Source organism: Ursus americanus, chromosome 12 (assembly GCF_024610735.1).
Source record: "Ursus americanus isolate L20-20 chromosome 12, mUrsAme1.1.p, whole genome shotgun sequence".
Classification (NCBI taxonomy): domain Eukaryota; kingdom Metazoa; phylum Chordata; class Mammalia; order Carnivora; family Ursidae; genus Ursus; species Ursus americanus.
The window spans coordinates 20,414,050-20,617,451 of NC_142138.1; the positions used below are offsets into that span (position 1 = coordinate 20,414,050).

At 42.2% G+C, this 203,402-nt stretch overlaps 1 protein-coding gene across 2 annotated transcripts; it reads left to right on the forward strand.

Moving 5' to 3' along the window:
• The first annotated feature begins 1,258 nt into the window (after positions 1–1,258).
• Positions 1,259–202,841, forward strand: CACHD1 (cache domain containing 1). Of its 2 annotated transcripts, none has more exons than XM_045802151.2 (27): positions 1,259–1,284; positions 83,038–83,100; positions 106,515–106,663; positions 129,047–129,153; positions 146,018–146,144; positions 149,035–149,179; positions 150,035–150,251; positions 156,418–156,567; positions 161,108–161,341; positions 165,060–165,209; positions 166,004–166,127; positions 166,901–167,018; positions 170,814–170,982; positions 175,285–175,427; positions 176,088–176,269; positions 177,146–177,256; positions 182,705–182,827; positions 184,125–184,224; positions 184,317–184,433; positions 186,602–186,762; positions 187,091–187,177; positions 188,012–188,128; positions 189,315–189,466; positions 191,010–191,171; positions 192,492–192,569; positions 193,167–193,268; positions 201,041–202,841. In XM_045802151.2, exons 3-27 carry the CDS (start codon positions 106,656–106,658, stop codon positions 201,277–201,279), a joined length of 3,423 nt encoding a protein of 1,140 aa, XP_045658107.1. In that variant the 5' UTR covers positions 1,259–1,284; positions 83,038–83,100; positions 106,515–106,655; the 3' UTR covers positions 201,280–202,841. The 2 variants fall into 2 exon arrangements, with proteins under 2 accessions (XP_045658107.1, XP_045658106.1); XM_045802150.2 differs by lacking the exon at positions 1,259–1,284 and adding an exon at positions 1,551–3,582.
• Positions 202,842–203,402: the final 561 nt, after the last annotated feature.

Sequence of the window (203,402 nt, forward strand, 5' to 3'; positions counted from 1 at the left end):
AGTCTTCCTGGGTATTGAGAATCTCTTGGGTGTAGACACTGGGCTAAATATTAGAGCTCCAGGATGGATGAGTTACCATCTTGGGGAGCTTTGTTTGCAGTTACCATCTTGGGGAGCTTTGTTTGCAGTCTAATAGCAAGCAGTTCGAAAGATTCCTTTGGTGGGAGGAGAGGGGAGGTCTGTGAAATGCATACTGTAGGACCCAGCTCTCCTCCACTAATTCCACTTCAGTAAATTTGGGATGGAGCTCAGGATTTGCCATTTAAGAGTGCCTCAAGGCTACAGGTGGTGGTGGACCTAATGAGAAACATTAGGATGTAGTAAACAAGACTTTCAATTGGATAATCACAATGCTGCTTGTTAAATGCTGCAGAGTGGCTTCAATAAACCTAGAAAGACCAGAGCACAGAGAGCTTTTTTATTGTCTCAACTTTATTCCTCTGCGATGGGGCATCAGAAATGATTAGGTTACTGAGTGACAAGTTCAGACTTGACTTTTAGAAGTATGACTTTGGTTTCAGTGTGAAGAACAGAATGACGGGGATAAGAAGGACTGCATGGAGACTGGGGAGGAGACTGTGGTTCTAATGCAGGTCAGCTGTCCCGAGGAACTGACGGAAGTGACAGAAGTGACGTCAGCCAATGGGATACAGATGGAGTGCCGGGATGGGCATGAGACATAGGCAGGGAGCTGGAGTGGAGGCAGGGAGTAAGAAGCCTAGCTTGAAGAGCAGGTGACATCCACCCAGGTATGCAATCAGATGCAGATTTAGGTGGAGAAGGAGAGAAAGAAGTAATGAGTTTTAGTTAGGTATTGCTATTAGAGAAGCTAGTGAACTGTTGGAAAAATGGAAATCCAGCTCAAAGGGAAGATCAAGCTTTGTTTAGAAGTGTGTAAAACTCTGATGTCTTGGTGATAATAGAAGACATGAGTATACAGGAGAGTTCTCAAAAAAGAAACTTGGAGTGAAAAAAGGGGACATAGGATTAGAATTTCAAGAAATAGGACCCCAAGAAATACCAATATACAAAGGCATTTTGAAGGAGTTTCAGAAGGATAGCTTAGAGATGTGTGACAAGTTTGGTGACAGTAACCTTGAAGAATCCAGTACAAAACGTTAATAATGCTAACTGCCATTATTTTTGTTTTTTTTCTCTTCCATTTACCACACAGACCGAAATGTTTTGTTTCACTGATTGCCATGTGCAATAATATAATTAAAAACAAGTTATAGGATCATTTCTCTGCCAAATGTCAATTCAACTTGGGATAGAAGACAACAGGTAGGTTCTTTTTTAATCCTATCAATTAAAGCTTCATTTTTACAGCACCTTCTTTGTGCTTGGTACTGAGCTAAGTGTGCATGATGGAGAGGTGGATTCGTGTCTGCCCTCAACAAGCTTCCTTTAGTTCTAGCACGTGCAAGTTACGTAAAACAAACATCACAGATACTAAATGATGGTGCAGCAAAAGTCTGATGGCCCTGTCTCAGGAGCGGATAGAGTGAAGAGTGTCACAAAATGGATATATATGAGATATATATATATATGTATATATATATATGGATATATCTCATATATATATAGGACACCACACTGATTGGGAAATTCAGAATAGAGAAATAATCACAAGGAGGGACTGGGCCAGGGAAAACTTACAAGAGGTGGGTTTTTAATACAGTGTAGTCAAAGAAGTACAGCAGAAGGTTTTACTATAAAGTGCAAAAGAGCACTAAGTCCAGGTGTAGTTCTACTACCACCCCCTGCTAGGTGTCCCTGGGCAAGCACCTTCACCTTCTGGGGCATGGCCCTGTTCTCTAGGAACGTGGGAGCTGCAACGACGCCAACACTTGGAAGGACGAAGGGCGGCCTTAGCATACCCCTCCCCCACCCCAACCATCCACTTTTTCCAGATGCTTCAACAGGTGATTTCTCAGAAAGCCTGAGCCAGGAGGAAGTAGGAGGGTTAACCTTGCCTCCCCGTGCTTCGCAGATGTGTGGGGCCAACTCCCGGTTGGTAGTTTTGTGGGTATTGATTTGCTTTTGATGGGATCAGATGGCTCATTTCCAAGGAGAGACAGAAAGAACTAAGTCGTATTTAAGAGCAAGATCCTTCGAATCAGACTCGCTTAAATTCTGGATCTGCCTCTTGTCCCCTGAGCGACCTTCGGCAATTTATTCTCTTAGCCTCAGTCTGTTACCTAAAAATTTAGGATAAAGATATGTACCTCATAGGGATGTGATGGGATTAAAGGCTAACGTATACAACCCCCAGAGCACAGTGCCGGGCACACAGTAGCTGGTTAATAAAAGAAACCTGTTGGTCCGTCGAGTGATTGTTATTAATAACACCGAAGAGAAGCAATGGACACACAAACGGCGGTCTCCTCCTTCCCAAACTCTGCCAGGCAGAAAGCCGGCGTCCCAGGACATAAAGGGACATTGGATAGAACCTGGAACGGGCGGGATCCCGGAGTCCGTCGCAGTGGCGATGGCAGTGAGAGCTGGGGTGGGTGGCCGTCCCCGGCCACAAGAAGGTCCGAGTGACCCCACCACCGGCAAGGCTGGTACCCGAGAAGAGAGCCGGCTCTCCGGCCCCCGGCCTCTGGGGGGCAGGTTCTGAGGCGGGAGCGAGGGAAAGAGAGGAGGGGCGACTGGGGGAATTTCCCCGCCTCTCTCCCTCCTTCCATAAATCACCGCAGCCGCGGCTGCGGCCGCGCCGGGAAGTGCACGGAGCCGGAGTGCAGCGTGGTGGCACCAGACGCCTCCCTTTCCCCCCACCGCTTTCTTTCTTTCTTTCTCTCAGTGTTTTTTGGTGTTTTGTTTTGTTTTTTTTTAAACCTCCCCCTCTCCCTCCTTGCTCGGGTGGCTGCCCAGCCTCGCAGCTCGGGCGCCGCTCCTCCTCCGCCAGTGCCGCCGCCCGCCCTCGCCGCCTCCGCCTCGCCGCGCCGGACTCCGGGGAAGCGAAAGGTCGGCGGCTCGCCGCTCCGACTGTCAGCCCCGCGGCCCGCGCGCCGGGTGCGGGCGCCGCCACCTTCCGAGACGCCCGCCGCCCCGCGCTGCGGGGGCCGCGCCGGCGCCGGGGTCCCTGGGAGCGCTCGGGCGGCGCTTCCTCTCCAGCCCGCCGCCAGAGCCCGGCGATGGTGGCCGCTCGCGCTCGCGCGCTGTAGCCGGGCGCCCCCTAAGTTTGGGAGCCGCCGCGGCTCGCGGAGGAGTCTGAAGAAGGGCAAGAAAGTTTTGCGGGGTGCGCCGAGCGGGCCCTGGGCGCACCTCCCATTGCTCCCTCCCCGCTTCCCGGCGCCTGGAGCCTGTCGGCGGGGAGTGGGGGGAGGCAGCATGGCCCGCGAGCCGGAGGAGGAGGAGACGGCGGGGGCGGCCGCCCTGGCCCGCGGCTGCCGGGGCTCGTCCGGCCCGGCCGGGGCCCGGGCGCGGCGGCCGTCCCTCTGGCTGCTCTGCCTGGGCGCGTGCTGGCTGCTGTGCTCCGTGGCCGACGCCGACTTCTCCATCCTGGACGAGGCGCAAGTGCTGGCGAGCCAGATGCGAAGGCTGGCGGCCGAGGAACTGGGGGTCGTCACCATGCAGGTAAGTGGCTCCTTTTGCGCCCCCTCCACCTCCCCCGAACTTGCCAGGCATCTTGCCTTTCTCCTATGCGCAGAGCCCGGTCCCATTCTGCAGTACAGGTCCCACTGACCACGTACAGATCTCTCTGGTATGTAGGGAGCCCCTTTTCCGCCAGACACATCTGCCCTCTGCACAGACCTCCCCCCACCCCCAACTCCTCTTTCATGCACACAGGTACCTCTCCTTTTCTCTTCTGCAGCGGCTCCTACCCTTTGCACGGAACCCACTCTATCCGCTCCCCCCCCCAACAGCTCCTTTATTTCAGCGAGGATTCAGCGGTTCTTTCGAATCCCCTTTCCTAATATGCACGTATCTTCCCCCCCCCCCCCGGTCTTGTTTTCACCCTTCTACCCCTGCAAACTCCCCCTCGTTCTTTGTGTACCCATCCCGGGGCAGACAGCCCCCCCTGGCTCCGACGATTTCCCTCCCCTACCCCACCCCCTTGACTACCTCCCTGTGTCCCCCAGACCAAGGCGCACGGATGGGCGCCGGGAAGGAAGGCACCGCAGCGTGCGCAGCTGCTCCCGGGCCACCTGGGTCCCGGCGGAGAACGGCCTCGGGAGTGGACTCTGCGCTGCCTTTCCCGGCCAGGGTGCATTGGGGGAGGGGCTGGTCTGGTAGATTCCCGACTCTGGTTCGGTGTGGGGGACTTTTTTTTTTTTTTTTATTGCTTTCCGCTGTTGCTGTTTGCCGTTTGCGCACTCTCCGCTATATGATTTTTGTTTCGTGTGTGCCTTTTGGGGGGAGGAAAAAGGGGAAACAGTGAATAAGATTTCCATTTCTCTAGATTGTTTACCATGTTGGCCCTCCCGAATGGAGGAGGGGGCTAACAGAAAGATTGCCCGTGGCTAGGAAGGAATCCTGAAGGTGTTACTAATAACAGTGGTAAAAACTGCTAAACAGCAACCACCTGGAGATTCTGCCCTGCCATTATTTTATCTTCTTGGCCAAAAAGGCCCAGTCGATTAGGAAAGGTTGAGATGACCTTAAGAGTCTGAAACCTTTGCTATCACGTTCTTCCCTAAAATAACCTTATTCCCTTATGCATTCTAACAACAATAATGGTGATAAATGTGGTCTTCGAAAGAGCGAAGTTTCCAGGAATGTGCTCTCGGAATAGGTTTCTGATTTCGATTCTACTGTGACCAACCATCCTTCCACCTCCCACCGGGGGAGGTGTTTTGAGTCACTTTGGGATTCAGGTTTCCGACGTCTTTTTTTCCCCCCTTTAAAACCTTCCTCCCTACCACGCCTCCCCCCTCAACCCAGTCTTCTCTCAGGATGATAAAATTTTCCTAAAGCCACTCCTGCAGACCTTTTCCACTGTAGTGAAAGACGTTGGGCTTTTTGTTTTGTTTTGAGATGAGCTTGAGGAGTGGATGGTTTGCTTGAAAGGTAATTCTGTATTTGTAGACGCCTGGCCATGAAGTGCAATAGAGTCGGATATTCCTTCATTTGCATAACAATAGACAAGCTTTTTAGGATCCATCATTTAGTTGTCCTTTTCTGTGCAGAGTTTTCAGGTTCAGGTTCTGGTTCTGTTATCCTTTTTTCCGCATGCATTTTCTGATGATTGTTGACAGAGTTCTTAGGAGTGAAGTGACTTTTAGCGGAAATGGAACTAAAATGTTAGGAAGGAACTAAGATTCCCCCCCCCCCCCCAGTGGTGAATGTTTCAATTCAGAGCACAAACAATTCTGTTTTTGCATATCGACACCTTTTTAAATAAAGGACGTCTGATATGTTTGAATTTCGGACTGTTTGTAAGATTAGGAGGCATTTGTCACCTTCACCCCATCACTAGGGCTGGACAAGGATCTTAAGCCCCCTCACCCCCCAGCTAAGGACTTGGCTTTTTCTAAGATGCTGACTGCAGTTTTACTGTTTCTCACCCAATCCTTGACAAAAGGTGAAATTGGATCCCAACGCATTGTCATTCAGGTAGGGATCCAAAGCAAATGTACTTTTAAAAGGCTTCCCTGTTGAAAAGGAGACACTTTAGAAAAAAAGCTCTGATCTGTGGGGGGTTTGTGCCCAAATGGCCCTGTATCTCCTCCCTACTGGCCTCTTTCTAGCACCTTTGCAACCTCATTGTGGAAACTGGCCTCCTGGGGACAGGGTTTTGTCTGGCAAAATGTGAAGTGGCTTCTCTCCTTTTTTGAAAGGAGAAGCACATACTGTATTTAAATTCCTCTCCTTGAGCTGTACATTGATCTGCCACTTGCCTCCATCTGGGAAAATTGGGAAAGAGTCTCTTTTTAATTTTGTTAGACTGCCAGCTTTGGGGAGGAGAAATACTTGTAAAATAAAATCTAAGGCAGGTTAGATTTTTTTGGCCCTTAGAACAAAGATTTCGAGCCTCACATTTTCCTCTGTAAACCTCTGGGATTTGTTCAATGGGTCTGAAATTACGTGGGTTTAGGTATTTAAAGTGCAGATTATAGAGTCCTCCCTTGTGGAATGTTGGATTTTATAGCTGTTGTGCTATTTTGTCGTTCAGGGGTAGGTAGCCTTGTTGTGGGTGTTACGGTGGGCGGGGTCAGACTTCCATATGCAGATATGAGGGTTTGGGGAGAAGATATGCGATAAGAGCGGTTTTGGGGAGAGGTTAGGTCTCTTTGCAAGAAAAAAATATTCCGATTTAGTTAAGGATTATTTGACCTTGGCATTTGGAGCACAGCGCAGACCTTTCAGGAGAGCACCTCATTGATGAGAAACTTTCTGCAGGTCAGTTTATGTGTAAAAAATCTATTCTCAGACTTTTAAATCCCTTCTGCAGAAATTCTCCAAAAACCATTTTTAATTTTGAGAAATTGCAAAGTAGCCCTCAAACGAGGCCTGTTGCAGTATTTCAAATGGCGGCACGTACTGCTCACGGGAGGTTACAAGGGGTAATTTTACAAAAACAAAAATCAGGCCGCCTTTCAGCACCGTAGTTTCCCGTGGCATAGTCGTGCTTGCTGATAGCTTTTCAAACTGTCTTCTCTATCATAAAGATTTTCTTGGAAAGGTTTTCTCCTGAAGGCTGCCTACTCCTGGGTTGGGTTTTTTTTTGGTTTTGGTTTTGTTTTTATTTTGTCATTCATTTATAGTAATGGACAAAATTTAAAATATCTTTAAACGATTTGCACTAATTTTGCCTGTGCCTTGGGAAAGCTGCCACTGAGTACTGCATCCCCCTGGCAGCAGACATCAGACATCATGGGTAAAAGTCAAAAACCTAATCATCCTCTCCTCAGGGGTCTGGTGGAGTGAAGCCATCAGCATTGCGATGTGGGGGGCAGAGTGGCTGTGGCAAGGGAGACTTGTTTCTGCCTATTCGCTCCTGCAACAAGTTTTGATTAAGCAGCATCGTGGAGTGGAAAGAACTTGACATTGGGTATTTGGAGACCTGGGTTGGGCTCTGCCACTCACAAGTTGGGCGATCTTTATCTGCAAGACAGGGGAGGATGGTTCCTCCTAGAGGTTGGCTCTGTGGACTTAATGGAAATAGTGCGTGTGAAGGCATTTGTTCACATGAAGCTGGGAGTGTTGGTGGATGTGGTGGTTCTTAAATGGAGAACTATTAATTGAAAGCTTACTGTGCACAGAACCCTATGCTAGGTGTTTAAGGGATTTACAAGGAGGTATTCGGCATAGCCCCTGGAGGAGTTTATAATTTGGAGGAGGAGGGAAAGATTGTACAGGGAAAATGGTTAAATAACAATGTCTGCTTGTTTCTATCTGGCTCTGGCCACCATTTCACCAGGCACTTATAAGGCCCATTTAACATTATATGACAATACAGGCTTCTTAACAGCAAGGGCCTGGCACCTGGCCAGTGTGCCCGCCTTGATGTTAGCTCTGACACAGCTCTGCTGGGCTGGGCGTAGTCACTGTGAACTTGGCAGACACACCAGCAGGTTGGTGAGACAGCTGCTGTTTGGGGCCTGGAAGGGATGGTGGGGTGGGGGTGGGTAGGGGAGGGTCCTTCCAGGTGGGACAGAAGAGGTACGAGAAGAACAAACTAGAGCTTCAACTCAAGTTCAAGCCAGATCAACAGCTAGGACAGATGCGACTGGAGGAACCGAAGGGCTCAGCTGGGCTGAGGTGCTGGCCGAAAATCTAGAGCAAAGTTGTAAATGAGTGGCTGCAGCTGCAAGTGAAAGGGGAGGCCTTTGTATGTACCAGAACAGCATTGCCTAAATGCGTTGTTCATTTTGCAGACATTCAGCAAGCTTTGGGCAGGGGGGCTTCTCTGCTGTGAAGGGCTAGACTTCCGTGGGAATTCAAGGTGGATGAAGTCTGGTCTGTGCCCTTAAGCTCAGAACTGGTGATGGAGACCAATACAAAAAGAGGCGTTATGATCCAGGAGGTTGGCAGGAGGCAGAGGCTGTAGAATGCAGTGGGTGGTGTGGAGGTAGAGAGAGGAGCAAGGCATTATGGGAGCACAGAGGAGGGCTGCCCCAGCCCATCTGGGGAAGTCCAGGAAGTTGGTTGCTCCTTTCTCAGTGTTTCCTGTGAACTGTGAACACAGGTCAGTCCTGAAAGTCTGCCTCAAACATGAAGGCTGACCAAATCGGGAGTTCACTGAACAGTTCTCCTACCCTGTGGTGGCACTGGACGAAGGAGCTGGTGGACCTTAAAGCCCTGAGTAGGGATGTGGCTGTGACTCTTGTACCTCTTCACATGGCCTCCCGTCTTAGCTCGCTGGCCGTCACTCTGGAGCTTCTATGGTTATTGGACACAAACATCTTGGTTTGCAGTTATGTTTAGGTTAGATTTGTATTTTCTCAAGTCCTGTCTATTGTACCAGGAATGGCATATTTTAGGATAATTTGTGTACTTAAGGAATATTGAATGTCTTATGGTAGGAAGAATCACCTCTAGTTGCAGATAATGTGGTTTTATTCTATGCCTTATGTATAATATAAGCCGTAGCAGGGAAAATTGCCACCTGCTCTCTTCTGAAATTGAGTATTTGGAGTAGAAGAAAATTGACCGTTGGTGGATGACTCTTGAGTTGAACTTGGTAAGAGTGAGCCAAGGAAAGGCATGTTGAATGGCTTCTGGTGGACTATCCCTATGGTGCTGAATACTCTTTCCACTTCCTCTCTACTAATACCTGTCTTAGTTGGCATTGGAGCCTGTGCTTATGTTTTTCCTGCCAATCATGCTCGAGTCTGGAGGTGGGGGGGGGAGGGGAAGGAGATGGTTTCACACTTTATAACTGGGTGCTATTTCTGGTTGCTGCTTGAGGAGTTCCTTCCTTGAGCTTAAGTGGATGAGCAGACAGGAACCTTGCAGAACTCTGGAATCTTGGTATTATGTGCAGTGGGGTTTATCTTGGATCTGCTTTGAACCTGGTGTAAAAAAAAATAACTGAAATTCCAAGTAGGAAGGGACAACAGAAGCAACAATTTTGACTCAGCTAAGTTATTACCTCTAATTTCCAGCATGTGAAGTTGCTCTGAACATTAGTGTCTTCATGCTTCATTCATTGTGGTAACGAAGGGAAATAGATATTAAAATAAGTGGCTAGCACAAGGTCTAACATATGAACAGTCAGTAAACAGAAGTATGGGGCCATTTTTTAGTGCCAGGGCACAGAACCTGGAAGGCAACAAACATGCACGCAGCTCCTGAGCCTGAATGAAGCCAAAATCAAATCTTCAGAACCTGTAGATTTCAATGAGGCCAGTCCTTTGTCCCAGGGTTTGCTGAAGTGGGGTGTACAGACCTAGGGATGTGGTGCAAAACCATCCTTTGGGGATTATGAAGAAAATATTACCCTGTTATCAGTAGTATGGACTTTTAAACTTTTCATTACAAAGATTGAGGGGAAAAAACAAAAGAATAGCCTAGCGATGCCCATGTGCCTCTTACCCAGCTGAAACAGTTAGCAACTCCTGGTCAGGCTGCTTCTCTCTCTGCGCGTGCCTCCACCCACTCCCCAATTATTTTCGAAGCAAATTCCAGATCTCCTCTAATTTCATCCATAATATTTTTCATCCAGAACATTTAAAATTGCATCCTTATTTCTGTATTTTAAAATGTTTTCTAATATACATAATGGTATACTAGTACATAGAATTTACGAGCCACAGATAAAGACAAATATTTGAAGGGTATATACTTAAAGTGTTTTATGGTGACCTGCCTAAGTTTTTGAGCAAAACCATCACTGTGCCCCCCTAAGTCTTCATAAATAGTACCTTTGCTCGGCAACCTCCTCAGCTTCCAGAAGTAATGCCTAAGCTTCTTTTGGGAGGTGGGATGCCTCTGGGACCCTTCTCTCCCTTACACAAGTGGTCTGGCCCCCATTTTCATGTCTGGCTTTCTGCCCAAGGCTGTGAGGATCCTTGTTTTTGTAGTGAGCAGCTTCTAGTCTCTGCATATGTATTTGACTGATGCATCATGGACCACATCTTCTCGCCCCTGTTCTCTGCCCCTTCCAGAGGAGGCAGGAGTGAGAAAGGGACAACTCAAGATAACTGTAAGTGAGGGAGAGGAGAAGGTTGAAGAGGGAAAGGTGGACTGTCTACATATTTTAGTCTTCTGAAGAGTCTGTCAGCAGATACTCACTGGGTGCCTTGGTGCAGAATTGGAGGCTGGGAGTGTGTAGGAGAGGCCTAGAACACCCAGTGCTTCCCCTCTGAGAGCTCATGTCTTTTCAGGGAGGCTAAACCAGTTTCTGGGGTCAAGACAGAATAGAAAATGCTGAACGATGGGATCTAGATTACACCTGGGGCTAACAGAGGTCCGTTAGACCCAATGAGCGAGGTAGGCCAGGTGTGGGTCAGTGAGGAATGGCATTGGCTCTTGTAACTGGCAGCTACTACTCTCCTCCTTAGTTGTTGTCCACTGGCAACGTGGGTCTGGTGATGCCACGTGACTGTTCTTCAGGAGGAGGTGGAGATCTGGTTTTTAGATGAAACTCTATAGATTCTTAAGTGTTGGCAGCTAATTCAGATTAAAAAAAAAAATGCACAGAAACTGTGGGCCAAACCAAACGTGTCTGCAGGCCGGATTAGGCCAGAGGCCACCAATTTGCAGTATCTGGATTGACATGACTTGGTGGGTTCCAGGAGGTAAAAAAATCAGTGCTTCGGTGTAAAGGTTATGGGGAAACAAGTTTCTGCATAAAAGAAAAGAAAACTTGCTTTCTTTTTTAAAGATTTTATTTTATTTATTTGATAGAGACAGCCAGTGAGAGAGGGAACACAAGCAGGGGGAGTGGGAGAGGAAGAAGCAGGCTCCCAGCAGAGGAGCCTGATGCGGGGCTCGATCCCAGAACCCCGGGATCATGCCCTGAGCCGAAGGCAGACACTTAATGACTGAGCCACCCAGGCACCCCAAGAAAAGAAAACTTTCTGATAAGAGTTCTAAATTGGACTGCTTTGGGAGATGAGCTCTCTGTTACCATAAGTCAATAGTTACTGAGTATTTGGTGCCAGGCACTAGGTGATGTCTGAGATCTCCATCAGTTAATTTCCAATGCAGTGAATGAGAGAGGGGTTGCCAGATGCTGGGGAAAGTATGTCAGGGATGTTAACCCATTAGGGGATGGAGTGGGATTCTTCGAAGGCTTTCCAGAAAACATGGAAGGAATGAGTCACTTAGTCAAAGAGTAGAGTTCCCAGAAGGCCCCTTTGTGATGGTAGCTTTGAGGAATGGAAAGCTGGCATTAAGGTTTGGAGTTCAGAAAGCCAGAGGGGCGGAAGGGTGTGGGAAGAGGTCGGAGAAGTAGACAGAGGTCAGGTTGTGGGATCCTTGGATCCTTCGTGTCAGTCAGTACTTCTTATATGGGAAGTAAAGAACACCCAGTTACACTGGCTGGACAAGAACTATTGCCTTAAGTGATTGAACAGTTTGGGCAGTCACTAGATGAGAGCTCAAACAATAGGGCCAGTACACAGTTTCTCTCTCTGCCTGCCTACTTTCTTAAATAGGTCCTCCCCTTTGTTTCAACATGGTGGGCGGTAGCTTAGCAGTGTTTGAGTTGGGAACTTGCCGCTTCCCATGCCTGAGTATTCTGTATTTGGAGATGTACTCTGGGGGAAAAGGAACTAGGAATCTGGAGAAAGCTCGGTACCTAGAAAGCTCAGCTGAAGTGATTTAATATTAAGACACCAGCTGACACCAGCTGCTGGGGCCTGCTCCGTAGCTTTGTTCTGCCTCCCCAAGTCTAGTTCAGAGAGGGCCTGCTTTGTGGTCTCCCTGCTTCTGGCTTGAAGGCAGGCCGGCTGTCTGGCTTTCCACTGGGGTCTTGTGGTCTGCCCTCAGGTGTTGTACAAATCCAGGTTCAGCAGGCCTGCCCTTGGCACACCTTTTCTCCCTGACCTTTTAGCTCCTCAGATCACTGGGTGCCACGAGGACTGGGAAGGACTAGAGAGCACATCACCTTCACATCCCTTGTTTTACAGATGAGAAACTGAGGACCGGTGAGGGAAGTGGCTCTCTGGGGGTCACACCAGTAGTAAGTGGTAGACTTAGAACTCAAGTGTTGGTTCTAAGACTCTTGCCTTTTGACCCTTTACACAGTATTATCCTGTTGGAGCTCCATTTTGCCTTAAAATGGAAAGGAAACTTAAGGACCTTTACATTTCTTTGGGGGGGGGGTTTTATGGATGAGAATGTAAAGCTGATAGTTGACTTTGACCACTGACTGGGTTTTTGTTTTTGTTTTGATAAGTTGTTATTTAAATATCTAAAAGTCATGAGCTACAGATGAAATAAAAATGTTGAGACTTCTACAATGTTAGTCTATTTAAGAGTAATTTTAAATGGTCAGTTTATTTATAATTGCGAACTATACCACCACCACCACCAGAGTGATTTTTTTATTAAGAAGGTAAAGCATTAAAAGAAAACAAAACTTGAAGGGAGGAACACTGGTTTTTTGGTTTTTGTTTATGTAAAGCCTACAGAAGGAAATTCCACCTGTAATTTTCAGGCTAAGTTCTATTTTGGACTTTAAGGACTTGCATCTCCCTAGTCATTAGGAGTATGAAGGGTTTGGTTTTTTTTTTTTCCTTTTGCAATTTTCACCAAGAAAAAATAGTATTACTTTGGAGAAGTATTTGATTTGATAATGAAACAAAATGTCATTTGAATGCCTCTTTACCACGTCCACTTTGTTCTCAGTTCAAAAGGACGTTTCTCCTCCTTCAGATTTATATAGTCAAATGATTTCTGAGTTAATTATAGTTAGAAAAATAGACACCTAAATACCAGCATGGATTGCTGAAATGTAACTTATGGTCCATATTTCCCTGGAAATTGTGTGTTTTATTGTAATTGTAGAGAAGAAGCCAGTGGATAAATTGTTATCTGTTGTGTGTGATAACGTCTTGATTCTGTTCCAACCATAACAATTATTTTAAAGACTCTGTCAAGGCCCAAGACTGTAACACTTTTTTTTTTCTTTTAATTCCCCTTGGATATTTTTTTAAGTTTTATTTTTGCATGGAGTATTAAAAAAAAAAAATACTTTCGAGGCCTGGTGGAAGGGCAATGAAAATCGGCAAGCCAGTGAGAATGAATCTGAATTTTTAATTAGGCTTTGAGTTGTTTCTTCAAAGTGTAGAGACATCATTAGTGATGTAAGTCTTGTTGCGTTAGCAGAGACTGACATTTTACTTCAAACGTGGAGAGTGCAGCTGTCCTGTGCAGATAAAAGTTGCCAAGTGCGGAATAGCAAGGTGGATTGGTAGATAATTAGCTGTCCCACATTACTGCAGTGTGGAAGAAGCCTGCCAGTCATGGGCAGGAAGGAGGAATTATTAGTGGGAGAAAATCCAAGTGTGTCATAAAGCAATTTGGAATCACTTCAGCTGTGGCAGAGCTGATAAGGCGTATGTTAAGGAAACAAGACAAACTGAGTCTGGTATATAATGGCCAACTTTCTTTCTCTTTTAAGAAATCTTAATTCAAAGAGGAATGGCTAGAAATTAATGATCCATAAATACAGGGAAGTACAGATTCATCAGTCTGCCCCGACTCCATATATAAAATAATTAACCAACTTAAAATAGTCTTCGTATTCCCATGTATCTTGAAAATAAAGTGAGGATTCTATATAGGAAAAAAGAGTCACAGGGATGCCATATAAAGCCTTGACAATAACTGTGCTGTGTCCAACCACAAAAAGACATTTGAAGAAGAAATTTTGAAGTAGACCACCTAATATACATGTTACAATATTTATAAGTGATTTGAGTATATATATTGCCTGGTTGGTAGAATACGTGCATATATTTAAATATTCTTTAAGGTTTTCCTGTGGGGGCTCCTGGGTGGCACAGTGGTTAAGCGTCTGCCTTCGGCTCAGGGCGTGATCCCGGCGTTCTGGGATCGAGCCCCACATCAGGCTCCTCCGCTATGAGCCTGCTTCTTCCTCTCCCGCTCCCCCTGCTTGTGTTCCCTCTCTTGCTGGCTGTCTCTCTCTGTCAAATAAATAAATAAAATCTCTAAAAAAAAAAAAAAAGTTTTTCTGTGATCATCACTTTAATCTCTAGGAAATAAGAGGTATAGAAGGACCTGTTGGCTTTCTTGTTCATCCTTAATTATTTCCTAACTCAAATGAAACTTTATGGGATGTTTTTGTCCATTTGGATTGCTCCCTGTGCCCCTGCCCAAATACTGGACTCCTTTGTCCTAATTTCATCCATTTTTATTGGGTTGGCTTTTTCCAAAGCCAGGGCCTCTTCTGGCAGCCCAGAAACAGGAGGTGCTGAAGTGAGGTGTGTGCCGTGTTCTGCTTGGACAGTGTCGCCTCTGAATGAGGCCTACCCTTGGCCACTATGGGAGAGAGCCTCTTTTTTTGCTCCTTGCTTCTTGTTCTCTCTTCTCCCTACAGGAAGGTCACTAGGTGGTTGATGCGCTAGGAGGTTTTGGGAGGAAGCCTGGAGAATTGAGGTTTTTGGCAATCTTGACTCTTGGATCCAGAGTTGACTTCATCGTTCCTCCTATGAAACGGGGGTATTTACCCTTCTATAGTCTTGGGGCAGCATTAGGGGATGCATGCCAGGGGACCAGACTTTGTACTGATAGTGAACCAATCATATTTGTTATGGGTTGAGATCCCTGGAGTTAGTGTAAATTAATATGACCATCAAGGAAGCCTGGACTTTTTTGCATCCATGTATATTGAGATAATAAATGTGGGCAAGAGTTGCAAACAATAAAGCTTTGTACAGGTGTGAGTTATTAGAGCATGAACTCCCATAATGAAATGCTGCCCAGATTTATTCATCATATAGTCCTGGTATGGGTTAGCACTGTTTCTGGCACATGGTGAGGACTCAAAAAATGTCTGGACTATAGAAATTGAGTGGCCAGCTTTCAACAGTAGACTTTGTAACATTCTCATGTTTACTCCAAATTTAGCTTTTGCTACTGCTTCATGTGTCAATTTCATTACTTTAGGCTTACAGTGGAATGTCTTGAGCCTTTACTTGCTACTAAAGATTTAAAATGTTTCAGGTTAGTGAAAGTGTCTAGCAGAGTATCAAGCACATTAGGACTCTTAAGTATTGATTGGTTCTGATGTCTAATTTCTTCCTGTGAGAGAAAGTTGAGATACGTATATTGGAATATAACAAAGACAAAAATGTGTGTATTTGTGGATTATGTGCTTAGGGCTACTTTATCCTAGAGGCCAGAATAAATTAGCTTAACTTTTTTTTTTTCTAAGATTTTATTTATTTGACAGACAGCGAGAGAGGGAACACAAGGGGAGTGTGAGAGGGAGAAGCAGGCTTCCCACCAAGCAGGGAGCCCAATGCAGGGTTCGATCCCAGGGCCCTGGGATCATGACCTGAGCCACCCAGGCGCCCCTAATTACCTTAACTCTTTATTGAGCATGTACTATATGCCAAGTACTATGCATGGATTTCAGTTTATGATTTTAAAAAAGAGACACAAGCCCTATTCTCGTGGAATATACCATCTACTAGGGGAAATAGACATTAAAGAAATAATCATGTAACTAAAAATAAACTATTAATTTTTGTATAGTATTAGAAGGAAACCAAGGCTGTTAGAAAGATTACCAGGGAGATGTTTGAAAATCTTTCTGGGGGGAAAAGTTCCTGTCTGACTCAGTGTAAAATCCCAAATTACAGTGGCCTTTACAACCACATGGGACCTAGCCCCTGATATCTTTGTGGCCGTACCTCCCCTCATCGCACCCAACTACCTCCCTTCCCACACACACATACACTGTTCCTCTAATATTCCAAGCACACACCTGCCCCAGAGCCTTTGAACTTGTTCCCTCTGCCTGGGAATAGCTAGAAGGTCTCCTGGTCACCTTTACTAGTACCCTGCTTTGCCTCTCCTCACTCTGTCTCCTTACCTTGTTTACTTTATTGTTTGTCATGCCCCCTAACCTCCTACAGGTAGCTTTGTATTGCTTCTTTTTTTTTTTTAATGATTTTTTATTATATTATGTTAGTCACCATACAGTACATCCCCGGTTTCCGATGTAAAGTTCCATCATTCATTAGTTGCGTATAACACCCAGTGCACCATGCAATACGTGCCCTCCTTACTACCCATCACTGGTCTATCCCATTCCCCTACCCCCCTCCCCTCTGAGGCCCTCAGTTTGTTTCTCATAGTCCATAGTCTCTCATGCTTCATTCCCCCTTCTGATTACCCCCCTTTCTTTATCCCTTTCTTCCCCTACTGATCATCCTAGTTCTTATCTTCCATAGATGAGAGAAATCATATGATAGTTGTCTTTCTCTGCTTGACTTATTTCACTTAGCATTATCTCCTCCAGTGCCGTCCATGTTTCTGATAGCTGAGTAATATTCCATTGTATATATGGACCACAGCTTCTTAATCCAGTCATCTGTTGAAGGGCATCTCGGCTCCTTCCATGATTTAGCTATTGTGGACATTGCTGCTATGAACATTGGGGTGCATATGGCCCTTCTCTTCACTACGTCTGTATCTTTGGAGTAAACACCCAGTAGTGCAATGGCTGGATCATAGGGTAGCTCAATTTTTAACTTTTTAAGGGACCTCCACACTGTTTTCCAGAGTGGCTGTATCAACTTGCATTCCCACCAACAATGTAGGAGGGATCCCCTTTCTCCACATCCTCTCCAACAATTGTTGTCTCTTGCCTTGTCTATTTTTGCCATTCTAACTGGCGTAAGGTGGTATCTCAGTGTGGTTTTGATTTCAATGTATTGCTTCTTGGTACTTAGAGTCACTCAATAAATACTGGACAAGGGTGAGTGGGAGTGACAACTCTGGACTGGGTAGTATAGGAAAGAATCTGGCTCCCTTCCAGCACCTCCTCAGAGGAGGAGTTGAGGGGGTTTGCAAAAAGGGAGGAGCCAGTGGGGGGGGAGGGTTTGGGGAGCTTCACAAAAGAAGGAGCCAATCGGGAGGAGTTGGGAGCCGCCAAAGGAAGAATGAGAATGCAGGGAGGGGTTGGCAGGGACTAGCTTCCCAATAGAGGGAAAAGCCTACATCCAGGTCTTGAGAGGCAGGACTGTGGCCTTCTTGAAGAACTGAAAAAAAGCCAGGGGCTGACAGCACGCATGCGGAAAGGTGCCGCAAGTGAAGCGTTTGGATTCTTATTCCTAGTTAACGCAAGTATAGTTGTTTCCCATTAACTCTTTGGTCATGACTTTCCTGATAAAGTCCCATTAGAAGGGTGAGGATTCAGGGTGAATGACCCTGGATCTGTAGAGGTCTGGAAATGGGAAAATCTGCAGTAGGCCATCTGTTTCTTCCAGGTGAGGGAGAGGAGAGAGAAGAGACTACAGCTTCATTCAGATAGATCATGGAGAAAAATGTAAATGTAGCTTCATAGTTCTTTATAACTTAAAAAATACTCATGCTTCCCGTGTTATTTCGTGGCCAAAAGAACCAAAACAAAACAACCCCCCCTGCCAAAAGCCCTTCTGGAGGCAACTGGGTACAGTAATGAGGTTCTGCAGTAATGATTCAAATGTGCTTTCCCCACACTGCATTACATTCATTTAGTTACATACAGTAAAATAGTCTTTTTTTTTTCCTCCCTGCAGATAGTAATGATCATGGTTTAAAACATGTGGCCTTGACATTTTATAACCAAACCTTTGCAGTACCTCAAATATTTTTTCATGTTATTTAAAAAACTGTGGTAAAATATACATAACATCAAAATTTCAATTTGAACCATTTTAATTGTTCAGTTCTGGGCATTAACTACTTTCACGTTGTTGTGTGGCTATTACCACCATCCATCTCTGAAAAATTTTTCGTCTTCCCCAACTGAAACTCTGTACCCATTAAACATCTTCTCCCCACAGCCCCTGATAACTATTAATTTCTTTCTCCGTGAATTAGACTACTCTAGGCACCTCATAAGTGGTGGAATCATACAATATTTGTCCTTTTGTAACTGACTTATTTACCATAATGTCTTCAAGGTTCATTTATGTTATAACATGAATCAGAATTTCCTTCCTTTTTAAGGTTGAATAATTACTCATTGTATGTGTATGCTACATTTTTGTTTGTCCATTCATCGATCGATGGACACTTAGCTTGCTTCCACCTTTTGGCTACTGTAAATAATGCTTCTATGAATGTGAGTGTACAAATGTGTGAGTCCCTGCTTTCATTTCTTTTGGGTATATACCCAGAGTGGAATGGCTAGATCAGATAATTCTATGTTTAATTTTTTGAGTAATAGTCCTACTGTTTTCCATAGTAACTGACATTCTATGTATTTTAAAGTTTTTTTTGTTTGTTTTTTTGTTTTTTTGTTTGAGAGAGAGTGAGAGCGAGAGAGATCATGGGGGAGAGGGAGAAACAGACTTGCTGCTGAGCAGGGAGCCTGATGTGGGGCTGAATCCCAGGACCCTGAGATCATGACCTGAGCTGGAAGCAGACACTTAACGAACTGAGCCACCCAGGCACCCCACTGACATCTTACATTCTTACAGCAATGCGCAAGAATTCTCCTTTCTCCACATCCTTACCAAAACTTATTTTTTGTAAAATAGCCATCCTGATGGGTGTGAAAATGTATTCTGTGGTGTAGAGTTCCACGAATTTGGATAAATGAACAGTCAAGCAACTATCAGCGCTGTCAAAATGCAGAATACTTTTTATCACCCCTCCCCCCCCCCAATTCTCTGATTCTGCTCCTTTGTGGTCAGTTCTCTTCACTCCACTTGGAACCCCTGAAAACCACTGGTATGTTCCCCATCTTGTAGTTTCGTCGTTTCTAGGATGTGCTATAAATGCGTTATGATTTGCATTTTGAGGCTTGGTTTTTAAATTTAGCATAATTTGAAATTCATCCATGCTGTGTATATGAATAGTTCATTCCTTTTTATTGAGTAGAATTCCATTGTGTGTACCAACATGCTGGTTTGTTTATCCATTTACCAATTGAAAAGATTTGGATTTCTTAAAGTCATAAATCTATAAACATTCGTACTATAGACATTTACATAGATGTTCTTGTTTGAACATGTTTTCACATTTTTAGGGGTGGGATTACTATGTCATATCTTAAACTTTGTAAGAAACTGCTAGTCTGCCCTCCAGAGGGTCTGTATCATTTATCATTTTTTAAAAAAGATACTTATTTGAGAGTGAGAGAGTGTACGTGGGGTGAGGGGCAGAGGGAGAAGCAGGGAGCCTGATGTGGGGAGGGTGGGGGCGGGGGTGTTAGGGAGGGTTGGGGGTTGTATTCCAGGATCATGACCCAAGCTAAAGGCAGACGCTTAATGGACTGAGCCACCCAGGTGCCCCTGGTCTATATCCTTTTGTTATTCCAGTAGCAATGTATGAACAGCATGGTTGTTCCCCATCTTCACCAGAACTCGATTGGGCCAGACGTTGTAACGTTAGCCATTGTAAAACGTGAAGTAATAAGTCATTGTGGTTTTAATCATTTCCCTAGTGAATAACGGTGCTGAGCATTTTTCAACGTGCCTATTTGCCATTAGTGTGTGTATGTGTGTGTATATTTATATACATGTATATATATACTAGTGAAATGCCAAGACTTCTGACTTTTTTTTTTTTTTAAGATTTTATCTATTTGACAGAGAGCACAAGCAGGGGGAGCAGAGGGAGAGGGAGAAGCAGGCTCCCTGCTGAGCAGGGACGTGGGGCTAGGTCCCAGAACCCTGGGATCATGACCCAAGCCGAAGGCAGATGCTTAACTGACTGAGTCACCCAGGCACCCCGTTTTGACCATTTTAAAATTAGGTTGTTTCCTTATTGTTGACTTTTTAAAAAAACATTTATTGGTTTTCTTTTGTAGATTTGCACAGTAGATACCATCTAGTTTTAGAACATTTCCATTCCAAAAGTTCCAGTGTGCCTGTTGAGTTTTGAGGGTTTTTTTGTTTTTTGTTTTTTTAAATTCAGATGTACTTTTTATTTTCCTTGGGGGGGGGGCAAAATCTGTTGTGAGAAAAAGATCACTTAAAAAAAAAAAAAAGATATGCTTTCGTAAAGAAATAATGACCAGGATTAGAAAGAATAAACCATAATCCAGGATAGATAAAAATCTCTAAAAGAGAGTTGTGGATTTTGCAGTTCTTGTTTTCAGCTAGTAACAAAGCCCTATTGAGGAGTTTTGGTTAATGTGGCCTATGTAGGTTCTTAGATTTTGTCAATCAATTGATTAGTAACTGTTGATGACACTCCTGTAATGTTCCAGCACTGCTCAAGTTGTGGGACCCAGGGATGAACAGAACGAAGTCCCTACCTTTGAGGGTCTTACTTTCTACAAGAGGAAGATAGATATTTAAATATGCAAAAATCAAATAAAGGGGACATTGGACCCTGATCAGTTCTGTGAAGTTGAAGTAGGTTAATGTGGGGTTCAAAAGTGGCCTCTTGGAGAAGCTGGTATTTGAGCTGAGGTGAGGACGTATTGGGGGCTGCTTGGGAGAAGCTGGGGGGGGAGTAGAAAGCACAGGGTCTGAGGCAAAAACAACAAACTTGGTGTGTTTGAGAGGCTGGCTGAAAGAAGGCACAGAAGGAAGGTAAGAGTGGAGGAAGAGGAGAAAGGATAGATCACTGTGGAGAGCAATGAGTTTTCATTTTATTCTGGCTGAAGCGGGAAGCCAATGGAGGACTTTAGGCATGTGAGTGACGTGGTTGACTTTAGCTTTAGAAATATCCCTCTGGCTGTTGGGTGCCCTGGTTGTATGTATGTGGTGGGGGTGGGGGAGAGCAGACATGGAGGTAGGGAGACCAGCTAGAGAAATGAAGGTATTTATTCTTCAGGGAAAGATACCATCCCATTTGCCTTTGTGATTACATTTAAATATGAAATTATAGTCGTTAATGATGTATATCACCAAAGGCCCACTGGGCCAAGGCTATTATTAGAAAGTAGGACAGCTGCAACGAGAAAAAGAATCAAGGAAAGAAGCCTTTTCATATAAAAAATAGGAGACAACAGTGGTAATCTTGTTCATACTTAAAGATATTCTCTGCCAGGTGATCATTAAAGGCAGTTGAGACCTTCGCTTACCAGCTTTGTAACTTTAAAGATTTTTTAAAAAGATTGAGTAATCTTTCCACCCAATGTGGGGCTCAAACTCAACCCCAAGATCAAGAGTCACATATTCTACCAACTGAACCAGCCAGGTGCCCCCAGCTATGTAACTTTCGACAAGTCTTTTTTTCCTCCGTAGCCTCGTTTTCTCACTTTATTAGCAGAAAAACCATACCTGCTTCAACTGTGGATTGTTGTAAGGGTGGCAATGTATGTATATCATAGACGCATCCCCTCTGATTCTGTTAGGATGTTTTGAATTGCAAGTAACAACCCATCCCAACTGAAACAGCCTCAAAAGATAAAGTGAGCTTGTTGGCTTAAATAGCTGAAAAAAGGTTTACAGATAGAGTGAGCTTCAGGCACAGTTAGATCTAGAGCCCTGGCTACCTCTCTCTACCCCCTTTCTTTCCAGGCTCTGCTCTCCTCTAGGTGTTAGCTTATCCTCAGGCTGGTTTTGCCTGTGTAGGAAAATGAGTGCTGGGATTCCAGGCCTCTCAGGAGCACATCCTACTCTTCAGAAGACCCTTCCCTTCCTGCACTCATGTGGAGGGTGCCTTGGGCTTACCCTATTGGGCCTTGATAGCGGAATGCAGGAGGATGGGATTCCATTAGTTTGTGCTGGTCAGGACCTACTCCTAGAGCTGGGAGTTGGTTGATGCCACCTGTATCTCCTGACTCCTACCTAATCCAGTGATGTGGGTGGCAGAGAGCTAACCTAAACCTTGACTGCATTCACTGATCATTCCAATGGCAGTAGAATGTGAGAATGGTTTTGATCCTTTTGGTTAGTGCCCTAGTTATGCTGGATTCTTCTCTCTCACTTTTTAATTTTTACTGAGCACTTGTGTGAAACATGGGATGTATTTGATTCATGTCAGCGTGATAATCTGCGTCCATTTCATCTATTTGGTTAGTAAAAGAATCCAAATCAATTAGTTTAGGAGGCAGGTCTGATACTTTATGTATCAGAATATAATTTTATGTTTATGTGAGGAGATTTGGGTTTGGAATTATCCATGCTGGTGGAGTTTACATTTTGTAAGCCTGTTATTACGGATACATATTAATTACCTATCTTCTGTGGACAGAACCCTATTTTTTTTTAAAGATTTTATTTATCTATTTGACAGAGAGAGACACAGCCAGCGAGAGAGGGAACACAAGCAGGGGGAGTAGGAGAGGAAGAAGCAGGCTCCCAGTGGAGCAGGGAGCCCCGATGCAGGGCTCAATCCCAGGACCCTGGGATCACGCCCCGAGCCGAAGGCAGACACTTAACAACTGAGCCACCCAGGTGCCCCGACAGAACCCTATTTCTAAGCATCTGGTGACAGATTATTTAGAATCTGTGTTTTGCTCATCTCAGGTTTTTGACCAATCTCTATTTGCCCACCCCTGATTTCTTATTTGTTTCATGATGACATTTAGAAAAGCAAAAAAGAAAATTGCTACTCTAGGATGTGGTTATTAAGCCCCTTGCATTTAGTTCATTTAGTTATTTGAAAATATACCTATTAAGTTTCAATAAACAAATACAAATTTTACTGGATTTCAGTGCATAATTTTTTTTATTCATAAGGACAATTACCATCTCTTTTAGAAAAAGTTATCAAATAGATTGTTTAGGGACTGTCATTACAACACAGTAAAATATGAAGGAGGTGAAGTATGAAAAATATCCTTTTTTTTTAGTTTACCCTCCAAAAATTTGTCTTCTCTTTGATTCAAGAGTTACAGAATTCGAATGTAATACAATGAATTCCTTGTTGAAATTGCTTTTAGCGTATTCCTAAACTATGGAAGTAAAGGTATGTGGTGCCGTTTCCCTGACACTGAATTGAGAAATGAGAAACCTGGTAACATAACTGCCATTGTTCCTCCGTTCTTTCAACATGCTTAAAATACCGAGCAGTGTGTCCTACAGCGTCATTTTAGGTATCTTCCATTTATTTCATTTTTTAAACATTGGTTCTTTTAGTCGGGCTAAGATCAAGATTGTATAGACAGACATTGGACTGTTTCTTCATAGTTTTGTCCTATTAGAATTCTATAAATGCCTTTTTTTCCTCAAAACATTCGTATCGCTATGTAACTAGCCCCTTTAAAACTTCAGAGGGGATTCTTGTGTGTCTAAACAAAATAACCAGGGAAATTAGGTAAATGATGAAAAAATTCATTTCACGTCTAGATAATGCCTACTACTTGCCAGGCATCCGCAAGGATGCTGACGATAGTCCACAGAATACAGGCCTGCTTTCCTGGAGCAGACGCTCTCCTGGGGAGATGTGAAAGCAGCCTGGGAACAGCAGGGGGATCAGGGGGAGCTCAGGGAAATTATGCCTGTGCAGTGGTCAAGACTTTGCTGGCTGGCTGTGGAGGGGTCACGTGACCGGCAAGGATTGCCTAAGGACTTAACTCTTCGCATGCTTCTCTCTCCCAAGCTACCGTTCTTCCTTATGACATTTTTAGAAAACTCACAAGTGGCCCGGAAACCATTACTATGCTTTACTCTTCCTCTGTGTGTTTCCTGTCAACTCTTAACTTGGATTATTATTTATTTATAACTTGGATTATTATTTATTTATTTTTCCTCTCCCCGAGCTGAGACTCCATTCTCCAGTCTCCTAGGACTGTCCTGTAAGGAAAGGTCTGCTTAGCTTCTTGTAGGTTTTGTGGGTGTGCTTCAAACTAAAAGCTGTTTTTAAGTAGTGCAGAGGCATTCCCCAAAGATGGCAAGAGATGTGAACAGTTCCAGCTATCCTCAGTTTACAAACACTCTGGCTTCCAAAGCTCATTTCCAAGTCTGTTGTTTGGAGCAACATTAGCCAGAGGGGTTATAAAAGCAGACCCAGTTCCCAGGCCAACTCACAAAAGCCTGTTTAGAGTAACCAGGGTTCTAATCTAAGCTTCCTATTCTTAGCCTCAAAGGTCCTTACCCTAAACACTGGGGGTGCACTCCTAGTAGCTGTAGGGTTCTAAGAGAAGGTCTGAGGGTGTGTCTGGTATAACGCCTGATGCCAGAGGTCTCCCAAAGTGTTAGCCTTTATGAAGAGCGTTGTTGCTGGGTCCTCAGGATTTAATGCTTCAGCCCCCACTTCTAGGTTTGGAGCGGCAGCGAGGGTCCTGGGTGGATGTGGGGATAAGAAATGAATAGGATGACCCTCCTGTGTTATTAAGGGCATGGAGAAAGAAGTGCGTAATGTCATTTATTGAGCACTTACTATGTACCGCATACTCTGCCAAGAGCATGTCAAGTACTGGCTGTTATCTAACTCAGACATCGCCTAGTGGATCAAGCTTGTTGCTACAATGTCGGTCCCTAAGAACTTCGGCCAAAGGGGTTGATCTTCTAGGTACAAATAGTTCTAGCTCAGCCCCTGCCCAGGGCTGCTGCTACTTTTTCTTACCCCCTTTTCCAATTTCACCCCTGCCTATAGATCAAGAATAACTATTTGGGCACATTTTTGTGGCTAAGCAGTTTCAGTGAAAGGGAAGATGCTTTTCAAATTCCCAAAGGGCAGAACAGCCCTCTCTCTGGTACTGCAGGTCTGACTGGACCCGGTTTCCTCTTGAAATGTCTCCCTGTGATGTTATAACTTAAAAGATGGAGGGTCGTTTGATCCAAGCCCAGGATTTGTTGGCTACAGGGTTTTTGTTAATAGAAAACACTCATGCACCTCTAGGGGGGAGAAATTAAAGCACATACTTCTTCCTCTTTGACCTTCGAACCCTTGCCATTTACATCAAACACTTGCTGGGAGAGAAGGCTAAATTAATAATCTGTGATAGCTCCCTCTCTAACAAGCTCCCTTTAAACTTGGCATTTTCTCCTCAAGCTGATGAGTTTCCATCTTCTCAGAAGATGTGTGTGCCCTTCAGACATCTGAGGGAAGGCAGCACCCTTTGTGGTGGGTGCAGCGCTTTGCTCCCACGCTGTTCCTCATTCAGGGAGTCTCAAAAATACTTAGCCTTCCAAGAATCATTACGAAGTAGCTGTAAGGCTGAGTGACTAGGCTTCCAAGCCTCCATTTCTTGATCTGCGAAGGGGGACTGTAGCTACCTCAGAGGACTACAGTGAAGACCCAATAAAGCATGTATCTAAAAGCGTTTTATATCCTGCTTTTCCGTGATAACGTCTTGTTCTTAGGGGAGGTCAGCAGAATAGTGGTGAGAGGACAGGTGCAGAGCCACATTTTCTCTTTCAAATGTAGGACTGAAAGCTCCTGCCCATTTTCAGTGAATCTTCTACCCTGTGGGATCCTCATGTAAGAATTTAAAGATGGAATCTAGGAAGACTTTGCTTAAATAAGATAGGTTTACTTTTAGGGTTATTGTATGGAGCCAGTTTGAGACGACTAGATAGTAACGCCTTAAATTTGTTACTCTGCTTTAGGGCTTGAGCAGGAGTTGGCTTCCGAATAAATGTCCAAACGGTAAATGTTCAGTCCACGAATGAGAAGGTCCTCTCTATAGTAACCCAAAACAGTGGGAAATGAGGTACCTTTCTTCAAGGACTATGCCCTCATTTGTTTTATTTATGAAAATTAGCAGTAAGACATTAGCTTTGTTGTGTTGAAATCCTATACTCCCTTTCCTTCCAAGGTCTTGCCTTAGTTTTCTTTCTTGACTAAAGGTGGCTTGAAAGTCTGAAACTCTCAAATATTTCCCCATGAATTTAAAAAGTCTAGGATTTTTTAGAAGTTGGGAGTCAAAACAACAAAACGTTTTTCACCAGGGCAGCATTATTATTCGGGGGAGGGAAAAGGGTTGAATATGTTCTGTAGGTAGGGTATAAACAGCCTGTGTACATCGGGGGTGTTTGATCCTTGGTGAAAGGCCACTCAGATTCTTGGTTGGCTGGAGGAATAAAGCATTTTTTATAACTTGAGGAAAAAATACAGGGAAGGATAACTCTCTATTTTGATGGCATGGGGCTGGGTTCTCTCCCACTATTTTGTTAGAACAGGCCTTTGACCAGCATCTCTGGCCTGCGTCCCCTTCCCCAGCCTTTGTCTTTATGTCCGTCTAATGCCTTCAGACAACACCAGGGGGATCCCGGCTCCAGCTCTCTCCAAGCTCATCCACAGGAGTGTTTTTCCTGCTCATTACATTCCTTCTTGGAGATACCATCCTCTGTTCTGAAATCGTCCATCATAAGGCACACAGGAGCAATAAGCTCCTTTCACAGAGTACACAGCCCCATAGTACCTTCTCTTTAGGGTTAACAGAAGTGGAGAAGACAGCACCGCCCCCGGGACTTCTAGATGTACTGCGTGGTTCTTTGTCTTCTGGAACAAATGCTGTCCTCAGGACCACTTCTAGCTACCTAGTTTAATACTGGCAAGTCATGCAAGGCATTGTGGTGTGAAGACAACACTGGGGTTATCCTTGAGGGCTCAACTCTGGTATTGCCTTCTCTAGAAGATTGTTTTCTTTTTTTTTAAAGATTTTATTTATTTATTGGACAGAGATAGAGACAGCCAGCGAGAGAGGGAACACAAGCAGGGGGAGTGGGAGAGAAAGAAGCAGGCTCATAGCGGAAGAGCCTGATGTGAGGCTCGATCCCGTAATGCTGGGATCACGCCCTGAGCCGAAGGCAGACGCTCAACCGCTGTGCCACCCAGGTGCCCCAGAAGATTGTTTTCTTAACACCTAGACATGGGTTGAGCACTCCCTTGTGACCAACCCCTTAGAACTCTGTACTTGCCCTTGGGTGCTACTTATAAGTAGAAACAAGTCTGCTTCCCTGAATTCTCCATCCCTGGCATAGTTCTCAGGAAACGTGTAGACCCTCCGTGAGTGCTGAATGATTGAATGAATGAATGAATGAATGAACAAACAAAAAAAAAAACGAACAAATGAGTTTGGAAGCAAATACCCGAGGCTCCACCTCAGTCCCTTTCCTCACCTATAACATGGTAAACGGGGTGGGGTGGGGAATAATACTTCACAGAACTGTTGTTTTATCAAAATCCCTTTGTGAATCATAAAATCATTGACCTATTCTAAGAGTTCAGAAATAACCTCTAAGTGAAAGATTTCTTGTTTTATCTTTTATATGTCTAGGTGAATAAAAGGAGTTGCCATTTATGACTATGGGTGGACTTGTTCTTTGTGTACCTGTTTCATTCTCCAGGAAGAAGTAATCATGAAGAAATAATGAATGAGGTGAAAGCTTAATCATTCATTAAACCAATGATGGCCTATGAGTGGTTTAATAACTTAAATATATAGTCGGGCACCTCACATATGATGCATTTTCTCAGAATATGTAACCATATAAGTTTTATTGGAAAATTGCTTCTGTTTTGTACTTCCTACTTCCAAAGATTTGAGGAGCAGTTTGAAAAGTGCATATTACCATGCAAGGAATTATTATGCTCATCCTCTTGTGACTTCTGTATGGGAAGGAATACTGTGTACGTGTCATGGCCCATAGCTGGGCAATACAAGAATGCAAGGGACGGAAGGGGATTGTGTGGATACCAACTAGCTCCACTCAGGGGCTGCAGCAGCCCTCTTGGATAGTTTTGTCTATCCCCCCCACCCTTTATCAAGGAGAAGGGAGGCCCCTGCCACTAATTTTAAGTCTTCCCTCCTCCTGCCACACCCACCGTTCCTCCGCCCTGCAGTAGGTTTAAACACATTTCGTGGGGGCCAACCCATTTCAGTGAGCTTGTGGTCCTCCTAATCTCCTTAGAGAAGTGTATGCACGTTTTTAATAGACACGACTACCTCTATGAAAGGGGCCTTTGTGGAGGAGAGCCTTTGTGTATTTCTCCATTTCTCAGCAGTTCCTGAGGCTCTTCCCAAGTCTCCCTGACACCGAAAGGCCGAGCTGGAAAGGACCTGTGCTGGAATAAAAGGAAGGGAGTGTTGGAGCCAGGGGAGGGAGGAGGCTGAGCGCTGAAATGTGGAGACCCTTGGTCTTGGCACTCCAGAGCTGAGCATCTTAACATTTTCTCTTCTTCTTACCCCCAGCTGGGGATTTTGCATTTTCAATGAGGGCCCCACTACCCTAAGCTCTAGTGAAAGTGGATCACTTTAAGCCTGCAACAATGGTGGCTCCTTATCCTCTTCGTTAATGCTTTAGATAACTTTTCTCTTAGACCAGGTAGGGGTTTCTAAAGTGGTGCTGTGACTCTGGTTTTGCCTGGTAAGACCCAGGACATTTTCTCATCTTTTCCAATAATCTTTTCTTCCCCCTTGTTTCTCTTAATTTGAATTGTTGTTTTTTTTTTTATTCACACCTGTGGATAAGTTGAGCTATATTAATGACCATATCATGAGCAGTTGTCAGGATTTACTTGTAAAGGATCGCAATTCTTGAGTTCCCAAACAACAACATCCCAAGCCTTGTTAGACAAAGGATTTATACTTATTTGAATTTATTCTGTAAGTTTCAATCTAGAATTTAACCAAATAGGAGCTGCTTTTATTCACTACCTGTTACCTATCAGTGAAACTATGAGGTTCCTTAAATTGCTGGGAAAAGGAGGAAAAAGTACCCCCACCCCCACAAAAGGACCATTTTATTGGTAGTAGGACTAAAAATCGTGTACTTCTGTGGGGCACCTTTTATGTCCCAGGCATAGGCCAAGGAGTAGAGTTTTATTTCTAACGCAGAGCAGTTACTGACTTCAGAAAGAGCAAACAACTTGTCTAGGATTTGAAAGTTAAAAGTGGAAGAGCTTGAATTCAAATCCATGTCAGCTTCTGCCTGAGACTTCGGTTAATTACATTAATTGATTCAGCATTTAATGAGCTTCTTAATATTTGCTGTCTGCATAAATCTTGCTCCTTTGTGTAGGGGGCTCTAGAGAATATGGGAGAGTGGGTGTGGGCATTACTGTAGTTCAGTCAGCTGGAAATCTTCAACAGATCCAGCGGTCGAAGACACGTTTGTTTAGTTCATTCCTCTGTCCCTAGTAGGCTTGTATGGGAACCCCTCCTGCCCTGCTTGGAAGGAATGGATATGTAGAAGTAATAAAGACTGGAAATGGATGTGAATATAAATGTTGCCATCCTCATGTGGGGCCGTTGGCATTGCACAGGACAGAATAGGAAGAAAACCTGAGAACAGAATGCCAAATTCTAGTCTCAGATACAGTATACAGTGAATATCCTATATTCTGGAATTTCTTCCTGATGTGTTAGGAAGAGCTCTCCTGTATAATCCTAAATTTATTTCTTCTTGGTCCTCTGTTAAAACAGATAAAGTGGCTGCTGTCATTGTTCACCTAGTGTCTTCATATGCCTGACGGTTCTTCCTTGTCTTCCAGGTGACTTATTCTTCTCAAGAGTGTGTTCCCCACGTACTTGATCTGTCTGCGTAGATTAAAGCTGGTGGAAGGACTTTGTCCCTCCTGTTGATTGGGAGAGCGATGGAAAGGCAGAAAGGCAATAAAATTTCCTATTTGACTTAGCCCTAAGGGAATTAGCTTTTTTTTTTTTTTTTTTTCTGGACTCCTTTTGAACCAGAGTTGCTGTAATGAATTTTCAAAGGGCCCCTAACACTGAAGTCCTCACATTTCTTCATCTCAACCTACTCTTTTTTTCTCTCCTTTTTCCCCTCCTTTTTCTACAAGCTTAGGGTTGGGTCTCCCCCTTCTCCATTTCTTCCTAGGTTTTTCTTTCACAAGAAAATGGAACAAAAGTTGGAATACCTGAACAAATTGAAAAACAAACAAAACACTACGCATGGACTTCTCTCCCTCTTTGTTGGCTGAGACCTTGGTAGCTGTATTTTACTTTTGCTGTAATACATTTGAATAGCTTTGAGTGTACTGCCAAAGGCAAGAGGGCACTTAATACCTTTGCATTTTATAATGATTTGTTTGCCAACCTGGCTGCTCTCCCAGACAGTGCATCCTAGAGCTTGGGTGGTTGGGAAAGTGACTTGATGTTTGGTGCTTGTTTGAACTACTTTAGACCCATCCTTTGAAATCTGTGGACTGTTTCACTCCTAATAGGCTCAAGATTTCAGAAACGATGTGAAAATTTGCACAATTGCCTCACCTTATTTTTATTGAAAATATTTTGATTGATTTTTAGCTAATTACTATTTTGAAGTGTAGCCAGCCTGGAATATCTAAGAGGTGGTGTGCTAGGGAGTTTAGAGAAATCTAGCAGTCATTAAGGTAGGAAACCATATTGTACGTTTGGTGGGGCCTTGAGCTAATTGCTTTAACCTCTCTGCCCTATAGTTTTCTCTTGTACTTACTAGACACTCTTCCAGGTCTAATTTCCTAGAATTATGTGCTTACTTGAATTTTTCCAGTCTTTTATAGCCAGAAGCGTCACATTTAGGTGCTTCTCATAATTGAAAATTGCAGCCTGCAAAATTCACTGATTTGGGTAAAAATGGAGTGGACCATCATATAGAATCCTTGTTCTACCTAACAAGAATTTTAATGGTGGAGATGGTACACTGGGAGTTGAGAGCAAGAATCTGTTACGTGAAGTGAATTTGTCTCTTCCAGCTGAACTGAACTGGGAAGGCTTTATTTATGGGTCAGTGAAATCACATGGCATGGACTACTTTCCTACGGGATAGTTGTGCGTGAAAGTTCAATTTCTTTAAAACCTAGACTTTCCTTAGAAGTTCCCTCAAAAAAAAAAAAAAAAAAAAGGCTTTGCCTAAGTGGTTTCCTGTCCTTAAGGTTTCCATGGAGAGAGCATTTTCAAGATTAAAGGACTCTAGCTGTCATTTTTAACCTGAGGGGTCTTAAGATTTATGTTTCAAAGCAGGGTGGAAATTTAGTACTCCCCTCCCCCTCAACTCGTGTGTGTGTGTGGGGGGGGGGGGAGGTGCACGTGCAAGTTTACTCTTTCTCCCAAAATGTTGAGAGTCAAGGAGCTATCAGCCGTTGGCTACTTATGAGTTAACAATTTATAATCTGGGTTTATAGTGCTTCTGCACTCGGTATGAAGGCAGAGCTTTTGTCCTTTTCTGTCCGTCCATAATGCAGCAAGGGCTTGGGTCAGCAGGGCTCCTTCAATCATAAATTCATTCAGCCAACATTTTTTAGCTCCTCCTGTGTGCTCCACAGTGCTTTGGAAGGCTCTGGGGTAAACTGAGGAAAGGACTCAGACCCTACATCTGCTTCCTGAGCCAGTGGGCTAGACTTCTTCCCAGTTTTGAAATTTCATTTCCACACTTACGGCCAGCAGTGCTTGGCAAGGAGACTAGGGAAGGGCAGGGAAGGAGACCCTTAGCCAGGAAGATAAAGAGGTTTCAAAGTCTGGCAAAATTAACGTGATGGTTATGAGAACTGAAGTTATTTGGAGTCAGGTGGTTCAGGAAAAAAAAAATACCTGGGAAAGAGCCTAGAATCGCAGACATTAAATGCTGACTTCCTCTCCTGCTAGTCGGGAGAGTCCTCTGCTCCTATTAAATGAGTCAGCCCCTTGGGAAAAAATAATCAAAATGACAGGATGCACAGGGACAGCAAAAAGGGGCAGGGGGAATTTACCAGAGGCCAAGAATGAGCAGGGCCCAGATCCCCAACCCTTTGACAGGTCTTCAGGCATTCTTGTCTCAGATGAACCTTGCCTGGTTCTGACGCTGGGGGAATATGGCTCTAAACAAGACAGCAGTATACGCTCAAGGAGCTGATGGGCAGTTAAACCAGTGGTTCGGTGCGGCACAGAGCTACCAAAGAGAACGCCTGGGGGACTCCCAAGAGCATCAAGATACGACTAGGGCAACGTTTTTTTGAGGGGAGGGTGTTTATTGAGCTCCGATGGACCTACAGCACTGTATAAGCTTAATTACCGTAAGCTCAGTTAACTTTTATCCTCTCACTGAGATACAAAAAGAAAAAACAATTTTCCTTTGTGATGAGAGCTCTTGGGGTTCACTCTGAACGACTGCACGTACTGTATATACAGCAGTATTGCTGTACACTACACCCCTAGGACTGAGGTGTCTTGTAACTGGAAGTTTGTACCTTTTAACCACCTTCCTCCAAGTCCCCCGCCCCGTACCCCGTTGCCCAACTAGTACAACTTTTAAACTCCTGTAATGTATGGAACCAAATACAGTGCGGGCCCAGCGTGCTGCTTCAGGACACGGGAATTTGCATTTCTTTATTTTCTCACCATCTGAAACTACCCTTTGCTTCACCAAACATTCAATTTACATCCGTATTTGGTTATATCTTTTCAGTAATACCCCCCCCCCTTTTTTTTTAATCATTCTTGAGGGACACGTGGGTGCCTCAGTCAGTTAGGTATCCAACGTTTGGTTTCCACTCAGGTCATAACCTCAGGGTCACGGGATCAAGCCCCAAGTTGGACTTGATGCTCCACAGGGGCTCTGCTTGGGATTCTGCCTCTCCCTCTGCCCCTCCCCCTGCTCATGCTTACTTACACACGCTCTCTCAAATACTTAAATCGTTCTCGAGATTTCAAAAGTTACCGAATCTTTATTTTTGTGTGGGAAGGTGACTTTTGAGATTAATTTCCCCCTTTTAAAGAAGGGGAATCCAAGGTTTGGGGAAATGTGATTTCTGGCCCACGTTTGCTCAGATAATTGGTGATGGGATCTAACTGAAAAGCCCTGTGTGGACTCTGGTCGAGTGGCACTTCTACTGCATTACACTACATCTTAGTATTTGAAATGTGAAACAAGATGAATTCCCAAGCCTCAACATCTTGGTTCTCAAGTCTTGCCTGTAGACTTACTACTTGCTTTCAAACACTTGCTTGATTCTCTGATCCTTTGTTTCTGTGGCCGAACTGAGAGCTAGAGCTTGGTTATCTACTATGTCGCATATTCCTGAGTTAAGGCGTCAACAGCTATGCTAGGCTGATTGAAGAAAGGGTAATAATGGTTTATGTGAATGTACATGGATCATTTCTCTCTCTTGGCAACTTACAGAATGGAGGTATACCTTACAAAGTGTGAATGATTTCCATTTTGTTTTGCCCAGCCTTCAGAGGCTTATTAAGTCGACCTGATTTCCCAATTAGTTTAGGGTATACATTCCTGGAGGCACTCCTGCCCAGCTCAGGACTGGACCGCATCCTGATGCAGTGACCCAGCAACCCCAGGTGTCTTCATGTTTCTGAAAGTCATGACAAACCTCCGGAGAGATTGTTTGAGCAGCTGCCTTTTGTACAACTGTAAGTCAGTTTTCCCGGACGAGGTGATGTTTATGATGTCAGAAGATTTGACCAAACCCTTATGGACTGATTTTTTTATCCCATTTTTTCCCCCTAGATTTATTTACTTTAAAGAGAGATTGAGCCAAGTGCAAATGGAGGGAGAGGGGTGGAGGGAGAGAATCCCAAGCAGACTCCCCACTGAGCATGGGGCTCATTCTCACAACCCATGAGAGCATGACCTGAGCTGAAATCGTGAGTTGGTTGCTTAACCTTAACTGACTCACCCAGGAGCCCCTCCCATTTTCTTGATCATTTACTTGAAGGCACCTAAACCTCCAATAAATTGCATTTTAACAACCTGAACAATACTCTTAGTCAGTTGACATCATGTTCAAAACAGTTGGTGAGAATCAAAAAATGCCAGATAATCAAAAGAGAAGCCATGGAGACGCTGCCATGCGCACTGCAGGGCACGTAACCTGAGCGCCCAATAGAATGCTCTCCTGATGTTGTAGTATGGTTGTACTAGGAGAAGGTACATCTCGGGGTTTCTTCTGGGCTTCACAGAATTCACGGAATTCATAAACTTGAAGGAAAAAAGTTATAACCCCTCTAATGGAAACCTAGCATTTTTTTCCTTATGACAGACAAAAAATCCAAATAGTATTAGCAGTACCTGGGACTTTGTTACCAAAACAAATCAAAGATCTTCCATAACTTGTGTAGGTATCACAAATAACTGTGAAATAACATGATCCACACTCCTTTGAAATTACAATGTTTTGACACACTGCGGGATCTTCTTGATAAACGTGTTAATAAAGAAGGACATGTTATCCTATAACTCTTAAAAAAATGTTTATAGTTGGTCTTTAAAATTCTGCCCATTTTATGCATTCAAACACTTGATTCTCAAAAGACGACCACACGCTTCACTGCACTGGCCCCAGGCTCTGTGGCACAAAAAGCTAAAAATCTCTGCCCTAGGATAGGCTGTGGTCGTGAGCAAATCCCTTCATCACCATATAAACATATTCTCTTTCTTCTTTTTTTTTTTTAAAGATTAGTTTTGAGACAGCGCAAGAATGAGGGTGGGAGGGAGAGGGAGAGAATCTTAAGCAGACTCCCCCTTGAGTGGGAAGCCTGGCTCAGGGCTCAATCTCACGAACCTGAGATGATGAGCCAAAAACAAGAACTAGGCACTTAACCAACTGAGCCACCCAGACGCCCCAGTGTAAATGTATTTCTTGTCAGTGTCTCTTAGGTGTCGATGTGGCTTTCCTCTTTCTTAATTTTAGTATCCGGTTGGCCTTCACAGGGCAAGATTGGCATGGAGAACCTTCATTCTTCTAGGCTTTGGCTGGTTTGTTTTGTTCTGTTTTACACATTTGAGTTTTTTATTTTGGGGGCATTAATTCCCAGCATAGGAAAGGATTCAGCGATGATTATGTTCCTCAAGGAGGGGGTGCCAAGACAAAGAAGGTCATGGCCAGGAATCCAGAGTAGTCCTCTTTGCTGGTTTTCTCCTTGGTACTACTTTTGTGACCATTCACGTGAGTTCCTGGTGAGAAAGGCAATAAACATGTAAGCTGCCAGCACCTTAAAAAACTCCAGATGCTCCCTTTCTTCACGTTGACATACTCGTACTATCAGAGCAGCTTGGAAATGCTCCAGCAATGCCTTTAGGGATGAAATCCTGCGTAAGTATCCAGCTTGGCAGCTCCCCTACTTGACATCCATGAGTTTTTGTTACTTTACTGGTAGGACTCATGCCATCTGGTTGTCTACCCGTGGTCACAGGTCACTTCTAATCACAACCCAGTGGATACATACTTGGTCATAAGACCCCACCTAACTTCAAAGGAGCTGGGGTATGAGCACTTGGGATGTACAATGAGTGGCATACGTGTCTGTTTCACAATGGTATGCTTTTCGTTGGCTACAAGTGTTAAACATTGTATCTTCATTGAAGGTGCCTGATAAATATCTATGTTCTAAGTAGTATCCTTGATTGGGCATGCAAACCAAATGAAACCCATAATTGAAATTTCATAAAATCCAATAGGATTTTCTACACTAATTATGAGAATTACCCTATCCCTATGTAGAGAGTTTATTAGAATTTTTCTGTAATTGACTTGCTACTTACAAATGGAGGGAAAGGAAATGGAGAATCTTAATAAATCGGGTAGAAAGTACAACATGCTCACTACCATTTCATTTTCTAGGGGAAAGAAATTAAAAGAAAAATAGTGAGTTATGACCAGAATATAAAAATGATTTGTCCTGATGTACTGATTATATTTCTTGCCTCTCCTACAGTTCACAACCCCTTCTCCCAGCTCCATCTTTATTTTATGTATTCTTTCTCTTGGGATAAAACCAACTTCACTCATCATGACCAGAGGCCTTCAAGTCTGGTTGGTAGCTGTATTCTTGAATTTATTTTCATCTAGGTTCACTATCTCTTTGAACTGACTTATGCCTTTTTGTGTTGATGCCTTCAGCAGTTAATTCCATATTTTAAATTGTGTTTTGGTGAGAAAATACTACCTGGATGGCTTCTAGAAATTACTTCTGCTCCTGGCAAAAATTACCTCTGGTAACATTATTTCTATTTCTGGTGTCTTGTATGCTTAAAGACCCAAATAATAAGCATAATATAAATAAACACTTTGAAAGATTGCCTACCAGTACCTTTCTCCTAATTTAGAAAGCTTTTCCCTGAAAGGTATGGAATGATGGATATTCTACTTTCCTCAAAGGCTGACAAAAAGAAATATAAGTGATTTCCAGTTAGAAATCATCAGCTCCATCTTATTTTTTTTAGACTTTATTTTTAAGTAATCTCTACACCCAACATGGGGCTCGAACTTAAAAGCCCGAGATCGAGTCGCATGTTCCACCAACTGAGCCACCCAGGGGCCTCAGCTCCATCTTATTTTTAATGAAACACAGCCAGTTCTTAGAGGCATTAAGTGTAGGTTTTGAGAGCAGAACTGGGCAGCACGTGTGAAGCAACTTCCAGGAGCAAAATGGTGTACAAGTTTGGCCTGGTTGCCTCTTTGCTGGCATGGACTCAATAAATAGTGACTTAATGACAGATAAAAAGGTCTGGAACTCAGGTGTCCTTGGTAGATGGTGTTTTTCTCCCCCCTCTTAGCATTCTTTTTTTATAGAAATTGTCCACGTAGCAATGGATGTAAGTCCTGTAAGGCTTAGCTTACGCTAATAATAAAGTTAATTTGTCTTTGGATGTTTTCCCAGTTCTGTTTTAAATCTTAAGAAAAAGCACAGATACTTCCTCGTTTTGAATAGAGAAGACCTATAACAAGTTAAACAGGATAGAAGGCATTGCAAGTAGGTGCCTTTCTCACAATGGAGCTGTGAACTTATCCAGTAATGTATACTTCAGAGCTGTCTTATTTGAGCAAATCCTCCTGAGCCCTAAAATTGATTTGTTGTATTGCTTCCACGTTTTTTGCCAACAGTTATTTAGACAGAGCTGAAACATATTAAACACGGGTTGAGTTCCCCATTGTCCTCTCTGGCACTCTGTTTCCATCCACAATGTACACTGGTGTACATTAGATCACTAAGGGGCTCATTATTACTGAATTCCAGCCAGGACTTCATTTCCTAAACACATGTGCTTGCCTGGTATTGCTTGTAGGCCTTAAGCTCTACTTGTCCCTCGTGTGTGTGTGTGTGTGTGTGTGTGTGTGTGTGTGTGTGTGTGTGTTGTTTGCAGAGAACAGGTACAGCAAGAAATCTTTAGATTATATTACATGTTTTGTTTCTATTACACATTCCCTTATGATGAGGGGATTTGGGGGTAAAGAGAATACCAGCTCTGTATAGTGAATGTCAAAATTAGAGTGAAGTACATTAAGTGAGGAGAGGTGAAAATTTTTTGGAAGTGGAAGGGAAAAAGAACAAAGTTAACTACTCTGAAAACCACTGAACTTGAAGTTAGTTTTCCCAAACCCAAGTGACAGCCTGAAAACTGACTACTGACTTCGGGAAACTGAACTGGAAAAGGCTTTGGTTCATTGCATCAGTCAAAGTACTTTTCTTATTTTGGGTGCACTGATCTCCCCGTATTCCTTGGTGTTGGGAAAACTTGGTCAAAAAGGATAATTACTTTTTTATTTAGTTGCATGCTCTTCAAAAGGCAACAGCAAGTATTCATTAATTTCCATCTGATAGAGCTGAACTTTTTTTGTGGCTAAACAATTGAAACAGGAAATGACCCGAGATACAGTTTCCATGACACCCTGTCACTTGGATCCAGTTTTCCAGAAGATGAAAGACCAAAGCCGGCTTTTGATAGTGAGTAACTAATTGGACTGGCTGATAGTGGGAGTTTTTTAATGTGAAAAATAAAGGAGAAAAAACTGGAACAGCTGTGTTTTGGTACAGTTGTCTAATCCCCAGATAAAACACTCCAAGGACATTGAAATTGAATAGTGCCTTTAGTTAAGGGGAAAAATCTAAAATCTGTCAAAGCACTGGTTTACTTTAGAGAAAATACAGCATATATTTATGTGGAAAAGCAAAAAGACAACACAAATTTTTTACGGAGCCAAGATACCAAGTGATGCCTTTAGGAATCATCTTTGTTCATTCAAGGAGCAATTTTGTAGTTTTAAGTTGTCTGCATGTGCTCTCGCATGTGAAGAAAGAGACTGCCCGCTAGATGACTTTTTCAGTCCACATTTTCTAAACGTGCCTTTGTGTAGCGTAGTGGGTAGAGCTGCTGAGTTGTGTTGGGCGGATCAAAAATATAACGTCTGTTAAACAAATTGAGACATTCAGTTAGAAATGTTTTTATTGACCAGTCCCCACTACATACATAAACTTAGGCTTCAGTTGCATTTTGCAGCTGAAGAGCTTCTCTGGAGAATTAAATGCAACTAAGCCACAGGTTTGTTAGTCTAATAGGTAACGTTTCTTGTGTACTGTTGGAAAGATCCTTGGCTGGGAGACTTAGGCTCTAACCAGTGTCCTGATTCTTTCTCTAGGACACTCTCCCTTTCTTTTGTCAATAAAGAGGTTGGAGGCAATCCTTACAGTTCTGTCAATCTGTGTATTTTTTAGATGTAGGCCAAGTTTTGACAACTAACCTAGAGGTAACAGGGATGCGGTGATAAGCATAATAGAAATGCGTGTTAAAAGGTTAAAATTAAAAGATGAAGAAAACATGCATTTTACTCTGGTATTTTTGCCTCCTTACCACAGGAAACGAATGGTATATATTAGAACTTTGTTTCCTTACGTCTGAATATTGAGGAACATAGTCATTGAGCTAATGAATTTTCTAGTAGTTCTCCACCTCTCTTGTCTGGGTGTACCAGATTTCTGTCTCTGCCAGTTTTATACTGTCGGATTTCCGTTTGCCTTAATTCTTCCATTTTCTGCATATGTACCTCTCCTTGGTTTCATTTTGCTTTCCCTAAATAGAAGGGTAAAAACCGTTGTTAACACTGAAATCCTGTTTAAGAGGCAGGGTGTGGTCGTGGAAAAAACAGACTTCTCTGGGCATAATCAAGAGTGAGGAGCTGGGGAAGGCTGTCAGTTATCTCAGAAGTCTCACCAGGTGCCCAAGGTTATGTCCCTGGGATGGGACCTCCCTGCCCCTGGATGGGGCCCAGCCTTGCCTCCTGCCCTCGCCCCGCCCCCTCCTGCCCTCGCCCCGCCCCCTCCTGCCCTCACCCCACCCCCAAGCTTCGGCTCACTTCTTCGGACCGAGCCCTGCCCCCTGCCACCCGGTCCCCGCCCCCTCCTGACTGCGCCCCATCAGCGACCCGCCTGGTGCTGGTCATCTCCGGCTCGGGGTCTTTGACCCGAGCCCCTCCCCCTGACGAGGCTTCCTGACTGCTACGCGGAATCCGCGTCCGGCATTCTGGCTCTTTGTCCCCTCCCTTGGGCTTTGTGCCGCTCCTTGGTCGGGTCCCCTCTGCACTCCCGGCCATCCTGCTTCTCCCCTCCACTCTCTGCCCTTTGTCTTCTACTCGGAGGCCTCGCTTGGTGCTCCAGAGGGTCCGCAGAGCTTTGCCTGGCCAACCGGGACCGTTCCTCAGGAGGGCGGTGACGGGGGCGCCACCTCCAGTCCCTCCCACTCCTCCCCTCTTTGGGCTGCCCTGGTTACTGCAATGATAGGATTTGAAAAAGCCGTTCTTTTAAATGGGGAGGGTTTTTTCCACCCAAAACACGGCAGTGAATTGAGGCACTGCCAGATAATTTCGGCGCTTCACTGCTGTGTCATTATTTCCTTCGTCCCCGCTAAGTGCCAGGTGGCAGTGATTCTCTGGCAGACAAACAAAGCCAAGGAGGAACCAGTGATCCAGCTTCACCTGTCCTAACTAAACTGCCTGCCACTCATTCATTTAACATGGAAAAAGCACTTCACCCTGTTCTTGGCTGTGCTTGGTGCCTTGTACTGAGTTCTAGGAATTTAAAAAAAAAAAATTGCAGGGGCTGAAGCGCCTCCTGGATGCAGATAGGTCATGTAATTATCCTTTATCAAGCTCTTACCCAGTGCTAAATATTATCTGCATTACCTTATGTAATCCTGACAATGTTGCTAGTAGGTAGATGCTATGATTGACCCTCTAATTATGGTTAATGAATGTAAGAGCCAGCATTTAAACCCAGGTACTTTTAACCACTACACCAAATGAGACTAATGAAGTGGTACAGTGCTGTGAGTGCTTATGATACATTGGGCAGTGTTCTAAACAGCGTATGTATATTAATTTGCTTACTCTTGCCGGCCACCAGTGAGGTAGAAGTACTGTTACTGATACAGAGGAGGATATGCGTGGTGAAGATGAAATTACTTTACTCAGGGTCACATGCAGAGCCGGAAGTCAAAGCCAGACAGGATGTAAGTGGGCATAGTGGGAAGAAACATGTTTTGTTGTTGTTGCTGCTTTGTTTTACTTGGTGGAAGGTGATATGTCAAGAAGGATACAGAGAGGAGGTGTCCATTATCCTGAGTGGTGTATCACGGTGGTGTTCTTGTCCAGTACACACTGTGCTTATTTACAGAAGAAGCTCAATGGGTACCCAGGAAACATTTTTTTTTTTAAAGATTTTATTTATTTATTTAACAGTGAGAGACAGCCAGCGAGAGAGGGAACACAAGCAGGGGGAGTGGGAGAGAAAGAAGCAGGCTCCCAGCGGAAGGTCCTGACGTGGGGCTCGATCCCAGAACTCCGGGATCACGCCCTGAGCCGAAGGCAGATGCTTAACGACTGAGCCACCCAGGCGCCCCCCAGAAAACATTTTAAATGGAGTGAAGCTATTTAGTATTTTGGCTTAAATTTTCCTGAATTGTCTGCTCTCTGTGGGAAGAGCTTCCCCTATTAGAGAATGTTTTGTTAGAGCAATTGGGAAAGTACAGTTCCAAAGTGGTTGAAAACCTTTGATAGGAGCTGAATTTGCTTTTCTGTTCTTTGACCGTTGTTAAGGATTTCAAGGTACTCATCTATAAAATGGGGTTCCAAATAACTCTACCATCTCTTCTTGTGAGATGAAATGTACAGTACTTTGAGGTCCTAGGCAATTAAGTGTTGAAAGCTCATTGCCTGTAAATCAGTATGTATTTCACGAATCCCGTTTTGAAGGCTGTTCCCAATGTGCAAGGATCAGATAGGAACAGACTTCCAGGGTCAGAGCCTTCTCTAAATTTCTCTAGGCAGAAACCATTTGTCAGTACGCTACTCTGTGTGCCTCTGTGTACCCCTTACCAGCTGCTTGCGTGACTGGTAGCTAGATCTGCTTCTGCCTGTCCCACTAGGTTAGGAGCTCCTCGGGCCGGGCACTGCCCTACTCTTTGCTTTTGAGTTTGAGACTGCACGCAGCACCTGCCAATCGAACTAAAGTAATGGGCTGCCTAGGTAATGTTGAGATGAAAGGTGATGTTTTTAGTTTTTGTTGCTGTTCTTTTTCACCCCACAGAGTAAAGGAACACGTTGCATAGACATGGAGAGCACAGGCTCGGAGGCCTCGGGGGGAGAGTTGAGGCAGGAGTATGGGGGAACTGGAGTAGGAATCTGCTGACAGCCAGGAGATACGGAATGTGGAAACTCAGGTTGAATTAGGAAGATGAGCCAGAAATAAGACAAGAGTGCGCATTCAGGGGCTAGGAGCAAGAATGGAACTTGAACTCCATGGGAAATAGCACAGAGAAAATAACTCTTTTGATATGTCAAAAAATGTGATATTTATAGGAAAGCGCGTACCTTCAAGAGTCAGAAGACCTGAGTTCTTGCTTTATATATGCCTGGCCAAGTCACTTAAAGTAGGGGCCTCCGTCTCTTTACAATGTCCGATTGCCTTCCTAACATGTTTCATGGGAATTATGTAAGGATGCCGATGGAAGCTTGCTTGTCTCATGTGTAAAGTGCAACACACATACTGGGGTGGAGGTGGGTGAGCAAGAGTCTTTTGTAGAAGAAAGAGTGCTGGATTTTGACTCGGAGGACTTGAGAGCACGTGGTCTTTCTTGGGACCTCAGATTAGCAAATTAATCTCCCTAAGCCTCAGTTTCCTTATGTGGAAAGTGAGCATGATGATGCCTACCTCCCAGGTAATAGGTCTGCCAGCCAAGGAACATAACCTGAGTTGGGACTATCCTAGAACACCTGTTTTGGTGATTGACATTCAACAGCTGCTGCTCTTACTTAGATGTGGTCCTACTAAGTTGACAAGTTGTTGCTTCTCTCACTGGTCAGATAGTGTGCTAGGTAAGACAAGCGTGAGTCATGCAGAGAACCGTAGTCCGTGTTCTGACTGGACATTCAGGTCCAAAACTGGTTTACTTCTACAGATTGCTTTTTTGGTTTTTAAACTCATAAGCCCAAGATGGCTTCTTCAACATAGTGAAGTTGTCTCCCTGGTGGTTCTTTCAGTCCTGGAAAAAAGCCCTGGACTCCCAACCACTTGCCTTTCCTTTGGTGACCCCTGCCATCTCCTCTTCGGTCTCTTTCACAAGGTTCTTCTCCTTTCATGATTGGCGCCTCCTCCCCACCCATCCTTGCCCAGAAGGCAAAAACTGTGGAAAAGATCTTTTTTTTTTTCCCTTGCTAATTTTGAGAGAGAAAGCAGTAGGGCATTGCAGAGATGACTCTGAAACTTCGAGAGGACTCAGAATTTAATGAAGTTCATTCTTTGTCCTTGTTACCTGTATGGATGGTAAATATAAATACTCTCGCTTTTATTCCTGAGGGTTGGGGCTCGTCACCTCTTTAAACAGTCATTAGCAAAGGCCTTATAACTTCCTCCACCGTGGCGCCTTTCATGCCTGTGATACCTGCCCTTTGTAGCAAATGTGGAGTTTTCATTTTTTAGAACTCTCTCAGACTGGGTAGCGTAAGTCCGCTGGTCCTTGGCTATGTCCAGGAGAGAGTAATTGCAAAGCAAATCCCAGGTGGTAATAAGGAATTGCTGGAAGAACGCCATCTCTAATTATTCCTTTGGCATCAGCCATGTGCTATTAAAGGTAGATTTGCATCAACTGAAGATGAACAGCTTTAGTTCATTTATCTTTCTTGGCTTAAATAGGAAGGAAAAGGGTCTTAAGGTAAAACACTGAGTTATTCAGTTATTTTATAAGGCTTTATTTTTCTTTGACCATGAAATCGGCCCTCGGGGGCTTTTTAAAGTAGAGGAGTTTTGTTAAATCTACAAGGATAGAAGAAAAACACTACAACGTTATACATATATGTGAAGTTAAGGCTATCAGGTGAATCTTGTGAAGACCTTTTTTTTTCAAAGCCCAATATATACACCTATTTTAATGTTAGTGACATTTGTATCTTTTCTTTGCTAATAATAGGAAAGCTTTTAAGTCAGAGACTGAGTCTCAAACTCTTGGGTGTGTTTAGTCTTACACAACTACTGTTAAAGATTTTTAAGTTCAGGATTATAAAGAAATGGTAGGTTTCAGAAAAACAGCTTTTTAAGGGTTGCTGACTTGTCAAATCACTAGGTCACAGACCTGAAAGTAACACCGTGTCCACTATAGTTAAATTAAAAAAAAAAAAAAAGAAAGAAAGAAAAGAAAAGAAAAAAGAAAGGTTGCTGAAAACCTGACAGCCCAGATAGTACACGTTCCACATGCATAAGGTCCTGTTTATGACAGAAGAGTGAAGAGGGATTAGCACATTCATTAAAAAGCCTGTATTTGGGACAATTTAGGATATTGTTGCAATCCGCTTTTTTAAACACATTTTTGCCGGGAGTCAGGAACCAGGAGCCTTGGCTTCTTAGTGCTGGCACTTGACCAGCTACATGAACCTGAGCAAGTCAGTACCTTATCAAAAACGAGTGGAGAGGTACATAGTATTGCTCCCACAGGGTTGTGATGGAGGATCGGCAGATCTTGGGACATTTATTGCTGTTTTTGGCTGTCCTGCATCCTAGCCCCCCCCCCCTTTTTTTAAAGGAAGGGTGGATGCACTGTCTCCCTGCTCCATAGCAGCTAGGGTGATGGGTGTGTTACCGAGACTAGGTCATCAGACTCCTGCCTGGGACTGTGAACATTTAGGTAGCAATAGACGAGGGGCAGCTGGTGATGTTAAGAATATGGAAAAGAGGGGTGCCTGGGTGGCTCAGTCGTTAAGCGTCTGCCTTTGGCTCAGGGCGTGATCCCAGAGTCCTGGGATTGAGCCCCACATCGGGCTCCCTGTTCCGCTTGGAGCCTGCTTCTTCCTCTCCCACTCCCCCTACTTGTGTTCCCTCTCTCACTGGCTGTCTCTCTCTCTGTCAAATAAATAAATAAAATCTTAAAAAAAAAAATATGGAAAAGAGATCTAACCTTGCTGAGATTCTGTCTCTTGTGTTTCTCATGTCTTTCTAACAAATTCCTTTTCTGCTTATGTTAATTTCTGTCTTGATCTATTTTTCTGGTGGTAGTCATTCAACTCTGTGTAGTTTTTAAACTATAAAAAGCAGAAATTGGCAGAGAGATTGGCCCACTGGTCAAATACAGATAAATTCAGACAATGCCACATGTCCTTATAAGTCTTCCTGCAGGATTGTTGTATGAACTAGAGGAGATATTGCTGTGGGACCTTGAAAGTTCAATGCATTCATAACTTTTTATTTCTGGAGGTTCTTATGAGGGGAAAAATCTATGGAATTAATATGGTTGTGGGTACTGTTGTGATTTAGAATGTCAAAGAAGGGCTTAGGGTTTGGTGATGGTTCCGGTCCTTGCGGTGGAGAATCCATATCGAGCCAGAGGATGCAGGGCATTTTTCTTTTGCTTATAACTCTGTGGTAGGTAAAATGCACAGATATTTTGGGACTGCACTTTTTTTTTGGTGTAACTTAGATCTCTGTAGGACACATGAGCAGGGCGAGTATGACAGTGTTGTAGTAAGTATGGCTGAGAGGACGTTGCAAATGAAGACTAATATTTGCTGAGCTTCCACAGAGCAAGGCACTAGACTCCAATTTTTTTTCTCATGTCATGTTATTTCCTCCGTCTTATGGATCAGGAGATCCTCATTGAGAGGAAGTCTTAGTAACTTGCCCTGTACCGGTTAGGTATTATACAGGAGATTGAACGTTCACGTCCAGAGTTCTTATACTGCAAAGCCCAGGCTCTTCCCATGCTATTCATGGTAGGAGCAAAGGAAAACAGAAAGAAATGGAAGAGAGAGCAGAGAAAGGAACAGAGGTTACTTAGGGAAATAAAGAACCATTAGGTTCCGGTGATTATTGAGAAATCAAGGGACCAGGAATCCTAAAACTGCAAGATTAGAATGGACTTTAAGCTCGTCAGATTCTCCAGCTGCTTACTGCTCCTTCAATGTGGTCACCCAGCCTCTTCCTGCAACAGCAATAGGGAGCATCTTCCTTCATTGATGGTCTGTTTCCTCTGTGGACAGCTCTAACCATTAGGAAATTATTCTCTACAAACCCCAGGATTTCCTTCGGCTTCAAGTTTGTGTCCACTAGTAATAACCTCCTAGTAATTAAAACCACTAAATAGCGCTTTGGATTGATAACGCTAGCCAGCTTTAAAGTGGTTATGAACCACAGCTCTAGAAATTGCTTTGGTTTGAATCCTAACTCCTCTGTTTACTGGCTGTGACCATGGACAAGTCACCCCGGTTTTCTCATCCATAAATGGCGACCACCTCGTAGTGTAAAGAGGATCAAATGGGATAAAGCATTTGACACAGTCACTGGCAGATAGCGAGACAGTTCCTGATGATTATTTTCTATAACTCTTTGAGGTTGACATGATCACTTCCATTTTTCCAGATCTTGGAATTGAAGGAGCCACCTGAGAAAGCAAATGGAAGCCATGAGGTTCAAAGGCACATGATTCAATTTGTGCTCTTTCGATCTTCATGCCTCCTACCACTCCCCTGCTCTGAATGGAGAGAGGTGACTCTAGCAGTAACTGAGACAAAATACAACAGCCTGTAGATGTGTGACCATCTTGGGCTGAGTTCAATACTTCCGCACTTCAAATTGCTGTACCTTCCTCTTTTTTTTCCTCCTGAAGAGGAATTTCGTTTTGAAGCTTCTTTCAGTCGGTTTGTATTCTGTACTGATGCATGAGGGGTCACTTTGTATATTTGTTATGACTTATATAAAAAGTCTCTTTGGGGAGTGGAACCTTGTTTTCCAATGTACATATGTGGTAAACTTGACATGAGATAGGATTAAGTTGTTGTTTTTCACCAAGTGTCTACCAGACTATCATCATCAGGCCATCTTTTTACAAAAGCAAAGACTTTCAACTTTGTTAGTTGAATGTTAGTCTCTAGCCTGTGAACGTTCTTCCACAAGTTCATGCCAGACAGGCACAAATTCCATCCTTGAGGTGTTTGTTTTTCTATTATCAGTTGCTCTTACAAGATTCTGAGCTCCTGGCACTCGTTTTCAAATCTTGACTCTACTGCAAGCTGGTTTACCTTGAGTAAGCCACTGAGATTCTCGACCTGCAGTGTTGTAGTATTTCTTATCCGATTGTTCTAAGGCAGGCTTACTTAACCTTGAAACTAATGACAGGTGGGCTGGTCGTGGTGGGGTGGTAGAAGTGCTGGTCACTACCGTTGGAGGAGGGTGGGATCTGCCCTGCGCATTTTAGATCTTTAATATCTCTAGCTTCTGCCCACTGGATGCCATCAGTGCCTCTCCCCCCCCCCCCATACCAGTGTGATAACTAAAAATGACCTGTGGGGGGGGGTATGACAACATAATTGCCCTCATTGAGAAATACTGTTCTAAGGTCGGAACACTTGGGGGTGCTGGGTGGCTCAGTCGGTTAAATGTCTGTCTTCAGCTCAGGTCATGATCCCGGAGTCTGGGGATTGAGCCCCGCATTGGGCTCCCTGCTCAGCTGGGAGTCCGATTCTCCCTCTCCCTCTGATCCTCCTCTCCCCCCGCCCCCGCCACCCCACACTGATGTTCTTGCACTCTCTCTCAGATAAATAAAAATCTTTAAAGTTGAAATACTCATATATGTAAAAGCCTGTTTGCAAGCTGAATAGCTGTAAGATAACTACTAGACATTTTACTGAATATCTCCTTCAAACAAAGCACTGTGCTAAGTGCAATGGAGAACAGAGACACAAGCCAAAAGTAAGTTACTATTACTGCTTCCGAGCAGCTACTGTTGGGGGAGATGCTACAAGGGGGAATTTGATAAATTTGCAAGGTTCAAAGGCAAGGTGGCATTTGAGGGCTACCTTAAAGGGAACAGTAGAGAATGGAAAGAAATCCAAGAAGGAACCAGTGCTTTATTTCTAGTCTTTTGATAGGTTGCCAGTCAGAAAATTGAAGTTAGTGAAGTGGGTCTTAAATGCATGTAGCAAACTGAACATTGTATGACCCACCAGAAGGAAACCGTTGCTGCTCAGTGGAGCCAGTTGCTGACCGTGGGAACGTTAGTCTAGTGTTGCCAGATCTTCCGGTTTTTTTGAAAGATGTCACATTTTACAAGAATCCGAATTTTCAGCATTTCCCATATTTTAAACATTGGCTCAATTTAAAACAGCAATAACCTTGTGCTGGTCAAGGTAGGTTGCCAAGTTTGCAGTCTTTTCTAGGTAATCTTTTTAGGGGAGGCCTTCTCCCATCCTTTCTCTTAGAAACTATTGGAGAAAAAGTTAAGCTGGTACGTTCGTTCATACCGTATATTATTCAGTTCTACCCATGTTTTACTTTCACCATTTGAACTTCAGCTATCAAGATAAAGTGTAGATCTAACGTCTTGACCTAGGTTAAATAAAATAACATTTTTGGAAAATGTGAACATCTTTCACTTAAGAATTCTCCAGGGTCTTCAGCTAAAAGTGAAACCTGAAATGGTTGCCAGTAAATGCCTTTTGTAGCCTTGGAAATTCAAAGTGATTTATCACTTGGTGGTAATAACTCTATATACAAGAAAGAAGTTAAAGGTAAAGAGGCCAAAAATAACAAATATAACCATATGGCTTTTTTCAAGAGGTGTCCATATGGCTATCTAGCTAAAAATGACTCTTGCCAGCTTGACTGTGAATTTTCTTTTTTGTAGTTTTACATAAAAGCCTTTTAGGTTTAGCACTGTAAGGAAGGAATTCTTCCTCTTCTAGGTTTTTGAAAACTGAACTGTGGGTTGGGGGAGGATTGTATTCATAGGCAGCAGAACTAGATTGACAGTTTACCGTAGGATTATTGGCATTTACCTCACCAGCAAAGCTATGTGATGGCCCCTATTTATATTCTTTGAAGTCTCTGGTGATAGTTAATGTTTTTATGATGTATCTAAGTTCCATGTCTGACAGTCTAGCTCAGTACGCCATCTTGTTGTCAAGGATGACGTAAGTAATACTTTGTAAAATGCCTTGAGGAATCAAGATAGAAGTTTGTACAATTTTTACTTGTATAGTAAAGTAAATGGTATAATCTGGTCCGATTTGTTCTAACACAGTCTTTACTTTTAGTAGTTATAATTAAATATTCTGTAATTATGATGAGAAAGAACATGAAGTTGACTAGTTCATGTGTTTCTCTTTTGGCCATAATGAAGCTAATCCCCCCATGTTCAGACTCTACAGGTCTCTTCATTGACCTATTGGTATCCATGTGATTTTTGTCACCATACTGGATGATTTGGGAAGAACACACACACACATGACCCAAAAGGATAAAAATTAGGGATATAGATTAATCTGAGTGGTATAAATTCTTAAACTTTTTCTTCATTTCTCTAATGAACCCTGAACTCATTAATACAAACTTTTTAATGATTACTATTTCTACTCACCTTGATCGAACAGTATACTTCTGAAAAAGAATTTCTTTGGTGTACATGTTAGAAAATAGAATTGGGGAGCTGTGGAAGTTAGACTTTCAGGTTATAATGAAAACAGATAGGAAGTAATACAGATCCTCCCAATTTGTGCGAGAGGCTGAATTTAAATTACCCTAAGAGTCTCCTCAAACCAGATGCATTTCCAGTCTGCTTGGTTTGACATTGGTCCAGGACCTTTGGAATATAAGCTTATGCAATTAAAAACTAAAATGTTTCTGTCCTTGCAAGTTCAAAATATCTCAAAGCATTTTTCCCCCTTCTTAAATCATTTTGACTATTAGTATTCGTGGTGATATGGCTTCCTCATATGAAAAATGCTATTATGCAACAGCTGTAGTTGTGTTGCCTGAATGCATGCCAATTCTGTTTCGATTGAGCCGTGGGGACTTCTTGTTAGCTCCCTGGCTGCCTGGGAGAGAGGGTAATGTAAAATTAATGTATGAAGAAAGGCCTGTTATCCGACACTATTTGGGGATGCAGGTAGTCTGAAGTGGTGTACAGAAATTAAACTAACCCAGTAATCTATGTTTATGGAAAAGTGGCTGGGATTCATGGTTCCAACTGTTGGTTTTAATTTAAAAAATTAAGGAGGGTATTGATTTCCACATCTCCTCCCTTGTCCTACTTCATGAACTTAGTGTGTGTCAAGCTTGAGATTTTGAGATCTTGAAGTTTTTGTAATTGAGAGTGGGCTTCATAGGATTGGAGAGGAAGTGGTAGAAGAGATAGTTACTAAGATTCTCACAAGCTACAGATACTTGAGAAAATGATTGTTCAAGTAGTCGTTTTCTTGATAAGTAGCATGTAAATTACATAGACACTAAACATTTTCAGATTAATTCGAAATTAACTGGGATCTTTCAGCGAGGTAGTCGCAATTATTAATATGCCTATCCTTTCATATTTTTATTTTCCGTGGTAATTCTGCAATTATCAGTATCTCTCTGTTCTTATTTTAGCCAAAGCTGTTCATTTCAGCATTGTCTCGTTGTCCAGTATATAATTCTGCTGTGTCCTTCCTCACATGGTTCCCAAATAGCTGCTTTGCTGATTTGCTGCATCTCCACACTGGGAGTGTTACTGTGTAATAGACCATCCTACTGCATTTGTAACCACGATATCCAGCTTGGCACCTGGCACACACTAGGTGCTTAATAAGTTTGCTCACTTAAGAACAAAGGTTTTGTCAGTGAGGCTGTTAACACTGGAAAGAAGAAAGGACCAAATAACACGCCATATATATTTTTTCACTTTCATGAATTATCTCATTTAATCCTTCAAACAATCTTGCACAATAAACATTATCTGCTTTATAGGTTATTAGCCCCACATTGATCTCAGAGCTGATTAGGAGAATGAGCCTGGATTTGAACCCAAGTTTTTATCCTCTGGTTATTCTTACCGCAATGCCACAGGAAGACATTCTTTAATACAGAAAACATTTTCATCCAAACTTTTTTCTAGAGACTTGTCTCTCTTTGAACTTGCTAGGGCAATTCTTTTTTGTATTTCAGACCCTTCTCCCTAATAAACACTAGTGGAGTTCCGCCAAAAACAAAAACACAAAAACTTGTGTAGCAGAGCTGGAATGGAAAATATAGCATTGGGGTTAACTGGAGTAAACCCAAAGACCTGGCTTTCTTATCTCATTTCTCTGTTTATTAGCACTGGGACCTTGGGTAACTCCTTTAAGCCTCAGTTTTGTCCTAGGTAAATTGGGGATACTATTACGACCTATCTCAGGCTTAAGGGAATCCCATGAGGTAATACAGGTAGAGCACTTGCTAGATGTCTGAGATGTAGTAAGTGCTCAATAAATGGTACCTGCTGTTGTTGCTATTACCACATGGGTACATTTCACTCATTCAGCAAATATATTTACTGAGTGCATAGTATGTGCTAGGCACACTGAGGTCCTACTAATTCTTACCAGAAATGCCTTTCTGCATGGAATTTGCATTCCAGTTGCATTCCAACAGGAGAAAGCAAGACAATAGACAATATCGGGAGGAAATTGTATGTTGGAGCCCAGTTGGTGCTATTAAAAGAGGAATAAAGGGGGAAAGGGTAAGGAGGATCAAGAGAGTGTGTGTAGTGGGCTGGGGTAGCCTTTGAGATTGCCATTAAATGGAGAATTTACTATGGGGCTTATTGAGAAAATAACTGATACTTGAGCAAAGACTTGAAGGAGGTATGAGGTAAGGGAGTTTGCCACGTGGATCTCTGGGAAGAACCTGGCAAAGGGCTTATGCTGGGGGTGAACAGCAAGGAGGCCAGGGTAGCCAAAGGACTGAGAGGGATCAGTAGGGCCTCAGAGGCCATTGTGAGAGGAAGGAAGAGCCATGGGGGGCAGGTCTTGAGCAGAGGAACGATGTGATCATCATCACCATGCTGCTTCTCATCAGGAGGAGGGGCCTGGACAGTGTAGCTCTTTGCTCCCCTCTCTCCTATTAGCTTAACCTTTCACAGTTTACACGTATGGGGGAGAAAAGTGCATTCGACCACCCCAGGGTGGCTGCCCTGCCTACTCTGTCATTGATGAACCTGGCAGTCCTATGGCTGTAATGGTTGTATTCCTTGGGAAACAAAGGAAATGATTAGATCTTAAGAGGGGAGGCAAGTAGAATCCTGTGGTAGCACAGCTTGTGATCCTCTTTGAACAGGATGTGATGTCTTCCAGGCTTCCCGTACTGAACCAGGAAATCTTCAGGAGAGGATCCTGGGAGGTGGTGGTTGGTTTAGTGGTTTTAAAATGTTTGTATCTCCTTACAGTGAGGAGGATCCATTATGGGGGAAGAGGAAGGGCTTAAGTGTGGTAATTTGTCAGCTCGTGACCTTTGCTTAACTTCTTTCCTCCAAAGTAACAGTGGCAGGTCTACCCTCATCACGCAGAGGGATAGAAAGCTTTCTGCGCTCTGTCTCCAAAGAGAATCAATGACCTTTAAACCTGGTTTCAATATCCAGGATAGTCTTCCCGTGTTTCATGTGTGTCCAGGCCTTCTCAGCCACGTTAATTTGAAATACTTTTGTTTTTAAATTCACGCATGGGAACATGGTCCTATTAGGGAATGATGGATGGGATGGAAGCAGGTCATGATGCAAAATTTTACACAGGATTTCATGAGATTGGTGTCAGAGGGCCTCAGTTGTGGCCTGCCTTTGACAAACTAGCTGTGTGACCATGACACCTGAGCTCAGGCTTCCTCCTCTCTGAAATGGGTTAAGTCACATGCGACTTTTTCGCCTTACAGGATAGGGAGAAAATAGGTAGACAGATATCCCCATGTACTAGTATTGTGATCCCAAATGTGGAGTACCACTTTTCTGGTGAAGTTACTGTTTGGGAACAGAAAGAGTGTGGGATGGTTCTTGTTTACTTTTGGTAGAGAACACCAGCATGCCAAGCATGGTATTTATTTCTTCACTGCCTCATTCCTCGGGAGTTGAAGCTTTTGTCTTCCTTTAAGGTTATCTACAACCTATTGTGTTTGAAAACCGCAGAGATAAGGGCTTTGCTGGGACCCTGAGCTGGTGCATTCAGACCCACACCCTAATAAGACTTGTCCTCTACCTGCTGGTCCCACTATTAATATCTTTTTACTCCTCACAAGACCCCATTTCCCCCCTCATTCTCTTAGTTATTTGAGGTAATTTTGGAGATAGGCATCACTTAATTGAGTTAAAGCTTTACATTTGAGGGGTTACTCATTAGCAGGAACAATTTTTTTAATCTCATTAACCCCATGCGACCTATTTGATAATAGACTTAATGGAAGAATTTGCTCAAAAGTCTCAAAGAGCCACTAATAGCTTCTTGTGCCTGATAAACTTTTTGCCTGCAGCGATGGAAATGTGGGAAAATTCCAGATGCTGAATAACCTGGGGCCAGCAGGTTGAGGCAGTGGAGCTTTTTGTTTGAGGCACATCCAGGAATTGCTACAAGAGATAGTCACATCAGATACTCCAAGAAGGGTTGAGTTCAGAAATGGAAACATGTGGAACACCTCAGAAAAATTATTCATCCGCTCCAGGCCTCAGTTTCCTTATCTCTAAAACAAAAGGATTGACTAATTTCGTAATAGGGTGTGCATTATTATTTCTAGTATTTTAAAAATACCGACCAACCCAGTCAAGTCTGAATTAACTTTTTTTTTTCCCTCCTAGCAAAAAGTTATCAGTGATTTCCCATTAACTGTCAATCAGATGCTCCAAGTAACTCGAGTTAACCAGATATAGAGTACTAAACTGGTATCATTCCTGGGCAAACCCCAAAACTTGATATTTTAGTCTTAATGACAAGCATACTTTTGTTTTGTTTTTTTGTATTGCAAACAGGTGCCAATCATTGCCACCTGTTGCAAATTGACCTAAGCCAATTTGGTTATGCACAACTCCTAGGGGGTTTTGAGAGGTAGATTTTGATAGCAGCCAAATTATTTGAGGGGAGTAAGGTTTAGCTACTGTCCCACAACTTTGCCAACTGTTATAACTAAAGCAAGGCTGAGACACAGTCCTGCTACACATACAGGCATTGATTATCAGCCAGCAGGCACAAAGTAGTTTTGTGCAAAATTGCCCTGTATGTTTGATGACATCCCAGCTCTCATCTTTTGGTTGCTCTGATCAATGCCTTGCATGAAAACTGCGCTCATAGACACGGCAGCATTCCAGAGAAGCGTTCTATTATCCTTAACCGGCATCAAGCAACTGGCAGTCTTCCAATCGTGGCTGGACTTGGGGCCATTTAGGGAACAAATTATGAAGGCTACGTTCTTGTTCATGCAAGAGTAGGGGTATCTCTAAATATTTTGGCCAATTCTTACAACTTAAATATATCTTTAATTCCACCAGCGAAGGCCCATTTCTAACATTTATAATGCCTGTTTATAAGCCACTCATTTCACACACATACACGCATGCACGCACAGACACACCTCTGACATTTGCTTTGCTAATTGGCGGATGGTCTGGTGTTGATTAAAACAGATAAGAGAAACATTTGCAGTGCCTCTTTTTGGAGTATGTCTTCATGATTAGAACACAAGCTGCCTACCCTTGGAGAGGGCCTTACTGAATGTAATGCCAACTGCATTTGAGTTGTAGTTTAACCTAATTAAGTCCCACACAATATCCCATTACCTGTGCTGAATTATTGCTAACCTAATTAAGCATCTTAACACTGCCTTTCTGGAGCCTCATGGTGGAAACCACTGTTATTAATGGCACTCTGTAGGAGTTAGGACTTTGGAATGATTTTTCAGGATTCCTTTGTTCAAAAAGTGTTTAACTTCTACATATTCAGAACCATCTTGTCACTGGGTGTAAAACCATATTGGTTACAATTTACTGTATGCTCACTATGTGTCAAGTAATTTATGTACACAGTCTCTACTTCTCATCCAATCTGTGCAGTAGAGACTTGGCTCCATTTCATAGACAGAAAACGAGGTTAAAAAAAGATGCGTGGAACCCTATGCAAAGGTAGGTCCGTCTATTCGGGTGGGGCTGTCCTCTACCCCCTGGTTAGTTTCTTAATGCTGCGTAACAAATTACCACCAGCTTTGTGGCTTAAAATAACACCAGCTTATTGCTAGCAGTTTCTTTAGGGACGAACTCTGGGCTTGGCATGGCTGGGTTCTCACTGGACTGAAATTAAGGTATTAGCTAGGGCTGTAATGATTGTGTGGGTTTGGGAGTTATCCCGCATCACTGGTTATAGGTAGAATTCTTGTGGTCGTAAGTCCGAGGTCCCCATTTTCTCCCTAGCTGCTGTGGGGACCTCTTTGAGTTCCCAAAGTTTGTTCAGTACCTTGCCACGTGGCTTCCAGGTGCAGTTGACAACATGGGTGCTGTTTCCTTCTAGACCAGCTGGAATGTCTTTCTGATTCCCCTTCTGGCACTAGCCAGAGAAAAACTGCTCTGAAGGGGTTGGTGTGATTCGGTTAGGCCCACTGGCTAATGTCCCTTTTTGAAACTCAGCTGTACCATATGATATAACCTGATGATGGGAATAAAATCTCTGTCTCTGAGAATATGCAGGGTGTATACAAACAGGGGTCAGAAATTTTGGGGCTATCTTAGCATTCTACACATGAAACCCTGCTCAGGAATTTGATCTGAAAGGAAGACAGGAGTGCTGATGCTGTTCCCAGGGTTAATGTTACGTGGGAGCTGTAACCATGAGGGATGGAAGGAACCAACCTGAGGCTGCACGTACCTAGATAGGGGACCCAAAGGTAGTTCTTTCTGCTTTACCATTTTTGCCTAGAGCTGACCCTGAAAATTACCGTACAGTAACAGATCTTAGAATGTGATCTAGGCAAGAATCAAATGAGCCTTAGTTGGGGAAGTGGGCTTAATTTCCTCATTACATGAGATGGGTTTTGTTTTGTTCCATAAAATTAATACTGTGGGTAGGAGGGAATCAACTTAAGAGCAGTGAATGGTAGCTTTGTATCTCTAGTGCCCTTGCTGTGCCTATAACATAGTCTTTCACAGTAAATACCATTGAATTGAGGACTGTTGGAGAATGTGTGACTACTTATTCCTTACTTAATATGTGTTCTACCATAGAAACCTTTACTTAAAAAGTTTTTTTTTTTTTTAAAGCAACCTCTTAAAATGATAGTATCTTTCAGTTACATAACACCTGGCAATTTATGAAATGTTTTTACAGAAACCGTTTTTTTTCCTGATTTTATTTTTAATGGAGATAAAAGATACAGTCAAGTGCACAAATCTGAAACCAACAGCTTGATGAAATTTTATATATGTTTATCCTTGTGTAACCCACCCACCTAGGGCAGAGTAAAGGACATTTCCAGCACCTCTGAAGGCTCCCTTGCACCACTTCGCAGTGAATCTCTCTTTCCAGGGGCACCAGTGTTCACAGAAAGACAAGGAGGAGGAGAGGAAGGAGATCTTGTGACTTAAAATCTGGGCAGACAGGAGAACCCAGATTTCTGATTTCTAATTGTGTGCTCTTGCTTCCAGAAGATACTGTACCCTTGGAGCAGACCTTTCTAGTAGACCATTTCTTAAAGCACGAGGTTCAACGATGCCTTCTTGTCCAAGACTCTGAGGCAGCCGTTGGTGATTTTCTATTCCAAGTCTTTTCGTTTGTCAGTCAAGCAAATCTAACACATTTAGTACATATTGAGTACCATCATATATGTAACTTTTAAAGTTTTAATTTAAATTTGTTATTTAGCCTACAGATATATGTAACTTTTAAACAGAGATTTTGATGCAACTGGGGAAAGCATTGTCTTTTCCCTGCAGAGCATTTTCATTATATCTGATGATACAGGATATAAAGAATTAAGCGTTTTGTGCTCCAGACACTTCTTTATTTCAGAGGTAGTAAATGAAAAGTTTTGATGTTGTCCTTTGGCTGTCTCCTTAGAACTTGTGAAAAGCACTGGTATCTCCCAGAGCCACCTGCACTTCCCTTGTCCTTTTCAGGGAAGTGATGTGTGCTGGCTGCAGCCAGGAAAGACTAAAAACAATAGAATTAAGGACTGGAAGCCGGTAGTGCAGCATCTTTAAAAAAAAAAAAAAAAAAAGAAAGAAAGAAAGAAAAAAAAGAATCTATGGGTTTTATTTTTTTTTAACTGCTTTATTGAGATACATATCCAAGAATTCACCCATTTTAAGGTGTGCAATTCAATGGCTTTTAGTACATTCACTAATATTGGCAACCATCATCCTAGTCCATTTTGGAACTTTTTTATCCCCACAAAAAGAAACCCTGTACCATTTAACTATCCCCTTGCTGTTCTTCCTCCCTTCTCCTTCTGGCCCCCTCCGCCAGCCCTAAGCAACCAGTAATCCACTTTCTCTATAGAGTTCCCTGTTCTGAGCATTTCTTAAGAATAGAATCTTATGTGATCTTTTGTGACTGGAATCTTTCACTTAGCCTAATATTTTGAAGGTCTGTCGTGGGTGGCATGTCTCAGTACTTGATTCCTTCTTGTGACCAAATAATATGCCATTGCATAGATACACCACATTTTTGTTCATGCGTTCTTCAGTTGATGGGCATTGGGGTGGTTTCCACCTTATGGCTACCATGAATATTGCTGGCTGTAAGGTTTGCATACAAGTCTTTTGTGGACACAGGTTTTCATTTCTCTTGGGTATCTGTGTATGAGGGGAATTGCTAGGCGTTTGGTATTTCTGTAATCATTTGAGGACCTACCGGACTGTTTTGCACAGTGTATTTACCATTTGACATGCCGGCCGGCAGTGTATGAAGGTTCTGATTCCTCCATAGCCTCACCAACACTTTGTGTTATCTGACCTTTTTTGTCCAGCTCTCCTAGTAGATGCTAATTGGTATCTCACTGTGGTTTTGATTTTTATGTCTTTGATTACTAACAACGTTGAACATCTTTTCATGTGCTTACTGACCATTTGTATATCTCCGAGAAATGTCCATTAAGATTCTTTGCAAAACAACAACAAACCTTTGCATATTAAAATTATTTCTCTCATTGAGTTGTAAGACTCCCTTATATATTCTAGGTACAAGTCCCTTATGTACGATTTGTAAATATTTTCTCTTATTATGTAGACTGTCTTTTCACTTTGATGGTGTCCTTTGAAGCCCAAAAGTTTTTGATTTTGGTGAAGTCTGATATATTTTTGTTGTTGTTTTTGCTCAGGTTTTTAGTTTCATACCTAAGAGTCTTTTGCCAAAAGAAGGTCATGAAAATTTATGTACAGCTTGGTGCAGGTTCTTAAAAGTTATGAAAGATGCTGATGTGGGGGGGGTAGGTAAATGGTACATGGGAACTCATTGTAATTGCAGCTTGTAAGAGTGAAATTTTTTCAAAAGAAAACATTAAAAGAAATGGGGCATAGGTAACATTCAAGAGACTCGGACTCATTTGATAGTTTCCTCTTAATTATGAAAATACGAGTGAGGAAAATGGCTTCCTGTGTTTTACGCTGGCATGGCCTCCTTTTCAAGTGAATGAACATGGCATCTGGGCGGCAAGAGAAAGAGAGGACCCTTAGTAAACTTTGGAATGGTTTGACTCCAAGGAACCAGACCATGCTATGATGCCCTAAGTGCTAGCACAGTTTTAAAACAAAAGCATAAGTTACTCTGATGTCCTGCCTTTCACTGCTGCCCCTCTTCTTCTCAGCAGAGCATCTGTAAAAGACTACGCTTGAACTTGAACCTGATTGGATATTTAATGATATTCATGAATCGTTATCACTGTGACCATGGTGTTGTGCTTTTTTTTTGTTTAAACAGAAAGCATCTTTATCATTTAGCTTTATGTAAACTATTTGTGGATGACATTATAGGGTGTCTTTAATTGGTTTCAGAAATAACTTAGGCTGGGAAAAGTGGGCATAGGAATGAACGAGATTAACTGAGTTGGTAATGGTTGAAACTAGGTAATGGGTCTGTGGAGATTTGTTATACTCTTCTGTCTTTTAGAGGTTTTTCCATAATAAAAACATAGTTTTGGATGAGTTTATTTTTAATACAATGTTTTAATGCAGCATTTCCACTTGGAGCTGTGTTTGCTTTACGTAGATGTGTTTGCTTTACGTAGATGTGGGTCTTCTGTGTTTGGGTGTCCTGCCTGCCCTGGTATGGAGGAACACTTAGGAGCAACTCCTGGAACTAACTTCTCCGAGGCAAACCTTGGTTTACAGAGGCTTTATGGACCCATGTGAGGTCTGCTAGAGCCCCAGCGGAATTCATCGACTGCTTCCAGTGCCCTCTTTGCTCGGTATGCTATAGGTGCTCATCTGTAATGCCCTTTGTTTCATAATTACACAAGTTTATTTTTCTGAAGCTTTTTAAACCCAGGATTCTGTAAATCTGTGCACTTGTTAAAATGGAAGTTTATATAGACAATGCACATTTATATACATGAACACACAGATCTGATAACTAGAAAAAGTTAGCAATAGTCCATAGAGAATTTGGTCACTTGGGGGTCGAACTGTATCCTTATCCAGTCATTGATCCTGCTGTTTGTAGAGGAGACTTTAACATGCTTTATTCTCTCTCGTTCTCTTTCTAATGGCTAGGAACCTCCATAAATAGGGTGTATGAATCTTGATTTATTCAAAAACAAGATTCTTGAAGAGAATTGTTACAACTCTGTATTCAGATGACTTTCAGAACAACGTTGAATAATCTGAACAAAAAAGGGGACGCCATCTGGAAATTATTCTATGTTTTATTCTTGGTTTTGCTAGCATAATGAAATACGAGCATTCCAACTTCTCGTAATTGTTAAACTTTGTGATGTAAATGGTGCCAGGCTTTGAAAAGGCTTGTAAAGGTTTTGCTGACTTTTTTGTTTTTGTTTTTACATACTTTCAATGAAACTATCTGTGCTGTTTTTGCTGAAAGGAGAAGCAGCCTTTGAGCAGCTCTATTTTACTATTTTGAATAATGAGAAATATAAGAACAAATATTGACTGCTGTGTGAATAATTCCTATGCAAGAAGATTTTCACCTTTTTCCAGAAATTGCCCGTTGTAGCTTTTTGTCCTGTTTGGCTCCATGTCTGCTTTTATGCTTCATGGTTCAAGATCCCAGATAGCATCATACATTGGGTTTTTAACCCTGAACTGCATGACATTCCCCAGTTCCCAGCCTGTTTCCTAGCTCATGGCAGAGGGGGATAGGAATAATAACACTATTTAGCATCTAACTTTGCAAAAAGTACTTCAAAGTACACTCTATTTGCTAGTCTACCTGATTTTTGAGGGTAATAACCACTAGTAATTAATTACCAAAATCCAAAGAGTAGTTCTTTAAAAAAAAAAAAAAAGATGGTTGCAGAGATGACTATCTTGTAAGAACAATGGAATGGCAGCCTTGGGGGGGGAATTATCCTTGAAATGTTTTTATTTATTTATTTTTTTTAAAGATTTTATTTATTTGTTCGACAGAGAGAGAGGCAGTGAGAGAGGGAACACAAGCAGGGGGAGTGGGAGAGGGAGAAGCAGGCTTCCCACTGAGCAGGGAGCCCCATGTGGGGTTCGATCCCAACACCCTGGGATCACGCCCTGAGCCGAAGGCAGATGCTTAACGACTGAGCCACCCATGCGCCCCATTATCCTTGAAATGTTTTTAATCATGCTTTCAACTTACAAAAATAACATGCTCAATGCAGGAAAAATTCTGGAAACAAAGACACATGGTGGTGATGATTATAGCTTTATTTATTGTTTTTATTATATTCCTGGCTACTTTTTTCCATATCTCATTTTTGTTGTTTTTAATACAGCAATCCCTTGGGAGAGAGAATATTATTCCTATTTTTCAGCTGAGGAAATTGAGCAAGAATGGCCAAATAACTAGACCCAAGTTTGCATTGCTAGTGCAGGAAGAGTCAGAATTAGAATTTTACGTGAATGAAGAGCCTTAACTACGTTTCCCTGTGTTTATTCCCCTGGATCCATAGTCCCCTCACCAGTGGACAGTCTCAGCAGTGTCTCCCCACTCGTTTCTCTTTGCGGAAAACAAATATCCTATTATAAAATCCTAACGTTAGTTTGTGTTCTGCTTTATAACTCTTCTGAAAGTCCTGTAAATCTAGACCAGCAAAGTTTGGTATTAGGTCTCCTGTCAAGAATGGCATTGAGAAATGAATATTCACGACCAGAGACAGAGGGAATAAAAATATGATCCTCCAAGGGCTTAAAATGACAGAGATCATGAAAAATCTCTCAATGATTAATACATAGTCAAAGAATGTCATCCAGATATTTATCCAAGATTCCCAAACTGATAACCTATGTGAACATTCTTTGCCGCCTCTTCAAGATGAGTGTGTCAAATAGATGCTCTGAAAAATCTTGTCTGGTTTTGATGCGCTGGTTCTCAACGCAGCTCGATTAATTCCTCATCCTGGCTTCTTCTCTGCCACACTGTACTCCTGATGACCAAATACAGTAGTCCGAAGTGTTTAAATCTTGAGAATTACCGCTGTTCCGTAGTTTCAGATGTAGGTCAGACATTAAGGGGGCTCTCTGGCATTTCAGTGCTTTCCTAAATATAAAGGTCATCTCCACCTAATTGATCTCCCATGTGCAAGTGTGCTTTAACTCGTGAGATCGCTCCGTGGACACTCTCGGTTTTCATTAGGTAATGCCGACACTGCTTGCTACAGCCCGCCTGTGAGGTTACGTGGGAGAGACCTGTATGCCAGAGGGAAGCAGGGGAAGGCTACGAAGACCACTGGCCATTGCTAATTATATTGCTATCCCAGAAAACTGTAGGTGAGGCTGAGGACACCATCTACTCAATTTTGATGAAGTTATGGAAGTCTTAGGAACGTAAGCAACCAATTTTTTGGTTTTGGTTTTTGTTCCGGGTGTGTGCTTACTTTTAAAATTACTATTGCTTTTAAGTGGACAGATGATCTAGAAAATGGAAAGAATTGAGTCAGGATGAAGTGCTATTAATAGGGCCAAATAAAAACCCGCCCCAGCACGGCTTTATTAGGTGTATGAACTGTGCGTCTCTCTGGGGTTTAGGGTCAGAAGTTAGCGCTCCTCTTGCTTTGGACAAGCCACGTCCCTTAGAGCCCATATGTGTCGGTTGGTAAGAATGGGCATAACTGCAATGGTGGCCATCCTTCTCGGCGTGAGCTGTTCTCTTTCTGTTTTTAGGACTCCCTGCATGGCATGGGGTCCTGAGCCATACTTGAGGTGTGTGCAGGATTCTGAGTTAAGGGTGTTTTCTCAGCTGCTCCTTTCTTCTTCATTCATCTTTCACTGGTAAACTGTAAGAAATGATTCATAGCTTACCCATGTCTGTAGGAAGGACCAGGAGGCCCTCCAGTGACTTTTTTTTTTTTTTTTTAAGCAGTTCCAGAGAGACACAAACGAAGGTAGTTAATAACATTAACAATGTTATTCCCAGAAGAAAGTTCCAGCCTGCTAGGACTTGTTTTGGAATTTGAAAAGTCCTGAGGAGGCCGACTGCTCTGTAACAGGGATTCTTTTAGACTTCTGAAGTTTAGAGAGACTGGGGGTGGGAGGAGAGCATTAGGGAAAGAAGCAATTAAGTTAAAGTTTCAAAATTGATGAAGTGAAGCAGTTTCCCATTCCTGCTAATGGGAGAAGCTCTGCAGTTTTATTTATTTTTTCCATGTGAGTCAGAAACCCGTTCTTTTCCTCGTGGCTGTCAGGAGCCCGGATGTAGGGACCGTTTCTTCCACACCCCTTCTTTCTCTGACAGCCTCTGGTTTGGGTTTACATCTCTGGGTGGTAGCATATAGGCCTCAGTTTATTACTACAGTTCGTTCATAAAACCTGGAGGAAAAGGACAACCACATGAGTCATTTAGCTAGGGGGTCATGAGTGGATCAAGTAATGGAACTTTTCTGTGCACTTAGTACATCGTGGTGTGTGGCAAGCAATTTGGAGTCTGTAGATCCCACCTGATTTTGCTGGTTGGGTAGAGGGGGAAGATCAATAGAAGGAGTCAGAGCTGGCTTTTTTTTTTTTTTTTCTCTTTTACTTTGGCAAAATTGGTTAGAAAAGTAGTGCGATTCTTATTAAATGGCATAACATGCATGAGTGGGGTGTGTGCGGGGAGACAGATGCAGATCTCTTTGCATGCAAGGATTGGAGTAGTTTCGCGGTCTACCCTTGAATCTCTGCAGACACTGTTGTAAACCCAGCTTATCCAAAAGTCGTAGTCAACCCATGTGCCAGCTAGACAGTACTCTTGTTGGCATTTCTCAAGTGTGCTCTTTACTTCTTAGCACTGAAACATTATGGAGCCGATAGATTTTTCCTGGTTTCAGCCATCGCAGCAAGTGTCCCCCCCTTCCTTCTGACTGTAGGTGGGAGAGTCGGCCTTTCCTCGGGAGGCCTCGTGATCACACGTTTTGTGTAGCAGCTGTAGGAACACACTTCCCCACAGTGCTCTTGTGGGATCATTTTGTGCCATGGCAGTTTCCGACTTCCTAAGGTCTGGGAGAACTGAATTTTGACCTGACATGATCCAGTCTCATGGATTCTCCGGGGCTTGGAGATTTTCTTTTCTTCCTATTTTTAAAGATACATTTTCTGTTCTCCTTGTTTTCAAGGCTTAAAACCATTTCCTTTCTCTGTGTTCAAAAATAAAGCAGATTTTACTATCACAGTATTGGAATTGAGTATACAAACCTAAAAAAGACTTTATATGCTTTTTGTTGTGGGGAGGGGCATTTATTGGTGAGTACTGATGACCACATGGTCTATGACCTTACAATACTAACTCCTTACAAAAGCCAAAATGGGTTTTCTAAGTCCCCTTCTTAATTAGGGTCTGACAGTGAGTGGTCTTCCCCAGTTGTCATTTTGTATTGCTAATTGGCCCAGTGCTGTGGAATCTTACTGTCTGCTCCTGCTAGTGCTGACTTATTACATCCGTTCTGTATGTTAATATATGTGGCATGATGCAGAGTGAATTCTGGAAAGGAGAAGGGGGATGAGTTTCTGAAAGATTATCTCCATTTATAATGCGAGCCACACTACTTTAGAATTCTGTAATACTTACAATAAGCCTGATATCTAAAATCACATCTCTTACATGGTCTACTTATGTACGTAGATTTTACTATCTCAATGTCCTAATGTGAGTTTAAGTTTAAAGACACCCCCCCTCCCCCGCCCCCTGCTTTCTGTTTCTGAAGGGAGGTCCAGCTAATTTACTGCAAATGAAATAAGAAGTATTTTGGAGGAATAGGTTGACATTTAGCATTCTGGTTTGAAATTCCTCTGACTGTTAAATATTTAATGTGCTGCAAAGCATCCTTAAAAATTAAATATGAATGAGTTTTAGAAAACCTTACAGTGGTATAAAAAATTGAGATTTCCCCCCCATTTCAAGTGTGTCTGCCTAGGGAATCTTAATTATGTTTAATGAAGATGACATTATATATTTGATCAGCATGGGGACATCCTAAATAATGAAGTTAATATAAACAGGATCCTTCTGAATAATATCACAGCAGAGATTTACTTTGGATAAATTACTAGTTCTATGGAAGTTAGTCACTCTATCCCCTTGTAGTTTTTTGTTTAAAGTTAAGAGTAAAGTCAAATGACCAGAGAAAATTCCTTTATTGGAAAAAAAGAATTTTCCTAGGTCTATTGCTTTGGTAATACTAGTGCTTTACTTCTGTAGAGTCATGAGATTTAGAGTACTTTTAAACTTTTTGTGTGTGTGTGTGTGTGTGGACTTTCTGAAAAGACGCATTATCGTTACTACTATTCAAAAATAGTTTTCTTGACATTGGAATTTATAATCACATCTATATTTTTGCACTGAAAAACATTCTAAAAAATGATGATATTCCTCTGGTTTAATGGTGTGGGAATGAAATAGACCCTTGGATTTATTCTATAATGCTGACATCTGACATTAAAAAAAAAAATCTTACCTGTATTTTGCCATATTTTTCTACCTTTCATTAGGTTATATCCCATTCTAGTTGCATGCTATCTCAATGATCAGTTTTGAAATGGGAAAATGAGATTTGAATTCATGAGTGTATAGTGTTGATGCTTTTGTAAAAAGAATGTAAACATATATTTCCAAAAAATGTTTTAAATTCCATGAATTTTTCTTGAGAAACCCTTTTTCTAAAAGAAAGGGCTTAATGTCTGTACCCTATCTGTTTGAAAAGAATGGGGGTAACTTTCAGGAACTTTGCTTTTATTTTTTTTCTGCCTTTGTAGTTACTGTAGAGAACATTGCCTCTTTTTTTTTTCTTTTTTTCATTTTGACTAGGTAAAACTAGCACCCTAAAAATGGAATCTATTGTTGCTAGTATTATAATTACCCAGCTTTCAAACTTCTTCAGCGTTTTTGATGCATCTGTCAATACCCTCACAACCAATCAACAACTGAGAGCTCAGAAATGCCCCTTTAACATTCCTGTCTTTTTTTTTTTTTAAACATTTTATTTATTTGACAGAGACAGCCAGCGAGAGAGGGAACACAAACAAGGGGAGTGGGAGAGGAAGAAGCAGGCTCCCAGTGGAGGATCCTGATGTGGGGCTCGATCCTAGAACATTGGGATCACGCCCTGAGCTGAAGGCAGACGCTTAACGACTGCGCCACCCAGGCGCCCCTAACATTCCTGTCTTTCTGTTCTGGAAACATCACCTTATTCTAGCCTTCCATCTCCCCCACCCCTTTTTGGTTTATTTTAATAGCAACAAAAGTTACCATTTACTGAATACTTACCATATGCTGACTGTGTTACTGAGATAAATGAATTCTCTTATTAATACTAACAATAGTTCTATGAAGTAGGACACCTTGGGCAGAGAGGAGAGTCTTTGGGTTAGGTGATGTGCTCTGGGCTACTCAGCTACTAATTGGCAGAGCTGGGATTTGAATCCACAACAGCCTTTGACCCTAGTCTTCATGTTCAACTGTGTATTATGTTGCAGTTTGCAGATGATGGGTCTTCTATCACTGCCAGGTTATCCTACTTCAGGTCTATATCAGATCAGTTTATTCCTCTGCTGTATAACCTTACTTCAGGGGGTCCCTGATACTTCTAACTCTTCACAGTCTTGCTTTCTAGATCCTCCATGATTTTACCCAAGTCAACTTTTTCATCCTTGTTGTTTATGATAAGGATTGACTGGCTAGAATAAAAATAAAAAGAGGAAAAGATGCCTTTGAGACTAACTTTGATAGGATTCTATAATTAGGATCATTTGGTGTCCCCTGAGGTAGCACAGCGCCTGGCAGTGAAAGATTGCTGTGTCCTTTGTGGTCAGGATCTGCTAGCACAGAACTCTTACTTTCAAACCTAAATTACACTCAGCACTTTGCCCTGTAGTTTAATTGGAAGAACACTGGGTGCTTCAGTGCTGATTCCTGGCGCCGGAACAATTTAGTATTCCCTGGGGCCTTTTGGCTTTGCCCGTCTCTCCTCCACAATGAATGTCAACATTCCTTCCCAGAGGTTGAAGACTAGCAACTTTTAAATGACAGGTGAAAACTTAGCTTTAAGAAATGACACTTGAAAATCAAAGTCATTGACAAGGTCTTAAAAATCCCTAGGTATACACATCTAGGGGAAAAATTAGGGAAACACCAAGATTAAAAATAGTGAAGCTATTGAGACACACCTTTTAGTTTTATTTAACTGGTTATGGCAAAAAAGTGGTACAGGGTTTTTTCCCCATCGTTAGTGGGTCAACTCTTTCCTTGAATAGTTAAGTGGAAAGAAGGAGCTCAGATGTGTCAATATTACATCCTTTTTTTTTTTTTTAAAGGAAGGAAGAATGAAATAAAACAAATACTTTCCCCCTAAGCCTCATTCTTTAGCAGGAATTTGTTTCAAAAAAAAGTCTGAGGAAATCTTATTGGCAGTTAATTGTATATCACATTCAACTATTTGTGTAACGTAGAGCAAGTCTGTTCATTGCATGGAATGTTTCTTTACTGGCTTCATTCCTTAAACTTGGAATTAATGCATTGTGGACAAAATGAAAAGCCCCCTTATTTAATGCTGCCCCAGACCCCTTTGAAAGGAAATATTCCAGAGATCTAAAAATCCGACAACTACGGGAAATCTAGTGCGCTGAGGTCTGATACAATTCAATTGACATTAAGCAAAATTTTCGCCTGCCTGCATTTTCATAGTACTTATGGATTCTTCCAGTTTTTAATTGGGGTTGAAGAGATTAGGAAGGGAGGAATCCAGGCAAACCTCTGATTTTCCATGAATGGAGTCCCGGGACTTGGGATGCCTAGCAAATACCTCTACCCTCTACTATCCCTTTGTTTTTGTTAGTGACTAGGATGAAAGTGAGTGTATAATGCAGGGTATAAAAAGGCATGTAGGGATGTGTGCACGTGCAGGCATGAAACTAGAGCAATTGCAAAGAGGCCTACCCTGAACTTATCTGGGGAAGGTAAACAAGGTCAACATGCACATAAACTCTGGCAGAACTCCTGTCTAGAGAGGTGTTTAGAGTGAGTTTCTGCTTGTTAATTTGCTTATTACCCATGATATCTCTTTATTGCTCAAACATAGGAAAAATGTTTGCTACACCAGTACAGGCGGAGCGTGTTTATCCATGGGCTGGTTTGGTTGGTGATCCTACTCTCTGTGGCCAGAAAATCTTCTCCGTCATGATTCCGGTTAATACCAGACACTCATACTGTTAACCTAAATACCGACCGCTTCTGGGGGGCATAGTAGAAGGTCGTGTTATACCACGTCGTCAACAAGGACGTGCCTACTCTGTGCTGGGCATTCAGAGATGAGTAAGAATCCATCCTGGTCTTCTAGAGCCTGACAAGGTAGCAGAGGTGAGAGGTGGATATGTAAACAAATTGCAGTGGGTTAAGTGTTAGTAGTGTGATACCCCCACTGCATAGCGATCAGGAAAGACTTTCCAAGGAGCCTTAATGATGAACTGACCAGGAAAACTAGAGACAAAGCCCGTTCTAGGCAAAGGAAGCACCCTCTTTGAATGATTCTCTCTGTTGAGAATTTCCAGCAGGGGGTTTCTCTCCTGGTATGTCCCTCTCATGAATTCATTGAGTGGTTCTAGGTGTGGAGGACACTGGGAACAAAACAAAAATCCTACTCTCACGTGTCCTACATGCCAGTATGGGGAGACAGCATAGCAGAAAATATAGGACATGTCTGATATGACCAGGGCTACTGGGGTTGCTGTTTTGTTCAGAATGGCATTTGAGCAGAAGCCGGAAGCAGGGAACAAGTCCATTCACCAGCAACATGTTTCAGAAAAAGGGAACAAGAAAGTGCCAAGGACCGGTGGCTGGAAAGCGACCAGCCAGTCTGAGTAGCATCCTGGAGGCCAGTGTGTCTGGAGCAGATTGAGGTTGGGAAGAGGGCAGGAGAGAAGGTAAAGGGCATGCGTGACCTAGTTAGTGGTTTTGGAACCAGGCAAGGAGATGGCCTTTAGTCTGAAGTGCTTGGGAAGCACCTGGAGAGTTTGGACCTGAAAATGATTAAGAGCCGTGGCCTTGAAGTCAGACGCATCTGAGTTCAGATCTCACCCTGCCACTTACTAGCTCTGAGTCCTCCTCTGTAAAATGAAGTGTATTATTCTTACTTTGAAAGCTATGTCAGAAGGAGGAGGAGGAAGGCAGGAGGAGGAAGGCAGTAGCCACAGAAGATAACAGGAAGAGGATTTGTTTTTATTATAAGTGTCTTGTAGAGAGATGGGGTGTGAATGAGAGGTGACTCTGGCAGGGGGAAGGCAGTTACATGGAGTTGGGGTTCTGAACAGAGCTCCAAAACAAAGGCTGGCAGACACTGCATCGTGGTTGTTGCCATTGAGAAATAATGCAAGCTCTTGGTTAGCAAGGCTTCAACTGTGCACACGAGCTCAAGGACCTTTGAGACTGAGCTGTTCGCCTGACTCCAGTTTTAAAGCTGTGTATTAATAAATGAAGAAATGACAACTAGAGTTACCAACACTGTTCCATTTTAAATAGTTTTATTTAGCAAAATAACTCTTAGCACGAAAATGCTGTCTAACTGTGCCATGTATAAGCCAGTCTCAGTATTTCTTTAAAGCATTACTTTAGAGAATACTATCTATGCCTGGTGTGTTCTATTCATGGAGCACAGTTCAAAGCTATATGATAGATACCTTTTTTCCCCTTTCTGTCATTTTATCTCTGTGACTGTGTACAAAGTCTTATTAGTAGATAAAAGTACAGAGTTGGGGCTATTGACCAATGTGAATCCCAGGTCAGAAGCAAGCAAACCAACCAACCCTCCTGCTATCTCCCCTGCTCTGCACACGAGACTCTAATTCCTGTTGAATGCTGGGACTGAGGCTCCAGGTCACTTGTGTTGTATTTGGGTTAGATATACCTTCCTCCTGATGGCCACTACCTGCAACTTCTGCTTATGCCTCCCTCTTCTCCCTGGCTCTGGGAGCTTTTAGGATAGGACTGTCTTAATGCCGAGTCATCTAGAGTTTAGCTTGGAATCAACTCAGTCTGTGTTCACTAACAGAAAACAAAATTGGGCCACCATGGGAAGGTGTGCATTTCCAGAACATTCAGTTGGACAATGCTAAAGCTAGGACAAAGGAAGCTCACTTGCTGCTCCAGAAGTCTGGGGGACCAAGAGCTCTTGGTCCGAGATTCGAGTCCAGAGTCAAAGGAACAGCAGCCCCATCCTGCTGTGGGTGGGATGTATGACTTGGGAGGAAGCTGCTTGGTCCTGGTGAGCCTTAGTTTCATCCTTCATAAAAGAAGGATACTAATGCATACCTTTTAGGGTGGTGGTGAGACAGACATGACAAATCAGAGTGCTTTCCTGCCTTCCTTCCTCCTGTCCCCTCAGGAAGCCCCACCCAAAGCCGCTTCCATCTCTAATCCTGAGCACTGTGACTGCAAGTGGAGAGCAGCTGTTGGTGTCTGAAGATTTGGAATAGCCTCCCCCCCCCCCCCGCCCCCTGGAAGTGGCCAGCAGTAATGGGTATTTCTCTCTCCTTCTGTTTTTTTGTTTTTGTTTTTTCCTCTTACAGAAATTTCTTTTAGCCGGATCATACTTTAAAGTATACTCCACAGAAATTTGGAATTATACAGTAATTCAGTATAGAAAAGACCATACTGACATTTCAGAGAGACTCACAGTAGAAGTACTGTGATTTGAAAGGTTCCCGAGTGTAGAACTTTCCAAACTGTGATGAGTAGGCCATCTCCATGAGAACTACCTGGATGATTCTCACACGTATTGGCCTCCCTCGGGCCTGTGGACTCATAATCTGTGGAGGTGGGGCCGAGGAATCTGCATTTCCTATCAAGCAAACCAGGCTTTGTGTTCTGCCTCTCAAGTTGGGTAACCACTATCTTAGTGCTGGAAATTCAATTTACGTAACTGTATTGAGCACCTTGTATGTGCTATGTCCTATTCCTCGCATAGTAAATAAATCCTCATCGCTATGATGATAAGGCAGATATCATTGAGATACAGTTTGCATTCCATAAGTCACCCATTTAAAGTGTGTAATTAATTGGTTTTCAGTATATTTCCAGAGTTGTGCAGCCAACAACATAATCTAATTTTAGAACATTTTTACCATCCCCCAAAGAAGTAACTAATAGAGTTCCTGCCCAAGGTAGACGTTATAATACCCTTTTTTAGAGCTGGGGAAATTGAGGCTCTGGACACTTGAAGCAACATGCCTCCAACCCCACAGTACGTAGTGGAGCTGAGGGTCAGAGTCTTGACAGCCTTGCTTCCAGAACCCATACTCTTTCCACTATACCATGCTCCCTTCCAGGAACTCAAGCCAAATTAAATATTTACTTGGGGAGAATAATTTGATGTTCTGGTTTTGTCCTTGTTCAGTAGTTTTAGATAACATATTTTTCTTTCCCGTTCCAACTGGCATTTTGGGGTAAATAAATAGGGTTTAGTTTTTAGTTACGTATGCAGTACAGCCAGAGTTTTAAAATTACATGAGAAATCAGCACGTTAAAAATGTCATAGTGGGAGACTGAAAGCTGGAAGAAGCCAGCATTTTGATTCTATCCCTTGGTGACCTATCACATACCTTCTTTGAGACTTAGGTTCCTCTTCTGTCAAAGCAGTGAGTTGTACCAAATCTTTTATTTACCCACTAAACACTTATTGGACATCTATTGGCAATTACGCTGGATATTCAGGGAAAATAACCATTTTCCTACCAGCTGTGCTTAATTGGGCAAAAACAGTATGCCAGACACTGTCCCATTTAATTCTAACAGCAAACCTAGTAAATGCTGATTATCACTCTGTCCTGTCTCTTCAGGGTTGGAGGTATGTTGCTTAAATTTACAAGAGGAAGGTTTAAATAACTTGTACCCGTCACGCAGCTGAGGTAGTTGAGGTCTGGAGGATTCCACAGCCCAGACCTTAGCCCCCACGCTCCTCTCCAGGTGAGCAATTGGTTTTGCCCCCTGTGAGGTCACTACCAATGTTTATAAACAAATACCTACAGTACAATGGGACAGTAAGTATTGTTTGACAGCAATAAAGGGGGTTTAATCGTTTTGCCTCTTAGGTAGGGCTGGATGAGCCCATGGATTCTGTTGAAGGTACGGCTAATTAGTGTATTTGCTTCTCTCCAGCAGCCCTTCTGTGCATAGTAGGTGCCGGTTGGATTTTTAGGACTACTTACTTCCCCTAGTACTTGCATTGCCCTGCAGGATGGAAGGAACCCTGTCTATAGAGCAATCCTGTAGTACTAGATTGGGAGAGGCCAGCACCTGTGCAACTTTTTCCAACTTCAGGTTACTCCTTTGACCTCCTTGGCATATGTGTTCAAAGCCTTGGACTCAACTGGAGATTTGGGGTATGTTCCCACTAGGTGGTACCATCAATAATCAAGGGAAAAAGTCATTTTCCCAAGGACCCACCTTGCATGTGGATTTCTAAATCAACTTGAGGACCCCAGGAGGTTGAGACTGGGAGCCAACCTTGTAAAGGCACCGGGAGCTAATGTGGACGCCATTTCCTGGAAATCGTTTTTTAAATCCATCTTGTTACCTCAGAAGGCTTTTGAAAAGCTGATGTGGAAGAGTTTCTGGCGTTGGGATGGGGACATGGGTAATCTCAAATGACTCCTTATTCCTGGGAATAGTTCTCTTTGGAGGATTTTCGAAAGTTGCTGTCTATTGAGCTCTGACTGTATGCAAGGAATAAGTGCTGTACATCATTCGAACCTCACAAAAACCCGACAAGGTAGGTGTTTTGATCGCCTCCATTTTACAACTTAGAATATGGAGGTAAATTAACCTCTCCAAGACCACCCGGTTGGTTACAGGATTTTTTTTTTAATTCCCTTTCACATTCCTAATTTTTTCCCCCTAAAATTTGAAGAACATTTCTAGCCAGCATTTATTTAGTCATTAAAATTATATTGTGAGTCTGAGCCTGGAGAACCATTATTCATCAAAACGTTAGTTAATAATTATTGAGAATCCTGGCATGTGGTGTGGGAGCCATCGCCGGCGAGGGTTGTTACCATGGCATTCGATATGCATGACAGGCACCCTGGCTGGGAGAGCCTGAAGAACCGATGCAGGCAGGAGGACCTGGGAGATATTGATGTAATCATATTAGCATCACATTTATTCTGAAAAAGCTAACTGCTTTGATTCATGTCTTAAAATCCACATTTAAACTCGCCATTCTCAAGATTGGTTTTCTCTATTTAAGTTTTCATCTTAAAATCCTTCGACTCCTTGGCCTCTGCTCCTGTCTCAAGTTTCAGAGATAGGTTTATAATTTTTTTTTTTTTTAACAATTCGAGTCAGATTTCATCAGCAAACACAATTTTCTTGAAACCTCTCTCCTATGGCAGACATTGCTAGCATTAGTGGCTTCTCAAATTGGTATTAAAATTCTAGCACAAGAGTAGAATGGAAATTTTAGATCACTGAGTTTTCTATAATCTGCTTTTCATTTTCTAGGTGAGGGACATTAGGCCTGGGGAAGGCTCAGTGACTCCACCAGGCCACAGAACTAGTTTGTACTGAGCTGCAGCTCGCCATTCTTAGTTATTCAGGTTTCGTGATGTGTTGATGTATAGTTCCTGTGCTTCATGATTGTACTAAAAAAGCATCTTTAAATAAGAGATCGTACCAGCATTGCATTTATGAAAATTATCTCTACTTGGGTGTGGTACAAATGAACACTTCATGTGAAAAACAGCCACAACGGCCTCCAAGGTAGTGTATTTTGAAATGTCGAAAAACTCCTCTTCCTCTCTGAATGCAATAGTGCCACTGTGCTTTAAACCCCGACAGTTGTTTTTCATTAAGTTATTTTTAAATTATTTTTTTGCACCAGTATTTTTCAGTCTCCTTCCATGATATTACTCTGTGTAAGTGCTATTGGGATTTGCACAACTGAATGAAACACTCCCCCTACGGAGATAAGACACATGGGAAACTTCAGTTCAGGGTCCGAGTGTCATGCTGGATGATCCAGTTCATCTGGCTCTTAGAGCTGTCCCAGACTCTTGGGATGGGAACTGGTTTCTAAATGGCCTAGATTTTCTTTTCTCCTTTGTGAGAAGTTAGTAAAGTGGGTGCCTGGTTCTGAGCATGTGGAATATAAACATTCTTAAATCACCGATTTCATCATGTCACTTCCCAGCTAAAAATCCTTTTAACAGCTCTTTATTTCTTGGCAAATACGCATTTATTCATTTACTCATTCAAAAAATATTTACTAAGTGCCTACCATACGCATAAAATCCCACTTCTCTTGCTGGCTTGAAAAGCCTCCAGAGTCTAGCACCGTCATTCCGATTCCCTTCAGTTCAGCTCCATTCGCAAAAAGTTTCGCTTATGAAACTGTCTTTGTATCACAATGACTGATTTCAGAGGCCCTCTTTAGAATATGAGCTTTTCCAGGAAAGAAGCCATGTCTCTCTATCTTTGAACACCCCTTCTCAAGTATACAGGGCCAGTGCATAGTGAGCCCTTCAGAAGGGTTTTCTTGAAGCCAAAGGACCTAGAATGTAGGGTCCACATGGGCAGGGATTTTGTCTGTTATACTCCTTCTTGTATCTCTAGCATGTGGAACAGTGCCTGGCCTGAAGTGATTAGTACTTAGGGCTAGACCCTGCCTGGGAGCACTCTGAAATGTTCTCTCTCAAGCTCAAGTCCCATCTCTTTGGAGTTTGTCCCTCCCTCACCCCCCACCCCAGCACCTTGGGCCTGTGCCAAACATACTAAGTTCAAACCAAGTCTGTGTTGCATTGTTGACTACTCTTTTTTTTATTTTTAACTTCTCCTTCCAACTAGACCCTGATCTCCTTGAGAATATGGGGCCATATTTTACATGGTTTCTGACTCCTTCAGAAAGGACATGATTGATTGCCTGAGTTGTTAATTAAACATCGTTGCTTAGGTCTGGAAAGTTAAGCATTACAGGGTTTCTAGTTCCCTTTGTCTTTAACGGATGGATTCCTAAAACCTGAGCATTTGAATGACTTTGTGCACACACAGAACACTTGAATATTGAGGGCTATACCCTTCAAGTGCCGCCTGCTCCAAGAATAAACGCACAGCCATTAAATAACCCCCGCCTCTTTTCTTTTAAGGTGAAACAAAAAAGCCTTAATGGAGATCGAGGGGGTGGAGAGTGCAGGAATTAGGAGTTAGGAGAGTAGAAGTAGGGGAGTGGAAATTTGGCACCATCTGCAAAGCGTTTGGGCAACTCAGCTTTCCATTTCTGAGAGGTTGCCATGTGCATTGTCCTGAATATTACTTATAATCAAGTTACATTGGCTAAAGGCTGAATCTTTCCAACACATGGAGCTGATTTACTTGCCTTTTTCCCCCTTAGTCTCTTTGAAAGCCAGAACAACAACAACAACAACAACAACAACAACAACAATCCGGTAACCCTTCAGAGGTTTGATTGCGTTGGAGGCAAAGTGTTTCCGTCTTGTTTTGCCTTCTTTGTTCTCCCGGGTTCACATTTACTCACCCGCTCGGGTTCACATTTACTCACCCGCTCGTCTGGTTTTGAATGCTGCAACAGGAAATCAAGTGATCAAGACGAGGAATTTCGCTTGCTGAGATTATTGCTTTAGATTTTCGCTGCTAAAGCAGACTACAGGCCGTTCGTTTTTCCCTGTAATTTCTTTTGAGGGATAGAGTGGACCAAAACAGGCAGCTCTTTGTAAAGGTGACACTTGTCACTGACTTGTGACTCTCCCACATGCTTTACTATTCAGAGCTCATGTTGGTTTGAAGGGTGTTAAGTTAAATGGCATTAGACTAAGGAATTCATAATTTGAGTTCTTTTGCAAACTTGAAGTATGCAGGCTGCCGTGTGTGTGTGTGTGTGTGTGTGTGTGTGTGTGTGTGTGTGTGTGTGTACACACTTAGGGCCCAAAGAAAGGGAAGGAAAAAGGATGTGTGTGTGTGGGGGCGGGAGCTTTGTTAATAAATTGAGAGAAGGGCGAATATTTTTTATCTTCAAAAGAAAGGGTACCTCCCTCCATTTTTGTTAGCTGGTTGAGTAACCAACCAAAATACTGATGTGAGTGATTTAATGCCCAGATTAATGAACATGCAGATGCTTACTTACGCTCGCTAGTTACAACACACTGTGCTAAGAAATCGTGGCATGGACCAATTAGCAAAAATTTTCAACAAAGTTAGAACCTAAGTGGAAGAGAATAAAGTAAAATGTAAATAGTAGTTGGTTTTTACTGAGTAGTCAGACAATAGATCCCCCCCTTCTTCCTTTACATATTTTCACATTTTCTACAGTGAATTATTTTTTAATTGTCATATAGAGTCTTTGCTTCAGAAGTTCAGAGAAGGGAAAGATGACCATTAGTGGGAAACTATTCAGAACGAGCTTAGGGCTTAAGTTTTACACAGGTATTTTTGATCTCGCCGTACCTCCAGTTGTCATTCAGTATCATTCAGAAAATATTCTTACTACTCTAACAATAATAGAGTAACAAGACTGTTTGAATTACTGTCTTAGTGTGTGAAGTACATTCATAATGTCTTTAGTGCAGTCTTTATAAATTCCTCTTCATGTTTATGAGGTTAAACGAGGTAATATATGTGAAGTACCTAGTGGCAGACAGATAGTAAGCACTTTATAAACAGCTATTATTATTTTTTTTATATATACAATGTTAAAATGAGTCTGTTGGGTCAGGACATGTGTACTTGGGGCACCATTTGCCACAAGGTCGTTATTGTGTGTAGTGATTTGTTTGAAATTCTCCATCTAGGCCTCTTCCTCTGCCGTGGTTTCCAGTTCCTAACATTGCCCTTTGTCATGCAACGGCGGTAGCCTGTTCTCCCGAGTCAGTATGGTATTTCAGATCGGATTTTGATAGTGAGGATCGAGCGTGAGCCCTTGCATTTATTTTTCCCTCTGAAAGCTCTCAAGGTGGTGATCTAGTCTTTTGTGGAGTTGAGTTGTAACTGAATGTATGCCCCTTTTCATGAGTGTGGCAACTCTGAAAAGTGTCCTTATCCATTATAAAGGAAGGACATGCTCCATTTTGAGATAAGAGTGGGATGGGGAGGAAAGAATATATTCTAGATTCACTATTCACGAGGAAGTCTTGTTGCTATTTGGGTCATTTCTAGCTTTTGTATAAGTTTTCTCTATTTAGATGGTATTTACCTAGAGGATGATATATAAACTTGAGGGTGAGGCAAATTTTACATCTAGACTTGGCCACCTACTTACTAAAGTTCCATTTCGGGCAAGTTAAGTCTCTTAGAAACTCAGTTTCCTCATCTGTAAATGAGTACATAGTAACTACTATGAAGGGTTGTTGTGAGTTTTAAATAATATGTTGTAAAGCACCTGAATCCATTCTAGGTCCTTGATAATACACATGGTAACATTATTATGTGTAATGTACCCTCTACCAACACGCACATGTAATTAGAGCAATACTTGTATATTTAAATGTTGCTTTACAAATATTAACAAAAATCATTGTAAACATACTTGTATTAACTGCACAATAGATTTCATTGGATGAAGAGTAATTTAATCAGTACTTTGTTGCTGGACATTTAGGTTATTTTTTATTTTGCTTTTTAGTGGAAACCTTTTCAATACTCTCGGTAAATTGTTTTCTTGAGCCACCTGTATCCAGAATGAACAAATTGAGAGATTTGAGAAAATGACCGAGATTTGTAGCAACAGATTCGTGACCTTAGAATGCAGAACAATGATTGGGGCGCCTGGGTGGCACAGCGGTTAAGCGTCTGCCTTCGGCTCAGGGCGTGATCCCAGCGTTATGGGATCGAGCCCCACATCAGGCTCCTCGGCTGGGAGCCTGCTTCTTCCTCTCCCACTCCCCCTGCTTGTGTTCCCTCTCTCGCTGGCTGTCTCTATCTCTGTCAAATAAATAAATAAATAAAATCTTAAAAAAAAAAAAAAAAAAAAAACAATGAGCCTCCACAGAGAAGGTCATTTTTCTGCACCTTACATATGTTTAACAATGAGAGGCTAAATAGTCTGGTAAAAATCAGACAGGGTCTAATCTGAGCAGGAGGGATCCCTTAAAAACCTCGTAAAGGATCATGCATGAGGTATGCTTAGGGGAAAATAAAGTCATGCATATGTTTTCTTTTCTGAAACGCTTAAGTTGCCATTAATTTCCCTGCCCAGAGATTGTTGGAGTTTGTTGTAATGACAGGACTTTCTCTTTTCATGGCTAATGTTGGTCAACTTCTTGAGATAACGGTGGTGATCTATATTTTCCTCCCCTTTGGCCACAATTCCTAGAATCCTAGGAAGAGATCCAGAGCTGAATGAAGCTATTAGTGAACTGTCAGCCAAATTGGCTTGCAACAGAGACCTGTAAACATCAAGAGAATAAAGCTTTGAATAAAAATTCAGTCCTGCGTTTTCTTAGCAAAGATCAGGGAGGGAGACCAACACAATGTCACTAGGCTTGTAGAGGTATTTATTTCTTCACTGTGCTGTTGTGCTATACCATTCATTTAAATATCTAGTTAAGATTTGGCAGAGCTGTTGGAGGCGTGAAGGTGGAACCAACTGTCTGGACTGTGACCATCTTATTAAACACTATGTAATTGTTCCTGTTCCAGCAAAGCGGGATTCTCTTGCCATCTGTTAAGTAGGCTCAGTTAAATACATTTGGAAGGGAAGGAGATGGCAGGTAGGGGGAGTGGGTGAAGTGGGGACAGAGAAGGACTAAGGTGTAGCCCTTAAGAGGTGGGGGGGAAGTAGGCTACACACCATATATGCACATGTGTACACACACACACACAAACACAGCAGGATGTCATTTTTCCCTCTCACAGTAGAGGTGGGGGGGATTGTATTCAGTTGTTAACATAATTCTTTAATTTCTAACTTCGTAAGTCAAACCTTCTCTTTGGGGGAGGAGGAGGAAGGCAGGGCTTAGGAAAATAAAAGAACAGAATATGCAAAGAGGAGATTGGATTAAATTGTGTTAGAAGTTGAGAGTATCCATGGGGCGCCTGGGTGGCACAGCGGTTAAGCGCCTGCCTTCGGCTCAGGGCGTGATCCCGGCGTTATGGGATCGAGCCCCACATCAGGCTCCTCTGCTGGGAGCCTGCTCTTCCTCTCCCACTCCCCCTGCTTGTGTTCCCTCTCTCGCTGGCTGTCTCTATCTCTGTCAAATAAATAAATAAAAAATCTTAAAAAAAAAAAAAAAAAGAAGTTGAGCGTATCCAGGCTGGATGAAACTCAGATAAGGACACCCTTATTTTTTTCTTGCTGGAAATTCAGGTTAGGACAGTGCCACTGGATGGCAAGCTCAAGAACTGAGTAATGTTACATACTTAGAATATGAGGGAGCAATTAATATGTGGCCTCAGGCAAGGCTCAGGAGACCTTATCTGTGAATTGCTAGGTGACTGCAGTTGGTATAGTCCCAATTTCATCTGGATTACAGATTAGGTGTCACTTCTTCTTTGGGTATTTATAATAATCCAGTTAATAGATTCTTTTCCTTTTTAATGCATAAATAATTTTGAAAATGTAGGAAACATTTTACGAGGGTGTATTTTAAGAGACTGCCTAGAATGTATGTTTAAAAGTAAACTTGAAGTATAACATACATACAGAAAAGTACACAGAGGTGTCTGGTGAATTCTCGTAAAAGTGAGCATATCCTTGTAACCGGCACCCAGATCAAGCAATGGAACGTTGCACCGTCCTGGAAGCCACCTCCTGCCCTGTTCCGTTCCTTCTCTCACAAAAGGTAACCGCTATCCTGACTCTGACAGAATAGATGAGTTTTGCCCAGTTTTGAATTTGCTGTAAATGGAATTAGACACTTTGCATCCTAGTGTTTGTCTGCTTTCAGTCGATATTGTCTGTATCATCATGTTGATGCAGGTTGCAGTTGGGTGTTCATTCCCACCGCAGAACCTTTCCTTGTGTGGCTACACCAGTTTGTTCTATTGCTGATAGGCTTTTGGATATTTTGCAGGTTGGGGCTCGTAGGAGTATCAGTGCTGTAACGAACATTCTTCCGCTTCTCTTTTGATAAATATATGAACACGTTTCTGCTCAGTGTATACCAGAGTTGGGAAGTGTTCGGTCATGAGATATGCATATAATTAAGGTTAGAAGATACTGCTAGTTTTCCAATGTGTGTGTATTAATGAGAGAAAGGTCATTTTTGTCCAGAGGACTCTGTTCTCATGAGCATAAAAATAAGAGATCTTGTTTTCTTTTGGTTGTGGAAGTAAATTCAATTGATAAAGAATTCAGTGAAATATTTTTACTTAAAATAACGTAAAACTCCTCACCCATTTTAATGATCTTTTCACTGTACAATAAAACATATTTTTACTCACAGTATTTGAGATGGAGAAAGAGTAATATGTGGGGGGTGGACATTATTTTTGCCTTTACTTCCAGGGATTCATACACCATGGGAGTTCCTTCAGACTTCCTCCAGGTTGTGCCCAAATTTTAAGAGTTCAAATTTCTGGAATTCCTTTTGTTCTCCAGGGAATTGGGATCACAGAAAGTGACAACTTGGAAATAGATTGCAGAATGCCCGCCCCGCAGAGCCATACCCCAACCCTGTCACTGTGAGCAAATCATCCAAGAGGACTGGGCAGTAGGACCTTTTGGGATTGCTCACTGTTTTCCTGTTTTAGGACAACTTCTTCATTTTCATTGTTCAAGTCCCTCTAACAACCAAGAAACTCTTTACACTGAGGTCACCAAAATGTCAGCTAGGTATACCATTTGGAATGCCGGGCTCTCAAATTAAAAACACCTCCTCCCTGCCCCAGAACCCTATATTCTATTCCTTTCACAGCTTCACATAGCAGGAGAAAGTAATAAAAAAAATAAGACTTTTTGTCTGGGACCCTGAATCACTCCAGACATTGGTTAAATATATATTGGCATCAGATACATATATTGTTATGCCAGCACATTATATCTTGCTTAAAATGGTAGAAAAAAATCCCCAATAGGCCTTTTTATCTATATGTAGGTATTGGGATTCCTAGATTATCCTGAACAAAAAGGTGATGTGAATGAATACATTTAATAGCGTTGCTAAAATCGGTGCTTGTTTTTAACTCAAGATCTGGGTTCAGACCTCAGCACTTGAATTTTTTTTTTTTTTTAAACCTGTAATACGTTTTCTAATGCTTGAACTGTAGCTTTTGGGCTGTAAAATTGGTTTCAGATCTTTGCCCTGCCTGCCCCATAGGGTTGCTGTGGGGATCAAATGTGATCATTTCTGTGAAATTGTAAACTTTAAAAGTACCAAGCCTAAGCCTTTGAGAGCTGGGCTTAGCAGGCCCTGCATATTAAGCTAGACAGTTACTGTCCATCGACCTAGAGCATAGTGGAAACTCGCTTTGTACCTTGAGAGCTTGTGTGCACACACAAGCCTGAACTTTTAACCTTGCACCAGACAGGACTGGCTGACCTGTTGAGTTGGGAGTTATGTGTATAAATTCTTCCGGCCCCTCACACCCTTCCCCTGTGTGGGGAAGGAGAGGGGCAACAATTGTTTGCTTTGGTAATAGACCCAAACTATTACCCTTGCAGGTGATTTCCCTTTGTGGGGTGGTTAGAGGGCTGTATAAAGTAGGTAGTCTACAGAGTCACTACTGTTCGTATCCAAAACTTCTTTTTAAATTTTCTTTTATCCACCACATTTATTAAGTGCAGAGAACATAAAAATGCTTATAGGCCATAAAAAGATCTTCATGAGAGTATTTGTAATCATTATTAATAACTGTTAAAATAATGAGTAAAACAGGGACTAAAACACGGCCTTCTGAACACGTCCCAACATATTCCTTATTACTAGTGAGGAATTCACTTTTATTTTAAACCAAAAAAAAAAAAAAAAAAAAAAGTTTGGCCCTTGGTGGGTGTTGCCTTGAGCAAGGTGGATCTGGCATGCTTCCCGGGGCTGTTCATGCCTTGTCCGTCAGGCACCTTCCAGGACAGGCCAGATGATGTATCAACTGAAAGGTGTTTGTCAGAAATGAAATAAGAAATTGACCACACTCATCAAGATCTGGAGACACTACACGAATTAATGTTCATTTTTAGTCCGTGTTCTCATGGTCCTGAGCAGGTTTTAAAGATGAAATTATTTAAAAATATGGAATACGGTCTGGGAAGTAGATAGCAAGCAACCCAGGTTCCAAAAATGTTATATAATCTATTAAACTAAGGTGTTCACCAGAAAATTGGGAACTTAAAATGGTAGGAATGGAGGTCTGCAGGTTCCTGAACCCTTTTTCACAATGGGATCGGTCTTAGGATTCAGAATCCCGATGCTCCTTCATGAAAGCACACTGCCAGTGAGATCTGGAACAGAACCCAATAATCAGGTGCATTCACTAATACATCTGCATCGGGTCTAATGAACATGTGCATTACGTGGTTTAGAAAAGGCTATACGTGCACATCAGTTGGAGTTAGGATTTATAACCTAATAAATTCAGATCATGCCCTGTTTTGCTAACCAGTGTGTTATGTGAGATTCTGATTTTTAGAGTCTTTTGAGTTTTGGTAAGACACGTAAGGGACTGCTGAGCTGCATTATGGTTGGGTATTAGCTCCTAACAGAAGTGGGTTTTGTGTGTGTGTTTTTGTTGCTGCTGCTGTTTGTTTTGGTTTTAAATATGTGTCAGGCAGCCATGTGGCAAATTCTCACGAGACCGTGGAGTTAGGAGCGTCAGATCTGCAGTCACTGCCTGGGCTCCAGTTCCAAACTTGCCAAGCGACTCTGGGAAAGACCGTTAACCTTTCCTAGGTGGTCGTTTCTCGTATTTGGAGCTGCAGCGATTTCCTTGTAAAGATGGGTATAGGATATGCACACAAAGGTACCGTGTGTGCCTGGCGTTAGACACTGAACAAATCTGCTTGTTTTCTCCTCTGTATAATGGAGATAATAGTGCCTGTCACAAAGGTGTTTGAGGAGACGTTTTCCAATAAGTCCAAAAGAGTAACATGCTGAGAATAATGTCTACCCACAGTAAGCATTCCTTACACAGTAGCCAGGATCCTGATCATTAGCACTGGCACTATTACTAAAAACCTATGCCTTTCCTATCAATGTTTTAAAAGACTTAATTATTTGAGGTGGGGAGGGGTAAAGGGAGAGGGAGAAAGAAACTTAAGCAGACTCTGCGCTGAGCTCGGAGCCGGATGCAGGGCTCGAGATCACGGCCTGAGCCGAAACCAGGAGTTGGCCCATTAACCGACTGCGCCACCCAGGCGCCCCTCAGCAGAGTCCTTTATAGGAAGAAAGGGAAAATTAACATCTGTTAGATGAATGACTGGTGTATTGTAAAATTATGATAATTCATAATTAGAATTTTCCAGACTGTAATTCCATCCCATTCTGTCACAATCCTTCCCCACCCCCGCTCCCTTCCCCCGCCCTCTTCCCCAGAACCTTATCTTTCCCCGTTTGCACAGCACTTGGTAAACTTGGCACTTGCCTTCCTCACCACAACCATGCAGGTGTGTTAGGCTGTCCTGGAAGCTGTCCCAGATGCTGACAAGTCCTTGGCAGTAGGCTAGAAAGGGAAAAGGGAAGTTTTGGCTGACATCTCCAAGTCTGACTCCTTACTCATCTGGAGAGTTCCAGTGGTATCTTTAAAGTGTAAGGATAAATGACGGGGCCCCTGCTCTTTTTTTGTGTCTCTAACAGATATGTATCTTGGATTCTAATTTCTTTAGTTTGTTATATATTAATCTCTTGTGATTGCTCAGGAATGGGTAAGGTTTGGTAAAGTCATAAGTCTGCAGGGATGTTTTAAATGCAGGCAATGTGTGTGGGGGGGTGGGTACTAGCTAGGCAGAGCGTAGTGGAAGAATGTGTGCTTGTGTGTCACAGTTTGGACTAATGTCTTGGCACGGCTGTCCCATTTCCTGACATGTAAGAACTGGATCTTAAGGCCGCACATATTTGGCAAGCCCTATTATGTTACCCTCCTGAGGGAGTGCTTGGGTAATGAAGGTGATAGATAATATTGGGTAGGTACTGGTGGGACCAGGGACATGAGAGAATATGGAAAGAATCCCTTTTAAAGACCTTTATTACATTAGATTTTAGTGTCTGTAAACAATTACAGCATTCAGGGAGTGCAGGATTTAAATGAGAAACACAACTTTGTCAGATTATACCACTTGGATAAAATGGCATGGGCTCCGGAAATCTATAATTAAATGTATTTTTGAAAATGAAAAATACGGTGGAACATCTGGTTTATTTCACTACAGAAGTGCCTGGGTATTGCTTATATAAGTGTGATTAACTTTGGCTGATATGTGGATTTCTGTGTAAAATAACAGTATTTTAATTAAATTTTTTCTGCTTGATTCTGTTTGTGTTGTAAACAAATTCTTCACGCGCACACACGCACTCATTAGAAAATGGCTGCCTTCTTTAGAAGATCTAACGTTTGGTCATTTTCTTTTTGTTCCAGCGGATATTCAACTCCTTTGTTTACACTGAGAAAATCTCAAATGGAGAAAGCGAGGTACAGCAGGTAAGAGGTTATTTAGTACTTGACCTTCTCTTTTCTTGCTTTTGGATAAGGCTTCATTACTCTTTGCAGGCCATCTCCGTGTGAGGTTTCCCGCCGCTCTGTGTAGAATCTCATCTCTGTCTTAAGCGTCACAGTGACAACCTCGCACTTGAAGTTCTTGAAAGCCATTGAAATAATGGTTCTGTGGATGGTTTTGTTTTTGCTAGTTGTGTTATACTTTGGAAGTATAATTTAATTTCTTTTTGTTGTTTTGAAAATTCCTGAACTGACCCAAATTTAAAAATATTAGAAATCATTCCATCTGATATTGGGATGAAGTGCTCAGGCTTTGGAATCAGACGAACCCAGGTCAAATTCTGGTTTTCTTGCTTACTCCACGACCCCCAGTAAGCAAGTTGGCCTTTTGGTCTGCTGTCTCTCAGTTTTAAATAAGGTGAATACAATATCTCCTTTATGAGATGGTGAGAATTAAATGAAGTAATGTCAAGATAATTGAGAACAAATGAAATCCTTTATGTGGAAGATTCTGGCATAGAAGCAGCTCAGTGGATATTGGCTTCTTTTGTTCTTTAATTTTTCTTTCCTCTTGTATTCTTTTGCTTCTTTCCTTCCGTCTCCTCTCAGTGCTGTGTGGGGTCAAAAAGTTCTGAGGCCAGATTCTATTTATTTATAGCTGCCTTCAGATGGACGGCTTCCTAAATTAAAACAAAGTGTTGGTGAACTTGGTCATAAATAATTGATCTATCAGTGCTTGAAAAGAAGGGTGGTAAAGAGGATTCTGGGTTTTAATTTCAGCTATCCTCCAACTTCATTACATTATGTGACCGTCAACTGGTAATTTGAAGCCTGGTTGGAAACTTAAGTAAAAAACAGAACCACGCTGAAAACCAGAGTGCTTCCACGGAATAAAAAAGATAACGAATAGTAGAACACACAACAATTCAAACGCGGCAATGCCGCCTTTATTTTATTCGTGGAAAACAGCTTGACTTGATCTGAACTTCAGAAGTGCTATACAAGAGGCAAAAGCCTTGCAAGTGTCATTGGAGTGAAGTTATTTATGGGATGGTTATTTATTTATAATAAATTACTGTGGTTTCATTTTGAAGTTCAGCATTTCCTGTGTATAGACCTTAAAATGTTTTATTGGTTTCTGCAGGTTAAATTTAAAAGAGGATGTACGTACTTACGTTTGTACTCTTCTTCTTACCTTTAGATTTTAAAAACTAATGGCCTCAAATTACAGTGAATGTGATGTGGTTTGCTGTATCAAGACTTAATCTTAATAATTCCTGTCTAATTTTTATTCCAGCAAGCTGAGAAGTGCTTTTAAGGTCATGAAAAGGGTTTTTATGGGAGGGAAGATTTCTACACAAAGCCTGTTTGAGGAAACGTTGGGAGACCAAAGGCCACTTGATAACATTTTAAAGAAACTGACCCAGGGATATCAGCTTTGTTGCTTTCCTTGAAGTAACAGATACAAGTTCTTCCTTCAGCTGTTTTCAAATGTGAAACTTGTTTTGTTTTCCTGGACTGATGTCATTGCTTTATTTATCAAGCTGTGCACAAGTTTGGAAGCCCTTAAAATTTTTTTAAAGTTACAGCAACTGATTGAGCACGTATGGGACACTGGTGCTTATCACGTTGATTTTCTTTTTTCTCCAAATAACCTTGAAGGAAAGATATCCGTGATACAGATGAGCACACTGAAGCTCCTGGAGATAAAATAAGTTACCCGTATGTAGTCTCATGACTGCTACGTTAGAGAGTTAGTTTTCAAAATGAGTTTGACACAAAGTTTTATATATGTGTATATATATGTAAGAATTCATTTTTGAAATTTGTATTTTCAGTTCAAAACAGTAGCCTCTGCTAATCTTCTTTTTCTGTTCCTGAGTAATTCAAATGAAGAATTATCACGCAGTTCTATCACGCAGTTCCCCTCTGATTGTCAAAAGGTTCTCTTATGTTGACCCAGAATGTACTTTTAACCTTCCTCAAATCTCTCCAGTCTGCCCTCTGGAAGAACCCTGAACAAATAGATCTCATGCCTCTTGCATCCAGTATGTGGAGGTAATTATCATGTCATCGTTATTATAAGAACAATCATAACTGCTTATCAGATTTGTTTGGTGAGTCAGACTAGTTATTCAGCATAGATTATTGACTTCTATACTCCATTTTAGCTCACAGCCTTTAGTGGACCACTTCATGTTTTGGTGTATTTTGTAGGATATGGAATCCTGACTTGAGTTTTCTAGCCTTCATTCCTCCCTTGGGGTAATGAAAACTAGAGCCTCATGGGTTCTTATCCTCCCAGCTTACTAATCAAATCTTATTGAGAGTTGGATCTGACTTGTGCATACTATCTAAGTTGGCAGTGAATCTAATGTGTTGTTAATATCTTCTGGTTAGGGGAGCAAAGTATTTAAAACTAATAAAAAACATTTTGTGATTCTTGACTCTTACCACAAAACTCTCTATGGTATAGACTTTGCTTTTTCTAATTATTTCTTTTAAATAAACCTTCAGAGTATGGCTCTAAATGCCTAACAATGTGTTTTAAATCTTTAATTAGTTCAGTATCTGTAGTTTCACTGCCAAAAATCTATGGCAACAGCCTCAGGAAAATAAAAATCCCATGCACACATTCTTACGTGGAGCATTTCCCATAGACTCCGCTTTTTAAAACTTTGAGAAATGAAGTTGTATGAGCACATAAAGCCATTATATGAAATTGAACCTGAATCAAGAAAAATAAATTTTTGATCAAGTGCCCCAAAGAGAGCCAAACATGGTCCATAAACACAAAGCAATGAAGAAGAAACAAAAGGAGAAAGAGCCTCTTGGAGCACTTAATTGGATCACTAAAGAAACCAGAGGCACCTTGGACATGTTTCAAGTGTTTGGTCTAACTTTTTCACAAATGCTCTGGTAATTATTTAGGTTAATCATTTATTCAATGAGATAGCAAACCTATTTTCATCATGCACTATTTCATAAACTATTGATGGCAGTGGCTGATTTTAGAAGACTTCAGAATTTTTTTGGAATGGGCAGTCGTGGTAAGAGCAATACCTATGTGTGCAGTGTACCTGACCTTGGGCCAAATACTCCTTTCTTAGTCCGTTTTTCTCTCTTCAGGATCCGATTCTTCAGTATGTACACATGCTCTTCTCCTGTCTTAAGCACAAACAAACCCTTGACCCTGCTTCTGTCTCCATGTGCTGCCCCATTTTTTTCTTTCCCTTTGAAGTACAAACCATCCCAAGGTGTCTACACTCCCTAGATCCAGTTCTTCCATTCTCTCTGAAACTTTCTCCAGCCCTACAAGTCCCACAAAACTGCTCTCTTCAAGGTCATCAGTGATGCCCACTTTGCTAAATCCAGGTCCTCATTGTATTTGATTAGCATCAGTATGAAGGAGTTGATCCTTTCCATTCCGTTGATAAAATTACCTGTCTTGGACCCCACTTTGCCTCCTTGCTGTTTCTTGGCATATTCCTGCCTTTGAGGGCTTTGCACTGGTGCTGTTCAGACAAACATCCCCAACGGCCTTCACCTGCTCCAAGTCTCTCCTCAGAAGTCACTTGCTGAAAGAGGTGACCACCATATTTTAAAATGCAGCCGACCCTGCCTGCCAAACTCCTGATTTTCCTTTACCTTGTTCTACTTTTCCTTTATTTTTTTTCCCCCTTATCACTTGTCGCTTCGTGGTTTTAGGGTATTTGCTTTATAAAACTAGTTTGGAAGCATTTCCTTGTCCTTTACTTTCAAAAAGAGTATATAACATTGGTAGTATTCCTTCCTTTGACGTTTGGTAGAATACACCAGGAATGCCATCTGAACTTGGAGCACTCTTTGGGGGCAGTTTTTTTTTTTTTTTATTTAAAGATTTTATTTATTTATTCGACAGAGATAGAGATAGCCAGCGAGAGAGGGAACACAAGCAGGGGGAGTGGGAGAGGAAGAAGCAGGCTTCCAGCAGAGGAGCCTGATGTGGGGCTCGATCCCATAACGCCGGGATCACGCCCTGAGCCAAGGCAGGCGCTTAACAGCTGTGCCACCCAGGCGCCCCTGGGGGCAGGTTTTTGATCATCAGTTTCTTTAATAGCTATAGGTTTTTGGGTTTTGTGGGTGGGGCTAAGGGGGGGAGGTTTAGTTTTTTTTCTCCTCAGATTTTCTGTCTTGTATCCATTTTAGTAAGTGGATTTTTTTCAAGAAATGTCTTTTTTATCTAAGTTGTCAAATTTGTTGTCATGAAAGTGTTTATAGTATTTTATCCTTTTAATACCTGTAGGCTAAAAGAAGAACATAAAGAAAAATCAGTAAAAAAAAAAAAAAATGTTGGTTCTTTGAAAAAAAAAAATCTGTTAAATGGATAAATTGGACTGAGAGAGAACAAATGGCATAGTAAATTGGTGATGACCAGGTTTTTAAAACTTGGCCTCATTAATTTTCTCCACTCTTTATTTCACAGATTTAAGCTCTTTTTTTTTTCCTTGTGTTTAGGTTAGTTTTGGTCTTCTTAAATTGGAATTTTAGGTCATTGATTTTTACACCTTTCTGTTTTTCAAATGGTGGCATTTAACACTATAAACTGTTCTCTAAGCATGCTTTTGTCATCCCACACGGTTGGAGATCATGGTTTTCTTAAAGTTCAATTTTAAAATATTTTCTAATTTCTTTTTTGACCCAGGGGTTACTTTATAGTGTGTTGTCCAACTTCCAAAACATTTGGGGTTTTCTTAGCTATTGTTACTAATTCCTCATTTAATTTCACTGTGGTCAGAGAACATTTTCTATGATTTCAGTCCCTCTTAATTTATTGAAACTTGGGTTTTGTGGCCCAGCATATGACTTATTTTGGTGACTATACCATGTAAACTTGAAAAGAATGTGTATTCTGCAGTTGCTGACTGTTAGGCTCTTTACATACCCATTAGATTAAGCAGATTGATAATTCAGATCATTTATTTTGGGGCTGATTATCATTTTGTCTAATTCTGTCGTTGCTAAGAGGGTTGTTAATATCTGTATTGGTGGAGTTGTATATTTTTTTACTTTAATTATGCCCATTGAGGCTTCATTATTGGGCATGTATGCATTTAAAATTGTTTGGTCTTCCTGGGGCGCCTGGGTGGCACAGCGGTTAAGCGTCTGCCTTCGGCTCAGGGCGTGATCCCGGCGTTATGGGATCGAGTCCCACATCAGGCTCCTCTGCTATGAGCCTGCTTCTTCCTCTCCCACTCCCCCTGCTTGTGTTCCCTCTCTCGCTGGCTGTCTCTATCTCTGTCAAATAAATAAATTAAAAAAAAAAAAGTGTTTGGTCTTCCTGATGAGTTGTTTTTTACATTATAAAATGTTGTTTATGTCTGGTTACAGTGGTCTTTCCTTGAAGTTTGTTTAACCTGATTATTAATATAGCCACTCCAGCCTTTCAATGCGTACTATTTGCACAGTGTCTTTTCATAAGCATTTACTTGTAGTGTCTCCATTGGTAACAGTGTATCTTTTGTAGACAGAATATAGTTGAGGCATTTTTATCTGACAATTATGACAAAAAGATATTTTTGCTTGAGAATGAATTCTAGACTACTTTTTAAAATCTTTTAATGCATAAATGATGTTCCACTGTGTACTGGACTTCACTTCTGATGAGAACTCTGTAAAAGTTGTCACTGTCTGTGATATCATTGCCGCACCCACACCCCCTGGATGCTTTCACAATTTTTCCTTCTATCTTTGGTTTTCAGCAATTTGACTATAACTATCTAGACATACCAGTCTTTATATTTATTTAACCTCCCTGGTGTGTGTTGAGCTTTCTGAATCTATAAATATATGGTCTTATCAAATTTGGGGACTTTTTGATCATTACTTCCTCAAATATTTTTTCTGCCTCGTTCTCTTTTCTCCTGCTGGGACTTTGATTACAAAAATGCTAGATCTTTTGATATTTTACAAGTTTCTGAGATAATGCTGCCTCCTTTTAAAAATTATTTTCCCATCTGACTTTCAGATAAGATCATTTTTATTGATCAACCTTTAAGCTTACTCCTAACGTCTCAACGTGCTGTTGAACTCCACAGATGGATTTTTTTTAAACTTCAGTATCATGGTTTTAAACTCCAGGATTTCCATTTGTTTCTTTCTGATAGAGTATTTTTCCAGGATTTTCTTTTCAATCATCACAAGTATGTTTTTCTTTGTATCCTTGAGCATAGTTATGATAGCTGCTTTAGAACCCTGCTGCTGGTTCTAACATCTGCAAATATTTGAACTTGATTTTTGTTGATTCTTTACTCGTGAAAATTGGTCACACTTTGGTTTTTCTTCTTCTGTCAAAAAATTTGGATTGTACTTTGGAGACTGAAAAACTTTGGATTCTGTTATATTTCTGTGAGGAGAGTTGATTGTTTTAGGCAATTAGGTTGATTGGATGCAAACTGCTAGTCTGTTCCTTGTGTTTCAAAACACTCTAGCATTTAAAATACATTCTGGTTGAAGTCTGTAGTTTTTCTTTTTTCTTTTTTTTTTTTTTTAAAGATTTTATTTATTTATTTGACAGAGATAGAGACAGCCAGGGAGAGAGGGAACACAAGCAGGGGAGTGGGAGAGAAAGAAGCAGACTCATAACGGAGGAGCCTGATGTGGGGCTCGATCCCACAACATCGGGATCACGCCCTGAGCCGAAGGCAGACGCTTAACCGCTGTGCCACCCAGGCGCCCCAAGTCTGTAGTTTTTCTTAATTATTTTTGTGAATTGTTATTTGATCCTGACAATTCTACCTACAAGATTTAAAATTTGATGTTTTATTTCGCCAAATACCATTCATTGGAGTACAGTAAAGGAACATATTGGTTTTATTAGAACTTAATACTTAGCAGGTGCTAATATTCCAAATTGTTCCTGTACCTAAGTATAAATTCAAGTCCCCAGTCATGAGGAATTTGGACCAGGTCAAAGCAATGGATTAGAATCCGTGTAAAAAGAAATATCTAGACCATGCACGAAATTATATCCCTTTATTTGTAGAAGAAGAAAAATACTCTGTAGCAGAACAAACACAGAATAGTTCTTTCTTCAAAGAGATTATGAATAGAGGTAGTCAGTCTTAGAGAAATGATACGTTATATGCCAAAAAGTAAATAATCAGTTGGAAGTAGTGTGGCGTTTCAGAATTTTAGAGTTGGGACCTCTGAGACCATGGGTATAAGGCCAGAAAGGTTAGGAAACTTTACTCTTTGGGAGTTACCAGAAACTCTTCACTGTAGCAAACCTGGTTATGTTGTTGAACCTATGCACTGAACCACAGGGAGAAAGGAACAGTGGTAGATGAGAGGAGGCGTAGAAGCGCTGAGCACTTGGGAGTCGTGTCTTTGAATTCTGGCTCCCTGTGCCCTGTACTAGGTAGGCATTTAGCGAGTATTTGTTGAAAAAAGTGTCTAGAGATACTCTGCACCTCAATATTCATATTTCCAGAATCTGGATTTATTTTGGGTTGCCCTGCCAAGCATAACCTAGTGTGGTAGTAGCCTGAAGGCTCTCATTTTGTTTATGATTACCTAGTTAAGTATGTTCAAGGCTCAGACTTGCCCAGAGTAGAGGAATCCTGGAGGTGGTGTAGATGGATTCCATTCTTTGCCTCTAACCTTTCCCCCACCTGTCCCGGGGGGATTTATTTAGGCTGAGCCCTGGTTTAGTTCACCCACTTACCGAAATCTACACTTGGCTCTGTGTTTATTGTCTAAGTGTTCATGAAATTTTTGTTGAATGAGTGAACAAAAGGCACTGAATTTGTAGGAAGGTAAAAGAAAGGTTGAAAGCTAGTGAAGCCACCCAGATGGAGAATTTATAATGAATCAGCCAAGGCTCAGAGCAAACAGATGATTGTTCTCTCAAACCAGAGTCCTGGCAAATTGAGCTGGTTGTTTAGGTTTCCTTGATTGGAAATTAATCTAGGTATGTTTCAGCTCTACTGTTCTTAGTCTGACTTTGCAAAAGAGAAGTTCATTTTTATCTTAGATACCCTCTCTTCCTGGCCTCCTTATTCCTTGTTCCATAAGATGGGATGGTGGTCTCTCATTTTAGGAAAAAGTGTGAGAATGTGATAGTTGTAATATTTATGTGGCTCTTTATTTTTTAGTACATCCATGTATATTTTTTCATTTTATCTTCTTAATGACATCGTAAAAAGTGCAGGTAGCCTTATCCCATTTTCCACATGAGAAAACTGTATCAGAGGGGTCATTATAAGTGGGAAAGTGGCAAAAACAGAATTTTCCTAGTTTTGTGTTTTCTTTATATTGTATTGGTTATGATAATAATTAGCATCATTTATTGAAAATATATTGTTAAGTACTGTCATTAAATCTTATATAGCCACATGGTTTTCCCCCCTTACAACCTCAGACTTTGCTCAGTGTTCCTTCTCAGTGAGGCCCTCGTGGGCCACTCTTTTATAAATTTTATTAATTGCACCCCTCTTTACTTCTTACCCCCATCTCTGTTTTGTCTCCTTATAATTTATCACCTAGGAGATTATATATATACATACACACACACACACACACACACACACACACACACACACACACACACACACTTGTTTGTTGAATGTATTTCTTTTTTGTTGAAGGATATATTTCCTAATAGAACCTGAGCTCTATGAGGGCAGAGCTAATTCATTCCTTGATGTGCCCTCGGTACCTTGAAGAGGTATCTACATGTAGTATATGGTAGGTACTCAGTAAATATTTGCTACATGAATTCATAATCCTCCAAACCAGCTCTATTAGGTTTGATGACAAGGAAAATTATGCACAGGTAAATATCTTGTCCAGGGTCACCTAAGAGGTTAGAGAACTTGATTATGAATTCAAGTAAATTTAGATACAATCCCTCCACGGCCTATTTTCAAACTTTTGTTTACTAAGGTGTGAGGGAGGTACAGCAGAGGCTGTTGTAGGATGTAAGGACGAAGTTCTAGCTTTTTTCTCTCCCTTTCTTCCTCTAACAATTCACCTTACTTGTTTGATACATTAGAGTTCAGCATGAAGTTTTATTTTTTAAAGTGGTCTGTCACTTTACAAAAGCTCTACAAATGGTGATGCTACATCATTCTGCTTTTCAAAAATAATCATGCAAGGTTGAGTTTGAATTTGTTTTAAAAGAAATGCAAAAATATTGTGATTAGGAGATACTCCTTAAACTTTGGGAGAGATAAGAATATATTAAATGTTCTTAAAGCAGAGAGAAAACTTGCGGTATTTGTAGGTCCTCTAAAAATAAACTCCTAAGTGCAGAAACCATGTCAGAATAATGCTGTAGTGCTTTATAGATACTGGGAATGAATGGGTAAACTAGAGTATGATCTCTTGGAGGGGAGATTCTGAGCATACCTCTCATAAGTAGTAGGCAGTTGATGAATTCAGCAAACATTTGTTGAGGACTTACTATATACTTGGCATTGTAGGAAGAGAAACAAAGAGCTTATCCCAAGGACATAGTTAAGTCCCAGGAGACATGTGTTCATATATTTGGTATATCTCGCTAATCTCTTGCAGGTGATGCCCTAGAGGACAGAAATGCCCTCTTTGGAAAATACTGACTGACTGTATTTATGAGACCGAACAGTGGTCTGAGTAGATTATCGATCCCATCTAGTATGGCGTACTTTCAGTTCAGATTATGTATTTTTCCTAGAATTCTAATAAATGGGGGATGGGTGCAAGAACTGGTATGTACCTAGACGGTGTTACGTTTGGGGAAAGATTATTTACTTGACATGATGTTTGTTTTCTTTGAACAAATGCTGCTTAATGTGAATTACCTCGTTGAATTTTTACCACAAACCTGTGATACAAATACCGTTCCTCTTCCCGTTTTAGATTTGAGGAAATTGAGACTCAGCTATTAAGTAATTCCCCAAAGTCATTCTTGAATTGGTGATATGACCAAGATTTTATTCAGTGGGGTCTGATATTGCCTTTTATACTTTTTCCACTGCCGGTTTTCTATAGGTCTTCAATTTTTTAAAAGGAAGGTGGTTTATTCTTTCCTGAGAGTATTACACATCAACCAAAGTAAGAAAGGAATATGTCTAAACATTTTAAGTACTATGATAAATACTTAGCTGCTAAACGAGGAAAAGATTGAGTTTAAATGCTCAGTTGACACGGGTAAAACACAGAACGGGGTGCCTTCTGGACTGTTAGTGACAAGCCTTTTAACTCTAATAAATCACAAGGATGTAACTTGAGCATTATGAGGAAGAGCATTATGTTACTAATGGATCATCCTGCAGGAACATAAACAAGATATAAAAGTAAATGAAACCTTTGACTCTTTTTTTCTCTTTCACAATTCATCATTATTCTGTTACGAACATAACCCTAAGACGGTTGGTTATAAGTGTGTGCCATTATGGAATTTCTTTTGGGCTTTGGATTTTTTTGTTTTGTTGTTGGTGTTTTTTGTAAATGAGTACCCCCTAAATAAGAACTTGTAGCTAATGGAGTAAGTGAAAAACTGCAGCTGTTGGGTTAGTACTCAGGATTAAAGTCTAACAGAGTGAGCGCCCTGTTACACGTGAGTAGAACTTGGTTAACTCTTTTGCATTCCTAGTGTGGAACTATGGTTGGTAAAGCTTTTGTTGGTATAGTTTCCCTGGAGAATGTAGCAAACCCTTTGCTACCTCTCAGAACTCCTGGGTTCTCTCCCAGTATGAAGCTCTGACAGTAATCAGGAATACTGATTACTATACTGTCATTATTACTGATTAATAATCAGGAACTGCTCAGCCAGCTTCTTGAGGGATGGGGGTGTGGAGATGGCCCAGGAGAGTGAAAGTAGCCAGGTGGCTTCCTATCTCACTATTTAATGAATAGCAATTTGGAATTTGAACTATTTATCTTGTTTATATTTTAAGGAAAATATATATGCAGCATATGTGCCATATGCTTGCTTATATTTGAAAGTTAAAATATGGTTGTGTGCATGCATGAAAGGTTTAATTCCTATACCAAATGTAGACTGGCTGACTGCAGGCATATGTGTCTTGTACGTTAGCCAATGTATGTGTCTCGTGTTGAGGTAAGTGGAGATAATCCTGGTCTCACACACACACACACACACACACACACCCCTCTCCTGAGTACTCACGCATTTCATATAATATGCTTTCTTCGAACACAAAGATGCAGTATCTGTTATTTACAGATATGTATTCTCTACACACATTTACAGTATTTATAACCCAGTGTTTATGTTTACATTTGTATATGTACTCCTACCCCAATGGTAGAAAATGGATATCTTTACCTCCCACCTCCACCACACACTAATATTTAACGCCTATAAATTCTAGTTATAGGTTTTTTTGTCGCTGTTTTGGCAAAAACCCAGAGTAGTCCTTTTCCCCAGTCCCTTAATTCCCACACATTGTGTTCACTGTGTTTGAGATGGAGCAAATGAAGGGGGCCGGTACTGTGTCGCCATCAGCAAAGACAGGGAGAAGAAGTGTTGCCGGCAGGCACTGCTGGAGACTAGCTGGAGAATAGTTCCCAGCCAGGAGTGGGAGGGTGAGGCCTTTGGGGCAGGATGGGGAAAAGAAATGTGAGGCCCCCACGCCCGCCCCCCACACCTCCGTGACCTGCGCCTCTCCCTGCTCCAGCTTTTCACATAACCCTGCAATCCATATGTGTGCAGATACCTTCTTTCAGTAAAGCAGAATCTTGAAAAGTATGAGCCTGGGCTTCCTACTCAAACTGCATTTAACTAGAAGGGAATGGACTGAGTGTACGTCTTCATTCTATAAGCCAGGAAGAATTCGAGAAATGAACATTCCACTAAAAATGGAAACAAGTCCATTATACACACGTTTCCAGTATCTTAGGTCGGATAGTACTCAGAAATGCTGGGGAGAAGGTAGTAGCCAAGATTTCTCCAAATCCACCCAAAACTGCTACTCCTACAGAAAGATACCTCCGATCATCTGCACTGTCAGAATGCATGCGTGGAAACTCAGCGTGCATTTGAAAAGCTGGTGAGACTTAAGAGCAAGGACCACCTCTTCCCTAATACATTCCTTGGTGCGATAGGAAATACGTGTGGTAATGATGTGAAGGAATTAATTGCTGCTAATATCAAGAGCTTCTGAATTAGCCAAACCCTTTGAAAATCTGGACCCATGAAGTAACACATTGATAAAAATGGACTCTTAGGAGGAGCTACAACTTTCTTTTAATATTAGAAGACTAGTTGTTGATGGGTATTTTCATTGGTTGGTACTTAAGCAGTCTTTAGTCCTTTTATAGCTGCAAAGTGCATGCAGGTTCTTCAAACCCATGGAGAAGTGTCACTGTCACATCCTCTGATCCCCATGTCAGGCACCCTCCCTCTGGAGGAAGGTGTTAGCAGTGAATCCTATGCAAACACACAGCCGATGGAGAGCAGGCATGCCCCAGGTCTTCTGTTTGCAATCCTCCCTGTCATCAGATAGGGGATGAGAAGACCTTCCCAAATCCAACTGTGAGTTGGAGAATGATATCAGATGCAGCTTGGCAAGGGAACAGACAGAATAGTTCAGAGAAGGATATAATAAAAGTGTTGTGGTTGAGGCAAATATCCTCATTCCTCTGGTTTGGAACCCACGTGGGAAACATTACTTTTTTGTTGTTTCTAGCAAGTCTTAATAGCATTTCCCCCTAACATCCAGGATTTGCACCTCATCTAAATGGGTCTATGTGGGCGTTGTGGTTGTTTCCTAATTAAAACAACAATAACAACAACAACAATAAACTCATACCTCTGTATTAGTACTTAGAGCTCTATACCTACATTGTAAAGACCCCTAGATCTCAGAGGCTGCTTTGCCACTACTCCAGTATCTTGAAACTGAAGCTAAGAAGTACCTCTTCTCTATCGAGATAAGTATATTACAAGCTGGCTTCATTGTTGGAAGGTAGGACCAGGAGAGAGTGCTTTCCTTCCTGAGGTTGTCACACCATACTCAAGACTTGGATGATGATGGATAGTCAAGGCCAATCTTCAACAGCTGAAGAAATCGAGTATTTATTAAGATGCTTTCTCTTGGGGTGCCTGGGTGGCTCAGTTGGTTAAGCGTCAGCCTTCGGCTCAGGTCATGATCTCCAGGTCCTGGGATGAAGTCCCATATCAGGCTTCCTGCTCAGCAGGGAATCTGCTTCTCTCTCTCTCTCTCTCTCTCTCTCTCTCTCTCATAAGATCTTTCCAAAAAAAAAAAAATGCTTTCTCTTGTACTGTGTTTTCCCCTTCAGTTTTAAAGGGAATCTATGTTGTGTTGTGGGAGTTTGTTAGTCCAAATATGAAATACGCTGTGCATTGGGCTGTGTCTTGCACTGACTTATCGTCTTCTAATGGAGGACTAGGAGAGAGCTCCTACTTACTGTATTGAGCTCTACTGTCATTAGAACTGTGTATTAATAAAGTCATAAAATGGCATGTTCCATTGGAAAGATAAGTTAATATTCAAAAGGGGGAAATGGAAACATCTCTTCCGCCCCCCCCCCCCCCATGGTGTCTCAAGATTGTCTTCCCAAGAAATGGATTTATTAAGTTCTTGCCAGGTCAAGGGTAAGGAAGTGTTTAGTAGTAGAAGATTTTTGTTTCGCTGCCAGCGTCCTCTTTCCGCTTCATTGCTGAGCTAATTGACATTTGCCAGCAAGTGTTTGATCGATCTGCTCTCAAAGGGCCTGTGAAGAAACCCTAAAACACTGGTCAGTTGGCCTGCAACTGGAAGTTAGCCCAGGTTTTGACTTTCATTTATACAGGAGAGACTTCCTGAGTCCCCACAGTGTGCCAGGCTCTGGCCCAGGTTGCAGGGTTGGTTGGAGATGAGATACTGTTTGCATAGGAAACTTTCAGGGGCTCAGAGCCCTCCCAGCTGATCCCCAGTTTCTCTAGTGGCCGTGGCCTCCCGTTACTTGGAATGCTTCTAAAGTTACACCTGGTGTTGATAAGTTGTGCACAGATATTTGTACTCTAAATATGGGCTTTACTAACTAAGAGTAAAGGGCCTGAGTTTTCTTTCCTTCTCTGATTGTGTGTCCTTCATAAGTCACCAGAAAATTCCTAAATTCACAAACCCAATATATTTCTCCCCTTTTCCTCCCTGATTAATTTCCCATGCAAACTTATCTCAGAAGTTGTGAATTAAATGATAGCAGTTAGTCTCTGCTGTAGCTCCTGCTACTCCCCCCCAATCCCCATTTCTCAGCCTCTTGATTCTTTCTAGGGTCAAGACTAAGCTGAACTTCTTGTTCCTCCTGAAGGAACAGGCTGTAAACTTTGAAGGCCTGAGGACTTGCTTATTTTGGTTTAAGGGGAACCTCCGCTCATGGGCTCCTATTACAGAATGAAGTGAGAAGAAGTGGGTTGAAGCCTGCCCTTCCCCTTGTTTCTTTTGTTATGATCTGGTTGTTAAGGGGAGAGTGGGGTGAAAAACAGGGCAAGAGCCTATTGAGCCCTTGAGTTGATAACCTTGGCTTTCAGGAGGCTTGGGTGTGTATTTCCATGCCTCTTCTGAAATACCTAACACAAACTGCTGCCCAAAGCAAACCCCATTCTGACCTTAAAAGCAAGCCTGCATTTTGCTTCGAGAGAAGCTGCCATTCTCCACCGTTTCCCAGAGCTCAGCCTCCTCTGGTTCTCTGGCATGTCAGCACTTGCCTTCTGTTTTTTCCATTGCACTCCTCCCCAGCTCGGCCACAGGGGCCCCACCTCTCACAGGATCAGGGTATGTGACCCTGGAGCCCAGACAGCCTTGCGCATAAATCTTCCCCATCCACCTGCAGTTTGTCTGTCAGCGGCTGCCCCGCTTCTCCCCTGGATGTGCTATTCCCACACATCCGTCAGACAACCCCAAAGCCTCTGGGCCATTGGAAAGTCAGACTGGCCCTGTTCCATCTGTACGTCTTCATCTGTCTTGTGTTGTGTCCTCGCCTGCTGCCATGCCCAGGCGGCATGCTCTGCGGGATTACACAAAGCCCAAACTCTAGCGGTCAATGAGCATCTGCCTCACAACCATGGCCATGGGCCATCAGGTTACCTTCTCTGAGCTTGTGTTCTGTTTCTGGCTAAGACTTCTTCCGGAGTAGCTAATACTACCAAGGAGGCAGGTCAAGACAGGGAACTAGACAGGCCCAGAGTTTGGCTTGAACCAGTTAGGAGCAGTAGTCCTAGGTTATCTGCCCTTTCCTAGAATTTTCCTCCAATATTGCAAATCATGGTGTGTGAGGGCAAATGAATACAGTGTTGACCTCTTTTAAGTCTTTTCTAGATGCTAGGTGCTATGTTAAATAAAAATACATAGTATAGAGTTCAAGAACATGGGTTTGATCTAATTATTTATTAGCTGTGTGACCTTGGGCATATCAGAACCATCTATTAAAAATAGCATATGGCGGGGCGCCTGGGTGGCACAGCGGTTAAGCGTCTGCCTTCGGCTCAGGGCGTGATCCCGGCGTTATGGAATCGAGCCCCACATCAGGCTCCTCCACTAGGAGCCTGCTTCTTCCTCTCCCACTCCCCCTGCTTGTGTTCCCTCTCTCGCTGGCTGTCTCGATCTCTGTCGAATAAAATAAAAATAAAATCTTTAAAAAAAAAATAGCATATGGCAATTACTGAGAGCTGTTGGGAGAGTTAAAAGGCCCGAAGTACAGTTGCACTTTCAAAGTGCCCCGCGCATGGCCAGCCGTCCATAAATGCTAATTTTTATGCTACTGATCTGTTGGGGAAAATGGGATCCTTAAATAGGAAAAATGAACGATATGAAGCAGGATAGGAGGGGTCCAGATGACAAGATCAAGGCCATTTTGTAAAATAGTCTGAGGAGGATTCAAAGAGGCAAAAATGGAGCTGGGACTGAAAGAAAAAATGAGTAGAACGTAGTTGGATCTGGGAGAGTTGATTTTTTTTCCTTCAATTTCGGGAGTTTGTAGCACACAGAGAAAATGGAGCTAGGGATTAGAAGAAACGGTCTCCACTTCCTACACTCTGCGTGAGTGTGGGCACACCGCTGAGCCTAGATTCCTTGACTGTTGCAACGGGACAAGAAGTACCTGCCCTGCCCAGCTCCCAGGCTTGTTGGAAGGCACACGTTAAGATGAGTCCTGTGAAATGCTTTGAAAGGGGCAAAAGACAGGAGTAAAGTCCTCATTAGATTCTGAAATTTAGAGAAGATGCTAGACAAATCCCGCGTTATCTCAGACTGTAACTATATAACCTACAGGACATGGTGCTTTCAAAGGCACTGACAGCCCTCCCAGGGTCCTAGCCCAGTGTTAACACCTCCAGCCTGACTCCCCTCTGATCGCCGAGAATCTGTTCAGGATTCTGCATTCAGAGTGCCTGTGTCAATACGTAAAGTCCCCCAAACAGTAACCACTGCAGTAATAGCAGCAGTAAAACAACAATCAGTACCATTTATTTGGCACTTACCTACAGTATGTGTTAGTCTGCCGAATACGTCACAAACCTTATCCCTTTTAGTTCTCAACATCATGAAACACCTGCTATTATTCCCAGTGTAGGGGTAATTAAGTTGAGGCTTAGAGAAATAATTTGCCTAGTTCCCTTTGGTAAATGACAGAGCTGGATTTAACTCAAATTTATTTGACTCCAAAGCTTAAGCCCTTTGGGCCATTTGCTCTTAATCTAACAGGGGGAAATAAAAACTCCCTGCCGACCCTGGGCCAGGTTTCCAATGGAGGATTAAGCATGAGGATGAGTTAAAAGAATAAAATGGTCAGTGTTCAGGTAGCCCCTCTCCCTTTATATAGAGCTTGGTCAGTGGAAAACCTAGACCCCACATTACTCCCTGTCACCATCATGCGTATTTCCTGGTGTGGAGACTGGGCTACAACAATAAGAATAATTCCTTGTACTTATCTTGGTCTTTATATGTTCACTATTTGAACATTACAATAAGCCCTTGAAAAGGGGGGTGTCTTCCCATTTTACTCATGAGGAAACTGAGACTAAGGGAAGTCAACTTGCCCAAATTCCTAGCTGATAATTGAGTGAGCTGTTTAGATTATTACAACTGTTAATAATTACTAAAAGGAATTACCAGTTACTAATAGCGAGGGTACAGCATTTTATATATCCTGTTTACGGTGTGCAACATGAAACAGAATGTGTTCTACTTGACCTTTGGAATGCCGTAGTGTGACGTTAAATGTGTTTGCTTGCATATTCTTAAAATTATTTCTGTGTCACATTTAAATAACCGAATCCTGAAACTGGGGGTGGGGGGGAATAATAATTCCTGAGTAATAAGGCTGGGATGGGAGGAAAAGGGGATCAGCTATTAAATACTTACCACAGCACAAAGGTTTTTGAATGTCAAATGTTAAACTCTTCTACATTCAATAGGAATTTTGCTATGAATCTTCAGTCCCCTAGGGTACCTTTCCTGTCTGTGCCTGTCAGCTTCATTGTTATGCATTTTAAATAAAGCTTTCCCTAACATTCAAAACTCCTTCCGGAGTTTTGGGAAAGAGACATAAATAAAGCGTGTACTGTGCGTTTGCATTTTTGTTTTCTTTTACCTTTTTCTAACCGTGTGCCTACCCCACCCCCAGTCTTTAGAAGTATAAAGCTAAGGTAAAAAGAGCTTTAAAAAAAAGGGGGCTCTGGGGAAGTATGCAAATGACAGAAATGTCTATGGGAAAATTAAGGGAGGTGAAATTCAGCAAGAAAGAAATTCATTGATGTTGTGATGAAACGTTGTCACTGGAGATGATGACAAATTAGAATCCGTTCCCATGGGGACCGGCATGCTACCTACTGATCATTTGACCCATGGCTGGATGTTGGCTAGCCAAAGAATTGACCCAAAAGATGACAAGATGGTTTTAGTCCCGTCGTCTCATCAGCATTCAGGAACCCCTTAGGGGATGAAGGGGAGAGGATAAAGAAGGATAAAAGATGAAAGCTGAGCTGTGGAAAGAAAAATGTTTTTAATTACACTGAGGAGGATTGTGGGTCCACCTGTAGCTTTTGTTAAGCGCGTCCTTTGTTTTCTCCTGTCTGCAGGGATCATGGCAGGATGCAGACCCAGAATCCGTCTGGCCTCTCAGAAGGTTCTGTATTGGTAGCGGGTCCTCCTCAGGTTAACGCATACATTCAGGATTTAATCTCTCTTTGGGCTATCTTTACTCTGATGGATTCTGTTATGCCCGCCAAGCAACCTGGATTTGGTTGGCATGCTGAAAGAGATTGCTTTTAGAGGGAGAGAGAAGATACCCTGCAGTGGAGCAGGAGTTGAGGTTTCCTTAGTAAGTCACTCTCCCCGTCCTTGTCAGAAGGGCACAGGGAGGTCATCTCAGGCAGTGGGGTCAAGGGAGGCCGGAGCCTCACATGGGAGTCAAGGGACCCTTAAGCTCCACATGCCTCAGTTTCTTCACCTGTAAAATGGGAATTAACAGTTGCATCTTTCTACCCTATGGTGGCAGATGATTTAATTGATGAAAATCCCAAGGAAAATAATTATGAAAGTCACTTCTTAAAGGAAAGGAGCAGTATATCCATGCTGTTCTCTTTCCAGGTTATGAACAAAGTTAAACACCCTGGAGTAATTGGAACAATTTAAGTGAGTTTGATATAACTTATACCACAGTAGTCCAGTAATAATAGGTATTGTTTTTGGAGAATACGTTGTTTCAACTTGGCCCTATCCCTTTTTCATCAATGGTAGAATTCAATTCTAAACCTCCTCAAATTCTTGATTTTCATAGGAATTATGTACAATTCTAAATGTAAGTATTTATAGAAGCTAATCTTTATTCTAAGGTAATGAGATGGTGCGTGGCTTATGGTACTCTGCCAAGAATTTCACAGCATTTGTTAAAACGGGTTTGAAAAGGAGGGAATTATTGGTTTGTGTGTGTTAGAAACAGTGTCACATAGAGGTTGACGCTTAGGCTCTGAAGTTAGACTACTACCGGGTTTGGGTGCCAGCTCTACTACTTACTGGCTTTATAACTTTGAGCAAGTTATTGAACCTTTAGTGTCTGCTTCTGGGGGCGGGGGAGAAATGGAGATGTGTACCTTACAGGGTTCTTTGAAAGCTTAAATTGATACATGCTTGTGAAGTGCTTAGAACAGTGCCCGGTACGTAGTTAGCACTCAACAAATGTTGGCTATTATTTTTTTTTAAGACTTTTTTAATTTATTAGAAAGCAAGCACAAGCAAGGGGAGCAGCAGGCAGAGGGAGAACCAGGCTCCCCACTGAGCAGGGAGCCCAATGCGGGGGCTCTATCCCAGGACCCAGGGATCATGACCTGAGCTGAAGGCAGACACTTCACTGACTGAGCCACCCAGGTGCCCTGGCTATTATTTTTTTTTTTAATAAGGCAAGATGGGGTATCACTACATGAAAGACAGGAGTTTCTGACTGAGAGGCATGAATCCAAAGTGGAAGGAGCTGGCATTTGAGACCTTCTCTTAATTGTCATGTGTGTTTGGGTTCTGTGTGTAGGTCACTGCCTCCATTGATGAAAAATGCAGCTCGAGGCGCATCCTAACTAGGCAGGCATTGCCAACTTGCTCCTGCCCCCACTACTTCTGACAGTGCCTTCCCCCCTCTCCTCCCCCACCCTCCGCCCCACGCCTCTCCTGGGAGCTCCTTAATTTCATGGCCAGCCCAGGAGTGGGGGCTTTGTGCCCTCTCTGCCTTGGCTGATTAGTGGGAGTTTCTTTCCTCAGATTGTGTGGTTTATCATATTTTTAAACATGTGTGTAGTATGTAGTAAGTACCATTATACAGTAGCTATATAATTTTGTGAAGAACCCTGCAATTTCTTTGCCACAGGTTTCTGTTCCACAAGTTCTAGTCTTGATAATTCTGAGGATGCAGATGGTAGTACCTGGATCTGAGCAGCTTTGGATAGCTTAGCTTCAATACGTTTATCTAGGGACGGAATTTAACCTATCTTGGGTGTTCCAGTTATTTGTTGGTGCATTAGAAAACACCCCAAACTCAGTGGCATAAACAGCAGTTTCTTCATGCTTGTGGATTCTATGGGTCATGAGCTCAGGTCAGGCACAGCAAGGATGGCTTATCTCTGTTCTGTGATGTCTGGGGCTTCATCGGGGAGACTCATCCGTAGGCTTCTTGACTCCTATTCAGAACCTGGGCTGAGATGACTTGAAAGCTTGAGCAGCTGGAGTTGCCAACCAAGCACTTAACTGTGGCTTTTCCATGTGTCTTGGACGTCGTTCAGCGTGGTAGCTGAGAGCATTCCGAGAGACCTGCGGAAGTGGCATGGCCCTTTCTGACCTAGCCTCAGAAGTTATGTAGTGTCAGTTTCTCCGTACTTAACTGGTAGAAGCCATCATAACCCTACCCAGATTCGAGGAGTCGGTGGAGAGGGAACCTAGACCCCACTTGTCAGGGACGGGGGAGGGTTTAAAAAAATTACAGCAAATTTTTATAAAACTACGGGGATTATGGCTCTATTTTGGGACACGTTTAGGGCTTCCGACTTCTACTTATAGCGAAGCAAGCTATATCGCCTCTGTTGCAATAACTTTATCACACTGGCATGAAAGCAGCCATAAACAATTAGGTAAACAAATGACTGTTTCATTAAAACTTTATGAGCACTGCAATGTGAATTTCCTATAGTTGTTGCTATCACAAAATCCCTTTTTTAAAAAGACATTTAAAAATGTAAGAATCAGGGGCGCTTGGGTGGCTCAGTTAAGCATCTGCCTTCTGCTCTGGTCATGATCCTGAGGTCCTGGGATCGAGTCCCACATCACAGCTTCTCCCGCTGCACACCCCCAACCCCCTGCTCATGCTCGTGCTCTCTCTCTCTTTCCCAAATAAATAAAATCTTTTTAAAAAAAATTTAAGAATCATTCTTAGCTCATACAAAAATGGACAGCGAGCCAAATTAGAATATTGTGATTAACTAGATCTGACTTTGTTTTAAGTTAGAATTCTCCAGAAATGTAAAAGTAATACTGGGTATTTATCAGATGTTTTTGTGTGTATGTTTATACATACGTGAGAGAAAAACAAACGACCAGAAATTCCATTTTAATTTTGGAAGTGAGTTTGTGAAGATATTATTTAGAATTGTAGTTCTTTCAAGCACACCTTATCTTTTTTTTTTTTTTTTTTTTAAGATTTTATTTACTTGAGAGAGAGAGCAAGAGAGAGAGAGAACACGAGCGGAGGGGAATGGACAGGGCCAGGGAAGCCTGACACAGAGCTCCATCCCAGTACCCTGAGATCATGACCTGAGCTGAAGGCGGATGCTTAACTGACGGAGCCACACAGGCGCCCCTCAGGCACACCTTATCTTTATACTATTACAGAACATTTGTCCCCAAGGGCAAGGAAGGGCTATACTCTTGATATTACAGGTGGAAAATGAATGATATTTACTATTTCGGAATCTAAAAAAGATAGAACCTACTCTTCTTGATGGAGTTTCCAGATACTTGTTGTTGTTTTTAATAAGCATTCCAAGTTTTTAAAGAGGTTGTTGATCCTTAGACCAAAAGATAAGGTTGAGGACTCTGGGGTTAGGGTTTTATTTTTTTTCATCTTTATTAATTCACTAAATATTTATTATCTGCTCGCAATGCCAGGCGGGTGGTGAAGATTTAGAGATGAACAAAAACAACATGCGTAGTACCTGCCCTTAACAGGGCGTCCGGTCTAGCGGGGTATCCAGACATTAAACAGATAACAGCATTGAAGTGTAATGTGTGTTATGGGGAGGGAATGCAGGACACTATGAGAATATAGGTTTTTAAGCTGGACTCTCTCTCTCATCCTCAACACTAATCCATTGTAAGAGTCTAGGGAAAAAAAGGATTATTACATTAGTGCGAACTTGTGTAAAAAACATAGCCTCTTTACTGAGCACGTTTTATTTAGCACCCTGGCCTCCACTTACCAGATGTCAGTAGCACTTTTACCACATTCTAACCACCAGAATTGTCTCCAAACTTTGCCAAATGTCGGGGGGTGGTTAGCGTGGCAAAATCACCAGTGGTTTAAATTAAGATGGGAGATTAATCTATGTCTATACATTTTATTGTGAAGACCTCAGTAAGAAAAACATAAAATTTTTAAAAATAATTCTAGCTCAGAGATTAGAATGGCAGGTGGATTTGTTAATTTGAAGGACACACAATTCTTCCTCTGAAAATGCTAACATAAATTTGGACAACACTTTATCACGTGAAATGTTACTCTGATACTCTTGTTATATCTGGAAATTTTTCTCCACTTTATAGTTTGTGCATTGTTGAGGAAGGCTGAGAAGCCTCCATTATTTAAGTGAAACTCTGAAAGCTCCCAAATATCAATGGAACAAAATCAGATTTTGGAATTGTCTTGAAAATAACAAATGAAGATATCCTGCTTTGGCTCCATGTTCTCAGCCTGTAAGCTGTTGGATCGTGTGAGTTGCATGACCCAGAGGAGATGATTAGTTCTCCTCTAGTGTGCTGATAATGAATAGCTCTGCAAAACCAATTAGCTATAATTCTATCAGTCATTTCATTTGGGTAACATTTTGTTTAAGGGGAAGAAAAACAACACTGTTTTCCTTGGAGATCTGTAATTAAGCTGTGATACTTGATAGCAATAATGGAGGAAAAAGCAGTATGCTTATCAATTTGCTTTTGTTATTCCCACATGAAAGTAAATTATGATGAAGTGTTCTGTTCGCAGCAGTTAAGAAAGACATTTGTCCATCTTAAAGGTGTAACAGACCAAACATGAGTGTATTTTTAACTGTATATTTTGTTTTATGTGGATGTCTACGTTGTACAACTCCAGGGATTTGTCATTCACTGTGCACCATGCACAGTCTTCCTGGAATTGTGTAGCAGAAGATACTGTCTGTCCTTTCCCTTCTTCACATATTTTTCTCTTGAAAATCTGTGTGAATCCAGAACCATGAAGAGTGGGTTGTTTTCTTACAATCATCGTTTTTGCTGTGTAAGTTCTAATGCCGTCAGGCTGACAATAATATCAATAGACTTTGTTTTCCTTTATCTAGCGTTTTACGGATCAGTATTGTTCTATGTGAGTTCATACACGAGAAGTCTTAATGTGCCATTAGCTATTATAAGACAGCAGGTACTGTTTTATTGTCTTCTGACTATCCCTTCTGGGGCTTCTGGATATTTTGCAGTTTTCCTTTAAATTTACACAGTAGAATGAGACTTGGGTGTATATTGTTGGTTTTACAACAAGTAGTAGTCATTAAATACGTGCAGTATTTAGTATAATGTGTAATACATGCAGCCTATGATATAAATTGATGAGCTTCTTAGAAGTAACTCGGTGGGTTATTGTGGTGGGCTTTTGATTTATTTTGCTTACTGTTTGTCTCGCAGCTAGCCAAAAAAATCCGAGAGAAGTTCAACCGGTACTTAGATGTGGTCAACCGGAACAAGCAAGTCGTGGAGGCGTCCTATACAGCTCACCTAACCTCCCCTCTCACTGCAATTCAAGACTGCTGCACTATCCCACCTTCCATGATGGAGTAAGACTTTTAAAATATTTTTGTGTTGTTGAAACCAGGAATTGAATTGCTTTCTATTCATAGTCAAATGCCTGTGCTTTGTTTATTGCAAAGTGTATAGTATTTCTACCTTAAATAAGCCCTTTGTCTTTACATAGAGAAGTAAGTTTTAAAGTGGGACTCAACGTTGTATGTCCCGGAAATTCCTAGACCCTCCCTGCTCACTTTGTCGTCATGCTGGAATTCAGGTTCAGAAGTATCAAATATTAGCTGAGTACAAGGTTGAATTAAGCTAAGAAAATTGCAAACATTTTGTCTTGTGTCAACAAGTGGGTCATGAATAAAACAGTCTCACTGATTCTGGCGATTTGCCTAATTTAAGGAAGTGCTTTTTGTCTTTGGAAAGAGTAGCAAAAATTCCCTCTTCACACTTTGGTAGTTTTAAAGATAGCATCTACACTAATGGGAAGTATGGCTTCAGATAATATTGCAACAGAATTCGTATATGTACAGTTAAGGATATTTTTATTTATTAGCCTAGTGATAGTCCTGTCTGGAGGGGTGTAGGGTCACTTGATGCCGGAAATTGTTTGTAGTGGAAAGAATACCTACCTAGAGGTACAAAGAACTTAATTTTTACTTAGTCTCTAACTATCTGTGTGACCTTAATGAATTAATTATGTGCAATTTTCTATCGGTGGATAATAATCTTTATTAGACCAATTTTCTAGGGCTATTGAGAGTGACTAAAAGCTGTGAACGTACTTTAAAAATTGAGTGTAAATGTTATAATTAGTATGTATTACTCCCCTTTTTGCACATTAAGTGCTCTTAAAGTCATGCAACGGATAGATAAAACATAGTTTTTGGTGGTTAAATGTTTTGCCTCCAGAAGCAATTTCTTTTTACTTACTCTAGTCTTTTTGGTGAGCTATGTAAATAGCAGGGCATCCTTAAGTCATTTTATTCTCTATGTGATATGAAGATGAGCCTTTTTCTCTGGCTTACTCTGCCTGCAGCCTAAAGAAGCTCCTACTAGTTGTTTACTAAACTAAGTGGGAAAATGTATACAGTGTAGACTGAGCCTGTCTCGATAGAATCCTCCCTAACACTCAGATGGTCTTGGATATTTGATGTCTTAGCCACTCTGTCTTCATCTCTAGAATGGAATCGATGATGAATACTTCACAGAGTGTTGTGAGCATTCAGTGAAACCAAATGTGAAAAATACTTCATAATTTTCTGAACAAATGTTAACCTTAATACACACACACACACACACACACACACACACACACACTTCCATATCATAGTGAACCTCTCATTTTTTCTCAGGCGTAATCAAAGAAGATGTCCCTTTTTTGTAGTTGGGTCATCAGTAATTGAATATTTTTGACAACTTATCTCTTATCTAAAAAGAGAATGAGGGCCCAGTTGGGTTTAAACCAAAGAAAAAGTCATTTTCAAGACAAGGAGAAGAACTAATATACAGTAAGAGAGAAATCCTTAAAGCTAGAATTATGCTTACAACAGTGGTTCTCGACTGGGGAGTGATTTCCACCCTTCACCTTGTCCCCCTTTCCCTTTGGATGTTTGGCAATGTCTGGAAATATTTTCAGTTGTCACAGTTGGAAGGTGGGTAACAGTTGTTACTGGCATCTAGTGAGGAGAGGGCAGGGATGCTATTCCGCGTCCTGGAATGCACAGGGCAGACCCCCCCAAACAAAGAATTCTCTGGTTCACAATGTCAGTAGTGCAGATGGTGAAAAACCCTGCCTCAAAAGGTTTTCATAAATTTCTAAGTGGAACTGTTGCTCTAGTCGAAACAAGCTCAAATTGACTGGTCTCTACTGGAAATCTATCCTGTATGTCTTCATCCCATTACTGGTCCACCTTGTGAATTTCTGTTAATGTTTCAAGAAGTAACTCAACCATTTGCCTCTCTCCATAGCTTCCTAATACCTCTTTTTTTCTCTCTCTCTCCTTATTTCCCTTTGCCCCTGGAGGGATTCACTTGCCCCCTCATCTCTGTTCCCATAGTAAGTTTCAAACACCTCTGTTACAGTGTAGAACTTAATGTATCATGGGTTGTTGGTGGTGACTCTGCCTCCCCTGCTGTTCTGGGCAGGGATTGCACCTCATCCGTTTTTACCCCAGCACCTGGCGATGGTATTTAATTACTACTTGTCAGAATCTGAATTGAGTAAGGGGATGTCTACTCTCAACAAATTAAAACTTTGGGGGTGGAGGGCAAATACTGAACATAATTAATGGCACAAAATATGACACAGAAAGGTACTGTGGTTCCTCAAAGCAGAGAAATGTATCAGGTGGATGACATCACAAAAGATTTTGTGAACTTGAGAAGTATGCATGTTATTTGATCTCAGTTGGGGGAATATCACAAGAAAATAATAAGACATGTTTAGAAAGAGAAGTCTGTAAAGAAAGTCATGGCGGTGCCCTTTAGAATAGAACATATTGTCAATACCTTCAACTTCTAGTAATAGGGGATTGATTAGTCAAGGGGATTGTATCACATCCGCAAACATGAGATGGTAAGATGTAGTCATGAGATGGTAAAAGAATATTTGCTGACTTGTGAAAATGGCCACGCATACATGCGCACATTAAAAGTTTGGGAGGACTTCCATCAAAATGTTTTGGGGTAGGGGCTCCTGGGTGGCTCAGTCGTTAAGCATCTTCCTTCGGTTCAGGGCGTGATCCCAGGGTTCTGGAATTGAGCCCCACGTCGGGCTCCCTGCTCTGCTGGAAGCCTGCTTCTTCCTCTCCCCCTGCTTGTGTTCCCTCTCTCGCTGGCTGTCTCTCTCTCTCTGTCAAAGTAACTAAATAAAATCTTCAAAAAAATGTTTTGGGGTAAAGACTGTGATTTCCATTTAAATATGCTGAGGTAAGAGTTGAGGTCTGAGATGCAGGCCATGGAGATATCTGGCAAAATTCAGCGGTCTACCTTTTGCTGAATACAATAAAACATAAAGTGTAGTGTCTGCCCTTCAGGAATTTCTCAGTTCAGTTTACCATCCAAGGGACTTCTGTTGTCCCAGGAGGATACATGTTGAGTAAGCAGGTCAGTAGGAGGCCCTTCCCTCCTTCAGAGATTGGTAGTGAATGTTGCATGGGGACTCTGGAGAGAGGCATGCAATCTATCTTCTCACTGGGAGTCATTGACAGAACCAGCTCCATTTGGGGTGAAGCTTCTAAAACCAGGGCAGTTTGGAAATGAAGCTGGGTAATCAGAAGATTTATAGATGAGTAAAAAACAGGTTCCCTCTGGTGGCATATTAAAGAGACAACTAATAAAAACTGTTCACAGCAGGGAGTCGCGGAGATGACTACCCTTCTCTGAGAGTCTTCCTGGTTCTGAATGAGCTCACTTACCCAGGGGTTCGTGTTTAGGAGTTTTTGCAGTGACTCCGAGCTGACGCTTTTCTAGCAATTGGCTGGACACAAACACTTTCTAAAATTATGAGACTCTCTCTCACTTTTTAAAGAAAAAATTTTTATTTTTATTTATTGGAGGAAGAGCACAAGCAGGGGGAGCTGGAGAGGGAGAAGCAGACTCCCCATTAAGCAAGGAGCCTGATGCAGGGCTCAATCCCAGGACCTTGGCATCATGACCTGAGCTGAAGCCAGATGCTTAAACAACTGAGCCACCCAAGCGCCCCTCTCTCCACCTTAATGAAGAATCAAAAATGGGAAGAGTTAATAATAAGTTTTTGGGGTGAGCCGGGATGGGAACCCTCTGCTGCCTTTATTCCAGTCCCTCATACAATGCTTTTCTCAACACCTTCTGTTTTGGTATCTTATTGAACACGTTCTCGGTATATATTCCGTCCCCTCCAAAAAGGTCTACATTTTCAATCTCAGGGAGTTCACGTTGGAGTTAAGTGCAGAAAGGAAGAACTCCCAGTCTTGGGAAGCACTTTGAGGACACAACTATGAACTTTTTTTTTTTTTTTCCCCCTAAACGGTAGCAGATTTGGTTTTGAATCCAGCCTCTTTCACTCATAAGTTGACCTTGGGGAGTCACTTAATTCTGAGCCTCAGTCTCCTCATCAGTGAGCTGAGAATAAGGATCATACATACCTCACAGGGTCACTGTAGGGAGATGTTTTTAGGCTGTAACTTCTTTATTTGGTAAGTATGGATATTATCCTCTAGGTCAAGAGATACACTTTTTTCTCTTATGATGATAAATATGCTTAAAAAGTGAATTCACTTAAATGACAATATTACATGAATGTGACCAAAATCATGAAGGTGATAGGGTAATAATTAAAGGTCATTAAAAATGGACTCAAGGGCATTGCTAAAGTCCTTCCAAATTGTGAGATTTTACAGTTCTGTAAAGCAGGCTCTGGCACCTGTGGCTTGTATCTGGCCACATGCAAATGTCTTAATACTGCTGTTATAAGAAATATAAGCAATTAACTTGAGATAAGGGACCCCAGTCTTAGATCTGGATTTTGTCCATTCTTAAACATCTGGGCTCTGTAAACATGTTTTGACACCTAGCCCTGGCCCAGTGGTGCTCAGGCTGTTTGGTACTAACATTTCAGCTGCCTGCCTGTGGCCCATTGACCTGGCTGCTTCTCCAAAGACATCATAGATGAGTTAGTACTAGGGCAATATCTTGACAACTAATTTTAACTAATGGCTAATATCCAGTTTTTGTTTCAAGCCTAGAATTTCATTGTTACTGATTTATAATCCATTTACTTTTCTCACAAAGGCTTGATCATGCTTATTTTAATAAAATGCCCAGTTCTGAAGAGAGAAGGGCTTTAAAATGTCCTATTAGGGATTCTGAAGGTTTATGCTATGATGACAACAGAGAGAACCTGCAAAGCAGCAGAAAATTGATTTTTCAGATGATTTAGATACTTTCCTTCTCAGACCACTCAACTCTTTCCTACTCAGGAGTCCTACAAGTTAATTATTTTGTGCAAGACCCTGCATGGAGATTAGGTTCTTTGTCAGTGTTTGCTGAAGGAATGATCAGAAGAATCAAACTCCTCTAAAATGGAAAAAAATTAGATTATGGCTTAATCTAAGACAACTCATTTTCAGTGGTATCACTTAAAATAACAATTTTGACAACGAGTTCATTTGCATATTTAATGAACAGCTGCCCTCGTGTTATGTTGGGTCGCTGACAAGAGCGCACAAAAGAGTGGGCTCACCCGTGACGACGAGGACACAGACACACAAACACAGAATTACGGTCGGGGACTGTATCCGGTCAACAGATGTGTTTATCTTGGCCCCACAGGATATTTTAAAGGTTTTTAAATTTATAAGTTTTAAAATATGTTGCCAACATCTAAATTTGGGGAGATTACGCATTTTAAAAATCCAAATTTCTGTCTTCTCTGAAATCAGAAGATCTGGCAATAATGTGCCCACATTCCCACTAGGCAGCAGTCAGCTTGCATGACTCCCCTTTGAGCACAGGGCCCATATTCTCCCTTTCACACAGTTCCTGCTAGTCCCTGTGGATTACATCCAACTCATTCCCCTGACTTTAACACCTGCTTGGCCCACACTAACCTGTGAGTTTGCAACTCCTGGTCTAAAAGGACTGTATAATACTAATAAATTTTACTTAAGAAAATGTCAAGTTTAAAGAATATAGCTCCTTTATGCATAACATTTAGAATATCTGTCCCTGAAACCTGGCTTGCCACAGAGATGGGGTTCTGTTGAGCACCTCTGAACCTACTGTTTACTCAGCAGGACCCACTAACCCTTGGCTTTTATATAAACCAATCAGTAATTTTATCTTCCATGTCTCTTAATCCATTTCTTTCCTCCCTTCCCCAATTTCTTCTGTAGGTGTTCTGCCTGGTGGCGTTCTTATTTTTTTTTTTTTTTTATTACGGGGTTTTTTTTATTCCTATGGGGCTTTTTTGGTTTTTTTCTTGTTGTTTTTAGAAGAAGGGAACAATGTGAAGGTAAACTAAGAAGGAAATACTGAGGAAATGAACTTAGATTTTTATTTTTGTGTGTGTCTTTGTGTGGGGTTCAGTGCTGTTTTCTTCACTCAGTTAATGCTTGTGAATTGGTTAATTGTGGTGGGAATTTAAGGCATCTAGGCCAGGTTTGAGATGAGCAAAGTGATACTCTGGTGGTTAGAGTCAGTAAGCAATTGTTTTCAAGCCCCTCAGAAGCCTGCCATCTGCAGCTAGACTTGAGCTCTATAGAGAATTCTCTCCTATCCATCAGGGAAGACTTTAAAAGCTTCACTGATTCCAAAAAGAGAAGAAACTCTGGGAAACATTGTCAGATTAGATTCCTGCTATTTTTCAAGGAGTTCTTTGAGACGGAGCATCCACTGAGATTGATGTAGTCACCAGGGAAGGCAGGGAACACTCATCTCATTTTCTGAGAACCCAAACTTAATGCATCCCTGGCTGCCACCCACTAGAACAATATGATTTCAAGAGTTAAGCCTTGCCACCGAACTTATTTGGCGGTATTGTGTTATGGACAAAGCAACCAGCATATAGGTCCTGATGCAAGAACACAGGCTCCTGATGGTGTTTTTCATGAACAGCCACTGTTATAACCCTGTCTTAGGGTTCTCTAGAGTAACAGAACCAATAGAGGGGACATATGTGAAAAAGAGGGAGAGGAAGATAGATTTATTTTAAGGAATTGGCTCACATGATTATGCAGAAGCAAATAAAAAATCTGTAGGATAGCCCAGAAGTCTGGAGGCCCAGGAAGTGTTGCAGTTCCAATCTGCTAACAGAATTCTTTCTTGCTTGGGGAGGTCTGTCTTTATTCTATTAGGGCCTTCAAGTAATTGGACCCACAAGTCCACTGTCATCCCAAAAAGTCCCTTCAAAGAAATATCCAGAATAATGATTGACCAAATATCTGGGTACCCTGGCCCAGCCAAATTAACACATTAAATTTACCATCACACACTCTTAGAGAAAGGATAGAAAATTGGGTGGCAAAACTTACCATTGAAGTTAAATTTTTATTAGCACTCACATTTAGATTGGAGGATGCCAGATGATCACTCTTCAAACTTTATGCTGTGTTCTACTAGACTGTTTCTCTTAAGAAGTTAATGTTCATGTTAATAGCTGCCTGGATAGGAGTGCAGGCAGCTGCATAAGTCTTTCCACGTAGAAGTGCCTGGGTGGCTCAGTCAGTTAAGCATCTGCCTTTGGCTCAGGTCATGATCTCAGGGTCCTGGCAGCGAGCACCACGTTAGGCTCCCTGCTCAGTGGGGAGCCTGCTTCTCCTCCCCCTGCTTGTGTTCTCTCTCTTTCTCTCTCTCTAAAAAATGGATAGATTAAAAAATATTTTTTAAATGTCTTTTTTTCATGTAAATTGGTTGTATATCTTGTGGTATGATTTATATATGCAGATTTCTATGCTCACATGTTAAGTTCAAGTATTGCTGACACCATGGGAGCCAGAAATAAGTTAGAGAGTTGTTTTTAATTTTGATGGCTAACATGCTGACCCATAATGTTCAGATTCCAAAACTAGGATCCCTGGGATTCTTTCGGGACTTACTAGCTTCAGGTCAAAGTTTGTGTTTGCTTTTTTTTTTTTTTTTTAAAGCTGAACTCAGAGATGAGCCTTCTTTCATTTTTAAAAGGAGGCAAGCTTCTTTAATTTTTAATTTTTAAAATCCTCTCAGTCTTATCCCTGGTGGAAAAGAAATACCTTAAGCAGTGAAGACAGTTTTCCTTTCCATTTAAGTTCAGTTGTGATTCAGGTTATATCATTGCAGCATAGTACTAATGGGCCTTTGCTCTGCCAATTTGCATAGTACTAAATGGGCCTTTGCTCTGCCAATTTGCCATGTGATCTTAGAAAGTTCACTTGACCTTTTAAGTCCACAGTTTCCTCAGCTGTAAAAGGAGCAGTTTGAACTATACTCCAGAGACCCAGCTCTCAAGGTTAATTTCCCCCAGCCTTCTTAGAAGGTTCGTTTTTAACTGGAGCCATTTGCCATTATAGGCAAATGTTTCTACTGCCCAAATTTGTAAATTCTAGATTTTATGGGAATATTTATCTTCATCTTTTTGAGAGCTACCTGGGGTGGGGGGGAATGGTATTATGTAGCAAGGCCTACAGAGATTAAATTATTCATTCATTAAATCATTTAAAAAAAATAAACATTTGTGGAATGGTTTATGGAAGAAGCATTTCAGCTGAGTACTGAAGTAAGAAAGGGATTTGAACATACAGGAATATGGAAGAAGAACTTTCCAGGAGAGAAAAGTCCATATGAAGAAAATCCCATGGCTAGAAATGGCCAAGAGCACTGAAGAGTATATTGTTTCTGGAGCAAATGATGGAAGGGGCATCTGAGAAGTTGGTTAATTTCAGAAAATAGAGAGCCTCAAATGCTGGGCTGAAGATTTGAACTTTATTCAGAAGACTTTAGAGACTGTAAATGAAGCCAAGGACAGTTCTTCTTGTGCTTCTTTATCTTTACTGTCTGATACACAGTAGGCATTCAATAAATAATGGTTGGTTGAATGATAGAATTAAAGATTTTTGAGAAAAGGAATGAAATGAAGATCCCCTTTAAGGGGGTTTTTACCCATCAACCACGTAACAACTGGAGGACCTAGTCTGATTGCATTTAAGTAGGCAAAGAACAAGTGGGGCATGAACTTGGCTATCGGCACCCACTATCTTGGGAGTTAGAAGAGGGAGGAGCCAAAGGTGGCTGAGGTTGATTCTGAGTAACTGTGAGACTGGTTGATGTCAGGTTCTAAGTCCTATTTGTACTATATGTTCACTCTCATCCTTCTTACATTTGAATTTAGGGACATGAACAGGTCCCCATTACAGATCTACTGAAGGAGTTAGTGCATAGTAGCAAATCTGATTTTGCCTTTAGTTTTTGCTTGCCGAGAGTGGTGATGATGATAATAGAATTACTGAGCTACTTCACTTCTGGATGGGAATTCAAGTACCTTTATGCCCATTTATGATAGTTGTTTTCTTCTGAGTATTATTCCATTGTTAGAAGCTCTGATAGGAAATGTAGGTTGATCTTGACTTAGTTATCTCCATTATCAGAATTAATCATTAATATAGTAATAATGGATATGAATAATTATTATATAATATTAGTGATTATATGCAGGGTAAATTTAAAAACATGAAATTTCCAAATACCTATGTATGTCATTTTCAACTCCACTTGTCTGGATCCTGTTCAAGGCAGTTAATGTGCAAGACATTGTACTAGATACTGTCTGATAGACAAACATGTATAAAGCAGTCTGTACTTTCAGGAGCTCATAGGACATTAGAGTAAGCTAAGCGGACTGTGTCAAGTGCCATGAAAAATCCAAAGTCTCCTTTAGAAGAAAAAGCGATTATGAACAGAGGCCTCTGAGCACTCAGTCTTGGTGGAGAAGTGGTAGCTAGGCCCTTGAACAGCAGAACCCCTGCAGGTAGATCTAGGGAAGGATGCTTCAGATGGAAACGAGCAAGCATCACACAGCCTTGAGTGTGCAGCGGTGAATAGAGATGTACTGTGCAGGGCTCAAAGTCTTTGGCCAACTGGACACATTGTTCTCTGTAACCAGTGGATTTTAAAACAAAGGCTGTGGTCAGTCTGAGATTTGGGCAAATTAGCTGGCAAAGAAAGGGTTGCGGTAGTTGTGGTAGAGAGGAAGTTGCTTGTCAAATCGGGCCATCCTAGTCATCCAGGAGAAAAGGAATGGCACCTCAAGGAAGGATTGCAGGAGAGTAAAGGATGTCCTGGGCGGTGGTGGGTTACATAGAATGTACATAGCCCCTAGAGAGGGAGTATATAAAATCTGCCAACTAGATTTCGTTGGAGATTGGGTAGGGAAGAAGATTTTAAAAGATGGTTATAAATTTTAAATTGAGCATCGCAGAGGATAGAAATATAATAACTTAAAAGGTAAAAATAAATGATTTTTTGCTTAAAGGAGGCTCTATGCCCAATGTAGACCTTAAACTCACGATGAGATCAAGAGTGTAACATGTTCTCCCAGCTAGGCCAGCCAGGCACCCTAGCAAAAGAAGACTTTTTAAGAGGAAGGTGCATTCAGTATGAACATGCTGATTTGATTTCAAGTTCACGCAGATCATCCTGGGGAGGTGTTTGGCAAGTTGAGGTTAGCCTGTAGCATCATTTTATTTTCATCCCACAATCCCCGCCCCCCCCATACACACACAGAACAATGTTATATGCATGGCAGTTCAGGAGAGGGGGCCAAGTTGAAACGTATAGCTTTAATGTTATGCTAATGTATAGCTAAGTTTTGTTTAAAATGATGTTTCTAGACATAATGCTGACCCACATGTGGGCAACTCCTATTTGGCCCCGTCCTATTTTAAGGTAGTGCACGTGAAAAAATGATGCAAAGTGTTTAACCCTGTATACATTTTCTTATAATAAGAATTATTCTGCTCTTATGTTTTTTATGAAAAATAGAACATTGTGAATTAGCCAGGTGCTTTTGCACTTATGACTCTTGCTCTTTTGTTCTTTCCATGTCACAAGGTCAACTAATGTGACAAGCTTGGTCCTTGACAACGGAGTTTAATTTTATTGCAGGTCCTGTTCTTTCCCCAAGAAGGTGTGTTTTGTGGTTTTGCCCTCAAAGTGCTATATGGCAGATCTTAGCCTTTCAAGTTATTCTCCCTTATCTCAAACTTTCATCTCTAGTTCTTTTAAAACTTATTATTACCTGCAGGCAGGTAAAATGTTACAGATCCAGTCTTTATGGATATTAGTGCCAGAAGGACTTCAGTAGAGCTCAAAATTCAGCAAAGATTTTACAGAATGCTTTACATTTCAGTAGGCCAACTAAGTTACATTATTTAACTTCTGTAAAAGTTACTATGTTTACACTTCAATAGAATACTTTCTTAGGCTTTACTTCTGTAAATGTTATTTTTTTTTTTTAAGATTTTATTTATTTATTCGACAGAGAGAGACAGCCAGTGAGAGAGGGAACACAAGCAGGGGGAGTGGGAGAGGAAGAAGCAGGCTCATAGCGGAAGAGCCTGATGTGGGACTCGATCCCGTAACGCCGGGATCACGCCCTGAGCCGAAGGCACACGATTAACCGCTGCGCCACCCAGGCGCCCCTGTAAATGTTATTTTACCTAGATTATTCAAATGATCCTCTCAACAACTGTGGTGGGGTAGGTACTGTCTCCTCCCCTCCCCCCCCTTTCCATTTTGCCCATGACGAAGTAGGCTCAGAGAGGTTGTTTCCAGGCTCAGGGAGTAGGATTTGTCATCTGGGATACCTGATTTCAAATCTTTGTGTTTTTTTTTAATGCCAAAGTATTTTGACCTGTGGTAAAATTGGAATGGCTTATCTGCCAATTGAAACGCTGAACATTGTATTCCTTCTTAGAATTTCACTTGAGGTGTTGTATGACCTTCTAAAATTTCTGAGTTGGCTGAATATAAACCTCCCATAGTCGGGTTAGTTTCTTTCTCAGTCTTAAAACCATGTTCCTGCAGTAACCTGTGTCCTTTCTGTGCATGTGTGTGCACGTGTGTGTGCAGGTAGTAGGTATCTGTACCTTAAAGACTACGGATAAACACCCTCACGGCAGAAAGCACACCTGCATTTGGGTCAGCTGAATCTCTGGCTTTTCCTCATGTGCCCCTTACTCAAGGAAGGGAGACCTGTCACTCTGCTTAGAATTCTGAATTTCACCAGTGGTCTTTTGCAGATTTTAGGGAGAGCTGATCCTATGATTGTCTTTTCTTTTTTCCTTCTTTAAAAAAAAAAAAAAACAAAAAAAAAAAAACTAGTCTCTAAGAGAAACAAGCTGGTAGACTATACCAGCTTTAAGAAATAGACCCTATATGGGGCGCCTGGGTGGCGCAGTCGTTATGCGTCTGCTTTCGGCTCAGGGCGTGATCCCAGCATTCTTGGATCGAGCCCCACATCAGGCTCCTCCGCTAGGAGCCTGCTTCTTCCTCTTCCACTCCCCCTTCTTGTGTTCCCTCTCTAGCTGGCTGTCTCTGTCAAATAAATAAATAAAATCTTTAAAAAAAAAAAAAAAAAGACCCTATAGTCACAGAGAACCAGAAGCTTTCCTTGAGCTTTTCGTATGTTTATTGTGCAAATAATATCAAAGTGTTTTCAAAGAATGCCAAGATTTAAAAACCATTCTGTCTATAATCTCTTTCTGGGGGCTCCACTTGCCTAGTATGCTGATGTATGCGCAAAGCTTTATTAACTTTGTAATACCATGTCAGTAATGGTTTTTGAGGACCCAGCCCTAAGTATTCCACATCTTACATTTCATGTTTCTTTCACAGCCCAGGGAGATTTGGACAGGCCTCTTGCCTCTCCACTGCATATGTGCCTCAGAGATCGAACCAGTTCATCTGCAAGGTCATTTGCTACGTCTGAGGTTCTTAGTGCTTCTCTCTGATGTCTGTGTCCTACCACTCACAGTTGTCAGCCATTTACGAAGGAAGAAACCACACGATTTTCCGGTCTCTAGTCCCGGGAAGTCTCCACCCTCTTAAGTTTCATGCGTTTATTCATTCACCTCAGTTATTGACTAAAAGTCTTACTCTTCACAGCCGACTCCAGGCCGCAGGCCCTGGGGATACACACAGGAAAGGATCTCTCTTTGTGTCTTCTTAGCAAGGGAGAAAAGTATATAAATAAATAACTACGGTATGTTAAACCCTTCTTAGAGGTCAGGTGGCAGGATGGGCTGCGGGTCAGCTCCCACCAGGCCTCTGTCCACCTGCTTGTGTTCTTTCCTTTTTCCAGGTACCCTTCTTTCTTCTTCATGCACCCCTGCCACAACCTGGTGATGAGGAGGTCAAGGATAAATGCTTAATGTTGTCATGCATCCACTTCCAATCCCCCTAGATGTCACCTGTGCAGTTTTCCAAGCTTCCGTGAGAGCGCAAAGTAAATAATACTGCCACTTTGAATCGACCCCATGAGACACGAGATCACACCAGGGTCTCCTCTCCGTGATCTGTGGGGTGGGAAAATGTTGAAAAGGAGATAGCGCTGGTTTGTAGGATACTTAGACTTTAATAGAGAAGTTTTATTGCTCTGGAAGCCTTGCCTTCCAAGGGCGTTTGACACTGGCCCTGTTTCTGCTGCCGCTGAGTTGCTGAAGCCTGAAGGTTTAATCCTTAATACTGATAAGAACAAAAAGAATGTGACTTATCTCTCCAATCTCTGCAGAGATGGAAGGAAAAACCGTTTCTCAGAACGTGATTACACGTTATTTGACAGCTTTTCAGTTTGCCCATTAATTTAGGTGTTTGAATAAGTAAACTCAGTGTGGGGGGGGTTCAAGTATCATTTACTTTATAAATGTGATAGTTCCTTTTTGAAGTGATTCTACTCTTACCCCTTTCCTCTGCCATTCGTAGAGTTTAAATATTTGCCAGTGCAGATGTTTGATTTTTATCTTCGCTCTCTCTTTGTTTAACTTTGTTCTCATGGGTGGTTAAGTGGAAGATAAGGGGGTTCTTGTTTAATTCTTTTCAACTGGTGTTGCTCAAATATTTGGAGAGCAGACACTTCCCAGAAAGAATGAGCAGGAACCTGGTTGGTTAGAGGTGAAGTGATCCCTCCCTATTCTAGTAGACCAGACACTGTTAGGCTGTTCCTAGGACCGGGGGTCTGCTAGAGGTGAGCATTCCTCAGTGTCCAGGCCTTCTTTGAAAGGCTCCTACAGCTACCGGTCAAGGTTATTTTGCTTTCTGTGCTTCCCAGAAAGATGTGTGCTCTTCCTAAAATGGAACTTGGTAGTTCAACAGCCCTAGCAGCAAGGTCTAGCCTTGGGTTGTAAGCTTCATCGGACTCTCCCCACATTTGTTCTACACCAGCTTCTGATCTAATACCAGATTCTGCTTCCAGAGGGAATAGTGGGATGTTTTTTAATCTTTTGCACCTGTCTTGGCATTTTAGCAGTGATTAAGAACAAGCAAACAAGTAAAAAATATCCCCCTATCCCATTAGCTGTCATCGTAGTGGCGTTGTTAATGGGCTCCACTAGCAGTGTAAGCCTTGCTCTTCTGAGAGATCCTCAGGGATTTGCTTTTTAAATTATTGCCTTAAAAATGTGTCCGCGAACAATACCACATTTCACCATCACCCTGGGAATCCACACTGTGGGTGTGGTTTTTGTGTGTTAAGTGATAAATTGGGCAGGCTTCACTGGAAATGTTGAGGAAAACCCAGGGTTCTGAGTGATTTACCTGGCAAATCACCTTCCATAGGAAATTTAAACAAAGACCAAAAAAAGAGATTCAGGAAGTAAACCCCAACTGGTGTATGTGTCTCTCTCCTTTATGTCTTTTTCTTTCTAAACTGGGACTCCACTGAAAAGTTGATTTACACTGTGAATCGCGGCTGAATGAAATCCAATTGGAACTCACTTGAACACTGTTTTGATGTAAGATTCAAAGCTTCTGCAAATTTATTTTATCTTCTACATTTGCTGATCTCCTGCTTGTAAATCCTGTTGAAGGAGAATAAAAATGACTGCAGCCTGATGGGAATTAAATGTCTGAAGTTCAAAGCAGTTTGCACATCAGAGCAAACGTCAATCAAATGAACATCTTGCAAGCCAGGCAGGGAGTGAATTTCTCCATGGGGAAGAGATCAAAGTGGGAGTCACAGTTCTGTTTTCTCCCTCGGGATGCGGTTTCGATCAGTTGTTCATGAAAGTAAATCCAGAAGGAAGTTTTTTTTTTGTTTTTTTTTTTTTTTCCAAACTTACGGGCGTAGGAAAGATAGAGTTATTTGAAACTGAATTTCAGGCACTGGTTTTATCTTACTGAAAGCAGTCATAATCCAATATCTCCTTTTTTTAGAGTGAGGGTCTATAGGAGATTTAGATAGGATCGTTTTCTTCTTATAATTCCTTTTTTTTAAAGCACCTATATAAAGATAAGTTGAATTGCCCTGCTCATTTTATGTGACAGTCTATGATTTTACCAGTGCTTGACCTTTTCCATAAATCTGGAATTACATAAATGTGACTGGCAGCTGATATACTTCTCAATGAAAAAATCTTTTAGGTAACCCCTAATGGCTCCTGACATGTTTTTATAAAGTTTTATAAGCATGAACTTTCTGTTTCTCTGAGTGCCCACATCAGGGTGAATAGTAGGTTTCTTTTTATAAATAGTATTTAAAAGAGGCACACGTACATATAATACATTCCCATCTTAGGCAAGGCAACCGTTTCCCTGGGGCTTGGAGGTGGCTCGCATAACGAGGACAGCTAAGCAAGGAATCCGGAGTCCAAAAGAGAAGCGACATTAGTGAGTGTGGGTGAGTGGAGGGTGGAGTGATAATCACAGGGTTTTTGCTCTTGTAATTACATCTCCTAGCTGGCTCACCAGCTCCGGATGCACTGTTCTCCTGTATCTCTAAGCCGCTGGTTGACACCTGCTTCCTTACCTGACTGGCGCGTCAGTGGCGTAGGCAGGGACAGAAGCAGAGTGAGGTTTATTTGTAGGCATTTCATGTCAACCCAGCAGGGGAGTACATGCTGCCCACGGCTGAGGTTCAGCACATGTGAAGGAACTCGAGACCACTGAGATTATTGTGAGACTGTTAACCACTTAAAGAATGCCATCTAGCAGGAGGAAGGAGTGTGGGTGACAGTTCTCTGAGTGTGGGGGCTTGATAGGAGTAAATTAACTTAAAGCCACTGGCATTCACCGCACCCATATTACTCAGAGCAAGAATTAAATCGGATTTTGAAATGAGGTAACAATCTGTTTATCATTCACTAGTAAACTTTGAGAACCCCCATGTCCTTGAGCTAACAAGACCGAGGTCAGATTCCCCTCTGGCTAAGGTTCTCCTGGAAGGTGGGTATTTCATGCTAAAACATCAGGCTTGTCCTCTGGATTCCTTCAGAAGTGAACATTTTATTTTTGGATCAAGTTTGATCTCTGGAAGGCTGTGTGTTTGCACCACATCAGTTGGGGCTTTCCTGGGTTGTGTTTCAGTATTAGACCTCGCCCGCCGTTCCAGTAACACCTAAGCTGTGGCCATTGTCCCTCATGTTGTTCTGCACCCTATATTCATTGCCCCATGCGAGAATTTTCAGAATTTGGTGCAGTTTTTTCTTTCTTGGTATTGTCTTATTTTTGTTATCTTTGTTGTATATAAGCCATTTGTTCCGGGTTCTCAGATTATCAGAATGCCAGGGTCTTTGAGCGGAGAACTTTGGTACCAGGAAAAGGAGAAAGCTGGCACGAGCGGGCAGCGGTCTGATCTATCTCCTGTCTGTGCAGAGAATGTGCATGCATACGCTCCTGTCGGCCGCTTCCCCGAAGCCCCTCAGATGTCAGTGCTGAATGGAGGGCAACTTGAGGCTTTTCTAGAATGAAATAATAAAAAGTAATTCTCTTACTGGCCAATTCCACAGCTATGCCAGTGGTGAACATTTAAGTTATCAACCATTAATAAAGAATACCTGCCTTTAAAATCTTCTTCCTCCACATACTTCCCTTTGTCCATAGAGCTCTTCCTCTGTAGCTATGCATTGTGAAGCCTCATGTTTAGCTGCTGTCATTTTCTTTCTTTCTTTCTTTTTCTTTCTTTCTTTCTTTCTTTCTTTCTTTCTTTCTTTCTTTCTTTCTTTCTTCTTTTTTTTTTTTTAAGATGTTTATTTGGGGTTGAGAGAGAGAGAGTGTGTGCAAGCGAGTGAGGAGGGAGGCAAAGGGAGAAGCAGACTCCCCACTGAGCAGGGACCCAACACGGGGCTCCATCCCAGGATTCTGAGATCATGACCTGAGCCACCCAGGCGCCCCAGCTAATGTCATTTTCTATTAAGTGAAATGCAATGATTTCTCCTATGCCCTACAATCTTTCAGAGTACTCTTTTCCTCGGAGAGAACTGAATTCTACTTCAGCTATTTTAGATAATGTTTAATGATAATTTGTTGATTTATTGGGATACATGGTAGTATATTCATTATGAACAAGAGCTGGAATATATGTTCACATCTTGGTTCTGTTTGCTTTCCAGCTGTCAACCTTGGGCTTCTTGATTTAACATTTCTGTGCCTCAGTTTCCAGGCATTCAAGTGATGATAATATTAGTTCTTTTCTCAGGCTTTGTGAAGATCAGATGAGTTCATCCATGAAAAGTACTCAGAACATGTGATGAGCACTTAGTAGCTGGTAACTGTTACTAATACATCCAGTACTGGTTCCTACTGTTTATTAAATGCTTACTGTGTACCAGGCTCTTAAGAGCCATTTTCTGACTTGATTCTTAACAGAACCTTATGAAATAGGTACTATTATCACCATTTTGTGGATGAGAAAAACCGAGGCTTAGAAATCCTAAGTTATGTGCAGGAGTTACACAGCAGAATGTAATTTAAACCCAACCTGCAGGGGCGCCTGGGTGGCACAGCGGTTAAGCGTCTGCCTTCGGCTCAGGGCGTGATCCCGGCGTTATGGGATCGAGCCCCACATCAGGCTCTTCTGCTATGAGCCTGCTTCTTCCTCTCCCACTCCCCCTGCTTGTGTTCCCTCTCTCGCTGGCTGTCTCTATCTCTGTCGAATAAATAAATAAAATCTTTAAAAAAAAAAAAAAAAAAAAAACCCAACCTGCAGTCCAGATCCGTGTACCTCTCCCTCCTGACCATGACCTAATCCTGTTCTGCCATGCTGGTAGTGCTTTGTTCATCATAGATGTTGAGCGGATATGACTGGGTATAGTACCCAGAGCTTTCCAGTGACATAGCTCTCTGCCCTTCCTCATCCATTAGTCACCAGTAAGAATTTATGGGATGCTACACATTGCCAGTGTGCTACACCTGAGAGAGAAATATAAATCCTCAAGTGACTTACAGTCCCACTGAGGGAACTAAGACTTCTCAAATACGTGAAAGGCTTTATGAAAGAATTGGGAGTTCAGTTTCTGTGTGGCAGGGTTTACACAGGAAGCATCTATACCAAAATCTTTCGCGTCTCATCTCTCACTTGACACATCCTTATTTGGTATATACAAAAGGTGAAAAAAGTAAGATAATTTGCTCATTATAATTTTTTTTAAGATTTTATTTATTTGACAGAGTGTGTGCACAAGCAGGGAGAGCGGCAGGGGGAAGGAGAAGCAGGGCCCCCGCTGAGCAGGGAGCCCAGCACGGGGCTCGATCCCAGGACCCCGGGATCATCACCTGAAGCAAAGACAGAGCCACCCAGGCACCCCTCATTATATTTATATTAAATTTTTGTCGACTGGTATTTTGTTACTATAAATGGAATTCTAAAACCAGACATCAACTATGATGACACTGTGGTAAGCCTGATTACAAAACAATGTAAAAAATAAGAGGCACCTGGGTGGCTCAGTCAATTGAGTGTCTGACCTTGATTGTGGCTCAGGTCGTGATCTTGGGGACGTAGGATCAAGCCCTGTGTTGGGTTCCTTGCTGGGCGTGGAGCCTGCGTGGGATTCTCTCCCTCTCCCGTGGCTCATGGGTGCACGTGCACTCTCACTCTCTCTCTCAAAGTAAATTTTTAAGAAAATGAGACATGGGCATGGAATTAAGACACTGAATGGCACTAGTCAGGTTGGAGGAGGAGAGGCTCATCATGGGCAGGAACTTACAGAAGTTCAGGGAGAAGGAGAAGAAAAGCTGGGCTTTGTTGAGCACAGTAGACACTGGAGAACATCGGAGTTGTGCTCGGACAGGTGAAAGACTGATCTGGTTAGAACTATAGGTTGGGAGATAATGGGAAGAAAAGGTTGGGTAAATTATTGGTGACAAATACGACATTGTGAAACCTTTTTATGACTCACAGATGTTTACTGAGCACTTTTGTTAACGAGTCCCATCCGTGTTTTATTGTTATAAAAACGTTTTTCTTAATGCTCTCCAAGATGATCTTTTCAGTACAGAAAGGAAAGCAACCTATATAAATAGTTTTCTTGCTGTGCTCCCCGGGAGCAACCTTTCATTTCACAAAGACCTGGGGAATCTATTTGAGTATAGCACAGCACAGGGCTGTAGACTTCACAAGGGGTGGGCCGATAGCCTAGGTCCTGGCCCTGGAAACTCCATCCAAGGAGACAGGGGTTCTCACCAAACTTATACTTCTCCCGGGAGAAATCATCAATAACTCCTGAGTTGCCCCTTTCAGCAAGTTCTTCATTATGTGTCACTTAAAGTAAGCAGTGTGGTGTGTGGCTCATCCTTGGACAGGGAGTTGGGTGATGGGTTCAAGCCTCTCTTCGTAGTGTCACTTTTCTCAGCTGTGAAGTGGGTAGGGCTTAAAGGGGACGCCTGGCTGGCACCGTCAAAAGACCTCGTCGCTCTTGATCTCAGGGTCATGAGTTTGAGCCCCACGTTGGGTGTAGAGATAAATAAAACCTTAAAAAAAGTAGAAGGGGTTTATAATTTGTACAGCACAGAGCAGATGTGAGTTGCAGGCATACCCACAAGTTCTGTTATCTTGATTCAAATTGGAAGACCTTCTGTCTTTGAGGCATACTGTTTTTGAGGCATACTTTGAAGTACCTATGTTTACACAGAAAACCAATCTACTGCTTTATTTCTAAAGGAATCTACATGGCAGGATTGGTGGGTTTCTCCTTTCTGGTGAGCCTGCCAAAGTCAGATTCCTGGGCCTTCCCTCAGACTCATTAAGTTGGACTCTTCTAGGATAGATCCTAGGAATCTGCATTCCAAATGCATCCCAGGTGATTCTGATATGCTAGACTTTCAGGAATTACATCTGAGGACCACTACATCTGAGTTATGGTCCTCTTCTGCTTGGACTTCCAGAGTCTTCTGGGGAGCCCGGAACGGGTAGGCATCGGCACCATGGATGCTGATAGAAGATCAGTGAATAGGAGTGCCTGATTTGACAAGAGCAATGCTGAGTGTTATATATACATAGCAGTGCCTGCCCTCGAGGAGATCTTGTCTATTCATATAACGATAAGAATCCACCCATGAAAAATACTCAGATGGAGCCATAATTAAAAATTATGGCACATGCTTTGAGAGAAGGTGGAAGCACTTGACACAGAATGAGAAATCATCCACAATCAGGATAAGACTTTGTGGGAGAGTAATAAGTGAATAGAGACTTATAATCCAGAGAAACTTAGAGAATTTTACTTGTCCAATATGGTAACCACTATTCAGTGATGATTTACATTTAAGGTAAGATTATAAAATAGAAAATTCGGTATGTTCACTGGAATTAAACGCTTTTTTAAAATTTTGGTGTCTAAGTTACATCAGCTACGTTTCAAATGTTCCATAGCCACGGGTAGCTACCATATCAGACGATGCACAAATAATACATTTTTATCATTTCAGAGCATTCTCTTGGACTGCCCTGATCTGGGCCAGGGGTGGTGAAACAAGCCTGGCACACTGGCTGTTTTGAAAATTAAGGTTTATTGGCACACAGCCGCACTCATTCTTTGCGAATGCTCTTCGGCGGCTTGCGCACTGCAGTGGCGGGGCTTTAGCAGTTGTGATAGAGACTGTATAGCCAGCCCACAGAGCCTAAATATTCTCTGGTCTTTTATTAAAAAGCATGTGAGGGAATAGGTTTAACGTGGCTGTCTAGAGCAAGGGGAGCATGTGAGTTCCTTGTATAGTGCCACTCTTGCTACACGGATGTTCACGTGCTACAAGAGAGGGAGAGTGAGATTATGTTGCTTTGCCCGCATGCACACAGGCAGCTGCTGGTGTATTAATTTCTTCTTTTCTCTCCATCTGTGGCTTTTGAGTCACCAGTCTCCTGTCTAGACAAATTGGAGCAGGTCCAAGGAAGAGCAACCACGTTGGTGAAGCAACTGTGTCTTGGAGGCACAGTTGACAATGTTGATAGAATTCTGTCCTGGGTTGAAGGCAGGACTAAAGTTCTCTTAAAATTCAGTAACCTCTTCCTTTGAGACGATATGTATTCCAAACAAAGCTGCTTAACTCTCTTTTTGGAACCGAACACACCATGTGAAGATCTAGTCCCCTTGCTTATACAATCAGTTCAATGTAATAATTCTTATGTATTATGAGATGTGATCAGCAGATAATCAAAGTTCATGTGAATAATCAAGTGGATCTTGATTTTTAGAAGTGTTTCTTCTAGATCATATAGCTTCTCTACCTGGGTAAATGGAATTTCATCAATGGCATTTATTAGCTGAGGTATGCATTTTAACACAAATTTTAAAAACCCTAATTTCAGATTGAGTTAATTTCATGGGGAATGCCTAGAAATTTCAGAAGTCTTATCAGTATATGAAATCCTAAATGGATTATTTAGAAATTTAAGATTTTTTGCTTTTGTTACTTCTGGATTAAGTTCACTTAAAAATACTCGTAGGAAAAAAAATACTTATAGGGCTGTATATGATTGAGATGGTATATTTTCCTCTTATTTTCTTGCAGATTATTGTTTGCTCTAGCAAATGAGTTGTTGATTATACTAGCATTTATTTATCAGCAATTAGCCAGAGTACTAGTGTTGTTCTAGCCCCAGTCCTAGCGTTGCACTACCATTGGGAATCAAAAAGACCTTGACCTTATTTACATTACAATACAGAATGTGCAAACTGTGTGTTCTATACCATGAGAGGAACTTTGTTATCTTTTTTTTTTTCAATTTTCTTCCTTAGAGAAGAAAATTGAGGCTCAGAAAAATTGGAGTTTGTCGAGAGTCACATGTTTAATAGTAACAGAGCAGGGAATCAAGTCTAGATATTTCCTACTCCACAAACATCCTTTTTCCTTCACTACTCACCAGTTTTGTTCTTGGTCACTGGTGTTCAGATAAGATAATTTAAAGACTTGGGGCGCCTGGGTGGCACAGCAGTTAAGCGTCTGCCTTCGGCTCAGGGCGTGATCCCGGCGTTCTGGGATCGAGCCCCACATCAGGCTCCTTTGCTGGGAACCTGCTTCTCCCTCTCCCACTCCCCCTGCTTGTGTTCCCTCTCTTGCTGGCTGTCTCTATCTCTGTCGAATAAATAAAATCTTAAAAAAAAAAAAGGATAATTTAAAGACTTGTTTCATATATAACATCAGAGCTTAAGTCTGAATTTTGTCAAATCTGTTTTCTGTATGATTTTATCAATAGTACCTGACTCAAATTCACTGCAGCGAGAATTGGATCAAAGGATGGTTATTTATTTATTTATTTTATCTCCTTAGAACTGAACTTGATTTCTAAAGCCTTCTAGAAACAGATATTTTTTTTCCCATACTGTTCTGAAGTGATTTTTTTCAGCATTTAAAATCTAAATCACAATTTATTGTTTATGAGTTGCCCTCATATGCAATATGAACTATTTTGTTGGTTTGGGTTTTTTTTTTAATTTAATAACCACTAAATAAATATTGCTGATTCTCTTCTATTGTTTCAGATTTGATGGGAACTTTAATACCAATGTATCTAGAACGATTAGTTGTGATCGACTTTCTACAACTGTTAATAGTCGGGCCTTCAATCCAGGACGAGATTTAAATTCAGGTCAGTAATCTCTTGGTTTATAAAGGTGAACTATATTCCACCACATTCAAGTTGAATAATGTATTGCTTTAAACATTTTCCCTTAAGATCTGAAGAGAGAATATCATATACGTAAAATTGGATATTTTTTCTGGGAAGTTGACGCTCAAAAGAGGGGAAGGGAAAAGAAAATAGCTGACCTGTATTGAGAATTTACTATATAGTATACATATGGCTAGACTTTTCAATCCATTATCTCATTTGTTAGGAGTTTTACATTTGTTATTTCGAAGATTATTTTAGAGACCCAGTTATCTTTGCAGTAGCAAGTATTGAATTTATATTCCCTATTTGTAATTTTTAATTTGTTTTGGTGTTTTGGGAAGAAGAATAAGGGAGCATTTCTACTAATAAACAGGCCAAGATGCTATTTATTGAAGTTGAACTTTGTTCTCGGTTTTGTTAAAACTTAATCATATGCAGTAGTAATAACTACTAGGATACCTGTGTGTGTGTGTGTGTGTGTGTGTGTGTAGTTCTGTGGAGTACACATTGTGTGTGTGTACCATATATATATATATACATATATATATATATATACCATATATATATATACATACATATATATATATATATATATAGTTCTATGGAGTTCCAAAGGGACATAGTATCTCTGCTTTCTTATCCTGGTGTTCTAGTCTATATTTCTCAACCTATTTGTCTTGTTATGTACACTTGTTGGTTGATTGGCCTGAGAACCTAAAGGCTTCCCCTTTTAAGAGCTGAAAATACCTTTAGAGATCACCTACCAGTTTCAATCCTTAGATTGTACCAAGGAAAAATCTGAGGCTCAGAAGGATCCTAAGAGTTCCCTTACTACTGGAGAGATAAAGGATCCAATCTTAAACATGAAGAACTGTATTTCCCAAATTCCAGATCTCTTGCAGACATGTAAAACCCTAGAGAAGCTGGAGGAACAGCATATTAACTTTTAGAGCTCCATCCAGTCATGGCCTGTGGGGAGAATTGTATCCTTGGGGAGTTGTATACACAAACCAGGTAATCTAGTAAGTCTGGAAAGAAAGAACTGTAAGCTTTATGTCACTTAAGGATATTAAAAACTCTAGCTGCTGGCTAAATGGTCAACCTAAATATGCCAGGTACTTATTGTATAGACCAATATATAATGGATGTTTTTGTTGTTGTTGTTGTTGTTGTTGTTTTAGAGAATCTGGAGGCCATCCAGGTGGAGCAGGTGAGGTTAACTATGAGAAAAGCCCAATGAAATATTTTTCATAAAAAAATAAGAGTATGGAAGTACTTGGAATGGGCAGAGGAAATGAATTACGGAAGATTTCATAGCTGGCACAGAGCTAGAACTTGAATTTTCTAGTTCCCAAATGCAGTGTTTACCTCTTTCCTTCAGTTATGCTCAGTAACACAAGACATGTTGCTGGGTCTGAAGATTTGATCTTGAAATAGCAATTTTTTAAAAAAGATTTATTTATTAGAGAGACAGCTCATGCACATGGGTGGAGGGGCAGAGGAGAGAATCCCAGGCACACTCCCCGCTGAGCACAGAGCCCGACATGGGACTTGATCCCATGATCCCTGAGATCATGACCTGAGCTGAAATCATGAGTCAGAGGCCCAACTGACTGAGCCACACAGTCACCCCAAAATAGCAGTCTTTGAATAGAATCAGATATAAATGTGCCCCAGAAATATACATTTTGTGTAGTTAAAATTTTTACAGTATATGTTAACTTCTGGCTATTTGAGTTAATAAGGAAAAAATATAGACTGTTACTTCTTTGTATACATAAGATCTAGAAGGGCTCACACATAAATGTTAGTAGTTATCTTTTAGTGATGGAATAGTGGGGTATTTTTTTTTTATCAGTTTTCTTACTTTTTTTGAAGATTTTATTTGAGAGAGAGAGAGAACGTGAGTGTGTGCGTACCAGCAGAGGGAGAGGGAGAAGCAGGCTCCCTCCTGAGCAGGAAGCCTGATGTGGGGCTCGATCCCAGGACCCTGGGATCATGACCTGAGCCGAAGGCAGACACTTAACAGACTGAGCTACCCAGGTGCCCCAGTTCTCTTAATTTAAAACTAAGCATGCATTTCTTTTATAACCAGGGGAAAATAAAGCAAGAAGGACTTAGAGACTACTTTCCAATATATTTCACTCCTTTCTGGTAGACAGTACCTTTCGTAATACATATCTGACAGTAGACCCTCAATCGGTGTCACGGTTCTAGACAAAGCTCCATTCCCCTTCTGACTGTGTGATTGGCACAATAAGAAAGTGTAGGCTGGGGCCACACTGAGGGTAGTGCTTGCTCACTTGGGAAGCAGAGCAATACTGTCCTGCCAGGATCCCTCATCTCAGTGAGCCAGACCTTTGAGGATCTGGATGGAAGCTGCTGCAGCCAGGGCTCCATCCTCATTGCCTTGTCTTATATCTATTCATTGTTCCTAATAATGAGTGTATTGTTGAGATCTATCTCCATCATTAATAGGCATATTGTTTACCTATCGAGCACTTTCTATGTGGTAAACACTTTCCTTTGTCCTAGGTCAGCTGTAAACAAAGCAGAAAACTTATATTCTGCAAGCTCGGAGACATAAATCTTAAACAAAAGGACAAGTAAATATACATGTCTGATGATGATGAATGTTATGGAGGAAAAGTAGCACAGAGATGAAACATAGTGGTACTTTTGGCTGGGGATGGGAGGGGAGGGGAGGGAGGGAAGGGGGAAAAGAAGGAGTCTTATTACTTTATAAAAGGGCTCATCAGTGAGATCTGAATAAGTGCGGTCATAAAACTGTAAGAATAACTGGAGGAAATGTATCTCAGGCAAAGGGTTTAAGTTAGGAGAGGGTTTATTGTGCTCAGTAACAGCCAGAAGGGCACTATAACTGTGATTCAGTGAACAAGGTTTGATCGTAGAAGATGAGACCAGGGAGGCAGCTGGGGTCCAGATCACCAAGAGCCTTACTTTACTGGCCCTTATAAGGACTTTAGCTTTTGCTGTGAATGAGATGGGAGATCATGGTGGAAGGGAGGTTGGGGACAAGGAGCAAAAAGGGCTTATGCAGAGTCAAGACTTGACCTAAGTTAAAAGGTTTATGGACTGCTGTTGCAAGAATAGGTTATAGCAAGGCAGTGGTGGAAGCAGGGAGACCGTTTAAGAGGTTATTCCAAAATCCAGGTGGCAGGTGGCAATGGCGTTAATAGTGTAGTAACAGTGGAGGTGGTGAGAAGTGGTTGGATTCTGAATATGTTTTGCAGGTAGACCATTAGGATTTGCTGATGGTTTGAATGGGAGTGGGAGTGTTTGTGAGAGTAAGAGAAGAGCTGGGAAGGACTTCAAGATATTTGGCCTTATCAAAGAGAAGGACAGAGCTGCTGTTTACTATGATGGGGAATACTGGTGGCAGACAGGGAGTCAAGAGAAGTAGAAAAGCGAAGTTTGAGATGCATAATAGATATCCACGTGGAAATGTCTCCTAGGCAGTTGGTTATAGAAGTCTGGGGAATGGGTCAGACTAGAGGTTGAAATTTGAGATGCATTGTGTACAGGTAATACTTCAATCATGAGACCCAAAAAGGTCACCTAGCAAATGGCTGTGGGTAAAAAAGAGAAGAGGTCCAGGATTGAGTCTTGGGACACTTTACCACTTAAAGGTCACTGAAATGAAGAGGAAGCAGTGAAGGAATCTGAGAAGGAAGTCAATCTGATAGGAGAACCAAGAGAGCCATCTTCTTGAAGCCAAGGGAAAAAAGTATTTCAAAAAGATCAACTGGATTAAGTAGGCCCAGTAAGATGAAGGCTAAGAAAACTGACATTGGATTTAGGAACATGGAGGTCATTGATGAACTTGACAAGGGTTGTTTGACATAACAGTAGAATGACAGGCTGATCCTGGCTAGTTCAGGCTCTTAAGAGTGGACGAGAGGAGCTGGAAACAGTAAGTACATGAACTCCTAAGGTTTGCTGAAAGGAAAGCTGGAGTGCCATGTGGAGTCCAGAGAGTGTTTTTAAATTGAGAGAAATTACAGCAAGGTTATGTGCCAAAGGGAATGATCCAGTAGCAGAAAGCTAAAGACCCAAGAGCAAGAGGAGAGACAATTACTGGAGACTTTTCCTTGATTAGGCAAGAGATGGTGAGATTCCAACGAAAGGGTCCAAAAACACAGTGTTCATTCTTAATAAGGGGAGGAAAAGAAGAGCAAGTGTGCACGGATGCCCATAAGGATCGATGTAGTGTTGGGAACGCAGAGACATTCCGTTCTTAGTGATTTTGTTTTCCCAGAGACTTAGGAAGCAAGGTCGTCAGCCAAGATCATCAGTGAGGCAGAGGAAGAGGCATTGAAGACCTCTTAGTTACGTTAAGTTTATCCTCTATAATGAGGTTTTATTTTTTTATTTTTTTTTAAAGATTTTATTTATTTATTTGACAGAGACAGCCAGAGAGAGAGAGACAGCCAGCGAGAGAGGGAACACAAGTAGGGGGAGTGGGAGAGGAGGAAGCAGGCTCCCAGCAGGGAGCCTGATGCGGGGCTCGATCCCAGGACACCGGGATCATGCCCTGAGCCAAGGGGAGACGCTTAACGACTGAGCCACCCAGGCGACCCAAAATGAGGTTTTAGAGTAGAACTCAGCTGCACACATAATGGGGAATCCTGACAAAATGCTACTTTATTACAGTACTTATTTGTGAAGGGGGAGAGAGTTTGTAAAACTCAGGAGGAGGGGAGGAAGGAGGTGGTGAGGGCAGAGGTATATGGTTAAAGATCAGATCTTGAATTTTGCTGTGTCTAAAAAGCACGTCTCAGGTGTAACATCCTACCTAACAAGAGTTGTTCTCGGCACAGTCGACATAGCTAGATTTACAAGCAGTTTTTGGCAATGTTCAGGTATTTGAGAACGGACTTGCTTGTATTTGAAGTTGTGTGACATTCCACCAAGCAGTGGCTGCATCCCAAAGTCCACATTCTTGAGAAGTCATTTGTAATATAAGAGGAGTGGTAGATGGTGCAGGGTGACCTCAGAGCTCCCCCTTTTCCTCCTCTCCAGCTCATGCCCCTTTTCAGAGCAGAATTAATGTACTTCTTGGGCTATCACATGCCTGATATTTACATCTGTAAGATGTCCAGCCTCAGGCTGTTTCAGACTGTATATAATCCATCAATGGGTCCCTAATTGATAACACAGTTTCAGATTGCCTTTCAGACTAGCTGGAAACAGACTCACATAAATTGTAAACCATTCTTAGCTTCATTTACCCAAAACTAGGTCATGTGTCCATCCATCCAACACATGTGTGTATTCTTTTTCTTAAACCCAACCCTGCCAGATCTCAACTTTCTAAATTGAATCCTTGTCCTTGATTCCATTCAAGAAACTAGCATTTGACAAGGCACACGTTACATTATGGTGCTGGTAATGTTTTGCTCAGGTTCCTTCCTGCTTTTTATCCCTAGTTTCTCTCCCTCCCTCCCTCTCTCCCTCTCTCTCTCTCTCTCTCTTTCTTTTTTAATTCCTGCTGAGCTATTTTCTTGTGTGTAGCCTGATCCCTAAAGAGAATTTATTTGAAGAGTCCAAGGAAAGTTGCCTCTTGCTCTCTTGAGTTATGCAATTGAGGTGTGAGTGGAGTGGGAGTTAGTCTTTCTTGCCAAAAGAAAAAGTGCCTGGACTTTCTTTATTGTGTTTGATTTAAAGACATCATTTGAAGTTGCAAACTTCGATCTTGGTAGTGTTGCAGTCTACATTGAGAAACGGGATTCACGGGGTGTCAGGGGCATCTGTAAGTCATGTTACAACGGTAAATGCTGCAGGAGGTACAGGTGGGCACTGGAGGCTGGAGACTGCCGCTGCTTTCAATGGCTTCATCACTTCCTTCTGTGAATGACAAAGATTGGCTCTGTGTTGTAGGTTTCTTTCTCTGCTTTAAAGTGCCATGAAAATTACCTGTTCCATATGCTAGTGCTAATGCAGTGAATGCTATGTTCTCCCTAAAAACGTAAAGTAAAAGAATAAAAATCAACCAACCTAGGAGTCTCTAGTTTGTTTTTATGCCTATTTGCTCCAGCTTCATGACTGCATCAGTGTCATAAGAGATGGATAATTATTGATATAACATCTAAAAACTGTTCAGTCACTTAGAAATCTGGATTGAGGCTATGTGATTCAGTTTACATTTGTGTATGTGTGTACACACGTAGACACAAAATTAAGTAAGTATCCCTTCAAGTTCTGTTCCTATAATGCAAGTACTTCAAAGTCTAGTCTTTTTTATAGTTTGTCACAACAACCCTGTTATACTGATTTCAGAAGATTTTATCAGTCACATATAGTCTCATATAGATATAGATATACACACACACTCTCATACTACGTATTATAATGGATATAGCCTGTTTTTGTTTTGTTTTTGTAAAGATTTTATTTATTTGAGAGAGAGAGACAGGCAGTGAGGGAGGGAACACAAGCAGGGGGAGTGGGAGAGGAAGAAGCAGGCTCATAGTGGAAGAGCCTGATGTGGGGCTCGATCCCATAACGCCGGGATCACGCCCTGAGCCGAAGGCAGACGCTTAACCGCTGTGCCACCCAGGCGCCCCTGGTTTTGTTTTCTGTCTTTGTAGTTAACACGTGTATCCTGAACATTCCTTTGTATATATGTAAATAAATACACTTCTAGATCCTGGGGGTTATGATTGTATAACATCCTTGAATTAGTCTACTCCAGTTCAACATTCAGATTGTCCCAATTTTTCACACTATTACTGCCCTCTGGAAGGATTCCAAGTGACCCCTCCACAGTTTTCCTGACCCCGTGTAGTAGTTGACGGGTAAATGTCTTTTTTGAAGCTCTGTCATCCTTTGGTTTCTATAAAATTGTTCTATGCCATTTATCCTCTTACTTCTCTGCTCAGACCTTTTCATTTTTCTTCTTAAGTTCCTTTTTCCTCAGGTAGACGTCCCCACATGTCCTCTCTTAACCACCTTCCTCACTTCTAAACATTATCTCCCCAAATGTTCTCAATTTAGCCAGCACCTCAGCTCCTGCCACATGCTGCGGAATTCCAGATCTCTCTCCCCAGCCGTGGCCTCTTTGAGTTTATTTATTGAGTAACCAACTTCAAGACACACATGTCTCTGTGATGATTCTGTAGCTACCTCAAAAATTAAACAGAAAACAAACTTTTCTCTAAACTTCGCAGTCTGGGCTGACTGTCCCGATCAGTAGTACTTCCATCCTGGTTACTCTGGGAATTCTTCCTCACCTTTTTCCACCCAGCACTTCTCCAGGTTTTAACAGATTTAATTTCCCTTAAGTCAGTGATCAAATGAGAGTGTTGGTGAGTGAATATTTGTTAAGTATTTACTACGTACAAGTCACCTCAGTAGGCATTTCTGTGTGTCCTTCTTCCTGCTTGTCATGCTGACTTGTGACATAGGTCTCATCTTCATTGAAGGGGCAACTTGGCTCAGATTCCATAGCTCAGAGTTGTGTCTTGAATCCTTTTTGTTTTCTCCACCGTTAATGTCATAAACTTAGATCTTCATAGATCTTTCTAGAAGGTGAATTAATATAGAAACCTCCCAAAAGTTTCTCTGCTTTTATTCTCTTTCCAATACATCCTGCACACTGTAGGTATTTTGCAGATATCTGCTCTGTAACTCCATTTCTTAAAAACCTCTGGTGGCTCACCTGTAAGATAAAGATGGAGGCCTTTCAACTCTGTCTTCTTCTCTACCTCTTCCCTCTCCCCTCAGAGGGTCACTTTAATTTCTTCACATCCTCAATTTCTGTCACTCTTCTATGCTTTTGCTCATGTTATTGTTTTATCCTAGAATATAATACCTCCCTCCTCTGACTTATAAAATAGTCCTCATTCCTCAGGGCCCAACATCTTTGTCATCTTTCCTGACTCTCACAGGTAGAATTCTTTGTCTGTTGTATTGGTTGGGTTTGTAGGGTCACACTTTGAGATGGAGACTGGCAGCCTGTAGGGAAAGGGAAGGAAGCAGGATTGAGCAGTAGGAGAAGTGAGGCTGAGATGGGGTCCTCAGCCACCTCCAGGGGAGCTAAGAGGCTAGCTTTTGTTGTGTTGTGTTGGCACAACTACCTCTCTTCCTTATTATTTTAGTCTATGGTACATTCTTAGAAATTTAGGCTTTTATGGTTTGGACATCTACTTGACCCTCTGCTCCTTTTAATTAATTTTTTGTATGTCGAGTTCCCAATCTAGTGCCCTGCCCATAGCAGGTACACAGCACATACTTACTGATGAATGAATGAAACTAGAATTTTCTTGGGTGCTTTTGTTTCATTTTTATAATGGAAGACTTTTGAAGGACCTTAGGAAAGAAAAGAATGTGGTTGTGATTTGCTTGCAAGGTAGCGCTGGGTTCTGTAGCTTCACAGCAAATTAGCATACATACATATCTCAGTATATAGAGTGACACAGACTGCATGTGAATAATGTCATCCTTCGTTTGCATGAAACTATGCTGAGTCCAAATACACAATGTACACAAGAAAACCAATCTGCTTCTTAACACCTCATAAACCATTTTATATTTTTGTCTTACCGTGGATACCAAAGACAAGTATCTACTCTATTTTATAGATGAGAAACAGGTCCAGAGAAGTTAACTGATCTACCTAAAGTCGGATGACAAATTGTTGGTATTGAGATGACTAAACAGTATGTCCTAACTCCTAGTCCACTGGGCCTCCCCTACTATAGACTGCTTAGGACAGAGAGATGTCTCCATCCCTGTATTCTGCCTGCTGTTACTTCAAACTCTTTACGTCTCAAATCAAACCCATAATCTTCGACACTTCCAACCCAAACCACCTCCCCCACCCATGTTCTATATGTCCGTTAACAGCAGCTTCGTTTAACACGTTACCGAAGTTTGAGACCCAACCAACCATGACTCCTTCCTTGTACTTTCTCATAAAGAGCTTCTCTCAGATAACCTCTATATAACAGTGGCAGACACCAAGATAAGACAGAAGTTTTACCCTCAGAACTCACAACCTATATGTATATATGTATTGAGGGAAGTGAAGGGAAGGAGAAAATCAACAGACAACTACTGTTACCATCCAGTGCTAAGTGCTGTAATGATAAAGGTAAGTGGGGGTACTTGACCCAGATTGTAAGGTTGAGCTGCGTCTTAAAAGACAATGGGAATTATCCAGGTGATGTGCCTGAGGTAAGTATATTTCCCAGTTAGAAATCTGTAAAAGTGCAGCCAGCACAATCCAGGATCATTGTGGAAGAGGGCAGTAAGTAACAGGAAATGAAGGGAGCATTAAGCCAGATTTTAACTACTTGTATATGACCCTGAGGAGTTTGATTTTGGTTCGGTTTTTGTTTTGATTTGTGTTTTAGCTTGAAGTCAACCAACTGAGAGACTTTAAGCAGCGTGAGCAAGAGAGCTTTGTGGAAAATGGATGGAAGTATAGTTGGCCTGGAAGAAGGAGAAAACCAGGGTAGACTATTAAATGTAATCCAAAAGTGGGATTAGAGTGAGGTGGCCGTGGCATAGGCAAAATGGCTAGATGATGGATAATGAGAGGACAAGAAGTGGAGAATCAGTGTAGACCACTCTTCCAACTTACTTGGCTGAGAAAAAGGGGAAAGGTCCCTGATTATTTAGGGAAGAGATAGGGTAAAGGAAGAGTTTTATTGTTATTGCTTAATCATTTTTTAAGTTAGGGAAACTTGAAAATGATTATATGCTGAAGATAGAGAAACAGTCTAAGAAGAAAGTAAAACTAAGGAAACAGATGGGGCAATGGAGTTAAATGTCTTTGGCCAGTTGTCCCAAATGTGGCTGATCATCAGAGTCTTCTGGAGGGCTTTGTCAAAAAATACTTATTCTTTGACCCCCAACTCAGACTTGGTGACTCAGAATATTGGCTTGGTAAAGCTTGGAAATCTATAGGTTTCAAAACCTGATTGTGATAGTCAGCCAGGCTTTGAGAACTCTGTTAAATTTCTCTTACCCCTTCCATGAATGTATGGAGATCACCTGGAACTTTGGGTCCTCTGCAAGCAGTCTATTAAAAGGAAGAGGATAGAGTAGTAGATCCTGTACTCATTTTGGATTGCCCTAGAAGTTTATCCTGAATTCTCTGAGCCCGTGACCAGGCTGTCTTAACGGAATCAAGGACATAATGGAATGGTTATTTTTGCATTATGTAGATAACCTAGAATGGACATAAAGAGCCGCGAGCTTGGAGCAGAACCTAAGATGTAAGGATGTTCTCTCCTCAGTATTAGACTGAAATAAATACAGTGGGATTAGCTGGGTCAGCTGTTGTTAATCTAAGTTCAACAATGGACTTTAAGCTAGCATGGTTATTACGGTAGAAGAATTACTGGGCTACATGGTCTCGATCCCATTCAAGGGTCAGAGCTAAGGTCACTTTTCCCTTCCTGAGTCAGAAGAAACTTAGTTATAAGATGGGAATAATATCTCTTTGGTAAAGTTCCACCTATTTTGGCTCTTGCTTAGCCATCATACACTTGGGAAAATTAACCTCTCTATGCCTCGGGTTCCTCAATAATAAACCTACCGCAAAAGGTTGTTTAAAAAAATTAACTGAGATAATATATATAAAAGATGTAGCAAAGTACCTGTACATGGTCAGATACTCAATATGCATACCACTCCTGAAAAGTGTAAACAGTACCTGAGGGTCCATGAAATACAGCTCCTTCAGAATGTGTGGCAAAATGACGCTCTGCGTGTGAGCTAGGAATAGAACTTAGAAGGCGCAATATAGAATATAATGCCAGAAATTTTGTTTGGAGTCCTCAAAATGTTTATTCCCCTCCCAAATGATTGCTGTTGCACAGAATGTTCCTGAGAGGTGCTGTGCAATTTCTGATCTTTTGGGGGAGTGTGTGTGTGTGTGTGTGTGTGTATGTGTGTCTGCCTGCCTGCCATTCTGTGTTTTTAGGACAGCTCTTGTATTTTATATTTGGCAAGCTGTGGGAGGTAGAGAGCTTTGTCTGTTTCGCTGAGTGGTGTTGGGCAGGGCATCAGAAAGGCCAGAGTTCCTTGAGGTGGGAGGCAACAAGCTTTCTACTACAGAGCATCTTCTTTGTGTTTCTGCTTTCGGTGGATAATACTGTCAGAAAAAACCAAAGTCACAGCCCAACTACAAGCAGTTTGTAATCCATCTCTTTCTCATCACCCTGATGGTTTAAGCAAGGAGTTTGGGGACGTGGTTTTGTTTTGACTAGAGGGGCTGATGATCTAAGAACTGGTCAGGTGTAGCTGGTGAAATTGGAAGGGAAATACTTGGGGGCCAGAGGATCTGGGCGCATATGTTAGAATTTCCCACAGACAGTATACTACCCTATGCAGGTGAATCTTGAGACTCAAATAAATGGGAAATAAAGAATGCCTGAAAAGGGGGAAGGCACATTTTTTTAAGTAAACTCTACCCCCAACATGGGGCTCAAAGTCATGGCCCCCAAGATCAGGAGTTGCATACTCTACCAACTGAGCCAGCTGGGCAGCCCTGGAAGGCACATTTTTAAGCCTGCTTTTCCGACTACAATGGGTGTGTGTGGCTGAAGAAAAATAAGCCAATAGGTATTGTGAAGTTGTCTGTCTTTGTTAGAATTAGCATAGGAACTGTAAGAGAAAAACAGTAATTTTTTTGAAGGCTCACAGAAGGAGACCAGGAGGAACAGAGCTTGCCTTTAAAGATACAAGGAGCGATCAAGGTACCTCCTCCTTTGTTAAAAGCCAATATGAAGTCTTCTGTCATTCTGTCTAAACATTTCTTGGTACCGTTTGTACATTTTGTTTAGTCTTGGGTCAATAAGAATAATCTCTTAGTGCTGACCTACTGTTACTCTAAGTTCCTAGGAAGTAAGAATACTCCTGCTTCCCCCCCCCTTTTTTGCATAAACTTGATCAAAGCCAGTTAGTAATGTGCTCTTTCTAGTTGCAAATCTTTGTGCTTCCTTCCTTCCTATTGACTTCATTCTTTACCCTTTTAATTTATCTTTGGTTTCTAAAGGGTCTTTAGAAATACCTTGTCTAAATCCATCCTTCGGAGACGAGAGTTGAGGAAATGGCGAAATCTCATGGGGGACAGAGGTGAAGAGCCTTGGCCCTCTAGCAGTTACTGACTCAGTGCCTCCTCAAAACCAGGCATGCACCAGGCTTTGGGAACGTGGTGAATTTGGCTCTGGGTTTGGCTCCCACCCTCATGGAGCTTGCAGCAAGCTGCACGAGAGACATGAAATCTAGCCACAAAAATCAATACACTGACCATTACCAGTTTTTGCTATGAAGGAAAATACTGGGTGCTATTAGGATAATAATCAAGAGTGGTCAGGAAAGGTCTGTCTGAGAAGTTGAAAAGAGTTATTTCAGGTCTAAGGATCACCTTGTATGGGAGAGCTTGGCACTGAAAGAAGTAGCCCTTGACGTACAGCGTAGTGGGTTAAAGAGGGTAAAAGTGAGGTTGGAGAGAAGAAAGGGGCCAGGTGGTGCCGGGCCTTATCGAGTTTGGATTTAATGCCAGCTGTGGTGCAGTGGGAAACCTTGGAAAGGTTCTGAGCAAAGCAATGACAGGATTTGGTTTCCATTTTAGATGCCTTTGGATGCTGTGTAATGAGTACATTTAAGGTCAGAGCACTTGCCAGTCTTAGAGATGAGACCCAAACCTATGGCTTCCTGTTCCCAGCCCATTCTGATTTATCAGGGTCTTCCTTCTAGTACCAAAGTGCCAACCCGAATTAAATAGAAAGTGCAGAACAGCATCGGGCCTGTGTCCAACTGGCTTTCTTTTGTTTATTCACATTGACAGTGAACTACCTCCCCAATCTGTTAAACACCTACAGAATAATTAAGAGGTCTCAGCTATATAGTGTCGCAGTCACATAAAAACTTATGTAAAATATGGTATTTATGGTTCGATGTCACTCAGAGTCATGACTGCTGTAATTAACTTGACTCTGCCTTTTGAGCTATAGTGTCTGTGCCATTTTCCAGTTAAGCCAGCTTGTGGGGTCAATGGCGAGCCCCATGACATTGGACTACTCAGCTGGTGGGTACCTGTTTTAGCAGTTCAGCCACGCATCTTTTTCTCGCAAGATTAAACGCTCGCTTTAGCCTATGTCTTATTTCAGTTGTGATAGCCTTTCTTTCTGTCAAGTGTCCTCTTAATTGCCTTTCCTTACATTGTGTCTTTACAAACTAATGCAACTGATTATTTTGCTTGAAAGAGACCAACATATTTATATATTTACTCTGCCTCTTAAGAAATACTTGGTGTGCTTTTTATCTATTGATTGCTAATTCATTCAACATGTATTTAGTGACTTTGTGGAGGCACTGTAGTGTTCTGGAAAGAGCACGGGTTTTGGAGGCAGACACGCCTCGATCAAATCATGACTTGGGCCTTGAGCAAGTGAGTTCTGCATCTATAAAGTGGGTATAATAACAAACTCATAAAGTAATTATGAAAAACACACACCATGTATAAAACTAATTTATATGGTGGTGCTCAGTAACTTTTCACTGTTCTTTCAATTCAGCCTTATTGAGGCATAACTGATATGCATAAACTTCACACGTGTAACATATACAATTGATATGTTTTTGACATGTATTGTCCACTGAAACCATCAGACAAGCAGGCTTTTTCTCTCTCCATTTACCTATTTATGTACCTATTGTATTGGCAGTGGTGCTGCGAGAACAGAGTGTCGATCATTTTAAAATCTGTTTAGAATTGTCATTGCTCTCGGGACACCTGGGTGGCTCAGTCAGTTAAGGGTCTGCCTTTGGCTCAGGTCATGATCCCAGGGTCCTGGGGTGGAGCCAGCATTGGTCTCCCTGCTCAGTGGGGAGCCTGCTTCTCCCTCTGCCTGCCGCTCCCCCTGCTTGTGTGCTCGCTCCCTCTCTCTCTTTCTCTGACAAATTAAAAAAAAAAAAAAATCATTGCTCTATATTGAGTCACCATATTTATTTTTAATTGGATTTGGCATTAGAAGAGAGTAAGATTTTATAATCTATTAAAGTATCATAAATGGTTGAGAAAGAGGACTTCTGCACAGACCCTCCGAGCCCGTGTGCTATAGACATTAACCCTGCAGCTCTCATGGAGCCTGCGCCTTGACCTGAAGAGAACTGAGCACTCTGCCCAGGGCACAGACCCAGATCTCACACTCAAGGATCTCCGAATCTAGAGATGGAAGAGTGAAAAGTTGCCCAGAACAGCAGTAACACTAACTAAAAGGTGTGAGAAGTAAGATGCTGGAAGATTTCAGAGGGTGTGGTGGCTTCCATCTTGGGGATGAGCTCCAATGAGGAAGAAACCATGTATTGCCACCTTCACATGTATCTGTCTGAGGTAGGCGTGCAGAGCAGTTGAGACAAATACAGGCCCTACACGTTGATAGCTTAAAGCCTAACACTGTGCGTCATGGGCCAACAGGTTGGACGTGTGCCCAGCCTTTTCCTGGACAGCGTCCAGCATTACTGAGGAAAGAGTGAGCGTGCAGGACCCCAGCCCAAGTTATCCGGTGGCCCGAACACCTCACTGACTCAGGAATGGGGGAAGCCGCCTCTGGGTTGCTTGTGCCTGTGTGGAAAGTCGGGCTGTCCTTCACCTCCACATCTAGGTCAGAGAGGGGCCCGCTTGGGGTGCACACCACAATGATAGATTGCTTCTGGGCCCTGGGGTCCTCATTACCATCATATCCGTCATCTTCTGCTAGTACCGAATAATGGATGAAATTTAATCAGATGCCAAAGGAGTTCTCAGCAGGAGGGTTTGAGGAACCTTGCCTGACACTTATGCTCTCGTGCTGGAATGATTATAAGGAACCAAAATGATCTTTTGTGGTTAGACTAAATGTATCATGCAGTGTATGAATTCTGATTTATTTTTAAAACATTCTTGCTCTCATTGGCTCCCCTTTTAATAGTCTCACTGTAGCCTGTTTATTGTTACAGATGTTACTTTTAAATGAGGTCATTGAGCTTTACTTCCAAAGGCAGTGTTTGCCTTTTTATTGCGGGCTTGGCAGGGCTGCCTGAAGAACATGCTAACATGAGATCAAGGTTAAGGCTTCGGACCCCCAGAGAAAAAGCCGCCTCCATGTTGACGTGCAAATCACATCAGCCATAGGTCTCAGGAGAAAGTGTGGTCGCCCAGGTCCAGGTGTTGACCTTGATAAGGTTCCCTGGCAGAGTGGAGCGGGGACCGGTGTTGTGGTCACACACGCTTGACTGCCTTCCCGTCCACTGTGAAACCTCAGGGAGGCCAGAAAAGTCTGAGCCGGGTTCTTCGTCTGTAACTTGGGGGTCATACTTTGTTACTCCTGCAATTTTTGCAAGGCTAAAATCCGCTACCCTTTCTCCGTGTGTGTTTGGCAGGGTAATTGCTTGAGGCAGGAGGCGGTGGACATGCTTTAAGTACCCCGTGCAGTGCATTTCACAGTGTGTTCGGAGTTCGAACGCTCAAGTTTTAAGGCCCACTGACCAAATCCAGCTTGCCACTGATGTTTGTAAATAAGCTGTCATTGGCACACCCGCACGCGTGGGATGTCTGGGGCTGCTTTCACACGACAGCAGCAGAGTTGGGTGGGTCTCGACAGGGCCTGCGTGGTCAGCAAAGCCAGAGTTCTTTACTTGGCAACACTGGCAGACATTTGCCGACCACCGAGCCAGACTCAGGGATGGCCACGTGGCGTTCAGAGCTTTATGTACATTCTTACCAAATGCACCTCATATATGCCTTTTGCCTTTGCTCAGACCCCTCCTCCCCCTGAATTGCTTTCCGTCCCATTTCTCACTATGGAAGTCTTCTGGTATATCCGTTATTACAATAAGGCTTGTCTTTTGCTCAGCTATGTATTTCTTGCAGCATGTAAAGCAGGACACGACACATAGTAAGTGTATAGTTAATAATGGATTCGGTGGGGGAACAGAGTAGAAGGGCATCAGAGAAGGGAGAGAACTCTGCTTGTGGGAGAGGGTAAGAAAGACTTCGTGGAGATTTGGGGACAGGATTGCCCCCAAGAAGGCGGCAGCCCCTCCCGCTGCAGCTCAGGGGCAGATACACAGTGTACGTAGGAAGGGAGGCAATAGTGCATGATGGTAAGAATCCAGCAGCCAGGACAGCCAGGCCTGAATCCCAATTTGGTCATTTACCGATGAAGCCTTAGACAAGTCACTTAAGCTCTCCAAGCGTATTTTCTAAACTCCAAAGTAGGGAACAATAATACCACCTACGTCCTGCGGTTGTTTTATGGGTTAAATGAGCAACCATGAAGGAAAGCCCACGCGTGTCCCACTGCTGGCACATTGGAATCATTCCATGAGCTCTTGCTGAATGATGGTGGTTCTGACCTTTCAAGTACCATCCATGCTAATTTCCTCACTGTGGTGTGAGCAAGGTCAAGGTCACAGGTCTAGTCCCTCTTGGAGACCCGCCTCTTAACGTCACTGTTTTCCACAATTAGAGAATATACCCCGAGCCAGCAAGTACAAACTGGTCCAACAGGAACCAGCCTCCTGAGGGGAGAGACGAGAGCAAACGAATCATTCATGCTGGAAAAAATAATCCAGGACATATAGTGTCACCATACAATGTTAAGAGTAATAGCTTCCCTTGACTAAAACATTCATTACATTTTTCTATTCATGGGTATTTTTAAGGGACAGAAAGAAAATGTTTAGTGGAAAATTTACAGCCTAAGACCTAGTGGGATTTCTTCATACTACAAGCAGCTTATGCAAAACAGATGCCTAAGGAGCTGTGCCTGCCTGCACCTGTGGGTTTGGTGGTTATATTTCCTTTTCCCCACTCCTCCAGTTCTTGCAGACAACCTGAAATCCAACCCTGGAATTAAGTGGCAGTATTTCAGCTCGGAAGAAGGGATTTTCACCGTTTTCCCAGCACACAAGTTCCGGTGTAAGGGCAGCTATGAGCACCGTAGTAGGTACGTTGACTTGCTTGCTAAAGTTTTAATTACTGCTGAAGAGTGATCTGTATGAAACAGACTCCTCATTTACACACATGACTCTGCCTCCAAGCTGGGGTTTCACAAACTTACTCAGGAACGATTTCACCATCGAGCATGCATGGATACGGAATTGCTAAGAAGGGCAAATGATAAAGCCCAGAGTTTTTCTCTATCTAACAAGGTACTTACTAAAGAAATTAAATTGTCGAAGGCACCCCAGTGGTTTTGAGCTTCAGGCATCTTTGGTGAGACGGGAATGATAATACCTTCTCCTAAGTGCAACCCTAAAAGACTCGTAGCATCTCTCAGAGTGGGCTTTGTGATTCCCAGCTTACCTTTCTGTGATTACGCGCTTGGCCATTTTTTTTTTTTTGAATACGTGCATTCTCAGCTACTAGAAGTTTTAAGGTTGCCCAGAACACATTGGTTCGAAGATGGTTAACATCCCGCTCTTCTCACTGACTGGAGTTTGTACCGCTTAGCCAGAAGGGCAGTAATGGTGAGCTAATTTGTATGACAAGACTCATCAATTTACAGAACCCCTTAGGCAAAGATACTTCCCTTTTGAATCCCTACAGTTTCCCTTTGCAGTGTCAGATGTTTGATGCCAGAAAATCTGGAGCCAGTGCAGGGTGTTCAGTTTTCATGCCATTTTTTAGAGTCCAGAGTAACCATCGCTTTAGCCTCTCTTTATCGTTATTTTAAATTGTGTCTAAAATTTTCCCCAAGGAGAATACTACTTCTGTGCCTTTCCTAGAAAGACCTTTGTGTCGTTGGTATGATTTCTTCAGTTCCCTCCCTAGACATCCTGGTGAAGACTTGTGTCTTAGAAACTGGACCAGAAGCCATGATCTTGGGTCTGGTCTGGCTTATCTCGGGAGAGGCCAAAGACACCGTGAATCATCTAATTTGCATTTACTTCTAAGAAGATAGTTTGGATGGCATGCTGCTATTAATGAATGATCTATAAGGAAAAGTCCAAAAGGACAAGGAGGACCTTGTCACAAATCAATACTCAGCTACACTTGGAAGGTTTCGTGCATACCCACCCTGAATCTACATTAAACCAGCCCTCAACTCTATCTTCCCTTGGCTAAGTAATCCAGGTCCCTCCCCTCCTACACTGCTGTCTCCATCTCTTTGCTTACCCTAACTGCTTTCCTCAGAGGCCTTTTTACAAGTTCTCCACATCTTTTGAAGTGTAGAATGGGTTTTCAGAGCACGCGAGAAAGGAAATGGTGGATACCAATCGTGCTGTGGGGACCGGCTCCCAGACTATACATTTCATGTTACTATTTTTGCATTCCTCTGTAACAGCTTAACAATTTACTATGGCAGTGTGAGACATGTATTCTTCTTTCCATTGATGTGGGTTGAGTTGGAAAGGAGATATGCCTTTTTTTTTTTTTTTTTAATTCACCTTGCCTGGAGGACCTAAAAAGTTCAATATTTGACATGGTTGTCAGTGTTGGGATAGTCAGATTTCATTCTTTTCCATTCTGTCTTTCATTTCTGTAACCGTCTCTCCTGGATTCTTTTTATTACATTTCCCTGCTGTCTTAATGGTATTGACTGGTGAAAATACAGTGGAACTTCAGTGTCAATGTAGGACTATTGGCTTGAGAACAAAAGTATAAACTTGGCCAGATTTCGAGAGTTTGGTTTTTTTGCTTTTTGTTTTGTTTTTGGGTTTTGTTTTATTTGCGGGGGGGGGGGGGCGAGGGGGTTGTACTTTAATTCCTTAATTCGTGCCCAGGCTTTTTTGAGTCAACTGGCATCTAACTTTTCATAGAAAAATCTAGTGTTTTAGGGGTGTTAGTAAAGGAGAGAATTCTCTTGAGGCTTATTTGCTTTCTTAAGCTTCCCCTAATTTGTTCCAGCTTTAAAACTGTGAAGAGAAACCTCATTAAACCCCTTCTCACAAACCTTCCTGTTCGGCACATGAGCAGAAGGCCCCTTTTCATGGGAGGCATTTCTCCTTTGGACCTTCCCCACCCTCCCTCCACCCCTTTTTCTGAATGTTGGCAAACAAAAACCTGGCAAGAAGAGTGGCTATCACAGGCTTGGACAAATTTGATGGCATGGTTTTAAATGCTCCGATAAGGGGCCTTTTGGTGGCTGACCTGTGTGAATTGCCTCAGTACAGAAAGGAAAGGGCCCTCTTAAGCAGTAGCCTTTGTCTGGGGAGAGAGAAACCAAACCTGCTATTCAAAGCTGCTCAGCATGCTCACAGATTACAGACCGCCTCCGTTTTAGCAAAGCCTCACTCTGTACGGCTGCAGACCCAGCACTGGCAAGTAGACCTTCCTCTCCCTCGTATGCCGTCTCTGCAGCCTGAGAGGCCACCAGTTCCATTTTCTATAGCTGGATATTGGGTAACCTTGAGTGGCATCACCACACACCGCCGCGAGCATTGGCTTTCAAGTGTGCCAAAAAGGCCAGGCTCCCAAAGAATTTGCTGCTTTTTTTTTTTTTTTTTAAGATTTTATTTTATAAGTAACCTCTGTAGCCAATGTGGGGCTCAAACCCACAACCCCAAGATCAGGAGTCACATGCTCCACCAACTGAGCCAGCCAGGTGCCTCCTAAAGGATTGGCTTCTTCTAACCTCCTCCCAGTTGCTATAATCTTTCGAAGACTGAGGTACCAATCCCTGTTCTACAGACACATGCTGTTGTCTCAGGGTCGTGTTTTCACTTTGCCGGTACCCTTTCTCCTTGCCAGCTGATCTCTCCATCCTTCTGCCATCCCTGGAAAAAGACATAGCCACCAAATGCCTTCAGGTCTGTGGTATTCACAGCTGCATTGGGTTGAGGTCCTTTGACCTAAAGCAGGACTGACCCCAGAGAGCTTCTCCCCCTTTCTAGACCTATCTACGTCTCCACGGTCCGGCCGCAGTCCAAGCACATAGTAGTGATCCTGGACCACGGGGCCTCTGTCACGGACACCCAGCTTCAGATCGCCAAGGACGCTGCCAGGGTCATCCTCAGTGCCATCGACGAGCATGACAAGGTGACCAGTATCCCCTGTGACCCACGTGGCATTGGCTCTTCCTTGAATGTCTTTTGTAAAGTACCTTGTATTTTATGGTACATTGTTTTAAATCCATATTTAAAATGACTTTGGGGAAAGGAGAGTGGTTTCGTTTTTATTCTAGTGTTTGAGGAGACGCAGCTGCCGACTCTGGCTCCAAATCTCTTTTAAAAACCACCCCCACCAAGCCAAGTCTTGTACTTCCTTCATGGCTCCCGTCAAGACTTCCAATTAGCTGTGACTTTCACACTGGAAGTTACGCTGAGAAGGAGAAGGACAAGGGCTGGAGGCTGGTGGATGGCTGGACTTCATCTCAAGATTTATGAGAGGTGACGGATAAGCGAAGGCTTCTCGAGGTTTACTAATCTCTAGGATACCTCAGAGACAGGTGTGTTTACAGCTAATGATAATCTATTGCCTGTGGACATTTTCTGCTTCGTCATTTTGACTTTTCCAACTCCTAAGGTTTACTGACTAAAATAGTTGCTTAAAACACACACACCCTGTGCCTTTACCCTCACCCCACCTCTAGTTGGAAAACCAGGATGGTTAGTACTCGCTAAGCTTTTTCTCTGCATGAGATAGTCATTCTTAGTGTTATAGATGAACCCCATGCTGCTGACTTCATCTGGGAACAATACACAAACTCTAGAGTCCCTCCCCCTTTCCCATCCTGAACTAATCCTTTTCAAATTTGCTAGCGTTATGCCTCCAGGCATTTATTTTTAAACTCTCAGGAACTGTTCTGCGGGCCGTCTCAGTCTTTGGGCTCTTCAAGAATATAAAAAAGCCTTCAGAGGTTAAGATAACGAGGTTTCCTTTTCTCTCCTCCAGATCTCTGTGCTGACTGTGGCAGACACCGTCAGGACGTGCTCGCTCGACCAGTGCTATAAGACGTTCCTGTCTCCAGCCACCAGTGAGACAAAAAGGAAAATGTCCACCTTTGTTAGCAGTGTCAAGTCTCTGGACAGTCCTACCCAGCATGCGGTGGGATTTCAAAAGGCATTTCAGCTGATTCGAAGCACAAACAATAACACAAAATTCCAAGCAAGTAAGCACACTCTCTCAGAGGACTTCTGAACCATAGATAAAGGATAGTGAGAGGGGTCCCGGCAGTCGGTCACACAACTGCGTCTAGAGGGATTTGTTAAAATTGACCTGGGGGGTGCCTGGGTGGCACAGCGGTTAGGCGCCTGCCTTCGGCTCAGGGCGTGATCCCGGCGTTATGGGATCGAGCCCCACATCAGGCTCCTCCGCTGGGAGCCTGCTTCTTCCTCTCCCACTCCCCCTGCTTGTGTTCCCTCTCTCGCTGGCTGTCTCTGTCAAATAAATAAATAAAATCTTTTAAAAAATAAATAAATAAAATTGACCTGGGATAAAATTTTCATGTAATGTCATCATGGTCATCTAGTACTAGGGTCTCACTAGATTTTTCTCATCTTTTCCAATCAAAGATACTCGGCCTGCAGGATTTCTTCACTCCCAGAGTATCTTCTTTCTGCCCCTTTATTAGGAACATAGCCCCATTTATTTCCCCGGGGGGAATGTCCGCATCCTTTTTAATGCTAATTGTTGGCCTTGCCTCCTCATTGACTTGAGAGGGGATGTCTGTTGGTGCGCATGTGCACACAGAAACAGGCTGCAGGATTCTTGCCTTGATCCTTCCTTCTTGTAACCAGCTGTCATTTAGACGAGCACAGCCCTTCAAATGTACAAAGGCACTCTAATTTAATTTTCATGTATTAAAGAAAATCTGGAATTAGGATGCATGCTAAACTGAAGGAAAGGATATTTTAAATAAGACACATGCTTTGAAACTACTGAAAGGAATCTATGTCATTTTCCCTTTTATATTCGAATATCTATTTGTAGGGTTTTTTTTTTTTAAATGAATGTATCCTATTGAGGGAAACTTAGGAAATATATTTGCAAGTTCTTCAGTATGTTTGCATTAAAACTAAGACAGCATTGATGAATGCAAAGCATAGTGACTGGCACATGGTGAGCCCTTAAAAGATGGAAGCTACTAGAATTATTACAACTAATGATGGCATGGTGTATTTGTTGGTGTTTGAACATAACAAATTACCACAAATTAAATAGCAGCTTAAAACAATGTACATTGATTACCACGCAGACCATTTCATGGGTCAGGAGTGTAGGCATAGCTTACCTGGGTTTTAGGTAGGGAATTAGGGTTGCATGAGGCTGCAGTCTAGACATCACCCAGGTCTGTGGTCTGCTCTGAGGTTTGGAGTCCTCTTCCAAGTTCAGTTGTTGGCAGAATTCATCTCCTTGTAACTGTAAAACTCACATGCACTTGCTTCTTCAAAGCCAGCAGGAGAGTATCTCTTCTTTGAGTCCCTGACTTCAGGGAAGGCTTGGACCCTCTTTTGAAGGGCTCATTTGTTCTGATCAGACCCATTCCCTTTTGAGTTAATCTGATTTCTCTCCCTTGTGATTAACTTATTAGAAACCTCGATTATATCTGCAAAACTCTCCATCTTTGCCGTCCACATGACACAATAACAGGAGTGATATCCATCCCCTTTGCCGTATTCTGTTGGTTAGAAGCAAGTTACAGGCCCCCTCGAGAGGAACATCATCTACAAGGGTGCGGGTCATTGGGGTCATCTTAGAATTTTGCCTACCAGCCTTGGCAAGCATCAGCTATCCACAGACCAATATTACAGGATGGCTGAGTGTTAAGTTGTCCACAAGTCAAGAAGGCCAGTGGACAAGGCTGACCTCCTGAGTATTCAAGACAGATTGGCTACTTGGTCAGTGCCATTTACCTGTCAGCATTCCTCATCAGGAGTGATTTTTCTACTTGATTCCTCAGTCATCAACCTACCTTTAGAGTTTAAGTCCAATTTTGTTTATTATGCTATTCAAATAATGGAGAGAAATGTTAGACTGGCTGTGACCTGCCAGTGATTGTGAGTCAAGGGAACCCAAAGCAAGTTAATGAGGATCGTTTGGCGGAGCATGGTCAACTAGAGGGTGCATACTCCACGGAGAGGCAGTTGTTCTGGGCAGTCTGTGATTGCCATGTAGGAGGGCTTGCCCAGCATTGCCAGATCTTCTATTTTAAGAGAAGCCAGAAATCTGGATTTTTATGTGAGCCCCTTGGTTTTCAAATGTTGACATTTGTTCCAGCTTTAAAACTAAGACCTCATTAAACCTCTTCTTACAGACTTTCCTGTGCTACACATTATAGAAGCCTGCTTTGATGGGAGGCATTTCTCCTCTGGGTTTTTGGTTTTTCTTAACATTGGCAAACAAAAACATGGCAAGAAGAGTGACCATCACAGACTTGGACAACTTGTGATGGCACTGTTTTTTTAAATGCTCAGAGGAGTCCTTTTTAATCCAAGTAAGATATTCCTAAATTGTAGCTCATGGGCCTTTCACTATAGCTTCTGGCAATCCAGAGAAAAACTCAAATTAGATTGCCTATGGAAACACAGCAGAAATTAGCATTGTCCAGCTTAGTAAGGAGAGGTTTGAGGTGCTCTCAAGCAGTTTAGCATAGCGGTTAAGTATGTGGGTTTTGGACTTTAACCAAGGTGGGTTCAAATTCCTACTCTGAAATTTTTCTAAACTTGCGAACTTGTATAAATTATTTGATCTCTCCAGGCCTCATTTCCTCTTTTGCAAACTGGGGGTGATAATAAGATCCAGGATTCCATCATAAATATTAAATAAATAGTAGCCATGGTTGTTATGATATTCAGTTTCCTGTAAGACTTCTAGCTCTGGCTAAACTAGAAAAGATAGCTCAGACATCTGAGTTGACCTCAAGCCGAGATGGCTGAGGCCCACGCTAGCCTTGGCTACAGTATAGTGGGGTCTATGCCCTCGTCGTAGGAGCCTGCACTCTACATCCTTACTTCTGTTCACTCCCTAGATAATTATTTAGCATCTACCGTGTACCTGGTGCTCTTATTCTAATGAGTAAGACCTACCCTGTAGGATTGTTGTAAGGATTAGCCTGGGCATGAAAGTGAAGTATCGGCCCCAGGTTAGTAGCCATATGAACAAAAGCCACATGTCATAAATCATGGTGGCTTTGTACAAATTTGCTTTGCTCTAAAGAGACTAACAGTTTTACCCAGCGCTGGCTCTTTTTCAGTCCCATGATAGATCTATCACTGATACCATCGACATATTTGAGTTGCCTGTTCTGGGGGTGATTTGGTGGGTAAGTCATTTTAGAACAGAAGGAATAAGATAGTTCAATAGGAGTGGGGATCTAATGGCATGGGCAAAGCCCAAATTTCAGTTGCTCTTTCCCCTCCGATACTGACCCCAAGACATGCCAGTGTCTTAGACAAGGACTTATCAAATGGAAGTTATTGCATTTGCTTCCCGTTACATGCTATGTCTTCGCTCAGCCCCAAGCCCCTATAATCATTACTCATCCCTAACATTACTAATCACAAGGTGTAGTTCCTCTGAATGACTAGAGAGGAAACATCCTAATAAGTAAAAAAAATAATAATAAATCACACCAAATTTGGCAGATGTGCAATCTAAAAAGGATAGGGCACAGAGAGAGGCAGGCAGGGCAGAGACGATGAGGATGCTTACAGGATGTGTGACTTCTTGTTGGGACGGGAAGGAAAAGTGGTTGGCTGCTACGGGAGGCTGCGGACTGCCAGCCCTCTGGCTTTCAAGATGTGGGCCTGTGCCTTAACACCAGCTCTTCATGACAGCATATTTTATCTAGTGTCCTGAAGCGAAGGAGGAAGAAAACTCAAAGGGCTCTCTTTCAGGTCAGTCTTACGGGTGTGCAGGCATTTAACATACACGGTACCTTTGCCATGGGTGATGGTTTGTCTCATACTCCATATCAGCCTCGTGGTATATCTATTCCCTGGGCTAGGGAGTCAAGTAGTGTTTTTTTGTTTGTTTGTTTTTTGTTTTTTTCGCAGTCCGAAGCTTAAGTGAGATGTTTGGCATCCTAACAGAATAATTTACAGGACAGTATTTACATCATTGGAAAAATATTGACTTCCAGTTTAAGATGGATATTTCTAAGCTTATGGATTTTTTTTTTTTTTTGCATCAGCATTCACTTAGTTTCTGATGAATAAATAGTGCAGTTAAATTTACAGTTAGTATTAGGAAATTATTCAAGCATCAAATGGCTTTAAAACTTATTTGTATGTTAAATTATGGTAGTAAATAAGAGATAGCAACTCATGTTGTATTTCTTTGATTCAGTTTTATTAATCTCAGTTCAGTGGTCCACAACATTGATACAACATAAACTAACCACCCAGTTTTTATAAAGGATGCTTCAAAGTCTATAATGGAAATTTACAAACTGAAGGAAACTCAATCATCGTATCCATATTACTGTTAGGATATTTTTTAAAAGGGTAACTAATTGTATTCATCACCTATTGCTGCGTAACAAATTTCCCAACACGCAGTGGCTTAAAACATTAAACATTTATTGTCTCAGTGTTTGTAGGTCTGGAATCTGGGTATAGCATAGTTGCGTGCCTCTGGCTAAGAGGGTAACCTAATGAGGTTACAGTCAGACTGTTGTTAGCCAGAGTTGATATTCTCTCAGAGTTCAACTTGGGAAGGACCAGCTTCCAAGTTCACTCACTTGGTTGCTGGGGGAACTCAATTCTGAGGGCCTCAGCGCCTGCCCTCTGACGGGGGTGGCTCAGAGCATACTGTCTGGCTTCCTGCAGAGTGAGAGAGCACGCACAGAGTGAAAGCCCCTGGCTTCGTGTACCCGAATCTGTTTCGTAACCCCCCACTCCCTCTCCTGCATTCTGTTCTCGAGAAGCAAGTCATGAAATCCAGCTCACACTCACCAGGGGACCGACCGGGAGGTTGCCTACCATGGTAACTATAAAGCAGCCTCAACTCGATGACAGCAATAAGGACCCGAAGGAAGAAGCATGTAACCTATGAATATTTAGTTCTCAGTAGAGGGGTAAACTTCCATGTAGGATATCTTTAAAAAATATGTAGTTAACCGAAGAATCTCAGATTAGAAAGACAGTGTCGAAGTCCAGCTCGCTTACTTCCCTCCCTCCGTTACAGTAGCCTCTGCTTACATATCTCTGGCGGTAGGAAATGCACTACTTGTATTTTCTAGTAAATCCGCTTGAAGGAAGTTCTTCGCAGTGAGCTAAAATGACCTTCTTGGTCTCCCTGCTCATGAGCCCTGGATGGGAAGTAGTTAATCTCGAGTCATAGGTGCTGCTTCAGACCAGTATGAGGGGTGGGTGGGTGGGTGTGTGTGTTGAGGCTTCTTTCTCTTTTACTCTCTACTTGCCATCACCCTTGGATTCTCTCTTCACTTAAATTAACCAATTAGTCCTCACAGCAATCCTACAGAGTAAGTACTGTCATTATCCCCATTTAGTAGACAACAAAATATAGGTGTAGAGAGGTTAAGAAATCTGCCTAAAATTACCCAGACTTGGCTACAACTTGAAAGTAGCAGAGCTGGGATTTTAACACAGGCAACCCGGCTCCCATGTCTGTGTTTTTACTGTTCTTCTGCACTGATGAGTTGCTTTTTTTTTTTTTTTAATTTTTTAAAAATATTCTATTTATTTGTCAGAGCACAAGCAGAGGGAGCAGCAGGCAGAGCGAGAAGAGACTTGATCCCAGGACCCTGGGATCATGACCTGAGCTGAAGGCAGACACTTAACTGACTGAGCCACCCAGGCATCCCTACACTGATGAGTTTTAAAAACAAAAATGTTTCTGGAGCTACTTAGTGTAGGAACCAATAACCTTTCATGTGTTAAGAGCCCGTGGAAGAACCACCTTTTTAAAGCCTAGTCACCCCCCCTTCTGGTGAAGCCTCTCAGTCAGTGAGGAGAGGATAAATCAGGTCCCAAATCTTCTGTTTCGGGAGGCAAGAGAGCGCTTCATCCGGGATGGCTAAATTACCACACCACGAGTGCCTAAAAGAAATCCCCTTCTTTTATCTGGTAAATTTATTAGGAACATCTCTTCAGCTGACACTGCGTAAATGAGGCCTCGTTGCCCACAAAGGGCAGGACGGAAGGGACGCAGAGGCAGGGAGATGAAAGCCCCAGCATCAAATGGGAAGGAGTCCGAACGCTGGGCCAGGCAGGTCCTCAAGGCGGGAAAGTCCAAAGGAAATGAAAAGGAAACGCAACTGCTGCCTTTAGCCGGAATCCAACGTAACGTTCAATTTGTATGTTTTTGTTTAGATACGGACATGGTCATAATTTACCTGTCAGCTGGCATTACATCAAAGGACTCCTCGGAGGAAGATAAAAAGGCGACTCTCCGTGTCATCAATGAAGAAAATAGCTTTCTAAACAACTCCGTAATGATTCTCACCTATGCCCTCATGAATGGTAGGTAGTGTTTCGAGATTTTTCTTTCAGATGAAAGTTCTCTCTAAGTGCATGCTGCTTTCAGAAAAAATAAAAAAGAACCCTAACAGTGTGCGCTTTGAAGAAGGGTGTAAGAAGAGAGGCCACCAAGCAGCTTCCTGCCCAAGCCTTTCTCTTCCTAACGTTCCTATTCAGGGCATGTGTTAGGATGTCACTCTGTCTTCCTCTCTCTCTCCAGCCAACTGCTCATTTCTAAACCTTCTCCAGTGATGTGGTCTTGCAGAGGATTCTGTACTGCTCCATTTTTTTTTTCAGTTCTCCTTCATATTCTTGGATTTTGATACTGCATGGAGGTTATTAACTGAGCTCATTGATTTAAGCTTCAGAAAGCCAAAGTACTGACCTAGATTCTTCTGTATACCCGAGCCAGTGAATATCACATTTCTCTGCAGAATCACCACCTAAAGCCTCTTCTGCTACTTTCTCCACCTCAGCATCCTTAACCGTGTAACGGAGATAAGAATTACCCACGTGCCAGGGCTGTTGCAGAGATTAACCCTGATGTAAACACCCAGGACAGTGTGTGTCACTTTGTAGGTACTCCTGAAGGTTGATTTTGTTGCTATTAAATCAGTATGTGGAAGGGTTTAGTAAATTGGCAAATCTGAGGAAGTAAGTACTTGGTTTTTTCCCTCTGCTCTCCAGCATGTCCTCCTGTCTGACTGTGGCCCAGTTCTCTAGCTTTTCTGCCATGTCCTGTCTCTTCACCTGTCAATGCATGTGGCTCTTTCCCCAGAGCGTCGCCTTCAGGCCCCTTACCCTCAGTGTTCGGGGTGACCACATTCTCTTGTTTTTAAGAGGCCATGTCTTGGGGCGCCTGGGTGGCACAGCGGTTAAGTGTCTGCCTTTGGCTCAGGGCGTGATCCCGGCGTTATGGGATCGAGCCCCACATCAGGCTCCTCCGCTGGGAGCCTGCTTCTTCCTCTCTCACTCCCCCTGCTTGTGTTCCCTCTCTCGCTGGCTGTCTCTATCTCTGTCGAATAAATAAATAAAATCTTTAAAAAAAAAAAAAAAGAGGCCATGTCTTAAAGTAGGAGCTCTTCCCACCTTTGGGCTTTTATTTGTCCCATCCACTTCCAGATTTCCATGCAGAACCATGTGGCTGTAGGGACAGTGGTTCTCATTTAAATGTGCTAGGGATTACTTGGAGATTATTTTTTAAATGCAGACTCCCAGGCAGTACAATTGGATTTTTATTCAGATCTGCTTAGGCAGAGTCCAGGAATCTGTGTTTGGGTCAGCATGATTCTTTTCCAGATATTTTGTGGACTTTCCATGGAAGAACTCAGGTTGAGTTCTAGAGGTTGAGTTCCAGTCTCCATCTCTTAGCTGTGTGGCTTATGGCAAGTTACTTAATCTCTTAAGGCTTCAGTTATATCTGTAAAATGAAAATCATAAAATGTACCTAGAGTTACTGTGCTAATAAATAAGATGTGTTAAAGTTTCCTAACACAGTACCCAATCAAGAACTTGTCCTCAAAGCTGGTCAAAGGAGGGAGTTAACATTTGTGTGATCTCCTTTCTCGGTGCACCTCAAAGGCGGAGGTGCTCCTCGCGCACTGTGGCTCAGGACCAGTGTTCGGTGTTCAGTGTTTCAGTATTCTGTTCAGTATTTCAGTATTGCTTGTCCCCCAGCGTGCTGTGCTTGTTTCTGTTAAACGTGTCATCCATGACACTGAATGTTGTGCTCATGTGCTCTTCTCTCCTCCTCCTCCCTCCACTTTACACAAGAGTGTGAGCTTCTCAGACATGAACCGTGTCTTAGTTCTCTTTGTGTTCTGAGCATTGAGCACAGGGCTGAGCACAGCTGAGATGGGCAAGGATGGCCTGTTTTTGTCTGGGGCACATACCATTTCATTCTTATCTCTGGGTGTCATTTACTCGTTTCCCCAGTGGTTTAGCTTCTTTGACTCAGGAAGGGAAGAAAATAAAGTTTGTTGAGTCTACAGAGTGTAACATAGGGCACTGAGGTTTTGGAGCTGTACTATACAAAGTCCCTGTCCTCAAGAAGCTTGTGACTTCATGAGAAAGATAGACAAGGCTGATGAATTCAGTGCAATAGCCCAGGGGTAAGAAAACACAAAAGGGTGCTTCTGCCTCTCCCCGTGCCCATGCGCGCGCGCGCTCTCTCTCTCTCTCTCTGTATCTCTCTATCTCAAATGAATAAATCAAAAAAAAAAAGAGAGAGAGAGACAGAAAGAAAACATAAAAGGAAGTGATCACTTATTTTCCATTAGATTTGAAAGTCTGCCCAGGCAGATGCTGACTAAAGAAGCGTCCTCACTATCACCCAGCTCTTCGCTGGTCCTAAATCTTCCCACTAGAGAATCTTTGCACCTGCTGTGCTGCTGCTGATTCCAGTCTTCTAAAACCTCTGGTTACTTCCCTCTAACCACCCATATCTCTTCTTTTTCCTCCCTTTAATCTAGCTAGACACAAGATCCTCACTGTCAGGTTTCCCTCTCCAAATGCTGTCTCAAAGCATCATTCATGAAGGTTGACACATGCCCTTACTCTGCCTCAGATAGGGAAGCAGAGCCACTATGAGAATTTTGGTGTAATGAATTTATTACCAGAATTACAGAATACACAATTGAGGAGAAAACTGAGAAAGTAAAGATCCAGAAAGAGGAGTTGACAGCCCAGCATTTAGTAACCAGCTCTGTATGGGTGAACGAGTTGGAGCTTGTGGGGATGTCTGAAAGCTAGGAACATTGAAGACCCCTTAGGAGGTCTGCATAGAAGTCTGTGGGAGGTTGTTGGCTCTTCATGGCTGCTATACCCCTGTAGACTCATTGAAACATCGGGAATGAGCCTAGGTTTGCCCTTGTTGAGCATGCCAGCCAACAGTGAGAAAGGGAACTAAATGCAGATTGGGGAAGGGTAAGACAAAATGGAACATTCTGGTCCCTCTGTGTCTGTTTCAACTCTCACATCTGTAGCAGTTCAGTTTTGGCCACCTTTAACCTAGAAACATGGAGGCAAAGGGTTCTGGGAAATGTAGTCCCAGGATGACTACATTGGTGATAGAACCATCTACCATACTTACCCGTCTACCATTCCACTGTCACCTTTGCTGTTTGTATCCTGGTGTAGTACGTAAAATACACAATCTTTGACAACCTTCCATCCCACGCTAGTCTTCTTTGCCTAGTTAGATGTTCCCATTTGTTACTTTTCTTTTACATTTGAGAGAGTCAAACAGTACATGACAAAGAAAGGAAATGTGTTTAGTGCCTTGAATTGTCTCCTTTTATCATTCACTTCTGTGAGCTTCTCAAGGGTATAAGTCCAGGATCAATCATGCCTTGTGTGTGTGTGTGTGTTTTGTTTTTTTAGTTTTTTTCTTTCTCACTCTAAAATCTACCACTCATCTCCCCTATCTCCACTCTGTGCAGGAAAGGGAACAATAACCTAGTTCTAACTTCTTAGCATCATTGCTGCAGCAAAATCCAAGTTATCTAAATACAGTATGTTAAGAAGGAAATTAAATCCATTAGATCCTTGCATGACTTTAGACATGGGCTTCCAAGGCGAGAAGTATACACACTCCTTAGTTAGAAATGATAAAGTCACATAAGAAGTAGGTGAACCATGAACTCTTCAGTTTTTGTTTGTTTGTTTGTTTGTTTGTTTGTTTGTTTAAAGGCGAAATAGTTAACATGAGGCAAAGCCTATTTAAAACTCATTGGTAGACTCTCAGAAGTGACTGAAATCATTTGAATTTGTTTACAGTGGCACCCATGTGGGATCAGTTACTAATCCTTCTGACTGTGTTCCAACAATAGCAAACCAACATTTTTAAAAAGGTTTATTAAATTTATTTTTCTGCTACAGATTACAGATGTTGTAGAACAATACATCCCAGTATGCCTAAATCTTTTACGAAGTTTTTAAAACCCTCTAAACATAGAAGATACACATTAAATAAATCAAATCCAGTACTGTCCTAACAGTATCAATCATGAAAGCATTTGTAATTAAAATGAACTTAAAGACACGGGGTTTGGAGGCATCACTAAATGCAATACAGAATTCTTCCATTTAGTTCCATGAGACTTTGGCAATTGTTTAATAGGCAAAGAGGTAAGAAGTGAAATGATAAACCTCTATCTTTTAAAACTCTTACAACTTCATCTAATTTAAATGCAGACTTGTTAATCACTACTTTTGCTTTCAAATATTAAATGCAGAAAAATTAAACTTTTAGGGGAGAACATATCGTTGCCAAATGGGGCTCTTTTATTTTTACTCATGTGGTTTTCATCATTGCCTTTTGAAGAATCCCTTTGCCCTCTTGACTTTTTGAGGAAAGACTATGCCTCATGCTTTGTTCCTCGGCAAAAATGGGTAACTGTGTCCCGGGTCCGGGTTGACTCTGCAAGACTCCTTTGCCATTGCAAGCCTGCATCTGTGCCCTTATTAAATCTAAATGGCCAGGTTATTGAATGGAGATGCACCATTTTGATTTATACTGTGTGTCTTTGGCTTTCCATTGTAGATGGGGTGACTGGTTTGAAAGAGCTAGCTTTTCTGAGAGATCTGGCTGAACAGAACTCAGGGAAGTATGGCGTGCTGGACCGGACGGCCTTGCCTGTGATTAAGGGGAGCATGATGGTGCTGAACCAGCTGAGTAACCTGGAGACCACAGTCGGCAGGTTCTACACCAACCTTCCCAACCGGATGATTGATGAGGCTGTCTTTAGCCTTCCCTTCTCTGATGAGATGGGAGATGGTGAGTCTGGGGGAAACTTTCTACTAAAGAAAGGGGAAAAGAAATGGACCTAAGTCGACCAAGACAGTAGCTTTTAAATGTTGTTTGACGCTTGCCTGTGAGCATTAGAGGGTCTGCACAGGCAAGGGTAGCAGTCATCTCTGTCTCTAGTCAGAGGGTGGCACAGCCCTATGCCAGCAGTCCGGTAGCACTGTACTTTAGAGCAGAAATCCCCAGCCCTGTTTTTTCCACATTGCCTTACCCTTAGTCAACATAATGGGTCTGTTTATTGGGGGAGGGCGGTGCTTACTGAGGATTCCCCAATATCCAAAAGTTGTTGAATTGGAACAAAAGAGTGACTTTGCAGAGCAGGTGGTAAATCTCAGAAACGCTTAGGATTCAGCCTGAAAGGTAAAGCAACATGCTGTGGTCAGACAAGACAGGCTTGGCATGAGAGGTTTTCAGGCCCCACTCTACCCCTTAAATTGTTGTCCTTGATAATTTATTTAATCTCATTCATTCATTCCCACTTGGTCACCTGTTCAAAATGTAGGAATGTCTTTCGTCTAATATATCTTCCAGGTTATTAGGATGAGAAGACTTATCGGTGCCTGGCATACCTCCCAGTAATAATTACTGCTCTTACTGGTTTATTACCTTTCCTTCTTATTATGACTGTCATCCTCTTCATCATCCTGACATCACAAGTTACTCATAACACGATGTTGGGTAAAGCGTTTAACCTTCACGTGATTAACTTTCCTGGTCTATAAAATGGGAAAAATATTTCCATCAAGGCAGTTGTGAAGATGACATGCGCTAATATAGGGGAAGCATCTAGAATAATGGCTGGCCAACATATATTCTCACTAAAAGTACAGCCTTTTTTGGTCCCTCTCATATTCTTGTTTATCATTTCGCCACCGTGCTTCCCTTTCTTCTCAGAGAGGATGGAAGAGGAAGCTGATTACTAGCCAGACAGATGCCATCACCTCATGAGATCCTATTTTTATGTTCCCAAAACTAGGAACTCTCACAAATAAAGATATCCAGAGAATACTCATGTATAAAAGGTAATAGGCCTATAGAGTGTGTTTTCTAAAAATTAGGTTAAAAAAAATGTTTTCTAAGAATTAGGTAAAAAAAAAAAAAATTAGGTTTTTTCCATAAGGAAGAAATATGGTAGCCTCTGCTCCACGTCAGTTTTTTTATCCTTCCTGATTCTGGCAGAGCCCACAGATGTGGATAGCATAGAAACTCCCACTTTTAGATAAGGTTATTTCCTTTCACAGGGAAATGTCGAGCTTTAAATGCAAGTGACCTTTTATGCATCTAGCCCACAGTATTGAGTGCCAGCCAAGGCTTGTGTCAGGCAATGATGGGTAAGGCACACATCCCACCCTCAACAAGCATGTAAGTCTGATAAGAGAAAAGACAGATCAATGAATCATGTTACTACTACGTCAGAGGAATAAAGGCAGATGTGGAAACTGAGTCCTGTACAAGCACAGGGGTTTATGCTGTCAAATCCCGTTACCATTAGTGATATCAGGTAGAGTAAGACCTTTTCTGAAATTCACCTCCACCACCCCAAGAGCTACCCAAAGGCTTTCAATCAAATTGTGGGCAAATCTTTGGTTCCTTGTTGGCTGATGCTTTCCAAAGTGTCGACCTCAGGGCCTCTTTTCTGAATCCTCTGTGGTGTATTTCAGGGACTGCTTTACCGGTCTGTCGCATTCCCCTTCTAGGGCGTGCCTTTCATGTTTGTATTTTCAGTCCCCAGAACGAGTGGGTGGCATCTCCTCTAACTCCACAACATGGGGATACTGAGTCTAGGGAATCCCATGTTTACGTGGCTCTCATTCAGAACCCCCACAGATTAAAATATTGGTGACTGGACATACTTCTTTTAACAAGTAAATCTATGTACTATAGGTTACAGTAGAGAGGGCGTTTTAGGGATTTCATTAAGTGTAGCAAGAGCTTAGCATACTTTATTTGCCACAGTGGAATGAAGAGTCTTCTGTCCGAGTTGATAATTGAAAAGTAAGATTGTGTTTCTTTTTTCAGGCTTGTTCTCAAAATAGCCAAAGAAATCTTAAGTGAGCATATGATCTCAGAGTATTTCTTTTGTACTTCACTGCTCTATGAAAACGGCTTTAATCTTAGACATAAGCCCAGGGGAGCATGGCATGCAGGTTATGACCTCTGTCTCAGTGCTAGCCCTCAAGAGCTGCTCCGTCATTTATAACCCATGTGTCCAGGGATACCTGGGCAAAAACCTCCTTAAAATACATTTCTAAAACCTTCTGTTGACTGCCTAAAGAATGCCTTTGAAATTCTAATAGTGCACAACTTTTCTTATTTCCTGATATTGATTTAAAATTGACATAAAACATTGCATTCATTTTAGGTATACAACATAATGATTTGATACATGTATATGTTGTGCAATGATCACCACAGTAAGCTTGGTTAACATTCGTCACCTCACATAGTTAAAAAATTTTTTTCTTGAAATGAGAACTCTTAAGAACTATTCTCTTAGCAGCTTTCAAATATACAATACAGTATTGTTAACTATAGTCACCATGCTGTATATTACATATCTCCAGAACTTATCTTATAACTGGGCATAACTTCTCACAGAGTTTTTCGGTGTTGTATGCACTTCCTCCTACCAAGTGATACATTTAATTGGCCTTTGCGACCACGACAAGATGAATGATACTTTGAGTGGACCTCATATGGGTTTCTCTGTGTGGAAGTCTATTTGCAGGTATCCAAATCCCTTTCCTGGGTGTTGATAGAAGAATGGCTTTCTGATATGCTGTTAAGGTGTGAACCTACCATGAAGCACAGGAAAATATAAGTGTAAGATGGAGAGAAACCATCCATCTTTTTGTTTCGAGTTTTATTTAGAACCATGGGACTGTGGCACTGCTCAGGTTGCTAGGGATCATTCTGTCTCTGACACATGAAGAGACTCTGTTCAGAGAGGTGGCACCACTTAACTTAGGAGGAGAGCCCGGCTGTCCTGATGCTCAGGGCTACGTACTGACCCCACTACTCACGCTCTCTCCTCTTGTACATTTTCTTTGCCTTTGCTTTTCCCTGTCCTGATTATCCTAGGGTTTTTGTATGGCCTGTGAGCTGAGAATGCCATTTATATTTTTAAAGCTTTTTTTTTTTTTTTATCTAACTACCCCTAAAAATCAGTAAAGCAGTTAGCACTGCGTACTTTAAGCAGATGTGGAAACTGGGGCTCAGAGAAGTTATGTCCATGCCTTATGTATAATATAATACATAAAGGGGCACAGCTAGGCTAGAACCCAAATTTTCAGAGTCCTTGAGCAGTGATCTTTCACATTCCATTGGGTCTTCCCCAGTGAGGAAACAGAATCAGGTAGTAAGTGCTGCTGATGTTTTGCACTGATCTGGAAAGTCCTGTCCTTTTAGGTGAAGAAATAGTGGAAAATGTATAAATTAACTGGGGTATCTGAACCTCCAAAATTAGCTGGGGTATCTGAACCCCACGGAAGACTCTCCATGCCCTGCAATCTTATTCACTTACACTGTCTGCAGAGGTAGTGGTCGGCTCCTGAATCCCACAGGTCGCCTCTTCCAAGCAGAACTGAGATGGCAGATCATAGCCTTCATGATTCACTAGAGCACAGCTCCAGCCTTTGTCCGGTGCCTTCTCTGCTATCCTTTGGATTGTTCTGTTTTTAACCCATAGGTTTGATAATGACTGTCAGTAAACCCTGTTATTTTGGAAACCTACTTCTGGGAATTGTAGGTGTGGACGTGAACTTGGCTTACATCCTTGAAGACGTGACGTATTACCAAGATTCTTTGGCTTCCTATACTTTTCTCATAGATGACAAAGGTAATCTGCTAAAAATTAGTCATGGGAAAGAATGACTTTTTTTGTAACCTGAAGAAAATTATCTGTAGATATTCTGATACCCACAAAGTAGGAAAATTACAGTATTTATAGAAAAATAGTATGACCTATAACTGCTCGTCTGTAGTGGAAACCATAAAGATGGCAGAATGAATCTAAAAATGATGCATTTGTTTCTAGGGCACGGGGCTGGCTCAGTCTGTTAAGCATCCGATTCTTGATTTTGACTCAGGTCATGATCTCAGGGTCATGAGATTGAGCTCCATGATGGCACGGAGCATGCTTAAGATTCTCTCTCTCTTTAAAACAAAACAAAACCGCATTTGTTTCTATATTGTGCTAAGGAGTAGGTAACAGTGACTTAAACATCAGGAAATTAGACTTGAGGATTGAATGACATGTAAAATGTGATGCTTTTTATTTTTTAAAGGATTTTATTTTTCTGTATCATTATCTTTAAATTCACTGGCATTAAGTTTTATGTAATAGCTTAGAACATTTTTATAAAACAAAACCCAATGACCAGTACCTCGAAGATATTCTTGATTGGACAGTTGTTCCATAATTCAAGGCATCTTTCTACACCTCAAGAGTTTTATGCAAGAACACATAAAACCAGTTCAGTTTTTATTGGACTGGTGAGTTACATGCTGAGATGTTGCGTATGGGGCAGTCATCCCAGAGTATCCCGCATTTCAAATGTATGATAGGTACTTGTATTAGAATCCGCACTTCCCAGCATGTTTCCCATAGCGTGTATTTTTGTTTTATTTCAGGGTATACACTTATGCACCCATCTCTCACCAGGCCATATTTACTATCAGAACCCCCACTTCATACTGACATCATTCATTATGAAAATATCCCAAAATTTGAATTGGTTCGGCAAAATATCCTAAGGTAAGGAAAAGGTGAAAGTTGTAGTATTTTGGACCTTTTGAGGTCAAATATGAATGTTTATTATAGGATATAAAACAAGTATATAAATTAATGTTATTAAAAGTATACTCTAAATTTTTCGTAAGAATAGTAGCTAAAATTCTATTTACTTTTTATAACAACAGGTAAGGTCTCTTAAAACTATTACTTAGGGAAAATATAAGTCAGATTCTGTGTTCACATTGCCATTAATTATAAAATCGGATATATGTTACCTCGTTTAAGAAAAACTCCAGTTGTACTAAATTGAAAAATGTTGGCGAAATAAAAGGTTAAGTTGAGGACCAGCTTTCCAGCATGCCAAAAACTAGCTTGGCAAAATAGTGTCCATTCCAAGTTGACAGCACAATCATATACAACGTTTTCTTTTGAAATAAAAAACAGATTGGATTTTTTCCAACCGTGATACATTATTTTGGCAGATGGTAACCTATAGAGAAATGGGTCTTTGTGCTCATTGGTTGTAAATTAATGACAGTGATTCGAGACAAGTTTGTCTCTGGAAAGAATTAGAATTTGAGGGGGAGGGGTAGAGAGCAAGGAATATTTTAGTGCTGAGCTGACATCATGCTTTTACAAAATTGAAAATTTCACATTATCTCTTTCAAAAGTGATGAGCTTCATTGCTTTTCAAAATCAGGAGGTGGTCATTGACTCACAGCTTCTTCCCTGCCTTTAATTAAGTGCTTAATTTTATCTTTTGCCTGAAGTATTTCATTCTGTTGCCAACGCAGCCTCCCTCTGGGCAGTCAGATCATCGCAGTCCCTGTGAACTCATCCCTGTCTTGGCATATAAACAAGCTGAGAGCCACTGGAAAGGAGGCCTACAATGTGAGCTATGCCTGGAAGATGGTGAGTTGCAGGACGCTTCGCCTGAGGAGCTGCTATTTATGCGGGAATTCTGGGCAACTTAGATCTGATAATGTTGCTCATCAATTTTAAAACGATGGGGAAAAAGAAGAGATTTTTTCCTCTTTTGTGTGTTAAACCAATCCTTGTGCATGTGGAAGAAGTAAAACCGTATAAAAGGATACAAAGGAAAAAGTGAACTTCGCCCTTCCCTCTCTCCTACCCTTGACCTGCCGTTCCCCAGAAGCCGCCACTTTTATCAGTTTCCAGAACTTTTTTTGTTCATACACGGGCATCTCTATCTGGGCGTGTGCATGCACATTTACTGGCTGTACGGTGTTGCACTGTACTGATGGACAGTCCTCTTATCAATATACCTTGAGATTATATCCAGTGAGGTGTTTTCTTTGTTGTTGTTTTTATCATTTTAAACTCAGATTGTGGAAGTTAGGGGTTGAAAAGGAAATGCGAAAGCATAAATGCCCTCTCCTGACATTCTCCAAAGCAAAGAAACTTTCAGATTAGAATCTGGATTATTCATATTCGCCAACGGCAGATGGACAGTCTCGTGACCGCCTGTAGCCCCCACTTCCTTCAGCACCCTTTGACAAGCCTCATGCAGATAGCAGGCGTCAAGCATCAAAGGTTCGAGCGCACACTGCCCATGTTATCCATGTGCCTGCCCTTTACTCCCTCTTCCCAGCTGAAAAGAGATGCTGTTGTGAGGCCCTTTGTCCTATAATTGGCCAAAAGCTGAGTGGACTTTGATTTTTTTTATCATCACCTTTTAATCACTAAATTTAAAATGCAGTCATATTAGAGATTCCCTTAGTTGGCCATATCTGGTGTTTCACCCACTGATTCCAAATGGAACTGCGTACTCATCCCTTTAAGAATGACTTACTGAACATTTCCAGTGAGCTAAGAAGGATCAAGAGGAATGATGCTTTCTCTGCCCTCAGCACCCAGTCCAGTGGTGGATGCGGACCGACAACTCGATCCAGTGTCTGTGTCTGGAATGATAGGAATTGGGATGTTAGGACTTGGCAGAAGCCAACAGGCCCCTAATTAGATAGGACTCTCCTCCGACCTTCTTGTTCCATTCTTTTCTTCTTCTTCTTGTTCCATTCTTAAAGCATCATTCTGACGACATTGATTTCTACAAGGAAAACAAAAGCAAACAAAATAATAAATCTTTTGAGAAATTCACAATTTACAAGCCTAATTCTGATATTTTGTTGTTTGGTAATAGAGATTTGCAAGCGGTCAGAGTCTATTTTGAAACTCTTTTAGCTCATTTTCAGGATTTTTTTTTTTTAAGAATAATTGCACCATCTACCCTTATTTTTATAAATTTCAAGATAAGGATGAATTGTTTAATTTTCCCATCAGAAAGGGTAAGCCACATGCCAGAACACTTCTTTGAAAATATTTTGTATTTGAAATTGGGAGGTCGTGTACCTCTAGTCTGTCCTGATTGAAAGCAACTCAGTTGCATCCCAAGAAAATATCTCCCTTAATATGTGTTGGCATTCAAAGAGAAAGAAGGATGGGGCACCTGGCTGACTCAGTTGGTGGAGCATGCAACTCTCAATCTCAGGGTTGTGAGTTCGAGCCCCACGTGTGGAGATTACTGAAAAATAAAATCCTTAAGAAAATAAAGAGAAAGCAGGAGATATGAGTATTTTTATGACCTTTTTTGCACAGTGAATAAACCCAATGCTAACATTTTGGAAAGAAGTATTCTTAAGGTTTTCTTCAGTGGTATCAATAAATTCTGGCCATTCCGTGTAGCCAAATTTGGCTCTGATCGTGTCATCACTTCAGGTAGAAGTGTTAGCTTTCTCAGAGTTCCAAAGTGGTCAAGAACATCACTATTCAGTGAAAACTTAAAGAGGTAATAAACAATGAGATAGAAGTTAAAGAGGCTTGCCTGGTTACCCTGCAATATGAACAAATAAAATTTTAAGTTCCTTTTTGTTACTTTTGGGAGCAGGGGAGCAGATACTCCTCTTGTCTTCAGGAATAAAATGGATTCTTCTACTAAATATAATTCAAAGAGATTCAGCTTATGTTGAGAATGATGATTTAAACTGCTTAGCATCCATAGATACAGCAGATACTGATGGATTATTTCACTGAATTAATTTAAATAGAACGTGAGAGATTATGTTAGCAGCGTTAAGAGATTACTGCTCTGTCACTGTGCGCCCCAGTCCGTCTTTGAGCATTTGAGGAGGCTGCATGCTGAGGCAGAAGAAAGGATTGACTTCAGAAGGTATTAGAGTGTTCCTGTGTAACACAGGCATGGCTCGCTTCAAAACATGAATCCCATGGGCAATCAGTGAAAAAAAAACAAAAAAATCCACTCCCCAATCATGGAGAGCCCTTCTAGGTATATTCTGGGTCCTTAATGCAAAGACTTTTTTCACCTAAGAACATGATAAAAAGACCTGTATTGAAATCCGTTTTCCTTTCCAGCTCAGAACTGCTTCTGAAGTGTTGCTTTTAGACGCTTAGGGGACCTCTTAATTTTTCTCCTACAGAATAGACCCAAGTGAGGGTCTATTATCCTGTTCTACAATTATATTCTGGTCACTCTGGCAAAGTTTTTGTCTTTTAGTTCCTTGGAACATGTAACTCAGGAAACCAAGGATGACTACGTGAAATAGGGAGAGGGGAAATCATAAATGCCACTAGGGGGCACTACCATTTTCTAATGGAGGAGCAGGCGGGTGGGGGAAGGATTAAATCTGCTAATCTAACCGAGTACCCTTGGAAGCAGTCCCACAGAGATGCAGATTTCTCCTGTGCTGAAAAGGATTCTGCAGCCCTCTTCATAAACCCTAAATTACACTTAACTCTAACCTGCCTACTTAAAAATTTCTCCTTGATCATGACGTAAATCCTTTGGGCTGCTTTAGTTCTCACTGTCCTTTAGTTTTAACTTAGCTGGTTATCACACTTTCCCTTTATTGACCAGCCATCTTCTAACTAGAATGTGCCCGTCTTCTTTATATAATGGACTTACAGACGTTTGGCTATCTTGTACTTTTCAGTTAAGGAAGTCGTATTAAGTAGATTGCCTTGGTTTTTTTAATTCTTTGGGGGACACTCTTCCCAATAACTTTGTTTAAGCGTCTTTTTCTACAAGCCAAGTGAACTTGGAAGTATTCCTATTTGTACATATGAGCTTAGTAAATTAGGCTAAGCTATAGCATGTTTGCCTGCTGTGCTCTGAAATGACAAGTCAGACAGGCTTTGTACTTTTCATGAGTCCGAGATCCTGTTCGTCTCCAACCAGGAAAGGAGAGAGCATTAGTCGGGAGTACATGGATAAACCAGATTCTGTATGAGAGGCATGTGTATATTCGTAACTGGCTTTCAAAACAGTCAGTTCTCGGAATACTCATTGCAAAACCAACTCTGTGTCGAAAATGCATTTCAAACCCAAACAGAAGTAAGTGCTGTATTCCTATGCCATGTTCCAGTTTGGATTCGTTAGCCTAGAGAAGCAAAAAGATTTCTGTTCCAAAGGGACTCCTTTCTAATCCCTTTATTAGCTACATGATTTTCTGTTACAGACATTAATTTCCCTTCATCAGAAAGGAAAACAGAAACTAGGAAATGTAACCTTTGCCAGAGGTAGTTTCTATCACCCCATCTTCATGGCTTTCTTTCACTCATCAAATATTTTTCTATGTGGGACAGAGACAGAGCAGAAAATGATGTAGAGAAAGTCACTATCCCTAGGAATCTTTATTTTCTGTGTTAGAAATTTTTTATTGATTTTTCCAGGTACAAGACACTTCCTTTATTCTCTGTATTGTGGTGATACAACCGGAAATACCTGTCAAACAACTGAAGAACCTCAACACTGTCCCCAGCAGCAAGCTGCTGTACCACCGGCTGGACCTCCTGGGCCAGCCTAGTGCTTGCCTTCACTTCAAACAGCTGGCCACTCTAGGTAAAGCCCTTGCACTTTTCAGCTTCCTTTGTGGGCTGCCTCATAGCAACTCACTGTAAATATCCATTTGAATTAAAAAACCAAACCAAACCACAAAAACCCAGATACTGAATGGCAGCAGTGCCAGTTGGGGATACAGATGTGAAAATGATTTGAGGCCTTGCCTTGGATCTGGTTCTCCAGCGGATAATGAGACGAGGATTTGTGTGTTAGTTTATTAAGGATGGGCTCTAAGAAGAAACGAGGAAAGAAGGGAGGGGAATAGGATAGCGAAGGAGGAGAAGCAAGCAAGAGTCTGATTTTAGGTGAAGTTCCAGCCTCAGCCTAATCCCGGAGTGTAAAGCCTTGGAGTATAAATGCGCTGAAAGTTGCCCAGACTCAAGAGAGGGAGCTGGACTTTCGTGTTCCTTTTATCTTTCAGCTTTCTGCTAATGCTAGGCAAAGACGTTTTAGGAGCCTGAAGTCAGAGAGTCACCAGTACGGCCCGTTAGAGACAAACACAGAGATACACAGAGATAAGGGGATACAGGGCTACAGGGTAAGAGGTGGAGAATATAGTAAAGGGGGTCCAAGGGTAGCATTCCTATATAGCATATCTGGGTCTACCACAGGTCCCTGTCTTCAAAAAGAGCTTAGGAAATAGGCAAATAACTCCAAGGAAGGAAAAGGGAATTTACATTTGTAGGAACCATGTATTTTGCATTCATCGTTTGAATTAACCTATTATAGAGGAGGATAGTAGCAAGGCTGAAGTGTGACTCACGCTCCTCCCACGCCAAGGCGCCACCTCTTTAGTTGCATGCCACCCTGTGCCAGGCACATACTAGGCATTTGAGTGGTCCTCACAGTACTGTAAAACAGGCGCTCTCTTTTGCACTGTTGAAAATTCTCTGGGTTCAAAAAACTAAGACTCATTAGACAACGGGCAAACTGAGTAGAGGGGGCGCAGGCAGGAAGAGGATCACGGATAGAAGTCACCAGTCTCCAGATGCCACACGACGGCCCTTGTGTTTGGGTTCCATCTTTTAAATTCCGTCCTGTAGAGTTTCTGCCTGGTTATGAGATCTGGAGAGCAGGCCAGACTGAGTCGTCTCGTCTGTGGCAGCAGTGTAGACAACTTGAGGAAGGCCAGAGAGGTCGGTCAAAAAAGGTTGGCTTTTATGTTTGTTTGTTTTCATTTAGGTTTTGAGGTTTTGTCTTTTGCTTTTACACAAAACAGCACGTATGCCCTTTAATTCACATTTTTAAGAAATGCTCACTGAATAGCCGAGATGGGCATGACTCTCTCCAATGCTGTGGGAACAAGCTCAACATAACTACGGATAAAAATGAGGTCACTGTTTTGAAATTTGAGACCGGGAATTGTAATAGTATTGCTGGATGAGAAAAAAGCTCAAGCTTAGATTTTTTCAATTTCCTTTGCACAATCCCTTCTAGCTACACTGTTCAATAATGGGAGCCACTAGCTACGTGGCTGTTGAGCACTTGAAATGCGGCCAGTCCAAGTTGGGATTTACTTTAAATGCAAAATACTTAATTTTTACGTTGATTACATGTTAAAGTGATGTTTTGGGTATATTGGATTTCATAAAATACACTAGGAAAATTAGCTTAACCTGTTTTTACTGAATGTGTCTCCTGGAAAATTTTATAGTGTACTTGAGGATTGCGTCATATTCCAGTTGGGCAGTACTGCCTCACAGAGAGGCTCACAAAACGTCAAGTTTATCCACTCAAATACTTGACATAGGACTAATGGATTAATTCTGGGTCACACAGACAGGCCATAGGCCAGGGTTTGACTTTCACTGGGCAGTCTTTCCACTATACCACCCAACCTCACCTTGGCAGTAGGACCTCCTCGGGACAACGTGAAGGGGTCACCGAGGACAGGTTAGTAACAGTTGGTAATGAAAACAAAGCAAGATACTTGAACTATAACGGAAAGGGAATGAAAAAGAAGGGAGACCATGGCAAATAAGTGGTTTCCATCTAATTTCATCGGTGATGGGGACTTTGAGGTAAGGTGTTGAATCTATGTCAGAACCCCCATCAGGAGGACTGAAGGAGGGACATTGGCTGTCTTGATACACAAGGAGGAATTTTTTTAAGTGTACATCATCCGTTGTGGTTAAGTATACATGTATGTGTGTAGCTTTATGTGTCTACCTCCTAGACATAAAGCTTTGGGTCCTTTGTCTTGGTTTTTTCTCTCCTTCAGTCCAACGTACTACAGCAGCCTTTGCTCAAATGCCCAGTCTCTGTCACTACAAGAAAGGCCCACTCGCAAACTGTCTGTCCCCTTAACCTCTGGCCCTACTCCCTTGTCTCTGAAGTATTATGGATTGCCTTTCGATATTTATTATATTATCGTATTGTTCTTATTTTGTTGTTTTCCTCTTCTTAAAAATTTCTAGTCTCTCTTACTGGTTCCTAAGCTCTTTGCAAGGGACAAATCCTCTCTCTCTGGTGTATCTGTGCCCAGGAGGCCCCATGAGCATGTGCACATGAATCCATAGCACGCTGCTAGGCAACCAAACCTTTTTAAGCTTCTGGTTTTCTTCTCCTTGATAGGACTATAATACTAATCTCCCCGGCTGTCCCATGTGGTATCATGAGAATTAAATCAGACATAGCATCACTGGAAACACTTTCTTCTGATAATGGCAGACTACGTAATTCTGACCTATCCTACTGAGGACAACTAAAAATGGATGGAAACTTGAAAAAAAAAACTTTCTGAAAAGTATCAAAGAACTAACATGATAGCTAGGAACTGGACTGAAGTCTAGGAGAATATAAGTGTCCAGAGGAGAAAGCCGGTATTTAAAGCCGCGTTTGCAATGCACCTGTTTACCAATACCGAAGAAACAACTAGGAAATTAAACTGTGCTTTAGGCAGTAGCTTCTTAGGGTTAGGAGGAGAGGCAGAAATCACATGCAAGGCCCCCAAAATGTGGAGGCTGACACAAGAAAACCCTCCCTTTCACCCACTGTGCATACATGTTTTAGCAGAGGTCCTAAAGAACTATATCTTTAGGGTAAGTGTGAATTGAAACGGAAGAAGCCCTTGAGTTGGGATTCCTGTTGTCTGAGTGGTCAAAGGAACCTCACACAGTAACTAGTCGTGGTTTAGTTGAATATCTACATCCCACAGTGCAGCACTCAGGCCAGTATTCCATTGTCTTATTGAGAACTCTGTCTGCCTTACCACCCTGCCTCATCCTGGAGTTTGGTGCCTGGCAGAATCCAATAACAGTCCTTTCTAGAGGAAGGACCTCCCCCATCCTGTTAGGACTAAACTCTTCCTACAAATTTGTTTTTAAGGACAATGTCCTGCACAGTCAGAGATAGCCAGGCCCCAAGGAAACAAGGCAGTATGAGAACTAACCAAAGGAATGAAAAATGACCTATAGATTTAAATGAGATTAGACACAGGACAGTGGACAGTGCTTTCCGAAAGCTTCTAAAACTAATTGAACAGCGGGAAATTACACAGACAGGAATGTAGGGTTTTTGTTTCATAATATAATTCATTGTGAGGATTTCTGTCTTAGAGAACTGAGTTTTCCTCTTAGATAGGACCAGCAATTAAATTATATACAGTAACTATTCTATTTCTATAATTTTTTGTTTATGCCAAGTTTGTCTATCCCTGTCTGAAAGAATAATTTCTTTTTATTTTTGCATTGACTCCACTCTTCCATTTTTCATTCTTTTGAAATATCAGTACTAATATGAACAACAGTAGTTAACACTCAAGCCATTTGGCATGTGCCAAACACCATCCTACATGCTTTACATTTGTCGACTCATTTGCTTGCATAAACTAACCAATGTACTTCTCACCATAACGCTGTAAGTTTGGTGCTATAATTTCTGACTTTGCAGGTGACAAAAGCATCACATATGTTACAACCTCACCCAGTGTCACATGGCCAGGAGATGGTGGAGCCCAGATTCAGCCCAGTGTGGCTCCATGGCCTATGCTGCCTCCTTAGTCCTAGGAAGTGTAAGATATCCTATGTAGATCCAAGATACTTTGAGTATTTGCCATTTTAGGCATGTGTATTTGTTGTACACGTGTCTCTTGTGGTCCACTCACGACTGCAAACCCCCTGAAGGGAGAGAATGAGCGTTTTTTCCTTCTTCACTCCTTCTCGTGTTGAGTCCTTTGCTTTCCTTATGGAAGGCTTTAAGCCACCATGGCTAACAGATTGGCAGAGCCTTAGTGATGCTTTTGTTTGGGCCTGAGATGAAGTCTCCGCGTTCTCAGGCCTGCTTTGTTTGCTTCTCTTTCAGAAAGTCCAACTGTCATGCTGTCTGCTGGCAGCTTTTCCTCCCCCTACGAACACCTCAGCCAGCCGGAGACAAAGCGCATGGTGGAGCACTACACGGCCTATCTCAGCGACAACACCCGCCTCATTGCTAACCCGGGGCTCAAAGTGAGTGCTGGCCAGGGCCCCGCTTCTGGTGTGCCCCTCCATAGGCCTGGGAGGGGGTGCTCTCAGGGAACCTTTGAAGTAGGAAGCCCAGCTCTGGGCCTGCGCCTCTCAGCTAGAGAGCCAGAAAGGCAGTGTGTGGCCCCCAGGAGGCTGGTTGGCGATGACCCTTCTGACGGATTAAGAAGCCCTGTGGGCCAGATGAAGGATCTTTTTCAGGCCTTAGATGCACTAGGGGTTTTCTAGGTAGGGAGGGTGTGATGTAGAGATCGGTAGAACTTTCCCAGCCCCATTTTTCCCAGGACAAAGAAGTAAAGTGCCCCTATGGTCTGTTGAGATAAAATGAAGTTGAAGGAGCAGAGATTTAGCTGGGTGAGTGTGTGCGTGCACGTGCGTGCGTGTGTGTGTGTGTAATGCTTCACTATGGGATCTTTCCTCTTAAACGCAGATGAACAATTGAGTAAATCACAGATCCACTGACTGTGTTTCAGTAAGTTTTTGTTTTCACCAAGTTTGGCTGTATCCATCTGCTGTGGAAAGATTTTTAAGAAGTAATTGGGCTTGGCTTCTCTGCAAGAGAGCTTTGGGAAGCCCTGCCAGCAGCCCACTCTCTTTTCATGTGAGTCTTAAAGGATCCCCGCTATGTCTTCCTTTGTTTCCCAGTTCTCTGTCAGGAATGAAGTAATGGCCACCAGCCACGTCACAGATGAATGGATGACACAAATGGAAATGAGTAGCCTGAACACGTACATTGTCCGCCGTTACATAGCAACGCCCAATGGCGTCCTTAGAATTTATCCTGGTTCCCTCATGGACAAAGCATTTGATCCCACAAGGAGACAATGGTGAGTTTTAGGGGATTCCATTATCAAAGGTTACCCCCAAATCCTGGAGAGACATGAGAAGTACATAAAGCAACTTCAGGCAGTCACAGTAAAGAAGATACTTTCATGGCAGTGAAAACATATTCTTGCATCTTTTCCTTAATGCAGTATTAACAACAGCTTTGTGGGTTTCCTCTGTCGACGATGTTTTTATCTCTTCGTTGAAATTTTGAGACCGAAATATTTTGTACTTGGCCGTTTCAGTCCCTAGCATTTTGTTTGAGTCCTGCCTTGCGTGTAGTATGCCGTAGTGGGGATATTTAACGTCCCTGCACATGGTGATGGCATCAAATTACAGCCCATCTGTGACCTATGAAAAATAAACAAGTATAAATCCTTTTTTTTTTTTACACCTCTGGGCTTTATTTTTACTCAGATTTTCAAAAACAAAAGCTTGTCAGGGGATATAACAGGGGGCAACGTGGGCATAAAAACAGGATTTCTGGTCTTGTGCTACTTAGTAACCGAGTCAGTCATGAGTCGGCTGTCATTTGTACTGTCCATACCAGTCCACGGGGCAGTTTCATGGGCCAGATTGTATTTGTTTCTACTTCGTTTATTGATTTCTTTTTATATTAGGCTCTAAAACATCTATAGATCTTACGAAAAGCTCAAATGTATACTGAGTTGAGCGTCTCTTACAGAAGAATTTCAGATTTTCTTGACCTCTGGTGTTGCTACAGTCAGCGATAAAAGATAGGAATCCTTTTGAACTCTCATGTAACATAGGCACAATTTATAATAAATACGTTTTAGAGTTACAGGTTCACTTGTCTGACATTTACAGAGTAGTTTTTCATACCCTAAAATAATGCAACTTTCTCTTGTCTCCGTTAGGTATCTCCATGCGGTAGCTAATCCAGGTTTGATTTCTCTGACTGGCCCTTACTTAGATGTTGGAGGAGCCGGCTATGTGGTAACCATCAGTCACACAATCCATTCATCCAGGTAATACTTTAATGTCTTAGTCCTTTTTTAAACACGTCAAGGATATTTTGAAAACTTGAAAGTCCAGTAGACAACCAAGGATTAGTGGCAAAAGCATGACCTTTGATGGGAGGCTATCTGGAGTCTGAGTATCGTCTGCAGCTGCGTCATTTAGGATTCCCTGAGCTTCCTCCTGTCATCTGTAAAATGGGGATAATACCTGCCTCACAAGGCTATCGTGTGGTTGAGTTGATGAAAAGCTCTTAGCCCTCTTCTTATGAAGGAGAAAAAGATGTTAGGTTCAGTAGGGCAGTTTGTAGAAATCCCACTCTTAACCAGTCAAAGAAATCCCAGCAAGAACCTGACAATTACTACCAGAGAGCATTTTCCTAAGCAAAGGAGCATTTTTAGTGAAGAAAAACCAGTATTGAGACCCCAATGTTATTACCTCTTTTATTTTGGTCTAACTTTTTAGAATGATATTGGAGTTTGTGGTTATTGTCATTTTGTCCTTCTGTCTCTTGAAAACTAAAAAGGCACTTTGCAAATTGATTTTCCAAGAATGCTGTTAAATGTCAGTATCACTGTAAATATATTTTGGGTGCCTTATATTTCAGGCCTTTGAGGTTTCAGTATTTAAGCTACAAACGGCAGTGAAATGTTGGGCCGAAAGACAAGTCACACATGTTGTTTTAATCCCTTCATTATACAAATAGGTGTTTTTTTCCCTGGCAACCAAGAAAGCCCATATTTTGGCTGGTACCCGTAATGATGCCTTAAAATTTATGGGAGACAGATTTTTCTTGCTTAACTTTATGCTTTTCACTGGTGCTCATTATTTATCAAATGATTGACATTCAGGAGAATTCTTCTAACGCAAGTTCATTGGGAGCAAGAAGTGGGAGGCAGTACTGTGTCGGAATTTCAATATCATGACCTGTGTCTCCGTGGAAAGCAGGGGCCTGCCGCCAGCCAAATAGTGATTGCTTTGCAGGGCACGATATCTGCGTGGCTCTGTCACATATAAACAAGGAAATACTCATTTAGAACAGAACTTTTCAGTGTTCTCATTAACAGACCATCTGTCAGGCATATACCTACTATTGTCTGCATAGTGAGACTTGACATCTCTCCCATGTATTCTCATCAGTTGGGAAAAAAGTAAACAAAGGTGGTTTCTTTGAGGAGATGGCAGTCACCTTGGTCTTTAATGACAATGGGCCAGCGCTGGGCTTCAGATCTTGGGGGCGGGGGTGGCAGGAAGAGAATGACTGCCTGTGTGTGTGTCTTAACTTGGTATTTGTTCCATCAGGCTCTGCCACCTGCCACTCGTTATCAAGTGCTATTATCTTTCCCTTCTATGCAGTACTTCTCCTGGGGTGGGGGGCGTGGCCACCGGGAGGTGCAGATTTTTACGCTCTTTTACATTTGTGTACAAGTTTTTGTTAAAATTTGGATGAGTGGAAGAAGGTTCATGTAGCTGATTTATAAATATTTATGGTGTCAGCCCAAATGAAGCAAGAGGGAAATATGATGGGATTTCAAGTTAGAAAAACCATCAGTTCAGTTCCCTTATTTGGCTACTTTTTATAACGTGCTTAACCTATACAAGTTTAGCTTTGTGACTTTAACAAGAATGAAAAATGGCCGCTTCAATCCTGGATTCTGTCCACTGGTCCCTTAGTGAGAATGTATCCCAGGAATAAATATCTGCTCTTGCCTTGATCAATATGCAGTCCCGTGGACTCGATCATTTGAACATTTGCCTTATAACTGAGCAGACTTTTATTATTCAGAGCTGTGTATTTTTCACTCAGCATAGTTTAGAATGCAACTTCTGGTTGTCAACACAGCAACTGTTCATTTAGTGGGTGTATTGATAGATGGGCTGTGTGAAAGGTGCTTTTTTCAGGCGATCACCAGTGATTTTGGTCTCATGCGCCAACCTGAGAATGTAACTTCCTCCTAAGATGTGATCCTACTCTGAAAAATTATATTTGCCATTTACTGCTTCTGTGACTGTACACACATTCCTTTTTGCCTTGATTCCCTCACCTATGAAGGAGGGATATTAAGGCCTATCTCAAATGATTAGGGATTACATTAAATAATATACGTGAAGCTCTTAGAACGGTACCTGGCACATGGTGAGGGCTTGATAAATGTTGAATACCTGTATTATGACGATGTTCCATGAGTTCTCAAAGCCTCATTTATGAGACAGGTGACGGTGCCTATGTTGAACTGATACAATGAGAATTACAGATGATGCACGTGAAGCGTTTAGCACCGTACTTGACAATGTTGAGTGCCAAATAAGTGACAATTACTTTTAATATCATGCTATTTCTGCCTTAACCCTCTGGCATTTTAATAGGTCAGAAAAAAGAACTTAAGCTAGTGTTCACCTAGTCACGAAACACTCTCATTCAGCCTTGGTTTTCAGAAGTGATAGCTGATTGCTTGGGGAGGGGCTTTTCTAACTCAGCATTCATTTGTCCTGGTAACTGCCCTGGGATTCTTCCGTGAGCATTATTAATAGCCTGAGAATCTGAGTGTGCCTTGTCTGGAGAATGTTAATGCCAGCAGAGATGACGAAGTAGTCAGCGATTAAGGGACTGGTCAAATGAGTCTTTGGCAGTGAAAATCTCACAGAAGTGCTGCAAACAGCATGGTCCTTTGTACCTTGAAATGTAGGCTTGGTTTGATTTTTCTACGGTATTCTCTATGAGTTGCTATGGTAACTGCACATTTTTGAAATGCAGGTAAAAATATGAATGCTAGACTTACATGGGCACTATGCATGCCTCTCCTTCAGCATGTCGATCACAGTGGAGCCGATGGCAGTTATACAGGGGGAGTTTAAAAACAAAATTAACTTGTCCCAGAAAAACCTGAGTTGCATTTTTCACTGAGTCAGCAACCATGTTGCAGGAAGAGCCAGAACTGGCCTCTCCATCATAAGTAAAAGGTGGTCAATCTTGTCTAAGTCTTTTAGCCATTCTAAGCCTGATTTTCCATTTATAAAATGGGAACTATAATTCCTTCCTGACGTTGTCACAGAAAATTGAACAGGTCACGTAACATGGCTTGGAAACTCTTGAATGTTCTGCATCTCTGAGGAGGTGCCGTGTGACATACTGGTTAGGGGCCTATGCTCTGAGGTTGAAGACACCGAGCTTACAGTCTTGCCTCCTCTAGATATTCACTGTGTGACTTTGGCCAAATACTTAATGTTTCCAAGCTTCAGTCTTCTGGAAATGATAATACCTCATAAAGTTTTTGTGAGCAGCAGTTGAAATGATGTACTCAGATGCCCACCAGAGCACCTATAAATTGTGAACACTCGGTAAATATTATCATATTGACACCTGCTGTTTAGACTTCTCACTCTTTCCTGGACAAGTAAGAGAGGTTTAGACTTCTTTGGACCGATACTTCAGTAAAACATTATTTGCTACAAAACACAAATCCCATGTAAGGTAACCAAGTCTTGGATTTCTTCCGTGGTAGAATTTAAGTGGCTTCAGTAACACTAGAAATTTTTTTTTTTTTTTAATATTCAATTAGCCAACATATAGTATGTCATTAGTTTGTGATGTAGTGTTCAGCGATTCATCACTTACATACAACACCCAGTCATCACAAGTGCTCTCCTTAATAGCCATCACCCAGCTACCCTTCCCGCCCCCCTTTCTGTAACACTCAGTTTGTTTCCTGGAATCCAGAGTCTCTCGTGGTTTGTCTCCCTCTCCGATTTCTTCCCATGCAGTTTTCCCTCCCTTCCCTCTGTGGTCCTCCACACTATTCCTTATGTTCCATATATGATAATTGTCCTTCTCTGCTTGGAATATTACTCAGCCATCAGAAAGGATGAATACCCACCATTTGCATCAACATGGATGGACCTGGAGGGGATTCTGCTAAGTAAAATAAGTCAAGCAGGGCAATAGAAAGCTCTTATTGAGGGAGTAGCCTCTCAGAGATAATCCCACAACATGGTCCTCCTTCATCTCCTGCCAAACACAATGTTGACGGCAAAGCTCTGACAGAAATTTCGTTGTGGGTCAAGGTCCCTTCAAGTGGTTTTCAGGGGAGTTTTGTTGGGGGTGGGGGTTGAGGGTTGGGAATGATATAAGTTAGTATCAATGTTGACAGTAACCAGAAGGGGACAGTTGTCTACATAACAAAGCTAATTTCACTCCCCAGTTTTTATTTTCCAAAAGGTGATTTTACTTTGGGAAGTTTCTTCTGAGATTTCCGGTTACTATTTTTAAGATTTTTGTCAATAACAGCTCCATTTTTCTGTTGGTACTTTATAAGAAATCAGGCAGATGGATGATAGTAATGACGGGCCCCTGTAATGTCCCACATTGGGTAAACCCTGCAGATTCCCAGCCACCAAGGTACTGGAGCTTCTTGGCCAAATAACCCAAACCCCTCCAAATGCCCATGATTATAGATTAGAAAGAACCAAGGTTCCAAGTGAGAAGCCCATGCTTCTTATATAGCTAACATTTCTCTGGAAGAACAGTAAGTTGACTCTCTGTCCAGGTCTGAGCTTTAAGTTGGTTTTCTTTAGAATAACTTCTTTTTATTGGGTATTTTGGATAGGTTAGGCTGCTTCTAAGCACTATAAACACATGGGGTCGTTGAAGATCAGTGACAGCCTTGTGAGGTAGATATTCATAAGAAAACTGGGCCTTGGAAGGGTCAAGTAGCCTCCGAGGAGCCACACCAATGGAAACTTAGAGGGGCCAGAATTTGACCCCAGATCTGCTTGATTCCAGAGCTAAAGGGTTAGCAAGCACCATGTGGTACTACCCAACTTTATCCTATTGGTGCTTGTCTTTCTGAGGGTAGCATTTTAGATTGGAGGAGGAGCTGGCCTGTGAACCAGGTGAGTTTCATTCTAGAATCTGAGCTTTGTTTTGAGTAGAGCCAACGTTAGTGTCATAGAAAATGAGACCTAGTTTTTTACTGAGTTTTGTATGACCTAACACCAGTCAATTAACCTTTATGAGATCCCAGCTTCCTTATCAATAAAATGAGGAAAATAATTAAAGGGATCGCTCAGGTTCCTTGTCTAGAGGTTCCCTGTTGGGAGGAACCATAGTAGTCATGCATCCAATTTCCCACTGATGCCTCTTCCTGCCACTCCCATATTCTTGCCAAAGAGTAGTCCAGCCACTGAACATCTAAAGTCAGGGCTAGCCATATTCCATAGCTGCCCGTGTTTTGGGCCATTCTTACTAGAAAATTCTACCTTTAGCCTTAAGTTTTTCTCTCAGCAAATCTCCGTATTATGCTAAATCAGTCATTTAGTTGATCATTTTTATAGGGGCGAAAAATGTGGAAGGAACAGTAGGCGTGTATTTCTAGTCCCATACAATGTGCTTATGATTGAACATAACTTTTACCTTTAAATAAGACATGCCTCTTTTTCTCACTGATCTTTTCCACGTGAAGTACACAGCTATCTTCCGGGCATACTGTGGCTGTAATGGGCATCGACTTCACACTTAGATACTTCTACAAGGTTCTGATGGACTTATTACCAGTTTGTAACCAAGATGGTGGCAACAAAATCCGGTAAGCCCTTCAGGGATACCCATTTCCTAGCTAGCTGCAAAATACGAAGAAAATGATGTCTAGTATCTCTGGTCGAATGGCAACCACACTGTCATGGTCAAGACCAGAAATTCAGTCCATGGCCTGGGTGCTCAATTGCGAAGGTTTTTGTTCTTTCATTTTCCTAAGACGCATGCCATTTATGATAAATGGCATGATAAACAGACTTGTCTCATAACAAGGAGAATAACTGTGGCACAGAATTCTCTGAAAGCCCTTGTTTCTCTCTGAGTCAATAATTAGAGGTTTCCCAGATCTTGGGTGCTAGAAAGCCCGGAGGGTACTTTTGATATTAACTTAGTTATTAAGCCAAAGTCTTTGTGGGAATTTTAGGCACTTGGACTGTTCCTTTTTACATTTCCCCAGAAAGAGGCTCATGGAACTAAAAAAGTCTTCACCTAATTTCAAAAGAACTTGTCTGATCAAAGCCAGGGTATTCCCTTGATTTAATGCAGGCCGCTTTTTAAAATAGCTTTCTTATTTCGCTCTCTTGGCCCCTGCATCATATCGCTGCTGAGTTTCATTGGCCCTTAATAGGGAAATGCAGCATTCATAGCAAACTGTTACAACGAATGCAGAGTAAAATAGCGCAGCGTGTAGTCTTGGTTAGAGCACTTCTAACTTTGCTTATTTAGTGTTTCCATCAGGTATATTTTTTTATGTCCCGGAAGGTTGTATTTTATATATATTTATCATCAAAAGAAGAAATTGTATGGCTGATTTAGAGTTTGTGCCCATGAATACCCAAGGCCACTTCTTTCAGAGTCTCCCTCCTCTGAAGAACAAATAAACTTGCCACTTACATATCCTTGCAAAAGATTTTTGAGTCCATCTTCCTTGGACTAAGTGGACACATTCTGTAGGAACTAGGTAGGTAGCCTCAGAGTCAGATGTCACTTCGTTATCGTAAACTGTACACTAGGTAATCTATCAGCTCAAGAATAATGTATCTGTTGGGGGACCTGGGTGGTTCATTCCAGGAAGTGTCTGACTGTTGATCTCAGCTCAGGTCTTGAGCTCAGGGTTGTGAGTTCAGGCCCCACTCTGGGCTCCATGCAGGGTGTGGAGCCCACTTAAAAAAAAAAAAAAAAAAAAAAGAATAATGTATCTGCCTGCCTGCCAGCTGACCTTCAGTGAATTTGTTTCATTGAATTTTTACTGAGATAGATGCAACTTGTTTCGGGGCTAGCGGGATCAATGCTCTCTGAGAGTGTAGAAAGTGTGTATTACTGATGGATGCCACTTGTTTTGGGCACAGGTGCTTCATAATGGAGGACAGGGGTTATCTGGTGGCACATCCAACCCTCATTGACCCCAAAGGACACGCACCTGTGGAACAACAGCATATTACCCACAAGGTACTTGTTGCAAGGCTGAAAGCTCTGTGCTCCCCCAGCCTGTGGCTCATGAATTACATGGCTTGTGTCTTCTGTCTGCTTGGCCTTGCTAGGAGCCCTTGGTAGCAAACGATATCCTGAACCACCCCAACTTTGTAAAGAAAAACCTGTGCAACAGCTTCAGTGACAGAACAGTCCAAAGGTTTTACAAATTCAACACCAGCCTTGTGGTAAGTTGATCCCTCGCGTCCTCACATCCCATCCCACCATGGAATAGGAAACAGAGTCCTAGTTAATAGCTGGATAGGACTGCTGGCCGGTGTCATTGGCTGAGGATTACAGAATGACCGGGCAGGCCCTCAGTCCAGCTCCCCAGCTTGTCCGGTACAGAGTGTAAAGCCCAGAATGGAGAAGTGAGTGTTTTAAGGTCTCACACTTGTTTTGTTTTGGTTTTGTTTGTTTAAAGACTCACCCAGCCGAAGCCCTTTGAAATGTCTGCTGCAGTCTGTTCCCACACTCTTATGTAAATATGTGTGGCATCATGTGTTCCCCTCTTCCTGTCTTCTAGAGATCATGCAGGCTCCTTACATTCCTAAGGCCAAATTAGGTCATTTCTTGGTCATCCACCCAGTTAGATGGGAACTCTCACATAGATCATTTAAAAATAACTTCTTTTTTTTTGGTAGCTTAGAGTACTCTAGTATTCGATTTGAGATAACTGCAAACTACCTAGACACGGTTAAAGATCTTACGAATATTCTTATTAATTTGCAAATAATCTTAGCTGGGAGAGAATTAAAACGGGTAATGACAGTACCAGCATTCAAAAAGTTATTCACAAGAAGGAAGCTCTTTATTTAGAATAGGTATTTATATCATTAAATGTGTAATTAAAAATTTTAAAGATGTATTGGGTTGATTGAAAATCCAGCTCTCAAAAAAGCAGTTGCAAAAACAATTGGGGAACAGAATAGTTTAAAAAATGAATAGATGGGGGCGCCTGGGTGGCTCAGCCATTAAGCATCTGCCTTCAGCTCGGGTTGTGATTCCAGGGTCCTGGGATCGAGCCCCACATCGAGCTCCCTGCTGAGCGGGAAGCCTGCTTCTCCCTCTCATGCTCCCCTTGCTTGTGTTCCCTCTCTCGCTGTCTCTATCAAATAAATAAAAATTGAAAAAAAATGAATAGATGAATAGGATTGTGCTTTCAAAGCAAAGGAACTCGTCATTACTCTGTTTTGACTTCACCCCATTCTAAGGAACACGCTCCTTAAAGGAGACGTTGACACACTTGGGTGTGATCAGAAGGAAGCTGCCAGGTAAGGCCTTTCTAGGAAAGTCTGATTTCCTCTGTATCTTCTACCATTTGTACAGTGAGTTCCTGAGCCTTCAGACAAAGCCAGGCTACTCTGGGAGAAATTGTTCAGAAACGCAAAATTTTAGTGGAAGATGAATTAGAGTAATTTCTTAATGGAACTGGAACATTTCTGGCCTGTGGAGCTAACAGGACGATAGGCCTACATGATTGCTGATAGAGTAGAGGCAGCAATCTTCTAGGCAGTGGAAAATTCATCTAGACCTCTAAGAATCCATTTGGTGCCATGATTCTCAGAGTTCGGCTTATCCTCAGCACACACATATAAGGGATGACTGGCATGGAAATGAGCACGGGATTACATGGTTGGCCTGCAACATTGGACACACATGCAGAAAAGAAAGACCATATTCAACTTCACAGTGCTGCTCTTGAATCTTTGGTTTTCTGTATGGTAGATGAATCGGGTGTTTCGAGAAGCTGGAAATCACATTTTCTTGTTACAGAATGAATGAAGAAAGGGATGCTTGCTTTAGTTCTTTAAATATTCTGTTCAAATATTATTTAATATTTGAATATTCTGGAAGCAGGAAACTGGACTCTTAACAAGTCTGGTTTTTAAATTTTATTATTCTAGAAGAACAGAGGTTTGTTATCCAAGGTGGGACAGGGAATGCATGTTTTCTGGTGGATTAGGTTTGCCTTTGAATGCATTTTAAACTATTCCTTACCCAAAGTTGTCTTTCATTGTTTCTTGCACTTATTTTCATGTTATAATATGTTGTAATGTGTTAAAAGAAAAAAAAAGTTTACAAAAACAGCTATAAGAGTTGTATCTGTATAAGCGTAGATGAAAGAACAAAATATACACAGCTGTTAAATGGAAATTGGGAATGATCTCTGATGGTATTAAGAAAAAAATTCTATTTTTCAGCTTTCAACAGTAGCTATATGTTACTTTTATAGTCAGAAATAAAGTTTCATAGTAAGCTATTTTCAGCAGGTTGTTGAAGGGTTGTTTTCATCATGGTAAGACTGAATCTTTGCATTGTTGTCTGTCGCTTCTGACACCTCCATTGTCTCTAGGGAGATTTGACGAACCTCGTGCATGGCAGCCACTGTTCTAAGTACAGACTGGCAAGAATCCCAGGAACCAACGCGTTCGTTGGCATCGTCAATGAAACGTGCGACTCTCTCGCCTTCTGTGCTTGTAGCATGGTGGATCGGCTCTGTCTCAACTGTCACCGGTAAAAATGCAATGGGGGCCTCTCTTTACTCCACTGTTGAATATCTGAACTGATGCCAGTCATTTTGAAGGGGCATCTGCAAAATTAACAGCACAGGGGTGTGTCCTGGAGAGGAAGAAGGTCCTGGTTATAGAGGTATTTCCAGCTGTGCGGTTTGCCGAAGAGTCATGGATTGAGACCAATTACATGTTTAAACCTTTGGTCCTAACTTTCTTTTTAACTGTCCCTTTTAATTAGCTCACAATGTCTTCTGTTTTCCTTCTTGTACATGTACAATGTAAAGTTTGTCATTGACCCTCTGCATAGTGATTTTCCTTTTGCCTTTCAGAATGGAACAAAATGAATGCGAATGTCCCTGTGAGTGCCCTCTAGAGGTCAACGAGTGCACCGGCAACCTCACCAATGCAGAGAACCGGTAAAACACACATATTACAAGAATGTGTGTAATCTCTATGTTGTACACATGCACACTGGGAGCCTCCTTTATAGATTTGTTTTGGGTTGTGGTATAAGAAGGTGATTCATTCTAATGACTTAACTGTTCACTGGGTCAGATTTCAAGCCTTAAAATGAAGTCCTCTTTCAGGTTTACATTTAAATGCTATGAAAATGTTTACAATTATATATGGTCCATGCGAAAACTGTTAGACTGTTACAGGCATTCGCTAAGAGTCTGCCATGCATTAGATGCTTTATGCACATTAAATCTCTTCGTTTTCAAATTGACCTTGTGATCAATCTGTGGGTACCTCTCGTGCACACACGCCTCCGCCTAATCTAGCATTCTTTATATTAGTGACAAATCTTAAGAACACAGTTAAATAAATTGGGGTAAATCCCTTCTGTAGAACTTAAATGAAGGAATCCTGTGTGTACTGATACACAGGTGTATGTTTAAGCATAGAAAAACATGTCGAAAGGGACCCTCCTTAAACTGTTAAATTGATTACCTCAGAAAAGAAAGATTTAGAGTGGTAAGTCAGGGAGATAACTTTCCGATTATATACATTCCTGTTTTGTGGGATATTTATGACTTCCTTTATTTATATACACATATATATCATTTCTATTGTACACAAAGATGAACAAATTGAAGCTCAGAGTGGTTAAGTGATTGGCCCAAGGTTACATCTTGTTAAGTGGCCAGGATTCAAACCCTGCTCTGTCTGATGCTATCAAGGGCCAGAGGCAGGATGAGTTTGGAATGGGGGTGGTGTTGGTCCTAACCTCCAGACTTGCTCCTGCCTAGAAACCCAAGCTGCGAGGTCCACCAGGAGCCAGTGACATACACAGCTCTTGACCCTGGCCTGCAAGATGCCCTTCACCAGTGTGTCAACAGCAGGTGCAGTCAGAGGATGGAGAGTGGGTAAGCCTTGCCCAGTGCTTGCTTTTACATCAACACGATGGCTGTGGGAGTAGAACCCAGTAAGGAATGGTGACCAGCAGCCTCGTTGAGCTTTTCCGACTGGTATTGAGCATTCTCCTTCTTGATATTTTCAGACCCAAAAGTGATTCCTATGAGCCTTTTACCCGGCAGGTTTAATGTTGTCCAGTTTCCACTTGTTGTAGCTACTTGGCATTGGTACTGCATGTTGGTCATCTCATCTGGGGATGGGAAAGTTACTCTTGGAATAAAAGGAATGAGAGGGGACATGGCCCGAAGAAGCCAGGGTGAGGGGGCAGTACTCTTGGCTTCCTGAAGCAGAACCCAGCTCTGCGTGTGACACATCATAGCTCATCAGTTCAGCTTTCTTAGAGAGCAGATAGGTTTCATGGTAGCTTTGAGAACCACCAACTACATGTCCCCTACTCCCTGTCCCTCCTCTCTGGATTGTTTGGGACCAGCCGTCATGGGGAGAGTGGCTGTGCTGGGCTACACGGGGGGGAGTGGGGAGATTTGCTTCTTGCGACTGCAGGTGCCATTTTGATAAAACAATCAGGGTGGAAGGGGCAGCCAGTTCTACGTTTAGTGCGTGTTTTAGCAAAGAAACGGTCGGGTATCAGGTAGAAGAATTTGGGGTGTTAGGCAGTAACTCAAAATCAGCTAAATTTGAGAAACACTGCACGTATCCTTTTAGAAAGTCATGCACTTAAATATTCAAAGTTCTAAGAAATTGGCAGTAAGGAAAGCTGTTTTTCTTATCTACTATTTCCCCCAACTTATTTGACCATGTTTCCTTCCTTCTTTTTTTTTTTTCTTTTAAATGACCCTACACATGGGGTCAGGCCAAAATCTAACAAACCTTGGGGCCATTTGGTCTTTTAAGATGACTTGAGATAATCCTGTACTAATCCGTGATGTGTGGATTTTGTGGTATGATCCACAGAGAGAACAGTTTTATTTCTCTCCTTTCCAAGCTGTTGAGAGACATAAAACAGCTATCCCCTGGCAGACTGTTGCTAGTCTTCTTTTATAAGGGAAGGAAACTAAAGCTCAAGGACTTACGGCCCTAGTAAGTAATGGAGCTCTTGAGAGCTGTCCGATGCCCAAGTCCATATGCTGTCCTGCCCGGCCCTGCTTCCTGCAACGCTCAGCATCGTCTTTCTGGCAGGGACTGCTTTGGTGTGCTGGATTGTGAATGGTGCATGGTGGACAGCGATGGAAAGACTCACCTGGACAAATCCTACTGTGCTCCCCAGAAGGAATGCTTCGGGGGGATCGTGGGAGCCAAAAGTCCTTATGTGGATGACATGGGAGCAATAGGTATGTTTGTTGGGAACTCGGAATATTTTGATTCTTCAATACTTTTTTTTTTTTTTTTTTTTTGCCTCTACACTAGGATACAACTCTTAAAAATGATCCTCTACCCTATTTTCCTGTTTCCTTTGCCAGTCGTTTTTAGTTACAAAACCAAGGCAGATAATTACCTTCAAAGCTGGCTAGATATTCTGTGCAGGGTAAGCAGCCATGTTTCCTGCCAAATTTTACAGGCCTGGAATTCGTTCCCGTAAAGCTTGTTCTGAGAAATATCAGGCCTGATTCCTGCGTGGCTGAACTGTGGGGTTGGTTTGAATGTGAGTCCCAGCTGTCAGGAGAACAGGGCCAGTGGTGGGTGGAGTGACCACTGCACGTCGGTCTCCTGCTGCAGCCTGCCCTTACAACGTTTGCAAAGCCAAAGTCTTGTGGCTACAAATCAGTTCTTAAGGTGTTGGGGTCAGCGGAAGCCACAGCTATCTAATGCGGTCTGGGTAGCTTAGGGTGGGGGACAGGGCCCCTGTAGGGAGGAACATGTCTGGGATCAGGCCCCAAGACCTCAAAAATAGCACCTGCCTACCTCCGCTGAGATTTCCTCAATGTCTTTCTGGAGCTGGCACAAGGCCCTAAAGCTTACCTGGCAGGTGAGCTACTTAAACGTTTATTTTTTTTTTTAACATCTCCCCACATTAACCTGTGTATAGAAGAAGAGCTCCTCCTATGTGAGGAAGGGTCCTGAGCTCACATGTTACTCCTGAACCAGGTGAGGACACAGTTGAAGTGACCTTGTTCTAAGACATCCCTTTGTATGTCCGCCTGCAGTCTCCTGCGTGGGGTTGCAAATCGTGTTTTAAAGGGAACCCATAGGGGCGCCTGGGTGGCACAGCGGTTAAGCGTCTGCCTTCGGCTCATGGTGTGATCCCGGCGTTATGGGATCGAGCCCCACATCAGGCTCTTCCACTATGAGCCTGCTTCTTCCTCTCCCACTCCCCCTGCTTGTGTTCCCTCTCTCGCTGGCTGTCTCTATCTCTGTCGAATAAATAAATAAAATCTTTAAAAAAATAAATAAATAAAAATAAAGAGAACCCATAAGCTTTGAAACGTGATCCTTTTTAGAGGTCATGTGATGGATCCATTGGCATTAAGGACACCAGGTACAATAAATCTGTGCTAAGAGGCTCGCGTTGCCCTCCCCTCTGTACTACATGGCTTCTCTTCCAAAAGTAGTCCACACCCAGGGAGCACGGCTTTCGGACCTGGACAGCTCATATTTAAGTGATTCTCATCTCCTCACTGGTTTTAGTGGTCCTTGCCAGGGGTGCTCTTGCTGTGCCGAGCAACCAGCATTTACATTGAGGACCAGGGATTAAAGGAAGGCCCTACTCCCATGTTCTGGTGGGTTCTCTTTGATTCCTTCAAAACTTAGGGTAGCTGCCCTCGTCTCCACCAAACCCCACCTTGCTCTGTTCCTTCCCATCTCACCCCCATCCTCACTTCCTGCCACACTTGAGAAATCATTACAAGGGACATCTGTTTGTTTATTTGAACAAAGGTGATGAGGTGGTCACATTGAACATGATTAAAAGTGCCCCCGTGGGTCCCGTGGCCGGAGGCATCATGGGCTGCATCATGGTCCTGGTCCTTGCTGTGTACGCCTACCGCCATCAGATTCATCGCCGGAGTCATCAGCACATGTCTCCTCTGGCTGCCCAAGGTGAGTTCCAGTTGAATCCAAACTCCTCCAGGGGGCAGCAGCCTCCCTCGTGTCCTCCCGAGGCTGGAAGGGTAGCAGCTGATGGCGTAAGCTGCCAAGCGCTTAAAAGAACAGCACGCTGCATTTTCCGCTTCCATGGAGTAGAATTCGCAAGTCCCCAAAGCTCCCTTTCCTCCGTTAGCCCGTGGCTCACTCTTGAGTGTCTAAACCCTGCGAGCTTCGTCTTGATTCCCCAGAAAATCCCTCGATGCTCTCTCCTCTTCCGCAGCGTGAGCCTACCTCGGCCCGCGTCTGGAATAAGGCAGGCGGGGGAGCTGGGATGCTGAGTGGGGAGTTTTGTGCTTCCCTCGGCTCCGATGTGCTGTCTCTGCTGTTCCAGACGGGTGAAGCAAAGATTGCCCAGGCCACGAGTGGCAAGACCGTGAATCCGTTCTGTTGCCACTGTTATTACATACTGTGAATGAACACAATTCAAAGCAATAATCACATCCCTTGAATGGTATAAGTAATTGAAGTCAGATACAACATGAATAATCTGCAATCGTGGTTTCCATACCAACAGTTAAATATGGTATCTGTGCTCGCTTCCGAGGACAAAACCGTTGAATGGCCGTCCCCGGCCTCCCTAAAAGTCCCCAGGGATATGTTAACCTGACCTTTATGGGGATAAGACTCGCTCACCATTCTTGCTGGACTTGGTCGGGAGCTGCTTTGCTCAGCCTTGCAGCAGTACGGGCAGGTCGATGTTGGAATATTTCCCTGTGGCTGCAACCCTGATGAGGGGGAAGGAGGGAAGATCTCGGGGTAATGTGGCCTGCCTGAGTAACAGGGCTAATCACAAAGTTCCTTCCCCTTGGTAAGATTTGGGTACCAAGATTTCCCCTTGATCAGGATGTGACTATCATCCGGTGTTACCTTATGCCTGGCCTCTGATAGGGTTTCGTAACCCCATTTTATCAGTACAGTCAGCCATGGCTTTAGACCCCTTCCTTCTGTTTCAGGTACATTAGTAGAGGATTAAAAATCCATTAGCCTCTATCAACTTATTTTCTCCTTTCTTTAGAAGTTAATTTCAGGTGTCTCTCTTGATTATTCACTTGTGGTCCTCCCTTTTCTGATTCCTGCTCTCCCTCCTCCTTTAAAAAAAATAAATATTATATATATATTTAGATGGGACATCAGTTTATTGTCTTCCAAGTTTGGACTCATTCTTGATGGAATGCTGTCACCCAGCCATCAAACGGACGCTCCACAGGGTATTAAAGTGGGTGATTGTGTTTGATTAAATAGTCATGTTTCTCTCTTTTTAATGATGGGTAGAAATGTCAGTGCGTATGTCCAACCTGGAGAATGACAGAGATGAAAGGGACGATGACAGCCATGAGGACAGAGGCATCAGTGAGTATTCAAGCTGCCTCGTTGTGGAATGTGCCAGCAGGAGGCTAACCCAGAATAAGCGTTCTTTCTTATATCCTTTGGGCTTATATTAGAATGTAAGAGTCTTTGACGTGACCGGAGTTTTTCCTCCCTGATTTTCCTTAGGAATAAGTGTAGGTGCTTGCTTTGTTTTAGGAAAATCTTAAAAGATTTTATGATGTTCCTTTTTGCATGAATTGCTTTGGCCTAAAACCCCTCGCCCTGCGTTTTCTTTCTCCTCCTCCGTGCTTTCCAGCGTAGTAGTATTTCAGAAAGGCAGTCATCGGGGTGTGCGTTGTTTTAATACCTCGGGGGGGAGTGTTTCTTTATCGAAATAGAGTTCCATTAGAAATACATACCTTGGCCTTCGACTCTATAGAATATATCTTCTTAATGCATGTCGGAGGCCGTAATTAGGGACCTCTCACTGCCGCTAATCCTCACAATTAAAAAAATGACTGATTCTCTCTCTCCAAAGAATAGCTCTCCCAACGTGTGAATGAGCCTACTCAGAACAAATGTACTTGATAAAATAGAGAAAGTGACATCAGAGTGACTAACTGTCCTTGCTTCCCGCAGTCAGCAATACTCGGTTTATAGCTGCGGTCATCGAACGACACGCACACAGCCCAGAAAGGAGGCGTCGCTACTGGGGTCGATCGGGAACAGAAAGCGATCATGGTAAGGTCTAGTTTCTTCTGAGGAACCCGGTGGGCTCCCGTGGGCCGGTGCTCACACCCACACTTCTCCCTCCTGTTCTGCGCTCAAATTAATTACTCTGGCATAGTTTTCCACAAGACACATTCCGACATGGCCAAGGGCAGTTCTGATTATGTCTCAGCACTCCCAGGCATAAGTGAGAGGACCTCTGGGCACACAGATTGCTTTCTAGGTCTTCTGCATGCCTAAGGATTCACATTGTCTAAACGGAGCCTGCTTACCACTCCGCTTGATCCTTGGTGTTGTTAGCTGGCAAACACCAGCATCCTCAAGGGCACTCTCAGTCACATATACTTGGGACATGGTGGGAGTCCATGCTTCCTTCTGGCATTCCCCAGCCTTGCCTGGAAGTTCAGGGAAGGCTTCACCAAGCAGACAACAATTTGCACTGGGCCTAAAGGGTGGTGAAAGAAAAGTTGGGGGCAAAGGATATGAGCGGCGAAGGGACTGGTGTATAGAGTGAGTCACAGTGGTTGTAGATGGTGGCTCTGAGATGCTCAGAAAGGGTAGGGGCTGGACTGGGAAGAGACACCAAGCCTGAGCGGGCTGTCAGTTAAGTCCACAAGCTGTACCGAAGACTTGGGGCCACCACCCAGCTTCTTACCTTGCCAGGGTTCGTATGGCTTGGTGTCATAGAGAACAGCGGACATGTTGGAGTGGCAGGAGTGTGGGGCCTTTCCTGTAATTGGAAGATCTTTTTATTTTTCGTAGGGTGGTTTAATTTTCCAGAAATTTTTTTCTTCCCAGAATCAGGTCTTTTTTAAATGCGTAGATAATGCATTATTTTAATTCTTCTTCCTCCACATCTGCCCTGGGGGGGGGGGCAGGGAAGGATGTCTTCAATCAGTGAGCTTCCACCTCTGTGCTAAAAAATGCAGGAGTGGGTACTCATCAAGGCAGCCAGTGCTGCCTTTTATATGAGAGCCAGGGATTCAGGCTCCCTTTGGAAAACAGGAGAAGCCAAAACTCTGATTTGTAAATTGGAGGCTCCTAATTTGGGCTTCGAATGACATTGTTCCCACCAACTCAGTAGAAACTTCATGTTTCTATGGAGAGTCAAAGCACAATGTAAATTTTTCAGTTTCTTTGACTTTCTGCTTTTTTTTTTTTCCCTAAAAACCTTTGAACCTGCATAAATTCATTCTGCCAGGCAGTTCTGTGCCTCTTCTCCTTTGAATAATAAAACAGGTTTGAGGCTACTAAAGTTCAACAGAAATAATTTCTTATTCAGCAGAAATACTGAATCCTTTCTCTCTCTCTCTCTCTCTCTCTCTCTCTCTCTCTCTCTCTCTCCCCGGATAGAAATCGCTTCCATACGGAATTGGAATTCTGAGTGACATTTGCGATGTTCGGTTAGCTCTCCCATTGTCTTAGGAAAATGGCATATGAAGCAACAGCTTAGATAAAAGGAGGAGTGCAGTGGCAGTCTCTGAAAGCTGAGGAATCTAGCTAAGGGCTTGCTTGCTTTCATTTTTCACAATAATTGGATCCCCGTTATCCCGAAGGAATGAAAAATAGTTTCTCATGCAGACAGAATGCAGTGCCAAAAAAACGGAAGGCATTGGCACGCCCCCTAATTCCAAATGCACCACAAAATCAGTAGCCTTGAACTGCATGTTGTCATATCCCTGAGCCTGTACGGTGGGTCACTAAAAGTGGCGGCATCCAGTGCCCGTGCCCCTGTGATGCCGAGAATAAGCCGTAGGTGCACGTTATGACCAGGAAATCTAATTGAATCGTTTCGTCAGCGCGCGTCTTCCTCAGCTCTGTTCTGTTACTTGGTGAGTGTACTGGGCACCTGCTCTTTGCTCCGCCCGTGGAGGGACCTGGTGAAGGGGCGGCCTCGTTTCTGTGAGGCAGAGGGTGTGGGGGAGCTTACCAGATAGGGTCAAGCACAGGTGCCTGGGAGCCCCCGTCCCCCTCTTTGCAAGTTATGATATCTTAGTGAGGCTACCTGGGACCTTAGTGTCCTACTGATAAAAATGGGAGGAGAAATTTCTCCCTGGTGACGTTGTAAGCATTAAATGCGATACCCTATGGCCGGCATGTTGAGCTCAGGGCTGACCTCCCCACCTCCATACCCACTCTGCCCTCAAGGAATTTACAGTCTAGCAGGAAACTGTAACTGCATGCGTGTATTCGTAAGACTGATAAAAGGCTGAATATGACAGCGTCCTTAAAGGCCCAGAACAAAGAAGATAGAGAGATAGTTCACTTTTTTCTGCATGTAAATCATGGACTTCTCCTGGGGGGAAGGTGGCATTGGCGCTGGCCCTTGAACTGGTAAAATCCCAGCCCCATGGTTCTTTGCAATCCAATGAGCGTGTTTCCACATGAGTCCTTCCGTCTGATACACGAAAGGGAAACTCAAAAGAATAAAATACATAAATATGTAAGTACTGAACAGACTAGACTTTCATGGTATGGTTTAGAATTGTGATATTCCTAGAATTAAAACCGAACGTGACCAAGCCAAACTTGGGAGACTCCAAGCTGCATTTTTATTTAGAAATATAGTTGACTCTTGAACGTTGTGGGCATAAGGGGCACCGACCCCCGCCCCTGGCACAGTGAAAAATCTGCATCAGACTTCTGACTCCCCAAATACTTAACAACTAATAGTCTACTGTTGACCGGAAGCCTTATCAGTAACAAACAGTGGATTAAGACACTTTTTGTATGTTACACATATTATATACTATATTCTTATAACAAAGTAAGCTAGAGAAAAGAATATGTTAAAAAAAATCGTAAGAGAAAAATGCATTTACAGTACTGTCCTGTATTTGTGGAAAACCGGCCTCTAAGTGGACCCACGTAGTTCAAACCCCTGTTGTTCAAGGGTCTGTGGTAGTTAATGTGGCCAAGAGAGTTTTGTGTTTCAAAGGAATTTTATTTTAATTTTTCAATCTTAAAAAAACTACTCAAAATAGGAATAGTTCTTGAAATTGACAAAGAATTTTGTCAGTATTCGAAGACCACTTAGAATGATTGTTTTTCAGCACTTGACTATTTATTGTTACTCTCACAAGTAGTGATTAAAAAAATTACTCCCTACTGATGCTTTTAATCTATATATGCTCCACCCATTATCGCTCCTGAAAATAGCATGTTCTAATCATCAACTGGCTTATTTTTAAGTTAAAAACCACCAGTGTATATTTGTTCTTTGTGAATTCGTGTGTTGGTTACTATCTCACTGGAAACGTTATGCAAATATATATTAAGCCACATTTTTTCTTTGTAAAAGAGAAATTTCCTCCTAGTGAAGCAAATTCCAAAAAGCTTAAAAGGCAAATGCTGAGCCTTTTTGTCAAATGTGTCAAAAGTACACAGTGCACCGTCAGACCGTTTTCTAAAGGTGCACAGATATTCTCCTGCAGTTACTCTCTGTGACCACAAGGTGGAGAGTGAGTCGTCGTCCCCCACGCCTTCCCCCAGAAGGACCTAACATCCCTAACCATCAAGAGAGGTTTCTCAGGAACCATCAGCTAAATATGTAAGCAGGATACTAAAGAGCCACAGCCTAATCTTGACTCTTCTGTTCTTAACGCCTGGCCTCCTTTCTGAAGCCTACTTTTTGCTTGAGGTCATCTTTGCAAAGACTTGACTGTGTATAGGTTTGGGTAGTAAAGAAATCTTTCCTTTGAAAGTGTTTGCTGATACCCTTTGTGTTTTCAATAGTGCTTCCCCCTCCATGAGTCAGACTGAGTCTGTCTTATTCATCACTGTTCCCAGCACTCAACAGAATTGCCTGGTGCTAAGTAAACACTCCATTTGTTAAGTGAGAGCATGTGTTTGGATTTTTCCTCCTTCTCCACAGCTTGCTATCCCTCCCTCCAGATTTTCATTAATTACTGAGATAAGAGGAAGCCTGAGTAAGTTACAGAGGGGTTGAGCAATGTCCCCAGAGCAAGTGGTTCACTTTGGAAGAGCCTCTGCTGGGGAGGTTCCCATCAGAAAGCAAGAACAGGAGAAATGGGGGTGCCCCTGAGTGGCTTTGGGAACAGCTCTACCATCAAAACCACCTGAGCCTGTGACCAGCCAGGTTGAAGGCATCCCTGGACTCTTAAGTTGGAAGCCCTGGGCAGGGCCCAGTGAGTCCTGGATTGTCTTCATTATTCGGTGAGCCTGGGAAATGTCACAGCAGAGAAAACCACAGATAACTCAAAAAATTAATGCCATTGCTTTGGGAGCACAGTAATGTGATTTTGAAAAATGAGGTGCCTGCTTTCTGTGAGGCATTGTGTTGAGTATTCCGAGTACAGAGATAAGAATTTGCTAATGGACAAGACAGCCCTGAAGTTTATTATATAGTAAAAATCTAAGAGAGATGTGCACAGAATGCCATTTAACTCGCAGAAGGGACATCCGACCGCATGCGGGCTGAAGGCTGGGGTTGGACTGCTTCCCAGAGAAGACCTTTAAAAGCTGAAGCATGAAGCACAATAGCCAGACGAGGGAGGGTGGGAGGGTGGGAGGGGGAGCCCGGCAGAAGGCCTGTCACGAATGTGCAAATGAGTTAACAGTTACCATGGGTGCTTGTAAATGAGTAGAGATGGGAAGCCATTCAGGATATGCTTGGAGGCAAGATAAAGACAGCCCAGCGCTAAAGGCTGGCCAACAATAATCAACAAAGACACCAAGATTTTGCCGAAAGTGTAGTTTCTCCTCAAGTTCCCTACGGGTAAAGCACATGGCAGCATAAGCACACACAGCACTTTTTACCTGGGCTTTCGGAGCCTGCCGTCCGGTCTTACGTTCCACACTGAGCACTGCCCAAGCCGAGAAACTCACTAGGGCTCCTGATGCTTGCTCTTGAGGAAAGGCATCACTGTTTCCCCAGCCCCGGAACCTAGAAACCTCAGTCTTATCCAAGGATGCCAACCCGCCTGGCATCTTCACCAGGCAAGTCCATTTGGCCACCAAATTCAGCCTACTCTGCACTCCAGTGGTCTCTTGAAGCCAGCCCCTTGCTCTTCTTAACACCGCTGCTGTCCCTTCAGGTCCTCATCATCTCCTGGGCCAGTACGCCACCCTCCTATCCTCTGAGCCTCTGATCCCTCCTTCCTTCTGTCCAGCCTCCTTCTTGCCACAAGGGATCCTCTTCAAGCACCTTATGTCATTGCCACTCCTCCACCCCCTTGCCTGTTATCCTAAATCCCAACTCTAGCTCCACCAGCCTTCTTGATCTGGTCTGAGCCCTCATGTCTAGCAGTGTCTCCTGTGTCTTTCTCCCCCATACCGAGCTTTTTATCATCCCCCAAGCCCGCCAGAGATTTTCAGGCTATTGTGTCTTTGTATTTGCTTACCTCCTGGCCTGCAGTGCCTTTCCACCCCTCTCTACCTAATGAACACCTTCTCTCCCATGAGAGCTACCTAAGTGTCCTCCTCAGGTATCCTGAGCCAAGCTAACCAGCTTTGGTATTCCTTTCGGTATGCCTCAGTTTTAACACCTGTTTTCCCTTCTTGAGGGCTTCTCAGGAGCTGGGGCCTGACCTTTACCCCTTTTTCTGGTGAGCGCCCCCCAACCTGGCACCAAGAAGACTCTCCGTGAGGGTAGACCTGAATGTCCATGAACTCCTCCTCTTCTGTGCTGACTTCTCATGGTCAACACTCCTGTGTTTCTGGCTAGACATCTCCACAGACTCTCAAGTCAAGATGTCTAAAACAAAACTCATCTTCATTCCTGAGACTGGGGATCTCCGAGTCTTAGCATCCTGACTCCAAGGCACAGTCCCTTTAACTGCCCTTCAGCACCCCCACCACCCCCTCACTTGTAAGAGCTTACCAACTTCTCTTGTTTCCGCTCCTGAGATACTTTTAAATCTGTCCAATCCTGTACCCCTAGTTGTAATTCCTCGTCTCTCATCTGGGCTGTCAGAATAACCTCTGAACTGTCCCCCTCTCTCTCCTTTTTATTCATAAAAAAAAGCTGGCATCAGAACTCTCTTTGAAACACAGAAACTATCATGCTATTTTTTTCAGTCTGCTTAAAATGTTCTGTTGTTTCTCCATTTTCTCTGCTTTGACACGGCCTTTATAATAAGACTGTAACTCCCTTTTCCACCTCCCTCCTGCCACGTTCTCCAGCTGCCTGCTAGCACCCGCCCTAGCCACATGGTGCAGGAATGGCCTTGGGGTTCCACACCCCTGTGGCTGTGCTCCTCTGTCTCCTTGCTCCTAGCCACCTACCAAACTCCTGCACATCCTTTAAAGCCCAACTAAAATAGGAGTATTTCCGTGAAGCTTTCTCATTCTTCCAGCGGAATTAGTTATTCGGTGTTCTAGATTTCAGTTCTACCTCAGCTATGGCACTTACCGTTGTCCGCGGTAAAATAAACCTAGCTTCACAAAGATGTGTCTCGTGTTCGGTTGTGAAATCCTCAAGGAAGAGAAACATCTCTTACTCAGGTTTCATCGTCTCCCCCGTCTGGCCCCATAATGGTTTCCTATCAATGAATAGTTGGGCAGATCCGTGCTTGTATTGGCTTTATTTCTCAAGCACTAGCTATTAAGCACCTTGTACAAGGACCGGGTTTTCACCTTGGTGTCTCCTGCAATGCCTGACACAGTGTCTTGTACATAGTAGGTGCGCAATAAATATTCGTTGAGTTGGACTGGCTTAAATAATTCTGTCATTTGAGAAATGTTTCATTGAGGACAGAGAATTGCCTTTCTCATTTTTGCACAGAGCATACGTTTTCAACCACAAACTATTCCTGCTTGGCTGTATGCAAGCACATCAATTTTGCAGCCACAAATGTGACTAGCGCTACGCACGGGTGAGCGCTGATTGATGCTAACGGTAGATGCAGTGGAAATATTAATGAGCTGCCACTTCTCAAAATTTTTAAAGGGGATTTTTGCAATATTTAAAAACATGCCAGGGTTCTTGGAATGGAATCCTTTGATCAGCAAGGGCGTTTTCTTTTGAAACATGTATTACTTAGAATACCGAAAGAAATTAATCTTTAAATACGGGGAGCCAGCTTACACAGAGAATAGTTGATTCCTTTGCTGGATGCCATGGGTCTATGTGGAGTTAGTATTTCATGGGGTGGAACTCTGGGCAAGTTCATTAACCTCTCTGATCGTCCCCTCCCTCACCTGTAAAATGGATGTTAAACCACATGCCTTGTTGGTGTGTGGGAGCCCCAGGACACTGGCATCTGCCGTGGAGCAGGTGTGTGGGTGATGGCGGCCATTGTTTTTGCTCTCACTGTGTTGCGATGTCACATTCAGGCCTGTCCAAGCCCTGTTCCCCCCAACTCGATCCAAGTCCCGTTAAGACTTTTTGTTGTCGTTTGAGCTGCCTTTTTTTTTCTTTAAAATAAAATTAACAGTCCTAATGTTAATCTCCGGGAAAGGTGTAGGAGGATCGCTCCCAAATGTCAGTGGTAGTTATCTATGGATCAGAGGCGATGTGCGGTGATTTTAGTTTTTGTTTTGTTGATTTGGGGATTTGGGAAAAGGCTGCTTGTATATTTTTTTTCTTATCTGTGCTCTCTCAGGTGTCTAAAACCGTTATGGTTTTATTGTGTAATTGTGGAAAAAGAATAGCTCATAAAAGATGTCTGTAGAAATAAGTCACTTGAACGTCTGCTGGCAACCTGCAGACGTTTACAGCCCGGTAACACAAAGATAGGAACATCTCCCAGTGCCCCAGAAATCTGATGTCACATCTCCCTGCGTCTGGAAGCTCTCAGCTGCCTGTTCTGTTCCTTTTCTAGGTTACAGTACCATGAGCCCGCAGGAAGACAGTGAAAATCCCCCGTGCAACAATGACCCCTTGTCAGCGGGGGTCGACGTGGGAAACCACGATGAGGACTTGGATCTGGACACCCCACCCCAGACTGCCGCCCTACTAAGTCACAAGTTCCACCACCCCCGCCCCCACCACCCCACGCTGCACCACAGCCACCACTTACAGGCGGCCGTGACAGTACACACTGTCGACGCGGAATGCTAACACTCCCCTCACCTCCGCGAGAAGATGGAATCTGGGAGGTACAGAATGTTCTGGAGGGGAAGAAGAGCCAGCATCAGAGACTCCACTGCAAGAGGCCCCTTGTGTGTGTGTGTGTGTGTGTGTGTGTGTGTGTGTGTGTGTGTGTGTGTGTGTGTGAGCGAGCTTTGTCCAGAGTGATTGACCTTTCCTGCCCGTTCACGTGTTTCAAAAGGAGCGACAACAACAAACTCACGGGAGAATGCAAGGCTGGCTCCGAAACGGAGGGGAAGGAAGCCTGATTAATGAACCTGCCATCGTACTAAGGGAATGGAATAGAAGGCAAACCTCCAAACAGAGACAAAACCTGTAAATGAAACATGGGGAACCTTCGTTAAGCTGAGCCAGAGGAATGTTCCAAGGAGCCAGAAACATTCGGCTGTCCTTAACTGGAAGAGAGAGAAATGTGCCCAGCCGGAGACGGGGCGCGAGGCACATCCAGAGAGAAACGTGAGCTTCGAAGACTCCGCCGGGTTTCGTGGCGGTCCCTAGACACCGCAGTTGCTCTCTGGAACTCCTGTTGGGCCCTAAATGATGCATCTCAAAATTTCTAAGTAAAGGATTATTTTTCTACTATTTATTGAACTTTCAAACATTCTCAAACTTTGGGGGAAAGAAAAGGAAACACATGAGAAATTTTCAGCAGTCATGCCTAGCCTTTTTGTGTGTGATGAATGGTTCTTGGACTAAGAAGTTGTTATTTAACAGACACCATCCCACTGCCCCAGTCCACAAGATGGGAAAATGAAGAAATCTCTCTCTCCAACCTGTTTACATGCCTTTTCTTTAGAAGATCGTTTTATGGGAACACTCTTTATTTGTAATGCAGTATTCTTTCTCTGTGTTTGACAGAGGTGGGGAGGACAGAGGAATCCAAAATGCTTACGGAAGTTTTAATGTTTCTTTCTAACTCCTTTCCACTCCCTGTACAATGCTTTTCTTAGATTTCTACAAAACTTAATATTACAACCCCGGCCTTTCAGCTAAGGGAGAGATGGATTTCTTCTCCTTGCGTTAGAGACTATAAATTTTTAAACGTCACATTCTGATTGTGAGAATAGTGAGTACCTAAAGGAAGATGTTCTGAAGATTCACGGTTGGTTCTTAAAGATTTCTTCGGATATCCTAGTTCAAAGCTGCTGCCAGTTATCCAAGAAGTTACCCACCAGACCGCTTCGTGGCGTATGCAGAGATTAATAAAATCTGGCTAATATAACATGGGGCATTGTAATTTTGAAGTAGTGTTCTAATTACAGTGATGTATTTTAGATTCACATTTTGTGATTCAAATATGTTATAAAGACATTCTTGCACCGTGTGTGTGGTAAATCTCCGTTTATATGTAGTTGGAAAAAAAATTCACTGAATAACGTTTTAATGATAGGGTATTAATGACATAATGTAAAAAAAAAAAAACAATTGGTTCTTCAGCAGTACGGAAAGTAAACTATGTGCGTGCTATCAGGAAACCCCTTCCTACTGTGTATAAATTTGCAGTCTAGTGAAATAAACTGTATGAACGGACAGCTTTAGTGTTCATAGTGATTGTTAACGTCCGCCTTCTTGCGCCTCCAGGCAAATTACATCCACTTTGTAACGAGCAGATCAGTCACCAAACTGAAAGTAGGCCTCCCCTCGATGCTGCCGTCCACTTCGGGGGTTTCTGGACATCTGGAATATGCAAAACATTTAAGAAAATAATGGGATAAAATTAAAAGTCAATGTTAAAAAATGTGTGGGGGCCCACCCCCCTCGCTGAGCATCTGCGTTCATGTCAATAATAAAGAGATGGTTGTTCTCGAATTCCTGGAGAGAAGGGGTGACTTTCCTGTCTTTCCAGAAAGTTAAACCTCTCCGTGAGATACCGGTATGTTTCCTGAAGTTGAGGACCTTTGTGTGATGACACTAGCTTCTTGATAGGGGGAAACTTGGGGTTTTTGAGAAAAGAATCACAAAACAGAGCTTAATAAAATAACGTTAAAGCCTACTCAAATGTAGGAACAGAAATGCATCTTGTGTCTCTTGTGATAAATATCTCCCCTGTCCGGAACTTCAGGGGACAGTAATCAAATGCTTCTACCTGAAAA

What these genes read in the sequence shown, in the direction of transcription:
- CACHD1 (XM_045802150.2), top strand. Translation starts at nt 3,337, where the DNA reads ATGGCCCGCGAGCCGGAGGAGGAGGAGACGGCGGGGGCGGCCGCCCTG. An exon ending in GTTCGGCAAAATATCCTAAG is followed by an intron (nt 166,128 to 166,900) that starts GTAAGGAAAAGG and finishes TTGCCAACGCAG; the next exon opens with CCTCCCTCTGGGCAGTCAGA. An exon ending in AATTCAACACCAGCCTTGTG is followed by an intron (nt 184,434 to 186,601) that starts GTAAGTTGATCC and finishes CATTGTCTCTAG; the next exon opens with GGAGATTTGACGAACCTCGT.